This window comes from Scomber scombrus, chromosome 7 (assembly GCF_963691925.1).
Source record: "Scomber scombrus chromosome 7, fScoSco1.1, whole genome shotgun sequence".
Classification (NCBI taxonomy): domain Eukaryota; kingdom Metazoa; phylum Chordata; class Actinopteri; order Scombriformes; family Scombridae; genus Scomber; species Scomber scombrus.
This window is the reverse complement of record NC_084976.1, coordinates 11259388-11470993: the sequence shown is the minus strand read 5'-3', so window position 1 is coordinate 11470993 and position 211606 is coordinate 11259388. Positions and strand designations below refer to the sequence as shown.

The 211606-nt window shown below is 38.9% G+C and overlaps 2 protein-coding genes across 5 annotated transcripts; one reads left to right on the top strand and one right to left on the bottom strand.

Moving 5' to 3' along the window:
- Positions 1–3870: 3870 nt before the first annotated feature.
- Positions 3871–69935, top strand: adcy2a (adenylate cyclase 2a). Its single transcript, XM_062423064.1, has 25 exons — positions 3871–4318; positions 9020–9217; positions 28206–28367; positions 44312–44461; positions 46693–46841; positions 46971–47082; positions 50068–50195; positions 50865–51023; positions 51264–51396; positions 51488–51664; positions 51777–51820; positions 52016–52096; positions 53171–53240; positions 53492–53589; positions 53829–53913; positions 56441–56578; positions 57613–57732; positions 57854–58038; positions 62680–62764; positions 65036–65194; positions 66297–66443; positions 66781–66891; positions 66997–67111; positions 68365–68489; positions 69783–69935. The coding sequence occupies exons 1-25, from the start codon at positions 4022–4024 to the stop codon at positions 69933–69935; spliced, it is 3381 nt and encodes a 1126-aa protein (XP_062279048.1). The 5' UTR covers positions 3871–4021.
- Positions 69936–72714: 2779 nt separating this feature from the next.
- dnah5 (dynein, axonemal, heavy chain 5) lies at positions 72715–174959 on the bottom strand. 4 transcript variants are annotated; one of them, XM_062421995.1, is made up of 88 exons: positions 174870–174959; positions 166582–166716; positions 166289–166373; positions 165855–166024; positions 159405–159623; positions 158679–158816; positions 157892–158068; positions 157548–157661; positions 157248–157355; positions 156656–156778; positions 156136–156351; positions 155358–155384; positions 154681–154788; positions 154164–154249; positions 153705–153912; positions 153429–153542; positions 153110–153316; positions 152736–152816; positions 151758–151848; positions 151312–151457; positions 149766–149943; positions 149215–149469; positions 148643–148839; positions 148215–148308; positions 147493–147635; positions 147099–147175; positions 146859–146983; positions 146377–146612; positions 145768–145986; positions 145511–145573; positions 145058–145296; positions 144020–144167; positions 143825–143917; positions 142822–143021; positions 142486–142639; positions 141987–142150; positions 141708–141864; positions 140955–141167; positions 140335–140559; positions 139173–139345; positions 136806–136876; positions 136039–136146; positions 135634–135821; positions 134321–134515; positions 133576–133710; positions 133154–133261; positions 132405–132558; positions 132157–132303; positions 130581–130822; positions 129901–130077; positions 129037–129241; positions 128647–128789; positions 127143–127277; positions 126651–126773; positions 126186–126399; positions 125676–125899; positions 124150–124348; positions 123855–124027; positions 123021–123151; positions 121174–121327; positions 117697–117964; positions 116839–116962; positions 116609–116716; positions 115483–115597; positions 114538–114714; positions 111625–111828; positions 110016–110195; positions 107595–107732; positions 105605–105740; positions 105009–105190; positions 104234–104368; positions 103000–103155; positions 100196–100378; positions 92833–92937; positions 92265–92403; positions 91535–91649; positions 89978–90168; positions 88395–88516; positions 86147–86296; positions 85087–85332; positions 84639–84858; positions 82825–83030; positions 81989–82192; positions 79434–79649; positions 78396–78608; positions 77276–77428; positions 74686–74917; positions 72715–72866 (listed from the first exon to the last, which is right to left on the bottom strand). In XM_062421995.1, exons 1-88 carry the CDS (start codon positions 174957–174959, stop codon positions 72715–72717), a joined length of 13992 nt encoding a protein of 4663 aa, XP_062277979.1. The 4 variants fall into 4 exon arrangements, with proteins under 4 accessions (XP_062277979.1, XP_062277980.1, XP_062277981.1 ...); XM_062421996.1 differs by having other exon boundaries at positions 165855–166021; XM_062421997.1 differs by lacking the exon at positions 155358–155384 and having other exon boundaries at positions 165855–166021.
- Positions 174960–211606: the final 36647 nt, after the last annotated feature.

Sequence of the window (211606 nt, the reverse complement as noted above, 5' to 3'; positions counted from 1 at the left end):
CTGCTCTTATCACCTCAGCACTGAACTGAACATATTTTTTAAAATCTTTATATCATGCTTCTCTGAAAAGTAATAAGCAATCATGGAATGTGACTTGGGTTAAGACAAATGTGATAATGTCAACGCAAATGACTCTGCGTGTGTTTGGTACCAGCCTATCCAGTGTGATGAATCTCTCATAATTGAAGTCCTCCAAAAACAAACAGTCTGATATTAACTTACCTGTTTCTGTGGCTGAGTGATTTGAGTACAGATCTAATTATGATTCAAATGGATCTTGTTTGTACAAACATAATCACTAATTTCCCTTTTCAATATGAAATATTTAAAAAGAAAAAGTGCAGTTGGTTGTTGGGGTTGCAAGGCTTCAAATTGAGGTTGCAAGAAACCAAATATGATAGGTTCAATATTAAAACTGTATTGTACAGGCACTGGTAAGAAATGGGGGGGCGAGAAAAAAACATTTTAAAAACAGTTGTGTAGCATTAGTAATAGTTATAATGTTCAGGGTCCTAAAATAAAATTGTAGCTAAGACAGTTAGTCCGACAATTGATTGACAGAAAAATCTGTGACAAATGTTTTTTAGTTGATTCCAGCTCTGAATCAGACACACCACGCCCAAAAGTAATGAAAAACGTATCTGTGGTACAGTAGGTTGGTGTTTGTAAAGCTTATTATAAAAATGGCATTTCTGAGGGAGGTTAAAATTGTTTAGCATATTAGCCAGATATTGTTATTATAGGTTAAGACATTAAACCATTTTCCATACTGTTAGGAAAACCAGACTGTATTATGTCAAACAAGAAAGCAGATTATGTTGGCAACAATGAGAGCAGAGATAAGAAGGATTCAGAGAAATAAAACAATAGTTGTTAGCTAGTTGTATTCCATTCATGAGTCATACATTGTCACAGCCGGTTTAATCTTACCCTATTTGTTATGGTTGAATAATTGCAGAGCTCTGTGATTGTTTCTGTATTGCATTTGAGGATTTAACTTTATGAATTGTTTCCCAGTAACATCAGGGTGAGATGATATTAGTATATTATACCGTATATGCCATTGTATATTAGTTAAATATTAACTTAATAATTAAGTTAATTATAGTGTTTTATAGGAAATTAGCTGTTTCTCATTAGTCAACCTTTTGCTATAATTTTTTAATGAGATGTGTCTGCACGACGATACTAATGGAGAACTTATGCCAACCACTGCAGTCGTCCTTATCACTACCTACAACCATATCAAACCTAATCAACAATGTGATGGCAGAAAAAACAAGAGAAAGAAGCAAGAGTGTAAGATGGTGGAGTACAGGAATAGGAAGTAGGTCGGGATGGAAAGAACTTGCCAATCAGGAGGATAAAAGGTGTGTGAAGGAAAAGAAAAAGTGGGGGGAGGAAGGGAAAATGAAAGGCATTTGAAGAAGGAACCTGATGTGTAAAATGTTGTAAGGGGAAAATATTGGATGAGGTAAGGGATACAGTAGTTCAAAAGCAGGAGGCAGACGTTGAAGGTAGGAGGTGCTGAAAGAGAGAAAGTGAAGGATGGATGTTAGAGAATGGGGATAGAATGAAGGGTGTATGGATTAGAGGGAGAATATGTGGATTTTAGTGTAAGAGCAGAGGAAAGATGCTGGTGGAAAGTCATGCGAAAATGAGGGGGGGGGGGGGGGGGGTATTGTGTGAGGATGAAATAAGAGGTGAAGACGGAGGAGAAAGATAAGGGGAAAGGAGGTGAAAGAAAGGGCTTGTTAAAGTGAAGGGAGTGATGAAGATGGCGAAAGAAAGAACCAGATAGTGGAGAAGAGAGTTGGGGGATGTCTCTTGTTTAACCTCGGCCCACCAGTGCTTGCAATATCACAATCACTCTCAATATCTCCTTAATCAACTCCATTTGAAAGGAATCAACCTTTTCAAAGCTTTTTCCTGGGTCATACTTTACCTTCCTATTTTATTAAATATGACATGGAGCTCTAATTTTGGGTTTTCTTCAGTTTTAAATGGGAAATAAAATCTACAAAATAAATGCTGTTCTAATTAAATCAGATTAGATAGAGCCATTAGGATGGCCTTGGGGAAATTGGGTCTTTGTAGTATCATAAAAAAGAATATAGATAAGACAAAAGCCAATAGAAAGTATGAAAGATGACAAAATAATTACAACAGAATTCATTGAGATAACATGCAGTTGATTCAATGTGTGATTGTTGCAGGCTTTTTACAGAACAGCCACAGAATGAAAGTGACTTTATCAGTTCTTCTGACTGGTGAGAAGTCCACCAGTTGAGATTCCTGTCATCACACAAATTCATGGTTGTTGAATTCAATTTCATTGTGATATGAATGAAATCAACAAACAGTATTCTGTTAAAGACACATAGTAGCTATACTTGGTATGAACCTGAAGGCTTTTTTGCTTTTTGACCCATACCAGTTGAAAGCCCAGATTTTTGTCATGGTTTACTTTTTGGGGAAATTCGTTCTACATTTTTTAATTAATTAAGTACAAATGAAAAAGATGCAAACAGGAAGGGTCATAAAGGTGTTGGTAAGGTATGAGGCAGTGGAACGAAACAAATGCTCAGCCCCTCAACAATACTGACACACTGAATGTGTGTCACAGGATAGATCTGATGTTGGCAGCTCGTTAGTGACTTTCCACCTACTTTATTATGTGAATGCCAGTTGCAAAATAAATGTACTGGCCCAGCATGAAAACACACACACACACACACACACACACACACACACACACACACACACACACACACACACACACACACACACACACACACACACACACACACACACACACACACACACACACACACACACGAGAACACACAGAAAATCATTTATGAATATGCATCATTATCATTTTTGCATTGTGCAGAATTATACTCAGCACTCAAATGAGCTAGGTCATGTTTTGAGGGGATTAAAGGAATCTGGAAGTCATCATTTATTCATCTTTGCAGCGGCATTTATTCAAAAGCAGCACTTTGGCCAGCAGCACTTTCATGATGTTTTGGCTGACCCCTGTGTGTGCTGGGTCTGTGCACATGCGTCTTTGCGGGTGACTGCATGTAGTGTTTGGGCAATGTCATTTTTTATTGCTCTGTTCTCCGAGCTGCTTATTCACACAGAAGATTGGAAGAGTCATCTGATAGAAACCACTCATTCATGACACACAGTCGAGCCTGCAAAATTAAGTTATATCAAGTAGTAGATCAATATTTTTCACATAAAGATTTCTGCTGGTGGAAAATGTGCCACCAGTTCACCTTCAACTAGACAGAGCTGTTTGAACAAATCTGGCATTTAGGCAAATCACTGTCTGAATGTACAGGGAGAGAGTGGGGGTGGGGGCTGAAAAGCGTGTCATGGTGTGGGTTATCCCAGTTATGAAAATAATCATCATCATCATCTCTGAGACTGAGCAGACCTCCAACAGTTTATCTAGGTGTTTTTTTAAACCTGCATTTCATAGTTTTTCAGTCCAAATAATTACATTGCATGAACTGCATACTGCTTAAATGTTACTGTGGTAATTTCTCCTCTCTTTTTCTTTTATTTTCTTCTCTCTCCCCACTAATGCTGCTGCACCTTCTTTTTCTTCTTCCCCTCCCCCTTAGCCCCCTCTCCCTCCCCTTACCCTTCACTTCCCTCCCACTTTTCTCTCTCACTCTAAAGAGCACTCAGTCTCTGCGCTCCCCTTCATTTCCCGCTCCAACATGTTGGCAGGAGGAGGCAGAGGAGGATGCTGCGCTCTACCCTCGGTGCGTTCTTGCCACCTCTTCGGCCAGCGCGCGCTGCCTCTGACTCAGACACAGCCTCAGCTTTCAGTTGTCTCCGCCTGAAGGACTTAAGAGAGGAGGTGGAGGAGGAACCCAAGCATACACTGGAGATCAGGAGCTCTCACGCCAGGGTCCCCAACAGGAACAACAACAGCAGGAGAGTGGAACAGAGCAATTGCGCCTCATCTGTGGTGGAAACTACTAATACTAATACTAATACCATGACCACCTCCTCCGTCTCCTCTGGTTGCCCTCCCTCCTCTTCCCTCTTATCGGCTCCAAGATCCATGTGGCAAGAGGCAATAAGGAGGAAGCAGTACCTCCTGGACCGGACAGGGGAGTCTGGTGAGGGGGATAGAGGAGGAGGACGAGGTCAGGGTAGGAGGAATAGGTCCCCGGACTGGCTGTATGAGTCCTACTACTGTATGAGCCAGCAGCATCCTCTCATTGTGTTTCTGCTGCTTATAGTGATGGGAGCCTGCTTGGCTCTACTGGCTGTGTTCTTTGCTTCAGGACTGGTAAGCTGCACATTCACAACATGCACAATACACACAAACATACACGGATGCATTATGCTAATTTAAAAAGTACAAAGAAACATCAGGGACCATAAAATGAATGGTTGGCATCATATTCCAGCATGATATGTTGAATATAGCCTTGTAACCTAACTGTAAATTGTGCTAATAGTATCTATAGGAAATGTATATTAAGTGTAAGCTCTGTGTGGACAGGTACATCTTTGCACGTGGGTGCACACACATATGTTCTGTAAGCACACACACAGTATGCTTGCTTGTCAGACACAACACAAGAGTTCCCGCTTTCTCATAGACTGAGACTAGACTCATAGACACACACACACCAACACACACCAGTGCACACACATACCATTGTGCTCATACAACACCTATACTATGCACACACGCACACTTACCGCATGTGGTCCTCATCGCAGCACTAATGTGAAGAGAAGGGTGAGATAAAAGTGAGGGGGGAATAAGGGGCTTAGTTATTGTCTGAGCTCATGGTTGGCTGAACTACAGAAAGGAGAGCAGTTTCCCTCTGTCACTATTTTGACAGGGTTATATTCACTCTAAAAACCTGAAAAACAGTGGAGTGCAGTGAAGGCAAAGCACTCTGTGAAATAAAATGCCATCCAGTTAAAAAAAAAAGAAGCAAAACATTATTTTGAAGCTCACATTTTAACTGGCTGTGATTTCACTCCTAAGTAACCTGCCTGATTCATATAAATCTAAACATTTTAATAACACTGTGATGTATGAATACAATTTAATGATTGATTTTAGGAGGATATAAAGATGTACCAGTATAATTTTTTATTATAGCAGATCATATTTTTGCATTAGCAGAGTACCTCTCCCCTTCCAAGTCTCTGCTGATTCTGCTATTAAGAAGCAATTCATCTAAAAAACACTGATAGAGACAGAGAGAGACACACAGACAATGGTCACTTTTGGGGACATTACATAGACCTACAATCATTTCCTTGAGACTTACTTACCCTAATCATAACCATCACCACTGCTTTCCTGACCCTAACCCTTGACCCAAAAATCAGCCTTTTCCCAATTGGGGACAGGGCTTTTGTCCCTAGTTGGATGAGCTGTCCGCAGCTGGTCCTTAGTCTGAAATTTGTGCCAAAAAGTAGCATATGACAGACCACACACACACATATCAGACCATGGTCTCTTATGTGGACATAACATAGACCTACATTAATTTTCTGCTGACTTACCACAACCTCACCATTACCAGTACTTGCCTAACTCCAACCCTTACACTTACCCTAACCATAACCTAACCCTGACCTTAACCATTAACCCAGAAATCAGTTTTTCCCCATTTGAGACACAGCTTTAGACTCCAATTGGACAAGCTGTCCCCAAATTACTGATCTTAAATCTGAAAGTTGTCCCCGATAGCAGCCTAAGATAGATGTACAGTATTGTATCTAAACATACAAAACACAACACAATCCAATAAAAAGTTGTCTTGTATGGGAAAGTCACTATCACATGCAGCTGACAGATGGTGAAGTCAGTAACAACAGGTTGGAGAGCCAGAGAATACTTTTCCATGCAATCAACACAATCCCTTATATCTAATGAGGGAGTATTTAGATCCTTTATCAAAAAATTAGAGGAGACAACAATCTCTCAATGAATCATATTTAATCTGGCAGCTTATCTAATAGTTTATTGCATTTTAAAAAGCTCCTGCAGAATGAGGTAATGGTCACAAGTGATTTTATTATAGTTCAGCACATGGGGAGATATTTATGCGGTTAATCATCATTCATAATTTTTGAGATTTAATAACTGTAGCCAGGACTGGTATTTGTACCAATGAATAACATAATGTATGTTTTAATTGTGAATTCATCATTTGATCCAGCTGGCAGCATATGTTTGCCTGGATTAAGACCTTTGAATCTGAAGTTGACTGATTCTGGTCTGGTACCGTGAAATGAAACAGCAGTTTCTTGGTTGAAAAAGCTATCGATCCAATGAGTGCCACAGGGGAACTAACGATTAGCCAATCACTGCCACAGGCAAGACTAACGCCATTGTCAAGCTGTGCGCCAGAAGCAAGGAAGAGTAAAACTTGGCAGTGCTGATCAAATATGAATCAAGATTCTGTTACTGCATTACCTATTTCTCTCTGCATTATAAGAAAGTTTCTGACCTGGCTGACACAGTAAAATAAACGAGCCGAAACCAAGCACTGCACAACTCGCAGTACGTCACCCACCACATCACTACTAGTCGTAGTGTTTAGTAGTGATTGAACTGAACCCCCCTCCCCCGTGGAAATCGGTTAGAGTGGAGGCAATGTCAGGCTGAAAATGGAAATGGAGTGTAATAAGTTGCCAATTCTGTCTGATATCAGGCAGAGCATTTGTGTGAAAGCTGTGATAAAGTGTAAAAGTAAAAAACAAAAAGGATTGGATGATACTAAAGCATCAAGTATTAATGTAGACTTAGAAACATGGATGCTGCAGAGCTGAGACAATCTTTTGATATCTTCAGTTTTGGGGAAAATATATTCCTAAGAACAGACACTAAAATATAAAACACCAAGTTCTGGTAACAATGTTTTTCTGGGCTCAGAATGAACAAGCATCTCAGTAAATGTCTGTTTCTGCCAGGCTGCTGCTCAGTCTATCTGCCCTATATCCTTTCTTGTTTTTTTCACCCTATGCTTGATAGGCATGGCTTTTGGTTCTCCGTGTTTTTTTTTTGTCCTCTATCATCCTCTATTTCTCTCCATTCTCATGCCTGTGTCATCTCTCACCTCCTCTGATTCTGCCTCTTTTATTTGTATCCTATCATCCCTCCATCCTGCTAGCTGGCTGACCTAAATCCTGTGCTGTTTTGGAGCTCTGCTCTGGGCGAGACAAACTCTCTGCAGCTACACACATCCTCTCCTGTCCCACTGCATTGACTGCGTGCATGAAAAAGAGACAGAGGGGAGGTGGGGGTGGGGGCAAAGAAGGAGAACGAGCAAGATTGAGAGGAGGACAAATGCAAGAGAAAGATTGGCAGAAAAATAGATGGTTAGATCACTTCTGCAGTGTATAAAAACACATTTTTCTTTTTGAAATTAACAGTTTGCATGAGTGTGTACATTTCTACAACCAAAGTAAAAATAAGTGAATTGAAAATTCAGTCTTTGATTTGGTCAGTGTGCTCTAATTTAGACAGTGACATTTATGTCTTTTTGAAGAAGAAGAGAAAAAAAAAAAGCGAGACCAAGTAAAGCTCTGTCCTTCTGGATGGATGAGGACACAGACTCTATGAGCAGCGAGGTCCTTAAGTGAGCAAGTCAGCAAATTGGTCCTTACAATGTGCTAAATTTGAAGGAATCATCCTCCACCCAGTAACAATATGACACAGGAGTGTTTAGAAGTGCAGCAATGGGATGAATCTGTGCTTCCATGCAAAGGCAGGCAGCACAAAAGACTCATTTCACCATGCTATTCCCCTACATCCACCTTGAAGAAACTCCTGAAATTTTTATTACAACTTTCAGATCTAAGTGTGTTTCAGAAAGGCAGCATCAAATCCATTATGGATGTGATTTCAATCTTGCCTCTGGTTAATACTGGTGGCTTTTTAGGGTTTTTCCTCACTCACTGTTTTCTCAGTATATAGTATCTTTACATTTCTGAATTTGAAAAGAATATATGGATTGCTGACTGGCAAATTGAGCCATAGTGTTATGGTAATTTTGACCCAGTCTTATTTTTATCCCTACAAATGTTCTATGAACAATTCAGTCATCTAGGAGCAGTGCCACAGTATACTCTGTGGGCTCAAGTAGAAAAACCCCTCAGACAAAAAAAGGATGACTTGTGCTCTTTCTTTCCTTGGACAGCAGGCAAAGTACTGCATAGAGTTAAACTACATATGCCTTGGCCATTCATGTGTACACCGTTTGCCAAATAAACATGTAAAAAGACAATGCCACTGTATTAAAGGTGCAGGACAGTATAAAGCGAAAAATGATGCCATAAGTTGAAGAGAGGTGCTGGGAATTAGACATGCATATCTTATATAAATAGCATTATTTCTTCATAAACCTGAAGGTATTTGATCCATGGGATTCAGAAGACACATTTTGAAGCTTTTTTTTCCTCCACTTTTTACATATTTTGTAGTCATATTATATTTCACAGTGAATGTGTTTGTCAGTCCAGAATTCCTTCTGGGTATGAGTCACAATTCCTTGTTGCTCAAATAGAAATCTAGTGAAGGACATACAGAGCAGAGGGGCATTTGTTTCATCTTATCAATGACGTCTTCCTCAGCTTGCATCTAGTAATTAGCACTGACACCTTGTTGTGTTTATAAAAGTGAAAAATTAGAATCTGATTTATTGTGTATTAAGGGTGAGTCACGTCTGCCTTGGTTGTTTGTATTTTCAGGACACTAAAGAGGTAAGACGGAGTTAGAGAAGAAGCTTTTTATAGCACAGTTAGGTTGTTTCATGCCCCCCTCAAGATGTCTGTCTTCTAAATTTGCTTATTTATTTATTTATATCTCTTTGACAAATCTCATTCTTTCTCTGATTAATTATTCCTCCTGTCTATGATAAATCATCTCTTCCCCTCACTCTTAGCCTGTCCATATGTCTCATTATTTGTACACTATCTTATGCTCTTTATTGTTTTATCCTGGTTATTCTTTTTCCAGAACGTTGAGGACCATGTGGCCTTTGTAATCACGGTGCCCACAGCGTTGGCTATCTTCCTGGCTGTGTTTGTACTGGTCTGCATTGAGTCCATCTTCAAGAAACTTCTACGTGTTTTCTCCATGGTCATTTGGGCCTGCTTGGTTGCCATGGGTTACCTTTTTATGTTTTCTGGCGGGATCGTCTGTCCGTGGGATCAGGTAAGACAAAGAAATATATTTTGTGGTGGATTTCTTTGTTGTGGAAGAACAGTGTGGTGCAACCCATGTTTTCTTTGATGTGTTTCTGCTCTTTTACTGTATAATTTGGCTCGGAGGAGAATTTGGTGGAAGAGATTTAGTAGCTTAAGGCAAGGACAGTATGACAGCTTGTAAATGGTGACTTTATCTATATACTGTAGTACATTAGGACAATACATCATTCTACATATCTCTGAAAAATGAAATTCTTCATAGAATCCCAGTGAAGCAAACATGGGTAATATGCAACTAAGCACATAAACAAAAAGAGATAGAAATCTAGGCCAGCTGATTCTGGATGCTGCCAATGCTTTATTATTCTTTCATTTCCTTGCTCTTCTCGCTCCTTATATCAGTGGCGTTTTCAGTGAACATCTGTATGAATGTTTTGGCCTTAGAAGTACATATTTTGTGAAAGTCAGCCAGATAACCCCAAACATTTGCAGGTCTTGATTATTTTCATTTGTCAGAGTCTCAGAGATCATATTCATTTATTCACAAGTTCCACAAATATCTGGTACCAAGAGGATCTAGAAATTTTACTTGGCTTTTATTCACTTGTTTTATGTACAGCTTGAGTTGGCTTCTACCTAATACCTAAATATAAACAGCTGCTTGCCAGACCAAATGTGATTTTTTTTTTTTTTAAGTCTGTGATTAGAGAGTAGACTATCTCCCATCTGTGGTGTGGAGTGTAGTTATAATGAACACAGATTAATGTGAAACAAGACATGGGGAAAAAAAATCTCCTTGAGCTTGCATTTCATCTCTTGTGCTTTCTGATCTACATTTTAAAACTGGTCTTTTTGGATTGATCACAATGCTGCCTGAACATTTCATCATGTTTTCTTGTCTTTTTAAAATGTTTTTATTTATTTGGTGCTTTGGCCTCAGTGAGTGCTAGAAAAGTAACATGTGCTCTTCTTAAAAAGGTCTATAGATTATATCTGAATGATATCATTAGGATCAAAATTGTATTATTGAAGTCTGACCATCTGTTACTAAAAGAGCAAAAAAAAAGTCCCATAATTAAGTATGAGTTGATGGCCAGCTATGGCAACAGCTTACAATGTTATAATCTCAACACCTGGTCATTAAAAATATTAACCATGTATTTATTTTATTGAAAAACTATTGGTTGTTATTGTCAATCTCGCTTCAAGTATTGTGAACATCTGTTATAATGCTTTCCTTTCAAATCTTGTTGTAAAGAGGTTGAAATGTCCTTGACTCTTAGACCTTGACCGGCCATCATTCAGAACCGACATTTAGAAACTCTAATCGACTTACTCTTGCTCATGTCAATTAATCGTGGTGTTCACTGTTGCCATGACAGTAGAGGTTGCAAATCGTTAAGGACATTGAAAACTTGTCTCCAGTGATCATTTTAACCCAAACCATGATCTTTTCATAGTTCTAATCGAGTAAACTAGACATTAACCACAGCGTCACACCTTAAAACATCATTATTTTCACTCCCTAAAGATACTCATGTGCGAAAATATCACAAAATATTGTGTGAGGGCAGCAGTGTAAAATACAAAACAAAAGAAACTGTGAAAATACATAATTGTTCATCAAGGGTGGAGATAATCGTTCATTAATCGTAATCGAGGTTAAAAGTTCAATTAATCGTGATTTTGATTTTTGCCATAATAGCCCAGCCCTAATGTCTAATGGCTCACAGCTAAACTACTTCTTTTTCTGCAATGTGCTTTGTTACAGTTGAAGGTTACTTTGTCTGGACTCACTTACAGTATCTCTGATGTGTACATTATAGGTGTGCTGCTGTGCAAATTGTTAACCTTATGTTATGTACCCAAAAGTGCTGTGAGATTTCTGTTGTTTTTAGATGCCATATTGTATTTACACTTCACGGAAGGATTCAACTAATGGTACATAGAGAGAAAGAATGAGTTTGAGGACAGTATGTGTTTGTGAGTTGCCAAATTGAAACAAGTAATATAACTTCGTTGCCACACTATGTGATAGAAATCTGATTGCATTGTCAACACAGAAGCATTTATGCAGCCAAATGGCATATTTTTACCTTTTGACTAGAGGGCCAAAGGTAGATCATACATCAGTCACAGCGGGGAACGAGTGCAATCAGCTGGTATAAAGGAAGCCTGGCAGGTGTGAAATGTTGAATGAAACTGTTGTAAATCAGCTTGTTTAAATCAATAGATAATTTTTGTGCATACATTTATCAAGATTCTTAGGGCACTTCTGTGGGCTTGCTGACTATTTCCCATGTTGTTCTCTCAATACCACGCAGCCGTACGAGTCAATATGCGTAAGAAACGCTGTTCATCTGAGACTAGTTTGCCCATGAAGCTTATATTGATTATTTTTGAGTGCGGCAGCATAAGCTCAGGGGATAGGCTTTATAGTGTAAGTAAAATATACATTAAACTTTAACCTTTATGTCCGAGATACATGTACAAGAAATGACAGACGTGTAGTTAAATGTGTATATATATGTTTAATGAATATTTGAAGCTGTATACTATACCTAATATATGTTTTACAATATTGTGTAACATTACAGCTACATTACAGCTACTTTGAAAGCAGTACTCATTCAGCAGTACGCAAGCATGACGAATGGCTAGTGTGAATTCGTCTATCACAAAGCGGTATCTAAAGATGCACTGATTCACACACCACTCTATTCATTCCTTTCTTTTGCTCACTGAAAATGTCAGGCCATTATGCAATTTCTGCTCACTGACTGCTGCATCTTAGCCATGTTAATTAACACTGATCTGGAGAGACATTATTGTTGACTGGCACTGCACCCCGTTTGTGTTTTTAAGGGCTTGATGCCATGTTATAGCTTAAGGAAATGAAGTATTAAGTATTAGTGAAATTAATATTAGTCACATCTCCTCGTGCAGTCAATAATGAAAAGCTTTAAATGTTTATTTGCTGTTTACCGAAAACAGAAAAATAGTATTAGTGTTTTAGGCCTTCCTTGAGACATGTTGATGACCATACTATAAGGAAAAGTTTGTCTTATCTCAGACTGACAAGGGAGCTGTTCCCTTGTTTATATTGTGTAGAAACCTAGTCTGAATATACTGATTGATCTGTAAACCATCAAAGCCTATCAAAAACTATTATGAATGAGCTGCCATTTAGCTTTTTTAAAAAGACTAAAAATCATTCCAGGATTCCAGCTGAATATGAGAGGTGGCAGAAAAGGTATGGCACTTTAGCTGTCAAGCTATTGAGGCCAGTACTATAATAATTTGGTCCCTATAATAACTTTTCCTGTCCATTCTGGCTGTGAAAGATCCCTTTATAATGCAGTTCTTTGCATTACAAAGGAACTGAGCTTTCTTGCGTTTTTCTTGCTGAGCTGTGATGGAAGGGCATTTACACAAATTTCATACTAAAACGACTCACTTCAGAAGATTTGATCTGAATTAGCTTCATTTAAACTTTGAAAAAAATGAGTCTCTCCATTCTTGCAATGAGTTAAAGTCTGTGTTAAGAAGGGGTATCTTCATGGTCTGGGGGAACAATTACAGTGGCCAATTGCTTTTCAATGTTTTAGACATTTTAGGCATGTTGTGAAATTTTCACAATGACTTGAAACTGGCTTGACCTAAACACATTATCAACTCAACTGTAAATTTATTTTGTGGTCAATCAGGTTACTGCTATTCATGTGAATGCTTTAATTGATATAAACTGGTTGATAAGATTGATATGTTTTATACTTTACAGTTTGCATATAAATGCCTGACAGTGCTTTTGACAAATCCAACATAATAAAACCGAAAGGCCCTAACTCTTCAGCAAATTGTGAAGGCATTGCTGTCCTCACTGTTTAAGTTCTTCTCCTTTTAATCCAGCATGTGAAGCATGCTGAGCATTTGCTTATCAGGCAATTTGAGTAATAACCAAGTCTTTGAATCTGTGGTCACCCTGGTGTTACAGTGCTGTTGCTAAGTGGATGTCTTCTGCAGACAAAAAATGGAGGGAGGCAAAGTAAAAGTCAGTTAATTAAATGCTATCTGTGCTGTAGCTAGGAGGTAGCTATGAGAAGTATGGGAATGAGAGAGTGATTAGAGGGAGGGCTTCATACTCTCCCACTGCCTCACCTGTCATGTATAGCTCTAAGCTCATTAGGGATGATGGCTTTTGTCGCATGTCTTTCATTCAGTGTTGCTGTAGCTAGTCAGCGGATAAGTGTTGCTGCCCGCAGAGACAATTCAAAAAATAAAATAAAATGAGTGTGTATGTACAGCTATATAAAAAATACAATGGTAACTAAAAAATGGATGTGTTGCTAAGAAATCGGCATGTACGGTAATTGGTTTGAAAAAAAATGGTTTAAAATATATTAAGTGGAGAAAGCCAAAGAGAAATGAGACACACACAGAGATATAGAGACAGAGGATGAATGCATAAATTATGTTTCGATCTAAAGGTCTCTTTGTATCTGAGCATTTCTTTCTTATTGCTTCCATGCTGATATACAGTGGTTTGTGGTTTAGTTGTAGTGTACCATTTTACTAGAGTGTACTTTGAGTAACATTGGACCAGATGCAAGAACCACTCGTACGCACAGATTCTTTCTTAAACCATGCGTACGAGTGATTTACGAGGATTTGCCGCATTCACCAATTTCCTCGTATTTTGGATTTTCTCTTAGGTACGAACAAAATTTACGAGTGATGCAGACCTGTCGTACCTCTCACGCACAACCAACCTGCAGTCCTCCAAAGCAATAAAACACAACTGTTACTGACTAATTGTGTAATGGCAGTGTGCCAACGATATCATGTCTTTTGGGGGAACTCAATTTTTTTCCGGGGGGGGGGGGTTTGACATCATATACTATAAGCAAGATATGATAATCACTTAATGGACAGATAACACCTCCACACGGGTACCCTCATCTCCAACTTCTTCTGCCGGCTTGCCCTGCGTTGTCATCCCGGGTGTTAGCAGGTCTGTGCTGACAGCAATCCGGCAGCAGGTGTAACATCAGCAGTTGAGCTTCAGAATCAACTGACTTGGATTTTCTTTTTAACATCACTGTATGCTGACTACCACTTAACAGAGAAATGAATAATGTCGATCCGCAGTATTTTAGAGACCCCTGAGTAATGGGTGTGAACTACAGGGGATGTAGAGAAGGGGGGGAAGTGTATACTATGTCCCGTTCATTAAATTGCACTTCTGAATTCATAATCATGATGACATTACTCTGTTTGTAAAGTAATTAGGCTATTTAGTATAAAGAAGTAGGCTATTTAACAATTTAGGTAGATATATCAGTCATTTGAATTGACAATTGAAAATATGATATAATGCAAGCTTACAATATAAATATTAGCGGCCGAAACTACAAAGCGACTTGTCCACAGTTACTTTTCCAGTTACTTTTCCACAATATAAACTGACTATTTATTAATAACTGTTATTCATTTAATTGAAATATTGCTTATCGAAGTAATAGTTTAACTCCCTGGCTGATGACATCCTCTGGCATAATGCATGCTCAGTCATATTTGTTTTTATTTCTGTGATGCTGCGCGCAACAGCTGAGACAGCGTTCACAGCACGGGTCATTTTTCCTCATTCTTTGTCTTTCTCAAGACCTTTAATTCCACCACTTACATACTAAATAATAATATGTGTTTCTGTTGATCTATTTCTGAGAGCGGGACCTCAGTCTGAGAGCTCGTAAAGTTCTTATTCTTAGTCTTTAGTGCCATTTTCATGAATGGAGCTTCTCCACAACCTGCCGGTCGTCTGACCTTATTTGGTATTTTGGGGGCGTCATTAATGTTAATTTACTATTCTCAGGAACGCGCGTTCATTTAGAACAGGTGGGATTCATCATGTTTACGAAGGTCATTTAGGACTGTTTCCTGGTGATACGAGTGTTTGGTGAATCCGACGTGGCACACTCGTAAATTCCACCTCACGAGAAAAGTACGACAGATTTAAGAAGAAAAATACGAACATATTCTTGCATCTGGCCCATTGAGTGTAAAATGTCTGGGTTCCCTCTTGTTTAAATTTTATGCTCTAACACTCAAACATGTAGACTTGTACACACTTACAAACAATTGCGTAGTCATAGTCAGTGCTTGCTATGCAATAGACAGAATAAGTGACAAATTTTTTGACTTGTATGGTGTTCTTGTGTTCAGTTCAAGTTTGGATAACTTGGAAGAGTGAATTTGTGCTGCTGACATATTGCACAGTCTTGAAGTGGGGTGGGGTGAAATGGAGGAGGCTATAATATCAGCTTTATCTCACCATCCAGATACAACATGGAGCCACTCTAGGGGCAGCCTGATGCAGGAGCCCCTCTTAAAGTCCATGTGTTTTTGTACTTCTTTCTTCTTTTTTTCATCTGTCTTTTCATCCTAATACAGATACTGTGCGGCTGAGCAGATATCCTTTGGTTTTACTGGTGCTTTCAGAATTCTTTGTGCCAGAAAACCATGCCAGCAGGAGCGGGGGTATCATTTTATTTCACTAAACGGCTGATCATGGTCTTTAAACCTGCATTACTACCCATAGTCAGGCCCCAAATCCCAAACAAGTTGAAAATGCAGGAGGCGCAGGGCAGGAGCCGCAGGGCAGGAGCCAGACAAGATCAAGGAGGAGAAAGTATATGCGATTTCTTCCTTCCATCATAATGGTAAATGTGAGGTCCCTGGTGAATAAAATGGTCTAGCTTGATATACTGACCAAGACCCAGTGGTAATATTTGGATGGCAGCATTATGTGATTCACAGAGACATGGCTGTAGGAACATATTCTAAACTCAGACTGTTCAGACCAACAAAGACTGCAGAAGGAAGTCACCTGTTAGTTACTGTGTTAGCCAGGGCATTAAACTGATGTGAGTCTGAGACCATATTGTGTGTCAAATGATTGTTGTCACTGTTTACATTGTGCCTTAAACTGTGGCTGACATAGTAATGTCATTAACTCTGTCACCGTGAGATTACAAATGCCTCCAAACTCCTTGTGATTACAAAGTGAACCTGAATGCATTCATAGTCATTTCAGGGGGAATTTGTCACACTGCTAACTTTTTACCAGTTTGTGAGCTCCCTAAACAGAGAAAATAAACTTAAATTTAGGTTCAGCCCCAGATCCCCAGCTACCTTCTCCTCCTTCTTCAGCCACACAGACCTCTCACACCCTCCCTGCCTCCACCTTCAATTCCTTCTCACACCTCCCTTGTGATGACTAGCGGCTCAGAGTTGTCGCCCCCACCACCACCCCCATTTCTTTCAACAAACAACATGGAAGTCATCCCCATCACCTGACTGTTTCCAGTAGCCATGTGAAAATACTTCTGATGCCAAAGAGGCATCTCCATATGTTCTAAATGACTACAGGCCTGTTGTCTTCACACCCCATGTGATGGAAGTCGTGGAGAGGTTGGTGTCGGGCTACCTCAGAGCTCATCATGCTGTTCGCCCACCACCCTCAGGTTGTAACTGACAAAGCCATCACCTGCTACAATGAGCATACTCTCATCTGGACAAGCTAGGCAGCACTGTGATTTCTCCAATGCCTTTTCAAATAGGCTGCTTTTACAAAGCACTTTACAATTTTGACACACACACACACACACACACACACACACACACACACACACACACACACACACACACACACACACACACACACACACACACACACACACACACACACACACACACACACACAAACGCATATATTACACACCAGCGGCTACCATGCAAGGCACTGGTGTAACCATCAGGAGCAATTTGTCTTGCTCTAGTACATAGCCACTTGAACACAATCCAGCCCCTGCTGCTGAGAGAGCAGTTCCAGAGGATGCAGATAGACTCCTCCACAACCTTCTTGCTGTTCACTAAGGGGCTGTGTGTCTTAATAGGATGTGAGCAGTACAGGAACACTGCAGGGGACTGTCCTATCGCCTTTTCATTTTCACTCTGCACACTTTCTGACTTTCAGCACAAGTCTGAACTCTGTCATCTGCAAGTTTTCAGGTCTCAGAGACCTGGGTGGGCTGTATTGTGGAGTGGTGTTGGATTTCATAAAGAAGAGGGCAATAACAAACCTCATTTCCATCTTTAACTAAAGCCTTTGTAAGGCTTTAGTTCAGTCAGGTGGTGGATACCACCTTGACAACAGACTGGATTGGAAGTGCAACACAGAAGGAACATGAGTGCAGCAAAATCTTTTCCCAGTCTCTTGTGGGAAAAGTAGTATTCTTGGCTGTAGTCTGCTGGGCAGCATCAGAGACAGTGACACAAACAAACTGAGCTGGATGACTGCTTCTGTGATGTGGACCTCTCTGGAGCTCTCAAAGTTGTTTGTGGAGAGGTGTACGGTACACTTACTGTCTCTCATCTTACTGGTCAAACAGCGTATCACTTTCAGCAGGAGACTTGTTCCGTTTCACTGTGACAAAGAATGCCACATGTGATCCACTGAAAGCTCGTGACCCCATGGTTGGGTTGGCAGATGGAGCAGAGAGCTGGATGGCAATCAATCAATCAATCAATCAATCAATCTTTATTTGTATAGCGCCAAATCACAACAAAGTTATCTCAAGGCACTTTACACATAGAGCAGGTTCTAAACCGTACTCTTCAGGTTTTAATTTTAAAGAGACCCAACATTCCCACATGAGCAAGCACTTAGCGACAATGGCAAGAAAAAACTCCCTTTTAACAGGAAGAAACCTCAGGCAGAACCAGGCTCAAAGTGGGCGGCCATCTGCCTCGACCGGTTGGGGTAGGGGGGAGAGAGAGCAAGAATAGGAGAGAGAGAGAAGCACATAGAAAATAAACATTGAAGCTAGAAGGTCCGGGACTGGAATCTGTCATCCGGACGTCTACAGGCCCAGATTACCTGTGAGACGAGAAAGCACAGACAACTCTGGGGAAGAAGTGTAGGTTATTGAATACATTAATAGTACATGAATGTTATTGGATATAGATGGATGGATAGAGAGAGAGAGAGGAGGAAAGAGGAGCTCAGTGCATCATGGAGGTAGGAGTCCCCCGGCAGTCTAAGCCTATAGCAGCATAAACTAGGAGCTGGCTAACTATAAGCTTTATGAAAAAGGAAAGTTTTAAGCCTGCTCTTAGTAGAGAGGGTGTCTGCCCTCCGGACCGAATCTGGGAGATGGTTCCACAGGAGAGGAGCCTGATAACTGAAGGCTCTGCCTCCCATTCTACTTTTAGAGATACTAGGTACCATAAGTAGGTCTGCGTTCTGGGAGCGCAGTGTTCTGGTAGATACATAAGATGGCAGAAGAGGATTGGAGAGTGTGGGACGGTTTGTTGATGTGAATAAGTTCAGAGAGATATGATGGTGCCAGGTTGTGAAGGATCTTGAAAGCGAGGAGCAGAATCTTAAAATCAATGCGGGATCCAATGAAGTTGCTGCAGGGCAGGAGTGAAGTGCTCAATAGTAGTGATTATACGAGCGGCTGCGTTCTGGACCAGTTGGAGTTTATGAAGAGATTTCTGAGGAAGACCAAAGAGGACAGATTTACAATAGTCCAGACGGAATGTAATCAGGGTGTTTACAAGCATAGCGGTGCAGGTTGGTGTAAGTGAGGGACGAAGGCAATTGATTTTGCGTAGATTGAAGTATGCAGACCGAGTAACAATATTCATGTGGGCTTCAAATAATAATGTGCTGTCCAGGATGACACCCAGGCTCTTTAGGGGATGGAGTAACAGTGGAATTGTTGATGGTCACCCAAAGAGTTGGGTGTTGCTAAGGTGGATTTGGTGCCAATGAGGAGGAACTCAGTTTTGTAACTGTTGAGTTTAAGAAAGTTGAGTGAGAACCATGATTTAATTTCATAGTGTAAATGATTGGTGTAAATGATTCATATATTATACATATACAGTCAATAGAGTTTTTTTATTCTGTTTAGTCTTTTAATTATAATTCATGTGACGTGGCTGCTGTGACACTGCAATTTCCGTTTACTTGATCTATCAGTCTCTCCATCTATCTGTGGTTTTATTTAATCCTGCTCTGCCTGAGTATAAATTGCTCTGTAAAATATATGTGGTATGGTTTGCGCCAATCATGAGACAGGAGTGAAAGATACAAATATTTTCCTGTGAATTAACTGTTTAATATCCTATTAGTGCCACTTGTTTTGAGAGGGCATGCCAATAAAACTTGCCATGCCATTTTGTGGTGTGGCTAGGCACGAATACCATAAAAAAACAGATGGCAATGGCCATGTTTATTGACAGTAGGATTACATAGAGACAGAGTTTGATAGAATACAAAGTGATGAACATAGTTTAAAATCCATATTGAGATGCCCATCATGGCAGTATTGTCTATATAGTTTTTCCTCTACTACATAAAGACAGGAGAATGGAGGAATTATAATGACAAACATATCAGATGATAATTAGTGTCCAGATTCTTAAAATGTGTTGAAAGTTTTATTTTTCATTCATGATAGTGTTTTGCTGCAGGATGTGACTATTACACTTCTTGTACAGTAGATCTACATATCTATGATTTCGGGAGATGAAAAATGATATGCTTTATTTCTCTACTGATTGTCAGGATTGTAAGGATCACCTTACTTTTTTGCTCTGTGCAAGTCAAAGTCAACTGATGGTCTCAAGAGAAGGGTTACATCAAACATGAATTGACAGACTCAACACCTGTAGACTCTACACTGTTTACAATTTGGAACGACTGCACACAAATTATTCTTTGGTACCATGCATCTTTTTCTGTCGACTACTAGTCATCTAATGGAATTGAGTCAGTATTACCTGAAATCTCATTCAGTATTAGTACAGTGCATTATTTTGTATAACCATGCAGTTTACTGAGCCCCTGATGACTGAGGATGAATGAGTTTGTCTGCGGCATAGCCAGTTTCTCAGTTTTTCACACTGTATCTCAAATGTTGTCTAGCAGTGCTGTCATTATTTCACATTTTAATTAGCTTTTTTTGTTTTGTTTTAGTTTAGTTAAATAAAACATTTTGTTTTTTTTTATAACTAAAGTACAATATTATTCTGTGTTTTGGGGGCCTTGTATTTTAAGGATTACAGGGACTTCTGACTGTCACTGTTGATGAATGCCCTCCAGTATAGTCCACAAAAGCACAAAAACATCTGTTTATACAAATTTCTTCCCTTCCATTGAAATGCAACACATCAGTAAATTGTTTATGAGTAAATAATTCAGTAAAACATGAGAAAAGTAAATGTTTTAATTATCTTGCAAAATGTAACATAATGTTGGATATTTGCAATGTGTCAAGTGAGTTATCGTATCATACATCTAAAGATTAGGCTGGAAAATGAGTTGCGGTTGGAGGGCAGTGGAGAGAAAGAGGGAGGCAATGATATGAAAGAGGAATAGCACTGCAACACTGTTGGGATCACGATACAGTTGGGAAATCACAACTGTAGATATTAAAGTGTAGATTACACTGTAATTGGTATAGTGGTAGTGAAGTGGTATATGGTGGCGAATCTAAAAGGTCAAGGGTGTCCAGTGTTTTTGTCTGCAGATTAGATTACAGTGGGAGCTCATAGTGATAACCAGTCATTCATGGAGAAATAAAAAAATACATATATATATATATATATATATATATATATATATATATATATATATATATATATATATAAATACACAGGTAATACATTTTTCATTACATTTACTATGTGCAGCCTAATATATAATACTATTTTGTGACTTAAAGTGAGACTGTTTTTACATAAAAGCTTCTACTGTTCTCTGCACAGGGTAAGAAACTGTCTGAGGACCTCCTACTTAGACAAACTGAAATTTTACTGCAGCATCATTCTATTGGAAGTATCCCCCTGCCTTTTTTTCTATTTATGTCAGTGCATATTATTTTCCACAAAGCCCTTGCACTCTAACAAGCTACCTAGACTTTTTCACTGCAGGAAATAACATGACTTGTGTAGCTTATCCAAACTGCTTGAGTCTGGAGGGCACGTATAATGTTTCTTGTCCTCCTTATGGTTTTTTTTAATAAATGTCTTTTTTAAACTCCAGTGGTATGAAGAAGCTTCCCCACATAGAGGATGTAGTCATCTGTCAAATAACTATATTATTTGTGCTGACATTATCAATGAGAGGCAGTGAGACAGTATGAGAAGAAGAGCTGGTTACATTACATACTGCACTGTCAGAACAGCGCACTGTACAGGTAAAAGAAATAGCACTGAGGCTCCAAATATTCCTTCAGCTGTGTTCAGCTCACTTTCCCAGAGTTAGTTTGTATATAGTACACTCTTCATTTTCCAACCTGAAATCAATTGGATGCTTATCCTCTCCCCACAAAGCCCGCTCTGTTTACTGACGTTGGGGAGAAGGGCTTATCTGTGTGGTCCAGCCTCTACCCTCACTTAGAGATGTCTGGACCCTGCCTCATCTCTTCCCTTCCTTCTCTCAGTCTTTCTTGATGCCTCGCTGGCTCTTTCGCACACATCCACACACGCACGCTGTCTTTTGTGAGTACCGAGCCAGCATCATTAGAATTTGGGACAGGAGAGGTGGGGAATGAGGTGTTAGAAAAACGCCTGCCAGATTGGAATAGTACAAAAGAGGATAGATAAAAATAGGACAGGAACAACTGATGGAAAAGGTAAATAGAGGGGGTGATACAAGCACGGGAGGCAGAGATGCAGGACAATATGTAAAGAAGAGGAGTAATTGCATCTTCTTGAATCACATAAGAGGCTTTGTGCTAGTAACATGAAAAAAAAAAATGTATTGTGCTAAATACCTTAATTTTTCTCAGGGAGCACGGCCACCTTGCCCAGACTGATTGTGGAAATCCATTCAAACCATGCACTTTGTACACCATAAAATTATGCATCTTCACAGTAAATCAACAAGTCCCCCCCCCCAAGACTCAGATTTAGTGTTTCTATAGCAAGAAATGAAAAAAGCAGACCAACACACGCACACACACAGCACATGCTCATGTTATAAATCTAGCCTTTAAACTAATCTCTGCCACAGACTGTAGACTAAAAGCCTGATGTAATCTGACACTGCATCTCTATAATTTGTTTTATGAACCCTCCTCACTGTCATTATCAAGGAATTGATTCATGGGGCTGAAAGTAGAGTTGAATATACTATGATGAACCACAAAAAAGCCTTGTCCACTTAATTGTCAGAGAGAGTGTCCATATACACTTGCCTTTTCCACATGGAAGGAAGCTCCTCATAGTTTTATTACCACATCAAGACAAGTATGCAGGAGAACTCAGCAGGTGTCTGTCTCCCTGCTGTCCTGCATTATCCTCGCTATAGTTTCAGGATTCAGTTAGCAGCATTCGACTTTTCTGGGTTCTAAGAAAATGATGTTTCTTTCCTAAGTGATATTTTTGCAGCAGTTAGCAGCTCTCTTTTGTATTGGAAAGTAAGTAAATGGTTTCTCATCCCTCTTCCAAGGAATAAATAACATTTTGCTTAATTGTGAATTGTTAATTGTTGAATTGTTTAACAGATGCTTACAGTTTCTTACATAATTTAAAAAAGTCTATTAACTCACTTAGGTGGCTTTTAATGAGTTGATGCCCATTTCATTGGTTCTGGTGGAGAATTATTGCACGTTTGAGAGCATTTCTGCCTCTGCAATGACTAATAACATTCAGCATACTGAAAAACACCATATCCACTCTACTAATGAATAGCTATGTTGACCCAAATCAAGGAGCACTGTGTCTGGACTTTCATCCCTTAACTGCCTAACGATAAAAAGACTGTTCACCTTCCTTATTCGCTAGATTCCTGCTATTTTTGCCTACTTTTCTGCCCTAATGTGAAACTTCTTCTCAGTAAACGTCTCAGTAAACTGCCTCAAAAGCATTTCAACTATGTACTCATGTTTACCTTTGGGATCCTAACTCCTGTGGCCAGCAGTATTGAACTGTGACATTGTAAGAATAAAATAAAACTGCCCATTAAAGCTTGGTCAGGCAGTGATACAGAGATATTGGAGAGTTATTTTCTGGATTGCGTTGATGTAGCTGCAATTCTGCAGGTACACAGGAGGGCACAGGAACACACACGAAGAGTCCAGATAAATGAAACGTTATATGTTATTTTCAGAGTGATAGTTCACTATAACACAAATGTTCTCTCATAATGTTCTTTTAGTTTGTTCTGTGCAGTTCCATTTGTGTTGGACTAAATCTTTTGCATAATCCCTGTTTTGATTTTCTCTAAATAATCAAAATAATTTTTCTGTCATGCACAAGACATTATTATGGAGACAGGAAATGTCAGATTGCACATGTACAAAGATAAGCTTAACTGATTGTGAAAAAGAGACAGATGTCGCAAAGGTTGACAGACCATGTAGTTTGGCGGTCATTGTTGACAGACCATGTAGTTTGGTAGGAGTAACACTTCAGTGTTTCTTGCTCAGATGTGCAGTTCTAACCAAAGGTTTATGTGATGGGCCCTTCTTCTGCAGGATTTTAACCTGCAGATTTATCATAGGAAAGGAACAAAAAATGTAATGTAATTGATTTTTGCTTTTTCCAGATCTCCTTAAATTTCACTTGAATTGAACATTATAGTAGGAGACTGTTTAATTCTGACTGTGGTCATGATTTTTGTGAAAATGTGTTTTAGTTCGTCAGACTAGATGTGTATATGTATCAGGTGTGTGTGTCTGTGCGCACATTTATGTAAAGAGTGTGTGTGGGGACAATGAGGTGATTGATGCAGCAGACTTCAGCTCCGGCAGGTGATTGGCTGCTTCAAGAGGAAGTCTGCTAAAGAGCCAAGATGGGGCATCTCCTGTCTCCCTCCTCTCCCAGATGGCTGCACTGTTTTGCTTGGTTATATTGATAACTTCCCAGTTAGGATTTGTTTTGTTTGTTATATTGCCCTTTGTAGACCCTGAAGTTAAATCAAGCTTTATCTGCATTATTTAATTTTGTAAATAAACCCACTATCTTAATATTGAGAAACTCTGGGTGCTGGACACTTGGGTAAGATGTGGCTTACTCATGTAGTACCTTGCACACTCCACAAAAGGCACAACACCCCTGCTATGGTCAAATATTCAAGCTGACACCTTATGGCAGGATCCTGTGTATTGGCTAATCATAATGTGCCATTGCCAAGGGTCAGGGGACATCAGAGGCCACTCCTCTTGTCGAGTGGTAGGCTTTTATAATCACAGGCTGTCTCATCAATAGTGTAGTTCCACAGAGAAAATGAGGTATAGATGTGGCAATGAAAAAAGCCATTACAGGTGAACCACCATGCAAGCCATTCCTTTCTTGTGAGCAGGAAACAAATTATACACTTCACAGGCTACATGCCATTTCATGCATGGCTTTTGAAACAAATTAAAAACCTGTCAAAGCTTTGATGTCTCCTAGGACAGTGTATAAGTATACATTATGAGTTAAATTACGTAAGAATACAATATTTGCATACATTTTATTATTTTGTCATCTGAAATAGATATCCCATCATATAGTCTCATACAGTGACTGTGTGAGACTTTTTTTAGCATACAAATGTTACACATATTTTTCATTGAGATTAAAGACACTCATGATGAGTCATGGGATTCCTGTACAAAGGTCCAGGTTATAATACGTGTTTAGATAACCTTCTGGTCGACCTTCTGTCTGGCTCCATAACTCTATATTGAGTAAGATCTGTTCTTCTGAGTCACAATTAGTAGCTTCCTCAGTCCTCAATGAGCTCAAAGCTTTTACATCTTCACCCCTGATTGTCACAAGGACTAAAGTCTATTCAGGAAGCATGCAGAGAATGCAGAATCTATAAGAGGCATAACCTACGTAGATCTGGATTCTGCTCACTAACTGTATCTGTCGTATAGTATAGTAATTTCCTGTGCAATTACCATTTTGTGCAAAAATGTGTTTCCGGCAATTATTTCATTGTGGTCATTGTGACCTTTTGTGTGAAGGAATGAGCAGTGACAAAGAAAAAGAAATAAGAATACTATCTGGCATCTCAGCACTGCTGCTTGTGACTCCTTTTTCAGATAGTACATGTAGACCACAGTATATACAGTATTTATGTATGACATATATTGCTTTTGAATTAAACAAACAAAAATGATGCATCCTGCACTGTAGCTTTTAACATTGACTACATCAATAACAAGGTCACTGGTACCATGGTTGTTACCACAATGTCTTAGTTTTAATAAGCAATTTGACATTGTTTCCTGCTCTGTAAACACTGCAGGAAATAATAGCAGCAACCATTGCTGTTACTGCTGCTTACCTAAGCATGGACATATTCACATACCTTTCTTTAGGATGGAAATAATTTTAAATACTTTGTTAGTCACAGATGGTGATTTTGTGAGTGTTTGGTATTTGGAACAGGCTTGGGTGGCATGCATTATTTGAAAAAAAAAAAAAAGAAGTTGTGTGCTTAATGTGATTTTACAACAAGATCATGTACACGTTAATGTTATTTTTTAATTTAAAAAGCAATGTTTATTTAATAACTTTTTATAGGACCTTTCATATAAAGAAGGTGCTTAACAACAAAAGAAATTACATGCACCACATGCTTCACATAAAAAAAGATATGAAATGAACATAAAACATATAAATGTACACAAGATTGAAAGCAAAACCAGCAATATCACTAAAAAAGTGCAGTACATACAATATAGTGTTTACATTTGCTGCATTTTAGTTGACAATTTCATCAATGCAGGCAAATATTTAACAAGCTGTTCATACTTAATCAGTTTTCCCTGATGCTGCCTGGTTGCTGGCCAAACAGACGTAGCTTCATGCTCAGCAGCCCTGTCTCCCTATCCCCATCCCCCGACCAAGGAATCAACCCTACTCCATGTTGCCAGGTCTATGGAACAGAACCAGCATGATTGCCAATCAATACCAGCCCAAAAACCAGCTCAATACCAGAACTCAAATATGCCTCTACCAAACCATAAAAACTGTTTTTAAACAGTGTAAAGTCCAACAGCATTATCATTGCCAAATGTATTGTAATATCTGCAAAGTAGCACTATACATTTTGAGTTTCCCAGCATTAAAAGCAGTTTGAGTTTGAATCGAGAGGCAGGCACCGGATGGCGGAGAGCATTCCAGTATGTTGTGTTGGCGTCCTGATCTGGAGTCAGTTTGGTAGAATTTGGGTATGAATAAATTATTTAATTTAAAATATTTTAAATTATAGATTTTATTCATGTTATTTGCATGTAAAATAGGTCTGCCAAACTAGTGGACAAAAAATTGAACCCGCTGCCATACATCAAAAATAGCCCGATCCTACAGGGAAACTGCAGACCTTGCAATTCTGCCCTACTAGGAGGAGGTGAGCAGCATTGTGTGGAATGACATGTCAGGTGGCATTATTGTGGGAATTTCTTTTTTATTATTATTATGAAACAAAGAACAATGATGAAATCCTTTTTTAGTGAAATTTATTGGTAACATACTTCTTTGATATGTATACTTGGTTCAAAAATCCGCTACTGATTTATCATTCTGTAGATGATCATGTTAATTTAGTTTAATAAAGGAGGTTGATGTATGTTTAATTTATTTTAAGTTATTCATTAATTAATTCATTAAGATAATTTTACATGCGAGAGTGTTACCATTAAAATTACATTCAGACTGCCCTATAGGACATTTCTTGGAGAGGAAGCTGCTAGTAGCATTTTATAAAAAGATCATACAGTGCTGGCCTGTCAGTGTCAGTCATTTTGAATAATGCCATATATATAATTTACAATGATGAATACAAAAAATAAGTCATTTTAATGGTTTTAAGGACAAAAATAGATGACGATGATTATGATCATAATTGTCCATGTTATTATTACTTCATCTTATTGCCTTAATTGTTATATAATTCATTTTTATATACATTTTCATCTTGATGAGGTACACATTTTTGAAAGCCATGGTGAACTTTTGCTTGTACTGTAAGCACGTAGGAGAAAAATCACGTTTATTGGATTGCAGGGTTGTACACAAACATGCAGTGTTTTAGTATTTAATAAAAGCAAATTGTGCTTGTTCACTAAGAATGAATAAAAACAAAAATATCATGGTTGTATTTTTAATGTAGGACATTTATTTTAACACTTCAGCCATTGTTAAACAATGGGACAATAAGGAGTCTACAGCAAATTTGCATGATATGAATGTCCTTTTTTTTTATAGTAAATGTAGAATACACCCTGCTCCTTTAAGCACACGTTTTTAGTCAACCATGAATAAAGCATTGTCTTTGAGGTAACAGACCATCCTGCGATATTTGCTACTATTTACGTTTGCCAACATAGTTAGTCATTAGAAAAGCAGCAGTGTATAAGTCTCCTTTAGTCACTCGAGCTTCAACAGAGGAGGTCCTGTTTTTCTCATTTTCAGTCTCTACTCCCCTCTCTCATTCCCTCTCATTTGCTCTCTTGCACCCTAACCCTGCTTTCCCACTGGCCCTGAAAATAACCCAGGAAAGGTTAACTGGCACCTGACTGCAGCCTGTGAGAACACTGGCCTCTTTCTATTCATGCACAGCAGCAGATGAGCTGCCTTAACCCTGCAGCAGAAGGCATATTAAAGAAGTGTGTGTGTGTGTGTGTGTGGACGGACAAGTGCACAACACTGAAATATGCTTAATGGCCCAAATGTATATCATTTCCTAATTCTTCCTCATGTAACTTTTTCTTTTCTTTGAAATTTAATAAATGCACATAAAGACACTTTACTTTATCAAATAATGTTGGTGGTCAGTTCTGGTGTGACAGGTTCTTTTTTCCCCGCACAGCTCTGTCAATATTTATATTTTCATGTATATTTTCTTTTCTTGTGCATCCATCTCTCTCGCTCTCTTTTTCACTTTCCTCTGCAGGTGTGTCAAAGGTGTGTCTCTTTCTTCACAGGTGTCATTCTTCCTGTTCATTGTGTTTGTGGTTTACACCATGCTGCCGTTCTCAATGCGGGATGCCATCATCGCCAGTGTCCTGACCTCCACCTCCCACACCATTGTGTTGAGTGTCTGCCTGTCCAACACAGCTGATCACATGGAACCAGTAGTATGGCAGGTAAGTCTTATTTTATATAGTGAATATATATAGTGATGGAGCACCTGTAATTGAAGTGGAAAAAAGATATATCACACTCACTGAAGATACTACAAAATGTAGCCACTCGTCTTCTAACTTGTAAAAGAAAATGTGATCACATAACACCGGTATTGGCCTTTCTCCACTGGCTTCTTGTCCGTTTCAGCATTGATTTAAAGATTTTATTGCTGCTTTTTAAGGTTTTAAATGAGCTTGCACCACCTTATCTAGCCAAATTCCTGCATCATCATACAGTTAAAGCACTGAGGTTGACCAACCACTTGCTCTTGGCAGCTTACCTATTCATAAGAACTGCTAAGACCCTCAAAATGTTTAAGTTGCTGCCAAAGATCCACCTCTCTTGGAAATACAATTCTCTTGACACCTTGACTTCAACTTCTCTTGTGCTGCGATTCATTTATTATTACTGTTCATTGTTTTTTTTCTTATTAACTTTAAAAAAATCTATTTTGGTATTTTAAGCCTGGTCAGCGCTTTGGTTTTTACAGTTAATCAATTAATCTGTTTTAATTAGTAAATAATTTGGTGTCACAAACGACAACAAACTCGACAGCATTAATCAGGGTGTATTTTAACATGGTTTCTAAGGACTTGAGGTTGTTCAAGCTACTGTCGCTGTCTTATTATTTCCCAAATGTTAAGTTAAGCTGTAGTCTGCAGGGGAATACAAGTGTGAGCTATGTACAGTGTATACTGTGGATGGAGTGTCTTTAAATGCTAGCAAAAACTCAATATGCAGCTCTGTTTCTGAATGCAGAGAGGAAAGCAGGAATTGTGTTTTCATTCACTAACATTTAAACAAGCTGTATTGTTATCTTCAGAAGAAAAACTAAATCATGGAGAATGCTTGAATACTAATTTTTGAAATATACAACCATGATATTATTTTCATAGTTTTTGTAACATAACCTCAACATAATTCCCAGAGAACACTGATTTACAGTGCACACTGAAAGGACACACATTTCTAAAAGTTTAAGTTAAGTTTTCTAAAGTTTTTTAAAACTCTACAAACATGCATCCACTCCAAATGACCACTCATCTATAGTGTTAGAAGACATAATTTAAGTTTCCTTTCCAGACATTAAATATCCTTCCATCCTGCTCACAAAATGAGCTTTTGTAGCAATTGTAACATTTTCGACAAACAAATGTGACCTTTAAACTAAACCTAATTTAACATAGCAGGTGAGTGATAGAAATTCTAAAGTGTGTTTTTTTGTTTAATTTTATTAAAAGGTCACCCTCTTTCCAGCAGTATTGCTGTTTGCAGTTGGCATATTGAGAAAGACAAATAAATAACAATATCAGGAGACCAATTATTTTGGAAAGGCAGACTTTAATTAATTTGAGCTTATTCAAACCTGATTCCAAAAGTGAGTGATTGCCAATGCGTCTCGGGTTTATTCCAGCTAATGCTTAAAAGAAAGAACATTCATTTAAGAAACTTTTCACAAAAGCACACCTCACTGATAATCATAAATTACAAAGACCAGAATGAAATGTAACATTTCAAAGCATCCACATAACATTTCCAGCATACAAATAGGCCTAATAATAATTATTTTATTTATATCAGTGACCTCCTACATGTTCATCACTTTTCTCTACATCCTTCTGTGTGTATTGCTGTTTGTCAGCCCTGTTGCTCAATCACAGTCCGACTGGATTGTGGCTACACAAAAAGGAAATGATGAATAAAGATTTATGATGAATAAATGAGGTTATTCAACTTAATGGTATAGTTTTATATCACACAATACTTCTTTTCAGGTATTGCTACAGCATTGACAGCATATGTTTAGCAGTCCAGCTTTTTGAAATAATGGCTGGTTCAAACAGCTTATAAAGCCTCTCCAAGCATGAAGACAACAATAATCTCTCTGGAAAAATAAATCAAAACGATTATTTATAGTCTCACATACAAAAGGTATCAGACAACAGGAAAACATCACCATGTAATTTTCTTTAAAAATTCTACATAAACTTACAAAATAAGGCACATAATGACAATCAATTTAGGCCTTTTATGCAACCTGAGCTGTATCCTATGACCCGATGATGACTCTTTTGCTTGCATCTTCATCTTTTTCTGCTTTCCCTTCTGTTATACCTTTGTAGTCATTCTCCTATTGCTTCTGTGGACTCTCTTGTGATGATCTGTTATTTGGTTTCTGCCTTCTTCGCTCATATGTAGCATGTTCACACTGGCATCTGGGCAGCCTGGGACTGGATACAACATGGCCACTATCTGCCAGCTTGTCTTGAGCATCAGGTCAATTTGCCTGTCAGCACAAATCCTGTAGCAAATCTACCAGACCAAGCTGTCCTTTAAGAGAAAAATATTGTATAGCATGTGTAAAGTCTCAAGGGAGATGTCAGTCAAGGAGTCTCTACATAGAAGAGGTCTAATCAGGCACAATAAGTGAACACGTGTAGATTTACCATACGTGTAGGGCCATTGTTAGATTCTATTTGGAAAATTACATCAAAAATGTGTAGAGGAACTATGAGTGAGTGACAAGCAGAGAAAAAGAGAAATCATCACTCATTTAAATTAAACTGAATCTTAATTAAGGCTGAGTCCCCTTCATCTGCTTCTTGGTGAAGCGATTTCATTGTTGGTAGATATTCTATTAGCCTGTAAGAGAAGACCGATCCATACATGTCAGGAAGGCGTTCCTAATATTTTGTGCCGTCTGTGTGTGTCAAGTTACAAGAGCATTGATGGAGGGAGACAGATTGCTGCTCAATCGGCAGTCAAGATGGCATGCCGGGCTAGACATGACAGTGCCAAGCAGAAAAATGCCCACTAGTAAACACGGGCTCTGCCAAATCCTGGCTGCTTTATGTTTTGTTATCAGTATTTGTATTTGTTGCCAATGACAGTGATGATGTTTGCTTTCAGTTTTCTACAGCCAAGTCTGTAATTGTGGTTATGGTGATGGCAGAGGACAAGTCATCATTTATTGTGTTATAAATACAGTATGTGAAGGTTGTGAAGCCCAATGCAGCAGCGCCTTCACAATGTCTATATTCCATTAATGGTTGCCCTTTTGAAGGAAGAGGAAGACGGTCCCATGAATGTCTTAAACAATGAGATGTTACAGTTGTCAGCTATGCTGTTGTACTAATGGACATCCCAGATGTTTCCAGCTTGTAAATGTATTTGTTTAAAGACTGAGGAGTCAGACGTTAAGGCATTTAAACACCAGTTTCAAAAAGAATAATTTTGTGAAATTTTGAAAGCTCAATAAATTGTATGTCTCCAGTTTGACAGTGATGATACCTGACCAGCCTTCTGTACATGATTTTTGACAAAAGATTAAACTCTTTTTTTTGTCTTCTTTTACACCTGTCAGCAGCGCTGCATAACTCACTGCGTGTTCTGTGATAATGTAAAAGTACATTCAGCGTGCCATGGAAACAGCCTTGAGTGCCCTGTTCTTATTTCTGAGGAATATTGGATCCAATAACTTGACTCACTCACTTCAGTTCTTGCAGTAGTGGGGTGCTGGTTCTCATTAAACAGTGACATTTGCCCATAGCAGCTGATAGCAAAGATCAAATGAAAGGCTTGCAAAGGTTCATGGTAGATATAGATGGATTTCTGTAGCTAGGGCTTGAATGTTCAGATCATCACCCAGAAAGAACCAGATGCTAAAGATACTTGTAACTCAGAATTTCTATTCGACTAAACAAACTAGATTATACATCACTGTAAACCCAATGATAATAAACTATTTCAATATTAGGACAGGACTGTACTCCATGACAGAAGTTCCATATTTAATTCACACATTGACCTCTGAGCAAGTGGCATTTGCTTCAGGTTGTGAGATACAATAAAAAAAACTTCAGAAAAATCTACCTGAACCTTAAGTCTTGAATATTTGATCAGATATGTATTCCCAAGGTCAAGAATGAACCTCTATAGTTCACTTTATAGTGTGTGAAGCATATTTAGAGGTGTGCTTTTTGCAAGAAGAGCCCATTTACTGTAAAGCCTATTGTGCAGTATAAATTTAATAACAATAGAGAGAGGGGGGCTGGAGGAAAGGGACAGAATCACAAATAGTTATTTTAATTTTTTTCACCATGTGGAATCGAAAGTAATCTTTTTCATCTTCTTTCTGCCTTCATTCTCATTTTTGACTCACATAGCCTTGCACTTTCTCTTTTCCTCCTAGTTATATTGATCCCTTTTGCCCATTAATTTACCCAATTTGACTTAAAGAAAACGTGTCAGTATCTACATTAATATAACAAAATCACAATCAATTGCACAACATTTTGTAAACTATCTCAGATCCTGCAGCCATAGAGACAGAGAACCAGCAGTGTTTTTGTTACACATTAACATCATTAACAACAGTGTTCAATTAAATTCTAGGAATAGGTTGAAAATAATTACAATGCTAAAGCACTCTAGACAAATGCAGTGTCAGGGAGAATTTTATTTACTCACTTGTAACTTTGCCTATCACAGTTGCTCATTACTTGACTTCACTCTACATACCCTTGCATGTCTTATCCTGTTTGTATTACAGTGCCTAATATTTTTAGTCAAACTAAACCAATTTGAAATGCAATATCCAAGGTTTAGTAACAGTCTGTAGTAAACAGCTATGTATCTTCTTGTTGCACATATTTGCTATATCACTTTTAGAACCACGCTTGTCCCAGATATCCAACTGCATACTTTTAGGTTTTAGGTCTGCTCTTAGTTAGCCTGATATTTTGTCCTTTGCTCTGTGTAACTTTCACAGCAGTGTAATATAAATAGGTGCATGTAAAACACATCTGCATGAACATGTTACCGTGCAAGTTAGGAGACAACGTTACTGTAAGTGACTCAGTCCATGCAAATACATTAGCGAAATAAATGCTGAAGTTATCTACTGCAAAATCAACAATTTTAACAATTTCACACAAACACTAAGGAGAAATACCACCCTTGAGAAAATGGGCATAAATGGTCATTATTAAATGATTTCTGTATTTCCAGCTCTGAAAGGTTGATACCTCCCTCTGGCTCTGTGATATACTACACTGTAATACTATGGCCAGTGATGCAAGCTAATATACAAAGGCATCAAAGTAATCTACCACTAATTTTTTTATGTAGCCTGATTTAATTTGTTCCTTGAAATTAGGCCTTGAATTTCCATTTTGTTGTAGGCCAAATTTGATCAGGAGCCATTTTCATAGTGTGTTGAAATGGAGCCAGGAAATGATGTGTAATGTGTTTCTATTGTGTGTGTGCTCCATTTTAGTGAGTTGGTGAGATGCACTACATACGTACATTATGTCTTCTGCAAGGGCATAAAGTGACTATCTGGCTCAGGTTTAAGGATCATTGGGAATTAATTTTACATCTACAGAATAGTATATACATTAGTTGTGTTATTAGCCATATATGCACAGTAACATTGAACAATATTTATATACATTTGTCTACCCTCAGAGAAGAATTATGTCATTGTGGACATTGTAGCCAATCAGTGAGCAGAACGGCTTTATTTTAATATTATTTTTATAATTATTTTTACATCAGTGTGATAAGATACCATGATTTCTTTTTTATTTAATGTGCTATACTTTATCATGTTATGAAGTATGTTTTTCTATCAGTTCAGATGCATAATGTTCTGCATGTTGTGTGCTTACAATATGCTGTACCTGTACTTTTGTGTGTGTGTGTGTGTGTGTGTGTGTGTGTCAGAGTGTCAGAGTGAATGCATGCATTTTCCTTGTCTTGTTTCTCTGGCAGTAAGCACATGTCGACCCAACTCTTTGTGATGGGAGAGGCTCAGGCTTACAAACTCCTTTTGAGATAAGAGCAGTGAGGCTAGGTGACAGGATGCTCTAAGGTTTATGTGTCAGGGGTAACAACGGCACAGCGGCTAAAAAAAAACTCTTCAGCTTTCTATGTAGCATTTGGCTAATAGATTTATTGTGCTCCAACATTGTGTTCAATCAGCTTGTAAATAGCATACATGCTATTTGGCTTTATTACACTATTTGACATTTTTGGCCCTCCTGAATAATTAGACCAGGGGTATTCAATTAATATTCACTGAGGTCCAATTTGTGAAAATTTCCTCAAGTGAAGGTCCGGAACATCATAATATCTGTGTTATTTTTCAGTCCCTGGAAGTAGCATTGTAGTTCCATCAGCATCTGTGTGTAGTGGGTAGATTGTAGACTTATTAGAATTTACACTGAACTTGTGGGATTCAAATAAATAATAAAATAAATAAAATAAGAATTAAAAAAAGAATAAGATAAATGTTCTTTTCTTATATCAAATAAAGATGGCATTTTAAAATAAAGTGCATTACAAAAAGCTTTTGATTTTGCTTATTAAATCAAGTGCTAAGTTTTAAGCTTAACTTGAACTTAAACCATAAACTTAATTTCACAGCTAATAACTTTATAACAAAACATCTCAACACATGAACTATTTTCTACGTGTGTATCTCACTGACAGTCGAGTTTCTCCATGTGTCTGAATGCAAAGATTTGATTGGCTGCGTCATGTGAGAAGATTGGCTATGCACAGTGGTCTGTGAGTTTCCGAGGGCCCCGCCACTTTTACCGTAATAGCTGGAGAAGTTTCGCCCATTAAAATAGAAACTCTTGGACAAAATTTAACAATCCTCAATATTTCATCAGTTACAGGTCAGGATATGGATAGGCCTATTAGTGACCTCTCAATTAGACAATTAAATTGGACATCTAATGCAAGATTTTTTTTTTGACGTTGTGATTTGTTCAGGGTGCAGAGATAAATAGATTTAGCCTGCAGTAAAATCACATTAATGAAAATGCTAAAGCTATGTTGTCGATACATTGAATAAATTGAGTTTGTTGATATTTTTAGGTTAGGGTTAAAAATCTTTTTTTTTTTAAATGTCAAAAATAATGCCAAAGCCCATGCTGCCCACAAAACATTTTACTGTACTGAAGTTATACTAGTCAGATTCAGATCATCTTTAACCACCCAAATTATAACAAAAAATGTTTTCACCAGCTTGGCTTAAAAACACTAAAATAAAAACCCTCATGGGCATTGCTTGATAATACTACATTTTACCAAATACAGCTATGAAAGCACTTAAAAAATAAGTGGGCATATGCAGGAAGACACTAATGCACACATCACACACATTTAGTCCAACATTACTGATACCTGGGGTTTTTAATTAACTCTAGTTTCAGATCATTTATATCATTCAGACTCACTCAGCATCTTGGGAAAAAACACAAGCTCATCCTACCAGGGATTTTTAAATGTCAGCCATTAAATGTGAACACGCTAGTGCATTGTCGGAGTGTGCATACAAATTCCCCAGGGGGTATTAAGTGAGAAAGAACCATGCTGACATCTTCACTTTATCAAGTCCATTAAACTTTATAGTGCTGGCTCATTGGAGCCTTAATGAACCAGCTCATTTATTGCAGAGGTGAAAAGCCCCCTGCTGGGTGTAGATTTACGCACATGTAACATTTAGAAACATTCAGTTTCTTCAGTTACTTTTTCCTGCCACATTTCTATATTGGTATTTTTTCAACACTATATTCATCTCTGTTTCTAAAAGATGTGAAGAATGATCTGGCAAGTCATTGTAAAAATACACTCACAGAGTGCTTTATTAGAACACCTGTGCAATTTAATGCAATCTAATCTAACAACTCTGCCATAAATTCTATTTTTATGAGGGTTAAAACTATTTAACCTGGGTTACAATATGCACTTTAAGTCTTTTGTTGACATAATTCTTCTTTGTATGTTTAATTTCGGGTCGTAGTAGGCGGTCGTGGTGTACTGGAGTGCATTAAAATGAAAAATGTTCCTAATATTTTGTTTACACCATTAACCCCCCCCCCCCAATTCTCTTGAACAAGAAAGTGTGTCCAAACTCCAAACTTGATTGGAACTGTACATGAGAGGGGAGTTTTTATTTGTTCTTTCAGTACTTCTTTCTGTGCACATGGTGGTATAATAACAGGCATAACATTCTGCATAGGGCTTAGCTAGTATCTGATACTGATAATCCCAGAATTTACAAGCATGGCTCAAAGCCCTGTAGAGGCCATCCTCACCTAACCCTTCTGTTATCTATAATAGGGTACCAATGAGATACGGATGATTCGCATGGCCGGTCAATTCACACAGATGACCTTTGAGATGGTCTTGATGCTGTCTAACAGATGTCAGCTACAACAGACACACCCATGTTCAACTCAACAGAATGTCATCTGTCAAGCAGTTCAAATATTTTATCCATGAAGGCAACCTCCACTGTGTCTGCAGACGATACCAGGTCTGATTTGGCCCATTGTATGAGGAGTCTATCAAAACATGTTCAAATAAGTTGAATATGTTGAGCTTTGCAGCATGTTGAATATCAAACTTCAGGTTTTGCAGCATAAATAGGATAAACTGCAATAGGGGTACACCCCACCAATCGTTGTATTCTCATTATGGAAAAACCTTTCTGTACACAGGAAGAAGAAAATCAAACTTGTGTGGACTTGCTTTTTAAAACCAGTAGGGAAAGTCTACAATTTCCGTGTACCCACAGCTCGACCCCATCTCCACCATCTCCATCCAAGTAATAATTTGCATCTGACATCACATGTTCCTTTTGAGCACTGCAAAATGGCAAACGGGTATTTATAGCAGATGTTTTTGGGATGTGTAGTGCAAGAACAGTTCTGCTTCAGGCTCACAAAGACAGGATGAAAGGGTAGCTGATTGTATTTTCAGTTAAATACAGTTATGTTTTAGATTGAATTAAAAAGAGATTATAAAATAGTGTACACAATATATGGACCTCTATGAGCCATTTTATAAAGCAACATACAAAGGCCCCAGTCAATCCTTATGTGCCTGTTTTCAGTCGTTGTATGCTTGTTTAGACCCTGTGCTCTGAACGCTATTCTGTAGCACACTGATTGAGTGTTTTGTCAGACTTTGAGTCAGCCTTTTAAATGTAATGCCTTTAATGCAGACAAAATAATTCTACTTGTGTGTCTTCTTTCAGTGTTTGAAATTGTTCAGAGAGGAGATAATACATTCACTCGCCAGCAAGAGCGATGTCTGTCCCAAATACAGTGAATAAATGTGAAAATAAAGCCAGCCAGCAGACCACACTCATGCACATGGCCTCTGCCCTTGCTGTTTGCTTTTGCCAAATAAAAAGGGGGAGACAGGTACATGGTTAGTGTATTCACAGCATTTAATAAATTCATCTGATATATATATTTAGAACAGCGTATGTCTGGACATACAAATCAGTTTTCTCAGCAAGGATACTATATCCATTTGTACTTTTCATTATGAGTATTATTGTTTGTGTCTTGTTTGTGTAGCTACTGCACACTGCAAGTCCTAGTTATGAAACATTTATTGGGCTGTGCTGATGAGTAATCACTGTCTTGTTATTCAAGATGGAGCAGCAGGAAGTGTTGTGTTTCTGCTGTTAGCGAAAGGTAACCATGTTAGCACTGACACTGCCAGTAGATATAGAAGACAACTGTTTGTGACATTCTGTGAGAAGTACTCCTAAGTTTAATTATATTACGTATGCAGGTACTAGTCAAACGTTTAGATGCACTTTCTCATTCAAGTGAGTTTTTTTTTTTTTTTTTTAACAGAAGTGTACCTTTTGTTGTCGACTGGGTATAGGCTGATAGTTCAGCCAAATGCTATAGACTTCCAGGAAAAGGAAAAATACATGATTTGCACAGTTTTGTACTTCTGTTGTGCTTTTGTTTAGTATTTTGCCGAAATAAAAAATGTGTTCTGTGTTCAAAAGGTCACAGGCTTATTGTCCAGGTGCAGTAATGTAAATCTGTTGAGCACATTTACGTCAGATAAGAGAGAGAGCAAATTGCCAGTGGTCACTGTGACAATAAGGTTACCATTATGCTGGAGAGAAAGACAAGAGATGTGAAAGGAAAATTGGTGAGAATGAGATGAGGCTGGCAAGCAAGAGAGAATGGGAAACTGCACAAAACAGTGTGAAGTAGAGGTAGATAATATTCTTTTTAAAAATACATTGGGAGGGGGACTATTAAATTGTCCATTTGCTATAAATTGCGAAATATTGAGCTCAAGGTTATCAGGGCTCCTGGGTCTTTATACATTCACCTGTCAGCACTGGGCCACATCTGATCATAATAGTTCCTCTAATGGAGGTTCCTGTGTGGAGCTGCCACAAGGGATGCATGTACAGTCCCCTCCAAAAGTATTGGAACAGTGAGGCCAATTCCTTTACTTTTGCTGTAGACTGAAAACATTTGGGTTTGACATCAAAAGATGAATATGAGTCAAGAGATCAACATTTCAGCTTTTATTTCCAGGTATTTACATCTAGATCTGATACACAACTTAAAAGATAGCATTATTTGTAACGGAACACCACATTTTTAGGTGAGCAAAAGTATTGGAACATGTGAGTGACAAGTGTGTTTTGTTGCCCAGTTGTGTCCTATTAAATTGATTATTCAAACAATAAATAGCGCTGAATGTCTACGCTCAGTTTTATATTTGGGTTTTGCCTGTGCAGACTTAGTTAATTATAGTTAGAGGTGTAACCAACATGAAAACCAGAGAGCTGTCTATGGGTGAAAAAAAAGGAATTGTGAAGCTGAGAGAAAATGGAAAATCAATAAGAGCCATTGCACAAACATTGGCCATAGCCAGTACAACTCTTTGGAATGTCCTGAAGAAGAAAGAAACCACTGGTGTACTAAGTAACAGAAGTCGAACGGGTAGACCAAGGAAAACAGCAGCAGTTGACGACAGAAACATTGTGATAGCTGTAAAGAAAGATCCTAAAACAACTGTTAGTGACATCAGCAACAAGCTCCAGAGGGCAGGAGTGAAGGTATCAGCATCTACTGTTGGCAGAAGACTTCATGAACAAAAGTACAGAGGCTACACCAGAAGATGCAAACCACTCATTAGCAAAAAGAATAGGAAGGCCAGGCTGGATTTTGCCAGAAAGTACAGAGACGAGCCTCAAATTCTGGGACAACGTTTTATGGACTGATGAAACAAAGATTAACCTTTACCAAAGTGATAGAAAGGCTAAAGTTTGGAGAAAGAAAGGATCTGCTCATGATCCCATACATACAAGTTCATCTGTGAAACACGGTGGAGGTAATGTCATGGCTTGGGCTTGCATGGCTTCTTCTGGGACGGGCTCATTAATCTTCATTGATGATGTAACACATGATGGCAGCAGCAAAATGAACTCAGAAGTCTACAGAAACATTTTGTCTGCCAATTTAAAGGAAGATGCAACCAAACTGATTGAGAGATCCTTCATCATGCAGCAAGATAATGACCCAAAACACACTGCAAAAACAACAAAGGAGTTCATCAGGGGCAAGAAGTGGAAGGTTTTAGACTGGCCAAATCAATCTCCAGACTTAAACCCTATAGAGCATGTATTTTACCTGCTAAAGAGGAGACTGAAGGGAGTAACCCCCCAAAACAAACAACATCCGAAAGAGGCTGCAGTGAAAGCCTGGAAAAGCATCACAAAAGAAGAATGCAAAAGTTTGGTGATGTTAATGGGTCACAGGCTTGATGCAGTTATTGCAAGCAAAGGATTTGCAACTAAATATTAAGTCTTATTCATTTTAATCTATTTTAAGTCTGCTCACCTAAAAATGTGGTGTTCCGTTACAAGTAATGCTATCTTCTAAGTTGTGTATCAGATCTAGATGTTAATACCTGGATATAAAAGCTGAGATGTTGATCTCTTGTCTGATATTCATCTTTTGATGTTAAACCCAAATGTTTTCAGTCTACAGCAAAAATAAAGGAATTGGCCTCACTGTTCCAATACTTTTGGAGGGGACTGTAAATGAAAAGCCCTGTTCTAAAAAATAAATTAATAAATAAACAGAATGGACTGCACTTCCCACAGATTGCAATTTGCACTCTGTGGGCACAGTGAAAAGCTTTGGTAGAGAAGGCGTTTATCTTTATGTGCCATATTTAACAAAACAATTTGTTGTTTTCTATTCTCTGCTGTTATAGTTGGACAGTGACTGAAAAAGGAGGCAATGTAAGAGATGAGTTCCACCCACACAGAAGCAATACAATTGCTTTTACCTTTATGAATGTCTTCTGAGCTTCTTTTTTTTCATCTCTTCTTTTAGTACCATCCCCAAGTCTATTGAACCACTGAATACGATACAGCATTGTAAGCGTCACATTAAGTGTGTGCCAAACAGGTATCAGTGATTCCTCTTTTATTGAGATATCTGTTGAATGAAGAATCCAGATGATGAATATTGCCAATTGGAAAACATGACATACATCTGGCCACAACTTACATCTGTGTTGTGGCTATGTGAAACTGAAATGCTGTTGAAAAAGCAGCAAAGTGTCGAATGGATTAAAAGAATGTAAACGTCTTTGCTAATGGTGTTGATTCTCACAGCTTGCGGTTACCAAAGTCAAAACAACGTATCCTGTGTACAGTGACCTTTTTAGGATGTGTCAGATTCAGCTTTACTTTGTCAGACTTGGCTCACTTTTCATCAATTAATAAGAGAGAGTGCAAGTGAGCAAGTGGAATTTGGTACTTTTTATGTAATTCTTTGTAGTACTGTTGGATCTCGGTGCTGCATTTGACACTGTGGATCACAGTATACTGTTGAACAGGTTGGAAACTTGGGCAGGACTCAGCGGAACAGTCCTAGAATGGTTCAGGTCCTACTTGGAAGAGCTGAGTTATTTTGTGACCATTGGAAGTTATGAATCCGATCGAGTGGCTATGACATGTGGCGTTCCTCAGGGGTCAGTTCTTGGACCCCTTCTGTTCAGTCTATATATGCTGCCTTTGGGTCAAATTCTGCAGAACTCTAATGTAGACTATTACAGTTATGCAGATGACACGCAGATATACCTAGCACTGTCCCCAGATGACTACAGTCCAATACAGTCATTGTGTCACTGTTTAGAGCAAGTAACAAATTGGATTGAACCAAAATGTCCTTAAATTAAATCAGGACAAAACTGAGGTCATTGTTTTTGGCAATAAAGAGAAGAGGATTGCCGTCAGTAAACATCTCGAGTCACTCTCTCTAAAAACTAGGGACCAAGTTCGAAACCTTGGCGTGCTGATAGACTCAGATCTGACCCTCAGCAGTCACATCAAATCAATCACCAAAACAGCCTTCTATCAGCTTAAGAACATATCCAGAGTGAAGGGTTTTATGTCTCAAACAGACCAGGAGAAGTTGATTCATGCTTTCATCTCCAGTAGACTCGACTACTGTAACGGTCTTCTGACTGGACTCCCACAAAAAAGCATTAAACAGCTGCAGCTCATTCAGAACGCTGCAGCTCGAGTTTTGACCAGAACAAAGAGATCAGAGCAAATTACTCCAGTTCTAAAGTCTTTACACTGGCTCCCAGTCAGCTATAGAATAGATTATTCTCAAATTGCATGTTTTTTTTTTTTTTTTTAATTTCCATTTCTTACTGTTACATGTTGGTTTTATGTAAAGCACATTGAGTTGCCATTGTGTATGAAATGTGCTATATAAATAAAGCTGCCTTGCCTTGCCTAGTAATTCTTTGTTTATGTAGTTCTTTGTAGAGTTCGGCCTAAAACTGAGACCCAAACCCGGACCGTACCTGTGCCTTTCAGACCCGATCTGATTGAACCCACCTGGTACTGGAGATACCAAAAACACACACACACACACACACACTGCAGTCAACTACCAGCATTTAATACTATAGTATCTCAAAATAATAAATTATTTGGCTTACCAGTTAGTAGATTCTTAACCTTTTCTGAATATCAACCAGATGAAAATGGATGAACGTCTTCCCCTTTAATCTGTTGTCACAACAAGGTCAAAATGTTTCCACACAAAATGGCTCGGGCCAGGATGCTAAACTTTACTTGTGTCTAATTCTGTGGTGTGTGCTGGATAGCATTTTATGGGAAATGTAAGCTCAAATATAGCTTAGACTGCACAGCCTCAGGACCTCCGAAATCATCAAGAGTCATGCACTGGGGACCATGAATGTCTGTACAAAGTATTAATAGTAATCCATCCAATAGCTGTTTGATGTTGTAGTCTGTGTTGCCATGGCTGCCATGCAACCTACAAACCTTGTGCTAGATGACACAGACATGACAGACTATTGAGTGCTGACATACACAAACACAAATGGATCAAGGTGAGATTAGGGTTCTCTTCACTGTTTATACAGTGGAGGCCTCTTGGAAACCTGAGTAACTATCTTTTATCACTGTATGGAGCTCCTGTATTTAAGGTCACACCCTATAACAACTGCTGTAAAGACAGACAGAATGTAGTGCAGTATATATTATGTATATATATGTATTCTGTCTAAGGCTGCAAGTAACGATTATTTTCATTATGGATTAATCTGTTGATTATTTTCTTGATTTATCAATTAGTCATTTGATCCATAAAATGTTAGAAAATTGTGAAAAAAGTTCATCACTATTTCCAAAAAACAATAACGAGAATGTCTTGTTTTGTCCTGACCAACAGTCCTGAACCAACCTGAAAATATTCAGTTTAATGTCATAGAGGACCAAAGATAAGGAGAAAAAAAAATTCACATTTTAGAAGCTGGAACAAGAACAAACAAGAATGACTCAAATAATGTATTAGTTATCAAAATAGTTGGCAATTTTTATGATGTTGGAGTCACTTGTTTATACTGAAATAATGTGAATTTTGTGACCGACATAAAAATAGAAGCACCAAATCTGGACATATCACTGCCTTATTGATAGACATCAGCAAGATTGACAGATATCGGCAATAAGAAAAAAGATTGTAGTGGCACAAATTAGAAGAGGATCATTGTTTCAGTTAAACTTCGTTCATCAACCTTTTGCAGTGGTCATCATGTTAAGTTTCACATTTTAAACTTCAGCTCTTGATATTCTTTACTAAACTGAGTTTGGATTTATTAACAAAGGTGTAGCAAACTGTGAGAGGAAGTATTGGCTACTTGTCATTAAACTACTTATCACTGTAACACAATAATATATGAAGTTGGACTGTGATGAACAACTGCTTTGACCCTGTAGTGAGATTTGGTTTTGCTGTAATCAAACTTGAGAAATGTATCTATTCTAATCTATTTATATAGATGAGAATTGTGGTCACATATTAGCTACTGGATTTATTAATGATCTACTTTCCATCTCAATTTTTTTTCTCATTTCCTCAGAAGGATAGGGAAGAAGTTCAATCCAGCCACAGTAAAGCAGATGTGGGGAATACATAATTCTATTTTTAGCTAGTAAACAACTTAGCAGGGACAGTAAAGGCAGGGACAGTCTAATTGTTTTTTTCTTAGCATTGTACTGTATTCCTCTATCTCGGAGGTGATGAACGTGTGGAAACTGTCTCCATTCAATAAATGATTCACAAGAATGAATTAGCCAGTGTTGTTTGTGGATGCCACATTGCCTCTGCCTTTCAATATAGCGTGCAGCACTGGATGTCAATGTCACAGCATGATCTTAGTTGTCAGGGACTTGTACCCTTGAGGAAAAGCTTTTGTCCTATTTCTGGCTTTGAATCCATGTCATGAAAATCCATTAACTTCTCAGGACTCAGAATCATTAAGGTATATTACAATTTCCATGTTTGAAGATGAACATTTGATTCATAATCGAACCTGAACAGTTGTTTTGAAACTGTTTCCACTGGAAATAAAATGGCATCTACTGTAGCTAACACACCAACAGGCAGTAAATGGAGAGTATATTTCCTTTAATGGCTTTGTTTGTTCTCTTTCAAATATATGCCAGGTGACTTTTTTTGTATTAATCAAATATTACCTTTGTCTTTCCTCTCTTACTATACAGATTTTGGCCAATATTATTATTTTTATGTGTGGCAACATGGCGGGGGCGTACCACAAACATCTGATGGAGTTGGCACTGAAACAGACTTACCAGGACACCTGCAACTGCATAAAGTCCCCCATTAAACTGGAGTTTGAGAAGAGACAACAGGTAAAGTGATCAATAAGTCTAAATGAACTGAATGCTAGTGAAAGTCAGGCAGGCATTGAGTGATTGAACAGTAGTGATGTTGATTCCAGTAATTAATCATGTTTAGTGAAAATGTGCATGAATGTATTATGTAAGACAGATGAGGAGGGTGTAGCAGTCATGATAATGATGATTATGATTATGACAACAATGTCTGTAAGGCAGCAAATGAATGAGTCAATAAATCCATTTCATAGCACAATCTTGTGTTAAAAGTGGGAGAATAATATTTAATCCAGCGTAAAATAACTGATGTTGTTTGTTGTAGTATTTTAATTTAAATGTTTTCACTGCAGCTTCTTGCATTTTAAAGCAGATTTTTGTATTACCAGTGTAGATGTGTCACATACAATTGTGCTTAACTGTGGTGGTGCTAAATGTTCAATCTGCAGGCGTGTACTTCATACAGTATCTGCTTCCTGTACTTGTAGGATTTTACCTCAAAAATGTGTCAGTGGTGGAATGGATTTAGCTCTACATTTAGCTGTCTGTGCTTGATTCCTGTGGTTTAGGAGGGGAAGGAGTCCACAGGGGATTGGTGTCAGGGGTTGCCTTTTTACAGAATGTGGCAATTGTTAATGACCTCAGTTAGTGTGATGATTATGTTAAATCCCTGGAGCATGCCACATGTGCCAAACTCTCTGTAGTAAAAGCTGTTTAGCATTCAATGTCTGCTGGTTGAAACCTTTGCAGTTGAATATGGATCTGCTCAAGTCTAGCTGTGTACATTATGCGTTGGTAACTTTTGGTAACTTTTTCAAAATGAAATTGACTGATGTAAAGCTATAACATTTGTTAAATGTTGTCACACAAAATATCTCACAATGGACTAATGATTTCCACAAATCTCATGGTAGTGATGGGTCTTATTTTAATATGAGTAAAGGAAGGTACCTTCTCCTTTTCTTTTCCTACTGTGCATAATTGATAAATACAAGTATTACAAATATATTTCTCGTCCCACTGAACCTGCCTGTCTTTTCACATAAATCTGTTGAGCTTTTAAAAAATATATATATATTTTTTTTAATTAAAAAAAAGGTTTCTCAGACAACTTATTTTCATGAACTTGTTGAATGCTGCCTGTGCTTTTCTCCTTTGGTCCAGCTGCTTACATGCAGCGTTGGTTCCTGCAAGAAGTTAGCAAGGTGTTAAGACTTACTGCTGTGAGAAGCTTGGGTGTAATAGGCTTTTTACTAGAGCTGCTGGAGTTGTAGCTTTTGGGCAGCTATTGCTTTTCAGTCAGATGATGGTAAATCCAGTTATTGTGAAAGTCCAGGCTTGGGGTGGAGTTGTTGTCCCTATGGTTAATCCAGCTTGTGTTGTTACTATTGCCGTGAGTAAAACTGAAAATGCTTTGGGTGGAGCATTTCGCAGTAGCCCTGGAGTGCTGCTGCTGCCTGCAACAGATGGTAGTAACTGTGCAGAGACACATATCTCTTGGGTGCTCAGCGCACTCATAATATATGCTGTTTGCTGCACGCTTTTATCCAAAGTGCCCTGCAGTACAGTGAGTGAGTGCATACATTTTTGGTATGAGTGGTCCAAGGGGAACCATGTGAATTCATCATAACCCCAAAGCCCATGCAGTGTTTGTTAGCAGCCACCATGGGTCTCTTCTTCATGTATCTGTGTGCCTCCCTAGCAATGCAGAGAGATGATCAATGGAGCAGAAAACATGTCAAGTAGGAGGTGACATGGACTTAATTAAGTGTTTTCTATAATGCTGGATTTCTCCTCACCCAAGCTGGGTTTTATTTGCCAACTGCTGGACAGGTTGGATTAGAGTAAAACCTAAAAGAGATGCTACCACTAAATAAAAGAAAGGTTGTGTAGCGAATAGGGGTTGAGTCTGTCTTTTGGTGGCTGGAAATAAAATAATGAGCAGCGTCATACTTTTTCTTTTTTCTTTTTTTAAAATTTGATCATTACTTTGAGTTACAGGAAGTCAACCTGACACGATCTAGTGCCCAATTAACTGCCACTCAGCAATAATGGAGGCCAGTGCAGCTTTTTGTCTTCTCCAGTCATCAAAGGTTAATGCTTCATAATTAAATTAGGACAGAATTCAATTAAATATCATTTTGCAGAAAATTTTAAAATTTTGCAGGGACAAGTCAAGGTCCGGTTTTTATCTTTTGATTACATTAACAAATCATCCCTGTACGACTTCTTCTTCTTTGTGTCATCAGGAGCGTCTCCTGTTGTCACTGCTTCCAGCTCACATTGCCCGTGTGATGAAAGCTGAGATCATCCAGAGACTGAAGGGCCCAAACTTCGGCCAAATGGAGAACACAAACAATTTTCACAATCTGTATGTCCAGAGACACACTAATGTCAGGTATGGATTATTTACCTGTGTTTACCAAGCAGTGACCAAACAGTACTTTACAGTATTTGTAGAAACATATGTGAGACAAACTGTTTTGTATTATTATAATATATTATATTCCATCTCTTCTATTTCTAGTATACTGTATGCTGATATAGTTGGATTCACGCGGCTAGCCAGTGACTGCTCACCTGGAGAGCTGGTGCACATGTTGAATGAGCTGTTCGGCAAATTTGATCAAATTGCCAAGGTAAACATTTCATTATTTGACTCTGTCACTAAATAACACATCCTAACAAAGTTCAAAGCAAGCATAAATACTTTGGGAATGTTTGTTTATTGTTCAAAATGTCTCCTCTAGCAATGGTAATTAATTATTGAAATAATTTAATAATATTTATTTATTATAGTATTTGCTGTGCATATAGCATTGATTTCTGACTGAAACCGATGTCCTAACTCATTATAAGACACATTAATTGCTCATTTTTCTTAGTCATTGGAGGGCTACTCCATTAAACTGTGTCACACCTAAAAAAAAAAAGAAAAGAAAAAAAAGAATCCACTTTAAACATCGACCACAATACACACAAACACACTGTGCAACACTAAATCTCTTTGACTTACTGCATTATGAATTACTATCATCAAATATGTTCACTGATTGTTGTCACATGCTTTTTGGATTACCAAACACTAAACAGTTTGCCTGACTTGTCTTACTGTCTGATTACTGTCTTCAGAGTTAAACACACAGACAGACTTCACTATTGCAAGCAGTGCCTGTTGCTGGCACTAACTGCTTTAATTTTTAGCAAAGCTGGCTAGCCAGCTTGCAATGCAAGACAGCTATCCAGGGGTTTCCTTCACCAAAAGCAGAATTCCTGAATTAATTCAGACAATATGCCCCTTCAGGACTACCTGCTGCTCCATAAGGAAAATTGAGGTACTATCAAACTCAAGGAAGGTACCCAAAGACTTTCTGAGAAGCTCCAGCAAAAATACTTTATTCTGACAAGATTACAGCCATTACTTTGGCTGTGTTGGATCAAGCAGCTTGTTCTGTTCGCCAACAACCCTCAGGCCCCCTCTCGATCCCCACTCCTATTGGAGTTGCTCCCATCACCACAAACCATCACAGTAGCCCCACTGTTAAGCCAGCTGCCTCCTTGGCACCACCTGCATCTAAACAGCCAAACCAAGGGATTCACTTGGCCTCCCAGCAACCAGCCACCTATAGTTCTAACAGACCCGTTAAGTGGAGCAGACCTCCTAAAACACCTGGCGTGCTTGTGGTCAGATCATCTATGGTGCGTCATGTAGCAGTTAACTCTGGCTAAACTGTTTATTACTCATCACTGCCCTGCTTCTGCTGTTGGCATGAACAGTTCAGTCTGTTTTCCTCCATCAACGTATTGTTATTATTTAACATTATTTAAAAAATGGATTTGTGAATCAATGAATATAAGAATCCTGATAATTATGTGAATTTAGTTAACAATTAGTTAACAATTAATATTAAAGTCTCATAGGCCTGCCAGCTGTCATTTACATATTAGGTCTACATTGCCCAAGACTGACAATAGCACCTTCCTTGTAATTCTAAACTTAGCATGACTACATACAAGACCCCTCTTTTCAAAGAGTCTTGTATGTAGTCATGTCCATTGTGTCCATTGTAGTAGTCATGTCAATTGTGAGAATTTTAGACCTCAGTAGACTGTATCCCACTAACTAAAACATGGCTTGATCAAACTGGAAAGATCTCATAGAAACAACCTCTCCCAACTACAAGACCCCTCTTTGAAAAGAGGGGTCTTGTATGTAGTCATGTCCATTGGGAGAATTTTAGACCTCAGTGGACTGTATCCCACTAACTAAAACATGGCTTGATCAAACTGGAAAGATCTCATAGAAACAACCTCTCCCAACTGCAGTTTTGCACATTGGACTTGAATTAACAGGACAAATGGAGGGTTTCAGCTTTATATATAATAACGTTAAGCTGTAAACCACTTCTTTTGGTGACTACCTGAGCTTTGAACTTTTCGGTTTGGTTGTTAAGTCTTCATTTCTTGCCACACTCCTGACTGCAGTCAGACCTCCTAGGTAACCAGATGATAGTTTGCTAACTGTGCCTGCAATACGATCTGGATCTGGTCAAAGCTTCTTAGATCCTGTTCTGTGGAGTGTGAGTGACGTGAGTGACAATGGCTACGGCTATTACATGCACACAGTAGTGCGATTATAGCCAATACTGCGATAAAGAAATGAGTGTGATTTTGCCGTTTACATAGTTGTGAAGGTGACAACCCACTTTAATAATCTGTTTACATGTATCATATAGTTAGTTTGATTATCTAGAGAGTTGTGACACTTTGTGTACTTATATTCTATTATGTGTTATATTCTATTATGTTCAAGTCAATAATTAACAAACAAGAGCTCTAGTTAACCAAACTGCTTGTTTGTTTTTCCATGCGATCATAAGTAAGATCGGAGTAAACCACATATCATACTGCAATTATGCTTACTTCATCTCTGAGAATATCACTTTAACATAATCAGAGTATGGTGTTTACATGGGTTGTGCCTTACTTGCTTTATTGCCTTAATCACATTATAATCAAATATTAGTGTGCATGTACACGTGAGCAGTGTTTTTTCAGAGGCTGAGTGTTTTGTTATTATATTTTATTTAATATGTTACCTGTTGCTGTATGCATTTCAATGTGAAGAACATTCAGTTAGCCTGCAATAAAATGTTCTAAATAAATAAAATCGTCTTAAATAAACTTTTAACATTGTGATAAATCTGGTTTCCATGATGTAGTGTATCCTGTTTTAATGGTCACTTTTATTTCCTCCATGATTTATTTTTCTTATTAATACAAACACATGGTCAAACATGGATATTTTTATAAATATAACTGATAAACATACTGTATCAACTTTGATATCAGCAAAGACCCTGTTTCTATACTAAAAGTTTCAAAGGAGATATTCACACATCAAACTAATCTCATTCATCTCAGATGCAGGTGATTTGGATAGTATCACTTCATTCTTAAGAAAGGAAGACTAAAAATAATATACTAAATAAAAGTAATACTAAACAATTTGCAGTAATTGAAATAATTAAATAATAATGGTCTATAAATGAAAGTAGCATTTAGCAACACTGATTTCTTCTATTCACAGTTATCTGAGCCTATGTCCCATCTTTTATATGCAGGAAAATGAATGTATGCGGATAAAAATCCTAGGTGACTGTTACTACTGTGTATCCGGCCTTCCAGAGTCCCTGCCGAACCACGCTAAGAACTGTGTCAAAATGGGTCTGGACATGTGTGAAGCCATCAAGTAAGTCCCAGTTACTTAACAGTACTATTAAAGTGCAACAGCCCCTTTAAAAAAAAAAAAAAAGTACCTCTTTGCTACTGTACATCTTAATCAAACCAAAATCGATTTTATCATTGATGTCAAAATGTCTGAGCTGAAATGCAGTGGATGATTCAGGGAAGGACACATGAACAGCAGCAATATACTGCATATGCATTAAAACTTGATGCAGAAATTCAAAGCGTCCTATGGTGCAGAAAATTTGCTTCATGCTGATTCTTGTATCTGTTAACTTGTCTACGCCCTGAAGGCTCTCAAGGGTCTCATTACACTTCTGGAAATTTTAGGTACTACTTTTGACTACCTGCATTTCAAAGATTATGAGGATATGCCTTTAAACACAGTGCTTTTTGAACAGCAAGTACTTGTTAACCATTAGCTCCGATGTAGAGTTTTGTGTTTTTTTCAGTGTGAAGTCTGATATAAAGGGGCAGGCTGCTGTGACAGAACTAAAGAAGAGACAGTGTTTTCATGTCCCTACTAAGTTGACTGTTTACAGATTAATACATGAGTGTGATTGTTGCAAACATTTAACCAGCCTACTGGCTCTCTTTTCTTACAAGATAGTAGTATGGGGTGATGACTTTTCTGTTGCACCACATTAATAAGTTTGGTTTTGATGCATGACAGGAAAGTGCGAGATGCCACAGGGGTTGACATCAATATGCGTGTTGGCGTGCATTCAGGAAATGTCCTGTGTGGTGTGATTGGACTTCAGAAATGGCAGTATGACGTTTGGTCACATGATGTCACGCTGGCCAACCATATGGAGGCCGGAGGTGTACCAGGGTGAGTGAACTGGAGGTAAAATAGAAGCACTTCTTCCGTTTGCATAAGGTGATATTACATGAGATTGTGGTGTTTTTATCAGTGCTACTTTGTGACACCTTTAATCTTCAATACATTATCCAAAACTGTTCTTGTCTGGGGTGTTACTGTCTGTATTTGCCGAAGGAGATAACAAGATCCTATATTAATATTCATAGAAAACCAGATCTTTTGTTAATATTCACAACTATTTATTGCTAGGCGAGTCCACATCACCTCAGAAACACTGGAGCACTTAAATAGTGCCTATAAGGTGGAAGAAGGGGATGGACAGGAGAGAGACCCCTACCTGAAGGAACATGGAGTCATGACTTATCTGGTCATTAACCCAAAGGTACAGAGGCACGCACCTTAGGTTTAATAAAATAAATCTTTTTAACATTAAATAAAATGCAATTAATGACAAAGTTTCCATGTTTGTTCAGGTGGAACGTTGGAGTCCACAGCATCATTACCGACCCAGACACACCTTAGATGGAGCAAAGATGAGAGCATCAGTCAGGATGACCCGCTATCTGGAGTCCTGGGGAGCAGCCAAGCCCTTTGCCAACCTACATCATAGAGACAGCATGACTAATGAGAATGGGAAGATCAACACCGCTGTGTGTAATGTTTGCTACATGTACTGTATGATGTGATTGAAGTGTGGCTTCAGGTGTGTTCAGGTGTAGTTTGTAACTTGTCTCTCTCCTCTTCCTTCGTGTGTCTGTCTAGGATGTGCCAATGGGGCAGTATCACTTCCAAAGGAGATCAGAAAGGCAAGCTGCTCGTTTTTACAGCCCCTGCATAATTTCCTTCAACAGGATTATGCCTGTTAATCTTAACAGTAGAGAGGCAGTCGACAAGATGTTTAATAAGACTAGACTTCTGTTCAAGGCTTTGATATGTGTGACTAATATTGTATGAAATTAAAAAAATATCATGTCTCTCTTTCTTCTTTTTTCCCATTAAAGGACAAAGTCTCAGAAGAAACGGTTTGAGGAGGAACTTAACGAGAGGATGATCAGGACCTTTGATGGGATAAATTCACAAAAGTAAGGGTTATTTTGCAAACATGTTATTGAATTTAATATTATCATGGCAAAAAGTAAACTATATGCAGAATGTTTGGAAAATGATCCTAATGCTGATAAGATATGCTGTTTGTCAAAAATTGCAGCTAATGAAATGTGAATGTTAGGACAAATTACGGTATGTATTCCATCAAAGAGTAACACCAGGATGGAAATCTGTGTTTCTGCTGCCGTCTGTGGTTGAACATTTAAAGCTCTGTTTAACCTCTGATCATCACTGGTGGGTGTGGTTTGGTGTGAGAAAAGTGCTCTGTTGCAGCTGTAATTGCACCCAACAGTGATGTCATTGAGTTCCTTTAGTACACCACTACATCACTACAGCAAGATGATAAGAAAAGATGTTCGGTGTTTGTTATGATGCTTTTTGATTTCAGGAGAAGTTTACTCTATATGTCAATTAAACATTCTCCACAAACATATGATCTATATGATTACACATCCTATTTACTTTAACAATGCCTATATTCTCCTTTTTATCTATATCAGGGGTTTCCAAAGTCTGAGACTGTGGGCCTTCATAAGACAAAGCTTGGAAAAAGCCCCCACTTCCTACCCCCCTATACCCCCACCCAACAGCAGTTTACTAGCTGAGTTTTGCCTAATTTCTAGATCCCTATGGAATCATGATAACGTTATTTGATCCTGCAGACACTCAACAATTAAGATAAGATAAGATATACTTTAATGTCCTGTCAGGGAAATTTGTCTTGGGCATGATTGAGCCAAGACAGCCTGTTAATGCTGTTTGACACTTCAGACTACAGCAAATACATAAAAAAAGACTGTTTAAAGACATTTATTAGTTTTGACTCTGGGAAAGTGGGAAAAACAGTAACATTCACCTAATCTATCTCTGAACTATCTCTTTAAACAAATCACACACATTTAGGCTATTTTATGTGATTTCCTCTTGATAAATAATATAATTACTAATGTAATATTTTTTTCACTTCCATTCACTGAGCCTGAACAGTTTGGAGCCCCAAAGGGGAGGCCCACCTTTGATCTGTACTATAATGGTTTCTATGCTTCCAGACAGTGGCTCAAGTCTGAGGACATCCAAAGAATATCATTGTTCTTTCACAACAAATCCTTGGAGAAGGAGGTAAGAGACAGCGCAAGTAAATTGGCATCATTCACCCCCAGTGGGTATTTACAGGTAGGAGTAGTTGTTTCAAAGAGAATCATGGAAAATATTGTTACTGCTTTTCTTTTGCCTACACTTAGCTTACCCTAAAATCTTGCAGGAGGATTTGTGGTGCAGAATGTGCAGTTGAAGAATTTTTGAAGTAGCTTGAATATCAGTTCTAAAGGCCTTTTGTTGAAATCTGAAAACCTCTCTTTTTATTCTTTTAGTACAGAGCAACAATCTTGCCGGCCTTCAAATACTATGTCACCTGCGCCTCTTTGATCTTTTTCTGCATTTTCATTGTGCAGATTCTCGTCCTGCCAAAGTATGTGTGCTCTATATAACATTATGCTAGAAATAACATTGCTTTTATCATAATTAACTCTGTGTTGATGTGGAAAAAAGCATGTGCATTTATTCTTATGCAATATAAATGACTGAGCTAATGTCTCTGTGCTTTCACATAATTTTGCGCAAAGGCTAGTGTTTCTAAAAATGTTTGCACAATGACATTAAACTTCATGAACTAAACTTGGTGAACGTGATGCTTTATCAATTTTTTAGGACAACTGTCTTGGGAATATCCTTTGGAATGGCTTTTCTTATCCTTTCGTTGATCCTCTTCATATGTTTCATTGGACACTTCCTGGTGAGTGCCATGTTTATCTTTTTTTGAAACCTTTATCTGATCATGTGTATGTTCTCTACTGTCCTCTTTTTGTGCTTAATTGCCATTGCCATACCAAAGGCACTTTAGTGGTTCAAATGCCCCTCTGATCAGCTTAACAGCCCCTTAAGAGCCCTTGTTGTAAAAACCCTGACCCTGTACATAAAAGAGGTGCACTGCCCCTTTGCTCCTTAGAGTCTGTGCACACCACTGCTTTGTTGGATACTTTGGAAGAAGAGTATTCTCACACTTTCAGGATATATAAACATGCATAGATCCAGAGGTTAAAATGTTATATTAAGAACATTTTATCTTTGTCTTTGTGGATGAGTTTTTTTTTTTGGTTTGGCTGTGTTTTAGCACTAAAATGTTTTGGTATATATCCTGCGATTTTTGCTCTGCAGCTTGACATATTTTTGCTTTATAAGAAAGCACAGGCACTCGTGTTTTAAGATATTGCCTCTGAAGTTATATATAACTAACTACTGGAAAATAATCTAGGGCTTTAAACGCTGCTACGTGATACTCACTGTCTAGTAAAAATAAATGAAAGACTAGAAAGGTACAGCGATTTGAAGGGAAGAGAACAAAGAAATGGGTATTAAAACATTAAAGGAACTTTAAAATTTTATAAGCCACAGGGCTATACAACCTATTTCACCCAATGTCTGTTTTTTTGGCTCTGAACTGTGTTCCCTGTGGATGACGCTCAAAAACAAAATGCAACACTTAACACAACAATAGTTTAGAAGCCTCCCACTGCCTTTTGTCAACTTGATTTGGCATTGCTGGGCTCATGTCATCATGTCATTGTCTACTTGTTGAATTTGCAGACACCCATGAAATCCTTTTCCAGGTTTTATGTCTAATAATTCAGAATCATGTGGAATTAATCAATCCTTTGCAAATAGGAATAGTAGACTCCATAATTAAAACACACGTTTTACCTCAGTGTGTCTGTCAGTTTCAAGATCACATTCAGTTTGTTAGTCCCAGCCATTCGTCACAGGGCGATCATAGATCATCCACAGCCTCACATTGTAAAATCTGAAGACAAGCTAGCTGTGTTTGGAGTGTTCAAATCTTTGAACTCTGACTGACTCATATCCAGTTATTTTTTCATAAATGAAGATGGTATACATTTTAAGATCAACCATTTGATCCCTGTTAGATTTTATCATTGTAGGCTGAAGACAGGAAGATAATAAAGCCAAATAATATGTTTTATTTCTTCTCTTATACACGTTTGGACACCATCTTAAAACCACCCAGCCAGTTGACTTTTCATAGTTGTAGCACAACAACACCAACATGATTTATTATGCATGTGCCTAGTTTTTCTTTTTTAGCATTTCATGCAGAAACCTGTCACTGTTTTAGGAGGGAATGCTCCTGAGTACCTTTAAAAAGATTTGTGTGACACATGATAATGTGATGAACTGACTTGCATATTCTGCAGGTTCTCTGACTTGACATCTTCTACTTAATTTAGACCTGGCAGATTAATTTACTTTGTATTTCAATTCTTGTTAATTTCATATTAGTTGAGGTTTTTTACATTTTTTAATTTAGATATAAATTGCAAATGCCCTGTTTCTAAAACAATGGCTCGACGTTTCTGGTGATTCCTCGGGTGCACAATACAGTCCGCTATCCTTTGTTTATTATATTGTAATGTATATCCCCGAGCTATTCAAATGTCACATCCACTCAGCCCCAGTGATGCTCAGATATTGCTCTGAGATGATCAGCAAATGATTTGGGCTTTCATTGTCATTGTCTCGCAATGAAACACATTCAGCTGAAGGCAGTGCTGCAAAAAGCAATTGACTGTAACTAGTGCAGCCAACGTCTACTAAAGCTTGGGAAGATTTCATTCCTGCATGTCCATGTACAAAAACTGAGTAATAACAGAACGTAAACATATTACAATGATAATGGCTTTTGTGAATGGCTGCAGGTTAAGCATTGCTGTTTTAAATGAGGGACATGATTGCACAGTGTGTAGTGCTCTTAAAAAATATACTGACCTTGCACTCAGTTATAATGATTTGATTAGTGAAGCACGAGGTGGATGCTTTTTAACAGCCCCCCTGTAGTCAAGAATGTTATCTCTGCAGTCTAACTGAAGGGCTTATTGGAAGCTATATATAGTGATTGCTTGCATCATTTTAAACATAATGAAATCACTTTCTGTGGTCATTTTGCAGCACTGTTTTTGCATGTGGTTTGACCTGTGTTATAGTATGCATGAATAGGTTGACAGGACCCTCTTTTCATAACTGTTTGCCACTTAATTCCAGTGGCTGATTGGCACTGTTGAAGCAATTGGGAGTAAATCATTAACAGGTGCTTAGATGTGTGAACTAGTTGTGTATTTTTTCATTTCATTCATTCATAGTCCTTAAGCAGCACAAATAATTAATATATGTCTGTTCATATGTATTTGTTTTCCCAAGTCATTTTGTATATTTCTAGTCATGCATTCCTGTATTATGTGTCCCTGCAGCACTGCAGTAAAAGTGTCCCCACTTCTTGGATGTGGCTGCTGAGGTCATCAGTCATTATTGCCAACAAGCCATGGCCCCGCATCACTCTCACCATGACAACCACAGCTTTAATACTCATAATGGCAGTCTTCAACATGGTAAGCTTTTATGTGTAGCTAGGTACTGCAGAGAAGGAGGGGTAACATCAATTAGGCTCCACTGGGAATGAGGTATCACAAACCATCAGATGGCACCCCTCTTATTTTAAACAGCAGTGTAATTAGAAGGTAATGGAATGCAACATGTTGTCACACAAACAAAAACAGCACAATCCTATTCATTGAGCATCAAATAAACTTAGCGGGACTGTTTTACTGAACATAGTTAATTTACATTTTTTATTTCTTGCTACAGTAAAAAGGATGTAGCGCCTCAGCAATGAATATGTTTAAGTCATGATTAGGGTCTGTGAACGCACCAGAATTTTAATGTACAATTTATCTGCTTTCCATTTCTTTTGTTTACTATGCCTCAGATATATTGGATATTTCGCCACACAATCAACTACAGAAAAACATCTTTGTTTTCTTTCTGTCTGAGATTATGGCTCCCCTGCATAACAGTGCACACACCATTTGCATGTACAGATAAAGGAATACTGTATAGAACATTTTTTATTGTTATTTTGCACTTCTTCTTCAATTTTCAGGTTATCTGATTCAGGTTTATTTCTGTTCAGAGAAAAAGAAAAAGAAAAGCTTGGGTAAAGGTGGAATAATAGCCTGAGGCTTTTTGTGAAGTTGCGTGATAAAGCATGGTGTCAAGACCCTGGTTTAGACCTTCACACAAATCGTTTCCAGAGATTATAATCTTGTTTTGCACCTGACGTGGGTCAGTCGCTCAGGGCTCATGAACCAAATTAACTTTGCTCAGTGGGGCAGCCAATTCTCATTTTATCCTGCAGGTTCACTTTAAAGGACATTATTGAATGGTTGTCGTTATTGGCCTCTTATCTAACAAGATTCTATTTTCCTCCTTCAAGTACAATGTAGACTAGTTTGTCTTTTCACATGCAGACGTGACAAGCAAGCACACAGAGAAAGTGTGTTCATAAATTGCATGTGAATAAAGATTTTATGACTTGTCATAGCTTAATTTTTGTTGATTTTGCGTTTTTTTCTGTTTGCTGTAGTTCTTTTTGGAAGACAATATGTCACCTCCAGTTCCTGTTTACAATTCATCCAATGAAACACTGTTTTACCCTAATGGACAACTACTGGCCTTCACTGGCAAAAACAATTTCTACCTTCCTGTAAGTAAAGCTATTATTATAATTTTTCTCTGTAAATGTACTATTGTCTTTGGTAATTTGCATTTGACTAAATATTCGTCAACCTAGCTCTGTCTCTTTCACCTTCTGTCTGTTTGTCTAGTATTTAATTTATAGTTGCATTCTGGGCCTAATCTCATGCTCGGTGTTCCTGAGGATAAACTACGAGCTGAAGATGATTATTATGCTGACAGCTGTGGTGGTTTACAACGTCATTATTCTACAAACACATGCTTCACTGCTGGATGAATACAGCACATTCCTGTACAAAACTGAGAGCCTGGACAGGTAGGTATACAGTATTCACAGTGGTATCAACATTTTGTTCAAGGGAGCATAAGAGTGTGTGTACAGAGTCATGGTGGGTAAAGAGACAATGTGAGGTAGCATGAGAAAAATAAATTGTTGAGATGGTGGAGCTGTTAATTCTGTAGGATTCTGAGTAAATAAAAACCTGTGGTAATATGAGGAGATAAAATAATGGGGAGGTTAAAGGAGAGAAATAAGGTCAACCTTGAGGTCCCCCTCTGGTCAGTCGGGTCAAAAATAGCTCTAAATGGAGGCACCCAGGGGGCATCGCTAGCAGCAGCTGGAACCAACTATACTTCTTTCTCTTCAAAATCTCTTTCTCGCCATGTCAATATTTCTACCTGAAGCCCCTATAGATGGATGAAACTACTGAAAACATGCAGTATATGTCAACAATCTGCAGATAACCTGATGCATCTTAATACAAACCAGCTTCAGACACACAATGTGTTAAATGTACGTTTAAGCATCTTCCTTTAGTGTAGATTTTTTTGTTCAGTTGTTAGATTGTAGCCTGTGAGCAAACATGACATTGAATATTTGTTGTCTTATACTATAATTATATTTTTTACACAGATTCACATAACATTTCAGCTTAATTTAGTAGATGTTATATTGAGTCACCATGCTGCAATTTGAGCAAATAACATTGCATTCAACACATTTGTACAAATCAGGTGTTGCCTCAGTATAAAAGCTCTACCTAATGGCTGACAGTTAAGAGCCCTCCCTGCTTCTCACAAGTTTTGCACCCTGCTGCTCTGACTGTAAGGTATAATGTAGATATTCTATTTTATGACAGTAGTTGCACTGGAGGCTGGAAATAATTTAGGCTTAGAGTTTGCTTAGACATCAACATCTACAATTTCACCTTACACAAAAAACATCGGAGCAGGTTAACTTCAGAGGATCCAATCATTTATGAATATATGAACATACACAGTATTCTTTAGCTCATAATTAGGACTATGGTACAACACATGTTGGGTAGCAGATTGTCTGTAACTTGGTTGCAGTGTTTTCATGAATGATTTTGGATAACCTAGAAGAATATTAAATGAAATAACATACTGAAGTGAGCTTGAGAACAAAAAATGATCATAAACTATTTGAAATACAGTAATGTATTACCTGGGTAATGCGTACCTAGGTCCATAAAGTAATCAAAAACAATCAGGTTCTGTTACTGTTACGATACTAATTACAATTGCAAGGTCATCAGTGAACTGTAAAGAAAAGTATGTAAATGGATCTTACACTGTCAGATAATCTCCATTAATGAAGTCATTGGATTTTGTCAGATTGTCAGATTCTCTGCTGAATGATGATAAGGTCTGTCCAAGTTGGATAATTGAGTTACAAAATGCAAGTCCAAGATAGTTATAGTTTAAATCAGTTCTTATGGTCTCAAGTAGGTCCAAGTGAAGTCTCAAGTGCTAGTTAGTCCTAATTATGTACAAGACTATAATGATCCAGATTTAACAACAGTATGGCCATTTCGAGATAAGTCACTTCTGACGTATTATATCCTAATAAGTAGTTAATGAAGGTACGCTGGAGCCACAGTATTCATTTAAAATGAATGGTAATATACAATAAACATTTTAAGACTAGGCTAAGGGGTAAAAAATATTTGTATGGTGATTAAAAGCAGCTGTTTAAGCTCTTGTGTAGTTTCTTATATTTTGATCATAAATTAGTAAACAACTGTAATATCAGATCAACTTATTAGTAGTATGTCAAAATTAGTGGATAAACAGACAACTGACATGCACCATTCAAAACAATCATGTCTCCATCTCTGATGTACAGTTCCACCGTGGATGTTGACCTATGCTCAAGCCTGGACCAAAATATAGATTAGCCCCCATGAATATGTATGACATATATATTATTGTTGTTCTACCGTCACTCACACACACTTATCCAAATGTGCTCCACACATATTTCATTCCCTTCATTTTACATTCTACACAACGTTCCCACAGCCTTCTATTGCCAGCAGTCCCAGAAAAATAACTGTTTAATGAGGATTAGCAGCCTAATGAGGTTATAAGGAATGAAAACAATTTCTTTAAGCCACAGTAAAGAGAGACGTCACACACATGGATATATTACACATTAATGGCTATATGGAGCAAAGCACAGCCAAACTTTGACATATGCTTGAATGGAAGCAGTACATAAGCAATGTGGTTTGTTGCTTCATCAGTTACACAACGATACACCATGATGATGTAGAGTGGTGGAAAAACTGATGGAAATATAAAGTTTATTGAAACAAAATGTTAATGTAAGGCTGGAAATTTGGTGCCAAAGCAGGCCTACAAAGCAGGCCTACATTGGTTACTGTAAATCCATAGTACACTCATATAAGCCTCTGCTATTGTAACCTTTTAGCCCTCGTACATTGTTATAAACTGTATTAAGTGCCTAGCTGAACTAACACATGACTAAGAATAGATCAGCACATTACAGTGGTCTTTAAAAAGACCTCAATTAGCTGCCTTCAATTCCATGCCTGAAATGTGCCCGCCAATTTAAATTATGCATTTTATATGGAATTAGGTGGAGAAAAAATTTACCTTTTCACACAGTAAATTAATTCAAAGTAGTCCATTAACACAGCTCATTTGGCAATTTGTAATTATTTGTATAGATCAGTAGTGTGCTCAGATTAATTCATATATTTATGTCATTTGCACCATACTAAGGAAGTGTCACACATTATGGAAAATATCCTTGCTGCCATTGTATGCATTCTGATGAGGAAGTCCAATATTACTTTATTTTTTTTAATTTTTTAATTTTTTTTTGAGATTGGTCAGGGGCATGTTTATTTTTCTTTAGCACCAAGACTGGAAATTAGGGTTAATTAAAAGTGAAAAAATGCCTTCCACTAACTTCAATATTGTCCTAAATACACCTTGTATATTGTTAGCTGGCGAGATAGTCATCACCACTTCTAACATCCCTGCTGTCAGGGTGAGAGTTAATTAAAATGCTGCATGCTGTTATGACACCCTGTAAACAGCTCCAAAGCATAACAGCTCTTAAAGATACCATGTCTGTTTTTTTATATTTATACTTCACAACATGTGTAATAGACACAACATGTACCTAGATAAGTTTCAAGGTGTTGGAATGACAAAAGTAGATTAGTGTCAGTGGTGAGAGACACAGCCGGACGTTTTGGTAATATGAACAACTCCCTCCTCAATCTGAGCAGCCAAGAGAGGCTGTAGTGATGACATCATCTGCAAACAAATCCTGGAGCAGTAGAGCTTCTCTACAGAAATGAGGAGATTGCAGTGATTCATTCAAAGCCCTGCTTTCCAACAAAAGCCTTTGTGAATTTAAAGTCAACAACAAAGATCTTTTGGTCCACAAATGTGGTCACTAATACGTTGTCTGTAGGCAAACTCCAAAATGTGTCACTGGATGAAATCATCAGTTTGAATCTACATTGTCTGATTTCCAGCAGAGGAAGGAAGCTCTCTGTCTTTGTGGTTATTGGCTGTCCAAAGCAAGTGCAGTAGCACTATGTTATTTCACTCCTCTTAAGTCAGTAAATCTCACTCAGCTTTGGTCGGCTATGTCATGGGAAAATGTTTACTGTACAATGGAGAAATTGAAATGTTTTGGTCATTTCCATAGGTAAAAACCCCCCAACTATGTCACTATTAGGAAGTTTACTTTAAAAAAAAAAGTTACACTTTCCAAATCAGTCTTTGTGTGAAATCTCCCTAACCTTCTGTCTGTCGTCATTCCTTGCCATTCATTCTGTGTAGAGAATTGATTAGATAATGAACCGGGCGAGTGCAGAACTTGAAGGCTGTTTTCTTAGTTGTCTGCTGAGCTCTGGCCTAGATAAGAATAAGAGTTCATTAATATGCAAAATATGCTTGCAGAAATTAGGATGCAATACTCTTGGTTGAGTGCTATCACACATTATAACTTAAATAAGGGCAGCTAGACTTCACTGCCATTAAATATCTGTTTAATTATTAATTTAAATGATTGTATCAATGCATTTCTAATCTTTTCATATATTGTTTGTACTTTTAGTGTGTGTGACAGAATTTTAATGGTCTCTGCCTTGATGTCTATGCAATACATGCATACATGCACAATAGCTGAAGTTTGTTTGGTTGCCGAGTTTTGCCGTGAACAGGTAGTCTATTTTTAGGGTTGTGCTGGTGGAAAAAAACAGCGCTTAGAGTGTATTTATAGTGCTGAATCTTTGCAGAGTGAGAACACAATCTCATTTATTGCTCCTAGTGAAACATCTCTAGTGACTGCACAGTGGCGGGGAAGTTCAGCCACAGGAATGCAAATGGTAAACAAGCTCTAGTCACTGCAAAGCAAAAGTGACAATCTTAATCGAGTGACAGCTTGGAAAACAACGGTCTGTTAACCAATTATGTGACACATGTCACAGACTACTGATTGCAATCTGATTTTTGAGTTAAATGTTCTTATACTCATCCCTCTGTCTTTTCTATCTTTTTTTTGTTTTGTTTTGTCACTTCTCATTCTTAATCTGTGTCTTTGTTTTTATCGCCTCTCTTTTTTTCCTCCACACGCAAACATGTCCCTTCTTTTCCTCTGCCCTTCAAGACCAGGAGTTCTCAAAGACCTGAAGACTATGGGCTCTATCTCTCTCTTTATCTTCTTCATCACACTGCTTGTGCTTGCCAGACAGGTAAGTCCACGCTATAATAGTTTGAATGATGTTATCATCTGTCTTCTGTGCACGCTTACCTTCACAGCTCTAAAACAGTTTAGCTTTGCTTTTATATCACCATTGTACTGTTTTTCACATTTTATTTGTTTCATCACCCTCTGTACATTGTTACTTCAAAATTGCTTATTTTTTTCTCCCATTTTCTCTCAATTTGGAACCTCTAATTTCCCATCTAATATGCCCCTTGTCACTACTAAGTTAGTCTGTTGGCCTGTGAAAATTGTACTCAACCATCTACCCCTCACATCCCTCCACCAGCTCCCACCCACGAACACAATTGGCTTCGATGTAGCGCCCAGCCATGCCGCAGGCAATGCAGCTTGGAATTGCGCCCAGGTCATTGGGATTATAAGCGAGTATTTCTCTTCTGAGCCACTTGTGCTAGCTTTAAAAGTTTAATGTAAATGCAGACAAAAGTGGACACCTGACACTGCTGGTTTCTGTCTCTTTCTATATCCTATCTCATTCTATATGTAAATGCTATGCCACACTATAAACCATAGGTATCGTGTTTGTGTGGTTTCCCTGCAGCCACTCTGGGCGAGAGATTTATATGAGCCAGGTGGCTGCAGTTACCCAGGTAGACCTACAGATTTACTAGCCAGGAGATGCAGAGACCAGAGAGTGGTCATTCTGGAGATTTGTGTGTTTCTTACTATGGCTATTTTGGGATAATGCTACACTGCAGGGTACTTACTGTACTTGGGAGTGGTCCAGAATGGAGGCATTATTGTGCTCTGGAGTCTTGGCTACTCACATCAACTGCACATATTTGAAGTCCCAGTAATCAACCCAGTATAAGATCTTTCAACATTTTGATTATACAGGTAGTCAAACCCTAATTTCAGCCAGTGGCAAAATGAAAATGGCAGAAGATAATAGTACATGCAAGTCATATAATATATGCATTCATGTGTGTATGTGAATACACACTTTATACATATGGAATAGAAGTGTGTTAAATGTAGGATGAAACCACAGCCGTCAGTAGGAAAAGACATGGGCAAAGTAATATTGTTGTTTCATATCTGAGCGTATCATTAAATGGGATGCAGCTGATCCCCCGGGCCCCACTGTGTACTGAAATAAGAACATGGGCATGGCTGCCTTTTTTTTTTTTTTCTTGACAGAGGCAAAGGTGTCCATAAAAAGTATGATGACTACAAGAGGATGTGCAGGCTCAAGCAAAAGCCCCAGCTTTTACCACATGCATCATGTGCTACTGCTTAACTGACTAGTCAAATAAATTCATTGAACATTTCAAGTGAAGTATTACTGCAGGGACACTTATTTGGCATAACATTACACAGGGCATATGTGTTGTATGCATTATTTAATAAGATATAAATAGATTTCAAAGGATGTCCGTCCACAGCTGGTGGCACTTAAATTCCCCATGGGGCATAATTGAGATTACCTGTGAAAACTCAAAAGCTACAAAATGTGGAAAATATGAAATGAAGCTCCCTGCAACAAATGCTGCTATATAGAGTCATAACCCTGCACATGAATATTAAGCAGATGGAGTTAGAGTGGATAATAAATGCATTTGTAGAAGACAAATTACTGATGTCCCCAGCTCAATGAAAAGACACCAGGTGCAACCATGTGTACTGCAAAAAAACAGATGCCATTTATTTAATACATGCTCAGTCTCACACTCACCACTCTGATGTCTGTATATACGCACTTTGTATTGGCACCACCCTCATCTCTTTCTCTTTGACTGGAGCAAGTAATTATATTTTTAATATTGAATCATGTCAACTCCTTTTGCTTAATCATTTTTCCAGTCAGATCTTAGACATTTCTATCATGCGTTTCTCCTTGGTTTATGCATCCCTTCATCAAATCATTTCATCATGTGCAGCTCAGGGAAAAGGCTTAAATAGAGCCACCTGAGCACTTCACATGGAAGAAAAATTACAGCATAAACATTATACATAGCACCCACAATACTCACTCTAAACAAAGAGGTTCCTCACCTGTCTTATAACATTTTAAAGTAATGTAATCAATCAAATCTCTATCTCTAAATCTCTATTTCTTCATGGTCTTTTTGGCAAATTCTACAAAGAAGTCCACTCTTTCATTGTGACTTTTTTTCTGACTTACAATTTGGTGAAATCCACACCTGTTTCTATTTTTCTATTTTTCTCTGTGACTTGATGGAAGCAAGCTTTACAGCTGTACCTTCAGTCTCTTCACCTCTGTGTCCTCTTGTAACAGAATGAATATTACTGTAGGTTAGACTTTCTGTGGAAGAACAAATTCAAGAAGGAGTGCGAGGAGATTGAAACCATGGAGAACCTCAACCGGGTTTTGCTGGAGAATGTCCTTCCTGCACACGTAGCCGAACACTTCCTGGCACGCAACTGGAAGAATGAGGTGAGTAAACGCATGATTACATTTCATTAGTCATGTTGGATCATGCAAATTTTGTTTTGACAAATTTCTGCAGGACTGATGTATAATGGTTTCATAGATGGCTTGCAGCATCAGTGGCTATATGCCAAGATCTATTACATCCATTCATTAGCTGTGATGAGGCATGGCAGAGAATCTATGATACAAGTCGATACAATAGATTTGAAACAATTTATGTACATATTAGATTTCTTTGCTGTAATCATGTTGATTTTTAATCCACTTTAAAATCAGAAGTGTATCAGACATTCTGCAAGGTGTTATTTTTAGTCATGTATATAATTCTGTATATCTGCATATAAATCTATGCAGACAGTGTGAAGTATGCAAATACAGAATGTACAATAGAGTATTAAAGTATTAAAAGTATGTGCTTTGTAAAGTTAGTGCTGTGTGGTGAATGGACGGTACTGTAAATAAAGTGATCGGGTGTTTTAGAGATATTCAGTGTAGACTTCTTAAATGACTAATTAGCTTTAATGAAGACAAAGCATTTGCAGACCGGTCTGTGTGACTGTCTGATTCTGGATCATGTTACATTCCCTGAGCGCTTCTCACTGTGTGAACTGTGAAAAATAAAGTTTTAGAAGATCTTGGCAAGTTTAGAGGACATGCTATCTTAGAGGTCATGCGAGTTTAATAGAAATGCTGCTTCTACTGCAAAAAAGTCCGAATGAAGAGTCAGCAAATGATTCTATTCATGCACTTGAACAGTATCCAGGAGCAACTTGCTGGTCTAATGGATTTTAGAGCAACTGTTATTTAGGTGGTCGTTTGGGTGATTTTGCCTACTTTCATTTGTCTGTCTCATTCATCATTTGTGTCATGTCTGCCTCTGTGGTCCCACCGATGACAGTATTCTTCAATAAAAACATCAGTCAAGTATTTCTAAGACTGCAAATCCGAAGAAAACTCCTGGGAGTCTAATCTGATGTTCAACCCACATCATTAACTTGAAATAATACGTCAGAATCTCGGTTAATCTTTCAGCAGCATTGGTTTTATATTACTGCACTTTCAGAACATTGTTATGCAGCTGACATCTGTATTTTGTCTCCTACAGGATCTGTACCACCAGTCTTATGACCTGGTATGTGTCATGTTTGCCTCCATCCCAGACTTTAAAGAGTTCTACACTGAGTCTGATGTCAACAAAGAGGGATTAGAATGCCTCAGGCTCCTCAATGAGATCATTGCTGATTTTGATGAGGTAAATTACCCTCTTGTAACATTCTACCTGTGCTTAACAAATACTAGATGCAACCTATGCAGTGCAGAAATAGTTTTCTTGTAGTATGTGATTGGATGTTGTGTACTTTGTGCCACACTTGCAAGCTACAAGATCTTGCTAAGATATCTGAATAGCAATTCATTTTTGGCTCAGTTTATTTTCTTTTTAATGAGTTAAACAAGTATCCTGTAATCATACACTGCATAGATCCTCTGCACATATGCTCCTTCTATTTATAACTATCAACAGTCAGTACTTCTGCATGACCTATGTCTCATTTGTTTTAGCTTTTGTTTATTTGTATTTGTGTGCATAGCTGCTGTCCAAGCCTAAATTCAGTGGCGTGGAAAAGATCAAGACCATTGGCAGCACTTACATGGCTGCTACTGGGCTAAACGCATCACCTGGGCCTGAGTACACATCACAGGTAGACTCATCACACACACAAACCTCTCATTGCTTTTTCCAGCTGGCACAAAGTCATTAGCATCTGACTAGAAATGAATGTGTTATTGGTTGTGTTCTTCACTAGGAACATGACAGGCAGTACATGCACATTGGGACCATGCTGGAGTTTGCATTTGCTTTGGTGGGGAAGCTGGATGTTATCAACAAACACTCCTTCAATGACTTCAAACTCAGAGTTGGTGAGTTTCACACAAATTTAAGTAAAGTGTTATACAATTATTAATATTTCTTCCTTTTTTTCTCAGCTACTAATATTTTTCACCCACACTTCTACTGCACTCTAAATTCACCATACTTTTACTTGTCAGTGTTGGTATTGTTAGTGTCCCATTTCAAGAAAGGAAAATACCGAGCAACTTTGATAGAAGTCAGCAGTTGGGAAAAGAGGTTGTTATCATCATGAAGTGAAACATGAGAACACAACAATGTCACTGCTGTTGGGTTAGAGTTGTAACCTTTGCAGACTTTTTCTTGTAATGGCAGCAATCATATTTTATTACACAGCTGGACTTTTGACATGTAGCACTGGATTTACTTAAAAGAACAAGCCTGAAGGCGGACTTCAACTCCACTGACATGTTTTGTACTGACAGGGACATGTATGTAGCCGTTATGTATCCAAGAAATGTCTATTTCACTAACCCAGAGATTTGTAAGAGGGGTAATTTTATTATCTTGGCAGAAAGAGAAAGATGCCTACATGAATAAATAACTAGAAAAATAAAATACATGTTTACTGCAAGACATGTATAGTCATGGCAACATAACGGCAGAGGGAAGCAGGCAGGAAGGTCCCAGCTCTCTGCGTGCAATAAGAGCCAGAGCTCAATACCTTCAACCTGTCTGTAAAGATCCCAGCATGGGATGCTCCATTAACTCAGCAGTGTGCGTGTGTGACTGTACATCCCTGCTGCTTCCAGACGGGCCTAAAATGCTCCATCAGAGAGGGATACAAGTCCCCACCCACTGGGACTGGACAAAGCCTGTGCCTGTACACTTGTGCGCATTGCAGTTTGCAGCAATCTAGAAATTGACTCAGAAGCCCGAGTGAAGAGAGACCCAGTGTCATCTCTGTGCTGTGAAAAGCTCCAGAGCCTGCTTAGCAGAGGTGTTGAGAGTGCTGGGGATTGAGAGTTCAGCTGCATTTAGCTTCCACTTCATCTCTTGTTCTGATGAAATCTTGTGAAAAGGTTTGTTTATTCTGGAAGCAGCATGTCTTGCTGAAGGCCTTTTGGAGCTGCACACTAGCTACACTCAATAATTAATCAATGATATCAAAAATTGATTTTAACATAATGTCCACTTTGATGAATATTTTTGAAATATTCAAACCGTTTTAAAAGGTGCATGAAATACCAACAGGTTCAGAAATGACAATGTTGAATGAAAAGTCATAAACTTGGTTACCTACTACTTGGTTTCCTTTTTTTAGGTATTAACCATGGTCCAGTGATAGCTGGAGTCATTGGAGCCCAGAAACCACAGTATGATATCTGGGGGAACACAGTGAATGTAGCAAGCCGAATGGACAGCACTGGAGTCCTTGGAAAAATACAGGTAATTGTCATTTAATACCAGCAATAACTTTGTGTGACACCACGTATTCCTCTGTGTTAAAAACCCTTCAATGAGCCACATCAATACACTGGCACTGTAGTTTATTTCTAATCAATCCCCCATACACTATTTACTCCTATTTAAATTACGTTTGCTAAAAACTATTTAGCCTCATTTTAAGATGAAGCCCTCAGTAGAAACCAGCAGGCTCAGTGCCTCGGTTAGGGGAGAGAAGTCAGGCAGTGTTGAGAGATGGACTTACACATTGGTGGTTTTGGGATTTGTTGTGAAAATATAGAAACCCACCAGCTTTGATCAGATTCTGTGATGCATTTACAGATTGGAGAGTTTCTTACTCTCAGTCGAACATGGCGTTGTGTTTGAAGTTGACAGTTCCTTTCTGTTTCTCTCAGAGCAGCGCTCCATTTTAAATGTCAGTCTAGATGTTCAAAAGATAAAACTTTTATTCCCTCTCTACACATGCTATTTATGGAAGCAAGGACATCTCATTATGTGACATCTAAAGATCTTACACGCAACCTGCCTGAGCACTGATAAGACATAATGGTTTTCCACCTGCATGGCATGTGGCTGTGGGAATCATTCAGTCTTCAGAGGGCCGTATTACACTTCATAGCCTGTACACATTTGATAGAGCCATCTGCTGTACAGTGCTGCACAACTCCAGTGCTTTCAATTTCTTTCCAAGATTGCCTGTTGATATTTTAGGATATGCAGAGGCAACAAATGTTGAATTATTCCACATGGATAATTCTCTTTAAGTTTTACTGATATTCTTTATTATTCAAACACATGGAGGACATTATCATTCAATGCCAATGATTTATTTTCTTAACTTTTGTTGTATGTTTCGTCTTGTCAAGTATTTTAGTTTTTTAACACAGATACACACATTGAATTCCTTGCATAAGCTTTGATGTTTGATGTACCCTTAATCTCAAATAATCCTCTATGGTAAGATTAGAAAATACAGTAGGGTCCCCTGTGATTGTTGCTGTACTTGACCCAGTTTTTGCAATCATGTTTGAAATAAATTCATCTGAAAGTTAAATAACACTTTATGTCAGACTTATTTTGTGTACAAAATGTAATGCAATGTTACAATTTCATTTGCAAGATGCTTTTATCCAAAGTGACGTACACATGAAAGTTAATACAACACAAGCAAGGATCTAGTCAATGTAATAATAATAATAATAATAATACTAGAGGTCTGGCAATGCAGAACAGCATAATGCAAAATGGACGTTACCCATCTGGATCTCTCTGTAGGTGACGGAGGAGACGAGTCGCATCCTTCTGACCCTGGGCTATATGTGCTCTTGTAGAGGCATCATCAACGTTAAGGGCAAAGGAGAGCTCAAGACCTACTTTGTGCACACAGAGATGACCCGCTCACTGTCCCAGGGGAATGTAATGCCGTAAGACTCAAGATTCAGAATATTAACTGAATTTACACAGGCACAAAGAACAGACTTTTATTTCAGATGGGAGAGGTTTGATCTTCTCAGTGCTGCTGAAACAGAGACAAACTGAGGCATGAAGGAATCAGATCTGCGCTACAAGGAGGAGAAAAATATGATTTTACTGTTGCATTGAGAGTTACCTACGCCACAGCTGTAGTATACATTTTGTCACTTATGTAAGTGTAGCATGTACAGCAAGTAGGTAATAAACCCCTGGAATGTATTGTAATTTGACTGTTGGATCAAGAAAAGCCAAAGTGGCATGGGTCATTCAGAGAGAAGAGTCAGAAGTAATCTAAATTAGTATTCTGACTCAATTCTCTGAGGCTTCAGACAGTCACTGTGCCATATAAGCTTCTTTTTCAGGTGAATTAACAAACAAATCTATATTCTGTTCACTTTACACATGACAACTGATGTACAATAAGAAGAAGAAGTGAAACAATGTGCATGGCAACAATTGTAACATCAAGGCCTCTTGAAGGGCATCTAAAAGACAAGAATTTCAGAATTAACAATGATAACACAACAATGGCATGCTGGTGGATATTAAATTTGCGTGCCCCCAATTTAACCAGTTTCTTATGGAGTGACAGAGAATTGCCACAGATCTGACATTAAAATGAAAGCAAAGGAAAAACATTACAAGAGAAAACTGCATGACCACTGTTGCAAAAGTGAGCTGGTCCTGTTTGAAAAACACAGCCAACAAGGAGACACATATATGTGTACATAACTCCATCAACCTTGTTAGAAGCACCAAGTCTGGGATATATTTTACAGGAGGTAGTAAAAAAGAAAAAAATACCAGCACCAACAGTTTGTGTCCTCTGAAGGCGGATTCATGGCTGTTAGATGAATCTAGGACCATTAAAAAAAAAAAAAAAAAATCTATGAATATATTATGATATTCATGCAGGGCTGTTTTTCCCAAAATTGTCTTTTCACTTAAATCATCTTATCTTCATTGAATGTTTACACAAAACAAAGATGTTAATCCTTTATGGCGTCAGATCAGATTTATCAACACTTGCTGAAAAATGGAATATTTACTGTTCAGACAAGGCTGAGAGGATCAGACCTGAGCCATACAGATTTAAAGCCAGGTTAGAGTAACACAATTGGATAACAAAAGGGATGAAAGATGATTTCAGTGTGTGGATTTTAATTTGGGAAATCTGAGCCTGATGTGTGTACAGGGTAGCTTTAGAGTGCGTATGGTACTGTGGTTTTGTAAGAAAAGAAAATACTACCAAAAAAGTGTTTTGCTGTTTTGATGATGCCATTGTTTTTTGTAAAAACTTCATTAAAATTTCTATGTATTTCAGTCCTATGGCGTGCTTTTACTTGCCTGGGAGTGCCTTTGAAAATGACAAGCTCACTGCATATTAATGTGACAGGACTGATACGGTCTTTATCAACCTAAACTAGTCTATGTGGGGCAGGTTAAATTACAATGATCACATAAGCTGAATCAACCCAATGCATGGCTACAATCAGTCGTATTTGGGTCAACATGTTTTTGTCTCTGGAACATGATTCACACTTGACATTGGACAGTGTCCCTGTTGAGCATATGAATGGATACAATATGTCTAGACTTATCAGGGCCAAAGTCGAGTCAGTTCAGGGTAGCAGCACAGTTTGTGTTCTTTCTGCTTTACACCAATTTCAGTGCAATCTTGAAATGAATAGATACAACTAGAGTAGGAACAATCGAGATAATGATCACGTTACTACAAAAGGCTTAACCTACTTAATGTTGTGGATACACTGATATGATGATCCGTCAGTTGTGTTTGTGTTCATATCTTTAAGACATAATTGTAAAAATACAGGACATCTTCCCAATCTAAAAATAATTTCTTACTGTAGATTACAGCTTAAGCTCATTCTAAAGAGTGGTTATTGTCCAATACAAACATTTTTATCCAAGAGATGTTTCCAGAAGTTTTGCTACAACATCTGGAGTTGCATCTTTTACCACAGGTGCCCCCCTACTCTGTTGCAATTACACACTTTACATAACATGCACATTTCTAGGTCTACTGTGTATTCATATTCTGGGGCTTTTCTGGAATATATTTGGATGATTTGCCATTCAGAAGCCTTATTTATTTTATACTGGCCCTTTATGCAGCCTCTCAGTTCAGCCTCTGTCTAAAAGAGGACATATTTGGCTCCTCTCCCCCCTCCTGCTGAGTTAGCTTCTGGAAGCTGCCCCTCAGCAGACTTCCGCCAGCTCTGGAGGCGACGTAAACAAACATTAGTGGGAGATTTTACTTATTTTTTACTATAAATACAACCTTCTAAAATGTATGCCCATGTTCAAATCAGACCCATGTAAGAGTGACCAATACAATACCCCTAAGAACAACCTTAGAAACACAAGCTCCAGAATAGACAGCCATTTGTGGGCATGTGCAAACAAATCTGATGAGATCATGTGGAGAAAATGGAGGTAACTTTGCTAATGAAGCGTTCAGAGCAGGCTGAGGCCCAGGTTTTTCACCTGAAGGCCTCATTTTTACATCTGTTCACCTGTAGTTTTAACACATCCGACAGTATACAAATACAAGAAAATCACAAAAATGATGTTATGTCACCTTTAAACAAAACGTATAGTGGTAGCCATAGTAACAGCTGTTTATCCTGAAGTTTGGGCATGTGACAGAGGAATTTCATAATGGCTACATGCCTACATTGTTTAGAGTGTCAGTGTTTCTGACCATAAGTGATCATTTGACATCACAGAGGAGTGCCACACCGCGTAGGATCCAGTATTCTGGAGGAAGAGAAGTCTTCAGGTCTACAGCTGCAATGTAGTTCATATCAGTCCTAACTGGCTTCTTGTAGATTGGACAGGAGTAGAGGCGAGAATCCTTCGCACCTGCAACACAGATGAGCACAAACATGTCACTTGATACAAAAGAAAATTGAAAACTGATGGAAAACTGATCCAACAGCTGGCAAAAGCGTCCCTTAATTAAGGTCATAATTACCCATCTACAACATAAGATTACTGAAAAACAATGAAACATTTAAATCAGTGTAGTGATACCACTGGGACACTAGCCTGGGTAAACCCATGCTCTCATTCCAGCGAGATTCTACTTCGCTCAGAAAGTTAGCATGGCCACCAAGACAAAATTTTCGCCTGAGATAGGGAACCAATCACAGAACGGGGAGGCAGGCTCAAGGCGATGACAACCATAGAGCGACTCTGTTTACATCCAGCGTGGCGGCCACGGAGGTGCAGCAACCGTTTGAAGCAGCAGTAGATTGTGTGCTAAATAAATTGGAAGGCAAGTTCACTTTGAAAATAGAACATGGCCAGACCCTACCTCTGGTGTTAGCCAGGCTAACTGGGCCACAGCTGTGTTCAACAAAACACCTGTTTCTGTGGTGTCCACGTCTGCCAGAATCATGCAAATATTTCAAGTTAGGAGAACATGGATACCACTACTCCCTAATGACTCATTTTTGCCACCAGACTACTAATCTGCTGACACTGTCACTTGCACACACACCATGCACACACACAACAGGAACACAATGGCATACACATACCAATGACTGGGCCATTACATCACACAACTGGCCAGTAAGAATAACTACTGTTTACACTATATTGTATTGCACTGCATACATGTTTTCCCAAAACTATTTAAGATGCCACTATTATTGGGTTTTTTAACTATATTTTATATTTCTTTAAGTAAATAGTCATTATTCACACTACACAGCTATTTTGCACTCTGGTCTTTATAATTACTATGCAAATAGTGTTTTTATTATTTATTTTTTTGGTTATTTGTATTACTATTTCACTTATTACAATGTAAAGTTGAGTTGGCTCTGAGTCTAAGAATTTAATTACTGGTAATGATGTTGCATTGTTATCAAGTATATGACATAACTTCAAATGTATTTTTAGGTAGGCAGCTTGTAAACTGGTTGGTCAGCTGGTTGATAATCTGTCAGTCACAACAGGCTGGAGTGCTACTTGAGCTCCCATCTACACAAAGACCAACAACACTATTCACTAGAAAACAAACAGCCCTTGTTGAGTCAGTCTTCATAGAGGGGATAAAACTAATCTCTCTGAAGGGAGTCACAATTAAGCAGAGGGGTTTTGATGGCTCTAAACACCCACTCATACACATCACTGTGTGTGTTTACGGTATATATAGGAGCATGCACTTGATGCTCCGACAACCACTTGTGTACAGAAACATCCCTCACTAGTCTCCGTTGCACTGGTACGCACACGCACTCAAAGGCAGCCTTCTTGTGGGAAAAGCTGGGAGGGGACATGGTGTAAACAAACTGCATTACGCGTATCATTGGATCATTAATTCATTTCCCTTGCAGGTATCCACAGGGGCCCAACTCTTTGCTGCCTGCTTGAATATAGTCTGGTCTTATCCAGAACAAACACTGTGCCACATACTGCTGGTAATCTATTCCCAGACAAAATAAATAGCACTTAGTCTGCTTGACATTTAAATGTTACATCCATCCTTTCTGAGAGACTGCGTAGGATGTGAATATTGAGAGGAAAAGAAGAGATAGATCATAGGGATGGGAAAGACTGACCCTGAAAGAAAAAAAAACATTGTTAATACTTTTGTGTTATCACATCAGAGTTTTCTGTTCAGACACATTTTTACAAATTACATTTTTTTTCTCAAAATGTGAAATCTTACCATTATTCTCAGCATACATCCGGATCACAGGCATCATCTCAAAGAGGACTTTGGGTTTGGAGTCTATGAGTTTGCAGCTCCGGCGGTCCCAGCCGGCTCCCTCCAGGTAGAGGCCCCAGACGTACACCCCCTCAGTGGGAGGCTGGATGATGTCGTCCTTCATCCACCTGGTCACTTCGTTGCACAGCACCATGCGGTCCAGGGCCCAGCCTTTATTGGCCCGAGTAATCTCCTATGAGTGCAGGATGAAATCCGCAGGTTAAGGCTGTCATATGGGCAGCATGAAAAGGCAGTGAACATGAATGAAAGAGCTGACATTTGGCAACTGTTTCTGAACAATAAAAATCTATTTTGATAACAGGGCTGTAATAGAGGAACAATGAAAAAACACTGTATAGGGCAGAGAAGTACACTCCATCGACAGAATTGTTTGAGATGCCATGCCAACAGAAAGGAAAAAAATCCAATATGACTCAAAAAGAGCAAAGAGCAACAGCAGAGTGCACAATAAATAAATGAAATCCGAGTATTGTATCCCCTCCATTTTTTTTCTCATCTTGAACAAAAAAAACCTGACAGAAATGCTTACTGGACAAGAATGGACAGATATAAATGAAAAGGACAGGCACATACACAACTGATCCTTTAAAAACAAGCTGGTCGTTTCAGGCACACAGCATCAGAGCACCCTGCAGACAAATTGTGATGCCACTGGTCCAACAAAAGCTACACAGTCTCTCCTGAGAATGCTGTATACAGCTTGGTGAAAGGACGTGACTTCTATATTTGGGGACTAATACAATAGTTTAACAAATCTATTCGAAGTAAAATACAGGCATCCACAATATTTTCTCTGTGAGCATGCAACCAGTGTTTTTCTCCAGAGTGGAATAAATATACTAGTAGGCAGTCATATGTGCAAACATGGCACCAAGGAGTCATCATTTCCCGTTCCTACTACTACTTAGGTCTACCTTAGGTCTTTATCACAGTTTGTTTTATAGATTATTTTATTGAGATATGCTCAAAAACTCGTGGAGGAAATTCAAAGCAAACCAGTGCAAAAGAGCTCCACAGCAAACCCAATACTATGAAAATACAGTATATACTTCTGTTTGAAATAATAAGAATACATTTATTTTGTATAGCGCTTTTCTTAATACTCAAAGACGCTTTACAGAAGCACGGGTAAAAAAAAAAAACAACAACAAGAAAAAAAAACCACAGTGTATAATTAATTAAAATAAATATAAAAACAATAAAATACACGTGAAATGAAATAACACAATAAAACGCTAGACGCAGGCATTAATCATTCATTAAAAGCAATACTAAAGAGCTGGGTTTTGAGCAGTGATTTGAAAGTGGGCAGGACGGTACAGTCACAGATGTGATTGGGGAGCGAGTTCCAGAGGGAGGGGGCGGCGATGGAGAAGGTGCCACTTAAGTGGATGGAAAAATTATTGGTTCAGCAGGCGGCACAGTACACTAGAAACACACTGTATTATACATGTATGTATGTATCCCATGTGTGAAACATATCAAAGTCTCTTTAGTCTTTCATTAGTTAGGTAGATGCTGCTGTAGGAAGGGTAACACATCTGTATTTTATTCTTTTTTTTCTTCAATACAAAGCTCATTTGGTTCTATTTTTACCTTCTTTTTTTTATTTAACCAAAAGCTCCCAGATCAATATGGAGCAAATCATGTTACACTGGTTTCACCTGAATGTTAATGGAGTGTAATGTTAATGTGTCATGAATATTAATGGCGTGGAAAAAATATTAGGACCACACCAGCACACCCCCAGCACATATTATGACCTTAAAAACAAACATCAAGTAGAATTATCACCTTTCTGACAATGCCAACAAAAACTGGATGTATAAGCTTTGTAAAAGTAGAATTTATGGCAGAGCTGTTGTACTTGATTGCACAGGTTTCCCTAACAAAGTGATCAGTGAGTGCGTTTCCTGCTGCAAAAAAAAATCCTTTTTCACTGTAGTTTATTGTCAATAACAAGCCCCTGCAATAAAGAAAAAAACAGAAAATGTTTTGCTAAAACACTGTGAAGAGAGAAATGGAAAGAAAATGCAAAAGCACAGTGCTAGCTGAGCCTTGAAGTAAAATAAATGACAGTATAAATATATTATAAAATATTCTTTTTTTTATCTACAGAGTGCTTGCTCTGAAATTTGTGGTCTCTTTAATCTAAATTTCATTTATATTTAATATTTAATATAACATCTAGATGCCTTTCTGGATATTTTTAATATAGATTAATGAGCCCTAACATCAGGGACAGGACATGGATCAAGGAGAGTTAAACACTCAGATTACATTCCTCTTTAATATCCACCCCATCTACTTTAATAGTAATTGGAATTCATTAGAAAAACAAAGTGCAGGGTGTGTTTGTGCTTGTCTGCCTCAAACAGTGAGTGCACATGCACACGTGTGGCTGCGTGCTTGCATGTGTGAATGTGGCCCTGTGCCTGCCTCTCTCCCTTCGTGCCATCTGCTATCCCCCTCGGCGGTGGGTAAGGCGGTGGGTAAGTAGGTGGGTAGCCTGATGCCGTGTGTAGGCTACCTGTCTCATGGCTGTCAGGAAGCCCTGCGGGTTGAAGAAGCCTGTCATCCAGAAGCAGTTGGGCCGCCCTTCAAAGATCCAAGCTTGGAACTGCCGGTTCCGCTCAAGCAACTCTGTGAACCAGAACCCCAGGGTGCTGGAGGCCCACGATGCCTGAAAAACAAAGACAAACAACAGCACGAACAAAACATTACAATACAATACTAAAAACTGTCATCTAGATGGATCAGAAGACAACAGGGAGACATGAAAAAAAAAAAGAATCACTTTGTGGCAATAGAAAAACATGGCATTTATAAATAATTCAGCACAATAGAATAAAAAAGATTTGATCACAACAAAACACAAAGGAGCGAAGGCAAATGGGCCAAAAGCAGAAAGCACTGCATGTGGAAAATCTCTGAATCCCAAACAGGAAGCCATTCGAAATCCATATTATTCTAATGATGTAATGTAATGTAAGAGCACGACCTGAATGCAAAGAGAATTATTTAAAAGGTAAGATATGGGAAAAGTTATACCAAGTCATATTTCTTTGTGGTTTTCTTTTACTAAGTTTGTTAGAGGAAGTACTTTTCATTCATCACAGAAATGGGTTTGTGTGTGCTGTGGATAATATTCTAAAGTAAACATAAGGAGCTTAGGTTGTACTAAAGCAAGACATTAGTGGCTGACTGATGATGACGAGCTCCCTTTTGGCTCGTATGACATGTCTGATGTTATAGGACACCAACGAGTAATCCTTTGATTTACTTGAAGACAATAAATAACATTGCAACTATGATACCTGTGTAGCAATAGAAAGATCTTTTAGATTATAATTAAATTATGCCTCAGGTTCCATGAAATTGCTTGCTGTTCAATGTAATGGGCATTAAAAGCTTTCAGAAGAATTAAGTGATTACTATTTCTATTAGTGAGGCCCATTTTGTTGTTTGTGATGCAGACAAAAATCTCCATACTCCAGATCTAGCTGTAGTCACATACACATACAAAAGCTAACAAAGTGACAACAGAGAATACAAAGGACACAAAGAGTGACATCTTATTCTGTTACATTTATTTCTAAGTATATTTCTACTTCTAAATCAACACTGATTTTTAACGTTATCAAACCCACCTTCTTCCAGCGTGCAGGAATGCGTGCATCATACATGCAGTCCAGGGCGTCCCGCAGGTTCTCACTCATGATGATGGTTCCGTCGATAGCCAGCTTGAGGTCCGTCAGTGTGTTTCTGACCAGAACTATGACCCTCTGCATCCGGTCGATCTCCTGGCGCAGGAAAATGTTCATTGGCTGGAAAGGACCCATCTTCTGGAGACGCTCTCTCACCTAGAAAGTTTTATTCAATCAAATAAAATAACATTTTAAAGAATCTTCTAAGGGATTTATAATGCGTGGAATAAGAGTTGTGAGCAGTGTAGATACAGAAAGGTGTGTTAATGGAGAAACTGACACATGTTCCATTATGTGTCTAATTTTCTTCCCTGTAACCTCTAGTCTACATAACCTTCTGAAATTAAAGATTGGTTTGCTCGATTTGCAAATGTGGAAGTGTTGAATGAGCTTTTCTCTTTCCCTCTGGATACATACAAAGCATTCACATGCTTCAGGTACAAACCGAGCACAGGATGAGAGGTTTCTATAGTTACTACTATTGGTACGGAACAGAAAAGAGTAGGAGTGATGGATTCTGTGAATTTATGCTATTTTATTTTTCTTTTTTTTCTTTTTTTACCAAATGCAGTTATTTGTGTTGACATTGCTGTATTTGCTTTCATTCTGTGGGGAATCTGTATTCTTTTACACAGCATGTGGTGTGCAGTGTAAAGTTTTCCATGACAAGCTTTGCACCCCTAAGAAAAGTCACATTCTCACCTCACTGTCTCTTAAGTGTTAAAAAAGGAGAAAAAACCCAAATCAGTATCCGACACATTAACACCCCTCAGTCTATTTCTAGTCTTCTTTTCTTTTTGATTATCACTGTGTCAAACACACGTTAACACACACACCCCTATCACCTCTCCACCTTCTCTGTCAGTGCCACCACTTTCACTCTGTACACCACACATGTCCCTTTGCTCAACTGAGACAGTCACCTCAAGCTGTTCATACGGCACACATGCACAAACATGCATAACACTCACGCAGGCTTACTTCAAAAGGTACGTAGTTGGCAGGCAGTTTCTCCAGCATGTCGTCAGCCAGCCTCGAGACCACAGCCTCTCTGGTTTCCCCTCCACCTGACGAGCTATCTTTAGGCTGGATACTGAGGATGGTGTCCAGAACATCTTTAGCCAGTTTACTCTGGTAGGTTATGTCTGCATTCGGGTGGAGACCAAAAACCTCTGGGGTATCATAGGCTGGCAGACCCTGCAAAAATAAAACAACAACAGTCATTGAACTGGAGGTCAGTTGTTCAGAACACACTGATCATTTGTGAACATATTTTTAGAAAGAAAAGGGCAAAGATGCATTCACTGTATTCTCACAACAAGTGCTGCAAGGAGGCCTTAGTGCACCCATGGAGCAGCTTATCACCTCAAACTGAGCTGGCAGAAACAGGCTGGCAGAGTTTATGGGAAAACAACTTCCAACAATGTGAAATTGATTTTTATGTTCTGCCTGTTTTTTGGGTGGGTTCATTCCTTTTGATAATAATTTAATTTCTTAAGTAACAAAGAAAGAGGAAGGGCTGCACACTGTAGCTCCCTTGGATGCAGTTTATTGAGACATCCACCAGTGACGTTTCAAGCTACATGCTCTTCTTCAGAATTATCACACTTTTTCTTTTATCTTTGTGTGCACTGTGGGGAAAATCCTACTATTCAGAATTCTATTAATGTTTACTCCAGAAAGCAGACAAGATGAACTTCACCTGCTGACTCCAACAGGAGCTCTGCAACAGTCAGTACCAATTTTACAACTCACAGGATAAACAACACAGCAACAATTTAGAAGTATGCCTTTAATGTGATGTAATCAATTCTTTTTTCATGGTCAAATGGCTTAAAGAAATCCACGGTGAAAAGGCTGAATACAGAGCATGTATGCTGACCTTCCAGTATAGAATATTTAAAATGTAGTGCTGATATATATTTAATATTAGGGGTTACGTACATTATGTCTGTCATTGACAACATTCAAAGGGTTTCGAATGGAAATCAGGGCCAAAGCTGTTTGAATAGGGTTGGTTGAATTTTAAAAGTAATTCAAGAAGCTGATGTTAAACTGTGCTGCTTTAATTGGTTCAAAGACATTTTGTAATGAGAGTCTTTCAGTGATGACAGGAAGACATACCATCTGTTACTGCAGTGTGACTAATGATGTTTCTCATAATACTGGAAGATTCAGAACAAATTCACTTTGTGATATGTCACATGCTTTATTTTATTTTAGGGGGAACCTTTAATCACCTTTAACACATCAAGACTGGTGCAAAGGCGTGAAACTGCAATTAGCACATCAACATGATGACGGAACACAAAATGGCACTTTTGCATTTTAGCACATTTTAGAAAACACAATTTTATTTCTCCTTGGCTGAAGCAGACTGTTTTGTTTACGTATCAACAGATTACTTCTGTGCTTGTGTCTTTGTTGATAGAAAACAGCTTAGAGCTTGCATGGAGGAAAAAAAAGACACTTGAGATTTATGTTGTCACAGACTAGTTTATCCGTGAATCATCAATCACACTGCACATTCAAATAGAGTCAAAACATCAAGAGAGAGCCTGGCTAATACAACCAGGAAAATGTGAGGTGATGAAGGGAGAGTAACACAGGGTGCTGGACAGAATAGCCTTTGTCCGTCGCAGTGGTCATTTGTTTCCTCTCGGGGGAATTTTATCTTTGTTCCTGTCTGTCTGCATTTAATTTAAATATGCAAATGTGTGGACACGCACAGACACATTGCGTCCGCTTGCTTTTTGTCTAGGAAAGTGTGAACATGTGTGTGGCTTTGTGTCTGACAGAAAGAGAAATAAGGCTTGTTAGCAAATTTGTGTGTACTCGGTATATGTGTGTGTTTCTGTGTGTGTGTGTGTGTGTGTGTGTGAGTTTTTCAGTGTGTGTTCTCCAAGGCTGTGTTTGTCATTCTCTATTTGAGAGGCGGTGCAGAGGAATAAGCTTGCTGAGCCTGGCAGCCCTGAACATCCATCATAATGAAACTAGCTTTAATGAAACTAGCTCAGGATATGCCCCCAGATATACACAAGCAGGCGCACATGCACACACACATACACACTGACATATACCGAGTACACACACAAACACACACACAAAGCACAAATGCACAAACCCACCAGTTAAGCACACATGCACACCAATACATCATACATAATATGTAATAAAATGAGCATGCTCGTGTTTATCTAAAAATTAAACATGGCAGTGTGTGTCTTGATGTGACAAGAGCAGTGTGTCAGCATCCTGCAGAAACCTCATATGTTCAGTTGTGCTTGTTTGTGATGTCACTGAAATCTGACATAAAACAGCAACAACACGATAGGAGCAGATTTGTCACAAAAATGTAGAAAGATAGGGCTGAAGTATGTGTGCAGACATGTAGACCTCATGACAACTGCCCTTGTCTGACAGTGACACTTTAACAGCCCTGTATTCACTCTCCCATGTCTCATTAAACCTGCTGTATTCTTTGTAGAAGCCAGATTCACTATAAGTACCCCACCATCCACCTGAGAGAGACTAACCTGAATGTATGTAAGATACTGGTCAACATTGGAGCATTTGGGGATGCTGTAGCCCTTATAGAAGTTGAAGGCAGGTCCAAACATGTCCTCACTGAACCACACCTTGGCAAAGGTGTTGAGGAGGCGCTTGTCATAGTCGTCAGTCACACGGCCACCATATTGAATCTCTCCTATCATGTATCGCACTGTGTTCCATGACACACCCTAAGGAGATAGGAAACAGTGATACAGGATGATATCAAATATTTGGTTGCTGTCTCTGTTTGGCATGTTCATACAAGTTGGATGCGACCATTTTCATTGTGATTTTCTACTAATAAAATGCTTTCTGAGAGAAATGTCATGCTTATGAGATGACAACTACCATCAACCTAGAAAATGTGTACTTACTTTTTGTATGACACACACTGTGACAATAAGGGTTAGTTATACGTGTCAGCTCTAGTTTTTGAAAGGGACATTTATGCATGCTCATATAATACATTTATAAAATCTTGCCATGCTGCCACATTGCAAAAGATGTATATTTACTTCATCTGATCCAGTACACTATATCAGATCATACATACACAGGATATACACAGCTGTAAATATACACAGAACATCATTTTTATATCACACATCTTTTCTGCTTGACAAGAAACTAGAAAACTGTGGGAAAACTCTAATCAAGGCACACTTATTCCTCCAGTAAAAGTCTATTAAACAGCATTTTAAACCTAAACTGTCAACACTCAGAATTACTTCAACTGAATCTTCACCTTTTCTTTCCTACTCTGTAGGAGAACAAACGCTGGTGCAAACTGTAATCTGCTCAGCACTTAGATGTCGTTTACCTTTTTGATGTCCATGTCATCAAGGTGGTTCTGAACGAACTGAACAGTGGCATTGAAGTCTGCCTGGTTGAACTCGTAGGGAATGTTCCATCCCAGAGGGCCATACTTTCTTCTCTCCTGTACAGAGCTATGGAGAAATGCGACTCCATACAGCATTGGCTTCCACTGCACCATGTTGCTGACATCCAAAAGGTCCTGGTTTATACCTGGTGAAGCAAAATATCGGTGAACACATCAGCAGCCTTCTCCAGCTGGAGGCTAGGAGTGCAATCACAAGAAAATGATTCCAGCTACAGACGGTTTCTTACTGTTATATTGCAGACTTGGAGGGCGCACTATAAATACATTTGGAACAAATATATGTGAGGTTTCCCTTTTCAAAAACAAAATCAAAGAGCTTTGAAAGGTGCTTTTGATCTAAGTGAGGAAAGGTTTCTTATATATTTCCTCAGTTAATCCATTTTATTAAATTGGTTTAAATATTTGAACGTGTAGCAATTTCTGTATCTCCAGGTATGACACACATACTGTAGGCACACTTTCAACTTAGCATAGTGCAAGTTGGCAATTCTCTTTTGGGAAATATCTGACAGGCAGTGTCTCAAAGGGCTTTGCTGAACTCTAATGAAGTTAGGGAAATGGTGCCAGGCTCAGGAGGATAAGAGTATGGTGAAGTGATTTAAAAATCCATGTAAGAACTTTTAATCTACATAATAATTAAAGAGAAAATATCACCAGCTGTATTGATCAAAACATTTAAAAAATATTATATTAATTGAAAATGTGATATCTGCCATAACAGGCAGTTGCCCCCAAATAAAAGTGGATCAGCCTTATATTATTTGTGAATTGAGATATTTAAAGTCAGAAAAAACATTAGCAAAACAAGAACTAATTTAAATGAATGTGAGAACATTCTGAGTGCACTGTTCAAAATGTGTGATTACTCCTAATCTCATGGAGAAATGCAATTTTCAACTACTGCCGGATTCAAGAGCTGAAGATTAGCATGTATCCCGACTCTCAATTGCCCTTCAGGAACCTTACCTATCTCTTTTCCATATGAGCCAGGCAGAGACAGCTGGTTTATACATATTAACTGTTCTTTTCTTTCTTTCTCTTTTTGAATAATCACACAGAATAATGTATTTTGTTTAAAATTTCAACAACCTTTCAGGCTTTTGGTACGTGGGCGTTAATACAGTGAAATAGGCAGCAAACAGATGTTTATCATCTTTTCTCTTGCTGATTTTCCCCTAGGACACATACACACTGCTGTAGTCATTGATTGTGTGACTGACTAAAGTTCAGTATATGAATTTGTGTATGCGTGTGTTGTGTGTGTACATCCACAAACGAGTTTACACCTATACATCATTAAGAATAATAAGACATCCTATTCTGCATGCTCATCATTGTGTTACTTCCTCTTTCACACACACACACACACACACACACACACACATACACATACACATACACATACACATACACATACACATACACATACACACACACACACACACACACACACACACACACACACACACACACACACACACACTTCTGATCCCTGTGTAATGATGAAGCAGGGATCAATCTGTTGACATTTTACTTCATTTCCTCCATATTTATGTCTGGCAACGCTTTCAGACTGGGGCATTGTATTGATTGAGGACAGGATGTGTGCATCTTCATTCCCAGCACAGCCACACCACTCTCATATTGCATTGTAAATTGGCAAATCCTGAAATCTGGTTAACTATGTTTTACTCTAAATTGAACTGAACTGAACTAAACTGGCCCTTATGTACCTCCATAGGTCCTCTTAAGCCCTGCCTTGAGCCCCTGCGGTGGTTCGTTGGTGAATTTGATTGACATCTGCAGAAGGGTGATGGGGAAGTGTCTATGGACCTCTGTGGTCATCCACAGGCGGAAGCTATCGTGGACAAAGTCTGTCTCTGTCACCGTGTCCATTAGCTCGTCCATGAAGTCCAGACCCAAGTGGCAGTTCTGGAGTAAGGCCCAGCCACCCTACAGACAATTAATGATAGTGAGGGTCATCATATACCAACTGTAAGGTGATGCTGTAGTTATCCACAAGAAAGAGGCGTATAAGGCATCAAATTTCATCCGTTTTTAAATGAGTTTAAAAGAGGAACACATTTTTAGAGACCTTAAATTCAACACACTGCATTAAACAACTGTTACAACTGCTGCATCAAATGATGCATAAACTGTAGTAACTTCACACTGACTCACATTAGCCATGGTCTGCTGCAGGAGTTTGCGAGCATGGACCTCTTGTCCTTGTCCCATGGAGACATATCGGGTCTCAAGCTTCAACCTCTTTCCCAGTGCGATGATGGAGTCAGTTGGATCTGAGCCCATTGAAAGGAAGCAAATGAGAGGTGTTCGCGGGTCTGACTCCTCCCAGGTCTTCTCCAAATCAAGAATCACCCCCTCAGTGTACTTGTCCCCCATTGCATCCATTATATATTTACGGGCCTGGAAGAGAGGAGGAGGGAGAGGAGGAGGTGAAAGAAATGAGGCAAGACGACATGTTTGTTTACTGCTCCATAATGCAGGCTGAGTTAAAACTAAATATTGGCATAAATTTACTTTGTGAAGGGCTGGGTAGTGAGTGAATAGCTCAAAGGATTTTTTACACTTACACTTTTCAGTCAACAATAACGACTGTTGTGGGGGAAAGGACAATTGCTGGACTGTTTGTGAGTGCAACAAAATAAATTCCACTTCAGGCTACTCTGCTGTGGACCAAAAAACCACCCATCAGTAAAAAGTGAATCGCCATTAACCGTTGTAGATATTCAGGCTCTGTAGGCTGTTGAAAGAGCTGTTTTGCTAAATGTATTTAGCATTGACCAAGGGAGATATTAATGTCGATTTAGAGATTTTTCTGATTCTTTTTGAAGTGGAAAATGTCTCATTAAAATAAGTGTTGTTTTGAAGTATGGCGGCAACTCACTTTCAGCCCTTCAACCCATCATTTAATTAAGAATATGTTGCTGCTCCGCTGTATTTATTTCATGGAAGCTCATTCATTTGAAATGAAGTCTACATATGTTACAAAACCACTGCATCATACTGCAAATAGACCATGATGCAACCTAATTACTGGTTTTTCATCACCTATAATGTATGGTAATTGTCAAAGCGGAAAGTAAATGCTGGTTATCTAATCACATTTAACACAATATTGTATATTTAAACTTTTTTCAATAAGCCTGTAATTATCAAAAATGAACATACATCAATAATGAATTAATAGTGAGCTGTTGCTTAAAGTGTGATTTCTAACCTGTGCAATAGTCCTGTCGGGACACCAGCAGCGTATGAGGAGCAGCCGTTTGAAGCAGTCAAGAGCCTGGTCGTAAGAGTTTGGGACCACCTCCTCCTCTGGGGCTTCCTTATCAAACCATGACTTCCACTGCTTCTCATTACGACTTATCTGCCAGAAAAGTATAAACAGCTCTGACACAGGAACAACACAGATTAAAAAAAAAAAAAAAAAAAAAAAGTAGTGCAAACCTCTGGGCAGAAGATGATGCAGTAAGAAGCATTTCGTTACGTACTGCTGGTCAAAGAAACCTTGGAATTAAATGTGTTGCTAGTCTAAAGCTAAACAAAAAGAGAGAAAAGATCAAGTGTACCCTATGTTGCTTCTTCACTCTGCACTCTACTAGACGGACAGCACAAATTGTCCTAATGTGCTTAAGGACAAACTGCGACAAACTTGTGGCTCTCTGTGTGGGTGCTGCTCATTATGGTCTCAATTATCGTCCCTTTTTAAACACATATTGTAAAGAGATTTGAGTTTATAGACACCGAGTTAGATATTGAATTGAATAATTTCACAGGCTGACACACATCCGCATCATGTGACTCATATAATTATAAACATGAGGTCCTGATTTGACACTTGATGATCTGCACTTAGCGCAAATTGCCTGGAAAGCATATCGTGTTGAATCCATGTAAACACTACACACATCATCCAAGACTTGCTATGAACGCTCGATAGCACAACATATGCAAATATCCTGGGACATTACAAAGCCTGTTAATCACTGTGTTTACATACACACAGGTTACTGGGAGAAATGAGGATAAATCGGGATATCAGAGATTGCATTTACAGTACATTTACCATAAAAACTGTATAACTATAGTATTTACACGTAGCTGGTTAGTAATCTCCTCCACCCATATTTTGGCTCCAACAGAAATATAGCCATGTAAATCAGGTTTATCTTAATTTTTTTTTTTTAAATCAAATAAAGCAGGTCCCCTTTTTACAAGACATTTAAGAAAACAGGTTACTACAGAGAGCTGACAGTGGCCAACTTTCTTAAGTGAATGTATATCTTCATTGGACTTACAGAAGATACTATACCTACTTTACTTTAGCTACAAGTCATACAACTATACATATATTGAATTATTAATCAGTATTTATCCAGGGGAATGGAACACCACCTGCTTTATGTTCACAGTTAAACACATCAGCTGCTGGTATTTGTATATTAGCTGCTGAGCAGCTCCACTTAAGAATTTAAGGGGTTCAGTGCTCAACAGAAGAGCACATTAACAGGAGTTGTTGATAGACAGGAGTGTACCACACTCACATTCAACAACTGATTTCTGCCAGTCTGGAGAAATGAGGGATGTTTTTGAACCACAAAGCTAAAATGGATGCCCGATTATGATGTTTGTGTGTTTTAGGTGTGAGTCACATGTGTATTACAAAGTGGGAAGACAGAGTCACAAGGGGGCTAATATGGTTTTGTCTCTTTCTCTGGGGGGAGGATGAGGGGGGTTGGGACTGACAACACAATCCTGTCCTCCCCTTGTTCTTCTTGGAGGACTGATTTCATTAAACAAAGAACTGTTAATCCACCTCTTCCTGTTAATCACACAGACAAAAATACATGTGTGAATTTGTGTATGTGAAGGAATATAATAATATAATAATACGTATTTTATGTGTGTGCGTGTGTGTGTGTGTGTGTGTGTGTGTGTGTGTGTGTGTGCGTGCGTGTGTATGTGTGTGGGTGTGTGTGCCAGCAGATGCTCAGCCAAAAGTAATTGATTGGAAGTTTCTCCAAACTAAGCTCATTTCACAGAGCACTGAGCTTTTCCCTCCATGGGAGCCACCAGCCTGTCAGTCACCCATAAGGGTGTGTGTATTTGTGTGTGAGTGACAGTCTATCGTAATGAATGTGTGCGGATGTGTATAAAAGAGCGAGATGAAGCGAGACATGATGAGACTGATATTGACATGCTTAGTAGAGCAAGAGAGTGCTGTGAAAAATATTTAATAAGCACCTAGAGACCACCGGTGTGTAAGTTTGTGAAACATATGACAGATGAACAGTTTTCTGCAGACCTAACAGATAAAAAAGTCCTTGTGGGTAAAAACTCACCTCATCACATCTGTCAGGGCATGCCTAAATTGATAAAGCTGTGCATGTTTCTGTGTGTGTGTGTGTGTGTGTGTGTGTGTGTGTGTGTGTGTGTGTGTGTGTGTGTGTGTTTGTGTGTTGTACCTGATCCAGTATATCAGAGAACTGCCAGAGTTTGCTGAGCTCTACGAGGTTTAGCCAGGTCATGTCAAGAATCCATTTGGCTGGTTTTTGAGGACAAGCCTTTAGGTCCAGTGATGCACCTCCTGGATGAGACATGCACACGCACACACACACACAAACATGAAAGTGAAAAAGGTTTCCATATGTATATGCACACATAGACATATACACACACACACACATACTATATATATATACATATATATATGTTTAAATGCAAAAACACAAATAAACATGCCATGCCAACACAACCTTCACAAATATACACAAAAGTCACATTGTGAGTCCATGTTCAGCAGGTCGGAGCAGACAGATGGTGATGGTCTGATGGGCTGTCTGTTGCCATAGCTGGCTTTTATCCCTGCGGTGAGGAGCGCTCCATATCTCAGATTCAGTGAACAGTTATAGTGCCAGTATGTTTGAAATGTGCTTGAACCTTGAGATGAGCCTTAACAAAATCCATCTCCACTAAATAAATAATGAATACAGTAAAAAAAAAAAGCATACAGAAAATGGATGGCAAGTTCATATTTAAGTAGATCAACAGACCTTGCGGGTGTTGGTGAGTCACAGTTATACAAACACACTTGCAGCTTCTCTTCAATTTATTCTGAGTTTGAATGCAGTCTCAGTGGAGACAAGTTGTCTGGTAGGCCAGTCACTATCTTTATTTGGCTACAAGGTCGAATCAGATCCATTGTACATTCTAACTCTTAACAAAACAAATCCCTCTCAGTAGCAGAAACGTAACAGTAAATGAGTAATGAGTGGGGGATCAGAGACAATAGAAACATCTTCAGTTAACACTTAATTCTGAAACATATATTCACATATACAGTCCCCCATTTTGGACATTCTCAAAATCAGATATTTCTTTGTGACTCAGTGTGGATGTTTGAAACTCAACAGTTCATGTAGGATTTTAGAAATTTAGGGCACTGTTGCATGGGAGTTGCATGTTTTGCTGCTGTCCTGGTAATCATTAGCTTCTATTTAATTTATTTAACTAAGGGAGTCATTTTCCTTTTGTTGGTTATTGTTCACTTTTCCAAATCTCCAACATTCTGCATGTTTTATGTACATTTCATGTTCATTTGTTTTTTTTTCTTTTATTTCTTTTAAAAGTTAACCTGCAGTGTTTTGAAACTTCCTGAGTAATAGGTCACAATGATCATGACAGTTGTTTTTATTTATTTTTTGAAGGTCTTTCTAAAGCATGAAGCTATCCAATTCATATTCTTTTTGTTTTCTGTATGATTTCCTGCCAAAGTGCTTCATGAATGAATGATGTTCAGAAACCAGTTTCTTTGTTTCAAATGTTGCGGCTTCCCAACAGCTGATGAGCACACCAACATGGAAAACTTCAAAAATCGATTCATGCTTTTTCATCTTCAACTAGTGAGCATAGATAATATAACTTATATAATATAACAAATGAAACCACAATATTGTTAACAGTGATATAATCTTATTTTCATTGCAGGTATACTGCACATTTAAACAAATGAACATGCCAGTCAAAGAACAGCCATTATGCCTCTTACCTTTAATAAGTGTGAGAAACTCCTTGTGTTTGACCCTGTTGCTTTGCATGTCGATCTTCAGCGTAAGCAGCAAAGTGAAAAGGAATTTGTGCTCCTCGTATAGGCCACGTGCTGCGTATTTATACACCTCGAAGGTCATGAACTCAATGATGTTGGCAATGCGTTTGCTGGTGATGGGGCTTTTGGAGGACCTGTTTAAGTAGAATATCATGACAGATACAAACGATTAAGTCCTGTCAAATATGTAGCTCATTAACACCTTAGAGCTCCTGCAACAATGTCACATGTTAAGACTAACAACTTCTCCACAATCAAATATAGACATCACAGCATGGTTAAGCTGATTAACTTAATGAGCAAAGATAATTCATTATTTGATTTATTGACCTGAACATAAACACAACTGACTGTGTGGCAATTACACTGAATTATATCAAAGCTTCCTCGAGCCATTAAGGACATACTAACATTTGTGACAATTAGTTGTATGGTTTGACATGAAATTAGTTTGAGCTGGCAAATCAATGACATGCTGGTTAAAATTGAATATTATTATATTTAATGTATTTGACATTTATCACAAGGATTAGGTGTTTACTACCTCATCTGTACATTGAATACAATGTATGATGTTGTGTCAAAGAGATTGTCTACACATCTGTGTAACATTGTTATATTGAATTGCACCATTTATCTCATTATGGCTTAGATTTCCAACCAGAAAGCTGAGATGACGTTGTGGAGTCACCTTCTCCACATCATCCTGAAAGCCTCAAATTACAAATGTCACAACCATAACACAGCTTGTCACATATTTAGATACATATGACAGAAGCACCAGAATAAACCCTGTTCTTCTGTAACTCAGGTAGCAAATTGCACACTACTATCTGTTGCCAAGAATATGTCATTGTAAAATAAACAAGATTGTAATCAATGGGTGGAGTTGCATTAGAAATGAAACAACAAACAAACAAATCTGATGAACCTAAAACCTGATACCTTAGCATCCTGCCTAATATGTGCACTCTGACTTTCCCTTTTGTATTTTCATCATGCTGTTAAAACCTGCTCCATGTACAACTATCACATTACTGACAGCATACAGTATGAGTTTGGTGTCTCTCTTGCTGTTACTGTGGAACAAACAAAGATAACAGAAAAATAATGATGCAGGTATTAAATTTTGGGCCCCAGTTTAGAAGAATCTGGCTTCAACACTCAAACTGTATGGGATGAGCTATCTGAAATAAAATGTTATATAATTTTTCCACTTTTGGAAATTATGATTTTTTGAAAGGGGGACATACTGTAACATCACAGATGCAATCTAATTCAGTCGCCTAAAAAGTGCACCAGCTGCCAGTGGCAATAAACCAAACAAATCCCCCACTGAGCTTTTGCAAATTATAATTAGAGGAACAAAATTCATGGGCTGGGTTTGTAAAGCAAATGCTGACATTAAGCTGCACAGGATTACTTGTTGCCATTTTATTTTTGGGAACAAGACTTTAAAAAAACAATTAATTATAGAGAGCAGTGAGAAAGGATTCTTACCTCGCCAGAGAAAGGTCAAAAAGTCCCAGGAACTGTCTCAGGGAGGTTTGGTACATGACATTCACCATACTCATTTCTGTGATCAGGAAGTACAAGATACTGCCCCTGGTGGCCACTAAAAAATACAAAAGTAGAACAATCCAATACAAATAATATATATAAATATATATATTTTAAAACTGATGATGATGAAGTTGAAATAAGGTCTGTGAAATTTAAAATAATTATAAAAAGGTTAAAACTCTAACAACTCTAGTATACAGAACAGCTTTATTGTGGTTGCAAGCTAAAATGCACTGGTCATCCTGATGACCATGAGGAACACTGCAAGCTTAAATGAGTTGGTTTAAATATGGCTGCAACCTGCACGCCAAAATCTTATTTTATCCATATACTGGAAGTGCTGCTGGAGGTTTGACCTTTTTAGGCTCTTTTTCCTCCTCCATACACCTTGAAATTAGTTGTGATAGAAACCTGACTGAACTTTAAAGTATGTAGCATAGATTGGCACCAAGGCATTTTCTTATGAACTAAATCGGTTTTAAAGAAATGTGTGTGGTGAGGAAATGTTCCTTTTGGACAGTATCCATGTTATTCATTTCTTGAGCTGAATCACAAACTGAGAATGTATCAGCTTTTAGTCTTGTGGGATTGAACCTTGGCTGGCACACTGTAACCAAACAGAGAATATTACCAAAAATGTGACTCTGAGCCAGCTATCATGACTTACCAGGTCGGTACTCCTCTCTGGCAGCATTGATCTGGACCTCAGTTTCGGCAGCAATCTGTAGCTTCTGAGTGACCTCCTCAGCTGTGCGCTTGGTGTTGCCAAGAACAACGATCAGACTCTCATCATCCACCAATGAACCCTACGAAGAGACATATTTGCAAGTGAAAGTCAGAAAATGAATGAAAATGGGAACATAACCCATGGAATTACCATGGCAATTCAGAACTGGAGACATAGCTGTAACAGATGTACATGTACGTTTTCCTATTCCTTTTTCCATTGGGTGACCTCATTCATGTTTTCTTGCCTAGGAACAAATGTAATAGTCAACATTTTAAGGTACTCCAGATGTGTATAATTGCCAGCAAATGTAACCAAATGTATTTTTCATACTTGTTTCTCACTGATTATTTCAGAATGTACAGGTTGAAATAATCTAGGAACGTTGCTAAATGCCTGCTACTGCATTTTTTTTCACATGCCCAAATCCCTGAATTGGTTGAAGACAATTTTTTTTCATCACTTCAAAATGTTCCAATATTTCACAGCTTGACATGCGGTTCCTTGCCTGTGTGCTGGTCAGTCTGTAGAGGAGGTTGTCCTCTAATTCTTTCATCTTTCGCTTGTTAGATGTTACATCTTCCAAGAGGTCTGTCCTCTCCTTCTCCAGCTCCTGAGTTCATGAAAACACAGACATACATATATACATATATACATATAAAAAAATATATATTTATAAAACCCACCACCCTGATTCACACTAAATTCACCCTTTTTTCCTCGCTCCTGTCAAGACTCACTGCAGGAGAGCTTTTCAGTATTTCTAACAGCTCCTGCACAAATATTTAGATTTTGTAGCTTCAGTCAGATATAAAAAGTTGAAAAAGTATTGGCCATGATTTAATGCTGATTTATTAGTCTACCATCAAAGTAAAAAGGAACACCTATTTTTTCAGAACTGATTGCTAAACAGTGTCATAATCCCAGAATCCTTTTCAAAACCGTACATTCTGTGATTGGTCCTCCTCTTAGCCAGCCAGTTGAATCTTCCCCAGAGAGATGGGAAGAATTTATTGATTACTTTTGTAATAAAATAGCAGAGATTTAGCAGCATTTTAACACTTCAGAGAGCTTGATGTTGACCCCTGCCCACCTTCGACATTAGCCCACTTCAATGAAATCACTATGTTGACCCAGGAACGCAATGTTGCTGTTCTTTTTAGACTGCATTCCTACTTGTTTGTTTGTTTTTCAGATGGTTGGTCCAGATGTTATAGCCATTATTAACTATTCTCTGTCTACGGGTTTTTTCCCCTTCCTATTTTGAATGCTGTTAAACCCTTAAATGAAGCCCTCTTGGGATCCCCCTGTTTTTAGTCATTTTAGAGCAATCTCAAAGCTGCCATTTTTATTGAAGATTTCAGAAAAGAAAAAAAAGTCTCAAACGATCTCTTCCATGAACAACAATCAACTCTTTGATTTGGTTTTCTTTCCCTACATAGTATTGCTCTGGTCAAAGTTTCCAATGACTTACTGCTTGGAGCTAACACAGGCCTGTATTCCATTTAATTCTACTTGACCTCAGCTCAGCCTTTGATACAGTGGACCATAATGTCTTAGTCAACTGTCTGAAGATCAATGTTGGCATCAGTGATCTGGCTCTGGAATGGTTCATCTCCTATCTGTTGAACAGGTCTCTCTCTGTAATGCTTGGAGGTGCCTCCTCCTCTTGTGCTCCTCTCTTGTTTTTGGTCCTCTAGAAGGTTACTTTGGGCCCCCTTCATTTGTGGACATGCATTAATCTCCATTGCTATACAGATGGCACCCAATTGTATGTCTCGTTAAAGCCTGGGACCACTGATGTTTCTTGTTTTATGCCCTGCCTTGCTGAAATTATAACTGGATGTAAAACAAAAAAAAAAGTCCTGCTGTTGAATGACTCCAAATTAAAAGCCAAATGAATTACCCCATCTAGCCCCATTATTTGTAGAGTTAACCATCTCTCCTCTCATCTGGGCACTTTATCTAATAATGATTATAAAGAGGCCTGCAACCAGGGTGTTATTTTGGAACCAGAGTTGTCTTTTCATGCTCAGGTGACCAAAGTGTTGCAGTCCTGCTCTGCTCAACTGAGACATCTAACCAAGATCAGTTCCTTTGCAGACTTAGAAAAGGTCATCCATGCTTTTATCTTCTCCAGACTTGACTATTGCAATGCACTTTATTCTGGTATCAGCAGGTGAAAAATACTTAGAAGTGCAGTTGATACAAAACACTGCTGCCAGGTACTAAGAGTAGTGACTGTATTACCCCGATCCTTGATGCCCTTCACTGGGAACCTGTGAGTTTTAGAATTTAATTTATGATTTTACTGCTTGTTTCTAAAGCCTTAAATGGTGAGGCTCCTGTCTCTATCTGTGATCTGCTAACACCCCGTGAGCCTGATCACTGCTTGAGATCCACCAGAGGATCCCTACCAATGGCTCCAAAATCTTGACTGGTGTTAATAGAGTTAACTGTGAGTTGTGGAACTCCCTGCCTGGAAATCTCAGTCTGGCAAGCTTTCTTCTGAAGACTTATTTTTATCTTATGGTTTTTCTTAACTGATGGTATTTGTCGTAACTATTTAAATCATTTTATCTGGTTTATATCTTATGATCTGGGTCTTATTAGGGCCCGAGCGGCGACTGCAAGTCGCCTGGCGAAAGCCCTATTGAAATTGTAATGTTTATTATTATTATTATTATTATTATTATTCTTCCGACATTTCGTGCCCCAATTTCGCCCCTTTCCCAAATGCGAAAATGCTTATACTTTTGCACGGACGTCCGGCCTCATCCGAAATTCGATATTTTTGGGTGGTCGCACATGGTCGACGCAGAATGGCGGAATAGCGCCCCCTACAAAGTCCAAAAATGCCCATAGGGAATTTTGCTAACTTTGTCCTATGCTCACAAAATTCGGTACACATATGTATTATACCCACATATGCAAAAAAGCCTCTTGACCTCATCCCAACAGGAAGTCGGCCATTTTGGTTTTGATTTTTCCCGCCTAAAATTAACTCCTCCCACAGCGTTTGCCCGATCAAGTTCAAATTAGATACGCAACATCTCCAGACCTAGCTGAGCTTAAGTTGTGCTCTGCGCATCCGTAGGTCAAAGGGCGTGTCTGCCAGGGCTCAACTAACTTTGGCGTGCTCGCCATGTACATACGAGTGGCTCTCACGCCCACATACTTCATCCAATCAGCTTCAAACTTGCTGGACATGATGATGGCTCCGCCCTGAACGTCCCGATATATTAACTTCCCACGTAACTCATAGCGCCACCCAGGGGTAACAGGAAGTTAACTAAGATTCATTAAAATTACATACTTTGCCCCATCAACGTCATTGAGAACCAGTTGGTGAAGCTACATTATGAAGACTGTGAAGCTACGAGTAATGGCGTCCGTGTGGCGACGCGGCAACCATCAATTCCTCGCCATGAAAATACGTTTGGCTTTTTGATGGCTTTATTGAACTCGTATCATCATGAAAATTGGTACACAGGTCCAGGGTGCCGACCTCAACGTCTCCATTCGCTCATAGGCGATCTCACTCGTGTCGCCCCCTAGTGGAAACAAGAAGTGCCATATTTTACATCATCCTTGTGCGATTTCCACAAAACTTCACATGTGTAATCACTGTCCCACCCTGAACGCAACCGCTTTTGTTTTGTTACACTCTACTGCCCCCTGGTGGATGAACCATCAACCTCTCATAACTCCTTCATGCTTTGTCCAATTCACTCCAAACTTCACATGACTGATGATTGGCCGCCCTGAACACAGCAGACCACACCAGACCATATGTGTAACTACCTGTGACTGCCCCCTACTGGATGAACGAGACATTGCATTTTTGGCCTCATTCCAGGTTTTTTCTCACTTTCTGCTTCACGCCACAGCCCCGCCATGCCTCAGGCCCCGCGGTGGCATGGGTGAGTGAGGGCCCGCCATCGCCGCTTGCGGCTTTAATTATTATTATTATTATTATTATTATTATTATTCTTCCGACATTTCGTGCCCCAATTTCGCCCCTTTCCCAAATGCAAAAATGCTTATACTTTTGCACGGACGTCCGGCCTCATCCGAAATTCGATATTTTTGGGTGGTCGCACATGGTCGACGCAGAATGGCGGAATAGCGCCCCCTACAAGGTCCAAAAATGCCCATAGGGAATTTTGCTAACTTTGTCCTATGCTCACAAAATTCGGTACACATATGTATTATACCCACATATGCAAAAAAGCCTCTTGACCTCATGACCTCAACCCAACAGGAAGTCGGCCATTTTGGTTTTGATTTTTCCCGCCTAAAATTAACTCCTCCCACAGCGTTCGCTCGATCAAGTTCAAATTAGGTACGCAACATCTCCAGACCTAGCTGAGCTTAAGTTGTGCTCTGCGCATCCGTAGGTCAAAGGGTGTGTCTGCCAGGGCTCAACTAACTTTGGCGTGCTCGCCGTGTACATACGAGTGGCTCTCACGCCCACATACTTCATCCAATCAGCTTCAAACTTGCTGGACATGATGATGGCTCCGCCCTGAACGTCCCGATATATTAACTTCCCACGTAACTCATAGCGCCCCCCGGTGGTAACAGGAAGTGAACTTAAAGTCATGAAAAATACATAGTTGACCCCATCAACTTCATTCCACTTCTAAAACATGCAGAACCAGTTGGTGAAGCTACATTATGTACACTGTGAAGCTACGAGTAATGGCGTCCCTGTGGGGGCGTGGCTCCCATCAATTCCTCGCCATGAAAATACGTTTGGCTTTTTGATGGCTTTATTGAACACGTATCATCATGAAAATTGATACACAGGTCCAGGGTGGAGACCTCTTCCATCTGATAGGGGTGTCGCTCATGTCGCCCCCTAGTGGAAACAGGAAGTGCCATTTTTTGCATCAACATTGTCCGATTTCCACGAAACTTCACATGTGTGATGAGGGACTGACCCTGAACACACCTGCATGCATCCCATTACTGCCCCCTGGTGGATGAACCATCAACTGCTCATAACTCCCTCATGCTTTGTCCCATTTCCACGAAACTTCACATGTGTGATGAGGGACTGACCCTGAACACACCTGCACGCATCCCATTAATGCCCCCTGGTGGATGAACCATGGTCCGACAAATGCTCATAACTCCCTCTTGCTTTGTTCGATTCCCTCCAAACTTTACATGAGTGATGAGGGGCCGCCCCTGAACGCACCACACCACACCACATGTGCTGACTGCCCCCTGGTGGATGAACCATTAACTGCTCATAACTCCCTCATGCTTTGTCCAATTCACTCCAAACTTCACATGAGTGATGAGGGGCCGCCCCTGAACGCACCACACCACATTTGGTGACTGCCCCCTGGTGGATGAACCATTAGCTGCTCATAACTCCTTCATGCTTTGTCCAATTCACTCCAAACTTCACATGACTGATGAGTGGCCGCCCTGAACACAGCAGACCACACCAGACCATATGTGTAACTACCTGTGACTGCCCCCTACTGGATGAACGAAACATTGCATTTTTGGCCTCCTTCCAGGTTTTTTCTCACTTTCTGCTTCACGCCACAGCCCCGCCATGCCTCAGGCCCCGCGGTGGCATGGGTGAGCGAGGGCCCGCCATCGCCGCTTGCGGCTTTAATTTACTTGTATTATCTGATTTTATTTGGTAAGCACTTTGTAACTTTGTTTTTGAAAGGTGCTATAAAAATAAATGAGTATTATTATGTTTACTAAGTTATAAAGCTGTAGCATGTTACTAGAGGAAGGACATAGGGCCATAAAAATCAATCAATTTTATCCCCAGGAACATAAATTTGTTCAGCTAGTAAAATGGCTTTTAGACCTTTCTTTTACATAATAAGATATTAAGTTAATAGGTAAGTTGACATATTTTTCCATCCAGTGCAAAATGGTTTTAGAGACTGTATTTTGGCTGTTTACTATTTGGTTGGATTTTATTAGGCTTTTTTGAGACTATTGTCGATTTATTGCAGTCATTTACAGTAATGGTGCTGTTTGATTTTTATTTGTGAAATAGGATACAATGATTCAATATTTATTATTTGGTTTTACCATATTTAGCTTTTTAAATTATTGTTTTTATTTCCCTTTTCTCTTTATTCCCTTTTATTATCCAAAATATGTACTGTCTCTCTCACCATGTGAATTTAAGCATGTTTAAACATATTAAGCATGTTTAAACTTGAATTTATGTATAATCTTTGTTCTATGTGTACATGTGCATTGTGACACTGATGGTATGTGTATTGTGTGGTGCAGGGTGTATTGTGTGATGCTATCTTTTCTCAATCAAGGTGAAAGTAAATTGCATGTAGGATGTGTCTTTTCCAGACCAAAGTTAATAGCAGCTGGGTCATTAGTGGACACCCTGCTGTACATAATCTTTTACATGTTGTCACTATCAAGTTACTATGCCTACTGTCAAACTGACTGATACAGTTTAAACCAATCGTGTTGGTTTGGGTGTTTTATAAGCTCTTCTTGGGATTTTTTTTGCTCAAGAAAAGATGGCAGATAAAATGATAAATATGACTTACCAGAGAGCCCTGGGTAAGCAGAGAAAATACTGTACCCTGCCTCAGTACTCAGGTGACAAAGTGAAACACAGCAGCAGTAATAAATGTCACTGCCCTGAATGTCAGTCTGACACTCCAGGAATTAGTGGGGCTGTATTGCTCCTGTAGCGTGCATGATCCAAAACCTCACTCACCCACAGTAAACCCATGGGAAATGTAAGCCTTTATGGAATTGTGTTGGATTTCAGTTCCTCAGTATTTCCATTGTGAAACTTACCAGACAAATTGTAGGGGTTTAAAGAGTCATCTTATCTTTTATTTTGTGCAGTAATTTTGGCTCAAAGCCCTGTAGGTTTTTCTTATGAATAAGTGCTGTCACTCAAATACCTGAGAGTAAATTATTTTAAATACATTTTTTGCCATCTTTGTCTTTATTTGATTAGGCATCCTGAGCAGAGAAACAAATATGACATGCAACAGCAGAATTGAAGCATAAATGTTATTGTTATATGGCTTGCATCTTAACCAATAGGCTACCAGGGCGCCCACAAGCAAATTATTTCAAAAGCCTACAAAAATAGACGTAAACGTTGCAGCTGAAAGTTGCCTCCACAGAGGAACTATCATTATAGGGATTGTGAATGCTGTGTGAACTACAAAGATACAGGTTTTATAGCTGATATACAAGCTTCAGCTACCATTATGATCAAATCCATATTTAGTACACAGATAACAAGCCACTTTTCCCATATGGCATCCTTCATCTCAGGGTCAGCCATTACTAGAAGGAGAATAGCCAGCCTACAGTAGCACTAGTCTTTGCACAGTCCCAATCAATGTGTCCACTGCACTGGATGAATGTAGAAAGCATTTCTATCACCCAGAATGAATTAATCAAGTCCTTTGTGTGCATGCTGTATTTAGTGTTGGTGCATAGGCCTATGTGCACTATTTTCTGGGTGTGTGGTTGTTTCTTCACACTGTCTGTGTGTCTCTAAAGGCTGCAATAATTGTCATGTTCTATAGTCAAAGGGTGATTATAACTGCCCAGTTATATTGTCACATGATTTGTGAGAGGGAAAATAAGGTATACAGTAGGGAGAGGTGTCAAGAGCCTGCATTTAATGCTCTCCAACAGCCTTTCAAGGATATGCAAAGGTCTAGGCAATTTGCACTCAGTCAGCTCTATTTCCCCACCTAACACCTAGTGAAATTTAAACAAACTAATTGGCAACCAGTAATAATTAACGGTACAGTATAACTTCATTTAAATATATATCTAAATGATGTATACAGGATCTACACTAGCTACTTTCTATATGAGAGCAAATGTACCTGTTTTTCTGTGAGGATGACTCTGCCCAGCAGCTGGTCCTCTAGTCCTCTCATGGTGACAGTAAAGTCGATGATGGAGGTGCGGGCACTAATCTCGGGGGTATAGGCTGGGTTAGGCAGCTTGGTGGTCACATACAGCCTGAAGCCCTTCATCACATCCACTTCTTTGTCACCAATTTTAACCTGTGCAAAGGAAGAGAGAGAGAGAGGCAAAGACATATCTTCATTATGGGTTAGCATGTCAATCATACTATCAGTATAATACCAAAATAAGGGCACAAAGTTGGTATCACAAACTTTATTATACACATGTAGAGGTGCCAAAAGTTTTTAAAAAAATCCCAGTGTACTCCAGTTTAGGGCCAAATCCTCCCTAAACTGCTCACGCACACATTTGTTATGACAGTCGCGCTCATTTAAGCAGATACCAAAAGTCTTTATAAATGAAATAGACTATCCTGACAAACATGATAAAAGGTGTCCTGGTGGCAGTAAAACAAATGCTTTGCTTATGCAGCTGCTAAGAAACGTTTACTGTGCATGTATGTTAGTGCATGTGCATGCATGTGTGCTTGTGTTTGCACTGATCATCATTTAATTACTCATGGCAGCAAAACTTCTAATTATCCATCTGCTGGTTTGTCCCTGGAGCTGTCTGTCTGCAGACACCTTCACTTCCTCCTCACACCAGGATATTAATAGAAAGTAAAGCTTTTTCAAGAGAGAGAGAGGGTGCATGAGGTAGAGTGTAGAAACCTTTAATCAGGTCCCTCATTAGGTAGCCAAGAGACTTCTGGCTGAATGTGTTGCGTGGATATAACCCGTGCTTACTTGCAATCACCATAGGGTGAACATGTGTGTGCACACGTATTCCTGCAGTGGTGCAGTTTTGTATGTATATGTACAGTGTATGTGTGTGTGTGTGCGTGTGTGTGTGTGTGTGTGTGTGCGTGTGTGCGCACATGTGTATATGTATGTGTACATGCAAGTTTGTTTGTTTGATGCATGTGTGAGATAGAGAGAGGCAGCTGTGGTGTCAGCTGCTGAATAACCAGCTCAGCCATAGCCAGGAGCTGAGAGGCGATAATGAGAGAGAGAGAGATGCTTGCAAGCAGACGTTCACTCTGCCTTTTTCTCGCAAGCTCTTACTGTCTGTGCAATATGTGTATGTGTGTGTGTGTGTGTGTGTGTGTGTGTGTGTGTGTGTGTGTGTGTGTGTGTGTGTGTGTGTGTGTGTGTGTGTCAAGTATTGCAATGACTAATTCATAAATCCATTGCTGAGATGTACAGAGCAGTAACTTACATTGATGGTTATCTGGATGAGAAAAGATCACAAACAGAATGCATTTTGACTGACCCTCTCAGTTGTGTTTTGTGGAAATGATTGCTTAAATTTGTACAAACAACACAAAAAACACACATTTATGTGTCCAATAAAAAATGCTTTTTGGAAAGTTCAAACCAATTTATTGGCAGAGAGACCAATTTAGACTGCTTTCTTGTCATGCAAAATCCTATATTTCCAGTAATACTCAAAATCCACATCCAAAGTTGGCTTCGGGGCTATGATTTTAGCTAAATAAAATGCTGACAAAATGAGAACCATTCAAACCGCTCTCTGCAATTTTCCAAATTAAAAATATCTAACTCCAACAGTACATTACAGGAAATTAGGATACTGACAATGAAAGTGGTATAATTTTCACCATCCAAACCCAAATGAAAAGAGCAAAACAAATATATCAAGCGGGGAGGAGGCAAAATATTGGCTTTCTCTTTCCATCAACAGAAAATGTAATTTGTAGAAGCCAGTGACACCCTCTGTAGCAGTGTGCTATAATTTTATTTATGGGCCACACTCTCATTATGATCTCATTCATTAGAATAGCTAGTGTAGAAATCATATTCAAGGCTGTTAGATGCAAATTAATGTAAGATGTTTGTGTATTAAATTTAATTTGAAATGACATTAAGTGCTAATTAAATTAAATTTGTTTTTTGGGGGTTTTTTTTGTGGGTATTTAAATGTTATTTCATCTTTCACATAACTCTCTTGCTTTCTCTCCTTAACACAGCACAGCTATTTTTTCCAATATACCGCAGCAGTAATAAAAAGTGTTTCTGCATTTGGCCGTGGTCTGAGGTTTAAGTTGTGAAATATGTTCATTGGCTACTGGTAGGTTTTAAAATCGGACTGAAGGAGTACAGTTTTGTCAATGCAGCTTATAAAGATTTATGTGTACCTATAGTACATATAGTCAGAGTCCAGTTTGTATTGTATTATTATAAGAGCTGGAGATGAAGAACTTTGATATTAATACAAAAAACATAACAAAAGAACATAACAACATATGAGAGGTTTTGGTTTTCCAGACAAACAGGGAGAAATTACCTCTGCACAGTCACTCAGTCTCTACATAGTAAAACATCCACTATGAGTGACCATGAGTCAGTGACTGAGGACCCCTTAATCAGTCCCAAGACAATGAAACTGATTCGGGACAGGTGCTCCAGCTGGCAACAAGCAAAGACCCTTTGCACCTCCAGCCAGCACTTGCAGCTCCTCTACACATGTCACACTCTGTCAGTGAGCAGGCTTGTTTTCCCCTTTTTGAGCTTATCAGCCTGTGTTAGTACAGGTGTGACAGTTGGCATGGCAGGAGGGAGTTGGCCAAGTCACATCATGCCTCCAGCCAGCGCGGAATAACACACCTGCCCATTTTACACTCTTTTAACCAAGCAACAGAAAAGAAAGCAAAACTCAGGAACCAGAAGGTCTCAACAGGGTTATTCTGCTACATTACTTTGTAAGTGGAGCCAGTCTTGATGAAGTTTTTCTCGAGAACGTTGTCAAGGGCAGGGTCCAACTCCTCCCCTACATCCTCAATCAATAGGGGGCGTCCAAGAGACAAACTGTCCTCCAGGTGGTTCTTAAAATATTTATGGTTCAGTGAGGTAATCTGGGAACAGAAACAGGAACATTTATTACTAGATGGATGTAAAAAATGTTGCTTTTGTTATCTCATCATGTAATGCAGTTGAGAGATTGAAGAATTCTTTGATTGATCTACATTGGAGATTTATATTCTATTTATTTTATCGCTGACATTAATGTGGACTAAATGGGAACGAACTTCAAAAGTAAATTGTCACAGAGACAAATGTTTGGATTTTATCAAGTAACCACCTAACCAGATGATGACAGTAGCAATCATTGTTTCCTACAGACTGACTCATTTATAAGAAACCGTGAGAAGCATCTGATTCACTCAAATGAAGAAGACACCTATTTAACCTCTCTCTCCTTAAAGCAAAACCTCTGACTGGGGATTGTGACTAGTCAAGCTAATAAAATATCATTTTTTAAGATGAGCCATTTTTGGAAAATGTTATAAAAATAAATACAGTTGGTCTGATGAGGTCACTTGTGAAAGTAGTTCAAAGCCGCAGCCGTGTCTGTGTCTTCAAGACACTCATAATAGGATTGCAGAATGCATTTACTCGGCCCAGAGATTGCCCCTAACAGGGCCAGTAACCTTGGCTGGTCTTATTACTCCTACAGAATTCTGCAGTACTTTTCCAGGAGGCTGTACAAAAGGAAAGGCATGTTGGACAAGGGAAAAGATTTTAGAACAAAGACACATGTATAGAAATAGAGAAACAAAAACTTTAAATCCCGTGTTACAAAAGCACTGACAATAAATATGAAAAAACTGTTAAATGTAGACAAATTAAGACAAAAAAGTATTAACACTGAAGTACTTAATTAAGGTAGAGCAGCTGAGTTATATGCAATATTTATGAACCATCATTTTGTTTTAATTTTATTCTGTAAAATTCATTTGGTCCCAATGGACCAATGACTTTCTTAGACTGTAACATACTCGGAGTCATCAGTGGGTTTTGGATATTGTGGAAAGCTAATTATGCAAAATAAGTGATTGTGTCACCAGAATGTTTTTCTCGCTCCTGTATAATGTTAACTATTGTACATTTATCCTTCATTACATAATGCAGAAGCAGCAAAGGTACAGATACCTGAAGCTCATTCCTGGCCTCTTTGTTCTTGATCCAGATTTTCCCCTGCGTCTGGGGATCAACAAGGAGAGGGAAGCGTGCTGCTTTGGTGACAATGATGCCGTTCTGAATGGACAGGTCATCATTAGGGAGCCCCTGTAAGAAGAAAGTTTCAACTTATGTGATTTCGTTTGTAATAAGCATTTACTCAGTTTAGCCAGTTCTGTTCTGTTACCCAGTATTTGACTCAGTAGCAACTAACATTTAAATTATGAATACATTTATCCAACAAAGAAGGGTGATAATATCAAAAGGTTATATTATGTTCTAAGAAAAGGTTGTAATTTGTTCTCTCTATACGTGTCTCTGCTGGTTATGTTGTTATTTCATCTATTTTGTGAGATCACATTAGACTTGTTGTGAAAAACAAAATCCAATTAACTGAGTACCTAGGCTCAGTACAACATACAGTGTAGAAATATTACATACTGTATATACACACAGATGCTGCAACTAATTATTATTTTCATCTATTTGCCATAACTGATGTCTACAAATATCTTGTTTTGTGTGACCAACAGTCCAAAACTCGATATATTCTGTTTAAACAACAATATTGACAAAGAATAGCAGCAGATCATCCCATTTAATGGGCTGGCACCAGGTTACGTTTTTTTATGTTGAAAATGACTCATATGAATGTCAATAACCCAAACAGTTGCTGAGGAATCCTTTCAGCTTTAGTTTAGACTGAATGCTCTGCTGATGCAGTTAGTTACTGACGTAGATAACTGACCTGAAGGTTCCACTCGCTGACGGTGGGCGCATCAATGAGCAGCTCAGTCAGATTAAGGTTGTTGCCAAATGGGATTCTACGCAGCTTCAACTCCCGCTGCCAGTTACTCAGCAGCAGATTACGAAACTCCTGATTGAAGGGGCCAGAGTAAGAGAGGAACGCTGTGGCCAGAAGGACATCACCTGGAACAAAGCAACAAAGCTGTTGGTTCATGTGCACGTCATAGACACCCTGCACACAGGTCGTGTTCAACCGTAACAATTAATTCGATCTTGAGTAATGCCAACACAATGAGAAAACAGCTCATACTGGAAGTAGTGGTGTGGCAGGTTATTTTAGAACGATGTTGCAAAAACAAAATCCTTAAAATTCATACAACTAATTAGATATCTCTAATCAGTCACAAGTCAATGAGTGGCATTCTGACCACATTGTTTGAAACGAGCACCCATATTCTTATTTTATCAACAGGGAGGATGTATTTTTTTGTCTAGTTTTATTCAACAAAGTTTTGCAAATCCATGTTTTTAATCATAGAGCCTTATTATGAGGTTGCATCTTTTTGAATAATACTTAAAGCTCGCTTTGTAACCCACCAACTAGGCGTTTGGTCTGGGCAGCGAACTCTTTGCTCTGCTCTGTCCATCTCTCTTTCTCGCCAGCTAAACCGCTGATCAGACTGGAAGCTGTCTGCATCTTGTGTCTGCAGCGCTCAGCGTCCTCCAGCAGTGTCTGAAACAGAAGGGAGGGCAGATAAACAGGTCAGTGGGTTGATGTGTCTGTTTGGCCTCAGCGTCTGTCCAGCTGTCTCTTCTTTAAACCATACATACAACTGTCTGTCTGTGTGTATTTATACAAGTAAATGTAAATGGACAATGGTACATTTCATATCAGTATCGAAATAATTGTGTCTTTAATCCCTGACCAAAAAGACTCAAAGGTTTTGGTCAATCACCACTGGCTCACTAATATGAAAGAGATGGTTTCAAAAATGTTCACGTTCTCTCCATCACTGTGTGATTTTCCTTCAGGTTCGCTAGTTTCCTCTTAACCGCCATTCACCCAGTGAATGCTGGGATAGACTCCCAAACTTGGATAGATGTGCTTGCATGTTCAGTCAGCCTTTATATCCTGCCTGTCTAAATTAGTTTTCCTTTTAAAATAATACAAAGAGGTCAACAGCACCTTTAAGCCATTTATCACACCTATCTCTTTATCAACTGCTCACAGGCAGTAATGAGGTTGTTTACCCAGTAGCAATAATAATCTGTTTCAACAATAAAGACTGTCTGCTTTGGGCTTTCACACATTTAAGAGGCATATCAAAGTCAGCAGCCATTGTCTGAGCCTCAAACGCTTCTGCTGTGAGTCCTTAATCTCACTTTTGGCCCCCGGAGATGAACAGCTCTGCGTCTTAATCACAAAATTATAAAAAGACTCAACTTGAGCTGTCCAGATTTCCTAACCAGTTGATGTCGATGCACATACTCTTCCATTTACTTGCTGTTATTTAACACACACACACACACACACACACACACACACACACACACACACACACACACACACACACACACACACACACACACACACACACACACACACACACACACACACACACACACACACACACACACACACACACTAGTGTTAGTTGCATTCATTTAAAAAGTGATAATTGGGTAACTCTGTGAGTCAGTGAGACTTAGTGAGTCACTTTCCATTTTTGTTGCAGGTTGTTACAAGACTTGGCAGTGTTCAGTGTTTGCCTCTGTGATATATCACTGTGTCACCTGTATGATCATAGTGGTGGTCAAAACATCAACAGCAAATTAAACCTTAATTAAACAGATTTGTTCTACCTGTCCTAAATAGCTTAAAATGACACTGTCATAAGTTTAGGAAATTGTCAACTATGTTTGTCTCTCTGAATGAGCACAAAATTCATCTCATGTACATGGACATAATGTGTTAGCCTGTAGTTATCTGAAAAATGCCAAAAGAGAAAAAAAAGTTTTCATACTGTGAAGGGCAGGAGTAAGGTGAGATGGTGTTTAAAATCTCCTTGTTCCAGGCTATGACTTGAATCAATAAACCACAATAAACCAGCCTTGTGAATGCATTACCAAAACATGGTACAAAAAAGTGAATTATGATAAATGTAATGAAAGATTCACCAGTCTGGAGTCTGGACCCAGTGTTCTACCTGTTGTGTGCTGCCAAAACTTGGCTAAACTGAATTCATATTAAATTAACAGTAATGTAAGTAACAGTAAGTAACAGTTGTGCAAGATGAAATAATTAAAAAAGTCTCATTGTTTGTACAGTGTGCCTCATGTCTCAAGTATTTTTTAGTATATATTCTTTTTATTATTGTATTATATGATATATTTTATTTTATTTCTTTTTTGTTTGTTTATTTGTTGTCGGGTTTTTTAAAGTTTTTTTTTTAATTTTGTTTACATTTTTCAAATAATAAATCATGGAAAAAAGATATAGCAGCAACAGCACCACACTTTAAATAACTGATCTTATCAGTTTTATATCACATGATCTAGAATTGTGGAGGTTAGTAAAGCTGTTGACCTGTTTTTCCATCATGGCCTTCTCATACTCCGCCTGTACCACATCCAGCTCTGCTTGTTTAGCATCCAGCTCAGCCTGAGCCTTCTGAAGGTCCAAGTTAGCTATAGCCAGACGATTCTGCTGCACTGCCAAGTTAGCCTGAAAAAGAAATTAAGAGTGAGAGAGAGACAGAGTGAAAGCTGTGATCCTTTCCTGCATATATAAAAAAAACTAAAACTCCTACAGGGTCATGATGAGTTCTCTTGGCGGAGGGGGGGAAAATACTTAAAGTGAAGAAAACCTGAATGAGGTGAGAGACAGACAGGGTCAGACAGGTGAATAGAGAGTGTTTTATTCAGACGAAGGCTGGAAATGTTATCCCATGACATTTGTCCCTATTTGGATGGAAAAATATGTGTTTCTTTCATTAAGCAACTCTTCTTAAGAAAACAGAAGAAATGAAATAATAATAATACAGAAATTGTTTGTGACATTTTTTTCTTCAGGTCATACCACATAATTAAATAAAGTGGAGAGGTGAAAAGGTAATTCATGTTTTCTAGAGCGATTTTCAAAGTGTCTAAGTGTGCATGTGTCTGAGTGAGTTTGGCTGGCTTGGAGGGGAGGGAGTCTGAAGCATTCATTTAATATTAATTGACATCTGAGAGGAGAGGAACATCCCTGTCTATCTTTCTACTTGTTTGTCTGTGCAGCTGTCTATCTGTCTGGATGTCTGGCAGGCCAGTTTAAAGGGAGGCCACCACTGAGCTGGAAACCAGAAAATCAATTTGCTAGGCTATGTTCCACGTTAAGCAAAAGGTCAGGATCAAAGAGAAGAGAGGCAGGGAGTTCTCATGGAGGTTGTAAAGAAGAAGAGAAAACAGAACATGTGAGTGTGCATGTGTGTGAAAGAGACAGATTGAGAACATTTGAGAGTGAGAGAGAGAGAGAAAGGATAAGGCAAAGAGGAAAGGGGAAGAGAGAGGTTATTATAAAAAAAACAGGGGTAAGCAGACAGATAAAAGTGCAGAGAAAATGGAGGATATTAAATGTGGCAGAGGGCAAAATAAGTAGGAAAATGAACCTAGTGGCAAGGGGGGGAAAAAAACCATGTAAAAATGCACAAAGGAAGGAACACATTGACAGAAGTGAGAGCAGGGGTGATCATCACATCAGGCTAGGTTGTGGTGAAGTCGGTTCAAAGAAATGCCTGAATTCTTCCAGCTTAAGCATTTGTATAATTGTCACACACCAGACATCCATAGACTGCACTGACAGGAAGACAAAATAATAAAAAAAATGGATTTGGGACATTTGCGTGAAATCACCATAAGCAGGCGAAAACAGCTATTCGCTGGTGAAATATAGCGTACATTGTTGTTTTTCTAAACTTAATTCCAGTACTGTGCATCTGTGTGGTGCACCTTATTTATCAAAGATTTTGTGTGCAGAGTGTTCAGCTCTGCACCCTTTCACTGTTATTAGTTATGTGTGTATGGAATTAATAATGCCTTGGAAAAACAAATAAATACTGACAGAAGCAGTGATGTGATGGTGCAAAGGAGCAATTCATTAGTGCTGCTTGAATGTAATAAAGGATACGTCAGTCAGTTACGTCTCTCATTCTTAGTAGAAAGCCAGAAGAGATTTAAAAGTTCATTTATTTAAAATTGTCATGCTGGTGTGACTTGGGAGATTTTATCTGTTTCTAATGCCAAAGACAGATAAGCATATCATTTCCATGATAATACAAAACACTGACCAAATATGTGAGTAGGATATGATCCTAAAATAAGTCCTTTGATGTTCACTCATACACAGCAACCAAACTCGTTCAGTGTAGACAGCAATCTTTATCACCAGATAGTAATTAATATTGTATGTTCTCATGCATTTGATCTTTCAGTGCCCCACTCTACTTTGTGACTTTGACTGCTACAATGAGTATCGGGACCAAGTTTTCTGCCAGGGTAGATCCATTTTTGGGTACATGCTAAAAAGGATTAAATTCAAATTGGCCCTGAAAACCTAACTTGATAAAGGCCTAAATGCCAAAATGCGGGAATATAAATAAATCCTTTTTATATCAGAGAGAGTCTGTGATGTCTCGCTAGCCTGGGGCTTTTCTGCAGAAAAACAACTGCTCTGTTCCACAGTGCATGTTCCTTATTCATCAGTGTGGAAGAGTGGGAGACAAGGGACTTTGACCAGAGAGTGTGTTTGCAAGTGTGTGTGTGTGTGTTTGTGTCATTGGTGAAGCTGATGGATAATAGCATAATCACAATATATGTGTGTCTGTGTGTTAAGATACAATTGAAGAGACTGACCTTTGTATTTGTCTGCAATGGCTGCCATTATGGCTTCCCCTTATTTAACTATATGAGTTTACTCAACCAAGGAAAACGTCACCCGAACAGAACCACTGTTTAAGATGCACTATACCTTTAAGGGTAGGACCTCCTTGTTGATGGAGAAGAAAGAGGCCATGGCTTTTGTCCATGATGCAAGACCGGCCACATTGCCACAAACTCTTTTGGCTGTTTCAATGTTGTAGTCAGGCATGTCAAAATAGGGCTGCAGTAGCTCCACCATTTCCTCATTAATGGTGTCTTTGGGGAATTGCTGCAAGGGAGAGAGGGGGTAAAAAAAAGAAAAAGGATAGGGGGAAGTGAGGAGGAATGATTTGAATTAAAAGGAACAAGATGTTTTTCAGTCACTACATAAAGACAATATGTATATATATATGTAACTCAAAGAAATGAATGTAAGCCCTGTTCCTTTTAAGTGTGCTGCCTCTGTTATTTGAACACAGAGAATGTAAAATATAAAATTAGTTAAAAGGCAGGAGAGGAATGACAAAGATACCCAGACCTGTGTTGATTTAGAGAGAAGAAAAAGTAGATAGCCGAGCAGGTAGCAAAGGAAATGATAGGAAATAAAAGGAAATATATTTTAGGTAGGGTGGGAGAGTGAGACTGAGTGTAAAGAGAGAGAAAGGAAAAGACACAGTAGAGCAGCTCAGAAACAGAAATGAGGTACAGAGAAGTCTAAGAGGAACACAACACAGAAGAGAAAAAAAGGTTGTGCAAGAGTGGATGCGGAAGGAAAAAAATGAATGACAGGAAAAGACCAGAAAGCAAAAAGCTCCAAGATACAGAGATGCACAAGGTACAAAGATAAAAGAGCTAGCATAGAGGTGGTAGGCTGTATGACAGAAAACAGTCAGGACTAAAAGAAATGATGGAGCAAAAAACGCATCGAGGAAGGAATGGAACGATGAGATGCAAGTAGGACAAGGTGAGGAAAATACAAGAAAACATTGTGGATTGAAATCTAAGGAATGAAAACTCAGACTCTAAAAGTCCTCACACTGGCTTGTTTCTCTTTTACACATTATCCTGATTTAATCACAACAACCTGGACTCCAACTACTACAAATTAACGTTTAACTGATCAATAACAAGGTACATAAGCTGATTGGCCCAAACCTGTGATTTTGAACTCCTATGCTTAATATACAAGAGCACACACTTGTCACACTCTGAGTCTCCTCCTTCTTGTTGCAAACAATAAATACCAATTATATTATGAAGTACTGTGACATGCTGCGTGATTGCTGCCTGCGAGATTGAGACTCCATTGTGGCCAACTTTCCTCCCTAAACAGAACATGTAGCTATAACAATAACAGCTAATCATAATAGAGAACATTCACTGATTACTCAAGCTGTAGACAGTGATTGTGCTGCATACTGAAACGCACCCAGGCAGTACCTAGGACAGTTTACATAACATAACATAACAGATTATGTATTATGTTGTGTTTTTTTAATTCAATTTTACAACATAAGAAATTTAGGAATAAGCCCTTCTATATGATTCCTTGGAGCTGAGTCCGGTCCTTCCAATAATGTATAATTAATCTAATTTTTTAAATATGGTGAATGACTCTTCCATATCTTCCAAATCATGTGTTTGAGGGAACGTGGGAGCTCCTCTGCAGCATCCATCCTTCAATCTTTACCTTACAAATGTGATATTAATGAATCTACCTGCAAGCTGCCCAGAAAGTTTCCAGCTGTCATGAGTTTGAGGGACTCCTGCCAGGATGGGGTGTTGCAGTTCTTCTCTGGGTCGATCTTTACTGTGTTGACCCGCCTCTGAAAGAGTAGCAGGACGCAGTCCATGATCCGCATGATGAGGTGGGGGGGGCGCCCAAGCGTTCGTACTGTGGCGATGTCTGATGGCTTGATTGTCTGAGTGGGCAGAGGGACAGAAATAAATTTGACTTCATCTCAATGTTTAATGATGTTGTCAAATGTAAAAACGGGACCACATGGACTACATCAGTCTTACAGGCATAATACTGTTATAACATTCACACAGGCTGATTTTATATCTTTTTATCTTGCACAATAAACCAATTGTCAGGATGTCATTCAAGGTGTTATGTTGTCATGTGGAACTTAGTTTTGTGTTATAATTACTCTTTGTACACATGGGAGGACAAGAAATGTGTGGGAGGAAAAGGTCAATTAAAAGAGGTGAATTTAACAGTCAAGCAAACTAGATGTACACCAGGGACACTACAGTGTAAAGTGAATGAATGGGGAATTAACTGAGGTGAGAGCCAAGAATAAAATAATACGTTCCTTTTTTAATGACAGTACCTACATTGCACACATTGCTTCAGTTTGAGCATATAAACAATGTACAAATGCAGTGGAAGCATGACCAGAGGCACTGACAAGGACAGATTGAGGGAAATAAAGAAAGCATGAAGAGAAGGTAGAGAATCCAACAGAACAAGCAGAGTTTGACAGAGAGGGACAGGGAATTATCTCAAGGGATTGATTAAAATGAAAGAGACAGCAGGAGAGTGAAGGAAATGTCCCAGTGAGATTGTTTGGCTTGCTTTGTCAGGCCCCCTGCCCGCTCCTGTTCTTTCTTCTCCTTTTTGCACTTTCCTTGTTCGCGCTCTCTCCTCTCTGCTCTATTTCCTCTCAGTTTTTATTAGTTCAAGTTTGGTGTGAATCTCCCACCAGAGAGTCAGGCAGCAGACAGTCTGGTCTGGTCATCTACTTCTGCTTTCACTCCTCTCCTCTCCACTAATCTCCTATCTATGACTATGACAGTTCCTCAATAAAGTGAATTCACAACATCCTCAATACAAAACCAGAATATATTGCTCTGTAAACTGTAAACTGCTGTGGTGACGTTTTTTTCTGTTCCTATTCTGTTTGAGATATAGCATAAAAATATAAAATATAAAATATATACAAATTACACTGGTACACTCTGATCACTGTCTGTCCACAGCTCTGGAGAAAAAGCTGTTCCGCAACTGTTTGTTCGTGTGATGGGGGTTCTTAGTGTGCCTGAGGGGAGGGTGGTGAAGAAGGGGTTTCTGGGGAGTGAGGGGTCCTGCAGGATGTTTGTGGCCTGTTTGAGGAGATGGCTTGAGTGGATGTCACTCAGGTTTAACACTGCCGTTGACTGTCGCTGATGTTAATTATCAGATGTTGTGGATGGTCTGATGTTGAGGACTATACTGATGGATATATTGATGGTTGTGATAATGTTGGAGTCCATGGTTATGTTGATGTGTCACACAGCCACATTGATGTTTACACTGTTTATTATGCGTAGTCCTCTCCTCCTATACTGTACTGCCTTGAGATGTGAATGCCTTTTTTACCTGTTGTTCATTGAACGGTTTATTGTCCTACCTGATGTTTGTCCTATTTGTATGATGGTACCCAGGTACCCCCTATGGGGATTAATAAAGTATTTTGTACCGTATTGTATCATATAAACTAGCAGTAAAGGAGTAAGCTGTAGAAAAGTAGTACTAAACAATTTTGTACACTGTCTGCATAGATTCATCTCATCCATCCTCCTGTGCATTGTCAAATTGGTAAGAAAATTTCAGGTGGTAGTAAAGGTTCATATTAAAATGCCTTGGACTAGAAGTCTTTCGGATGAGTGGCAAAAATGAGGTGAAATTAGGTGATAGCTGTAATTAAAACCCTCTGTAGCACACCAAGATCATATACATGATCATATTGTGTGAGCATCAGTCCAAATAGACTGTCCAAGTGCTGCCTGTTTAAAAATGTAAGGTTTCCATTTGAAGCAGCAAGATAAAAATTCTAATCTGGGACCTGCCACAGCAGCACTGTATGCAACCATCTACCCTGAAGGACAGTTTTAATTACAACATAGCTCAGAGCACCAAGCTAACTATAGACACCACCACACACAGCAAGTTACAGGGGGCTTTAAGTGGCACCCTGAAGCAACGTTAAGTGAGACAGCAAGACAAATATCAGTGGTGGATGCTTTACACCACAGAGGGGAGCACATGGACTGCTCCAACACACACTTTACTGACATTTTTTTAAACACTTGGGCATCTCTTAGGCAAAATTTATGCCGAGACAATTAGCATACAGTTGTAGAAAAGAACATCATGAGGAGTGGCACTGTAAGAGGCTTGAATGAAACTGGTCACATAACATGAAAATACCACCATAAATATACTGTATTCATACTGCACACATTAATTAATTAATCTGAATAAATATTAAAAACTAATTAAGATACACTTTAAATAAAAACTTTAAATAAAACATAGTTGATTCAAAATGTTTTAGAGGATAGTGATGCAACCATGGAAACACAATATCTGATGGAGAAAACAAAGAAAAGACTGTTATTTTCCCAACAGCATGCATACAGTTAAGACAAAACATCAGATATCGTTAAACAGCAGTTACTAAGAAACAACCCAAAACACACATATAAAAGATATTATTTAATGTAGAAATAGGGAGGGAGATCCTGAATATTGGTGCGGACTCGATATCATGCTGTACTCAGTCCTGTCCAGTTGGCATTGAGGGGAAGCAGAGTTAAAGAGACACCTCGGTACCATAATGTGTTCAACACTGCTGTTTCCATACCTGTAGTGCAGCCTCAGCTTCCTGTAGTGCAGGCCGGGCTACTTCAAGTTTCTCCTCAGCTATAGCTTTGTCCGCTGAGATGCTGTCTACAATCGCCTGGGCCTTATCCTTCACTTTCTGGACTTCCACCTTAACTCGCTCTGCTGCCTGAGCTTTGACAGTCACCTCCTTTAGCACCTGTGAATATGCACGCATGAAAAACAAATGAAAATGATCATTACACTTCACTACAATCTCAACTTTCAGGCTAAACTTTTAGGTTCAGTATCAACAAAACAAAAAAGAACTGGTGTCATAAAGCATTTCTGTAGACTATTAGTCATAGTCTTACTTTACTTAAAGCAAACACATACTGACTTGATATATATGAGCATAAATGTAGGCACACAGGCATTGTCAGCATGGACACTAATTATAATAATTGGAAAACAGCACATCTTGGACTCCACTATACATCATTTTCCTTATTTCGCACACACTTCAGGAGCTTCATCACTTAAGTACACAATAATAGATCCTAAGTACCTACCTGAAACCTCCCAGGTGATATGAAACAAACTCCAGCACTAAATAGAATGATCTCACTCTCTATTTAATTTGTATTTACCCCTGAAACACTACAGCACGGCGTGGTTAGTGCAGTCATGTACTTCCATTCATTTATTCGCTTACTCACACACTGGTTCCATTAATGTGACTGCAGTCACTGTTCATTACATGTACATTCACGTGTTCCTGCACATACACCTACAGTGAAATATAACCAAAAATAAACCAGAGCAACAAATAATCAAATTCAGAAGGTACACAGACACAAGTCATTATGGACTGTTGCTCCAAACCAAAATTTCAATTTAAAATGTGCGGAAACTTCAAAGTGATAAAAAAAGCTATTTGTTTGAGCATATCTAACTGCTGATACAATGATCTTACACACAAACATACCATGTCAGCCTTGTCATTGGCAACCTGTAGCTCCTTCTCTTTCACCTCCAGCTCCTTACTGAGTGCTGCCACTGACTCTGATGCCTCTTTAAGCTTCTGGAGACCCGTGTTCATCCTAAACAGGATAAATATTACATATTATCAGTAAATCTACCTGTAATTGCAGCTTGCATCTTGCACCATGCTATTATGAACAAGACTATCTTGGAGGCATCTTTGCATATCTGTGTCAGGGGTCTTGTTAGTTGTTTATGGCTTTTAATGTTGAACTACATGACATTATGACAGAATTCATCCCTACATCAGGTGGTCGAAATACTGGCACTTTATTTCAGGTAAACAGCTTTTCATCCTTGGTGAGCTTGTAGGATGTGTGGTGAAGAAAAATAACTCAGGTCACAAATATAAATGTCATGATATCCCTTCAACAGCTTCCAATAAATCTCAGGAGGCTCATGGGATAGTTGATAAGCATACATAAGGTCAAAATCCTCATATAAAAAAAAGGAGTACAGACATTTTATGTTAAACGAGATCTGGGGTGTCTGTTCATGGTGTAATTTATACTGTACTCATGTTTAAAAATATTACTCATAGCTGATGGTTCTGGATTGGCCCCTTCAATCTTCATTAGGATGCATCCTGGTCATCCATCATTGTTGGTGCCATTAGTGAATCGATAACTATTGATTACCATTAGGGTCAATCTGTGACATAGTTATTACACATAGATCTACCTGTGTCATGCAGTAATCATGCCTAATTATCGGTTCCACAAATAATTGGTAAGAGGGGAAGACTAGATCACAGACTTAAGATTCAACAACTGTATCTATTGTTCTATATTCTCCATTAAACACAAGTCTTACATAAACACCCCTAACCTAATGCATATAGTACATGCAACATTAGAGGCATTGATTCCTAACCCCTTTTAGCTGCTGGCTTGCAAGCATTAAAAAGTCCCTCAGCTCTGCCAGTAGATGCATCATCATTAAAATGGGAAATGGAGAATTGTAGGCCATGGTGCAAAGAAGCCACTTCAAATACTAAACAGGCTAAAAAAGGGGCTATTTGTTAACATTGTAATTTTGAGTACAATAAACATTTAACTCATAATTTTTACCTGGTGGCAAGGGTCTGTACTTCAGACCTCTTTTCCTTATAGATGGTCTTGTAGCCCTGGATGAAGGAAAGATAGGACTTGGGTGTAACATGGGTGGATCGTCTGTATCTAGATTCAAAACAAGATTTAATCAGAGTAATTATATGTCATATTAACCAACCAAGAACTGGTGAATCGTTGCTCCAAAGTGACCCAAAGAGACAAAGAGTGTGTGTAATTTAATACTATACCTCTGGAAGTAGTCAACACACTTCTCTGCCACCCCATCCTGGAAAGAGCCCATGCACTGAACCACCTCAGTTTTGACTTGGGTAGTGCAATCAATGTCATAGACAGACAGGAAGTGCTCTGAAACTGAAGGACAGGACAAGCTTACTTACTGCTCAACACACTGACAGGTTTTAAGAAGTTGGTTATTCGTTGAGTTGATTGTTTTGCAAGCAGGAATGACTGTGTGATTACTGAGTTTTCTACATCCATTACTATAACATCTCTGTGATACTTCAGACTAATTTAACATAATATGGACAGTACATTCAGAGACAGAGGGAAACACAGCAGGGGATAATTGCAAAATATTGACATTTCCACAAATCATTTTCTAAAGCCAATGGTTTTTCGATGGATGTGCTGAAATAGATTGTTTTCTCAGGACAAGATACACAGAGTTAATATTATATGTATATGTTTTGTTGAAAAATGTAATTTGTATCAGTGTGTAGTTGAAGAAACGTGTTAACAACATTCTGAAATAACACTGATAAGATTAATGACAAAATGCAGTTGTACTGCTAGGATTTACTGTTTTCATTTCCTCATTTAACAAAAGCAATTTATGAAGTTCTTATTTTTGTTCTGATTTTCAGCATTTAGAAAGCACAAGGGACAAATTATTAACAAGCTGACTGAGCTATAAATGAGTGATACAATATGCAGGTTTCATCCGATTTTACAGTTCTGCAAAAAATAACAGCAGCCACTCTGTATGAAAGATACACTAAAAGGATATATGCATATATTGAGACAACTGCTACCTTTATACAGACAGATAAAATATATATAAAATTAAAACTTTCTGCTAAATATACCTGCGACAAGTGCGTCTTTTGGCCAGCGACTGAACCAGTCCATGGTGCAGCCAGATATCAATGCTGGAAACTTTAACGCCCGATTGCGGAACTTTTCCCCAACAGGTGAAAAGCACAGAACAACATGGAGATTATGTCGGACTCGTGACATGAAGTACTCGTACAGGTTTTCATTGGTCGGCGGTCGCCTGGGGAACTCCCGCTTCATGACAGGAATAAGATCGCTGAGGATCTCGTCAATTTCATCACGAGCAAACAAGTTGGATACCTGAGGACGGAAACACACACTTTATTTATGTCATTCAGGTCATGATATTATCATTATCTTTTATCTATCTATCCATCTATCTTGTCTCTGTGTGTATTCTAAACTTAAAATGATGGAGATACAGATGATCATAAGTCAACTGTTACATATTTACAATTTAATCCTTCAAATGGTGTTTTTGTTTGGATTTTGTTTACATCATTATCACCATATCAAATTCTCTCTCTGATGTCTGTTACTCCTGACATTTTGTCTCGACATCTCAGACCCTTCATCACATTAGTATATATATTCTTTAAATGAAGTTAATCGCTGAGTGGATAGTATCTGGTGAAGAAAATGAATTACAGTATGACATTTACTGTGTAGCAGCTGCAGGATGAGTTTATTTATGTTCATTTAGTTACATTTAATTTATTTTGACATTTGGACATTTTTAACAGTTTATTCGTTTGATTGGCTAGACAGGGAACGGCAGTAACTTGTTGGGGGGCTCGCTCATCCTCTGCCTTTGCCTCATCTTGTGGAAAGAAAAACAACTAGTGTCTTTTCATTCTGGACTAACACTCCCACTCTGTTCAGGTTTGATGAAGAGGATGGTGTTACAATATCCTTAATGCTGCTTTTTGCACCTTTTCAGTAAATCCCTGGTTGCCCAGAGAAAAAGATTAAGAGTGGTAGACGGAATGCAGAAAGAGCAAAAAGTCTTGGAGGGGCATTTGGTGTTGTGGTTAGAAGCATGTCACCAACCATCTGCTGGCTTATTTCAACCTAAACAACAAGCTCACACCAACAGCTCGCGCTTCATCTTTGTTTCTCATCTCTGTCACCTCTGTTGCTGTCTCACACAATCCTAACAAACACCTCTCTCTCTTTCCATCACAGACAAACACAACATACACACCTGCACACAAGCAGCAAGCCAACACACCACTCTTCCCTGGTCCCCACAACTATTTACTTCCCCTGGTAAAGCAGCTGCTGCTTAATGTGCTATCTAGGGAGGGAGGACGGGGACGCTACCATGATGAGGCAGACATGAGAGCTGAGAGCAACAAAACTAAGGAAGACCAGTAAACAGAAGGCAGGAAGAGGAAATGGGTCGATAAGAGGGAGTAAATAAAGGTGGCAAAGTAGATGAAGGTAAACAACAAGGGGGAAAAAACGTAAGTCAGAACATTTCACATCAAACCCAAACTCATTGATTTAGCAGGGTTATTAATACTTGTAACAGAGTAGGTTTGATTTTGGCAAAGTAAATAAGGACACTGTTTACCAATTTCAAATGATCTTATAGGCTGAGAGTCTAATTCATTGAATATACATAGATATGAGCTGCCCATAGTGCTAAAAATGTGCTGAATTGATACTTCTCTTTAAAAAGGTATATGTAATAATGTTTATTAAAAATACATTTCACACCGTACACTGATTATATAATTAACATATATCCTCATATCATGCATAGTCTTATTCTAAATGAAAGTATGTACAAGAGAGCAAAGAGATAATGCCATCTTCTTAAGATGCTCTTGACCTTTTATGTGTACATAACTTAAAATGTATTTATGATTTCTAAGAACATCTTTATTTGAAATATGTGAGAAGATTTATGAGATGGGTTTTAAGCCTACTATTAGGATATAAAATTGAGCCCTGTTTTACAGCCAGCTGCCACACATGCATTAGTATTGATTAGAATTGCATTATACCCCGAAAGAACATAAATATCCAAGAGAGGGGAGCTGGGAAGAGGCAAAAAGCAGAGACACTCCTGTGTTAGCACAGAGCTGCCTGATGGAGAAGTGGGTGAGATATCGTATTTAAATTGCTTGACATTAGGTGTGTAAAATTTTATTGATTGATTGGTTCAGTTACGTAATGTCAAAATGTCAGAGCTGTACTACATGAATCTTGGATTTCTGTTACTTCTTTTTTTGTCTTCTTACCAGCAAACCTGATATAATATTGGTATGTGAATGCACTGCTCCCTGGCTGCAGACTGCAGGCATGTTATGTTAACCTGAATGAGCTCACACTGCTCAGTACTCTTTCCACTCTTTTCATCTTTAAAGTTGCCAGTGTCAGGTCTCTGTTTCATTTGTTGTGGTCATTGCTGGAATATGTTTCTGTGTAACAATTACTATCATCGCATTTGTGTGACATGGCTCTATTGATGGTTCCACAATTTACTGGAAACACTGCTGTTCCCACTGTCGGAATTGTTGCACACACGATTTCCTGAGTGCCGGAGGATTTCTCGGGAGGGACATCAAAACAAACTCCTAATAACAGCAACACAGTAAAGGTGTATTTCTGTCCTTAAGAGCGTGAGGGAGTCAGAAGAAGAAAAAGGTGGAAGGGAAGAACAAAAAGAAAATTTGGGCAGTAGGAGAACAGAAGACCAAGCAAACAGGAGAGAGGAATAACTCAAATGTAGGAGTAAATGAAAGATAGATGAGGAGGGAAGGCCTGTGAAAAACCAAGGAAGAACGAATGGGTGATGGAGGCGGAGACAGAGTTAAAGAGGCAAAGATGACAATGATGAAAAATAGGAGCAGGAATGGAGAAGGGGAAAAGAGAAGGACAACAAAAGAAAACTGAGGAAAGAGAACAAAGGGAAATTACTTGATGAAAAGAAAAGGAAGGAAATGAGAGAGAAATGAAAAGGCAGAGACGCACAAAACTAAGGAGTAGGTGTAGAGGAGGAGAACACAGAAAGACCAAAGAGTGAAAGGGCTAGAGGTAGAAGAGGAAGGCAAAGAGGACAGGAAACAAGAGAGTGGAGTGCAAAGTGCTACACAAAATCCACTATACCCAGTATAGTGGATGATTCTGGGGACTGCAGTAGAGATTGATGCTAACAGTGGCACTTGACCTTGAAGCTACCTGCTGCTATTACTGCTGTCACAGAACAATACAGGAAAAAGCCATTCTGCAGGTGTAATGCAGAGTGTGCTGCAAAACAGGAGAATACCTGGCTCAATTCATTACATCCAAATTGTAACGTAAAATGCATCTGCAAAGCTTTTTAGCCGATTCAGAGACAAGATAATATAACATTTGTCCCCTTTCTCCACTAGCAGATTTAAAATACACACACACACACTTGTATTTTAACTTTCTATAGGAAACCTTTCATAATTAATCTGTAAATTCATATTATATATTTAGATTAATGTATGTCTAGTTTTCCATGTGCTCCTGACCTCTCCAGATGACAGAACGTTGTTCATGTACTCGAGGAAGGACTCATCTTTGATCTCGTTGTCGGTAAAGATGAAGCTGATGCCTTTGCCATGTTGGCCAGCTGTCCTGTACAAACCCTTCAGGTCATCCATCAGGTTGGCAGTGTTGTATGAGCTGGAAAAGAACAGCATGCATAAAAATAAATATGCATGCAATTTTTTCCCACTTTTTTTTTTTTGTTGCAGTTTATGCTTTTATCACTCCAAACTAATTTGAAAGTAGGAAAGATGTAAAAAGGAAAACAGCGTGTGAAGTGTGTACTTGTGTGTGTATATGTGTAACTGTTGAAATAAATTTGAATATGTTATTGATGTTGTTTGAACTCAGGGCACCATTACAGTGTGTAATTGTAAATCCATTGTTTACCACCCCATGTGGCCAGTAATTTATTTATTTGTTTATTTATTCATAGGAGACGGAACATTAATCAATAATGATATTTTAACAGCATCAATGTAAATGAACTGGGGTTAGCGCAGCAGCTAATTTGCACTCGTAGTCAAGACATCTTGACATCCTCTTTGATTTAATTCTTTTGAACAGTAACTTACAAACATGGCTTTGAATATAGATATTTTGTATCATGTGTTACAATGAAAATGCTGAAAGGGCAAAAAAGTGAGAGAAACACTGACAGCCTTATAATGAACCTGTGCGTGTGCATGTTTGTGAGTGTGTGTGTGTGTGTGTGTGTGTGTGTGTGTGTGTGTGTGTGTGTGTGTGTGTGTGTGTGTGTGTGTGTGTGTGTGTGTGTGTGTGTGTGTGTGCGCGCAAACACTGAAAGGTGTTATTTGGAGTTTCAAGATAGGGGTGCTTTTTTTAGTGGAGGTGGCAAAAAAAGTGTGAAAAGATTCAGTTCTGGCTATAACAGTGCCATAGAAACAGCAGTGTAAATGTCCATTTGTCCATATAGTTGTGTATATGTGTGAGTGTGTTATTTTTCTGACTGTTTGCTTGTTTTTGTATGTGTCGCCATCTGTTTTTGTGTGTGTGTGTGTGTGTGTAAATCTGTTCAAAAATTTGGGAGAGAAATGAATGCATGAAAAATATATATATCTAGGAAAAACGTGGCTAGCTTATAACTCAACTGCATAACAGAAAACGGTTAGCACTGCATATTACTACTACTATATTATTTAGGACACAGTACAGTGATAACAGGGTGCACACAGTTAGGATTAGCTTTGCAAAGCCAGCCTACATCTGAAAACATCTAGTGGAGAATTTATTCAGGTTTAGCGGACCCAGCAAACTGTAGGATAACTTTTAAATGATAAAGTGCAATTCTTAGACTGTGAACTACTAAATATACAGTATGTTGTAAATGCAATAAAAGTGAAACAAATAATGAGTCACCAATTAACTACAATACTTATTTATTGCCTCAAATATATTCAGAGTTCATGTTGATTGATGATTAACAAAAAAGTTGATGATTACAGAGCAGCTGGAATGTTTCTTTGCTTTGAAAAATCAAAAGAATGACTGGCGGCAACCCAGCGAGGAGTATTTCTGTAGGATGGGTTCATGCTGATGTCAGAGTGAAACACAGCACTTGTCAGTCATCCTTATTGCAGCCTACATGAAATGATTACTGACTAAGCAAATACACATGCCTTGCCAGAGCACAATGAGCAAACAAAGTGTGAACTGGCATCACCCAGAGTGGGGGGACTTTTTTACTGGCATTTTGCAGTCTGGTGAGTTTTAGAAGTTGATCTTAGGATTTGGGTCAGTGTGTGTGTGTGTGTGTGCGTGCGTGTGTGTGTGTATGTATATGTTAGTGGATAATGTATGTGAGCATTACCGTGTGAGAGTGATCTGGAAGATCTTGTATCCAGCGATGAATGAGGCCAGTCTGGTCAGGCTCTGTTTTCCTGAGCCCCCAACGCCAACCAACAAGGCATTACCACCAGGTGTCCGGATTATCCTTGATACCTAAATACATGGGACATAGAGTGGGACTTTTTTTTTAGTGTAAGCAGGGATGTCTCAAATAAGTTTATCTGTCCTCGATCCTGATTTGAATCACACCCAATTTAATACTTGCTATCTGCCGATGACAGAATGTTATGTACACTGTTTGCTTATAAAGCAAGAGAGCAGATAGATAACAGGTTTGTTAGGGAATCTGTATTTTTTCTAACCCTGTGTAACTCACAGAGGTGTGTCCAAATAATGTAAAGGAGTAGAGGAGCTGTGCAATGTAGACACAACAGTACAGTAAAGAAAAAAATCAGCCTGTTATTGACTTTATTTTAGCCAATTAATAACTGGATTAGTCTCTATATCAATCCTTTGAATTGGCTTGCAAATGCACATCAGCAGCTAAACAAGTTATATACAAGAAGCTTGACCAATCAATAAATGGCTGAGTCTCAAAAGTCTTGAGAATAAAAAAAGGACCATACAATTGTCAGGTGGCCAGAGACACAATTCCAGTGGGGTTCCCATATGGTTCTGTTGCTACTGGGTGTGTAGCAAGTTTCTTGGTAAATTACTTTGCCTCAAGGTGATACACTCATTTTCCTACTTGTTATTACAGAGCTTGTGGCATCTATTCTTGCCAATATTACTATTCCTTAAATTAACACTATTGTGGCCAAATGATAAAGGCACATTACATTAAAGGATACATTACCTTGACCAGATGTATCATAGCATCTTGAAAGAAGACCATGTCCATGCCAGTGCCCCTGATACTTTCATTGTAATGGCTCAGGAACATGTTTAGGCGATCCTTTAAACTCTCAAATGACTCAATGGGCTCGTACACTTTGGGTAAATCAAAGTCTGAATCTTCTGGCTCCTCTCCTGTGATGCATTTGATATTAAACATCATTACAATGCAAAAGTGAGAAAGACATGGAAACTTGTAAAATGAATTCCTGTAATTTATTCAGATGTAATACTGTTTTAATCTTCCGCAGAAGTACCTGTAGCCTCTGGTGCGTCTCGTAGAAAGTCGACAAAGTATCTGTCCACTCCGTAGTCCACTATGTTCTTGTGGTCTTCGCCAAGCCCCTCTCCGACCAGTTTTGCCAAAGCCTGGTCAAACCACTCCACGTCCTCAGGCATGGTAAATCTGTCAGCTATCACACGTTTACACTCATGCTTCCACAAGGAAAGCAGCACCTGGAAAATTATGAGTTTTGTATTATTGTTGTCAAAATCTCTCTTCAGTCTATAAGCAGGAACAATGAGAAATTCAGAATCTGCACTCTTGAATATACAGAAAGCATGTCCAATATGAAAAAGAGCATTGATTTGGAGGAACAGTTTTATCCTTTTATATATTCATTGTATGATGAGGTTTGATGACGAGGTAAAAGATTCAATTGGGTCATGATCCAAGAAAAGCAGCGAGTAGAGACCCACTGGATAGTTGCTTTAACACATTTAAGCACTGATTAAATGCATTTATTATGGGATTATAGGAAATCTTCACATAGAGCAACCTCTTCATGAAATAAAACCTTAGGAAAAATTCATACTTAATTTTTATATTTCTGTATTCCCTTAGAGTGGTTGAGTTTATTGTCTCTTTCCTGCTGCAGACTAAGTCTTTGGAGTTGAGTTGGCAGCCTCAGCAGTAATGTTGAGCATGTTTACATCTTCCCTAAGCAGCCTGAGCTAGAAGATATATTTCATTGTATTCAATTATTCAGTGGGTCCGCAAACCATTACCGAGTTGGCCAATTCAGTAAGATTTGAGCTTCCAATGGCACAATTTTCAGGGGTATTAGATACTGAAAAATGTCCTATTCTGTTCTTCCCTACCGACAAACACTTCTCTTTCCAACAGTATTAATATATTAGATCATAATATATCATGTAGTCATAGCTCTAATACATAAGTAGGACTTTTGATCATTCCCTGTCAGGCTCTTTAAACTAGTCTCAATAATATGGAACTCTGCATCACACTACACTATTATACACTACTCCATCCTTTGCTCATGCATTCAGCACCATATTTCTTATTAATTATAAAATAATTAATTATGTATTCTTATAATATATTAAATTTAATTTCAAATCAAATTAAACAATTTGCAATAAAATGGATAAACTTAAATTACTTGGTGCTTATTCCACAGGTAATCCATTGAAGGCCATGAAATTAGCTTTATTTATTGCTTTCATTTGGTAATTATTTGATTTACACCTAATGAACTAATGTAGATCTGAGGAGTGAATTTTGGTTTAAGGAATAATTCTGACAGCACTGGGTTCATTTTAGCAGCTGACTGGTTTGGATGTTGCTCTTCATCTCACTCCCATAATTTCCTGCCATCCCATAAAAACTGAGGACTGGCACACAAGAGATTCTCTTTAGTCAGCCAGTTACGAGCTACAATTAGCCTTACGAAATATTGTAAATAAGGCTTCAGCAGAAATCTAGACCTGATAGCAGGCTTTGATTTGATTCATTAATCCTGTTAAGTGCAATTCTTCTCACCTGGACAGAGCTGACCACCTCAGCGTTGGTATTGAGCATGCCTTGCCAGACCCTGGACAGATCCCTGAGGTTGAAGATGTAGTGGAACTTGGCGGGAGTTGGAAGCATCTTGACTTTGGTCAACTGCCAGAGCCGACGGGTCAGAGACACCAGACGAGACACTGTGCTCCGGACATCATTGATAAAACCACGACGTGCACAGAAGTGGCCCTCACCAATCACACCTGTGAGAGACAGTTGTGGAATTGAAGGTGGGAAAGTGACCAAAGCCTTCCATATTATCAAAGGTATGATATAGAGTTAATAACAGCAATAATTTTGTGTCAAGTGGCTTCAGTGGTATCTGTTCTCCAAAGTGCAAGGGACACAGCCGTAAACTAGATCCAGCATAAACTGTAATTATCCTCATGGTGATAATTATCATTGCATAAACAGATACTATCACAGTAATAAGTTTGTTTCAATGCATAAATGTAGATTGTATTGCAGTATTACTCTCTTTTTACTCACCAAATATCTTGTCTATAGAAGCATTGGAGGGCAGGGTACAGTTAAAGATGGAGAATTGCCTTTTCAGTCTCTGTGGGATGTCATTACGGCCTCCTCCTGGATGGATCATAGCTGCCAGGAACTGAACATCCACAATATTGGTGAACTCTCCTGGTTTCTCCAGATTGAAGAAACCATTCTGCTCCATCAGCTGCCGGACAATCTCATTAGTCACCTACGATGATAAGTTTCAATTAAGAAGTTGTTTATTTGATCATGCCAGCATTTTATTTACTGTAATTATCAGTTCATTCAATTTATGGTCATTACAGTGTGAAATGTAATGTAGCGCATCAAAAATGAATAAGGCTTGTGATTGAATGATTATATACGTTTCCAAGACAAATGGACAAAACTACAACTGTATTATTAATTGAGATATATACTGGAAATATTAGCACATGTTTAGTGTTTTCATTCAGTGACCTGGTCTCCCCACTCATTGATGACAGGCATGTTGATATCATCTATAAAAATGGACATTTTCTTCCCGGCAGGGGGTCCATAAGTTGTCCCCATCCTCTTATCCACATAGCTCTCAACTGTCCTCTAAAAAAGAAACAAGGTGAGCAAAGAAAAAAATAAGACAACACATATGGTGAGGCTGAAGAGGTGAAATAATGAGGGAGACAGAAAGAGAGAGGACAAATCTTCAAAGATCCTATTGGACATTATCCATTATGACAGCTTAATCAATAGGGAGCATATCCATGAACAGGAAAAAGACAGCGGTCCTTCCTTCAGCCAGCACATTATTGACCAGACCAGACACTGATCAATATTACTTCACAAGTTTATGATAATCCATGTCAGGTTAACACAGATGTGGCACATCAACGGTGGGATAAAACTGCAAAGAATGAGACAGTGACCTGTTTAACCTCCATCAAGAGGAAAGTAAATGTTTTTTTGCTTTACCTGGAACATGAGTGGCGTAGTAGCAGAGGAAAAGTTGAGACTCTTTCCCATGTGGGTCTCAGGATCATACTTTGAAATGTAGCCTTTAATGATAACAGTCTTGGCTGTTCCTTGTTCTCCAATCAGCAAAACAGCCTAAACATATACATACATTTCTTATTAGTCTTAGTTTAAATTAACATGGTCAGTCAGTTTAAGGGTTTGTATACAAGCCATTTTAGCAGCTGATATCATAAAACATGATCACATCTTAAATTAAGAGTATTATAGTTCATCATAGATCCATCAGACTCTGTAAAATGCAAATTAAATATATCCAGTTAAAGTAAATGGAACTGAAGGAGCATCTGAAATGAATGAAAGTAAATAAAAACGCACCCCTACTAACCACCTCTTAACATTCACACAACATACACTCACTCCTTAGTGGCATCATGACTCTGAGTGACTCACACAAGCATACACACACAAATAAAAACACACAAGAGCTATGATGTATGCCACGTGGTGGATCATTTGATAGGCTTTTAAGCAGAGTATTGACCACAGTATTTTAATCTGGTCTCTTAGTAAAGCAGCATCCGGCCATACTGCCACATTATCGATTCGAAGCGTGTGTGGGTGTCTTACTCAGCTGTAGACAGGAAGATATAAAGCATTATAATAAAATACCACTTTTTAAAACACACAGTTAAGAAGTGCTTCGCATATCAGATAAAATACACAAAAAACAAGTATGACCATGACCATTCACCAAAATAAATAAAACTAAAAGCAAACAGAGAGTATTTATAAGGTTACAATAGAAATTAGTTTTGATCAGATCGTCAGAATGGCTGACAGCTAGAATAACAACTCTGCTATATATCATTACCATGCACGTAATTAGAATATACTGTACCTAAGGAGTAGTCTAAGTGAGAAAAGATTAAAGTATACACTAGAAGTTTTAGCTGATGGTAGAGGTTTGATTTAGTCTTAGAGTCTTATTTCTAAACTGGAATAAATAAGACTGAAAGAGTTTAGTAACATGAGGTTCAAAGTTCCAATATTGGTCAAAAAGGATACCAGGATTCTCAGAGGTGGTCTTGATTTTACTGGTATAGTGATTATCTTCCTTAGTAAAACAATCAGGGCAGATCAATTTATATAAATCTATACATATATTATTTGATACACTTCATAGAGAAGAGATCAAAGGGGCCCCACCTTTATCTTAGACCCTTATCATACACCTAAACGGGGTTGTGAAGAAGAATGTATACATTCTAAATGTTTCTTTTCACAGATCCTTTTAGGTGAAGATCACTTGAAACATGAGTCAAAGTTTTAATGGATGAAAACATACATTATATAAATACATCAAACAATAACATTGATGTGAAACATCTGTTTTATACTATTGTATACTGTCAAACTCGACACATTTTATGAATGTTGCCTTTAATGTATGACTGCATATACTGTACATACACTAATACATAGACATTTGAGCAAACTTTACCTTGCCCTGCTTGGCGATGGTCTGAATTAGGAAGTCTGTTCTCACATTGTCCACATTGGGTACCAAAATGGAGCTGTACTCTGGGGTGAATTCAGAGGGATATGTGTACTCCTCTACTCTGGTGTTCCAGTGGACCCACTGACCTGAAAAAAATGTGCATGCATTAACCTTGGTGTAGAGATTAGCACAACATATGACCATGCAACTTGTAAACTGTCCAAGTGTGGGAATATTTCCATGTCTCTGAATGTTTTGATAAATGTACACCTGCTGCCAAAATAAAGCGTTACATGAGGCATAATGTTTTTGCTTGTCAAGGAACAGCTTTGATATGCCCTGGCATCACATCTACAAGTGTCAACATCTGTTTATAAATGCATGCATGCTTACCATCTGCTGTGACATAGTAGTCAAACATGGTGTCCTCACTGTCAGGAGGAATGTCTGGCAAGTTTAGACGGATACTTTCATTCCCTCTGAGCCAGATCTCCATTTTCCTTCGGTCGTCCAGTTCAAGTATAGCCCCAGTGCTCCACATCAGAGCAAATACATACAGCCGCTCCAAGTGATCTCTAGATAAGTCACCACACTGTTCCTGTAGAGTAGTACCCATTTGACATCAATGAGCAGCTTTGTAAAATGTGAGGACACGGTCAAACACAAAAAACCCAACAATGATGGTTTCAGCGTATACTGTACAGCATATATCAAAGTGTATAAAACATCTAACCATGTCACAATAGAGACCTAACAGATAATCTCAATGCTGAATACAAAGTTTCACAGGCTCTCAAACAAATCAGCATTATTGATATTGTAATGATGGCTATGACCTCAATGACACTAAAAAGGAGCACAAGAGTAAAAATAAAAAGATGATTGATTACTGCTAGTTAATGCTTTTACTTTGCACCCTAATTGCACAAAGTGGGAATAATTAAGGCTTTTATAACTTCCCCAGTCATGTCAATTTAGCTACTCTGCAAAAGGTTTCTTTTCTATATCCGTTAAAGTGTCACAACTTGAAGTAATATGAGTATTTACATATCTACTACTACTAAATGTATGCTCTAATAAAAATGCTTTTTTTAGAGCAATAAATTATTCAAAACACCCCCTATCTATGTAAAATTTCCCCTTTCATTTCGGCAGTCATTTTGGCTGGCAGATGAATGAATCTCTTCATTAAAATATAAATGCGGTCTGAGTACATTCTGTCCCATGGATGGGAATTCAGAACAATTTAGACCTTACCTTTGGTGGTATGAGTCCCTGCAGCATGTTGATGCACTGCATGATGACAAAGGCCTCTAGCAGGTCCATCTTGAACTCAAGTGACTGTACACTGAAGCGGTAGAGCTCAGGGAAGGAGGAAGAGAAGAGCTCCCTCAGCACGTCTGCCTCCTGGGGAGAGCGTTTCTTCAACCAGCCCTGACAACAGCAAGCACATCATTATAGTTGATCAAAATAATATTAGTTTTCAAACAACACAGCATAGCAATTTACAGTAAATGCATGTTCCTGTTTGTGCTGTTAACAAAACTGGGGCTCAGTTGAAACATTTTGTATTTAAACAAGCATGGACAGAGTTTCACATCTGTTTTAGCCTTAACTGGCATTCAGTAGTTTAGATGCTTAGCTAGGAAACTCACTATATGGTAAAAATGTTATTTAGATGGTACATATTAGTACAACTACTGAGGGTTAGGGGGTGTGAGTGGGTGAAGGAGAGCGAGCTATCTATCTGTGTATTTGTAATGTAGTTTGTGTGTTTTGTGTTTTTATGACCCCCTTGAAAATGAAATGCTAATCCTATCCATCATAATAATGAATTCAAGTAATACTGTAGCATACCACATCATAAGCACAACCATTTTCAAAGTTTGTGTAAAGAAAGAAAAAAACTAAATCAGCTTTTCCTTCAGTTTATTCACCTCCAATATAGGGCTCCAGTTGAGCACAGAGGAGCTCATGAACACCATGCCATTGCGTGAAACAGTGGCTGGAGAGGCGTTGTCAATGTTATGTGGCTCAAAAACCACCTTACAGTTGGGTGCCATGGGTATACGATCTCCATTTGCCAGTGTAAGTGTTCTGTTGTCATCCAAAACTGAGTTTAGGTTCTCAATCCAGATGGCATCGACTGGTCCATCCAGGACTATCCAGATGTGCTCTCCTGAGACAGAAAACAGTGTTTTTTTTAAATGAAAATGATCAAGTGTATGACCTAGTGCTTTCACAGATAATGAGTTAATTGTCAAGATAAAGGGGCCTCTGAAATACATTTAGTGCATAGAAAAGGTGGCACCACAACTCTCACTGAAGTAGATAAAGGTAAACTGCTGTTTTTGCTCAGTAGTAAGGAATTAAAAAATGCTGCTTTGCTCATATTCTCTGATATATGATTCTCCGATATATAAACAACAATTTCATGAGGTATGAACCAGGAAAAAAACACAAAGGAGTCTACTTTGGCTGTCAAGATAATTACAAAGTTTAGGTGCCATTCATTAATGAATGTGGCTCACACTCCTGTAAGATTAGCATGCTTGTTTGGTCCGATGAAAATGTTTAATGTTACTGTGTGATCACTGACATAAATGCTGTGGACTCACAGTTTGGACCAAGTCAGAAGCTTGGGAAGCTGCAGCCCCTCCACAACTCTACATCGTCTACTTTTTCTGCACTAAAATTCTATCTGCTCAAAGCAACAAGCTGCACGAGTGAAAAGCATGAACAGCAAGTGACTGCACAAAGCCAACTGACAAACATGTGGAATGCATCCTGCTCAAAGACATGCATAAAGATATGTATACTATGGATGCATAATAGCATGAGAACATATACTGAATACACCAGATGTATATTTTGACACATGAAAGCAAACAGATGTAATGTTTATTCATACCAATGCACACATACATTTTTAATGAAGTGTGTAAGCTTAAGACTGCATCGAAAGATAAAACAGCTGATGGTGCTATTTTGAACTATGGATGCGAGGATGTCCCAAGATATTTAAACTTCTCTGCAAGGTAATAATATCAACTTGCACTGGTATTCCCAAAGGAGAAAAACAACTAGATTATCAGGACTAGTAATGAATCATTTGAGGAATCATTTCTGAACCCATCAGGTATCACTTTCATATGTTCTCTCTTGCTCTTATGTTAACTAAGCCGAGAGGATGTACTTATGAAATCATGCTCCCTTAGTTGCCACGTAAACAGTAATTACAGCTTGTGCTCATCTTCTCATAGACCACACCTGCAGTAATTAAATATATCAAAGTTACTCCCAAAGCATACCTCAATTACCAATATTAGGTTTTAGCCAATAAATCAAGGAGCTTACAAAATGCTTATAAAGATTTTATATTCTCTAATTTAACTTAAAATATGATTACATTTCAATTAGTACTTGCTGCAGAGAACGCTCCGCAGCTTTATTATTGACCGCTCATCTCACCTCCTAGTATGTAACCAGTGCTGACTAAGCAACTTTTCTGACCTTTCTTTGCCCTCAGTGTTTTTCTCCAAAGTGTTGAGAAGATGCCGTCAGTCCAGTCGTTTGTGGCCACATCCAGTCGGCCAAACATCTGAGGTGCTGTGATGGCTTTGGGGTTCATGCGCATCTCTCTGTGAGGATGACCACACTCTGGTAGAAGAGATTAACAAAGACATGAGCTCCTAGATTTATAAGCAAACCTAGAACACCAAATTCAAAACTCAACGAACACCTTGTATACTGACTCCTACCTGTCATAGCTCGCATCAATGTGTGTATACAAGTGGTCTTTCCGGCGCCGCTGGGCCCCAGGGCCATCATGCCATGTCGGACCCTCTGAGTCTCAAACAGCTGTATGACCTTCAGCTTCCAGGGAGGGTGGCTGATCAGACCTGCATCTTCAACCTGATCGAACAGTCACAGGTATAAAATATACCCTACAGTTTCCCTATATTTCCAGCATACATGTATTTGAAGTACTACGACATGTGCTAGATGCTACTGGTTATTTTAATGGCAAATGTCTAAGCATCTAGATCAGCTGTTGGTTAGGACAACATATTATACTGCTCAGATAGAATCACATACACACACTTGAAAAAGAAATCAAGCAGAGGTATAAGTTCACGCATTAATTATTATAGGAATGAATGGAGATAATGCACCAAAAACACAAATAGCAATACTGTAATTTATATATTAAACATTTGAGTGTTAGTTAGTTGTTGTTAGTTTTTCACCAATGGTAAATGACATAATTTGTATCCCTCTGTACGCTGTATCTTGAAGCTGACATAAAAGATACAGCAGTCTCAGAGTCAGACATACTGCCTGAATTTACTCAGTGCCTTCATTTCCCATTTTCTCCCTTCATTTTTAATCCTTGTCCGTCATTTTTCCTGTTTCCGTTCATTTCTGCATCCGTGTGTCCCGCTGTATTCCTCTGCTGTTTAACTCTCTCTTGCAATCATACAAAAACTCATCCCTCACTCCCTCCTACCTGTTTGTCGATGGCAGTCTCTAGTTCAGGGTAGCCTGCTTTATCAAGCTGGATGCCTGGGAAGAGGTCCTCAATCAAGCTCAGGAAAAGTGGCTCGTCCTCATCGATCTAAAAAACATATTCATACACATGCTGTATATTTGCAACATTTCACACAAAACTGCAGAGGATTGGAGAATTGTTCATCTTATGCATCTTCACTGTTCTGGTCTGTCTGTTGTGATCATTTAGTTTGTGGTTACATTTCAATAAATCATTTGCTATAATCTTTGATACTGACTTTATGACTTTATGATTTTGATTTAACATGTGAATCTTTAATCTAATTTCCTGTTCATGAATATTGATCAGAAGGGTAAGGAGCAAATGTTTCATCCTGTATTTTTGTTTGACAATACTAAGATTATTTATTCCAGACTGACCAGTTTAGACAGGTTCATGTCCCTGAGGACCCTCATGACGATGGTGGACTCCGTGTCACTGGGGTTGGCTCTTTTGGCTGCTCCCAGTGTTCGCAGCACTGACAGGATGTTCCGTAGGCCAAAGTCATAGTGAACCTGGACAATCACAGCATTTATATTCACTTTAATATCACCTCATTAGACCTGATGAATGACACACCGAGATCACTACACTTTAATATTGACTCAAATCTTAGCATTATTTATTTGAAATAAATAAATAAAAAGGACTTATGGAGAAAATGAGGCTCTGCACACTTAGGTCCAAAGGAACTATTCAATGACAGTCAAGCTATCAACATCATGTTTAAAACAGTGAAAATTACACAGTATTGGAATGAATCTTAAAACAAGGGTGTCAAAGGAAATACTGTCTCTATAAAATCTTAGCAAAGGGGACATTTGCCAATGTTTAGAATCTAAGATTTAAGATCAGATAATTTGAACTCCCATTTTATTACTGCCTGATGGACTTGATGTAATGAGAACCAGACCGATGTCAGGTTTTATTTGCATCACTTACCACACTACCAAGATTAAGGTTAGGTTAGGAAAAGATTTACTTTATCATTAAATACTTGTATTGGACCTTATATAAAGTCCTCGAAATATATATTTTATAATGATGTGAAACTAAAAGGAGGCAATGTATTGGCATATTAGTGTATTATATATTCTCAGATATTAGATCTCTTGCTTTTCTTACCTGCTTGGAGAGTTGCTCCTCACACAGCTTGTAGAGAGTGAAGAACTTGCGGGCCAGCTCCATATTGTCTATAAACCCGCAGCTGGCCAGTTTTACCCTGATAATAATTTGACGGTCAGGAACCATCATGGCCACAGAACGAAAGTTGATCTTTAGGTTCTCAGGAAGTTCCTGCCGTCCTGCGTAACCTGGGTTCTGAAAAGAAAAAATGCTGTTTTTAATAATGTGAAAATATGAAAAACAATTGTGATTGCTAGGCAAGAAATTGTGATCTGCAAGGCATTTATACATTACTTCATACCTTCACACCTGCAAGCCATGTGGAAATTGTGTCAAGTGATGCTTCAAATATTCAGTCTTGATATATAATTAAAACATATTTTGCACTGCTTTCCCCCTCCATTAGATTTTTTCTCTCTCTCTGCATTTACTCATGATGGCTATACACAAAAAATACAGCCAGACTTCAGTTAATACAGGAACATCATTAGAGTTCATAGCATGCACTACACTTCAGCTACTTAAATCCCTAGGGACACAGCTCAGGCGCCCATCTCCATGGAGCCTGCCTTTGATTATCGTCTTTGCACACGTGTTCACACACACACACACACACACACACACACACACACACACACACACACACACACACACACACACACACACACACACACACACACACACACACACACACACACACACACACACACACACACACACACACACACACACACACACACACACACAGAGGGTAAAAAGAAAAAAAGAATGATCTTTGACCCCTTTCACCACATGGGACAATTATTCCACTGCTTTCTGTTGCGAACAGAAAGCAGTGGGATCTTGGGATAGCAAATGTGCCAAGGAAATAAAGTGATCTAACTAACTATGTATTACTGTTTAAAGACTACAGTATATTAAGTTCAATTTATGTGTAATGTTGTACAAACTTAATTTTAAAATAAGACTGCCAAGGTTGATTCAATTTAAATACACAAAAATTGCATTATTTGTGATTTATTGAAAGCTCTCTAAATACCTTTTTTTGTTGCTTTAAATAAAATGGGACTAGATGTTGTAAATGCAGTGTTATACAACCTAACACTGCATGGCATTACATTGTGACTAATATCAGTTCAACCAAATCAGGACATTTGTCTGACGTTTTTCTTCAGTTCTCAGACATTTATGTTATAACAATGAGTTTCCCTCGAACCAGTCAAAAATAAATGATTGTGAAGTCTTCATCAGTAGATCATGAATGGCAGTTTTTAATCTAAATGTTGCACCAAAGGTACTGTTGTGTCACTGACCATAGTTAGGAAGATGCCAAACTCCGGATTCATATCCACACTGTCTCCATCAGTAAAGATAAAACTTTTGCGTCGTTCCTTCTTGCAGGTGAGCACAATGGCAATCTGCTGGGCGGCAACTGACAGAACTGGGAGGTCAATCCGGTTGAACTCGTCAAAACAGCCCCACGAACCAGACTGAGCTAGACCTGAAAATATATGCAACTTGGGTCACACTCTTGAAAAATGTATTAAAACAGACAAGTCAATCATATTCAATACTCAGACAAACATTATTTATGGTCATAATCACTTAGCCTAAATCCTTCAAGCTGTGCTTCTTTGGACTCTATTGATACCTCTTCTCATGCCGCTTCAATAGCATAATAGCACCAATTTGTTTAGTGAGTCTCCCCAGTCTCTTACCTTTAAATATTCTTCCAAGGCCTCTGAAGTCCATCTGGTCAGAACAGTTGAAGACCACAACATACTTTCCCAGACAGCGACCCATGTCTTTTGTAGTCTCTGTCTTACCTAAAAAAAAGAGAGAATTTTTTAAACCATAAACTGAGGTTCATGAATTTGCAGACTAAAAACTAGACTCAATTTCCCAGCTACTAAACTAATTCTCTTATCCAGCGGTTTCCAATATTTTCAGCTTTTGAGCCCTTAAAATTAAGCAGTGTCGACTAGCCGACGCCTCTTTACAGAGTGCATTTGTCTATGACTTGTGAGAAGTTCAACAATAAAGAGGAGTTTTGCCCTGTTAATGTTTCTAAATGTTTAATTTGAATATTTTTGTGTCTGAAATGGTAAACATCAAGTCATTCATAACAAAAAAGCAAAGAGTGGAAAAATCTGAACAGTTGAATATAAACGTGTTGCTGAACAATGTTTTGTTCTCTTCAGCCTATTCAATGATATACATTCACAAACATTGATATTTATCTTGGGACTCCTTTGAAGTTACTCAGGTCTAACCTCATGTGAGACAAGACCACTGAAAAAGAAAACCAGATCCAAACAATGTATTTTTTTCTCACTATTCCTCTCTAATGTCAGTATAGCTTACTACATTCTGCCACATTTGATGTATCGTTCGGTCAGTAGTCCTGCCAAAGCAACTTTCAAAAACTGGATAAAATGAATATTTCATAAATAGATCAAGGTATTTTTTTAGGTGTCAGTCCTACCTGTTCCTGCAGGACCAGCAGGGGCTCCACCCATACTCATACAGAGAGCCTGGGCTAGGGTGATGTAGCATCTGAGCAAAAAGACAGGCACACACACACACAGACACACGCAATTACATTTCATTGGCATAAATAAGGTTAAGAATTTGCTTCCTCACGTAGGAGCTTCCATTATCCCTCACATTCAATTCATCACATATTCAAGCTAATGTGATATGATCCTCTACATGGACATTGGAGGTCAGGTACAGCTAGAGAGCATTGCCCCTGAAGCTAGTTAGGGATTCAGTGTCTTGCTCAATGACACTTCAGCAGAGAGAGTGACTTACACCGGGACCTGACCCTGGCCCTGTGTCTGAGCGCAGTTTTCCCTTTTTACTACATTGCTGGCCTCTAGTCAAATAATAAGAAATGTTTTTCAGAGAATGTAGAACAAATGTGACCACTGATATTGAACTGTATCTCCAGAAGTGATCCTCTTCTGATCATCAATGTCCCTTTCACATCAGTTCCAGTTTTACTCAGAGAATGTGAAAAAGAGAGACTAAAAACATTGGGTGACAGAAAAGGAAAGTAGCAGAGGCTGAAAAGGAGGACGCGGATAGTGTTTCAGGCAGGGAAAGAAAGCAGTAGGGAGATCAGGGCTGTCTTAGTGCCTTCAGCCATAAGGCCAACATGCCACTTCTTTGGAGAGTTGCTGTCTGATATCTGCTGGTAGCACCCTCCCTGCTGCTGTCTCTTCTCATCTCTTTCTCCTTGTCTCTCCTCATCTTTTTTCTCTCCGTCTCTTCTCATATTTCTCTCCCCTGTCTGCATGTCTGACACTGTTGCTGGACTTCTGGCCTCCTCCCTAGAGTCTTATTCTCTTCCTCAGTCATATCTTCTGTCAGTGACAGAGGTGATGTCATTAAGGAGAGCAATTATACATGAATCACATAGGTGCAAGGCTATCAGAAAACAGCATCAATGAAAAAAGGCAACGCCTGCACACTTACTGAAAGTACCTTTTTCAGTGACAGAAGTGATGACCAACGTGCGAGAGTGTTTCTACTCCTCCCCTCTAATTTATTCTCTTCCCACTTTCACTGGTCTCTCCCCTGTCACTCTACTCTCCTCAGGCTCAATCAATAGTCAGCCATAGAAACTGTGACCCATTAAACTTGAACTGATGTTGTAGTGAACATTTCTACTACATTAGAGATAAGAGTTACCAGTATGTATCTTGGGCAGTTAGATGAAATACCTTGTTGCTGCTGTGAGAAATTCCCTGTTTCCTTTAGCATATGAACAACTTTAATGAGTAGTGCAATTCCTGTCAGTCATTTTGATTGGCTGCTATGTGCATAAGGTGCTGTAAATTATTGAGGCATGATAGACTTGTTAAATTGTTAGTGATTGACACAAAGTCACATTTTCAGTGAGAATGTGCAAATATTCCTTGGTTGTGTTGTACTTGTGCTGTCAAACTGGGATACAATTGGGGATGTGTTTCTAAACAGTCCGAGTTTTCACATTTTTAAACAAAACTTGATGAAAAAATGTTTTCATTGTTAATAAGAGCTGTAGATAAGTGATTATTTTTAGAAAGGTCACTTTCAGCTGTAGCTTGTTTCATTTGGTCCAGACCAAGGGACAAAGCTGTACATTGCTGTCTTTCTGGGTTGTTACTTACTACATTTCATTTCACGCACCGTTCACTGCTGAAATACACAGAGTGGGACACATGCACACCAATGGTTTTTCTTTTCACTTTCTGATATATCAGTGAAAAATCACCGCTCTTATGTGGTGGTGGTGGACAATATTTTGAATAGACGCAGACATTGCTCATACAGGTCACGATTCAGCAGATGTCTTTACATTTTCACTTTTAAATGAATGCTGAAATCACACACCATCACAAAATAATGTTCAAATGGCATCTCAATCTGCTTGTGACTGGACTGAGAACCACATTCTTGGCGAGTGAATGAATGAAGCATTATCCTTTTTGTGAATGCTCTCTTGTAGCTTAGGTAAGAATGCAGTTGGCAATCTGGCTACTGTCCCTACATTGAGAAGGGGAGTCAACATTATAGGGAGGCTATGACAAATGCCTCCCTAAGTAGCAGCAAAGTGGTGCTCCATTATTGCAGTTATTGGCAGTCATCACTTTTGGGTACAGTAATGCTATTTGTATAATTAATTGTCTGAAAATGTTTTAATGTGAAAGTGTGTGTGTGCGTGTGTGTGTGTGTGTGTGTGTGTGTGTGTGTGTGTGTGTGTGTGTGTGTGTGTTGTGTTTCTGTTTAGAGTATTTGGTGGCCCGCACAGCTAATAGGAGGGTTTTATGAGAGTGTATGTGTGCCCTCATGTATGGCCCTCTACCTGTCAGTCAATGGCGTAATGACAAGCCTTTCAGTGCAGCCCAAGAATTCATTCTGGTAGACAAAGCCCACGTCTGTGATGTTGATGATCATCTTGTCTGAGTCCTCATTGAAGTAGAAACGGCACTGCTTCAGCCACTCAAAATCATTGGGGCTTTTGACATGCAGCCGGCACTGTCGGGAGAAAGGTTAAAAAAAATAGAGAGAGGATGAGAGGCAGAGAGAATAGAATAGAAGAGAAGAGGCAAGGAGAGAAGAGAGATAGGGGCGAAAGGAGGGGGGCAGTGATGAAAAGGGGTGGAGAGAAGGGAGGGAGAGAAGATGGTAAGTGAAGAATAGGAAATCGAAGGGCGCCATTCAGGAGGTGACATGAGGTGAGAGATAAAAGCAGGAAGAAAGAGGGAAGGAGAGGTAGGGGGGAAAAACGTATGAGGGGGTATAAAGTGACAGGAAGGTTACATTAAAAAAGGTGGAAAGACAGTGAGAAGCAGGTAAGGGGAGGATGAAAGAAAAGAGGTTGGAGGCCATAAGAAGAAAATGAGGTGGAAGGAAGGTAAAAGGTAAGGGAAGAAGGAGGCAGGGAAAAGGAGACAATTAAAATAAGTATATGAAGTACAGTGAAAATAGAAGGAAGAGGGGGAAGAGAGAATGATTAAAAAAAGGAGGGGGTCACAGAATATATTAAAGGAGAGGAGAAGAGAGGTAAAGAAGACGGCAGAGAAAAAGATTTGCAGGCAAAAGAAGACAGGGGAGAACAAATAAATACAGGCAGGCTATGAGGATTAAATAATAATAAAACACATCCAAATAAAGTTACTTTCTATTCTCCTTGGAGACCGGCGAAGGAATTTAGTGTGCCTGCAGGGGAGACTTCAATAGCAGCCTTTTCTCTAAGTCTAAATATCACTTGGCTGCCAGAAAAAATGCTTTGAAGACTATTGTCAGATAAAATTGAATCTTTGCAGTAAACTATGTTTGGTATCGGTATGACACCCCAACCTTTGGATGTCTGAATATCATATGCTGTTTAACAAAGGGATATCTGTCTTGGGCAGATGATTAGATATACACTTGAGGAGAAATTGTAAAGAACTTGTTTGTCATGGAGCTCACATCCCCATGTCTTTTTGCTTTATTTATTAAATGTTCAACAATGTACTTACCAGGTCATCAAATATGTCCCTCTGGTGAACATGGATAGTGATAAGAGTCTCATACTTGGTCCTCTCCACAGCACTCAGGTCTCTTGTGGTCATATCAATTAGTGTGTTGAGGAGATCCAGAAAGAGTTGGTTGGTTTTGGCCATAATGCGGCGATCATATCGGGCATTAGTCAGGGCCTCCTCAGAGTCCCTTGTCCATATCATCTGGATACCTAGCAAGCCCACCTGGATCAAGGATGTAAATATTTGGTAATAATCACATCACAGTGTGATGGTTAATTGTAATTATTGCCTTGTTGAGCAAACCATAAATGTACCTTCCTGAATACCAAATCAAAGTTGAAAATTACAGGAATTGAGTGGGAGATAATAAATTAAAAGTGGTCTTGGAGTTCAACGAAGATTGATGTTCATAACGGATATAAAAATCACAGAAGTTAATTCACCAAATGTACAATGTTGGTGTAATTATCAACAATATTGATATTACAACATATTTCTAAATTGTTTTTCCATGTAGTAAACAGTCCTTGGCCAATGTAAGTGTAATGATTTCTGCAACTGTCGGCCTTGTTTTAAAATGTTCATGGATTAGTTGTTTGACTCTGGCGTTGACCTACCTGAGCGGGGAAGGAGTTGAGGAAATCGATTAGCTGGAAGCCAGAGTCCTGGATGGTCAGGGCTGCCTGTCGGATAATCATGTGCAAAGACCTCTGAGATTCCTTCAGCAGGGCATTGAGCCACACTTCGACATTTCCTTCTGCTGTGACAGGACGCTCCAGCTCCACTGTCTCCCCCTCCCGTGATGATACAGCCAGGATACGGTCATATATCTGAGAAAGGTGACATGTTTTATTTATTACAATCAAAGATTGATAACTCTATTTGCACAGTGATGGCTATGATATTCTCCTCTATTTTATTTAATAAGTTATTACATTTAAAAACCTGTATTTAAATTATACTGTTTCTATCATGAAAGTTTTTTGTAGACCTTTTCAGTCCGGCAAAACAAAAAAGAGCGGCTGTAGCTCAAGAGGTTAAAGGGGTTTCCCTCTAACCACAGAGTTGGTGGTTTGATTCCCGGGCTCTTCCTGTACACGTGTCTAAATGTACGTGAGCTAGACACTGAACCCTAAGTTGGTCAGGCCAGTGCCATGCATGGCTGCTCTGCCGCCATCAGTGTGTGAGTGTATGTTTGAGAATAGGTGAATGAAAGGCAAAATTGTAAAGTGCTTTGTCTGATAAGGTAGAAACACGCTACAGTGCCGTCACAGGGATTGAAAAATGTTTTTAATCTGTGACAAAGACCTGTCCAAAGAAAAACAACAAAAAAGAAGAAAACACTCCATGATAGCTCCATGAAAGTTCACCTTGTCATGGAATCTGACACATTTGATGTTGTCAAACACATTGAGAAGGTGGGCCTGGATGGTGTGGGAGTCAGAGGCCTGACCCAGGATCTCCAGCAGTGCAGGGTCGGAGACAAAGAAGAAGCGAGGAAACAGCAGACGCTTTTTCTCCAAATAACTGTTTGATAACAAAATTTAAAAAATTCAAAAAAGTTATATAAGCAATAGTTTGTCTCAAAACAGCTGATAGCCAGTGTTTTGAGGGGTGACTTGTTTATAATTATAGAACTTTGTACTTACCCTGTGAGTGATTTCTGGCAGATTTCCAGCTGTTCGAGGAGGTGAGGAAGCAGCTGTCCCATGGTCTCATCTCCAACACATGACTGTATCACGTTGGGCATCTCATGGGCCCGCATCATTATCTTCACCCATGACTTGTCGATGTTAGAGAAACGCTTTGCTTCCTAAAGAAAGTTAAATAAATGTAACATCTGATTGGGTAATACAGCACTGGTTGCAAATCTAGTGATTGTTTTAAAGCCAATATTGCCCTTGATGATTTCTATGTACGTAAAGACATTCATTTTGAAGTCAAGTAACTGTCATTTAAATAGGCTCAGAATAAATCTAAATTTACATTTAAAAATCAAGAGTAAGCTTCTTTGTCTATTATAGTTTCATTACATAAAAGAGCTACAGGCATGGGACATGAATTTAAATGGTGAGTTTTGTGTCATGTCATTTCAATTACTCCTTGAGATTATAGAATCTGGTGTTTATAAGTCACTGTGTAGTCTACCTTGGGCAGCTGTTTTGCAATGTCTCCACCCACGAACACCGCCTCCAGGTAGATCCAGAGGTTCTGGACAGTCATCCAGTTTTCTATGATATCGGTGGTGTTGGAAAGATTCTGAACCCACTTCTGAATCTGAGTTTTAAATGGAGTGTTATACCTGGGGAAGAGGTTTCATTAGCATTTAGGTTTCAAATTATACAACACACAGTGACAGCTTTTATGGTTGCTGTTAAATTACAATACAATCATATACATTTTGTGTGACTTCAGTCAATTTTACTCTCATGGTCCTTGCTAAAATCCTAAAAGTGATAATTATAACAATCATCATTGTTGTACCTGTTGCTCATAAGAGATCCCAGAATCATCAGGCTGTCCTCCATGCTGGTAATAATCTCTGATGTACTGTCTCCTCTCAGTAGCAGCTCTCCACGGGTCTTAAAGTTAGCAAATGTAAAAGTCTTGTTGTCCCACTCTGCAATCACTTGCTTCAGTTTCTGCTCAATGTCCCGCTCTTTCACCGCACTGATGCATATATCCTGCATTAAAAAAAACAACATATGCTAAAGCAAACAAACAGTAAAAATACAGTTTTAACCAGAACATTCATTATACTGTATATATCAAAAGGAAGAAAAATGTAGGTAATGATTCCTACAAAATCTCAAAGAGAAGATTAATTTTTTTAAAAGTATTAAATCCTTTTTTTCTTTTTTAAATCAACAAAAGCATTAGCACCAATTATCACGGTCGATTTTTATTTACATAATTGCTGCTGCTGTCAAAATTGTGAATCTTCAAATTATGTCCATTAAATCAATACAAACATGTTCTCCATAAACATGTGTGCAAGTTTTATTAAGAGAGCAAAACTGTTATTAATGTGCCGACAGCTGATTTAATGGCCTGGGTGAAAATGCATGGAACAGCTTAAACAGACAACAATTTGGCACCAAGATTAATGCTGATTGCATTGTCAGGATGATTTAAAGGCATATTGTTAGTCTGTTTGTACATTTAACATTGTGTTATTTCTGAATCAAAGAGTCAACAAGGATCAGTCACTGATCAAAATGTATTGAAGAATGTATTACTTTATGATTACTTGTCTCAATATTGCAATGAAAAAGGTATTCACAGGTAAAACTTGTTGACTTCCTGTAAACAGTTTTGTGGCATTCATTGGCCATACATGATTTCAAAATCATCTATGCATCTATGACCAGTAAAACAGTTATACTGTGAAGGTATAGTTTATTTGTCATCCACTACATGCTGTTAAAATAAACGCCACTTTTCTATCTCTTCTGGCATACACTGGTATCCTGCTATTCATTCTTACCTCAATCTCCTCTTTATACTTGAGCAGAGGAGCTTCCATAATGTTGCGTAGCTTAAAGGTATCAGACTCCACCTCAAAAGTATGTCCAGTCACCTGGTCACAAAAGCAGACAGTTTTGTTAGTCAAAATGTGGAAATTTGGTTGCCTATTCTGGTAAATGTATCAGCACTATTCTGGTGGCTTTGTTACACTGACCTCAGTAATTCTCTTCCAATGGCGTGTCATCATGGCCTTGTTGGTCATTAGCTCCAACAAGGGGCAGCACTCACTGAATTCATCAATTGTTTTCTTCAGATCCAGGAAGGCCTGCCATTCCTTCAGAGCACGGGGAAGCTTGCGACACCTTGTAGTGAAATCAATTGTGATAGTCTATAAGCTTTTTGCAGCATATCGCCCAAAACTGTCTTCAAACAACAGAATAGTTCAGTATGAAGCACACCTCTAAAAGCCAGATGTGTTTGTCTTAAAAAAGACAAGCCCTTTCTGTACCAGTGCAACATTGCATCATGTATCCAAAGTAACACTTCTAAAACTGATAGAAAGCATTTCTGCCAGAGGAGGGACTAGTCCTGTGCTCTCTAACTCTTACGTCAGCACATACTGCCCTTGTGAATGTCAACTGCTTACAACATTCAAAAGTTCTGGGCTATCAGGAGAACACAAAACTGGAGTCATATTAAAACTATTTTTTCCTTAGATAAGGTGCTTTAACTTTCATTCTCTGAGCCTCCTTCCATTTCCCTTTGATGAAAGCACAGGGAATAAAACCTTGTAGAGGACAGAGTGCTAAGATAAACATGGATGGGAATGTTGAAATTGAAATCCTCCAGAGCATTCACGCCATGCTTGATGAAAAATATGTTATAGCATAACTCCAGGGAAAAGGACTTTATATCAGGCCAAGGATGAGTTGATCCTGATGGGAGGAACTGACAAATAAAAATCATTTCATTTGTTTCCCCTTGTTTTTCCATTTTCCTTTGTTACAGTTCAAATTGTCTCAATATAGTCTTCACATTTGATAGTCACTCACTTGCTGTGGCAACATGACAGTCTAACTTTTTCAATTTATACAGTACAACAGCTTAACAGCTTGGCTCTGTTTAGTCCTGTTTGTGTATTTCCTGAAAGTGTCTTACTGTTCTTTCCCTGCTCAGTGCAACTCCTGTCAGTTTAATTTACTTAAATGATGTATTAAGACTGATGTCACAGACAGTAAACAAACGGTCTAACCTCGTCTGAAAGTCCAGCAACTCGTTATTGATCTTCTCAATGTGGATGTCAGCCCAGAGGATATCATAGTAACCATTAACTGTTTCGATGACATTGTTGTAGAGGCCGTACAACTTCTGCAGCAGAGTCAGCTGCTTCCTAATTTCCAGCAGCTGAGGATGCTGGGTAACAGAAAGTCCAAACAGCTCCTCTCCACCTGTGTAAGTGATGTACTTCCTGAACAGGTTGTCAAATCGATTCTGAAGAGGAGAAGAATGGCAACAATATATACAAAAATTCCTTTTTAGTTTTATTTTTCGTTCAAAACATAATCACTCAGTGAACATTTGAAGTACAATATCTGTGAGAAAAAGAAGACAGCATGGAAAAAAAGTCACCTTCATTTGAACATAGTTATCATGTACGTCATGTAACAGACTTCCTAATGTCTAACAGTGATCTTCAGTAACATACCTGGAACATAATGAGTCTATCACTGGCATCCTGAGGAGCTAGCCCCACCACCATTGGACCATCCTGGAGCAGAGAGAAAAAAGTCATGTCAGAGAGTAGCATCTTAATAAAACTATGTTATGTTATGGAGTGTAATAAAAATAAATAGCTTGATGGGAATACTGCAGGTGGTTGGGAGGGCTGTCTGAGTCTTTGAGTATCTGTGCACTTGGGTCTTACTGCATTTTGTGTGTCTCTTATTTATTTTTGCTTTTCACCTTCTCATAGTCCTTGTAAAAGTGTCGACAGTCTTCCACGAAGGTCTCCACATTGCTGACCAGTTCTCCTCTGAAGTTTGGCTGCAGGGTCACCAACTCATTCTGCACCTCTGTGCCCCGGGACAGCAGCTTCTCCCAGGTGTAACGCAGTGTATCCACCTTATCTGCCTCCTCTTTTGCCACTGACAGCTCATACTTGTGGAGCATGGCATACGACTCCTGTGAGGAAGACAAACGATGCACAACATTTTTGAAGGGAGTGGATGTTAAATCATCTGTCTGACATGCTGGCCATTAATCAAACAGAGACACAGAACATGAAGGTCTCATTTCCTGCTTTTCTTCCACACAGTATTTGTTCCAACTCTGTGGTACTGATAAAGGGATTCAATCTCAATACTTTTACAAGCACTACAGAAAAGCTTCATGCTGACACACACTAAGGTAACCTTCATACACACACTACTTAAACACTCAAACACTGCTGGAATGCGCTGATATATGCTGCTAAAAATATCTTGTCCATTACCCACTGTGTGCATTTGTGCCTGTATGGAAAGTACAGCAGCAACCACCATATTGTATGAAGTACAAGATACTGTGATCTACCTCTATGGGACCAACTTGAAAATCAATAGATATTTGGTTCTCTCTGATCTCCTTGAGTGCTGCCATGGCAATGCGAATGTCATCGAGGTCTTTGATCTGACGATTTAGTTTCTTTCCTGCTTCATCTACAAAAGAAAAGATCTGCTCCATCTCTGAACGATATTTCCTGTTACAGTACAGTCCATAGTCCACCATCCAGTTCTTGGTTTCAGCTGTCAGGGACATCTTCAGATCCGCTGGTGGATTTAAAAAAATAAAAATAAAATAAAAAATCAGTGATGTATTTTATAAAGGCAAGGGAGAGAAAATAAAAGTAACACAGACAAATGGTAACATTAGCATGCACAAAGCCCCCTGTGTGTTAAAAATAAACATTATATTTTTATATTGTTTTTGAGTTTGTAAGTCATAATTCAAGAATATGACTTAACGTCTCAGCAGTTAGGAACAATATCCTGTAGAGAATTGCAACTTAATGTAACCTGTGAATAGAGCCAAAGCTCCAACAGTGATGTACTCTGGCTCAGAGTTTATTTCCAGCTCCAGGTCTCGATAGTAAATAATCTGGCTCTCAAACTCTGATAGCAAGGGACTGTCTTGGATAAACCTGGAAAAAAATAAAATAAAAAGCTATTGACATGGTGGTTTGTACTGCTTTCATTGGCAGTAAATAAAACAGTTCTGTGAGAACATGTTGATATCAGTTATTCAGTTTATCATACCTCCGCATAGTGTCTTCACGGTCCTTTCTCCAGATGTGATGGTAACGACTGAAACGGTCTAGAGCAGTCATCACTTCCTGCGCAATAATGCAAGACAGGAGTTATGTAGGAAGAAAAACACATTCACATTTTGGATAAGATGTACAATATAAATGTTTTATTATGTCTGGCATGCTCTCTGTGTAATTTCATATTGGACTAATGTGTTTTGTGTGTAAATATAATATTTAAGTCGGTAAGATATAATACATCTAGAAAAAATAAGACAAAAAAAACAGCGCAATATGAATTTTGATTTGATTGTAAAATTGAAAATGTTCCTTTTATTTGTTTTTTTACACATTTTTAACATAATACGCTTCAAATGTCCCCGTTAAAATCAAAGACATTGTACCTTTTTGGTGGAGCTAATGGAGGTGCTGAGAACAGAGACCAGCTTGACTATCTCCTTGTTCTCAGAAACACTCTTGTAGTAGTTTCTGGCTTGGAATGGAATGGCCTGGATCACAGATGCTGAAGTGTCCGATGTGCTGCCGTCTGAAAGGTACAGAGTTGGGAGGACATCATTTGTGATTGTAAAGATACTGGATGGACAGTATGTGTCTAAACATTGTAAACGGCTTGGCTTTTGCTTGGAAACTGAAAGAGTTGGAGTGTTATAACAAGTCTTTATAAAAAAGTTTTGTCATCTACATTTAGAAAGCATGTTCATACTGTTGAACTTTCCACCTCTTAAATTTCTGTCAGCAAATTAATCACATTGCAACCTCCATTATCACGCAGTTGAACTACGTTAACTACATGTTAGCCAGGGCACAATACGACTAAAAAGGCCTTGTGAGATAATAAAATGTATTCTGCTTCTTCCCAAAGCCACTGACATATTCATGTAATTTCCATCAGCATGTCTCTATCTGCTCCTGGTCGATGCAGCTTTGCTCTGTTGAGCTGTGAAATAAGACATTATGATTATCTAGTGACTGAAGCGCAGTAGCTAATGATCACTGTTCTGTCTGCATGCTGGAAACACGAAGAATAAGTCACTCCGGAGACAAAATGGTCGAACTGTTAAGTTTTTCGTATGTAGTTAGGTAGGGGTCTCATGTCCTCTCATACCAGCCAGGCTCCTGTATGTTGTTGCTCCATCCTCTGATTCACTCTCAGAACTGTCCTGTTTCAGAACTGCCATCCGTCTTTCATTCATTTTTCTCTGAGGAGGAGAAAACACACAAGAATCTTGTTCATGAGACTACGGAACACAATAACCTCTATCCAGAGAAATAAACATTCATTATGTTAAGTTATGTGAATTTTTCTTCAGCCATAAAAATTCATTATGTAGCTTACCATGTTCATTTAATTGATCTAATAACTTTGGTAAATCTATTTTTACCACACATAAATGGTTTCCAAGACACTTTGAAGAGAAATGTGCAGCATGTTCAAACACTATAGGTCTATGGACACATCTTGTACTCTTTTCTAGTATGCTCACTTGTGGGATCACAAGTTATAGCTTCCTGCATTAAAGAAACCAAACCCACCTTTGAGATCCTTTCTTTGCTCCACTGGCCAACTCCCTTGCTAACACTGACAACGCACTCTACAGCCCGGTTCAGAGCCTGTTGGACCTCCTCCAGAGCTGGAACCATGGCGATGTTAGGGATGGCAAGGGTCACATTGACTCTGAAGATTGCCTGCTGACCACTGCTCTTTCCACGACTGGGTAAATCACTCTCAGCTACAGGAGGAGAGAAGAGCAGCTTTCTGATGCTATTTGGTGTGACTCAAAGATGGACATTTTATGACCTCACTAGACAGAAAAGGCAAACATCAACCTCACAAGCTAAAATATATGGGGTTTGATAGAGCTCATATGTACTATGTGGTCAAAAAACCCTGCCAGGATAAAAGCGTCCTAAGAGCTACTATTAGAGTTGAAAAATGCACTACTGGCTGTATGATAGTGGCACAGAAAATAGACAATGGAAGGGAAGGGTTTTTGTTTTTGTTATAATAGTAATTAAATATATCACAATTTTGTTGTTTGTCACTTTTTTTCATTAAGATAAAAAAAAAAATACTGAGAGCAGCAAACTGATGACACAAATCCCACCTAAGAAATGCATGAGCGAGGAGGCGTGGATGCGCTTGCGTAGCATCTCCAGGGTGTTGCGTGTCAGTCTGAGTAAGGCATCTACATTGCGGTGGTTGAAGTAGGATAGCAGTTCCTGGGCTTCCTCCTCCATCACCTCCATCAGATCCCTCTTCTTCTTCCTCCTCACCAAGGGAGAGGAGGGACCAACGCTGGCAGGAGGGAGCAAGGTGTTTCTAGAGAAGAGACGGCCCTCTGAGCGACCCTCGTCCTCACCTGACATATAGGATATGACACATTGACATTAACCCCAAAATCTGACATAGCAATGCAGAGTTTGCAAAGTACCAACATTTAAAAAATAGTAATTAAGTAAGTAATTGTGTTTTTAACAGATATTTAAGGAAACAAGACATTCTGAAATGTATGGCCTTATTAGTCATGCCCTTTCTATTCTTTCATGTGTCTATCCTGATGTGCTATTTAACATTAGCTTTCTTTCATTCAGTGCATTTCATTGCACCTTATCATGTCCTATTCTGTTTGATCTCAAAAGGAAAATGTAAGTATACCTTCACTCTCAATTTGGTCTATGGTCTTGCTCTCGGCGTAGCTTTCTTCCTCAATCTTATCGATGTCCTCTCTCTGATTGTGGTCAAACTCCAGCAACATGTTGATCAGTTCATTAGCAGCCTCCTCCACTAGTGAGCTCTTAGTGTGGAGACTCTGGGCTTGTCTTATACACAGGTCCTGTAGACAAATGTATATGTGACATAAATGGGGAGAGAATTGCAATGTAGCATTAGCTGCCCACTCAACTATAATAAAACTCTTTACATAGATGAAAATTACATCAACATCTTTTTTTTTCATTTCAATTAAATGTAATTACACTCTACATACAGAACTGTGATAAGGTTACCTGGGCACAAAAGCAAATTATGTCAGCTGCAATTAGTGTTAGTGATTTTCTACACAGTGTTGGATCTTAAATGACTTATGTAGGGATTCATTGTGCACTTCATGTCACCGTAATGTACAATATATTGTCCTGTCTGTAGTGAGTGTTATACATATAAATATGCAGCTATTCCAACACATTAATAAATCATAATACAAAACATGTAGACTGACTGCTAATGAACCACTTTGTGCTCATCCACGGCCCAGACAGCATCACAAGAAGTATACAATAAAAGCAGTCTGCGTAATTGAGGGCATTGAAAAACTACAGTTGTTGTAGCGTAAATGATTCATCATTAATGGAAAGACATTCAATTAATGCCTTTAGGGAAGAAGAAAAAACTGTTGTCAGCGGGGGGAAAAAATTAGGTGTGAATTATATTAAGGGACCTATAAAGTGCATGCATATAATTATGTAATTTAATTGCAAAATGATTTTGGTGGCATATTTTTTATGTAAAATGAGACAATTCCAGTGAAAATTGTTGTAGTCAATAATTATTCTCAATGTATCAGTTTTCAAATCATAGACTTAAAGCATCAAAAGCATCGTTTTCAAAAGACAATTCAGAATCAACAGCAAGTCAAAACAGACACTGACATGCACACTTATAACAAATAATTTGTAATATTCATAAAAATTATGGTATTAGTCCTTTTGTTTACTTTACCTGTTGTTTATTGTGACTTTCACTGATGTTAATTATCAGACATTATGGATGGTCTGATGTTGAGGACTACTGATAGATATACTGATGGTTGTGGTAATTTTGGAGTCCATGAATATGTTGATGTTGTATCAAACAACCACATTGTTTACACTATTTATTATGGTGATGTGCTCTCCTCCTATACTGTAATGCCTTGAGATTTTATTGCTTTTTTTACCTGTTGTTTATTGTTACCTGTGGTTTATTTTACTTGTTCTTTATTCTTGTTGTTTACTGTTTTACCTGATGTTTGTTCTATTTGTATGGTGGCACTCAGTTTCCCCCCTGGGGGATTAATGAAGTATTTCACATTGTATCGAGCATCTACTAAAATATTGAATGTGTGGGCGTTGAATAATTGAGAAGGTGGGCTTAGTAAAACTAGAATGTATAGCTACAAACTAGTACTGTTATTTTAGTTGGTTCAGTCTATGTATTTATTTACCCTGGTAGTCTGAACAAACTCCTCACAGATGACTGGTTCGTCCTCTGGAAGAACACACAGTGTGGATCCGCTCATCTCCTGCAGTACTGCATCGATCCTGAACTCTACCAAGTCGTTTACTCTGTCCATCAACAGCTCTAGGTCCACTGGAGAGGCAAGAGAAAAGGAGAAAGAGAGGAGCACACACAAACAAAAATGGAGAGACATGAGATGGCAAGTATTGGGGGAAAAGAAGAAGAGAGAACAGAGTGAAGAGAGAAGTGGAGGTGTAAAGTTTTGAGAACACACAAACAAAAATACAAGCACACACATACACAGACACATGAACAGTGAGTACACAATAAATCCATTAATGTAAAAATGTATCAGATGCTGCCAGTGCTGACTTGCAGGATGTGTCATGTGTCAGCATGTGGAATATTGATCTCACTGGATTTTATGCTTACCCAAAGCCTTGTCGATGCAGCTGAGGTACTTGTCTATGTTCAGCGATGTCCAGTTGAGAGAAGTCAAACCTGGCTGTATAGCCTCATCCACCTGTCAGGTCAGTGATGTATGATGATGCACTTTGTACAGTGGTTGTTGTGCATTTTGTCATTAATTCTTGTGTCACATGTTAATGTTGGGGGTGAGTGGTCTGTGTGAATGACCAAACTGGAATTGGAAAACTGCTTTCTGGAACAGTGAGCTATAGTTCGTACAGTAATGTAAAATAACAATATGAAACAGGCACCTTTTAAATACACATATTATGAATATTCTAAACAATACAAAACAGCCATATGTTCACATTTGTCCTAATAGCCTGATTTGCATAATGTCTTGTTGTGTGCTGTTCCTCAATACCACAATATGTCAGCTAGGCTCTGTTCATGTTTCCTCACAGTGAGCGAAATGTTAAATCAATTCATGAAGTTGTACCACAAGTGCTGAAACAGCTCTGCTGTCACAGATACTGATGGACACTGAAAGTATACTGTATAAACAGGCATATCCACCATCAAAGTCATGTTAGGACAGTATTAATTTGATAAATGGGGTTAACCTGTTGGATCCTAAGGGGACTGTCACTTAATTATACACATCTGTACCCCAAACTGAATTAAAATAACTAAATAGCACATTTAATATTAAAATAACCACATATTCTGTTGCAAATTAAATCTATATATCGCTATAAATTATATTATAGCTTTTAAAGTGTTAAACATTCAGTAAATTAACAGACATTATGTAATAAATTAAAAAATGAGCAAAAATATATACATGAACCAATAAATTGTGATTTCATATTTTTTCAGTCATTACAATTTATATTTTTAATGTAGTTAGAATTAACATTTTTCATTATATTCAATAAAATGCAGGACATCGGCTATATTTGAAATACAACTTATATAAATGATGTCATAACCACGTCTTACCTTGGCTACATGCGGCATGGCGAGCTGCTCAAAAGCACTCTGAATCTTAGCCCGCACTCTGGTGTTCTCACTCAACATTAACTGGAAGGAGAAAGATAATAGAGTTTGTGTATGCACTCATAACAGTATTGAACTGGTTTGCTCGGTGGAAAATACTACTAAGTATTTATATATAAATGACCTTGTTTCACAATAGTTGTTATTCTCGTATACTGCTCTATGCACTGTACTATATCTCAATCTAAACCACACAACTTACTACACAAAAGATATAGTTTTATTTTTCTATGGAAATGCACCATCCACTTTGGCCACGTGTACTGCTTCTGTAAGTTGCATGTTGTTGCAAATGTGTACAACTGTGAAATATCCACCTGCAATTTGTTGTAGTTCTTTTTGAGGGTGTCCTGTTTCTGCTGCAGCAGGGCAGCAAAGGGTGGGATCTCTAGATTTATCCTTGTCATGCAGTTCACCTCCCTGATCTGGGTCAGAATCTCTGGGTCAAAGTTCACAAACAGCTCCCCTGTCTCCATAGATCGGACCAACAGAGAGGCCTGTAGGCCCACCCTGGCATCCTCCATCTGGGTAGGAGGGTTAGGATAGTTCAATGAGGGATTTAATTTTTACAATCGTTTTCTAATCTTAAATTATAGGCTCTTTCTTCTCTCCAATTATATTTCCTCTCTCTTTTACCTTTTTCATCCAATTGTGATGGTAAAGCATCTCAAACTCTAGCAAGACCCTTGCTACTCTGTTGTAGTTCTTGATGATCCTCTTAGCCTCTGATGTGGAAAGAACCCCTGGATGCTATACAGGGAATACAAAAGTATTGCATTATTTAGAAGGAAGAGAAACACTGATACATTTATTTTATTGTAAATCAACAAAAACGACACAGAGCAGCACGGACCACCTCAATTTTGTACCACTATGTAGTTTCACTGTAGAAAGTCACGTATCCAGCATTACCTGTTGAAAGAGATCCATGGGACCCTGGATCCTGCTATACAGTTGCCGAGCCCACATGATCCTGCCCGCCACTGGGGGCAAGTCCCGACCAATGGGAGGATCTAGTTTCTGCTTCATGTAGATACGGGAAACCATTTCAATGTCCCGACCATAGTTTTGTAGAATGCGCTGGTATTTCACGTCAATGCCAAGGTCGGGGATGCACAATCTGTTCATTGGAAATCAGATGATACAGGTAGTTTCACAGAAAACCAATGTTAAACAAATTTAATTGATGAGATGTGAGGGGAAATGGTTAGGGAATGGTTTTGGTCTGGCATGCCAGACCAAATTGCAAGTAATCAGCAGCTAGGATAGATAAATAGTTAGCTTCTGTGCAGAGACACAGAAGTGATAAACATTTGCTTAAGGTACAATAATGTGCAAGGGGTGATAAGAAGAGAAGAACAGTGGTGTTACCTTTCAAATTTCTTCAGCACACTTAGAGCTCGTTCTGTATTTTGAATTTTCTCAAAGGTGCTATCCATGAAACTCTTTAGTTGATTCTGGAAGCACAAAGACCAACGACAAAATTATTTACATATACCACATTCCAATCCTCCCAAAAGCTTACCTTTAGTATAACAAGCTAAGCCACAGGTGTTTTCACTTATTCTCCTTGACACTCTCTAGTTTTTTTGTTAGCACAGGACAGCGTCCAAATATATCATTGGCTGCCCTCCAATTAGTGGGTATGTGCCATTTTATGTGCTGAACCACACACATCTGGCTCACAGCGGCCAGTTAGGCACATCCATTCTTAGATGCACAATATAATGACCTCATATAAATGCCAGTATTACTCCACCCAATGTCAACCTGAGCAGAGGTCTAATCAACCATAATAACTGAAAACTCCTGTGGGCTGCAGGTCCATTAACTGTAAAGTGCAATAAAAAAGGAAACATATCAGTTGTGTCTGTAATATTCAACTTACATGGAGCTCAGCTGTGCTTTTGCAGAATTCCTCATAGTCTACATCAAAGTCAGTTCTTCTCTGGTCCAGGAAACTGTAATGTTTTTTCTTCATGTTCAGCACAATAGCCTATCACACAGATAAACATACAAACACACAGCGTAGTTGTTCAACTATAGGCAAACCTGAGCTGGTAAATATTCAAGCTTTAATTACCCTTTAATCCCATTTTCTTGACTACAGCTGTTTATCAGGGCTTCCAAGTGACAACACACTAATGTTGGCAGCACATAATCTCAGCCTGCGAGTTAATCAGGGTTTTAAAATAGCAAAGAATGAAATGTAAGACCAAAAATGAAATATGTATGCTGTAGAGCTAACTGTCAACCACTACAAAAGGAAGTCTGCAATCTATTTTTATCCACTTCAGTATGGTTACTTGGGCCATGAAAGGACTGATGGAATTACAGAAGGTGAACTGGACAGCATGCATGAACTACACAATCCAATGAAAAAACTCATATGCACAACACATTTTGGAACTGGTTCTCTTTTCATGTTCCATGCTGTTAGTTTTGTCATATTGTTGTTAATGATATATTCAGTACTAGCTCACATGTATGAATTTTAAAGCATGCTATCAAGTATGACAATGAGCCATGCATTACTAAAAGTTGACGACCGCAGTGAGACATTACCTCCCATTTTCCCTGCATGTCTGCAGTCTGCATGTCCGAGGAAGCAGAGACAAACAGATGGCTCACATTATTATTAAGGGTAACATCTACTCACCAGTTACAGACAATATGGTGCAATTCAAACCCAGTATGTTATTTCTGTGACCCCTATAATCTGATTCTGATTTTGACAACAAGAAACCAAGGGAAAAAAGTGGTTACTCTGCCATCGTCTTAGTAATGAGCAGCCTCAAGCTTCTTCTTAATGCGATAAAACTACTAAAACTTACAAGTAAGAAATGTTTTAAGTAATAAAACACAATTTAGTGTCTCAAATATGTCAACTTTTAAAAATGCTTTAACCTCCACTATTTCCTCCTATTTAGCTCTCATTTATTATATGCATTTTTGAAACTCAATTAATGCAATTGATTGAGGAAATCATGGATTTGACCTAATCAGGTCAGACCGATTACACCTAAAGAAGGAAACTTTCAAATGTTTCTTTGTCACATTCAGTAAGAGTTTTTCAGTTTGATAAACACATTTCAAACTTAATAGATCAATCTCACTATAACTCCATATTCACATTTCACATAGTCTATGTTTGTGTTAGTCATACAGGAGATGTATCTTGTTCTTCATTTGTCATCTAATAACATGCACTTATATTTCAACCTCACTGAATAGCAGAAGAAATCAAGGCTCAGTCAGCTATCAGTGACATTTAATCAGGTAATGGAATGCCTCTGTTATATAAAAATGTTTTTACATTAATCTGATCTAATAATATACCCACTTGAAATCTAGTGGCCATGGTCTCCAATCCCTCTATCTTTGAGTCCTGCAGGGCAGAGTAGGTGGAAATGGTGCTGAACATTTCCAGGATCTTGTTGAGTCGTCGCTGGAATGTGTCAAACTTCCCAAAAATGTACATCTCACTGAAGTCAAACTGTCTCTCTGTGGGAGTCTGTTCCAGCTTTTCCTTAGTCTTATGGAAATACCGCTGATACTCCTGGAAGACATAGTTTGACACAAATTTGGTTACTTTATTTCTATTAATCCATCATATCATGATAGTACAAACTGTTTGATGAAGGTAAGTTTGCTTTTCATCCTAATATTCATTATTTCATAGAAATACCATTGTCGATACCTGGAGCAGTTTTCTCATTTAACTAACTGACATATTGTAACATAAAATGTATGTGAAAGACAAACAAACACATTGTGTGTGTCAAACCACGCAAATAAATGATAAAACACATCTGATAATAACGACAAGTGATTAAGGTGCACACAGATCTACTATCCAGTACCTGGTTTAGGTGGATGGCAGCTCTGATTTTGTCAGCTACAACTTGCTGAGGCTGGTCCCATATTGAATTAGAGCCATTATTAGTGATATAGGCTTTGCAGGCTGTGATCATCTGGTTTGTCACCTGGAGATATTGATAAGCATGGAGAAACATATACATCTGAATTATTGGTGGACCCAGACAACTTGAAATGAACAACCTTGGAAGCTAAATATGAGTGCACATGATATCATGAGCATGTATAACAAAAAGGTCACAGAGGCAATTTTGTTTGCTGTATTTTAGTTACTGTAAAAACTCAGGTGATGTTTCTATTTTATTCACATCTATTCTTTCTATATTCCAGTAATTTGTACACTGGGATATTAGAAATGGAAACTATATTTCCATTTACTGATATTTGTGTTCATCAGTCTGGGTTAATGTCACTATGCCCTTACGAGGCATAGTGACATTAAACAGTTCATTTTATTTACCCATAAAACATTAAATTAAACAGTTCTCTAAGTCCAAATGAATATAATATCAAGTCTTTAGTAAACCTATTCTTATACAATCCTCTGGCATTGCGCAGTGTAGAAGCCACCCCTACCTTGACAAAGAGTGATGTTATCTTTTCAGATGTATTGTAGTAGCGAGAGATACTGTGAATCATCCTGATGGCATTGATAAGACCTGGGATTGCATCCACCATTGATACCTGGTTCAAAACAGATATAATTGTTTATGCATTGGTACATCTTACCTATGTAACTACACGTATTTGCACACATAGATCTATTCAAAATCATTTTATAACATTGAGCAGTACTTGTATAATACACCATTCTCACAAATTGAGGTAAGGCAGCAGAACACGTCATCTTCAAAGTGAATAAATCATTTGTCTTACAGGGTCACTGTTGTAAAGAGGGTCACAGAACTTCTCCAGGCTGTAAAGGTACTTGACATTGTCTTTGGCCTCATTGGCTGCATCAGTGATCCTGGTGTCCAGTTCCCGCCATGACTAGAGAGAACAGACGGTTACTGAATTTTATGTTTGATTGCATCACAGTGAACATTAGAATATTTACATTTATATAAGAAAAACAACAACAATAAAGTGATAAAATGATGGATCCAACAAATTTCCGTAGACTGAAAATAGTGTACTGTGAGACTGCAAAATCAAATAAATGTGTATATTTGGTATATATAGTCATCACTATCAAGCAGTGACTGATATGTATGTCTGACCTTGATGATTTTCGATTTGGCCATCAAGAGCACTCCCAGAACAGCCTTGACATCAGGGCTCTTAAGCTGGTCTAGAAGGTAGTTGAAGCGCGACATTCGTTTCTTCCAGTGGTCCAGCTCAGCCCGAGGGCCAAGGTCATCTGCCTCTTTCCTCAGCTGGTCACTCTCAGCTAGAACCTAGAAAACAGATGTACTGTATCTTCTCACTGTTTAAGCATCATCTCTGCAGTTTATCCATTGCATCCTCAGTGTCACAGATTCCATATGGTTATTTTTATGTGATCATTTCGCATCCCTCTTCAACTGTTATTTGAATCATTAAATGGATGAGTTGTGAGAAACAACTATTAACATGAAATATTAAAGGTATGAGTTAAGGTAAGAAAACAAGCTGCCAAAATGCTTTATACAGCCATATTTCTTTAAAAACACCCAGGGGCACCCTTAATTTGATATTATACTTTGCAGCTGCTCTGTCTAGATACTGTGGATGCCTTTCAGGATGAAAATGCATTTGTTGCTCCAGCTTCATTAAATCTTCTTAAACACATATCGGGTCAAATATTTGTTGTACACTTTTCCTGCTCAACTCCACCTGACAAAAGCCACATTTAAATATATATATATATATATATATATATATATATATATATATATATATATATATATATATATATATATATATAAACTTAAATCTGTTTCCAAATTATGGCCACAAGCTGCAGTGTATAACAAAGAAGAATATAATATTACAGCAGTAACATTTAAGGACACAGTCACTTCTTACCTGTTCTATCTGTTTAATCCAAATTTTCATGCAGGCCTCTATCTTTTCTGTCGTCTCTGTGCTGTTGGCTGCTGCCATGTAGTCTGATGGACCTTTCAGCACCCGCAGGTCAAATGTGTCACACTCTTTTAAGGTAACCTGGAGACAAGTCATGACATGGTTTATTTTTGCTGCGGTGTGTGTAATTTATTTGTTTGTGGATGTGCCTCTGTGTGCTCACACAAGTCTATGCTTCATAGAATTCATCAAAAAGAAGAGGCTGTCTGACTGGATGGCCTATGAACATCTCAGATGATAGTTTTTGATACGGTTTACTGTATATTTCTTGAAAAGAACTGTATTATGCTAAACTGTCTGTGGATGTATATTAAATGTACACATATAGCCGCAAGTCCTCTATAAAACGTTGATTTTTATTGCTGACATAAATGAAACAGTTAACGCTGCTGTAATGAAAAAATGTTGACAGACGACAGCCTTTATTCCCCTATATTAATCCAAATCATGTATGTATTATGTGTTTTTTGCAGTACTGGTACTGGCATGGGTATAAAATCAGGTTAGAACACAAATATTTACATTAGTTTCTGATTAAATAATAATTCAGTCGAGTCACAGCATTTTACAGCTGTTTTTAATTCATTTATGCCTTGCCTTGCCTATAATACTCACTCACCCAATCAGAATTAAGAATCAAACCTTCATGTTTTATTGTGTGTTGCTGACCTTTTCTTGCAGGCTCTCCTGCGCTCCAGCCAAAACAGACACAAAGCTTTCCAATGATGATATGAAGTCCTGTTTGACAGCCTGGGCTTGGGTACTGGCCAGTTCTCCCCAGCCATGGTTCATCTTCCTCAATGTGGGGATGAAAATCTCCGAGAGCAGCTGTTCCACACTTTTCAACAGGCCCACCTCTGTTGTGTCCAGCATATTAAAATTTACATCCTAGAAATAGACAACAGTGCACACATATTCTCATTCTGCAGAAATCAATGCAACTTGTTTGACACTGAACTAAATGATACTCTAAATTAACTTTATGACCCTTGGCATTACAGATATTTGACACATAATTTGACTGTTGGGGATCAAACAGTGAAGCAATGAGGAGACAGGAGTATAAAGTGAAAACAGGGTTTCTATTTACCCAAAAAATGCAAAAACTCTACAAAACCAAGAAGCTAATAACAAGGCCTATAAAAGAGGTCAACAAAACCAAACTATAATCAATATAACAACAAAGAAACTGAGATGTTAACTTAACAAAACTATCCAGGCATAATGACATGAGGGAATACTGGCTTGGCTAAACCAAATAACATGCAGGGGGTAAACAAAATGGACGCCAACTACAGCTAAACGCATAACAATCTAACTAAATTCAAATCCCCCCCACCCCATGACACAGCAGCACATGGTTCAGCCTGATGAGTTTACTCCAGGATTTAATAGACCTCAGCCCATAAACACAACGTTTGAGCGCAGGTGAAGGAGCGGAAGGTTTGATTTCTTGTATGCTAGTGTGCTGGTTTTGGTTTGGTTTGACTTAGGTTTAGATTAGGGATGCTCGATATTGGCTTTTTTGCCGATATCCGATATTCCGATATTGTCCAACTCTTAATTTACGATTCCGATATCAGCCGATACCGATATATGCAGGCTTTTTACACCATAACTTATCTCCTATTGTGGAATTAACACATTATGCCTAATTTTATTGTGATGCCCCACTGGATGCATACATAAATGCAACATGACTTTCCAAATGTAAACACTGTGATTATGCTGCTTTGCAATCATTGCAAATTTACTATCCGTAGGACACATTTGGAAATAGTTCCAAACCACAGACAATTTTGGTAGAGTTTGAATCAAAAGTTTTGCCAGAAGTTATACTTTGGGTTTATGAAATATAGAGTGAGGGAGTTTATACAAAAGCCAATTAGATGTTTTAACTGCCAGGAATTTGGACATGTGGCTAAGGTGTGCAAAGGGAAGAAAATATGTGCTATGTGTGATGGGGAACATGAGAGGGAGTGAGACCTAAATGTTGTAATTGGGGAGAGAATCACAGTGTTGCTTATTGGGGTTTTGAGGTGTTGAGAATAGAAGTAGAGGTGCAGCAGATAAGGGTGAAGGAGAAAGTGATTTATGCAGAGGCAGTTAAGATGGCTGGACAGGAAAGGCTGGATAAGGAGCATGGCTACAATAACGGGCAAAGGGTGGTGAATAGAGAACAGGATGATAAAAGGAAGATGTGGGAAGAGAAGAAGAAGTTGGTGACTTTCATAGCAGGAGTGATAAATGCAACAGCTGAAGTCAAGTTTAAGACCGAAAGGATTCAAATATTTGTTAAAGCAGCAGTGCATCATCTAGATATGAGGGGCTTGAAATGGGAGGAGGTCAGAGATAATCTCAGTGTGCAAGCAAGTCAAGAGTCTCCATGTATTGGTTGATAATATAAATCATTTTAATATTCCAGTGGAATGCAAGGAGTTTCATAGCTAATGGGCAAGACTTTAAACAATATATAGACAATCAAAGGGAGAAACCAGAGATTCTGTGTATTCAGGAGTCATGGCTGAAAGCCAATTTAGATTTTGTTCTGAATGGATATGTCAGTTAGGCGAGATAGGGCAGATACAGATACTGTTACATTTATCAGAGAAGAGATTCCTTAGAGAGTGCTGGGTACTGGAAAATAACTTGAGTATGTAGTATGGGTGGGAAGGAAGGAAGGAGTTAGTGGTTATGAATTACTATAACACTAGCAAGAGAATGGAATTGAACAAGCTTGAAGAAATAAGGGGCAAAGTAGAGCAAGCATTGTGGGGTTTGGGAACTTCAATGCACATAATATACTGTGAGGAAGTGCGAAACCAGATAGTAAAGGCCAGGTAATAGAAGACTTGTTGGATGAGAAGAATTTAGTTCTTAAACGATGGGAGTAAAACAAGGATAGATGTTAACACAGGAAAGGAATCGACACTGGATCTTACAATGGTTTCAAATAATATTGCTCTCATGTGTGACTGGAGTGTGTACCAACATGGAACCATGCACGTAAAGCAAAATAATTATAGATCAATTGCCCTAATGTCTCACGTATGTAAATGAATGGAACAAATGGTAAATGAAAGACTGATGTACTTTTTAGAGAAACATGATATGATGGTGGGGTAGCAGAGTGGATTTAGGAAAGGAAGGTGTACTTTGGACCCTGCACTGTGAAGATGACATAAGGAAAGCACAAATCAATAAGGAAGCTGTAGCAGCAGTTTTCTTTGATGTGGAAAAGCATATGATATGCTGTGGAAGGAAGGGCTTCTGATAAAACTACACAAAATGGGTGTTGCAGAAGGATTTTTTAACTGGGTAAGGGAATTTCTGAACAAAAAAACAATTCAAGTTAATGACATCTTTGGAAATGTATTGCTAGATATGGGAAGATAATGGCAGATGATGGGGCTCTGTGGAAAAGAGGGAGGAATATAAATCATATAGTGAATAAACTGCAAGAAGGAATAAATCAAGTGAAGATGTAGGGGAAGAAATGGGGTTTAAGTTTTCAGTTGAAAAGACTAAAATAATATTCCTTACATGAAAGAAAATTAGGAGAAATACTGAGTTGAAGCTATATGGAGGAAATCTAGAAACAGTTCAATCTTTTAGATTCCTGGGAATGAATTTGGACTCCAGATTAACGTGGAGGGGTCCCATTGAAAGTATTGTGGACATGTGTAAAGCAGTCATATATGTAATGAGGTGTCTGGTAGGGTTGGACTGGGGAGCAAATGTAGCAGCATTGAAAGCCCTAGTTAGATCTAGAATGGACTATGGATGTATAGTGTATGGCTCTGCGGCAAAAACTGTGATTGCACAGTTAGATGTTATCCAGGCCCGAGCATTCAAATTGTGTTTAGGAGCAACGAGAACATCACCTGTGTGCATTACAAGTTGAGGCAGGAGAGATGCCATTGTTTTTGTGCAGGAAACGACTTAGTGTAAATTACTGAATTAATTTGAGAGGGCACAGAGAAAACCATCCAACTAAAATGGTGTTACAAGCTTGCTGGGAAAGAGAGGGAACATTAAATTCAAGCTTTGGCTGGACAGCGGATGCGTCTACTCCGCAGTGACTCCGCATCTATGTAGGCTACAGCCTAAAGCTCAGTATATCCAATAATCTTTAGGACCTGATATACAGGATCATGGAAAAGTATTCACAACTGATTAGAAAAGGCGCTTTGGTTACATTCATTTGGATTCCTGCACACAGGAAAGTGTATTGCATGGAAAAAGGTCAATGATGAGTGGCAGCAGCACTGGGATCAGGAAGTATGCCTCTTAAGAGGAAGGCATCTACATTCAATACAGAGTGGGTATTAGGAGAAGCAGAGGAGGAAATAGAAAGGAGGAGGTAATAATGACCAGATTAAGAAAAAAAAGAAGAAAGTATTGTATGCCAATACAGCCAACAGAGCAGCCGCACACATATAGGCCTATGTCCTACAATATATACACATTGCGAATCCAATGTAAGGCCACTATTATGCAACAGTACTTAATCGACACCAACATGACAGCTAATCAACGCATCAAGACACCACTGTGCAGCATCGCCATCAGATCATCTTCCCTTAGGTCACTGCCCACTTTACAATGCACATACCATGTGACACAACATCAAAAACAGCACATACTGCCCGACTGCTCTATACCCTTAGAGGAAACTTCTAAATCACTTCAAAAATAAAATCAATGTTCTATAGCAGACACAAACATGCTCCAAAAACGGTTCCAAATTTACTTCACAAAGAGAGAGAAAGAGAGAGAGACAGAGATATTAGCCCAACAGCAGCGCCAATCTGGTCCAGATAAAGTTAAAAAAATAAATAAATAAATAAAAAAAAAACTAGCACTCACTAATGACTTGTAGATTAGATCCAACCTGCGATCCTTCATGATGAAAAAGGCACCCGAAGCAGGTCCGCAATCATATCTTTATCTATCGATCTTGCTGTTAAATCAACCGCCATCACCTTTCCAGAATAACAGATAGTGCGTCATCACCCACCTGCCCATGGGCCAATCAGCCAAGCTCATTTGAATGACGACGCCCAGGCCAGCACTAGAAACTCTGCTTGATTTAGGGCGTTCTGTCAATAACACATCAACATTTGATTGGCTGATGATACGGTCACTCAACGTTACGCACCCAATAGCAGCGTCCAGCTCGATCAGAGGGCTAGCAATGCAACTACTGCTGGCCCCAGCAGAGGAAAGGAGCTGTGATGCGTTTATAGGACATAGGAGATTTGAGCTCCACAAAATATAACCATTCGTTTTCTGGATAAAGTTGCATACTGAACAAGTAATTGACTCCAGATACATTTCAAAATGACCTTTTAATTATGGAAAAAACTGAAAAAATACATTTTTGACAGAGCTAGCAGTGCTAGCCTTGCTGCCCCTGACTGCACACCACTGAGTATGGAGGCAGTGGAATGGGAAGAAAATGCTTATTCAGGTATTTTAAAAGAACTGGGTTGATGGCAAGAATATGAAAGCCAGGATGTGGTAGGAGCAGTTTAATTCCAGAAGATGGCAGTAGTGCAAAATATTGGATGCAAGCTGTCATTAAACATGAAACAACCAGGTAACTCAAAAGCATAGAAAGAAAATTGTGTATAATCCTATGTTGTTAAAATCTGTGCACTTCACTTTGACAATGTAAGGCTAAAAGTAAATAAACTAATTCCAAATCAAACTGTGAAATGTTAATTGTTTTAATGTTAATTGTTTGGGTGTGGCTGACTGCAAATGAGATTAACCTATGTAGGTAAGCAGAGTGAATTGGGTGAATATTAACATGCGTGTGACATACCAACAAGTGCTGTGTCTAGTTCATGTAGTATTTCTGTCTCTATTCTAAGCATCTACATCTGTACTACATGGTACAATTTGAACACCTCATCATTTTATCAAACTAATTACAGCAGGGATTGTTAGCCTTCAACAACAACAACAAAGTCATTCAGTAATTCAGTGATCATTTGAAGAGATGAATGGGGAAAATGTGTACTCACTGTAAAGAAGGTGAACTTTTCAACTATCAGGAGAAAGTCACAAAAGTTGTCTTAAACAAATAGTCCGCCCTCTGTCTATTTCACTTGTGTTTTCAGTCATTTACACAAACCTGATTTAAGCTTTTATCTCCTGGTGAGTCGTAGAGATGTTTATCTTTCTTCCGGTAAGATCCTCTTTTCAACATTACTCCATTAAAGAACTTAACAAGGTCTAAACGCTTGACATGGTGGATTAGAGTGAGCCACCACACAAACAAATAAGTCCAGTACTCACTCTCGTTTTAGTTCTGTATTGGTCCATCTCTTGAGGAAAATATCTTTAACATAGTAAAATTGTCCTTTTTTTGTTTGTTTGTTTTTTCAGCTACCATTTACACATTAACAGCAGATTTAACAATTCTGGTTTAGTTATCCCTATTTTTGATACTAACCATTAATGTAGCCTATAAACAACACTTGACAAACAAAGCATGCGTTTTCAAGGGTTTCAGCTCCAATACTAAATCCACCAATGAATAGAGCAATATGTGATGATCATTCAATTTCAAATTTTCCTTATTTATTTTATCATGATTACTATGATTTATCTATCTTAATACAGTGGTGCTTATACAAGGATCACTTGCAGCACAGCAGGTGCACTCACATAGTGGACATGTAAACACAAGCTCTTTCTGTCACACACACACACACGTCTTCCTTCTCTCCCACTTGCTGAGAATGCCTTGTAACAAGCATGCCCTATTATCAGTGGTGGTGATTAGTTTTGCTGCTGACAACAGGTGATCAGCAAAAATCAATAGCCAGGACTGCCTGCAGTATCAGAGGGCTGAAGCCAAACCTCACTCACTAGGTCCGGATGAAAAGAAGCTGGCTTTAGTTAAGGAAAACCTTTTAAAACACAAATGGGCTTAAAGAGAAATCACTTCCAAAAGGAATCAAATACATATGCTTCATATTATTCTAACATGTAGACACAGTTGGAAAAAATGAGTAGTAGTTTCACTTTATTCTGTATCCTTGATCGACCAATGCTCACCCTGAAAGTCATGACTTACATTTCCCAAAACGGTGCAAACTGACTCACTCTGTGTATGTTCTCAGAGGTGATTGCCTTGGAAGTGTTGGCTCTGGTGAAGAAGACACAAACTCCGGTCAGTGCCACATCCCTCCCGTCTGTCACAAACACTTTACACTTCTTGCTGCGACCAGGCTGCTGGGCAACAAGCTGAGAGGGCGCAGAAGCTGCTGCTGCTGCTGCTGCTGAGCACAGAAGTGGATAGAGAAAACAACACAAGGTATCATCACAACTTTGACTTTTCTCTGTGATATTGATGCTAGGATATATTTCTTTTGAACTGAGTAATGATTGATTTTGGGGGACTTATCAGTTACAATGCAGCTGTGCTGTTACTGAGAGAGATCATCTGACACAGACAAAACCTTAAAGTCATGTTACAAATTAGATACAGCGGACAGTTTGTATTTCTTTCTAAGCATACATTTTCACATGTCATGTACCTGCTTCTAGTGGCTCAATGTCCTGATAGTAAAACATGAGGTGTGCAAGCCCCTCAGTCACAAAGAACTGCTCCATGCGGTCAATCTAAAAAAGATATGAAAAGAAAACTTTCAGCACAATCGGACAAAACAGTCTCCTAAATGCAATCCAATGCTTGTGGTCATTTTAATGAGGGAAGATTAAACTCATTTAAAACACGTACTGTTTTGGAAATGCTGCTACACCTACAGTATTTTGAAAATGTATGGTCTTCTCTACAAAAAAAAAACATGCTGTGTGAAAATGTGAGAACCTGATTCCCCTCCAGAATGGCATCTTCCACATCAGCCTTCTCCAGTCCCAGGCATGAAGCCACAATGCTGAGCACGTAGTCATGTCTTCCATCCAGCTGGGCACGCTTAGCTTCTCGCTCTTCCTTTAACTTTTGCTAAACAAAACATGAGGACAATTTCAATATCAGGACAGATAGACAAGTTACTTTTAAATTCAGCCCAGCTCATGACATGACCAAACTGAGCACAAAACCATTATATATTATTTCACATACATTGTATGGAGTGATGCGGCTGTTGATAATGACAGATGATTGAAGGTCTCCTGTGGTCTTACACATCGGCTCAGACATCCTTTAAATAACAGTCCATTCAATGAATGAATGACCAAGTAGGATATGTCAAAAAATGTAAAATGAATAATCCTTAGTATTGTGTGCATAACATCCTTCCATACTTTGTATCCACACAAGATGACAAAAAAATATCCAAAACGTGAGTCACTGTTCCTTCAAGAATTTCAAAAGTACATCTTCATGAAAATAAAAATGTTAATCACAAAAAAAAAGTACATCTTCATTTTCATCTCTCTACTTTTAAGCAGTGCTTCCGTGTCTCTCTTATGACTCTCTTAGCAGCTATCCAGCTTTCTTTGAATGGATTTAACAGCAACACAGCTGGTTTAGGATGGTGTGACAGTAAAATCAGCCACAATGTGTTGCCGTGTTCGGCTGCTTAGTAACACAGGAACAAACTCTGCCAATAAATGACATGAAACCTGGTGTTGCATGGTTCGTCTGCTGCAGGGTGCATTTAAATTCTCTTATTTACCCTTTCTTTTGTCTGTCTGGAATTCAAACAGACAACAAACAGGCTGACAGGAAAAGCTCTTTCTAGCTTAAAATACTTTTTGCATTGACGTCATTTTGGTGAGACTATCTTTTAAAAGGTCCACTTCTGCAACAAAGCAGGAAACATCCTGCTATGACTGGTCAGGCCAAAAATAGAACACTTGAAGGCCAACCCTTTTATATACCAGTCTGTTTAGACACTGTTCAATAACAGGATTAAACTTTAACAATGAGAACGACACATTAACTGATCACCAACTTCCGTTTTATTTCTCAAGTTTCTCTTTCATCCAGCTCCCCCTTTCTCTCCTATAACTTTCTTGTGCTTTTAAGTAAAAATCTGTGTGGCTCCATGTACTAATAATTCCTTGACCTTTTCTTTATATGTCTTGCTTTACTGCAAAGGTGCATGGAATACAAATCTAGAACAGGGCATACATGCAAGTTGTCTTTGTGTGTTCCTTGAACTGTAGTTTGAATCAGATGGGAGAAAAATGTGATGTGACAGGTTTTGAGAGGTAGATCAGTTACATCCCTGAATAAAGTGCTATGAGGGACATAAAGACGAAAAGGAAAAAAGACGCCAAGTCCAAAAGATAGATTAGATAGACATGAAATGATTGAGGGAGGAAGAGAGGATGGGGAGGGCTGAACACATGGTCAAAAACACAGATACAATGGGCGCAGGGAGCTGAGTAAAAAGAGGAAAACTGATTTTCTCCTTTAAAATGATTGAAGTATCTGATGGGCAGCTGTGCACAGTGAAGAAGAAATTTAGAAAAGGAAAACAAAGGGAGGGAAAATGGAAAAAGTGAAAAATGAACGGAAGAAGAAATAAAGGTAGGAAGAAAAGTAATGGGTAAGAACCTGTGGATGAAGAAAGACAGCAAGAGGGAGAGAGCAAGGACCTGAACATGGAGAGATACGAGATAATTCAATATATTCTTCAACTCAGGATGGTTAAGAGTCAAGGTATTGATTCTTGTTTGTTAGGGCCTGGGGGTTTGGTCATGCGAAGCTAGAGTGAGGTGGAGCATGCAAGTCTGGACAGGACACATGCAAAATGTGTGTGTCAACAGGGTTAGCCAGAGCAGTAACACATTAGCCCATTGGCAGCTGAGTCCTTTCAGATTTAAAAGAAGTCAGATGATCACCACTCTGACATGCAAGTTTGCACATAGAAAAAAAGAAAAGACTTCAAATAGGTGCACCACTCACAAAATATGTTGAATTATTAACTTTCTCAAAAAGTATGGCAACATTTGCCAAGCACAAACAAACTCCTTGCAGGAACTGCCTTGCACAGGTCACCACGACAGAGATGTGGCTCCTAAGCACTGCAAATTTGGTCTTGCTACATACAGTTCAGTCAGTCAACTCGCATATGAATTTAAAAATATACTGTATACTACATGTAAACAGACTCTGTAATGATATCAGTGCTCAGTTATATTTCACTTATTTCACAAAGTATATCTTAAGACAGCCAAACTTGAAAACAGGGAGAAACCAGAGACTGAAACCAGCTGTAGCTGACCATGATGAACATAGGCTTACACTTTTATGACCTATATGACTTGAGGTGTACTTCAGGTAGTTGTATTTGGTTTCCAGCCCTGTTGTTGAAAAGTATTTGTAGTATGTTTAAACATGATTGTTCAATAAAACAACCAATCTTACATTACAAAATAGAGACATTTGCACACATAATTAAAATAAATTCAAATAATCTACCACAGAACTGTGACAATGAATCCCATCAGCCTCGTCAAAGTCTCTGGAGATAAACACACACAAACACATCACAGGTCGACCATGAAAAAAAAGCATGCCAAGCCAACAGTTGCTGGGCGACCAGCCGTTTCACCCCTTCTCTCTTTTATTCCAAATTGCCTAAACAGCCATCTCAGCCCAAAGACACACAATGTATCCACTACTAAATGCAATACACAAACACTCAAAATACACTAATCAACAATAACATGCTTGAGATATGACAATAACAGGCGCACACACAAATCTGTGATTAGTTATTCCCATAATACAGACACAGGACGGAAAATCCCAATAATAAGCAAACAAATGATGAGAAACAAACTGCGAAAGATAGTGAAGCAGGTCTAATTTGCCTAAATTATAGTTTGATCATTTATCTAAAATTTTAAAAAGCAATGAAAGATGTTTTCAGTGCCTTGCCAAACTTCAAATAACCACAAAATCGGATTCAATCATAATCCAATTACATAAAGTTTTGCAGCTATTTTTGTCCATTTAAGTCCCAAATCACAGTGTGGTAAATGAAAGATGCCATCAGAGCCAATACTTAGCATAATACATGAGAATTACATGGATGGGTAAGCTAAAATGGCAGAGAACCCTGAAATGACACCAAAACAAAAACAACAATAGCACTGTGTGATTTCTCTTACCCGAATGAGCCTGGAAACAGTTTGTTTCCAGAGCTGTTTCCGAAACATCTGAGACATGACAGCTCCTCACCTCTCCAGCTCAAACCCTTCTATATCTTCTCTATAACCTGCTATCACTTTCTCTACATGTACACAGAGGAGTTGTATACTCACACCCTCAAAAGGATTAGCCCTATCAAGTTGTCAGTAGTGACCACTCAGCTCGCTGAGCTGAGGCTATGCCTGCTTTATGTTTAATTGCCATTCCTGTCAACAGTGTATGCTCCGGTCAGGAGAGATATAATCCCTTATGAACTTTTCAAAATGAACAAAAAACACAAGCAATTTGCAATTAGTACATCATACATTCATGTGTGAAAGAATACTCTCATTTGCACAACACAAGCACATAGGGAGACCATGTAAAAACACATAGGTGACCACTGTATATAAAGATGCACTTTACATGCAGGATGAGCACACAGGCACACACACAATGTGGACACACCTAAGATTTCACTATAGGGTGGCAAGTAGCCAGAACAAAGCATTTAACTTAAGAACAAATATGCATGTGACCAACTATTAAAAAAAGACCATTTGTGTGTGCCTCGACAGATTGAGGATTTTACTCCTGTAACATTGTTGAACTCATGAGGGACAGCTTAAAAAAAGGATAAAAATCGATGCAGTAGAATCAGAGGCATGATCTTTTTATATTCCACACATTCACAGAGATTATTATGCTAGAAGCGGCTAATGTAACCTCGGGCCTCTAGCCTCAAGCAGAGATGTGGAGCGGACTACAGGGGGCTAGTAACCTCACGTCTTTGTAACTTCACATACCCAGACTTTTATTTATATTTGAAATGTGCAGTCTTTAGCCCCAGCCACTGAATTTATCACTTTATCACTTTTTCCATCCCCAAGACTTACCTTCAGTGTTACCTATGTGCCCTGATCACATACATCATGCAAAAATAGCTACAGGACATTTATCTTTCGATGTATTTTATAGTGACATTAGTAGCTGTGTGTGCAAACATTATAAAAGTCACACTGCAGTGAAATTCACCTTTATAACTGGTAAAACTAATTTATATAATAAAAAATTGTCTGACCTCAAAGCCAAAACAACAAAAGTCTTCACCTTTTGAAAAAAGATACAAAAAGTGTTATTTCATGGCAAACCTCTGATTCCATCTACAATTGTCAATAGCAATTGTATTCACTTGGTCAATTGTTTTGTGTTAAAATTATGTTTGGATGGTAACAGAGATGTCCAAATTAAAATTTAACTCAGTGATATAAAATAAAGGTTTAGTCCAAATGTATAAAACATGGACATACTTTCAGAACTTTGGTAACTACAAAATATAGCCAGCCATTTATTTTTATCCACAAACTTGCACTTTAATTAGATCTATATGTAAAAAGGGGATTTCAGCAATTTCTCTCATAGTTTGTTGCAACTTCTTTTTTAGGTGCTGCATCTTTCTCTGATAAATATATAAGACTCAGGCTGATACAAGCTGTCATTATTACCCTTTGTGTACTCCTTGGCCTGCATAACCTGAGAGCACAACACATTTTCAAACTGGCTTTCATACATAAAAACATATTTTTCTCAGACTCCTTCCTTTTGCCTTCTTGAACTTTTCTACCAGCTACATTTTGATACAAGCACATGAGCTGTTTACTGAATCCTGTCACATTAATGATAAATTACATTTGGCCAAAGAGGCCAAGAAGCCAAGTTGCCTGTAACTTCAGAACTCTTGGGTCACCTTACCTTGTTTTGATAGTCTGGTTTAAAATGCAGCATCGTCGTCGCCCTTTGACACTTCTTTTCAAGTCATTCCACCCTCTTAATTGCCTTTGCTATTCATGACATTAGAGAATTACAGCCTCCGAACAAAGAAGAAAAGACACAGAATGAGTGGCTTTGCTATAGTACGTGAGCAATCAGCCTTCTTATTTGCCATGTGAGAAAGGTTGCTGCCTTGAAATGATCAGCATCCTAAAAGGGGGACTGCTCACTAGATAATGGAGTGTTGGATGACCACCTGTCGGCAAGGTAATTGTCGTCGTCCTGCTCTCATCTTACAAGTCTATTACAACAATGGGATGCAAAGCAGGTGGGTGAAGAAATGTTGATACATTGGAATACGGCGTGGGCAGGTAACAGTTTCAGACATAACCTCTTAAAAAAACACACACATACAAATGCACACATGAACACAATACCACATCAGTTACTGTGTATAATCAGTTAAAAGTGATGACATTCCAGTGCGACTTTTGGCAACCTTTTAAAGGACAGCAGGTTTCCCACAGTTAACACCCTTTTAGTATATTGTATGCACTACCACTGTATGCTAACTGACTGAAACTAGTCATGCAGTGCCGGCAGTAATCTGTGACCCACATAAGACAACAACACAGTAAGAATACAATGTTAAAAATGTAAAAGCAAACTAATAGCATTGTGATTTTTATAGACTGTTTAATGTAATGCGGTCTAAGTATTGTGTTACAAGTCATAATTGCATCAGTGGAAAATGCTTAAGCCAGAATAAATGAAGACTTATTGCAGAAATGGTTGATGCAAGCATGAACTACAGTATACATTATGAGAAAATGACTTCAATTATATAGTGTGTACAAAAGTGCACAGAACATTTGCTGGCTCAACTCTCTTAAATGAGAGAATTAGCTGCCTTTCTCTCTTTTATCATTGCACACTGATTACTATCAATTTGAGAACGTCACCTAGGGCTGTATTTTAATTTTAGTTTTTACATTTTATAGATAAATGATTTGTTAAAAGATAATGTGATAGATTAGTTTATAATGAAAATAGTTGCAGACCCAGTGGGAGTCCCTAATCATTCACCAAGTGAACAAACACATGAGCGTGCCCAAACACACACACACACACACACACACACCTCCCCCACTGATTAATATTAAATTCCATTAGCTTTTACTGTGGCGTCCTGCAGATGAGATGCGTTGATGGTTTGATATTGAAGAAATTATTGTGAAGCTTTGCATTCAAAAGCAGTTTGGTCATCAATTTTTCACTATGCCATGACTGATTTTCTATATTGAACTGTCTGGTTGTGAGCTGCCGTGAAACAGGAGAGTGACTGTAAATTATAAATGAGGGGCTACAGAGATCCAAGACAGAAAGACATAAAGAGGGAGCAAGACAAAGAAAGGTCCGGTGTTATCCCAGAGGATCCTCACACTGACACGGATCGTTTAAACAAATCTGTTTTAAAACTCAAAACATATTGTAGCACAATATGGCCTCAGCAGCCGAAACAGCTCTAAAGACTTCGTCTGCATCTCTCTTTTTATGGCAGTCTCAGCGGTTTTAACCACTCCTGGGTACAATTAAAACATCTAATCCAATAAATTACTGTGCTTTTATATTATAATATAACTTTCTCTACAGTGTGTAACTAAGCTGAAATCAATTGGACATAAGGAAGACAAACAGATGCTGTAAAGACTGTGTAATATTCAGCTGTGCTAACTGGGCCCAACTGTGGAAGACAGTTCACACTGAGCCTTTTCTTGTCACCTAACCTGTCATCAAAAGAAAACCTGCACATATTTAACAGAGAAGATGGCACAATGTTCCCATTACACTGTGACACCAGTTACTTCAGTCTTAAGCAGAAGCTTTTGAGATGTCGATGTTTTCACACTGACAGCTGACTGACCGCTCATTTTAGGCAGTCACAAATCCAGTGTACAAGGGCTAAAGTAAAGTCAATGATTGTGTGTCCAGATCTAGATATTGTATTTCTTTATTATTTATTAATTCATTAATGTATATATTACTTAATTAATACTGACTGCTTAAAAATGCATACATAAGAGGAAGGTGTTGGGTTTGCTGCCATTTCACCAATCATTTTCTGTTTAAAATGTATGGGTATGGTTAGCAAAACACTCTGTGAGCACTTAAAGGTAATTTGCAGGTGGATATTTATTTTAAAATGAGTGAATCAATGATTGTCATTGTAGCCTCCACATAACCACATTACATAACTCACAAATAAAACCAAAGCCTAAAAAATAAACAACACTCATATGTTAATTACGCCCATTTAATCCTGACCTTTATGAAGGAAAAATTGGTGACTGGGTGACTTTAAACATGTTCGAGCAAAACAAGTGAATTTATTGGTTTTAAATCCACTAAATTATCCTTCCACAATGAGACATTTCCCACTGATAACAATAACTATTTTGAAGATGACATAATTCAACATTAATAATGCACAATAGATACAAAACACAGTTGAAGCTGCTTGTTCATCAACCTTGTCATGTTTATAGAACAGCTCCCCAGCCTACTGTAACCAATATCCACATTATAGCAATATGAACACACTACCATCTAGTGGACTGGGGCTCATAGTACAACCAGTATATAGTTAAGAGATATGCTACAGATATTTTTGAACACTGGCGAGAGGCCACTGGCTCAGGGAATTCTTGACTTGAAAATGAAGTGCAGATTAATCCAATTATTACCTTTTTTACTCAAGAGAGTAGGGAATTTTGATGTGGGGTCTTACTCTCCCAACTCATATCACCTTGCACTGAGTTAGTTACACCTCCCTGTGCTAAATACAATAAGTACCTGTGGTGTTTTGTTTTTTTCTGTACCAATGCTAAATAACAAATAAAACAATTAATTAATTTGAAAGTTTGAGAAGTGAAGTACTAGAAGAGGAAGTGGCATTAGTAGAACAGCCACTTGATCTTTAAATGTGACAGTAATGTATCATTTCTAGAATCACCAGTTTTGTGGCTTGTTTTAAGGGAGGCAGATTAAATGTAAAGCTCTGATGTGTTAAAGCCATGTGGCTTTTTGCATTCCAATTAAACAATGTGAAGGCAAATGGATTCAGTATTACAGTATTACAGTGATTCAAATGGATAAATAGGCTATATCGCCGATTCCCTTCAGAGCCCTAGTGAAATATCACGTTGTCCCGCTGATATTAAAAGAATATGGAATCAAACCTGCATCTCCTTGAATGACTCCGCTGGGGCAGAGGGCTGGGTGGGTCTGTTCCTGTAGCTCACTTTGGCGAGACGAGAGCTGAAGGACATGGCTCAAGCATTCCTTCACAGAAAGTGAAAAGCGACAACACTCTCAGTTCGCTTCAAGATAACCGTCTTTTTAGCTTTCAGCGTTCTCCAAACTTGTTTATGTGGCTGCCACAGTGCGTACACGATTTTACTCAGTTGTGGTCATATGTGTGTTGTTAGTGGTTTCCAAGGTAACGGGGCATCTCAGAAAGGGGCAAAGGGGGGTGGTCCTGAAGGAAACTGGCGATTGCGCAATTTTCTTCAACTGGTGATTCCTGGACCTGTGTGGACCATGCAGTTGTTTCGGGCAAGCCTCTTTGGTTATTTAGAAAGAGCTCAGTCTCAGAGTTTGTGCCTACATGTTGTTTTGCTTTCTGCATCAGATAGTTAAAAAAAAAACTAGTAGCCTGTATGTTCACATGTGTAATGTTAAACAATATAATTTACACAGTTTGCATATACTGGTTAGCTTTAGAATAACTGAATAGAAAAAGTTGTCCCACATTAGTCAATGTCCCACATTACCCTAATCCACGCTACAATGTGCAAATAAACGAATACATGGATACAAATTAAAGCGGAGGCATGTTGTTGCAAGCTTTTGTTATTATCATTGTCAGGAGCATGTAGGTGGATGTTATAGAGGGGTAAAAAAACTGTTAAACCATTATCTTAACCAGGTGTGCACCTAATTGCTAATTGTACCAAACTACGACACAGGCCTAGCTGTTAGATAAGAGAAAACATATTATAGAGCATTATTTGTGTGCAGTACTTCAAATATTTCAGTTGGGCTTAGTCCAGGTGTTGTATGACTGAGCTTTTGTTATGTATACATATCTCTTTTTAGGCCTAAGAAATTGAATAAATAAGACAATCACGTCATATCAATGAGTATTTATGGGTGGTAATGTAATGATCAGTTGCTGATGTTCTCATGGCCAGTCATTTGAAGATAACCCATAGATGGCAGCAGTGCACCGTCTTATACTGAAAACACTGAGTTGCAGCTGTCAAGGAGAACTGGGTTAGATTTGTGGGGCAAATGACCTCATACTGTAGTATCATCTTCATCACAAGGAGATGAAGAGAGAAATGAACAATCCCTCTATATCCAATCGTCCTTTTCACCCTCTCATCCGCCATAGGACGTTATTAGTCACTGGAGGCATAAGAAATATTACCCCTTTATGAACAATGTGCAATCATGCAGTAGGTCATAACTGTTAGGACGCTGAATAATGCAAAAGCACAATTCAATGACCTCATGGGATTATTGGGCTCGTTTAAGGAGTTCAGTTCTAAAGGCCTGCACGGCAGACTGAGGAGGACTATAGATTTACACGTCCCTGCATGAGAAAGCAGCAGGAATATGCATGATGTTTTGGTGTCCTGACATCTCCCATAACATCTGGGCTTGAGCTATTAAGGCATAAACCGAATGACTCCCACGCAGCCCGCATCAGCACCGCAGTGAGTGACGTTAAGGGCTGATGTGCTGTGGCGCACACTAAATTTGGGTGGCGCACAATGCACCAAAACCCCCCGAAACGGAATCCCAGGATATCCCACCCCCACCCACCCCTCGAAAAGGAATAGCCCTCCTCCTTTAAACCTCCTCCCCTATTTTTTTTCCTTTTTTTTTACCTCCTCCTTCTCCCACTATCACCACCCCCCTCCTCCCTCCTCTTCTCCCTCAAGTCCCAACTCCGGAGCGCCGCCGATCGGTCGCTAGGATTTTCCCTTCTCAGCCAAAATGGAGGAGGAGGTCTTTCGCTTAATGAAGGGAGCACAGCCTGTATGACCGGATCTGCTTCAATGAAAGGCGTTAGGATCCGCTTTTGCTGATAAATTATCATTGCTATAATAAAACCCTTTGAGGATTTTTTCTATCGCGATTACCACAGAAGCGACCACAGCCATGAGCGCAGGAGAGGGGCTAGATGAGGCTGCGAAGGACGCTGCAGACATAGCGGCGTTTTTCAAATCCGGTAAGTCGGGAAGGGGCGAGTCTGGCTCCGGGAGAGCCACAGTGGAGCTGTCGCAGTGATCACTGGTGGTCTGCCACATTGTTGCCATAGATGACCAAAAACCACAACTGATTTCATGGGCAAGATGTGTAGTCTACTGTGCGTCAGACATGCTGGACAGATGCGCACAGCTTGTAGTTATTTACCACATTTCAGTCCACTGACTTGTCATTGCACAGCATTTGATGACAACAGCATGATTGACACCTCGCGACATATGTGCTCTTGATTATTAGCCAGTGACCCAATTTAGGTTTTGACCAAGCAGGCTACAAGGTGTGGATGATTACAGCTCGATCACCGTTTCTTCGGGCTGTACGACTATTTCGACGTTGCAGCTTGTATCCATCACGAACCCTTTGGATGTGGGCAGAACATTTTTAAAATCTCTCTGTTGACGCTGTAGATTGAACCAACGCTACACCATGCATCACTTTTAACCCTGGCCCTCCAGATCCGATGCACGAATGGAGGCTAGGCCATGAACGCACATATGGGCAATAGGTTGCACTCTATGCACAGGGCCTGTTTGATGTGATGGCATCATCATAACAAATATGGATAGGCCTGCCTACCTTATCACTCTGTATCCAAAACGTAAACACCTTTTATGGGTCCTGTGGGCCTGCACTGGTGCCTGAAATCAGCCAAATAACACATGGGGACCTCTGTCACAGACTTTATTGTAATAGTGCTTTGAGAAACACCATTATCTTAACTTATAATTGTAGGTGCATGTTGTAATGTAATGATGACGTTTCTTTTCAAGCAATAGTTGCATACTGACTTACAATATGAGATATACCATTCCTATTGGAAGGTATGCTTGTGCTGTGATATTGGTATATTTTCTGAGATATACTGTCTCATAAGATGTGTATGTATGTAGATGTGTTTATTTAAGCTTTTTTGACAACTTTGTAACAAAGACACTTCCAAAAGTGTAGAAACACTGTATGTTAACTTTTACAGTGGGGAGTTTTCTACATGTGTTGAGATGATGTTTTTCTTTCTCTAGCTTGCACCCTCCTGGATATCAACCGCAATCAAGCCCTCGCTTGTTCTAACCTCATTAAATAGATTTTTAACACCATCTGACACGTGCATTAGGAGGACTGGGAGTAAAGTTGCAGCTTTTGAAAGGTACATTTTAAGGCAAAAGTCCAGTGTGGTGAAAGACGTCGCCATCATTAAGAGCCGGACCACCACTGACACACACCAGAAGAAGCAGCTGTCTCGCTCTCTCTCAGCTGTTTCTCACTGTGACACCTGGTGCCTTGGGGTCTGCTGTTCACCATCTCCACACATGCAGACACACACGCACGCGCACACACACACACACACACAATTCGCACACGTCCACCTAAGTGTATATGATTCAATAACTGCAGCAGACGTGCTTCCATGTGCAGCATACAGACACATACACTTCATTCTTTTTAAAAAAGTCTGAAAACTTCCTACTTTCTCCCAGAAATTGCCTCTGCTAGTCAGACGGTTAGGAATGTTGTCAAAATGGATTGTATTCAAATGCTCAAGTCTCTCTTACGGTTGGTTGGACGCCTGCCAATGTATTTTCCTATAGCTGCGTTGTATCAGGCTGGAAAGTTGGCTCACAGTGAAGTTGGACTGCTTGGATGTTTATATAGCAGCAAATGCAGTTCATACAGTATTCATGATGGAGACAGAAATAGGTTATGGCCTCAGGAAACTTTTATAAGAGACTATTATGAAGAGCAAGTATGGGGAAAAAAAGTTTGTGGGTTGTTAAATCAGAGAATAGCACTAAATGCTGAGTGAAGAACGTCTTAATAGCAATGTGTGGGCAGCCGAAATCAAAAGTGTTTTCTTTTAAAAGCTCCCATTCATCTTGTTTAATTAATGTGTTATCCTTTCATGCCACTCTACTGGCAGACAACAATGGACATACTGCAAAGATGAACAGAAATCAAGACATGTCAGTGAATTTAATCATTCACAGCCCTTAAGGTGCTGTTAATTGGACTATACCTTCCTCAAGGTAGCCTCATACCTTGAGGTAATGTTTTTATTTATTTATCACTTTACATCATTCATCAAAAAACATATTGTTGATCTCTTCATTCAGTTTATAAATCCAACATTCCAGATATGGCACACAGACAAACAGCTATCCATTTATTCATTTCATTTACCATTTAGGTTGAGTAATCAATACAATCCTTTCTTTTTTAATATTTCTTGACTGAGTCTTAAGTAATACATGTTATCACTCTCAAATGCACATCTGTAATCTGTCCAGGTGTGGTATAATATGTCATCATTCCTTCATTCATACATTCATCATACATGCATCATTCATGCATATTATGTATTCCCCCATCATTCGTATAGTTCCGCTGTGCGAGAGCAGTAGTAATGGACGTCACGCCCACCCATCGCCTCTCCAGCAGGCTCCCTAATTGCTGCCAGCTTGTTGCATGTTGAAATCTTGGCACACAGCTGCTCATCCTCGTTGATCCCAAACACTTTATTTCTGGGCCTCTGTGTATGTGTTCGTGTGTTTTACTTTTTCTGGGGCCCTGGCTGCAATGTACTTAGCCAGTCAGGGCTAGGATGTAGCAGAATAGTACTAAACAAGTTGATCTAAAGACTGACTGGCTGCTCCGGTGGCTCGATCGTTGGCTGAAAGGCTGACTTAGCGAGAGGCTAACTCACTGACTGGCTGTCTAACTGAATGACTGAGCGACTGAGTTTGCAGCAAGGCTAACTGACTGTGTGATTGAACTGAGATTTGAGACACGCCAGATGGTTTGTTGTGATCTCATGAATCCAGCTGCCTTGCAAGGTTAACATCAGAGCACTTAGTGTTTCAGACTGCTATTTTATAAACTGGTTTGTAATTTGTTTCACCTAAATGGATGGCGTTGACAGTTTGTGACAAAGAATTTCCCTATGGGGACAATAAAAAGGCTATCTATCTATAATACCATCATCAGCCCTTGAAAATACTTGATGTTCCTCTCTGCTTGATTATTTTCAACGAGCAGATGGAGCTCCATCTCTGAGTCCCACACTGTTGCTGTGGATCACAGCTCAGCCGCTGACTCACTCTCCCAGGTTGCTCATGCCGTGACTTAAAGTCGAATCCCAAAAATTGTTACAGCTGGTCAAAGATGAGAAATATTCATCTGCTTTCTTGAACATTTTGAGGACAGAAACTAAGTTGTTTAGCCTTTTTCTCTTTAATCCAATCATACTTATCTCTCCAGGCACACATAACTCCAGATTTGCAAGCAGCTGCAACAGAAACATTTTAAAGCATTTAATACAATACAACTCTTCATGGCTATATTTAGTTGTTTACCACCCCTAAATACCACAATCAGTTCACTCTTAGACCAGAGATATTTCTGCATTCTGTTTTTAATACAGTTGATAATAGTACTCCTTTGTTTCCTGTTTGAATTACGGGTTTGGACTTCAGTCAGGCCTCCTTCAAAATGAGGCATTGCAGCCGAATAACACACATGATGATTGCTGAGAGGCCACGGAAAGCTTAGCAACATGTCCCATCTGAACTTGAAATATTGGGTAATTTATAATTAGGGCAAGTTGCTGAAGCAACCAGCACACAGTCAGGACATGCCTTCGAACATACAAGTCTTGTCCTCCATGCAGATGGAGTGTTGTTGTCAAGTATATTTTAGCTGTTGGAACACTGGAAGCAGCCACCAAAAGAGTAAATTTAAGTATACCTGTCTGGATTGCTAACTGCTTAAATATCCCTTTTAATATCAGATGGGAATAAAAATGTGCTCAGTTTTTGTTTTTTAGAGTTTTGTCTCAGTTTATTATTCAGTATTTTACAAGACACAGTTACTATACTAGCCTGCAATAAGGCAAGTATGGTCTGCATTCATTTGTTACATGGCTACATCTTTTATCTGGCATAACTTATACAGCCGTATGCTGTTTGTATGCTTGACCAACAAATATAGGGGTATTGGCTTTTGCTGACACCTTCTAATGGCAACAAAAATAAGTTACATTTCCATACTTTTTGTTGAACGTGGCTGATGACTTTAAGCTAGCGTCACCAGCAATGTGGATTACACAATCCATTCTTAAAACAAATAGAGCAGAACATGACCATGATCTACATCTAGAACACTTTTCAGGGCCAACAAATCCAGATCAACCCATTCCATTCATTGATTTGCTGATAATTTTCCTAAAGCTTGTTGTCGATTAGAGGTTGAAAGACTGGTTATAAAAATGCTGGACTAGGATGTAGGGATGCTCCGATCAGCATTTTTGGGGGCCGATCCGATCACCGATCACAGGAATCATATATCTGCCGATACCGATATGATCACCGATCACAGAATAGATGGGTGAATAATAATAATAATCCTCAATGTCCTGTATTTACAATGTAGCCTTGTGCACCACTTAAAGTGGTAAAACCATTTGTACTAAAATAAATAATAAACACAATCAAGATCTTTATGTACCACAATCAACTTTTTATTTGTGTAAACCCTGCCCTGTCAGCTTTGTTGTAATATCCCTCCACCTTTTACTGTCCCTGCTGTAAGGCTCCAGACGTCTAAACGTTTCACTGACAGTGGGCTGAGTGACGGCGGCTGTCTTTTTTTTTGTCCGGGCTTGTTCCTCATACTCGCCGTATTCTGTTGTGTGGCGCGTTCTCAAATGTCGGATGAGGTTAGTTGTATTAAATTGTCGTTGTTGTTGACCACCTCTTGGTATTTCGGCGTCGCATATCTTGCAAACAGCGAGTTTTACATCTTTTTCGGAAACTGTGAAAAAATTCCAGACCGGAGAACTCATGCTGCCTGTGCCAGCCTCATTCATGAGAGCGGATAAACAGTGGCAGGTTAATTACGTCACGCGCTGGAATGCGGGAAACAAAACAGTCTCATATAATATACGTCACGCGCAGAATGTCTCCGGTAAAACATAAATAAATAAATATATATATTTGCGATCGGCTTTTCTGATCTGCACTTTGAGAGCACACCGATCAACCTGTTTAGGATCAATATCGGCCGATAACGATCTGCGGCCGATCGATCGGAGCATCCCTACTAGGATGCATTACTTGATGTACTGCAGTAGAGTCTTTCTATTCATAATTCTCCACAATTAGCTCACCATCAACTAAAATGATCCATCACTAGTGATGTATTAGATCTTTAGACTAACCCCTGTTAAGTATTTTTGAAGCCCTGTGCAGAGAGCCATCTAGGCAAAACCAAAAATAACATTTGTGCAATAGCCTATTTTTAAAGGTATTATTTCATTGATAGTTTCTTGAGTGATGTGTAATGAAATTACTGGGCCTGTGCAATAGCATTATTGTACAGAACTGCACTGTAAAACTCAATTGACATAAAAGCAACCAGATGCATGCTGGAATTGGATTAAATAACTTTCGTAACAACAAGTCGTATCCCCATTCACTCATAACTGCACTGGTCATAAGACACTGGTCATCGGTCATAACACCCATATGTTCTGTATATTATGAGACATTGCAGATGTAATATTTACTGGGTAAAACTGGCTTCTTTTTCTATCCATTATCAATATTGCAGACATACTTACAACTGTATGTGAGTAATTTGGCAGTGCTGAATAATAGATTTGTATATTCCAAGAGTATCATTTATAGTCAGGAGCATAAGACATTACCTCTATTGTCTCATTGTAGTTCTATTTAGAATGATTATAAACATATTGCATGGACAGCTTGTACTAGACTGAAAGATTAAAAAAAGAAACCGACAACTAAATCAACACTAATAACATTTGTTGCAGCTCTTAATGCATGCTATATTTAATGGCCCGTCTGTCAGAGCAATTTGCATTGAAGGTAGAACAGAGATGTCAGCATCAACAATTGCAGTGTCAGTATTGACAACACAGTGAGCCATTTTCCACTGTGCCCAAAATGAACCTAGTGACCTGTGCCAGCGCAAGGCTGTATTGGGAGCCAAATCACTGAGCAGTGATTCTTCATCTTCATCTAGCACACTCGTAGTTGATGAAAGCATAATGATCTAATGTTATCTTGCATACCCAAGCAGAGATCTTGCTTGAAAACATAGGATAGAGGGAAAAGACAGTGAAAGCGGGGACATGACATACTTATAGGGACAAACAAGCTTCCACTCATCAAATTATAGAGCTGAAGCTTGGGTGGAGCACACCCTGCAAAATGTAGGCTACTCTGCTCTCCATGATGCTGAAACCTTACGGTTACATCCAGGGGCAGCCTAATTGGCAGTTGGTCAGGGTTAAGGACTATAAGCGTAGATTGGCATTGCCTGCACTGCTGAATCGCCAGGGCCTGCATGCACAGTCTATCATGTATTCAAGTCAAGAGGCAAGAGTTTGCAAACATGCATACCTTCATTATCTTTAACATCCTTATTTAAGCTGTGTTCATTCAGCTCAGATGAGCAGATGTCTCTGGTTATTACAAAACAAACAATCACAAGGTTTATGATATAATGTAACCAGCTTGGCAGATATAAACCAATGATCTCTTGCATTGCAACGTCTGCATTGTAAAGGCAAACTAGATGTGCCGGCTGAGAAGTTGTTTCAGCTTCTTAGTGTGACCTTTTGTATTCTGTTATTCAGTATTCGAGTTTACCGGCAGGATTTGCAACATTCCAGTTATATGTTAACAAAATGAAGTGTGTGTGTGTGTGTGTGTGTGTGTGTGTGTGTGTGTGTGTGTGTGTGTGTGTGTGTGTGTGTGTGTGTGTGTGTGTGTGTGTGTGTGTGTGTGTGTGTGTGTGTGTGTGTGTGTGTTTGTGTGCTTGTGTATGAAAGTTTATTTTAAGAGATGGATGGTTAAAAAACTCTGCAAATGTGCCTAGAGACTTTACTATGACACTCATAGCTGAGAGCCAGGGAGTGGCTCCATTCAAAATAAAGAGAGCTCACTTCAAAATACAGGGTCCAGCAAAATATAGAATGCTATATTAGGATTTAGTATACGATTACTGTAAAATGGCTAAATTCAATCTCACCCAAACCACTGATATTAAAAACCAAAGATTGATACACCTGTAAGCAATAACATAACATAATCTATTTAGGTAATGACAAAGGAAACTATTGTCAGTCTTAGAATCATGAAATCATGCAAATGGTCATTCAGCAGTTAGTGGCATAAAACTAAAATGAGTAACGCTAGGCCAGTGTATGTGAGCGAGAAGAGTCCGTTTTCTCCCCCTCTCCTGAGTTTATATAAAAAGCCTACTGTATGCTACCAATAAGGACCAGATGTTGGGATGCTTGTTATAGCCTGTTCCTTTCTTAGTGTTTATTGGAGAGTTTTATGTAGAAGACAATCACGAAGGTAGCACTGCTAGAGGCAATTACCTGTTTTACAGCCAGACTATGCTAATCGATTTCATCGGAGACTCTCTACCTTTTTGGAGTGGTTATACACTTTGCAGTCATGTTACCCTCCTACAGCTCACCACAATATTATCATGCCAAAGAAGGCCTATATTTTTTTCAATGCGGAAAAATGGCAGATTTTGCTTCTTTTTTCTTTTTTTTAACTCAAATTAAAATGGTCAAATATTTTTGCTTTGTCTTGCATTTTCTGGACGGTTTGAACTAAATCCCAAGTCATACCTGAGCTCAACCTCACAAGGAAAATTGGTCAAGAGCTCCATGGTGTAATATGCAGACTAATTCCTTAGTATTAAATTCTTGTATGTATTCTACAGTAAGACACATTTTCTTCCATTTATTTAAAGTGATGCACATGCAGTCATGCAGAACATGTAAAACAGAGGGTCCCTTAACTATGAAACTATTGTAGTAAAATGGTCACTACTGAGAATGACCTTTTTTCCAGCCATCATAGTTGAAATCAATTGAATTCTCCACTGTATACATAAAAATATATTGGATGGCAGCCTTATGTCGATAGTCAGGAATTCCAATAGGTTGGTAATGTGTTTGTAGGATCCCTAACTGTAGCCTATGGGACAGCTTCATTACCTCACACACACACACACATGATGCACACGCATGCACAGAGGTATAAATCACTACATCCCACCCATGTCGCCCAGGGGCCCTCCAAGCAAGGAAGAGGGGGATGGAGTGAATGAACGAGGGATGGAGGCATAGGAGGATTGTGGGTCATAAAAATAGGCTGTGGGCTGGTCTGTGTGTCTCCTGCAAATCCCCCATCTGATAAGAGAGAAACCTCTATCAGTCAACTGCAGACTCCCACCCGTTCTATCCTTTTTCATTCCTTTCATCACCTCCTCCACTCTTCTCCCACACAGCCTTCCATCATTACCTCATACCTTGCCTCTGCTCATATACTGATTATGAAATACTGATTATGTTTTATAATATCTTGATTGCTATTTTTGAAAGTAACATAGTTAAGTGACACCTTATAGGAAAAAACTATCTTTATTGTGGTAGTAAGTTTATTTAGCATCCATCCACATTACGACTCCTTTTAATCCTTTCTTCCGTCTCCTAATGCCCCTGTAGAAGATATCTCTATCCTCAATGCCCACACTTTCCCAGCTCCTCCCATATCTCCTCGCCCATTCCCCGCAGCTTAAACCAAGGAAGCATCTGGATCTGGTATCTGAAGTTAGAAGCCTCCCACGACGCTCTGTGCTGCTTTTTTTTCCCTTCCTTATTTTCTGAAGAATAGCACTTAGACAGCAGCCACAGGCTCAAAAGGTCATGTCCCCTTTGAGTTCCAGAGAGAGACACACGCGCAGCTCTCAGAGAGAGACGCACTGTCCACCCGCTTAAGTGTCAAGATCTGTCGATTTTTCATTCATAAAATCTGTTGAATGGGGCCCGTGTTTTTTTCTTTTCTTTTTTTTCTTCTTTTTTTTCTTGTTTTGTATGTTGAGCCCACTCCCTCTCCTTCATTTGGAGTGCATCAGAAAGAGTCAGCAGCGTTAATTGTACTATAGTTTCATACTTCTGTCTTCTCTTCTTTCAGGGTTATTTGCTATTACATTTTGTATGAGATTGTTAGTGTAGCGACTTACTCTCAATAATTCATAATCTCTCACACACAGTAGTAGTACCTGTGACTGCAGACACTGGATCCATGTACTTCCCTGCACTAATGGTGTGTTTTACTGTTTTAGCAGAAAAGCTGTAGTCTTATTTTAGCCAGTATGAAAAGAAAAATGTGTATAACAGAAACATGGGCTCAGTTTTTCATAAAATCAAAGCAAAGTGTATGTACGTGTGTGTGTGCACAATACATGTGCAAGCTTGTGTGCTGCCTGACTATGCTTGTCTTCTGTCAACAGCTGTGCTCAGTCTGTCCAACAGGAACTGTGTAGTCGCCCTTTCTCTCAAACACAAACACAGAAACACACACACACACACACACACACACACACTTTAACATTCCCTCTTGCTTTGAAGACAGCAGCAGGCTCTGATCCCTGTCGCGTGAACAGTGCCAACCCAGTGCTTCTCTGGCTTAGGAAGGCTAAACTGCTGCTTGGCCTCTCTGGCTTCGGATAAAATAGGTTGAGGATCAAACTTAACATCCCATCCTACTGTATCGGCTTGCAGAAGTACTTACTGTTAAATTGGTACTGTTCTAGTAGAAACACTGCCAATTTGTTCCACTCTTACAGCTCACTGTTGTTTATTTTGTCGTGGTTGCATTCACACATACAGGTCAGACTAAAGCTGGTTGCCAATAAAATGCTGAATGTTTGCACATAAAAATATCATCCTTTTATTAGAAGATTACATCTTTCTTCTCTCCTTCACTGACTCCCCCCTGACTGTGTGGCCATGTTGCCACCTAATCCCACTCTGGCAACACTTGCTGACCATGATTTTGCTAGACAAGATCTGTAGATTCCACCACACTGTAAAGGTGTTTTAACACCACTTCCACATACTTCTGATTTAATTCAAACCAACCTTACATGTAAACGAATTCCAAACGCATGTAAGGCCTCAGAAATTCTGTTACAGGATGAGCACTCTTCATCAGACCAAACACACAACACTGTATAAAATGAAGCATACAGTGTGTGAACAGGTGCTTACTGTAATCCTCGCTAGGCAGCAGCATATGCCAGTCTGTTCTTTTCAGAGAAGCAGCCAGGAGAAGCCAGAGTGGAGAAGAACTAAGCTGCTCCTGCCCCTCATTGCCTGCCTTCCCTCTCAGTTATCTTGTACCACTATAGTGTGCTACTGATGAGTGACCCAGAAAGAGAGTTTGTCAGTCTGTGGCCAGATACAAGATGCGTGCTAGTCCAAATAAAGTATTAAGTGTGGCTTTGGAGTCTAGGTGTAGTTATTATTCATTTCCAGGATTAATGTCATAGATTTGGAATACTTCTAATGCAATGGAACTAACTTATTAGAGGTTCATTTTTCTATCGAAAAAAGATAAAAGCTGAGCAGCTTGTTAATCTATCCTGAATCGATTGTGATGCTCAAATTGACTAGACGTATTCCAGCAGTGAAGTTCATGCAGAATCCACTTCTATTACAAGCTTAAAAAAACAACACCACGCAGGCTGCTTGAATATTCTTAACATTAAATCTCCCTGAGGATGATTCCTCTGACATTGGAGATACAGATATACAGTAGCTGCTATATTGAAATGTTACATTCCCTTATCAGCTTGTGTGTGGAGAGTCATGCTTTAGTTTCCTTGTGTGTGTGTGTGTGTGAGAGAGAGAGAGAGAGAGAGAGAGAGAGAGAGAGAGAGAGAGAGAGAGAGAGAGAGAGAGAGAGAGAGAGAGAGAGAGAGAGAGAGAGAGAGAGAGAGAGAGAGAGAGAGAGAGAGAGAGAGAGAGAGAGAGAGAGAGAGAGAGAGAGAGAGAGAGAGAGAGAGAGAGAGAGAGTAAAGAAGAGGAAAAAAAAGCACAACTGCTGTTTAGTTTGGATGTATTGGAACTTTGACTCTGATGTTGAATGTATAGCTGCTGCACATCTTCTGCAACAGCATACATTATGTGTGCATTTGTACATTTTAATGCACGTGTGTGTGTGTGTGTGTGTGTGTGTGTGTGTGTGTGTGTGTGTGTGTGTGTGTGTGTGTGCACATGTGTCCCCTGTGTGCAGCATGTCTAATGTTGTTTCTATCCAGATACTCAGATCAAAGAGCTGCTCCACAATTGCTCACTCTCTCATTTGTAACTCTATAATCACAAAGCTCTGACTTCTGACACCAAAACATAGTCACGGCTGCGATATAGCTTCAGATGGTCACAGTTTGGACAGTCCTTTCATTGTTTAATCCCTCTATTGATCACGTTATCTTAATTTTCAATATCTCTGTCTCTTTTTAGATTGCTCTCTTGCAAAATGTGAATCCAAACTGGACGGCCCTGGTCACACCTCAGGTAGGTCTCATTGTACCTAACAGTCACGGGGAACCAAGTGGGAATTTCCTTCCAGAGCAGAAAGTGTGCATGTGATTTGCTAATTGCTCACGCATCTTTGTGTCTTGTCAGTCATGTCAGTGATTACAAAAAGGATTGAGTTTAATCCCGTTCGTCCAACATCAAATGGAATTCCAGCTGAAAGTGCGAAACAATGATTTTAATGCTTAGGGAAGCTCCTGAACTCTGTGAACTGTTTTGCAAGAGGAGAGCTGCTGTAGCAGAATGACATGTGTTTGTGTGTAGCTTATTTTCGCATGTGTGAGTGTGAAGGAGACATATAAGAACATCGTGTACCATGCCCACTTTAAGTAAAATGTTGTGTTCCATCAAAGCTCCACTGCATCAAATCCCATTAGACTCAAGCTCATCTGTGGCATCAGCTAGCTACCATGACCTTGTGGGTTCACATCCCTAATGCCTCAAGGACATATGTACTAAAAATACAAAGGTCAAAGTGGCCGATATGAGGGTATGTATGTACACAGGTGATCCTGAATGTGTGCCTGGTTCGTCAGCCTGAGATTATACAACTTAATCTCGGACTAAAATGCATTGCAAGTGTGTGTATCTTTTCCATGGAAAGTCTAAATTGAAAGGCTTATTGGTGTAATCTGTGTGAGAGAAACAGACATTTAGTGGCACCGGCAGAAGGTGCATTTGTGTTGTTGTGCTTTAAGATTTGTTTATGCATGTTTTGAGTTCTATTACATGGTAGCAGGAGGAAAGTGGCAGGAATGATTGCAGACACATGCAGAAAAATAGTCAGTATTTTGTGTTTTGACCTGATGTGTTCCAATTGGGTCATCCAGGGATGAACATTTTACAGAACCGTTTGCAATTGACAGCCTGGCCTATTATTCACAAATTGACTGAATGTGAATGGGTGTTAATGGGAAATGATTGGGACGTGCCAGCTAAATCCTGTGCACAGGCCTGCTGCCCAAAAACCCTTGAACTTCGTCCCTGAGGCTGATGGACTAAAATGAGAGCAGCAGTGGTTTCTTTGTGTATTTTAGTTTGAATCAGACAGAAATTCAAGAGCTGTTCACCCTAAATCTGAAGAAATCAAGATGTGCTGGCCATTCTTTTCTGTTTTTGTAAATCACTCTGAACAAAATTTACTTTCTGTTGAATTGAATGTTGTTCAGCCTAATTGCCTGAATCATTCCATTGCACTGTATGTGTTGTAATGTGGAATTGCAGTTGTGAAAATTTTATTAGAAAAATGAAGACTTAATCATCTCTGAGTTATCTATTAGCTGATTCAAAACATGGTGTGTCCTGACGGCCAGAACTGAGCATTTATTTGTAGATACAAAGCATACATGTGTAGATATGTGTGGTTTTGACTTGCGTGTCTTTGTTAGTGGGTCAATATACTGTACATGCTCAGCGAGGCTGTACAAATATTTATATACTCACACACACACACACACAGACACACGCACACATATGCACACATACAAACGTTCTGGCTATTAAACCCTAAGTGGCGTAAAAGTGTTTATTGCGTCGTTTTTGTCTGCCTCCTCCCAGCCTGTCATAGCTACATCTGTTCCATCATATTGTTGTAAATTTTAGTCTGGCCTCCATGTAACTGTTCTAGTTTTGGATTATTTGTTGTTTCCTTTCAAAGGATTTGACACAACCTCAATCAGATACTTCCTGCTTTCCAATCTAAGTTTGGTTTGTTTGGCCAACCTGTTTTGAGAAACATTGGTCTGGTTGTGATTTCGGACTTGTTTTGCCCGGAACTCCATGTGTTGGTCTGAACCCTCTGACTATATATATATCTGTATATATAAAGGGCCACCATGTCCATGTGGGCTTGTAAGTGCATGTGGGCAATGATGAATGACAATGTGTCCTGATATTCTGTAGAAAACAAGGCATAAAACCAGGCATTGAGGAGGTCATAGCACTTGCAGCCTAATATACTGTGTACTTAGCACTGATATAGATCAGCGATACACATTTTGGTCACATTTTGGTCACTGCCCACAGTAGGCAGTACTTGATAGCTTGCCCAGAGTTAAAATAATAACTTTATTTGTATAGCACTTTAAAAAAAGAAAAGAAAAGCTTTACAATCAAAAACAAAGTGCTGTAGAATAAAAAAAATAAAGTTACAATGTGAAATGTAAAAACAAATGACAAATAGCAAATAATAAAACCCCTATGGTTAAGATAAAAGGCTAAGTAGTTACCGGAATACCAGCCGAGGGAGAAAGCTATACAGTAAAAATATCTCTTAGAAGAGATTTAAAAGGCCATTCCTGAAAAAGCAGCCTTTTTTCATTATAATCATTATAATCAGTGGTCTCAAACTGATGTAGGTGTATGATGCTTGGTAAAAGTACAAATTAAATTCATGCACAACTTTGATAGCCTGCTTCACTTTAGTGCTGTGTGATGTCTGTGCATCCCTAGACTCGTCCTAATGCCAACTTCAACCTCTCTTCCCACATCAGCCTGCCTCTCCTGTCTCATCTGTCAGCACTCATCTGTTCTGCCCACGTCACATATTGCCACACAGGGGCATGACCAGGTCCTTCATCTAAACATGGGAACTTTCATTTTACACACACACACACACACACACACACACACACACACACACACACACACACACACACACACACACACACACAAACACACACACGCACACACACACAGTGTTCTTGTAAGCAGTAATTAGAAGTTTAAATTACAATAACAAATGTTCTAAAATTGGATTAGCCACAGACACGCAATCAGACTTGCACATATGCATTATACACAGTGCATGTCCAGTACATCTGGATGTGTTTTGTAGAAGACACTTGACCCACAAAATCACAAATGTCCCAAAAACACTGTTGGCCTGCATTTGGATTTACAGACTAAGTGTGCTTAGAGAAAATAGTTGGACTGCTCCCCAGATATGCTCTGGCTCTCTGTCCAAGATAATCTGCAGCAGTAGCCAACTGGCTGTTCACAAAGGATGAGTCTGATCTCGTGCTGCACTAATCATATTTAGCATGTGTAACCGGTGTGAAACACATCCGCTGTAGATTTGCGTTGAGTTGTGGTGTGGCACAGTTGATTCTATGGTCCATTTACTAGCACTCTGCTTAAGATATTCACAGAGCATAATAATCATCAGCTCTCTCTCTGTGTGTGTGTGTGTGTGTGTGTGTGTGTGTGTGTGTGTGTGTGTGTGTGTGTGTGTGTGTGTGTGTGTGTGTGTGTGTGTGTGTGTGTGTGTGTGTGTGTGTGTGTGTGTGTGTGTGTGTGTGTGTGTGTGTGTGTGTGTGTGTGTGTCATGATCCCCACTTAACAGCCAGGAAAAGCTTTTTTTCAGGCAATCTACTCAGGAATTATAATCACAAAACTACAGGAATATAAATTACATAGTGAATGTAACATGAATAGTAAATTAAACTTATTACAACTTGAAAATTACAATTTGAAATTGTTTGCCAATTTAACCACACTTATTATGCATAGCAAAGAACGCAGCAGTAAATTATAGTCCTAAAATAAGGTATTCAGATTAAATTTATTACATGGAGACTTACTGGTTACACTGGCATAAATAAAGGAAATGTGGCTCAGTCTTTCTCTATAATATGATTATTATTACAGCACACTTTAACACACTTAACAGTACACACTGCTATTGGTTTCCCTTGTCAGGAAAAGACATTTAATATAAACACATTTTCAATAAAGCAGTTTAAAGCTAACAAGAAGAGGAGCACTACTTAAAAATATCATTAGACTTTCTCACACATTAAACTGAAATGCGGATAGTGGTAGAGGTGTCAAACCTCAACAAAACTCTCATGAAATAAAGAAGATTTGCTGAAACGAAGGAAATATGAACATAAAATGATTTACTGGATTTCAGTCGGTAATATTTGCCTGTTACACATGCATAGTATGATGAATTAGATGAGAATGATTTGCAGTTCTTGTCATGTTGGCTTAAATAGATATATATTATGTGGTTATTTAAATATGGAGAGAGAGAGGTGGGGAGAATGAGAGGAATGGGAAGTGCACGGCAGCAGCCCTCTACTCTCCTCTACTCCATATGTTTCTGTTCAGTTTAATTCAGCTGTGAACTCAATCTCTCATCTCTGCCCATACTGAGCTCGCTGTGTGGTTCCTATTGAATTGAGCTTTGAATACTAACCATGTGCACTGCGGGTAGACGAGCAGGCAGGCATGCTCACTCAGTCATTCACACACACACATGTAGACATACACACACTTCTAAGCAGCAGAGGAAGTGGTTTTCTCCAGAGTCCATTGGATCTTTTTTTTTTTTTTTAATTCTCTCCTGCAGAGGCTGGGGTTGGGAAGACTTAACTCAATGTGGTGTGTGTTTGTGGAAGTGGTGGTGGGGTGTGTGTGTGTGTGTGTGTGTCTGAGTGAATTTTGTTTACTCACCCTTTAATTCCCTCTTTTCTCTCTTGGTTGTCTCTAGCTGCACTTTCTCTCTTTCTTTGTCATGTCACATATCTCGAAAGAAGCAATTACGCTTCTTTTTTTTTTCAAATTGTTGCTTCATTTTTGAGTAACATCTACCTTCGTGTACAAACATGTTTGCAGAGAAATATAAAATGAGCCAGGTGGGTGCAACAAGAGCCATAACAACACTTAAAAAACAGGCAGAGGACAGAGGAAACAATTAAAGTGTAGCTATAATGTTGGCTATAGTTTCATGTCCTTACACCTACATGATGTGTATGTGCTTAATGTCAGGGTTTAACCAAGAGGCTGGCTCAACTTCCTTTGCTCTTGGCTTGCATAGAAGCACACAATTAGAAAAGGTGTTGCCATATAATTTGCATTCATTCAAGCAATTGGACCAGAACCACCCATAAGCTCTGGCCATCCAGCTAGTGCAAACTTTCTATAAGAAAAACAAGAGTGGTATGAGTTTGGCATCTGGTATTTAAAACTTTGGTAAAGTTTTTTCATGGCAGGTAAACTTTTAGACTTTTTAAATGTGTTGACGACTACAGTATAAACAGGGAATTTGCAATTATCCACTGGAATGTGTAATTGCATGAAAGCGTCTCAATACTAAACTGTTTTCTTTATTTTTTTATGTTATTATTTTCTTTAAGTTGTAATTGGGTGGGGATATTTCCCATCAGTCTGGAAAGTTATTTCTTTCAATGAGTCAAACAGATTAAATTCTTCATGACAGCTGCAATTTTGGAAATGTCTCCTTTGGGTAAAGCTACTGAGACTCTCTTAATCTCGCTCTCTCACTCACTCACACACACACACACACACACACACACACACACACACACACACACACACACACACACACACACACACACACACACACACACACACACAGGAGATGGGATGAAAGGGAGGAAAGCCAGTTCGACTACCTGTGGTGTCTTACATGGAGACAGCTGGACTCTGTGCCGAGTGTGTGCGTGTGTCATGTGTGTGTGCACCTTTGTTTGTCTGCACATGCAATTCATTCTGATGTGAATGCAGATGTGTACATGCTGACCTCTGTGTGTACCTCTTTGACCAGTCTGTGTGTGTCTGTGCAGACGGCCTAATTGGATCATGCTGTAGAACACTGACTGTGTTGGTTTGAGAAAGAGCACAGCTTGCATCCTCCTGTCACAGGATATCAACATAATGATATCTGTTTGCTGCAGTGATATTTCCTGTGGCTGCAAATAACAGGACATTCAAATCCATTAAAGGGTTGGTGGAGAAAAATCTGAAAACTTTGACTAAGAAAGCACATTAGTTAATTAATACAATAGAGGTTATTGTTTTAATTGTATTTATGTATCTGCTTATTAAAAACATGCACATTGTGGAATTTGTGTTTTAAGTTTAAAAAAGATATTTGGTTTATTAATTACTGAATCTAATACTGTCATGTCATCGGAAACTCTCTAATCTACGAATATTAATGATAGGAGTATTTTCCACAACATATGTAATTATGTGTCTCTACAATATATCAGATGGCTTTTAAATCAAAATGTGAAAGAAAGCATCCACTGGTCAAGGAAGAAATAGAAAATTACTTTTCTCTATTCTGCAGCACCTTGATGATCCAGAGTCTGGACTAATATTAAAGACAGGACATTTTTCTCTGTCTTCTTCTTCTTGGAAAAGAGATACAGTGATTGACTTTTAAATGCTATTGAAACATTCTAAACATAATGTGTTTATGACCGACTGTTGTTGATGACGTCGTATGAGACACATGATCTAGAATCAGGCCTTAGGCAGACAAAGACATACACAAACAAGCATCCTGTACACACACACACACACACACACCAACACTGAGTCACTGATCAGATTCACTAATAGTGACTTTCATTTTCACCCTGCATAGATTAACCCTGCCTTTCATATACAAACACTCACGTTAAATACATACACCACCATGCTGAATGCTAATAGGGTCCATCTGTTGTGAAGTGCGTTTTCCCTGAAGTCAAGACTGTGTTCCTCTGTACTGTCAACATTAGATTAACTGCAGCTCTCATCAGAATCTTTGCACTCTAAGACTGTCATTGATATAAGTAATAATAACACAAAGAATTTCTGATGGCTGTTTATACATGGACAGCATGTGAATAAAAATATTCAGGAGCAGTTTACTGTTTAATCTCAGTCTGTCTTCCTCCCTCTTTTTCTCTTATCTCTATTCTTCCCTTCTCTTCTTCATTGACCCCCCCTCCCCCTCCAACCCTCATATCATTCCTGTTTCCCACATCATCATCTTTCTCTCTCTCTCTCCGACCCTTTCTCTTTTCCTGGAAAGCACTGATGCATAGGAAGGAGAGGTTCCGCTCCATCACCCGTCCAATCACCACCAACCTCTCCCCCGTACATGAGCCAATTGCTTGCCAGAGATGGCCAACGGGGGAGGGGCTAAGCATGAAGGTTTGGGCGAGGGGGGTGTTTTGTGTGCGTGCTGGTTGCTCCTTGACTCGGGGGACATAAAGGATGCTTGGCTGCTCCAGGGACAGGGGAATATCACCATAATGCCCTCTCCATCCTTTTAAATGGATGTTTTTGCAATTTTTGATGGCTGTGCTGCTGCAGGAGGAATGCTAATTTGCGTTACAGAAATTATACTAAAATACTTTTTATTCATTCATTTGAAATAGGACTAGGGAAAGATGATGATCGCGTGATAGTGGATCATCGTGTCTGTGCAAAAACAGTGATGATCTACATTTCTTGTTAGCATATTTGTAGATAGATGTTTGATCCATAGAAGCAATGTGGGAGTTTGACTGTTAATGTGATATTACAGTGAGGAATGAGATGTTTATGTACATAATACTGATTCAATTATTTTCTTAAGGAACTGATTGATTCATACCCTGTGATTTTATGTAGTAATTGATAAAAGAGAATGAACGCCATTGACAAAATTGACACCTAATGAAGGTGTTTACTTGAGGTAGTGTTGACGATGGAAAATGAAGCAGGGGGTAGTAGCTGTGATTCATGAAACCAGCATTTTTTCCTAGAGGTGGAGGTTACACCATCTTTCATCTTTTTTGGGGCTTATATATGGATGGACACCCTCCTGTGCTGTCGTGCTGCGTGCTTTATTGGTCAGTTGACTGGTTTGAGTGCAGGAGGAGAGAAGACAAGCAGAAGACATGTCCATCCAGATCCTGTCTGCTGGGTCTTGTAAGTATTATATTATCAAAGAAGGCTAGACTGAATTATTCAACAGTAAAAGGAGGACAAAGTGCTACAGCAACAGTGAGTCAAGGCTACACTTGTTTTGAAAGTGACTTTGACATATTCTTTTTTGCCTCTCATTGATATTGTGATGTTAAATTTGTATCAAAATGTACAGATTATGTGGTTATGAATATAATTACTCTTACCTACCTGTGACAAGATGATGCATGTATCAGATTGATGAAATTTGTCTAATACAATGACAGCATTTGGCTTCCTTTTAACTCTGCTCTATACTTAGAGCTACTTCTCGGCAGCATCACAACTCTCTATTTTTGGTCGGCTTGCTAACGAATGAATGCATGTGAGTCATGTGGTTCCGTTTCTCCTCCTTCAAAGGCTTATGTTTACATGGAGGTGGGGTGTAACCACTAGAGGAGCTGAACAGGAGACGTATCATTGACTTGGATAGCATCACATTGGCAGCAGTTCTCAACTTTAAAGACAAATGTATCACAGTGTAATAATTGACATATGTTACTGTGTTCTTGAGCTGAAATCCCTCCCAGAGCCATAGACCTGAACCTTTGATGACCCACATGGAGTCCACAACTTTGATATGAGATATGATTTGGCGACACTGTGTGAAATACATGGAAATTTGAGTATATCCAGTATTGATTCTACACACTAATTTGAGCATTTTTCTGATTTTAACTCATCTGCTTCACTTGTGCTTTTGTTGATCATCTTTCTTGATAGTTAAAGATTAAATAAAGTTAAATGATTAAAGGTTAACAGCACATCCCTAGTAAATGATTAACCAAAAAGTAATTTCCCCCTTTATGTTTGGTGTATTAATTTTAGAATCACATGACTACAAAGTTTCCCATTCTTTATCTCTGAAATGACGCCAGAGTTTCTACCTTACATCACAGTTTTATGTCCTAGATCTGGGTTTACTCAGTGTAGAGGGCAGTTCATTTTCAAAAGTACGGATTAAATTGCTTTAGATCTTATCATCTAAAATAAAGTTTACTGTTCTTAAAGAAAAAATCATAAATCCAAGGCACAGGAAAGCTGATCACATGAAGAGGCATATACATTATAGAATAAACTCAAAAAGATTGATTCATTCTAAGAAAAATAAGTTGAATATTTTAATGAAGTGTTACTTTTATGTCTGGCACTACATAATTCTTCTCCCTGAGAGTGAATGAGTAATTGACTTGTTAATTTTGTTCTCGGTTGTCCAATTAGGTGTTAATTTGAGTGTTGGAGCTGACATGGTTTTGCTAGCATGACGTTCATTTTGGCCCAGTCTCCAGGTGTGCAGTTTGTGGATTAACCATTTTCTGCAGTGGAGTCAAATGGAACTTACATCTTACTTTTCCGCTTTAAAATGTCTAAAAATTACTTGACCTGTTATCCCAAATATTTCCAACAAATACATTGCTTAAATCAAGGTAATGATTGGTTTCATTTGGTCACCTGTCAGGTGTCATATCACCTTTGCACATGCATCAGTGTTGTTGTGGTTGTCCACCAGTCATAAATTGACTTTTTATCCACTTTTAAGCCACATTTTTACAATATTATTTTTAGATCTGGTCATTTTTAACTGTATCTTAAATCTATCTTTTAATCACTGGATCTGTTTTTGTTTTATTTGTTTGTTTGGTTTTTTTGGAGAGGGGGAGACCTCTGCGAATAATTCGGCACCCAGTGAAAACCTCTTGTGCGATGAACAATGAAGGAATCTTGACCGAGAGAAACTAACTGCAATGATAGCAATGGTGGTTGTTTAACAATGAAGACAACAACTTTATCCTACACTACTTCACAATGTCATCAAACTCCATCTATAGTTATTGTTTTGATTCAAGCACCACTATTGGGAGAAAATTACATACTGTGTGTTTAAGCCAGGATCAAAACAAAATGTGTATAACAGCCAGATGTCTGATTATACCATATATTTGAAATCATAGTCTGCTATACTGTTTACACTTTATAGTATAATATATAATATATATAGTACACTCTTGGTGATATCCTGTTTCCACGAGCCCAGCATAAAGCACTTTTTAGTTAATCGAAATACCTCCCTGCTTTAAACAACAGCTCATACAAAGTGTTAGTTATTCTAGCCTTCCTTTCACCAATCGTCTGAAGGTCATTTAATGAAAACATGTACTTCTTTCCTTCCCATTGACACCCTGAAGCGTTCCCTCCCTTGCAGAGAGAGAGCCTTGAGCCGCTTGGCCATGAAGGAAAGGTGTAGTGACCCATAAGTACTTAATATTTAAGCAGCCGTCAATATGGATCATCTGCAACTGGATGATGGTGGTGAGGGTCAGGAATGTTGGCAATGCTTCCTTCATTTAGATTACTTTTGCTTGCCTCTTTTTCTTCAGTATTTGGTAAGAAATATAATGTTGTAATAACTGCACATTAAAATACCAGATTCTCAAACTAGATGCACCCATTAATAGTCAGCCATACAACCCCCCCCCCCCCCCCCCCCCCAAATTGTCAAGGATGTTCATGTAGGTAAGATGTGACAGATTAATGAATGGTCACTGCTGCTCTAAACTTGATTTGCCGAATCTCATGCAAGTGTTGACAGGATTTAATTTATGAGTGCTTATTTTTTAGTTTTTAAGTGGAAATGGTTAGGAATATGTTGAGTAAGGTTTAAAAAGTAAACATTGCAACTGGATGCTAAAACCTAATGTGGTGTCTGACACAGTAGATGTTGGCTTCAACATCTATATTATATGTAAGTGACTGAGACAGCTCTGCTTCTCAATGTTTTTTTACTATATAATGTTATGGTTCCAACAGCTATTTTTACATCCAGCAATGTGCGTCATAGTGGTGATTTTGAAAAATAAATTTCCTTTGAAAATATATTTAGGCTATAGAGTAGAGACTTTGGTAGTGTGTTTTCTTGACTCAAATGAGTTACAGTCTCTCACACTGCAAAATATTCCTACAGAAACGTACTGATGATGTCGTAAATATTGCATTTATATATATGTTATATCTTTTTTTTTTTTTTTTTTTTACTGTGTTTCGATTTATCTGTCCATAAAGTTTATTTCCTGATGAGAGATTGTAGTGACCCCTACTGGGTGAGTAAAAAAATGCAGTGTGTGAGTGTGGACTTCTCTCTTTGCTCCCTCAGAATGATATTGTCCCCCTGTGCTTTATTTACATTGTATAGGGGTCACATTTATTTGACTTTTAAGTAGAAACATCCTGCAGATAAAAACAGGCAGTATACATAACTATTTATGGTATTGTATCTATATGGAGTTGGGGTGGAGTCAACATTCAGATGTGGTTCTGTGTTGTTTGCATGGAGTGGAGGCCCCAAAGTCGTAAAAGACCTACAATTAAATGGCTAGAAGAGAGCATCCTAAATTGGGAGCAGATACAAACCAGGCTGAAAGGATGTTTGTTTCTCTCTTTTTCTCTCCGTCTGTCCCTATTTCTTTTTTTTATTTCTCTATCTGTTTCCAAACCCCCCCCAAATCTGTTGCAAAATGGTTAGAGCCTTAGACACTGGGGAGCCTCAACAACAAAATATGAAAATAACTAGATGAGATTAGATTTGGAACTGCTCAACAGTCTAAATTGGTGTGAAATATTTCCGTCTGTAGAGACACTGTTGTAAATCAACTGGCAAGTTGCAGACATACTCCCACCAGTAAGCACAGTTTATTTACTTCTTTATTTTATTATTTTGGCACTGAAAAATATCATTTTCTGTGAATGCAAGTGTTTCATATTAAGTACCTTTCCAGAGCAAGGTTTCAAACATTGTTGAAACACAGCAGACTTGTAACCTTCTTGTTCCACAAACCACCCTATCAGGGGCGTGTGTGTGTGTGTGTGTGTGTGCACATGCATGCGTGAATCCATGCATGTAAATCAGATATTCCGTCAGATAGCACCATGTTTGTATAATAAGCCAGTTGTTTTCAGGGCTGTAATAACAGTCCATAGCCATGGGATCCACTAGCCTCCTGGCTGGAGACAGGCTTTGGAGCCATAGCCTGTAGTTCCCTGTCTGGTGTGTGTGTGTGTGTGTACTCAACGGGACATTGGTCTTTTGTTGAGGACAAGTCTAGTGAAAATCTATTCACAGAGGAATGGAGTGATGGGGAGAGGAGACATCAGTAGAGGAAGAGTAGAGCTAAAAATGACTGGAGAACAGTGCTTAGGAGTGGGAGGGGGTTAGGAGCGGTGAGACAACAGAGTAAAAGAAGAAATAGAGCAAATTAGTAGAGGGGGATGAGGAAAAGGTGAGATGGATAGAGGGAGCAGGGTAACAGAGAATAAACTCAGATAAGAAGAGCGAAACAGAGGATGACAGGAGAGGTGAAAGTGATGCATATGTACACCATCAGCTCATAAAGAATCCATGCAGGCTCTCTCTGGACACATACACACATACACACACAGACACACACAGTCACACATAATAAAACAATAATGCGCAGAACTACCAAAGCTCTGCACATGTGTGTATGTGTGTCTTCCCCTGGGAACTGGCTCTGACTGCTGAGCCTGTAAACAGGAACTATCTAGCTTTTAGCAAGCTGGAAGCCCTGCAGGTGCATGCACACACACACACACACACACACACACACACACACACACACACACACACACACACACACACACACAAAATTGGATTCAGTCATAATAGTTTTGGTTTGTTTTCCTGCATGTGTGTACAGAAACCACAGAGTATGATTCTTTGTTTATCATTCAACACACTGTCAGAGGCATTCCAGATACTGTTTATATTAAAAGAAATTACAAAAAGATGCAGCAGCTCAGCAGTATTTTGCAGTTTTGAATGAGTTTGTGCACACTTCACTAGCATCTGCAGTCTACTGACACAGATGAGTCACTGCTAGATTATTTCTGAGAATCCCTTTATAATTTTAAAGTGTTTAACAAAGCCACCAGTTCACTATTGACGATGAGGCAAATCCAGCCCCCTCACAATGCTTTAGTTTAGCAAATGACCTTTTTGCTTTTTAAGTTAATCACGTGCTAATTTAGTGTTTTGACCCCACAGTTTGTGAGACTAAATAATCCTATTATCAGAACTCAGCTGTTGCTCTGTTATTGCTGTCAGATGAGGTCATGGTTTCACTGACCTGACAGCTCTGCTGTGAAATGGCGTAATGTTCCTTTACAATTAGTCCCACATTGATCCACATTGAGTATACAGTATCTTGTCATTTTGTTGTTGTACAGTGTTTGGGAAAAAGAACGCATTTGAGTTTTCTCCAGTATACTTTGTACGTTGCTGTTCCGGCATCCTCATATCTGTATTTTTCATTATAATCTCCCTCTTTGTTTTGTGTCTCCAAATGTAAAACTGTTTTTCCAATTTTCCAGAAAAAAAAAAAATCTGCCTCTCATGTTCTCTTCATCTCTCTTTCTCACTCTCTGCTTTTTGTCTCACATCATCAGTTTAAATCCCATCTGGTTTAGGTCACAATTGCCAAAAACAATGAGTGACAGCTGACACGGTGTTGTCTCAAGCCCATTCTCCTCCTTCTCATTCTTTAACCTTCCTATTCCCTTCTGTCATTTCATTTTCTTCTGAGGCAGATAGTGACACAGAGCAGCACAGAGGCAAACACCTTGCTCTCTCCCTTCTGCACCCTGCCTGTCAAGTGTTATTTGGTGCACTGTGGTTTATTGGCTTGGTTTTGTTGTGCGGCGGGACAATCGGAGCACGGTTTGGATAGAGGAAGCTGATGAATAGGGCTCCGCGAGCCGTACAAAGCGTCCTCTTCTCTCCTTCATTGATGTGTTGATGCGACTCAGCTGGCTGCACAGTGAGTTTGTACTGTATACTGTTGTGGGCTTACAAGCAGACAGATGCACATGGGCGCTCAATGCTGAAAAGGGCTTTTATGCTTTTTTATAGTGTCGATCCCTCTCACACACTCCTCTTCTCTCATGGCCTTTCTACTCCCTCTGTCTCTCTATCCGCTACAGTAACAGTCTAGCATGCAACACTGAGACAGTATACCTCACACAGAGACAAACTTAAGGCTAACTTAAGGTCCAAGGCTACAGTGAGTGATGGTGTTTATGAGTAAAAAAATATTACTGACTTATTGGTGAAGTAATTACCTATCAATGAAGTTCTTTCAGTTTCATAATGGGTTAGATAGGAAAAGTTCCTCAAGCAAAACCATTAGTAAAATTATACTTTTTGAAAAAAAAAACATCCTGAGCAATGACTCGAGCAGAGAGGGTTAAAATGATAGGAAGTAAATAATGGTTCAGTGTGCCTGGGTAAAACAGACTTAGTACCAACAGAGCCTGAAGCATATTTTACAGGGTAATCCCCTCCCCTGAGACATACAAAGAAATACATTTAAAACAAAGAGCTCTCTACATCCAGTCATCTGATCTGAGTGATATCAAACATCTCTGTGTGTGTATCCACCACACAGCAATTTAGTTCCAATCACGCCTGATTTTCACATTTCTAGAACATAACAAGTGTGTGTGCTTGTCTGTCTTAGGCACAGATGTCAGCAGCAATTTTGGCGTAACCAAATAAACAAGCAGCACGACATGGAGAGCTGCAAAGACCAGCTTATGCCTTTGGAAGCTAGCACTCAGTCATCTGGGCGCATACAGTTGACTCCCCCCACCCTCCCCCGTGTGTCACTTTGAGAGGTGACAATCCCTCTCAGTTATTTATTCCTGCAGGATCAGTCTGATATGTGACCTGATCCGCTTCCATACACATGGACAAACAAGAGAAGGCTGTCAACTTTCACACACTGAGATGAGACATGAACGCCATCAATCACTGAAAGGCAGTTAGCTCTCAGCTACTGTGTGCTTGAATCCATATGTATTTGATCTACTTTTCAAAGCCCAGAGAACATATTCGACGTCTCGGTCCTCAGATCTAAATTCTTCAGGAGTAACAGCAAACCTCGGGACACTTTGGAGTCTTATCTGTGAGACCGAGCATGGCTAGTCTAACCATGTTGCTCCGTTTCCACTACATGGGCTTCCTCAGGGACAGGAAAGGTCGTCTGACTGCGGAACCTTGTCACACAGCTTACAAAGTTGGTAGGTGACGCAAGAAAATGCTGTAGAGGATATGCTATATAAAATGTGAAAGGAAATGTGTATGTCCATGCTTATTAGACATTTGTTGATTGGATTGATGTAAAAAATGGCTGCACATACTGTCTGTCTATTATGTCAAAACTCTTATATCAATATGAAGTGTTTGCTGCCGCTTGAGTGCTGATGTATGTTAATCACACAGGAGTTTTAGTTGCTGGATCATGACTTCTTACAGCCTTGCTTTTGAGCTCCATGTCCTGTAAACTCTTTTTCAGAGCTTATCAGAGCTTTCCCTCACAATTTGGAAATATAGTGGTAATCCCCACCCCCCCCCTTGACTTTTCCTTTGAGAGACAACAAAGAAGCTTAATTTTTCTCTCCGAGTAAACATTGAATGAGCTCTTTGTTTTGTTTCTTCAGTTCGAAAGACGTTGGCTCAGAATCAAGCAACTGTTTTATGAAAGTGGATGTGCTGGAGATATTGTCCACACTCATAAAGTGAGGGGGGGGGGGGCTAAGATAACCAGGTTTCAATAATTTTACACACGCATGAAGGTGTTTTAGCATTTAAGAGGTTTATTGTTGTCGAGACGGCGTGACGGGCAAATACAAAAGCTTTACAAGTGATTATAAATGAATACTGTGAAATGTTTCTCTACTCACACCAGCCAACAAAGTCCATGTTGTACTCTAATAAATACACTTGTACACATTATAAGGAGGAATTTATTTACATTAAGGTCCCAGTTCAAAAGTTCAGTGACCAACAGGAGCTAACTATTAGTCAGAGAGAAGATTACAACCAATCATTATTAAAGCTTATTTCACCCACAAATCCACCAGCGACAACAGTTTGGCTGGCTTAACTTTTTTTTTTCTCTGAGTAGCTACCCGGGCACACAGCGAGGGGAGAAACTGTTTAATGCAAAGCAGCACTTGTTAGTAAATCTTGTTTTTGGGAGGGGTTAGTGACACGGGGGGACACGGCAAAGAAAAGCTAGTTGGTGAGGGCAAAAAGAAGCTGGCAGTGTCTTTGGCTTTCTGCAGCTCAGTTGGTGGCAGGGCGTTGGCCAATATATGGCACGGCTGCTGTTCAGTTGCCTTCTCGCCATACAACAATGGCACTGCTAGGACTGATTGGGGTTAAAACCGCTGCAGACCTCTGTAGGGTGTAGCATAGGCCTACATTGATCAGGACGTTTGTGCTGGTTTTGGTTTTCAATGGCAGTGCTGGACAACCACAGCTGGCAGTATGCCCAGGCAGGAAAAACCCTGATCAGACTTTCAGGTAAAGTACTTTTCTTCCATTACTGAATTTTTATCCAGAATCATGTTTGCTTCAATTTCATAGCTGTAAAGTAATGAAACAAGATCACTTTAAATGTGCCACTGAAATGTTAAGAAAAATACATTTTGGAGCTGAAGTCATGGAAACAGTTGTCGTCACAATACTGCTTTGCTGCTGTTGAAATTGATGAAGCGCTGATTGAATGATGCTGAAAAACAACATTGGGCAGTCCTTTAAGGCATGCATCGGGTATTGTAGAGTTTTTTTGATGTAGCTATTTATATTTGCACTCAGTGATTACCTTCATTGTGTGTGCTCGAAACAATGGCAGAACAGTGAAGGTTAAAATACTTGCCGATATTTCATTTGTAGGCACGAGTTTCAAAAACCAGTTCTGTGTGTAATTGTGATGGTTGCTTGTTTTAGGGAAAAATGATGCAACTGTTACTATTTTCATTTGGGATTTATTTGGCCGTGTATCAGTGGAGCATTTCATTTCAATAACAATAGTGTGTCTATGGTTCATGTCTGAGAAGAGATATGAAAAAGAATAATTACATGACTGAATAACAGACAACATCTGACCCTTTGCATACATTTATGTTGTCCCTGGAACACAAAGCAGTATTGAGAATACATGCATACTGTTAAGAAAAAAGTCAGTTTTGCAGCTGCATCATTGCTCTATCCCCAAGAGGACAAAATAACAGGAATGCCTCACAGTGTAGTGCAAGCCAATACAAAAGCCCTACTGTAAATAATATGGTGTTTGGGAATCATATAATATGCATTTTTTCATTGAGGCTGTGTCTGTGAGGTTGAGGTGTGTGAGGTGAGTAAATCTTACACAAATGTGTTTGCAGAGTTTGCAACAGAATTGACTCAGACTGTGAGTATGCAAGTATGTCTGTAAGTTACTTTAAGTGGGGCTTAAAATTACTGTAATGTCCACATCTTTACAAAAGCTGACACACACTGGCTTTCAACTTAATATGAATCACTTGCATTTGTACTAGTGCAAACGTGTGTGTGTGTGTGTGTGTGTGTGTGTGTGTGTGTGTGTGTGTGTGTGTGTGTGTGTGTGTGTGTGTGTGTGTGTGTGTGTGTGTGTGTGTGTGTGTGTGTGTGTGTGTGTGTGTGTGTGTGTGTGTGTGTGTATAAAGGGGACACGCTACTGTGTGCACATTGCTGTTTTTATCACATAACTGCCTCTCATGCTTAAGCTGCCCTGATTTAAACTTAGTAGACAGGTCATTCTGCACAACTTGTGCTATGCTGCTTAGACACAGATCTATTTTTGTTACAATATAATATAAATAGCAAAAAAAAGTTACTCAGGGGATACTGTTCAGCCTCTATTTATTGAATATTAAGGTCATACTGCAGTTGAAAACAACACTGTAAAACAAGCTGACTGGGCACAGGTAGGACATAAAAGGTAAACTTGGGCAAATACTGTCCACAGACACCAAGATTGGCTTTTGCCTCCTCAAATACTCTGATCAGATAGTTAGGCCATCACTCTCAATGAAAATGGAAGTGTTCTTTTTCATCCCTCCTTTGCTTTCCAAATCCCCTCTTGCTCAATCACTGCAACTTGGTGCATGCAGGGGTAATGAGTGCAGATGTCTGAGGAGATGACTGCTCTGAAGCGATTAGGAGAAATAGTGTTTTTTTCATGAGGAGGACACTGCAGAATGGGATCACAACAAGGCTGGCTTCTGGTGTAGTTGGATTTGAAGTATGTATGCCAAGACCTGGGGCAAAACTTGGGCCCAAGTGATTTCTTGTCATAATGACTCTGCTATTAATCAATTAATTTGTCTTTTCACTTGGGACATGTGAACCTTTATTCCTTACTGTTCAGTAAAGCACATTAAAATCTCTGTCCTTTTTACTTTTATTGCAAGATCAATGAGTAAGTTCTCTGTCAGATCCTGTAAAAGCCAGAGTATGAGAGCACAACACTTTCACTGCATCCTAATAGTCACTGTTCAGGGAAATGAAAAACTGTCATCCGCTTGACGACCCATCAAACTTTGTACAAGACTCCATACACACACTGCAGTTGTCCTATTTTTTATGCCTCCCAGGAAGGTTGTTTTGACAGGCCTTCTGTATGAATGCTTGATAGATAGAAAATGAAGTTGTAGACAGTCAATATGCATAATGACAAGGGGACAAGTGTCTCCAAACAAAAGGTTGCTTCAGTCCTCTTGTACCGACACTGCCAAAAGCATCTTGTGCCTGTCAAAAGCTGCATTAAGGCCACAGGAACTTTACTCAGTTACTGGGGACCTCTACCTGCGTTAACACTGGAGGGACCAGGACCTACATTAAGTTCCAGGGAGACTGTTATACCCCCCCAAAAAGTCCTTGCTTGGGGCATAGAACTTTCCAAAAGTACATAAACTTTGTGGGTGGGGTTTCTGGGGATGACCATTGCTCATTGGTCAAAACACACATCACACCTGCTTCAAATTTGTATGCTGCTTCATTCATAAAACAAGGATTAAAGTCCAGTTAAGGACAAGGGAAATGCATTTATCTGTGTTTGTTAAAAATAAGGTAAGGCACTGTTGTCAGCTTCCCAACTTATCAACAAAAAAAAAAGTGCGAGAGGAAATAGACAGATAGTGCAAGCGAGAGAAAGAGACAGAGGGGCAATGATTGAGCAAGCTAGAATGTGAATGAAAAAAGGGAGCAGCGGTAGCAAGAACAAAACACTGAATAGGAGAAATAAAACGGTGGTTACTTCTAAAGCAGAAGTAGATAACCATCAGATTCTCAACAGATGTTATACTGTGGAAACCGATGGTCTTAGTTTCTGTTTCATGTTCCTCCTCTGAATTTCTCTGTTTCATTCATTCATTACATCCAACTCAAGCCACAATAAATAGTAAGAACAGGACAAATCTGTTTCCTCGTGTGTTAATACTGAGTCTTTAAATGCTGCCATAATTTTCCTCATGGGTCTAATTTGCATGGACTATCTGGTTCCTCAGATGCAGTGGAAACACAAACAGAACTGCACTACAGGGACTTTAAAGTTCCAAGTTCAGTCCCTGAGATGAGTTTCTCTGCATCCAAAGTACCTGGACGTTTTGGTGAGAACTGAGGTAAAAGTGCTGACAGCACTGATTCACATGTTCTTGTCTTTTTTAATCTTAGCCATGTTACAGTCTATGGCCTCAAAAGTCCATTAAAAAAAAGACAGCATTAAGTACTGCAAAAGTGACACACAGGGTTGCCAATAGTGAGGCCTAGGGGAACACTAACTATGTCAGAAGTCAATAGAGTCAACAGGGGAAGGGAGAATGGAGAGAGAGAGAGGCAGACGGAGTGGTAGAATCTCACACAAGAGATGAGAAACAAAGAGATAAAAAAGAGAAAGGAAGAGATTTGTAAATTATACACAGAGGTGAGGCTGTTATTCAGGCTCACTGAGGTGTGAAAGGAATAGCTGAACAGCTGTAGCAGCATAATAAAAACACACATGCAGTACTTATATTCTGTAAAGGTTTATTACAACCTTAACCAGGTTACAAATGAAACAACTGCACGCACAGACAGCCATACACATTTTCTCATTTGTGCAGCATGCCTTTTTCCTTGGGCTATCTCCACGTTGTGTGTATTTGTGTAAGTGTGTGTCTCCTCCTCTAAAGTATACTAGTGTTACTGGGTTTGCTACACATGAATGTTGCAGCACTTCAGAAGTGCGTCTGTGTATATATGTATGTGCCGGACTGCTGTATTGTGAGAGCACAGATGTGAGCACAGTAGTTCATTATACACCAGTGAAACTGCTTTGATTGTGTCCTTCATTGGCTTCACAAACAGCTCAGTGAAATAGCTCTTCTCACATACGCACACACTGGTTTGCGTAAGACTGCTGACCATTTCTTTTAATACTGCCCCTTAGCTGCTCACACAGTTATATTTAGGGTGTGAGTTTGATATGTTGTACTGTACAGTGCGGGAATGATTTACAGAGCTTTCTGTTCTGCAGGATGTATTTAGGCAAAGATATGTTTCATCCCTGAGGTTTTGTTGTGTCAGATCTATTATGAATGATTTATACACACCACAATGGGGTCAAAAGTTACATTTAGGTCATTTGGTTTTGTACAAAAAAAAAAAAAACGAGGAAATATTGGTAGTAAATTAAGAAGCACTGTAAAACAAAATACTCATTGTGCTTTAAAAGTATTTGTGAAATATTCACCATTGTAGTGGCACAGTTGTTGTTGACTTGTCCTTGTTACTCATATTTATCTTTAATCAGGAGGAGCACATGTTTGGAGAGATCATGATTAGTGCTGAAATGAGAAGTTAATTGTAACAGAAAATGAATCAACAACCACTTTGATTATCGAAGTCCAAACATTGTCTAGGTCCAGCTTCTCAAATCTGAATATTTGCTCCCTCTTCCTGTTTTATATAACTGTGTATTATGGGAATATAGAACTGTTGGCCAGACTAAAAAAAAATATATATATGAATACATCAGCTTTTTCTCTGGGAAATTAACATGGGCTTGTTCACTATTTTTAGACATTTTAGTCAGTTTAACAAAAAAAAGACACATTAATGGATTATGAATGTAATTGCTAGTTGCAGTCCTTATTGAGGATTTACAGTACCTACCTACAGTACCTACAATATACAGTAAACAGTATTTGTGGCTGATAGTGACTCCATATAATGCTGGTAACAACAAATTGCAGGAAGAAATACATAAAAACAATTATTCAGTGGAGACAGCATTGTTTTATCTGAAGGCGCCGCGCTCACCATGAGATTAGTCTTTCTCCTCCCCTTCCCCTTTGTTATGACTTATTCATACACTTTTTTCTATGCTTAGGGGTTATATCCAGGTCGAGAGGTTGTGGTAGGAGCAAAGTGTTATTTCTGCTGTAAGCCACACTGTAACAACAATATGAGAAACCCGATGAAAGTTGAGCTCACCACAGTCCCCAGGCCCCCTGCCAGCTCCTGCTGAAGGTCACAGAACTGGAATAGAGTAGCGGCTGCTAGAAGTGGCTTTGCATCTGAGAGAAGGATGGAAGGATTGCATGTGTGTGCAGAGAGGAAAATAAATAAATGAAAAGGATATACACTTTGAGAGACAAAGACAGAGGAGGAAAAAGAGGTATAACAAGAGAGAGATGGAGCCCCGTGTTGTTTATCTTATCACCCTATTGCACAGGGGTAACACACGCCTGCTGTTATTCTAGTCAGGTTGTCACACAGGGTATATGACAAACACACTGCATACCGCTCATCATATAGACTAGGCTGGTAAGGTAAACACTCATATTGGCCACAAGTAGAGCCATGGCAGCCTGATATCCCTTCGCACTATGAGGGAGAGCAGGAATAATGTTCAAAACAGCATTTTGATGTGACAGATATATGATGGAAATAGAGAGGAAGGTGTACAAATACAAACAATAGAGCTTAAGGTAGAGCTAAAGGAAGTTTTTTTTCACTCAAAATCAGCGGTTTAATAAGTTCAGACGGAGTGTTCTGAATGTTTGACCTAATAAGTGTAGCAGACAGCTGCTATGGCCTCGCCTCAGGATCCCTGCACTAAACTCCCAGGTGAGATGGATAGGTTTTTCTCAACGTCTAAAAAGATGACATATTGTCGGTCTTACCACATCTGTCAAATAAATTTAGTTCTAAAATGTTGAAGATTCAAATATAAATTTTAACAGAGCACCACAAATGCAAGGCTGACTCGTATCACTCCTCAAATGCCAGCTGTACGCACCGTAGTTACAGCACTACTTTAAAACCTGTGCCATTTGTGCTAGACATTCTGGATTACTATACATGTTTCCTGGTGGACACTGATAGTACCTCTCTCAGAGTGAGATATTGATTTTGTGCTATGCCGAGGTAAATTCCCCCAAGGTTCTACAGTGACCTGTGCTCTGCTTTCTGTCTGGGTCCTGTTAGGTTTTACCCAAAAAGCTGATAAAATGGCTCATCCCTCTCTCCAAAGGGAGCACTATTCTTGGAGCCCTGCAAAGGGTGTCAGTCTCATTGCTGCACAGTGAAACACAGGTCAGAACACATGCACACATTCACATACACACACACACATACAAAGACACAAAATTATGCATTCAAAGACACTTGCATTTTGAACATACTACGCTCAAAACACAGCCATAAATAAAAGGCACATGCACAGTCCCTCAAACCATAAGACTAGTGCACACACCCTCTAACACTCACACTTCATGCACAGTAAACAATAAAGGAGTCCGCTCCCCACACTTCCTCTGTTTCTGAGCTGTTCCCAAAAGCTCTCCACACTCTAAGCCAATCCAAGTCAAGCCAAACTGAGCCAAACCAGACTGAGACGTGTGACAAATGCCTCCCAGTTCTCTCTTTTCATACTAACTTATAGTAAGGTTCACATACTTGGCTCTGACCCAGACTTGAAATACGAAAGAGCCATCTGAAATCCATCAAGGTCACATGTGCTGTAAATCTAAAGTATGTATGCTAAATTCTAAGAGGGTTTATATTTAGACAGCTGTGATTACAACAGAAGATTATAAGAATGCATTTGTATTTATACTGTGAGATATTGCTGAATGGACAAGAGCTGGATACACATCATTGATATTTATAAATCCATTTCATAGTGACTACTGCTCTGAATCTCTACCACAGTTATCCTTGCTGGCAGCTGGAATGTATGTTATCATATTTGAGCCGAGTCAGTCGGGACAACAGCCACGGGAATTGTACTGTACTATGTCTGCAGTATTATGTAGCATGCCTGGTCTGTTATGTACACTTACAGCCCAGCTTGTAATTGCTATGAGTTTGAGGTTATAAGGTTATGAGCCAGAGGATTGGCATCATGTGGTGTGCCAGGCTGAGCAGATGCACCATGTACAGTCTAGCCTGTGGTCTAAAGGACTACAAGCTAGAGATTGGCACCGTGTACTGAGAGCGTCTGTTCCAAAGCTCTATTGAAAAACGACATGAATATGCAGTTGTGTTCATTTTGGGGTTATGATGCTTGTAGGTGAAGAAATAAGTGGTGTTTATCCCTTTGC

Excerpts from the sequence above, each read along its gene's own strand:
- adcy2a (XM_062423064.1), top strand. The coding sequence starts at position 4,022 with ATGACCACCTCCTCCGTCTCCTCTGGTTGCCCTCCCTCCTCTTCCCTC. Across the intron at positions 58,039-62,679 it reads AAAACTGAGAGCCTGGACAG|ACCAGGAGTTCTCAAAGACC; the intron begins GTAGGTATACAG and ends CTGCCCTTCAAG. Across the intron at positions 67,112-68,364 it reads TGACTTCAAACTCAGAGTTG|GTATTAACCATGGTCCAGTG; the intron begins GTGAGTTTCACA and ends TCCTTTTTTTAG.
- dnah5 (XM_062421995.1), bottom strand. The coding sequence starts at position 174,959 with ATGTCCTTCAGCTCTCGTCTCGCCAAAGTGAGCTACAGGAACAGACCC. Across the intron at positions 142,640-142,821 it reads GGATCTCTTATGAGCAACAG|GTATAACACTCCATTTAAAA; the intron begins GTACAACAATGA and ends CCTCTTCCCCAG. Across the intron at positions 132,559-133,153 it reads AGACTGCCATCGACAAACAG|GTTGAAGATGCAGGTCTGAT; the intron begins GTAGGAGGGAGT and ends CTGTTCGATCAG.